Source organism: Saccopteryx bilineata, chromosome 2 (genome assembly GCF_036850765.1).
Source record: "Saccopteryx bilineata isolate mSacBil1 chromosome 2, mSacBil1_pri_phased_curated, whole genome shotgun sequence".
In the NCBI taxonomy this organism is placed as follows: Eukaryota; Metazoa; Chordata; class Mammalia; order Chiroptera; family Emballonuridae; genus Saccopteryx; species Saccopteryx bilineata.
The window spans coordinates 9,118,211-9,406,568 of record NC_089491.1 but is presented as its reverse complement, the minus strand read 5'-3'; the positions used below and the strand labels follow the sequence as shown (position 1 = coordinate 9,406,568).

Genomic DNA, 288,358 nt, shown 5'->3' with positions numbered 1-288,358 from the left:
GAAGTCTGCTCAGTCAGGGTCCACCCAGGGCCCAGGAGGAGGTGCAGCTTCCCCAGGGAGGGGCACTGCAGCAGGGCCTCATCCTGCCTGGCTGCAGGCGGACTGCAGGCTTCACTAGGCCGGGTACTGGGGAGGGGATTTGGTTCATCAGGGTAATGGGGTCAGGCAGTGACCTGAGCCCTGGATGTACCTCTGGATGAATATCTGAGCCCAGGAGCTGGTGCTTGGTGGAGGACACATCAGAGAGAAAGCTGTAATGGCAGCAAGAGAGGCAGAGCACATGCCAGGGGTCCCCAACTGGTGGGACCTGAGGCTGGGTGCTGAGGGGTTTGAATCAGAGCAGCTGTCCATGCAGGTGATGGGTGGGGCAGCAGCCAGAGGAGGGAAGACTGAGTCTCAGAGGTCCCTCACTCTGGTGTATCCTGGCACCCCCCCCACACACACACACACATCCTTGACTACTGGCTCTCTCCAAAATGTACCCAGAGGCCCAGTAGGAAACACACCCTTAGATTAACGTAGTCACAAAGCAAAGACAGGCACACTAAAAACAGAAGTACAGAATACAAGAAAAAGATCACACAAAGTCAGACATTGCCCTATTAGGCAGAAAGATACACACACACACACACACACACACACACACACACACACACACACACACGGATACCTATATGGATCCAGAGACACAGAGATGTAATGGTGAACAGGGACACACAAACACACATACGCAGAACTGTAAATATACCTTTATACCTATCTGTGCAGAACTCCCAATCCCAGACATTTTCCCCACACATACAAGTGCCCACCCCTGTTGACACAAGTGCACACTTGCAGCCCGTCCTGCGTACACACCCTTTGTGCACACAGTGGGCACATACGGCCGCACAGCCTTACATGCATCTTGCAGGAAGGCGCCAGGCTGAGGCTTCTGCACCTCTGGAGCGGAGTTGGTGCCAACACTGCCACCGTGTGGCTTCAGGGGCACGGTGCACAGACTGCAAGGCCGGAATGCCTGGTCCGTGGGGACCAGACTGGGGAGGGACAGCACGCAGGTCTAGCCCCCCAAACTTGGGCTTTTTCATCCAGATGAACCCGGCTACCATTTTGGTCACTCCCCAGTGAAAGCAGACACAGTCATGGAGAATCGTGGTCAGATTGTGTGGCAGCTGGAGCCAGCTACTGTGGACAGGTGCTGTCCACTCAGAAGGGCCCGGGCTGCCTCCCTTGGTCTGTGTCCGTGCAGACTGTGGCTGGTGCCAAGTGGTAGGCTGGTAGCACCCGTGCTAGTGTAAGCTGGGTGCCAAGTTTGTTAAACTGTGCCAGAGAGACTGCAGGTCAATCCCAACTTGCAACCTCATTATTCATTCACCAAATTTCACTGAGGTTCTATTCTGAGTCCAGGTACAATGCTGTCCAGTGATACAGTGGGGAGCTTTGTGTTCATGGTGAGACATCTCCTAAATGTCAGGGGGTTCAACACTGATGGCATAATACAATAAATATTTATTAGGTTGAACCATAGGAAATTGGCATCAGTGTAGGTCCCAAATGGTCAGTGATTGGCAATGACCTGTGATCCACCCTAATGATGAAGATGTACAGGTATTACAGAATAAGACAGGGGCTTTACCTGGGGAGAGGGAATGTCCTGGAAGTCTTCCTTGAGAAGAGGAATCTAAAGTCAAGTCGAAAGGGTTAGTAGAGATTAAGAAGCCGAGAGTAGTGGGAAAGTTTGTGTAACAGCCTCGAGGCAGGAGGAAGCTTGTATAGATTGTGGAAACCAAGAGCTTGGAGCTGAGAACGAAGAGGTGAGGGTGTGAGTGAAGCAGGAGGGGCTGGGAGACCAGGCTTTCCATGCATGATCCCAGTGTGCCCTACTTAGGACTTCGGACTTGTTCCCAAGGGCCCTGGGGAGACAGTGCTGAAGGTCAGTCATAACAGAAGAATGTCATGGTTAGATCAATGCGTTGGAAAGCTCGCTCTGGCTGCAGAGGGAAGGGCTGGGGGTGGGGGCAGGGGGTGGAGATGGGAGGTGATGGTGACAAAGAGGGCAGAGATGAGATCTTGGTCGTCATGCTCTGAGTCCAAATTCTCTCCTCTCGAAAGTGGGGCTGTGATTTTTATCCTACAAGAAAGATGAAATAAGAAAATGCAAATAAAGCACTTGGTAGGTGCAGGGCACACACTGAGTCCTCAATAAATGGCCGCTGTGATGCCTCATCTTATTACTGGAAACCCATAGGCCCGTGCAATGTGGGTCCCGGTGGCTGGTAACACTGGGGCCAAGCTCACATACAGGGTCCAGCGCCCCTGAGGCACAGATTCCCACTCCGGTTCTCAGAGGCCAGGGAGCCGTCAAGCATCCCCCAACCCCAGCCTCCCCACGGGTGGGCTCCCTGGTACCTTCAAGGACCATGACCACTCTTTCTATCTATGGAGCAGCGCCAGGACAGACACTCCGTCACACTGGCTACGGTGTGATCCCCCTTGTACCACAGGAAGCTGAGGCTTCAGGAGATTGTCACACAAGGAGAAAACATCCTGGGATTTGAAGCCATAGCTAACTGTCCTCCCCCCAACTACGCTTTTAAATTTTTTATTTATTTTTTATTTTTTTGTCTCATTGCAGAAATTTGAGCTATTCACACATCTCAGTACCGGGCAAGGTATTCACGTGAGGTCTGTCTCCTGACTGGTTATTAGCAGTTGATACGTGTCAGCTATTCTCGCAGCCCCGTGGTGCATCAGGCTCAGTGACAGGACCCCACGCTGGAGGACCCGCAGGTTCTTCGGTGATGGTCTCTGTCCTCGGGGAGGGCGTGGGCCGCCACCTTCTGGGCAAGGAGCTTCAGTGCTCCCACCAAGCTGTGCTGATCGGAGGAATTTATCTTAAGGAAAATCCGGATGAGAGTCCATAAATGTGTTTGTATCAGAGTCATCAAGAATTTATGCCCTTCAGTGAGGAATAAATGTATTATCATATATCAATGTAATGGAATACTATGCAGCCATTAAAATAGATGGTGTGGGTACTAATTTATTGATGCAAAAAGATGGCCAGTGCTTGACGTTCAGATGTTTAGAAAGTAGGTCATAACAGTATTCAGAGAGATTCCCATTTTGAAAAAAACATTGATATACACTGTATTTTCTTGATTGTAAGACGTACATATTTTTCACATCTTAAATGTCTGAAGTCAGGATGTGCATTGCAATTAATATATATGTTGAATGCAGTACTTCTTTTGTCTCAAGCTACGTAATTAAATCAGTGGTACATCCTACAATCACTGATGTCCTAGAATCAAGAAACACACACAATTCCAAAAAGATATAAACCAAAATGTTCAAAGTCATTAATTCTGGGTGATTTTCACTTTCTTCTTTAAGCCTGTTTATACTACCTGAATTTTATAAACTGAGCACAACTTATTTTTAAAGTCAGTTCTTTTAATATTTAAAAAACCTATTTCTATGTTGGAAAACAAAGGCACAGCCAAAGCTTCTCACGCACAGCAAGCCAGGATCATTGCTAACTGGTCCCCAACACGAGCTGTAGGACTGCAAAGGAAAGAGAGGGAGTAGGGAAGGGGTGCGGGCAGGGGTGCGGAAGGAGTGGGGCCTCCTAAAGCAGGAGGAATTTGGGGACATGGAGACACACCTAAGAAGAGGCCTGGGGATCCAGAGCTGTCTGCTGTGGGCGGAGGGGGTGTGACCACACAGGGGCGGTGGTAGTATAGCAGATAGAATAACAATACAGTTGCCATTTACTGAGTGTTTAATCCGGGTGAGGACTGTTCTAAGTATTTCATATGTATTTTCTTATTGTTACAGGCTAATCTGTATTCCCCCAGATTCATATGTTGAAGTTCTAACCCTTCATACCTAAGGGCGTAACTGTATTTGGAAATAGGTCTTCCCTCTAGTTTTATTGAGATATAATTGATATATGCAATAGGGTCTTTAAAGAGGCAATAAGGTAAATTGAGGTCACTAGGGTGGCTGGTATCCTTGGGAGACGAAGAGATTAGGACACAGAGGTGCAGAGGGAAGACCACATGGAAGAGAGGGTTGGTCCTTCGGAAGCTAGGAGAGAAGTCTCAGAGGGAACCAATCCTATTGACGCCTTGATCTGAGACGTCTAGCTTCCAGAATTGTGAGAGGATAAATCACTGTCGTGTAAGCCACCCAGTCTGTGGCATTTTGTTATGGGAGCCCAAGCAGCCTAATACACTTACTGATCCCTCAACAATCCTATGGGAGCAGGTGTTTCAGTTATCTTTTGCTGCATAAAAAACTACCCTAAAATTTAGTGGCTTACAACAATTATTTATGTTGTTCTAGGGCTTGCCAGAGTCAGCTCATCTAGGCTCCACAGGACATTGGCTGGGGCAGATGGCTTTCAGTCTCACACACATGGCTGACCAGTCGGTGCCCTGTCAGCCAGAACATCCACGTGGCCATGTGGCTTCCTTACAGCGTGGCCACAGTATTCTAAGAGTGAGTATCCCAAGGAGAACAGGATGGAAGTCTGTGGCATTTTTATGACCTAGATTTTGGAGTCATGTAGCATCACCTTTGCCCTATCTGTCAAGGCGGTGACGAAGGTCCGCCCAGGTTCAAGGGCAGGCAGCATTGTTCCCACCACTCCCTGGGAAATGTCAGTGCTGCTCGTAAGAGCTTGTGGGCGGTGATGTACATCATGGCTTAGATCTTTGGAAAATGCAGTCTGCCCTAGGAGACACTATTATTATCCCCATGTCACAGCCGAGGAGACACAGGCAGAGAAAAATTTAGGTGACAGGCTAAGATCAAGCTCGTCAGTGGTGGCATTGGGTATGTTGGTGCTGGATCATGAAAGGCCTCGAATGCCAAGTTCAAGGCTTAGGTTTAAAGTAGGTGGGCAATGGGGAGCCACTGAGGTTTTTGAAACAGAAGGTGATATTTTTAGATCTGTGTTTAAGCAAAATCACTCTGACTACAGAATAGAGAGAAAGGGAGGAGGAGGTTCTGGGGGCGACGAGGAGGCTGCAACCACCATCCCACAGAGAGAGGGTTTGCAGAGAGGGAATGGAGGGAAGGCCCAGCTCCGCCCCCTGGCCTCAGGTGAGTGGTGCCCTCCCCCCACCCCCCTGCATTCCCCATCCCTCTGCAGACCGGCCAAGCTCTGTGTTCCCACCGTTCTTCCGAGAGCTACCACCTTACAAGACATCTTGTAGGTGACTGTGCCACCACCTTCAGGGTGCCTGGCAAGGGTCCTTCCAGTCCCTTTAACTGGCCCTCCCCACCCGCTCCTGTGACCTCACTGCACATAACAGGTCCTTAGCCTTTGCTGAGTGAACAAATGAATGTGTGAATGAAGAAATGAATGAGTGGGAAACAAGCCACACACAAAAGAATTCTACTAAACTAAGGGAGAAAAAAAGGAAAATATTCTTTAAAGATAAAATCACACGGTATAGTGGATCTGGGGTAGAAACCCTGGCAGAAACAAAGAGCGGGAGTTTAAACTGACTCCAGAAGTGAGTTGAGTAGAAAAACCCGAGCAGGGGCAGGGCTGGATTCCAATTGGATTCAGTGGGTGTCAATCTTGGTTGCTCCGTGGATGAGTCAATCACCCGGTCTTCAAAGCTCACGTTAAGGCTGTAAAAGCCTCAAGGGTTCTAGTCCCTTCCTACGCCTCTACTGCCTACCAGGAGGTTTCCAGCACGTTACTTGGCCAGCAGACTCAGTTTTCTCAGCTGCAAAGTGGGGGTGAGAGCAGCACCTCCTCCCTAGGGTTCCCAGATTCAGCCAGGAACTGTTGGGAAAGTGCCAGGTCCGCGTCCCTCGGCCAGTGGGGGCTCCATATTGAATGCTGGACCCCAGGGACTCTTGGCCTGGCACCTGCCCTCGCAGAGGCCTCTGGTGGTGACGTGTGTTGGAGTAATTATCTGCTCCAGGGCAGGGTCTGTGACCCAGGGGGGTGGCTGGGGAGTTAGCTTTGAACTGGGAGCTAGCTCCCTGTGGGGCTGTCTGTGGAGGGGGCCTTAGGCAGCCTGCCCCATCTGCAGACCCCCTGGGTGCTGGCCAGGAAAGGGGTGGGAGCATCACAGAGACTAGCAGCAGAGCTGGCCAGGCCCACAGGAAACAGGCCAGAGGTTAATGAGGAGCCCCCAGCAGCCAGGAACCAGAGAGAGGAGGCCAGGAGGGGGCATCTGAGTTAATGGAACACCTACGATGTGCCAGAAACCACGGGCCTTCTGAGCAGGACGTCACCTCATCACCCAAATTTACAGATGGGGAAGCGTTATAACCCGTGCTTTGAACCTAGGCTTAAAACTGCTCATTTCCTGACATCACTCTGCCTCTGGAGAGCCTTTGACAGGGAGACACATGCAAGTTGTCAAGGTGGCCGCCAGTAGGGGCATCTTGGAACCGGAGAAAGGCGGGGTGCCCTCACCTAGGGCCCTGTATTCCGGCACCTCTACCTGGGCTCCTCCTGAATTGGTCCCTACAAGTTTCCCTTAACATCCAAGGAGCTTTCCTTCTGGGCTCACACCAGCCCAGGCTGAGGACAGAAAGCAAAGGAAATGTAAATTTCTCTCCTGTGCATCTGAGAGCCTGGGGCCACTTAGTGTCACTAGCTCGGCCAGTGGTGGTGGTGGGAAGTGGGGGTCATGGAGGATGGGGCCAGTGGAGAGACTCTGTGCAGCAAACCTACGTGAGGGAGGCCCACAGGCCCGGCTGGAGGTCCTGGATACCCCACTTCTCCCTGGGGCCAGAGTCCCCTTCAGACCCCAGAGCCTGCTCCTCTGGGGCCCGGCACTGCCCAAATGAAGTGCCCGCACTCCCCAGTTCCTGGGGCTCTGGGCTGGGCTTTGGCCGTCAGGCTGAACCCATCCCTATCTTTATCCTCAGGGGAGCTTCACCCACCTGACCTCCCTGCCGCTCACCCCATGGACCTTTGGCTATCCTAATCAGGGCAGGAGCTCATCTGGTACCAGCAATAGGCGCCAGAATTGACCACACTGCCTTAAGGCCATCAGCGGCCCTGCAGGGCCCCAGCCTTGCCCATACCCTCTCCAGCTGGCTCAGCTCAAGGCCAAGCTCTCACAGCCCTTTGGACACTGGTTCAAACAGCTCCTCATCCAGTGGGCTGGCCTACAGCCAGGCCAGGTCCTGAGAGTTGCGCCTTCACCTCCCCCAACCCAGCTTGTCGAAGCCCCTGTGCCCTGCCTTCTCCCAAAGCTTGCCTCCCCCCCCCACCCCCTGCTGCCCATTTCTGTTGGATTTGGCATTCGCCCTGTACCCCCGGACTCCCAGGACCCCCTGCAGCCCTGCCTGGGGACCCTTCCCAGGTTCCAGCTGGCTGGTGAGCCCAGCCAAGCATCACGGCTCCCGCGACATCCCTGAGTGACAGGAAACAACTCGCTCCTTCCAAGAGGCGAAGCTCTGACAAACACTCACTAGGAAATAATAAAGTGGCAAAATAATTCTGCATCGGACACACTTACCAGAGCAGAAAGCGTCTGTGGAGGAGACAACATCTTGTACCATCTATCTTCCTTAAATCCCCACGCTGTGACAAAGTGGAGGGCAAAATCATGATGAATGATCGGACACATTTAGCCAGTACCTGTGCTCTGAAACGAGTGCGGCCCGGGAAAGGGGCTCTAATGAAGATCTGCGCCCCCGCCCCAAGCCGGGCCACGTCGGAAACAAGTCTTTATTACGAAATTGGCGCCTGGTTTTCACACCACGAAGGACGGAGGGGCGAGGTGTGACATGAATTAACGCCAGCACCTGCAGGGTCAGCCCAGCCCTCGCCGGTAGTACGAAGACAAACGGGTTCCGCTCCCGCCACCACCCTGTGTCTGGTTGACAAGGCGCCAGTCGCCTTCCAATTGTGCAGGAACACGCCTCGGTTTTGTTCCTGCCCGGCCCCCCATCACTTATTCTGCTGCCTCATTTGAATATGATGGATACCATAGTCCTTTATTTGTTCACAACAACCAAATAATTGTAGATCCGTGGGCTTCGGGGCAATTAATCACATTTTTCCCTCCACCAATCCACTATAAACATGACATTGAACAATAAAGTACATTAACCTCTGCTTTGCACAAAACTTTGCTTATTTAAACACTGCAAGGTTATTTGTTTTCCTTCTTGCCAGGCCCCTGCCACAAGGGAAGGGTAGTGAGGAGAGAAGGCCCACCCCGTACCAGCCAAGCCACTCCAACCCACCCTGCCACCCAGCTCAGCCATGCGTGGGGCAAGGAGCACACAGGTGTGGCTGCAGGTGTTGGTGAAGGCGTCTCCGGGGCAAGGCCTGTGGCTGTGGGCATGTGTGTGTATGTACAGGTGTGCCTAGGTATGACGATGGGTGTGCTTGTGTCTGTATTACATGTGTGTTTATATGCACATATGTGTTGATCTAAGTCTGCTCTCAGAACAGAGGTTCTGAGGACAAGGCCCAAGTGTGTGTGTGTACCTGTGTTTGTTTATAGGTATAATGTGTGTATGTGTGTGCAGAATGTATTTGTGTGTGGCCATTATAAATATGGTCGTTAATTCCTTCACAGTTTGTCCCTCAAGCTGTGGGTCCATGTTCTCCACCCCTTGAATCTGGGTGGACTTGTGGCTGCTGGGAGGAAATGAGTATGATGGATGTGCAGCTATGTCACCTTGGTCATGGGACACTCACTCTTGGAGTGCTGAGCTGCCATTTAAGAAGCCCAACTTCTCCCAGCCACTGTGCTAGAGAGACCACATAGAGAGCATAAGGAGGGGCCCTGGGGCCTCAAGCAGAGAACAACGTGCCTGATGAGCACCCTGCTATTTTTCGTCCCAGCCCAGGCTGGGTGTCAGACATGTGCATGAAGACGCCTCTAGTCATTTGAGTCTCCCCGGCGGAGGCTGTGGTTGCAGCGGAGCAGGGACAAGCTGTCCCCGCAGAATCCATGAGTGTAGTAACATGGAGGCGGCTTCAAGCCCCCAAATTTGGGTGGTATGCTTGCAACAGTAGATAACAGGACTAGTACATGTGTGTTACATGCACGTGCGGGTGTGTATGTGCATGAATGAGTACTGTGTACACATGCCTCAGTGTGTCTCAGAATAGAGTCCTAGGGCAGGGCCTGAAAGTCTAAGCGTGTGTTCAGGAGGTATGTACATGGGCATGTGTATATATATATATATATAATATATATATATATATTATATATATATATATGCAAGTGGTATTTGTGAGCATGTGTATATGTTAGTGTGTATAATATGTCTGTGCACTTGACTGCATGTGTTTTGGATGCACTGTGGGCTCAGGTGGGTCTACGTGCTTTTATATGTGCTTATGAATACATTTCTGTCTTTAAGAAGAGCCTGAGTATCTGTCTGTATGTGTATATCTGTGGAGGGACTGTGCTAGGGAGGCCAGCCCCTGCCACCGAGCTTGTGTTGGGTGGGATGGAGGCGGGGTTCACACAGGCAGGGCTGTGCCCGAGATGTTCATGGATGCAGGGTCCCAGGGCAGGGAGAACCCCTTCCTTCACCTAGGATCTCATGGAGAAGGAGGTGTTGAAAGCAGTGGGCATCCACGGATGGGTGCTGAGCGAGCTGCACAGGTGGTGCCCACATGCCAACAACAGGGGATGGCCGAATGGGTTGGGCATCTCCATGGCATGGAATGAGGGGTTGCCTTTAAAAATGGCAGCTTCAAGAAATAGTTCGTTATTTGAGGAAATTCTCCCCAAATAAAGGTAAAAGGCAGTTCTTCACAAAGAAAAGAGAAGCCATCAAATGCAGACTTCCTCAATCACAGGCCACAAACATCCTGGCTGCAGGACTTGTGCCTGCCGGGCTCTCTCTTCCTTCCACCAGGATGAACAGAGTAGCCGCCCCTCCTCCTGAGGCAGCCCCTCTCCCCGAAAAGAACCTCCCTCAGCCTGTCAATCACTGTGGCCCCCATCACAGCTGCCATGTAGGGCAAAGTATCCTTGCAAGAGTGGATTAATGAAGCTGTGGGTACATGGTACGTAGCTATTGATTTGGTGAACTCGTTCTTCTCTATTTTGATCAGAAAGGAGGATCGGAACTAGAACAACTTGTAGTTTTGCCCCAGGATTGGATTAACTCTCTCATCCTCTGTCATAAAATGGTCCGAGGAGATCTGGACTGCTTCCAGAGTGCACAAAAAAATCCCGTTGATCTATTACATCAATGACATCATGCTGATACAAACGAGCAAAAAGTGGCCAGTTCACCGGAGGTTTTGGGAAGACCCATGCACACCAGAGGGTGTGCGTGTGTTTATAATTTATGTAAACGGCATTGTATAACTTGACCATTCTCCTATTTTTTCAATTGTCACTATGTTTTTTTTTTAATATTTTATTTATTAATTTTTAGAGAGAGAGGAGAGAGAGAGAGAGAAGGGGAGGGAGGAGCAGGAAGCATCAACTCCCATATGTGCCTTGACCGGGCAAGCCCAAGGTTTCGAACCGACAACCTCAGTGTTCCAGGTCGACGCTTTATCCCACTGCGCCACCACAGGTCAGGCTGTCACTATGTTTTTAAGATCTATTTGTATTATTTGTATGTATGATCCTTTGTGTCATAATAATAGTGAGGGCCAATCCTGATTGCTATTGTCATTCCTCCTACAGCGAACCTGCTGCGCACAATCTTGTTGATTTCATAGTGTGCACATGTTAGAATTTCTTTGGGTCCCGGTGTGTGTGTGTGTGTGTGTGTGTGTGTGTGTGTGTGTACGTGCGCGCGCGCGCGCGCGCACTTAATTTGCATAAGTAGTTTGGTACCCCTTTCCAGAAAGGCTTTACCAATTTACACTCCCATTGGCCATGTGTGAGGGAGCCTATCTTCCTCATTTCTGCCATTAATTGGTATTACCCAGTGTTCTAGTCTTTGCCTGTCTAAAGGTGTAAAGTGCTATCTTGTTTTAATTTGCATTTCTTTGACGACTAATGAGTTTGAGCATCATTTCATGTGCTTATTAGCTTTTGGGGTTTCCTTTTCTGTAAATTGCCTGTCATATCATTTGCCCATTTTTCTGTTGGAGTTGATGTTCTCTTCTTGTTGCTTTACAGAGTTTCTTGTCTATTCTAGATGTTAGCCCCTTGTCAGTTTTAGACTTTGAAAAAAAAACCTCAGCCCTATCATCTGATTCTTAGTTGGCCCATTTTTTAAAATTAAACACAACTTCTTAATTTTGATACAATCAAGTTTAATACATTTGTGCATTATGGTTTGTGCTTTTAAATTCATTATTTTTATTTAATTTTTAAAGATTTTATCTATGATTTTAGAGAGAGGAGATAGAGGGTGAGAGAGAGAGAGAGACAGAGAGAGAGAGAGAGAGAGAGAAAGGGGGGAAGGAGCAGGAAGCATCAACTCATAGTTGCCTCTCATATACACCTTGACCAGGCAAGCCGGGGGTTTCGAATCAGCAACCTCAGCATTCCAGGTCATTGACTTGTTGTTCCACTCATTTATGCATTTCCTGGTTGATTCTTGTATGTGCCCTGACCAGGGTTTGAACCTATAACCTTGGCATATTGGGATGATGCTCTAACCAACTGAGCAATCCAGCCAGGGCCTAAGTTTCCCTTTTAAAGAAAATACACATAAACACACACACACATATATATGCATGTACTTATTACAGTAAATTTATGTATTACTGGCAAGGGTTGACTTGGTTATTAGGATTAAGTCGTCCTATCTAAGGGTTGTCAATTATTTAACTTTTAAAATTAAATTCATGAAAGTCTTATATGTTCTTGGTTTAATTATCAGGCACCATATAATGTTTGTTGCTATGGTGATATATTTCATTCTTCCTTTTTGCATAGTTCCTGTCTAGTTTTGGAAGCAAGATTATTGTAACCCCACAAAATTAGCTGGGCAGAATTCTCTATTTTTTTTCTAGAACAACTTGAACAAATTAGAAAATAACTGTTCCTTAGAAGTTTAGTAGAATTCATATGTAGCATCACCCAAAACCATCTGGATCTAAAATTTTGGGGGTTGGAGGGGATGAAAAAAGTCTTTTTTATATTCATTTGTCTGCTCAAGGTTATTTATAGGTCTGGTCAAGTTCACTTCCTCTTGCGCCAGTTTTGACATTTTCTATTTTCCCTATATGTTTAAGCATTTCATATAGGTCCTTAATGTTGTTAGCATCTAGCTCTTCATAATACTCTTTTAGTATTATTGACTTCTTTTTTCGTTCTTTTTTCTGGAACAAACTGTTGGCTTTTGTTCATCTTCTCTACTCTTTCCCTTCACTATTTCACTGAGTAACATCTTTATTATTTCTTCTCTCCAGTCGGTGTGGTTTTATTTTTCATCTTCTTATTTCTTGATAAATAAATATATTTATTTGATGACATAAATTTCCCACTATTGTTCTTAGCTGTGCCCATAGTTTTGACAAGTACTGTTTCTATCATCATTTACTTCTAAATACTTCTTCGATTTCATAGTACTGTGTCTTTTTTAAGATTCAATTTTACTGATTTTTAGAATGAGGAGAGAGAAAGGGGAGAGAGGAACAGGAAGCATCAACTCGTAGTAGTTGCTTCTCATGTGTGCCTTGACCAGGCAAGCCAGGGTTTTGAACTGGCGACCTTAGTATATTCCAGGTCGATGCTTTATCCACTGCGCCACCACAGGTCAGGCTCGTAGTACTGTGATGTAAGTGATAAGTTCAGGGGCCCTAGAGCTTGTATACCAGGGTTTGAATCCCTGCTAGTACTACTCACTAGCTGTTTGGCCTTGGGCTAGTCACTCTGCTTCTCTTTGGGTCAGTTTTTCATTTCTATAATGGTATTAGCTCATGCAAAAACTACCATAGAACATACCCATTATGGCAAATGCTATGTAAATAATAACTATTAAAGTTTCCAAGCTCATGGGACACTGTGGCAATCTTTTAATTGTGAATGTAATCTTAGATGGAGAAGCCTGCCTGAACCCTCCTAGAAAAGACAGAAGGGAGAAACCAGGGGCCCATGTGAGGTTGAAGCCTTGATTTCTCAGAGGCACAAGCTTCTGCAGCTGTGGCAACCTTCCTTGCAGGACTCCTTGCCGGGTTTGAGCAGGAAGAAGGAAGGTTGCTGCTGGGAGGAAGCCCACAGGGCAGAAGAAATGGAAGGACAGATGGGCAAGGATGTTGAGGACCCTGACAAGAAGAGCTTCAAGAGATGTTTCATGAAGACAGAGCAGATTAAATGGGAGCGGGTATTGGAGGAGAAGAGACAAGGAGGACCCTAGGGTTTCTACAACTGGAGAGACAGAAGTGCTGCTTCCTGAGACAGGAAAAACAGGAAAAGGAACAATTTGGGAGGTGAAATGCAGAATTGGGTGGGATTCCGTTTTGGGCACATGATTCTCAGGGTTTGGTTTGGCCAGAGCGTGGAATACAGATGCGGGGCAGGAGAGGATGGGACCATTGAGGAGAAAGGTGAGCAAGTCCAGGTAACTCATCTTAGAAAGCGTGAATATTTTTGTGAGTGCAAAGAGAACAATGGGAAGGAGTGTTAAGCAGGAGCTGGGCATGGTTAATAATGAGTTTTAGGGATACCACTGATTCTAGCATGGGGAATGGGTTATAGGAAGAGAGAGCAGAGGAGGGAGACAGGTTGGAAGAGATCTGGCTTTCCCAGATGCTGGTCATCACCAGGGCCCTGCAATCCAAGGGAGCCCGCATCTGGCTTAATGCTCTGCTTTTGCAATCTTGAGATTCTTAATCATTTGGTCTTTGAACTTTGTCTTTTGTGAGTCAAATCCAGTTGGACAAGGGAGCATGTATTTGAGCAGGGGAGAGGTACACACACTGTGTGTACTTGCTGTGTGTACTGCTGTGGTTTCTTGCTGCCCCATTTGTATATAGTGTTTGGGATGCCCCAGGAACATGGAATTCCAGTGGACCTACAATCTATAGGGTCTTACGAGTTCGTAATTGGTTGGTAAAGCCTTTATTTTGAGTTTGCTTGCATATAAAATCTTTGACTCATTTCCCCCTTAAGTATATATCTTTAAACTGTTGCTTCACTTTTAAAACATAAACTGTTGCTGTGCATAGTGTTGGCCAATCTAGGTTAATGCTCGTGGGGCAGGCAGAGTGTGCTCTTTCAATATTTATATTCAAATCTTGTATTTCAGGAAATATTTTTAATTCTGTTTTTAAATTTTTTTTTTCCGTTTCAATACTTAGGCTTTATTCTGTAGGACCTTCAATTATATGTATGTTGGGTTTCCTTCACCTAACTTTCATATCTGTCACTTTCTCTCAGGTCCTTAAACCTCCATTTCCGCCTGATGTTCTTTACTTCTCTCTTCTATATAGTCTATTTTACTTACCGTTCCCATCCAGGTGTTTATGCACCCTTGTGTTCCTTTTAATTTAATCTTTGTTTTTGAATTGTTTTTTCTTTCTCTCTCTCTTCGTATTCCGGTTCTGTCAGACTGTGTAGAACTCTCCTGTGTTCCAGCCATCTCATTTCTGAGTGCGTTGATTTCCGATGTGGGTGCTGTTCTTTCACACTCCTCACATTTTCTTAATTGCTTCCAACTCATTTAGATTTGTGTCCACGTATGTTCTCTTTGTCTACCAGAATAGTATTTCATTTACTTTCATTTCCATCTTTTTTTTTTTTCATGTAAAAATCTGTTTGGAGTCATATTGTATTTCTCTTTATTTCTTGAATTAAAAAGAAAAAAAGATGTTTTTTTCTCTCCTCAAGATTCTCAGGAGGAGGTTGCCATGGAAGGGGTCGAAATGGGCCAGGTGGCTTTCCCTACATCTTTCTGTTGTTGCTATGAAACACTCAAATGGTGATTTCTCTGTATAACGGGGTTTTTTTTGTTTTGTTTTTTTTTGCTTCTCAGAACTAAGCCTGAATCAAAAGGCATACAGCCTCCATCCCTGGGTTTCCTATAGCCCCGTGGGCTTTGCTCTGTAAGGGCTTTGCCCTAATGTTTCGACTTTCATTGTTCATTATGGTAGCCTCTAGCCTCATGGGGCTACGGAGCACTTGAAATACGTGGAACCTGAACTGAGATGTAAAATGGACACCAGATTTCAAAGACACAGTGTGAAACGAGTGTGATAGCTCATTACTAACTTTTATGTTGGTTACACACGGAAATAATATTTTGAGTACATATATTAAATATGACATTATTAAAATTAACTTCACCTGTTTTCGTTTACTTTTTGAATGTGGCTGCTAGAAAACATACGGTGATATGTGGCTTAGATTTGTGGCTCAGAGTATATTTCCCTTAGACAGCTCTGCGTTAGACTTCATATTTTGCTGGAGAAAGAGCAAAATCGGCTTCCTCTCAACCACCTCCTCCCTATTCTGTGAACCTTTTCTGTCGCTTCCCCCTCGTCTTCCTTCCTTGTTCAATTTGTTTTCTGCTTCTAGCAGTTTTCTTTCGGCATTTAACGCCTGGAAGTGAGTCTTTTCTAGGTAGTTATGAAGTCCTCGAGGACTTAGAGCCCAACAGAATCGACACTTGCCACTTGGAGGGACGCAGCCCAGTTTTGTCAGGGACTCTCACATCCGCTTGCCCAGAGCCCACTCTGGATGGAGGATGCTCCTTTGGGTATGCAAATATTTCAGAGAGCTGGGGGTTCTGTGACCATCAGTAGCTCACTTTCAGTTCCTGCTGCTCCTGATTCGCAGCTGCTACCCTGTCCTGTCCTCTCTGTTACTCAGAAGTTCAGCCGCATCTGACCAGACACTGGAGTGATGAAGAATCTTCATCACCCAGTTTCATTGAAGACATTGTCTAGGGATTTTTTTTTTCTTGCTGCTCTCTCTATTGATTTTCAGGAAATGTTTTGTGTTAATTAAAAAACTACCCTGCTGCCACAGTCTCTCTCTGACTAGAATTCTCTCATTTTCTATATTCTTTAATCTATCTGGGATTTAGACAGTATTAATGAGCAGCATGAACTGACTGTCTTTCTTTTCGTTTTTAAAGCAATCCCACTTTTCATTTTTAGAAAAGTAATATGTACATATTGAAGAAAACATAGATAAGCAAAAGAAAAAAAAAGAATTATAATCCTCCTGCCCAGAGGGAACCATTTTAACATTTCGATCCATATGTGAGCAGACATCTCTAAGTTGACCGACCTTGGGCACATTACTGGACCTCCTTGAGATGCATATTTCATTAAATCTAATATGCCATCAGTTGTAAGAATTACCTTTTTTGCCATTGAAAAAGAAAAAAAAACTACCAATTAAACTATGACACATAAGAAATCAATTTTTTAGTATGTTGATATATAAAAATTTAATTTGAGAATCAGTTTAGAGAGGTAATAATGATGTTATGGAACTGTTATAGGAATAAAATGATATAATGTAAGTAAAGTACAATAAGTGATAAGTATTATTTTATTATATAAATATATTGACATTTATAAATCTAACCTATTATTGAGCATCTAGGTTGTCTCCAGCTTTTAGCTATTATAAATGTTAATAATTCATTAATAGGTAAATGCAAATGATCAAAAACTCTTAAATCTTAACACTGAGAAATGCAAATCAAACATCAATGAAATACCGTTTCACTTTTCAATTTAATTGGATTCTTTCACATTAAAGAAACATTTGGAAAACCTCAATACCTAGCAATATAATGAAACTAATTGTGACTCAGTGGTATTCTCAGCCATAAAAAAAGACAAAGGTGAACAATTTATGTCAAATGCTGCAGTTCATAATGAAAACACAGTATGCATACCTGTGCATTTAGCAACAGAAACTATAAGAAGAAACAAATAGAGACATATTAGTAGTAGGAGCTTTAACTCACCTAAGTTTATGACATACATTAAAAAGTATTAGTATAAAACACCTAAAAATATAACGAATGAGTTAAGACTAGTATATAACCACATTGATTAACCATTAAAAACAGTGTTTCCACATGCCTTTCAAGTGCTCCTGATGGTTCACAAAATTGATTGTATATTAATTCAAAAAGAAAACAAAGGTAGGAGTAGTGAGACAATGTCCTCTGATCACAATGCAATAAAACTAAAAATTAATAACAATACCCAAATGCAAAAAAAAAACAACAAATTTTTTTTCAATAAGATCTAAAACTTTTAAACATTTCTTAGGTCAGGAAGAAATCAAACCCTAAACTGCAAATAATTTTCAAAAGAGTGATAACTAAAATCCTAAATATTAGACCTATGTGATAGAGATAGAACAGTGACCAGAGGAAAATTCATAGCCTTTGATATGCATATTAATAAATAAGAATGAACAAAATGCATCATGTTTAACTCGAGAAATTAGAAAGGACAAACCTTTAAAAAATTAGAAGGAGAGAATCATAAAGGGAAAAGCGGACACCAATGAATTAGAAAAGAGAAGAAAAAGAGCACTACTAACTCCAGATGTGGGCTCTTTGTGAGGGAAACAAGAATATATCAATGGTTTGGTAAACTAATAGAAAAAATGAGAAAATAAAAACACACAAAATAATCCTGACAATCGGAAAATAAATACAGAGGCAATTATAAACATTGTAACATATACTTTACTCAAATTTATGCAAATACATTTGACAACTGGAAGAAACTGATACTTTTACTAGGAAAAAATAATTTATCAAAACTGACCTCAGAAGAGAAAGAAATAATAAACAGACAATTTACCATAAAGAAAAATTTTAAAATGCTCTTAAAAATTTACCCGCTTTCTTGAAAAATATCTCAAAAATTTTTTACAGGGGAATTCTACCAGTTTCTTGAGGGACAGGTAATTCCAATGCTACTAAAACTGTTGTTTTTTGTTTTACTGAAGCAAAGACACACAGAAAAATATACATATCACATGTACATTCATTTATGAATATTAATGAAAATTAAAATAGTAGCAAGCAAAATATAATAGTGCTTAAAACCAAAACTAATATACTATGAGCAAGTGTTTACTACAGTCATACAAGAATGATTCAGTATTTTAAAATATAATAGAACCCATTAAAATCTTTTAAAATTGATGACCTGTTATATGATAAAACAAGGATAGTAACATGTTAATGGTAAAATGTAGGTGGTAAATATATGCTTGATCAGTGTAACATTATTTCAACTTTGATATGTTTGGAAATTTTCAAAATAAAATATTAGAGAAATATCTATTAATATACTTCATCATATTAATAGGTCTTAGGAGAAAGTTCATAAGATCATCTTCATAAACACTGAAAAGGCATTTGACAAAATTCAATATCTATTTTTAATTTTAGCACATTTAATAAAATAGAAAGAGATAGTTATTTCTTTAACATATAAAGTAGATTCATCTCACCCCATAAGCCAGCATTATACTTAATGGGAAAAACACTAAAAGGACTTCCATTAAGGTCAGGATAAAACAAAAATGTCCAATATCATTATTGGACTATTATTTAGCATTGGTCTGGAAGAAATAACCATTGTAATTAAATAAAGATATTAGAGATATGAAAATAAGAAAGTGGGACATTAAATTATCTTTATTTGCAGTTGATAAGATGATATAATTGTATAGCTTTGAAATCCAAGGGACTCAAAACTGAAAACCCATTATTAAAATAAGATAGTTCAATAATGTGGTTGGGCATAGATTTAAAAGAAGTATCAAGATTGTGTATATATAAATATATATAAATATATTAATATTTTATATATACACATTATATATATTTATAAAAATATATACACTTGATACTTAACATACTCAGTGTTTTGTCAAAATAAGAAAAATGTGAATATATATATATGAATAAAATTTTGAAATACCAAGAACCACAAATGGTGACTTTAAAAATGAAGTTATTTTATGTTCTTGTGTAGAAGACTCAAAGATATCAATCCTTTTAAAATTATTGGGGTCTTGCCAAAATTCCAACAGGGTTATTTAATAAAACCAGATGATTCCAAAGTCCAGATAAAAATTAACAGCCCTGACCAGATAGCTCTGTTGGTTAGAACATTCTCCCGATATGCAAAGGTTGCAGGTTCGATCTCCAGTCAGGGCACAGACAGGAACAGATTGATGTTCCCATCTCTCTCTCTTTTCCTCTCTATCTAAAATCAATAAAGAAATTTTAAAAAATAAATGAGAACTGGCCCTGGCCAGTTGGCTCAGTGGTAGAGCGTCAGCCTGGCGTGCAGAAGTCCCGCATTTGATTCCCGGCCAGGGCACACAGGAGAGGCGCCCATCTGCTTCTCCACCCCTCCCCCCCTCTCCCTCTCTGTCTCTCTCTTCCCCTCCCTCAGCGAGGCTCCATTGGAGCAAAGATGGCCCGGGCGCTGGGGATGGCTCCTTGGCCTCTGCCCCAGGCGCTAGAGTGGCTCTGGTCGCGACAGAGCTATGCCCCGGAGGGGCAGAGCATCGCCCCCTGGTGGGCGTGCCGGGTGGATCCCGGTTGGGCGCATGCGGGAGTCTGTCTGACTGTCTCTCCCCGTTTCCGGCTTCAGGAAAAAAAAAAAAGAGAGAGAGAGAGAACTCTGTTTAAAAAAAAAATAAACAAACCAAAATAGAAAACAAGGTTTTTGAATATCAAGAAATTAGGGGGAATAGGAAACCAAACTATAAAACATAACGCTACAATAAGCAGAACACTGCAGTGATGGTACCTGCGTATGTAGACAGATCAGTGGTATAGACGAAAAGTTCAGAATTAGACCCAAATATGCACCGTAGTTTAGTTTAGGATAGAAGTGGCATTTCATATCAGTGTAGGGAAAATTGATCATTTAATAATATGTTTTGAGATACTTGGGAAGTCATCTAGGGAGAAAAAAAGTCAGATCCCTAATGTGGACATAAGACACATCCAAACTTGGAATGTTTATGAGTTTATCTGAGTAAAATCGATCTCAATTGCTGGGAAGCAGAATCTCAACGGATTGAGAAAATTGACTCCAGAGAATGGCAGTTTAGTGGTTCATTGGAATCAGAGGAGAGGTAAGGACGGTTACATGAAATCCACGGGGGGGTAAGTAAAGGGGGCGGAGATAAAGCAAAGTGGGAAAATATCTAGGACTGGATAAAAAGGCAAAATAGAAAAACACACCCTTGCTTTATGTTGGGGGGGGCGCCGCATAAATTATCGTATACAGCGCATAGAGGTGGCACGCAGGCGACAAGAGAACTGATCTCCTGCTCTGGTACCCGCGTTGTGCCCCGAGGGGGCTGGAAAGAGGGGATTCCTCTGACATAAGGTAGAGATTGACCTTTGCCAGGGAAGCTACCGGCCCAGGATGTGACAGCCTGCTGTGATGCGCTTTTCATTAGTCATTTTAGGTTCAGGCCTCGTATGTGGTTACTTGTGGTCTCTGAGTCTGTAGGGCCTGCCATACCTGCCTCCTGTCGGGTTTAGCATGTGGCCCCCTCCTTCCACACTAGTTGGTACCTTACACCAAAATAAATTTCAGGTGGGTCAGAGATTTAAACGTGAAAATGAAACCATGAGCCACAGAACAGTGTTTTTATAATTTTGGAATGGCAAAGGCCTATCTGGGGATGACCAAAGCCCAGAAGCCATAAAAAGATTGATCAATTCAACTACATTGAAAAACAAAACAAAACAAAACAAACCTGTAAGGCAAAAACACCACCAGAAGCTAACTCCCAAGAAACTACAAACTTGAGTTTTTGTAGCTTATATCAATAGCTGGGCTCTCTTACATAGGAAGCATTCCTAAAAACTGAAAAGAGTAAGAACAACCACCCCCTGAGGGAAAATGTGCAGTCTCCAAAGCATGCGTTCTCTCTCCGTGGGTGTAAGAGCCTCCAGGAAGGCAAAAATTGTTTCTCGGGAGGCGAAATATCTTAGATATTACCATGCTTTGTGGCCCTCCAATGCTCAACTCAAAGGAATAGTTTCATTCCTTAGTATTTAATTTCTTTTGTTAAGAAAAAAAATTAAACTTTATTATTTAATTCGTTATTTAAACAAGTTTATTAATTATACTATATATTCACATAATTAATAATTAAATAATTCCTAAATTAATTTCTTTTATTAAGTTAATTAAAGCTTTCTCCTTATCAGATTGATAATGAATTCGTTCAGAAATATGAATCTAAACACATGATAGAAAAGAAAATACAGATAGTGGTTGATCATGGAGTAGGCTCACACAAAAATGTACAAAGGTGATTAAAGCATTCTTAATAGCCATGTGGTGGAAATAGCTCAAGTGTCTACCAACTGACGAATGTATAAAGAAAACGTGATATGGTCACGCAATGGAATATTATTTAGTCATGAAAAAGGAAGTACCAGTACATGTCGTAACCTGGATGAACCCTGACCATATTATACTAAGGCAAAGAAGCCAGGCACAAATGGACCACACACTGTATAGTTTTTACTTTTCTGAAATGTTCTGAAAAGGCAAAGCTACAGAGACAGAAAGTACATGAGTGGTTGACGAGGGCCGAGGGCTGGAGGCAATGGGTATTTGGAAGATGATAGTCAAAGTGAACTGACTTCTTACTGGGGTGATGAAATGTTCTAAAATTGACTGTGGTGGTGGTTGCACAATTCTGAGGATCTACCAGAAGGCACTTGATTGTACCTTTTAAATGGGTGAATTGTAGGGTATGTGAATTATATCCAGTAAAGCTGTTACAAAAGAAAATAAGCGACCATTAGTAGGGGTTCTTAGTCTCTCTTTGGAATGGGCCGCTGGGGGATCTCTTAAAAGCTATGGCTCCTCTCCCAGAAAAATTTACACATGCGGAAAAGTTTACATTTAATATCAGTGAGTTTAAGGACCTCGTTTTCTCTAGGAGTCCACGTGTCTGAGATTAAGCATTTCTGCTGTGAAATATCTAGTGATACGGGAATATATTTGTTAATTGTCATGAAGTATAAAGCACTGGTTTATAAAGATAGACTGATTAGAGTGAGTTCATTTCTGTGGTGTGTACCCATACAGGCACTGAGGAGAAAAAATATCTGCAGACTATCAACTCTTCCCACTCCTGTACATTCCTCACTTATTCAAGTCTCCTTTTATGTGAAGTTTTATGCTTCTCTTCATATGTCTGCACTTTTGTTTTGGTTGTTTAATAATTTGGGTTGCTTTTTTCAATTGTAATTTTATTCCAATATCACTTTGTAAATTTATATTGCCATCCCATTTATTTTATAAGCTGCTTGCTACCTTACCGAATTTTATTAGTTTTTTAACTTTTTTTTTTTTTTTTTTGTATTTTTCTGAAGCTGGAAACGGGAAGAGACAGTCAGACAGACTCCCGCATGCGCCCGACCGGGATCCACCCGGCACGCCCACCAGGGGCGACGCTCTGCCCACCAGGGGGCGATGCTTGCCCCTCCAGGGCGTCGCTCTGCTGCGACCAGAGCCACTCTAGCGCCTGGGGCAGAGGCCAAGGAGCCATCCCCAGCGCCTGGGCCATCTTTGCTCCAATGGAGCCTTGGCTGCGGGAGGGGAAGAGAGAGACAGAGAGGAAGGAGGGGGGGGGGTGTGGAGAAGCAAATGGGCACTTCTCCTGTGTGTCCTGGCCGGGAATCGAACCTGGGTCCCCCACACGCCAGGCCGACGCTCTACCGCTGAGCCAACCGGCCAGGACCATAGTTTTTTAACTTTTTATAAAACCCTCCATTTTACTTAATTTTCCAAATGAAAAGATCATTAGTGTTTTCTGAATATAAAAGCAATACATATCCATCATTTTAGAATTCAAACACTGAAAGATTAGAAAGTGAAAGTAACCTCGATAATTCTACCCCTAAACATAATCACTGTTTTCTTCTAAGTTTTGAGTACTTTTCAGTTAATTATCTGGGTTTAGCAGATAGAAAAATCATATCATCTGTAGTGAATGGATGACAAGGATAATGTTTTCAGGATGTTAAACCAATGTATTTTCTTTAAAAAAAAAAAAAGAATCTTAATTATGAAATATTTAAAATATACAAAAAAACCAGAATAGAAAACGGTATAACAGATAGCCATTTTACCACCATTGGAGTTTTGGGGTCTCTTCCCCCACCCTCGTCCCTTCCTTCCCCTCCTTCCCCTCCATCCCCTGTGGACACCACTCCCCTTAGGGTGATGGGTATCGTCCCCATATGCTTATAACATTAGTCTATCTATATCCAGAAACAAGACATAGAATTCTTTTGTGTGTTTTAAGTTTACACGAATAGTAGCATACCATTCATATCTTTTTAAAAGCTGATTCTACCTGATCTACTCTCTTAGCAACTTTCAAATATGCAATAAAATATTGTTAACTATAGTCACCATGTTGTACATCAGACGCCCAAACATTCTCCTCTTACAGCTGCAAGTTTGTAGCCTTGGACCAGTAAATATTCCTGTGAGACCAGGTAAACTCCTCTCTGTTCCCTAGATGACTTTTCATAGAGGGGCATTCAGTTTTGGCATACGCTTTCCTCTACACTTGTTGAGAGGCTAATATGGCTTTTCTCTTTTAATATATTACTGGGGTAATTACATGAATAGTTTTAAATGCTACATTTTCTTTGCATTCCTCAAATAATCGCTTCTCGTTATAAGGTGTTGTCCTGTTTTTACTCCGTACCCAATTTAATATTTTATTTACTGGTTTTGCACCTACACTCATAAGTAAGACTGGCTCATAACACAAGGGCCTTGTAGCCTTCTAGTCTATTTTGGTGTTGAGGTTGCACCAGCTTCATCAAATGTGTTAACAAGCTTTCTCTCTTTTTCTTTATTCCCAAGAACATGTTGTAAAGAATAAAGATTTGCTCTTCCTTGAAGTGTTGATAACCCTCCCTTGTAAAATCATCTGTGCCTACTCATTTTGTTTTGTTTCATTTTTGTGGGTAGAGTCTAAAATACTGATAAAGTTTTATTAATGATTGAAGGTCTGTTCTGGTTTATCCTCTCCTCTTGGGTTAGTTTTATAAATTTCCCTTACCTATGAAATACTTTAAATCTTTAATTTGTTATAAAATTCTTTGTAGTAACCTCCTATGATATATTGTATTTGAAAGTTGGTCCTTGCCCCCTTTTCAGTCTTAGTATTATCTTTGCTTTTTTCTTTTTCTTGATAAATCATGCTGGAAGTTTGTATGTTTTATTAATCTTTGTGATTAACCATTTAAAGGTCTTTTTAATCTTCCCCATTGTTAATTTGTTTTATATTTAATTGAGTTCTGTTATTGTCTTTGTTCTCATTTTTAGTACTGTCCTTTGAGTTTAGTTTCTGGTTTTTTAAAACTACTAGAATCAGGTGCTCATTGATTTCCCATCTTTTTAGAGTATTCTTTCAGTATGGCTCACCAGATGTCTTTGGCATGGGTATTTTTATTTTTGTTTTATATTCTAAATTAATGGAATGTTCTAGCAATTTCTTTGTAATCAATTTCTAATTTTATTTCATTGTTATTGGTGTATATGGTCAGCATGATATTGGAGTTTTCATAGACTAGCCTCGTCTAGTTCTTGGTTATTTTTTCTAACTGATGCTTGAAAAGATTAATTATTCTCTAAATATTGAGTATAGGCTCAAGCTTGTTACCTGTGTTGTGCAAATCTTTATCATTACTAACTTTATTTTTCATCTGATTGACATAAATAAGAGAGAGTACATTTTTAAAAATCTCCCTTTATGATTGTGGATGTGTCTGCTTTTCTTTATAATCTCAGGGATATTTTGCTTTATGTATTTTGAGGTTGTTGTTAAGTGCATACAAGTTTAGGATTCTTGCATCTTCCTGGTGAATTGCTCTTTATTACTATGCAGTGTCTCCCTTGATCTCTGTTAATGCTTTTGCCTCAAAGTATTATATATTTTGCCAAATCTTAATACAGTGGTACCTTGAGATATGAACAGACCAATATACGATTTTTTTTTTTTAAGATATGAGCTGCGACTCAGTCCATATTTTTGTTCGAGATCCAAGCAAAATTTCGAAATACAAGTCATGATTTGGGGAGCTGCCGCTAGTTGGCACGTTGGCGCACGGGTCCAGAATCAGCAGTTTGATATACGAGTTGACTGACTTACGAGCTTGGTTGCAGAATGAATTAAACTCGTATCTCAAGGTATCACTATATAGCTATACTAGCTTTTAAGGTTTTTTAATGAACTTTTTCTGACGTGACATTTTCTGTTCTTTTATTTTCAGTCTTTGTGTGACAGTCTTACTCTCTATATAGTTATTTGTTTCCCCCTTCTCACCCCTAATCTACACATCTTTGTCTGTTATCTGTCAGGATTAGCCTACTTATATTGATTTTGAACATCAACCTATATGTCTACCATCTTACTTTGTGCTTTCTGTTTGCCATGATTTTTCTTTCTTTATTCTTTTTCACCTTATTCTTTGCTTCTGTTTGACCAATCAGATTTTTTTATTCCCTTCCTTCCTCTTCTCTCCCACAGTGGTTTGGAGTCTATTTTGTGGTTTTACATCTTTTTCTCTGCTTTTAGAAAGTATGCCTAAGTTTTTATAATGCATGCTTGAATTACCAAAATCTGAAGTGAATCAATATTCATGCCCTTATTCCAAACTGTTCAGAGATCTGATAGCCATTCCCTCCCATAAGTTCCATGGTATTTTTATCTAGAAATTTAACCCCACATTGTTTTAAACTTTTGCCAAGTTAATTTTCTATTAAATATCTGGTTTCCTTACCTCAGGGTTAAATGTCAATTTGTACACCTATAACTCTGGCTTTTGAAAATATCACTCTTTATTTCTTATATCTGGGCATTTTCATTTGTGAGTATCATGTGTGTGTGAGAGAGGGGGGAGGATAGAGAGAATTAATAAGTCTATGTTTTGAAAATGTGGAATATTTTATAGAGTAAAATTTCTAGCAAGATTCTAGCTGGTAGCAGAAGGGGTCCCCATATCTCAGTGGGCCATATTGAATAACACTCCAAATTTTTTAGGCAGTTATGTATATAAACTTAGAGAAAGTATAGTTTGTTTCGCTGTGGATTTTTTTTAACTTACAAAGCATCATATTGTATATACTGTTCTGCACCTTTCTTTTTTTCAGTCAATAGTAAGCATCTTTTCCCGTTAATATCTATACATCCAACCGACTCATTTTAACTATGGGAGTGTATTGCATAGTATGGATTTAATATAGTTTATTTAACCACATTCTGTTTGATGGGCACATAGATTATTTCCAGGTTTTGCTATCAGTGAATGCTGCAGTAGGCATCATGTGCAAACTGCCCTAGGAAGGTGTGCCAATGTTTCTCCATGGTAGAAGCAAAGATGTGAAATTAGCATGTTACAGAGCAGGGATCGGAAATCTTTTCGGCTGAGAGAGCCATGAACACCACATACTTTAAAATGTAATTCCAAGAGAGCCATACAATGACCCGTGTACGTTATGCATTATCCAATAAAAATTTGGTGTTGTCCCAGAGGACAGCTGTGATTGGCTCCAGCTACCCACAACCATGAACATGAGTGGTAGGAAATGAATGGATTGTAATACAGGAGAATGTTTTCTATTTTTAACATTTTTTTTTTAATTAAAGATTTGTCTGTGAGTCAGATACAGCCATCAAAAGAGCCACATCTGGCTCACGAGCCATAGATTACCGACCCCTGTTATAGAGTGTGCATTTTTTCTTTGTGGTCCTGTCCAAATGCTCTCCAAAGAAGAAATATCATTTTAGGTAAATTTCATGTGCATTTTCTATTTCCTCTCACGACATGTAAATCTATTAGCCCCTTCTTGTCAACACTTGTTATATTCAGACTTGAAAAAGATGTTAAATTAATGAGTGAGAAAGAGTATCTCTGTTTTACTTTGCAGTTAGTTCCCTGATTACTAATAAAATAAACATCTATTTAAATATAATTACTGATCATTTGATTAATTTTTTGAATTGTCTGTTCATATCCTTTGTCCATTTTCTCTTAGATTATTCATCTTTTTGTTATTGACTTGTATGAATTCTTTATTTAATCTTGATCCTAATCCTTTGTCTATTTAGAAGGTTGTCAGTATTTTTAACCTTGTCATTTTTCAGAAACTTTTCTGGTGTCATTTGTCACACCACAGTAATGGGTTATAATGTAGCCAAACTGATTAAACTTTGCATTTATGGTTTTAGTTTTTTTGTGCTTTATCTAAGATACTATCCAGTCCTCAAGTTGATAATTCATTCTCCTATATTTCTTCTAACACGGTTGTTTTGTGTTTTGTTTTTAGAGCTTTAATTCATTGGAACTTTTCTCTTATGGGTAGTATGAGGTAAGGATCTAATTTTATATTTTCTGAATGGAAAGCAATTGTCCCAATATTTATTGAATGGTACATAATTTTCTCATGCTTTTGACATTGTATCTTATTTAAATTAATAAATCAATGGACAGGATATATCTGAACTTTTTATTCTAATCTATTCTATTCTATTCTAATTTTTCCAAGTGAGAGTACAGGAGATACAGAGACAGACTCCAGCATGCACCCTGGCCAGGATCAACATGGCAACCCCTGTCTGGGGCCGATGCTCTGCCCATCTGAGGCCATTGTCAACTGAGCTATTTTTAATGTCTGAGGCAGAGGCTCAATGGAGCCATCCTCAGCACTCAGGGCCAATCAGCTCAAATTAATCAAGCCATGGCTGTGGCAGGGGAAGACAGAAAGAGAGAGGAGGGGTGGAGAAGCAGATGGTCACCTCTCCCATGTGCCCTGAACAGGAATAGAACCTGGGACTTCCACATGCTAGGTCAGTACTCTTCCGCTGAGCCAACCGGCCAAGTCCCTGAACTTTTTATTCAGCTGTACTATCTCTTAATTTACTTTCCTTGTACCAATATCACATCATTTTAATTTCTATAATTTTATAAAGTTATAAATCTTGTAGAATGAAAAATAGATTAGGTTTACAATTTATCTGGTTGATTCATGTACATCTGCTCTTCATATTAATTTTAGAACCAGCTTGCAAAATTTCATTAAAAAGTCCATCCAGTTGCAGTTGATATTATTATTGACTTGAAAGGTTATTTGAGGGGAATTTCCTTTCTTTACCCAATGCGTTTTGAGCTTTTTAGTTGTTCACACTTTCATTATAATTTTTAGTTCATTGCATTTAAATGAGAAAATATAGACTTCTTCCAACAAGTATTTACTGGGGAGCAGCCACGCTAGGCACTAGAGACCAACGATAATGAGACAGACCTGCTCTCTGCCTCGTGTGGCCTCAACTTCTTACCTTTTGCAAGGCATTAACCTTTCCTTTGTGGGCTAGAAAAATAGTTCACTTTTAAAAATGCTAATTGGGATGTGTTAATATTATGTATGCTGTGTATGTAGATTATAGATTTTGAAATATATCTGGTAAATAACCTTACTAATGAAGTTATTCATATCTTCTGAATCTTTATTTCTTTTTGCCTACTTGGTTTGACAAAGACGAAGCAATGCAATAATATTAAGATATCCTATTAAGCTTATGATTTTGCCAAATTCATCTCAGTATTTCTAATAGCTTTTGCTTTGTATATTGCTTTTTAAAAAATACCATTTATTAGATTTTTTTAATAAAGAAAATGTTAAAGAATATCCCATAATCCCACCATCAACATAATCCTTACCAGCTCCCAAACACATTAAAACACACAAACACACATACACAGTCGCTAGGAAATTAAAATTGTACAGAAAACAAAAAATTCAGGTTTCCTGCTTCACTATTCCTCTTCCCAAAGGTTGTACCTGTTAACATTTTGGTGAATTTTGTCTGAAATCACCCTTCGTTCCCTACAGCACTGTTTCATGGAGCTTCGTGTTTCTGGAATGCCCATGATGAACTGATCGGTGCTCTCTCTCATGACATGGCCCCGCCCTCATAGAGCAGGTGTTTTCAGAGTTGTGCCCCAGCCCCTGTTGCTGTGCCTCTTGCTTTTTTAACTGCTTATGCCTAAGCAACCTGCCTTCTAGAGCAATACTTCTCAAACATGTATGTGTATCCAAATACTGATAAAAAGCAGATTTCAATTTTGTGGGTCTAGGGCAGTGGTTCTCAAAGTGTGTGCCAGAGTGCACTGGTGCACCCTAGAAGATTTCCAGGTGCGCCCTCTGGTATTCCAGAGAAATATGTGCCTGTTGGGGACCAAAAAATCAACAGGGTTTTTGGAGTTTAGATTTTTGGGGGACAGAGGTGTGGGGAATTGGCTCTAAGATGACAATCTGCCCAACCTCCCACCTCACTTGCCTGATTAGGTTGCAAAAGGCGGTTAAGCTGTGGTGCTAGATTGTTTACACTACCTGCCCCCCATGTTCCCCGGAAAGACTGGAGGCAAGTTTCTTCTATCCTTTGGTGTCAAGTTAAGATAATATGTATGTGGGGGTTTCCTGCACTCAACACAATTAAGAGTAAAAAGAGAGGAATCCTTCAATGTATTGATGAGGAAATGAGAGTTTGCCTTTTAAATATATGCCCAAACATTGAAGAAATCACTAGGACACATCAGGCTCATGCTTCTCATAAACACAAGAATGAAAAAATTTAACACATTCGGCCGGGACCTGCTGAATTTACTAAATCTTACCGAGAATGTATTTATATATATAAAAAGATAACTTCTTTGTCGTTTTTTTTATTTTTTAACCCTTCTTTTTTATGAATTCTAAGACATATAACTCAAAAAATGTAACATAAAAATGTTTTTTAATGTCAGCATAAATTTAATTTTGTCATATTTATTTTAATTACCATAAAAATACGCTTGGACTTTTTTTTTCTTTAATATTTGACTTAATTATTATAACATATTTCTCAGAAATTTGTATATAGTGCACCTACAATTATTTGTAGGATTTTAAATGCGCCCTGACTTCAAAAAGTCTGAGAACCACTGGTCTGGGATAAGACCTGAGATTCTGTATTTATTGTAAGCTCCCAGCTAATACCCAGGCTACTGGTTCACGGGCAACATGCTGAGTAGTAGCAAGGTCCCATTCTTCCACTTGGCCGCCCTTTGGAATCCCCTGGGGAGTTTTATAAAATATGGGTGCCTGGATACCATGCCCAGACATGCTGATTTCATTGGTATGGGTTGTGGTCCCTCATCCTTGTAACATGCAGCAGAGCGTGAGAACTGCTGGTCTAAGGAAGCCTTCTTCTTCTTCGCCGCCACCGTGTCTTGCTTTTGCTGTAGAATTGTCCTCAGCAGAAGCCTGAACCAGAGCTGTGATTGATGCTTCTTTAACCTGTTCCACAGGGTCCTAATGAGGACCAAGACCTCAGCTGTGAGCTTTTTAGGGCACAGACTTTGCTTTGGACCTCAAAGAATTTTTCCTCTGTCTTTTCCTGCAGTGTGAGCTATGTCCCTGCAGTCTCATACCCCTGTAGGTCCCCTTTCATCCTTCAGGGGGCACTGTTTTTATCTGATGGTAACTCCCAGGGAGAGAGAACAAAATCTGAAAGTTCTGGCTGTGCTAAAGGCATCTGTTGAGCAAACAAACCTTGCCTCCTCTTCACCTCCTAAATTGGACAATCCTGGCCAGGAGATGTTCTCTATCAACCGGCATCTATCCGAGGCTGACCTCCACCTGTCCTGCCTGGTTCCATTTCCTCTCTTATCTCTGTAGTGTCTTTGTTTAGAAAAAGCGGTTCTCAAAGTGGGGTTCCTGAGAATTGCTGTCTCAGCATCACCTGAGAATTGCTTAGACATTCAAAAATCTCAAGCATCAATCACTCCAACCCTACTGATCAGAAACTTTGAGGGTGGGGCCCCCAAATCAGTGTTTTATCAGGCTCTCCAGGGGGTTCTTATGCCCACCCAAGTTTGAGAGCCCCTGCCCAAGGGCAGGAGCCAGAGGCTGACTCATTCATTTGCTCTGGGGTGCCGCTCAAACTGCACTGTGCTGAAAAGTTTTCCCAGTTAATTCTACATTGTGCAGCCAGCACTCTGAAGCACTGCCTTAGAGAGTCCGAATTCCTTGGATTGATCCTCCCATTTTCTTGGGGGCCAGGTAATAGCTTGACCTCCAGCTAGAGTGGTTCCATCACCTTGAAACCCACCTTGGAATGCTGTTAGTATTTTGTGCTGACCTCCTTCCTCTTCCCTCTCAAATTTGTCAGGATTCTCTGCAACTCCTTGGTTTAGATGCCCAGTGTCTAAGGGGAGCGTTCCCATGATATACTGTGTGAGTGTGTATGTGTGTGCGTGCGTGTGTTTGTGTGAGGCCGTCTCCCAGTGGTTTCCTGGATATGGTTCCCTTGGGGGGAATCATTCTAGTCTCATCTCTGAGCTGTTGCTTCTCCTCCTCTGGTAAATTCCCTCAGTCACCGTTCCTGGTGTGGTCATGCCTAAGATCTGGCCCCTTCTCTGATGCTGTGTCTGCCTTCTCCTTTCATATCCGTCTGTCTGGACTCAAGATCACTTCTGCCTTCATATCCATCCAGTCTGGTCTCGCGGTCTCAATCTCTGTTCCTCCAGCTTAGTGGGACTGTTTTGTTTCTTTTTCTCCTTCGCTCCTCCTGATCTGACAGTCTGCGGTATACTTCTCTCTTCATTTTCAGGACAACTTGTTCTTCGAGACAGAGTCCTCCAAGGACAAGCAAACTTCCTTAACTCCTGTAGTTTTTGAGTTTGCAATAATTGCATTGAGTCATTTCTTTGAGAACCTAAGACCATAGCACATCTCTTTATAACAGAAGCCTTTTCCTTTTGACCTGTACATCAACAAAACACGCTGTTCTCCTGAGAGCGTGATTTGGCTCTCTCCAATCCAAGGCCATGGTTAGTTCAGAACCAACTTTAGACCCATAAGAACCTGTGGGGAAGCCAGGTAAATACACAGCCTCCCATGGCTCTGAATATGCATAAGATAACATAGAAGGGTATGGAATTTTGGCAGCCAGACCGAGCCTCAGACCAGCCATGTGAAGGCGAAGGCTCACACGTGCACATTGTATAGCATGTGTGGAACGTGGGTGCAGTATAAGTGTAATTTAAAAAATAGTAACCAAAAAGTAGCTTTTTTTTCTCCCCCTTAATGTCTAAAAGTTTCACGTGGTGGGCTGGATAATGGCCTCCCAACATGCCTATGCCTTAGTCTCCAGAACCTGTGACTATGTTACCTTGTGTGTTAACATAAGGAACGTTGCAGAGGCATTAAGTGCAGGGTCTTGAGGCAGGGAGATTTGACTAGGACTAGGTTATCCCAGCGGGACCTAAATGTAATCACAAGGGTCCCTGGGTAAGAAGGAGGCAGGAGGTTCAGCGTGAAGGAATGTTGATGTAACAACAGGAGCAGATAGGGAGAGTTTGGAGGATGCTTTGTGATTGATTTGAAGCTGGAGGAAGAGGTCAAAAGCCAAGGGATGCAGAGAGCCTCTCGAAGCTGGGAAAGGGCAGGACATAGATTCTCCCTAGAGACTCCAGAGTGAGCATGGCCCTCCCAGCACCTTGACCTTGGTGCAGTGACACCCGTTTTAGACCTGTAACCCCCAGAACTGCAGCATTATACATTTGTGTTGTCTTTAGCTACTAAATTGGTGGTGATCTGTTACAACAAATACAGTCTGTGCACGGATAAATGCACATTCTTTCCCTCCTACCAAAGTGTCCCCTCTGCTGTGCTGGCCGCTGGGGGCCCCCACCGAAGTGGGCACTGTGTACCCCAGGGCGAGCTGCAGCAGCCCCTGCCCTAAGCTCTGGATGCCGGCATGACCCACTTCTGCTGAGGCTCGTGCCAGTAGAAACGCAGCCACTTGCCAGTGGACACACCTGATGGCCCGGCCCCATCGAAAGCCTCAGTCCTTGGGTATTCATTTCACTCCTGGTCTCCGACCTAGGTGCTAGGTCCAATGTAGCAGACGGTAGCCCTCCCCCGAATGGGCTGACCTACCGACCCCACCAGGGCCTTCTTTCCCCTGAGAATCAAACCTGGCCCTGCACATTTAAACCTTTGAGATGACCAGATTGGGGCTTCCTGTGGACATCTGGGTCAGAGAATGGGGGGAGGGAGGGACACATGCAGTTCCCCCTCCTGAAATCACCTACCCAGCAAGTCACCCTCTTCTGCAGGGAGACCTGAGTGAGCTGGCAGAGAGGCTGGGGGGGTCACACCCATGGAGCCCCCTCTTGCAGAAGGAAACACCAGGAGTAGGGATGACAGGTTTCTCTCAGCACAGGTGTAGAGCACTAACTATGTACCAAGCACCAAGCCCAGAGCGCTATACAATCCATCTTACTGAACCCCCTGCCCCCAGCAGCCCTGTGGAGAGGCAATCTTTCCACATTGTATCCAGAAAGGGGGACTCAGAGACCTGAAACTCTTCTCTCACAGTAAGTGGCAAAGATGGGATTAAAACCCAGGTCGGTCTGAATGAAATTTTAAAAAGAATACAAAGGCAAAAAACTATCTCATCTAGAACAGGTGAGCACAGCCTCGAGAGGAGCACGTTAAAGAGGCAGATTGTTTCAGGAGGGTTTTTTTTCTTCTCATCTTCCCAGTAGTTGATCCTATACATGATTTAAAATCTCACAGGAGAAAGGAATTTATATATATATATATATATATATATATATATATATACACACACACACACATGCGTGAGCACACACACACACACACACACCTTCATAGCAACCACATGAATAACATTTTATTATTATCCCCATTTTTCAGATGTGGAAACTGAGGCTCAGAAAGAGTAACAACCTGCCCATGGTCACATAGCTAAAATGTGACAGACCTAGGATTCTGTATTTCATGTTTATATGCCCACTGTCTAAATAAATGGCAGAAAGAATAGATAGAATGGAGCAGACCACACTCTTTGAAGAATATATTGCTTCCAGATAGCACAAGAGAACACTGAGTGGCTAAAAGCATATTTAATTCTGTGTGCGAATCTGGAAAGGTACAGCAGCCTGCCCCTTAGGCTCTGGTGGGTTGAATTATAAAGTAACACTTGAGCATGGAAAAAATAATTGTGTAGTATATTGTGGTTGGTTGTTTTATTTATGTGACATAAGCGCGTGGTTTTAAAGAAAACTCTTAGACAGATAGCATTAAGGGTTAATGAGCACTACGGAGAGTGGCATTAAATGAAATATGACTTTTGCTAAGATTTTGGCTTTTTATGCACTTATCAAAAAACTTAAAACTACTTAACCAGTGGTGGCATGGTGGATAGAGCATTGGTCTGGGATGCTGAGGTCCCAGGTTTGAAACCCTGAAGTTGCCAGCTTGAGTGTGGCTCATCTGGCTTGAGCACAGGCTCACCAGCTTGAGCACAGGGTCACTGGCTTGAGTGTGGAATCATCAACATGATTCCTGGTTGCTGGCTTGAGCCAAAGGTCGCTGGCTTGAGCAAGGGGTCATTGGTTCTACTGGAGCCCCCCAGTCAGGGCACATATGAGAAGCAATCAATGCACAACTAAAGTGCCACAACTATGCGTTGATGCTTTTCATCTCTCTCGCTTCCTGTCTCCCTTTCTCTCTCTCTCTCTCTCTCTCTCTCTCTCTCTCTCTCTCACACACACACACACACACACACACACACACACAAAACAAAACAAACTTAAAAACCAAATGAAATCTTCTTGCCATGCCCTCCCTCTGACATGGACTGCTGGTAGCAGTGACTGTCCCAATGCTGCTTAGACACTGGGTCTGAGGCTAGGCCCAGTCACTGATGTGTCCTGGCTCACACATCAGTGGAAGTATATAGTCTATGTCTGACCCTTTCTGGGGTTTAAACTAATTCCCCTCAAAGAGAAAACAAAATGATCTATAGCACAAGATGAAAACAAATCAGACATCTGGTCACTAAATGGAAACAGTGACCAAAATATTTGTAATGTTATATTGTAAATTAGCCCTTAATTTTCAAAACTTTATAAAAAATATATATGCGACATATCTCTACATTTCATGGTTTTTAAATGAAAGATGAGTTCAGTATAGCAGCATGACAATAGTTACTAAAATAATTCTGTGTTTCTGACCAATTTTTTCAGCAGGAAATCTGTTCTATTATTCTGTTCTGTTCTTGAGTCAGCGCCACATGACCTCTCCTCCAGCAGCAGGGCGGTTTTGTGGTTGAGCTCTAGTGAGCAACGGGGCTGGGGGGTCGGCTTTTCTTCCTCTATTTTCCACTTGCTCTGGAACCCCCCATTGATCTGCACCTGGCTTTCAAAATCACATGCCTTTGTGGAACTCGCAAGGCAGGAGGGCCCCAGGTTGGGGGGCTAACTTGAGAACAAGCCATCTCTCCATCCTGGATAATTTGGGAAGAAGGTCAGCTCGAAATATTACAGCTGGAAACACAGTCTTGTGTTAGGAAAAGAGGCCTGTCATTTTCACTCCCTTACTGAGAACGCCCTTCCGTGGCTCCTTCCCATGGCTCTTGGGAAAAGTTCTGACTGTTCAGGGCGGCCCCTCTGGCCCTCCTGGGTCTGGGGACTGCTCATCTTGCCAGCCTCATTTCAAACCACCTCCCAATTTCTTTTTTTATTATTGAATTTTAAAATATATGTCAAAGTGCATGTACCTGTTTTAGAAGAGTCAAGGAGCAGCATAAGGCTTATAATAAAAAACAATGGTTTCTGCTACCTCCTCAGCTTTACCCTCCCATGAGACAACTTTCAACTCTCTAGTGATCTCTTCTGCTGTTTGGCTTTGTACTATATTTCAAAACAACTTTTAATACGGATACTTCTACCTTTTTGAAGAACTATACATTGACTTTCTACTAAGAAACATGAGGATTTGGTTCTTTACATCACAGTAAACATCCACTCTTCCCATCCTTCCAACATAGTTAATTGAATATTCAATATTTATAAAATTAGGACTATATAAATATTGGCCATGGCTGAGCCATGTAGTAGACTATTAATGCATTCTTTTTTGTACAACTTTTGTTTTTCCAAGAGTTAAGAGTTGATTTGCTTTTTTTTTTCCATTTGTCAGGTCTCTGTGACTCTTTCACCATTTCAGCCTCAGACTTGCCAATGAACTCGAAAACTTCTGCCAATAGGGTCAGACTCCTCAGGTAATCTGTCATTGTTTTTTCCCCTTTCACTGGATATAGTCCTCCTATGGCTTTCCGTATTCCTGCCATATTCAGGGTGATTCTTCCCAGGCCTGCCTGGTATACAGCTTGTCATCCTGACACCTCTCCTTCCCATCACTTCACATGTCCCTTTTGCCTCTCTGATGGACTTCATGTCCTGTGTCCCATGCTTCTCCCTTGGTGTCATATAGCAGTAGTATGTCTTCTAGTAGCATCTTGAGAAGAAATGCAGAGGAGGTAATATATATATATTTTTTTAATTTATTTTTTTTTTGTATTTTTCTGAAGCTGGAAACGGAGAGAGATAGTCAGACAGACTCCCACATGCACCCGACCGGGATCCACCCGGCACACCCACCAGGGGCGACGCTCTGTCCACCAGGGGGCGATGCCCTGCCCCTCCGGGGCATCGCTCTGCAGTGACCAGAGCCACTCTAGCACCTGGGGCAGAGGCCAAGGAGCCATCCCCAGCGCCTGGGGCCATCTTTGCTCCAATGGAACCTTGGCTGCGGGAGGGGAAGAGAGAGACAGAGAGGAAGGGGGGGGGGTGGAGAAGCAAATGGGCGCTTCTCCTATGTGCCCTGGCCGGGAATCGAACCCGGGTCCCCCGCACGCCAGGCCGACGCTCTACCGCTGAGCCAACCGGCCAGGGCTAATATATATATATATTTTAATCTTGCATGTCTGAAAATGTATTTATTCTTCTTTCACAGTTAATTGATGACTAGGTAAGATTCAGAATTCTTGGTTGAAAAATATTTTCCTTTTTAATTTGCAATCTTTGCTTCATGCCTTCTGGCTTCTGGTGTCGCTATTGTGAAGTTTAATGCTATTATTCTGGTTCTTAGTTCTTTGTATACAACTTCCTTCCTTTCTGGAAGTTTCTAGGATCTTCTTTATTTGTGATGTTCTAAAATGTTCCAATAATATGACTGATTGTAAGTTTTTTTCATTGGGCTAAATAGTCAATTTGGGCTCTCAAATCGAAAATTCATGTTCTTTAATTATAGAAAATTTTCTTGTATTATTTCTTTGGTAATATTCTCTCTCTCTCTCTCTCTTTTTTTTTTTAGAATACTTACTAACATCATTCTAGACTTCCTGAATTGATTTTATTTCTTTTCTCTTTCTTGATCTCTGGATATTTGGATATTGTACCTCCTGGATGGATGCTCTAATTTTTCTCATATTCTATTTCCTATTTTTTTAAAATGTTTTTATCTTTTTATTTTAACTTCTAAATTACCCTCCTATTATCTTCCAGTCCTTTCACATGCTCTCAACATTTCCTTTAAAAATACATAGAGGCCCTGGCTGGTTGGCTCAATGGTAGAGTGTCGGCCCGGTGTGTGGAAGTCTCAGATTCGATTCTCAGTCAGGATACACACAGGAGAAGTTCCCATCTGCTTCTCCAACCTTCCCCCTCTCCCTTCTCTCTCTCTCTTCCCCTCCTGTAGCCATGGATCAATTAGAACAAGTTGGTCCTGGACCCTGAGAATGGCTCCATGGCCTCTGCCTCAGGCACTAAAAAATGGCTCCCATTGCAATGGAGCAAGGGCCCCAGATGGGCAGAGCATCGCTCCCTGGTGGGCATGCCGGGTGGATCCCAATCCAGGTGCATGCGGGAGTCTGTCTCTGCTTCCCCTTCTCTCACTAAAAATTAAAAACAAAACATAGAGAGCATTTTAATATTATTTTATAGCTGCAATACCTTTTCTTATCTTTCAGAGGATGTTATCTATAGGTGTTTATTTAAATGTTTTCCTGCTCCCTCTATGGTTTCTCTTTCCTCCTAGTTGCTTTTTTCTCTTTTCCTGAATCATTGGTCTCGGTCTTAGAGTTTTCTACCAATACCCTTTATTATTGGCTGCCATTCATATTTAAAATGATATAAAGCACTGACTGGATGCACTGTGTGCCTGGGTGGGGCTCACCCAAGGGTGATCGGGCAGACCCTGGCTATCTCACTGGAAGGGCTTTGACAGTCTCTGTTGAACTCTCACTTGTGCCAGTTTCCCTAGAAAAGAAGTCTGCAATCTCCCCACCTGGAGGGAGAAGAAGGCACAGAGACAGCCCCGACGGCCGGCATCCTGTGAGCAACCTACGAGGACATCTCAGCCTTTCATTCTTTCGTTTATTCTCTTCGCAGTTTCAGTCTGGGCCTTGCTGTGTCCTTAGCGAGAGCCTCCCGAGTCAACCCTCAGAGGGTAAACCTCTTATCTTCAGCTGTGCGGGAAGGTGGTTGGTCCACTGGCTCAATGAGGCTTTACCCTGTTTTCTCCTGTTCCTCCCTCTGGCTGCCTTCAGAGGTGCCCCGCCTCCCACCTCTGAGCCTCTCCCAGCTCCAGGAGGCTGATTGGCTGGCTCCTGGTTGGCTTCTCTTCCTGCAGGCTCAGCTTTCAGCTTTCCCTGTTCTGCGGGTCAATTACCACCATCCATCTTCTTTCTAGCTTCCAAAATTTAGTTAATAACATTTGTCTGCTTCTGTCTCCTCTCCTGTTCTCTTTATCCTGTAGACTTATACATCCTTAAATCCCATTAAAGTTCATTTTGGTAAATTTTCAGGAGTGAGTAGAAGAAGCAAACATATCTTCAATCATCCATTTTGCCTAAAGTTCTATACATTTCTCATTATTTTCTTAGCTTGAATCACATCTGCTCTTTTTCTGAGTCTTAAGCATGCCAAGTGCCTTCCTGACTCTGGGCCTTTGCACATGCTGTTCCCCTCCCCCACCACACCGCATCTCCTGGAATACTCTTTCCTTCTTTCACCTGCTCCTCACCTGGCTAACTGTGACTTATTGTACACATCTCAACTTAAAAGTCACCCCCTCGGAGAGCACCCCCAATTCTAGGCCTACTATCTACTTAAACTACCTCAGGTTGCCTCTGCACAAACCAGAGCTGCTTGCTCGGGGTCTTCTATGTCCTACCTCCTCCCTCTCAGACTCAGGCAGTTTTCAGAAAGAAGAAAGGAGAGCTTCCTTGCCAGAGCCCCTGAGCATCCTTCTGAAAGGCCGTTCGGGCCTGGTCACGGCCTCATCCACCCTCTGACCATATGTCTGCTGAGCTGGTCCCTGGGATCCCTCCCAGCTGCCGGCTCAGAGCAAAAGGTCAGGAGAAACAAGGCCTCGCCTTTGTTCCGTCAGCCTCACCACACATCTGGGACGTTTTACTCACACTCTGTTTTTCTCTCTCTGGCACTGTCTCTAGGTCTCAGCCATTGTCTGTGTCTCTCTTTGTCTGTGTTTCAGCGTCTGTCTCTCCCTTTCTCGCTCTGGGCCCCTGTTGTCGCTGCGCTGTCTGTCCCCCTCCCTCCCGCCTTCTCTTCTCCCATTCTCTGTCTCCCCCTCCATGTCCACCCACCTCATTTTTCCCTTTGTCTTTCTCCACATTCCTTCTGCGCCCTCTCTGGCTCTGGCTCTGAGAATACCTCCCTCTCCCTGGCACCCACACACTCAGAGGCCTCCTCCGAGTCCTTCCCCTGCCTCTCCTCAGGTGCACGGCCGGTGGGGGCTTCCCTGCAGCAGGGCCCCAGGTGTGGTGTGGCCTGGTGGCCGGCCGGACCGCCTGCTGTCTAACACTCTTGTAAGGTTACTATTTATCTAGTGCAACCAGAGTTGGCACGCACATCTGGCGCCTGGTACTTAGTGCAATTATTTATGATTTCCACCAAGATTTAAAAGCTCATCGCCGGCCTTGTAATGCAGTAACTGATTGCGCTGCTAATGTAATTAAGAAAAGATTATGATGTCCACGTGGCGTACCAGATGGTGGCATTCATAGTAATCGGCATGCACAACTGGCAGACAACTGCACAAGGGCAGCCGAGCGGAGGCAGCTGGAGACCAGTGTCTTCCTCCAGCCACCGAGAAGGGAGGGAAGGCAGCTGGAAGAGCAGGACAGAGCAGGGCAGGGAGGCGAGCGTGGGAAGGGAGAAGGGAGGAGTGAGGAGGACTGCAGCGGACATGAGGGGCCCCTCACCCCTGATCTGCTGCTCCTAAGTGAGCCTCCTTTTTATTGCCCCTCCCGCCACATTCTGAAATGTCTTGCTGTACACACATGCACAGGGACGCACATGAACATGGGTACTCAGGCTGCCGTAAGTAAGGCATTCATTCCTTCATTTATTCAAAAATGTTGATGAAGTGACTAGCTGCGCTAAGCCCTGGGGAAATGCTGATAAGTAAAGCATATGTGGTCCCCTTTGCTGTGGAGCTCAACAGACTAGAAAAGGAGGAAATGTTGATTAAATAACCGCAGGATAAATGTGAAATTAGATTGCAAGCAATGTTACATGTGAGAGTTACGTGGCATTGTGAGGGCTTCCACGGGACAGTTGACCTGGCCAGGGAGTTCAGGGATAGGTTCTCTGAGAAAGTGACAACTGAGATGTGATATGAAGAGTAAGAACTAACCTGATGATGAGAAGAAAGAAGGGTGTTTCAGCAGAAGAAATACGTGCAAAGGCCCTGGGGTTAGAAAGGACATGGCAGCAAATACATGCATCAAAAAGGAGGCTATCCCCAATTACAGCTCAGGCAAACTGGAAGAGAAATGACCTTAGATGCCAAGATTCTGTATAAAGCTACAGTAGTAATTGAGGCCATGTAGTACTGGCACAAGGATAAATACAAATTGACCAGTGGAGCAGAGGGCAGAGTCTGGAAACAGATCCACACAGGTACCATTACTGTCTTTATGACAGAGGTGACGCTATAGTCCAGTGGGGAATCGGGTGGACTTTTCGATAGATGGTGCTGGGTCAATTGGGTATCCCCGTGAAAATAAAGTATGTCTCTACTCCTGTCTCACATGATACACGAAAATAATTTCAGATGATTACAGAGCAAAATGTGAAAGGTAAAACAGTGAAGCTTTTAGAGGAAAACATAGACAAGCAGTCTTGTGACCCTGGAGCAGGCAAATAAGTCTATAAAGCAGGACGCAAAATGGCTAGCTCTGTAGGGAGGAATTCATAGATTGAACACATCCAAGTCAAGAAATTCTGTTTCTAAGAGATATTGGCAAGAGAGTGAAAAGCTAAGGAAAGGAATTGGCAAGAGTGTTTACAATTCACATATCTAACAAAGAACTTCAATGCAAAATATATACTAAATAAATGCCTACAAATCAATAGGAAAAAGACAGGCAGTCCAATTATATTTTTTTAAAGGAAAAAAGACTTTAACAGACACATCACAAAAAATATTCAAAAGGCCAGTAAACGCATGACAAGGTTACTAGACTTTATTAGTCATCAGAGAAATGAAAACTAAAATCACAAGATGACCACTACCACCCACCAGAACAGCTAAAAACAAGAGATAGTGTCAAGTACTGAAGAGGAAGTGGAGAACAGTGTCCCACACGCTGCAGGTGGGAGGTATCTTGGTACGGTGGCAAACGGCTTGTCACAAAGCGGTCCCACCTGTGCGTGTGTACCACACTGTTTACCAAACACACCTACTAAAATGCTCAGAGTTGCACCACCAATACTAGTCAAAGACTGCAAACTACCCAAAGGCCTTTAAATAGTGGATGGATAAGTTTATCAAAATAGATAAATGGTGGTATATTCATGCATTGGGATACTGGATAAAAAACCAAGTATACAAACCATGGCTGTGTTCAACATGGACGAATCCCAACGATATATTTATTGAGTGAAAGCAGACAGAACAAAAACATAGACCCGGATAATCCCACCTATACAAAAACAGGCGAATCTAACCCATGGGGTTAGAAGTTAAAATGGTCACCCCTGGAAAACTAGTGACAGGAAGAGGACGTGCCGGTGGCTTCTGGAGTTGGTGATTCTGTTTCACGTTCTGAGTGCTGGTTTCACGGGTGCTTTGAGTCTGTTAGGATTCTTCGGGGTGTATACTTACAGGCATTTTTCTCCGTGTATGTTATACTTCAATACAAAGTTAAGAGGAAGGAGGAGGAGGAGGAGGAGGAGGAGGAGGAGGAGGAGGAGGAGGCCAATGTGGCGGAGGTGGACCAAGTGAAAAGAAGCAGGATGAGGCTGAAGAGACAGGTAGGGAGAAACCGCGCAGAGCCCAGCAGGCTGTGCAAAGGAGCTGTGGGAACCAGGAAAGGGCTTTAGGCAGAAGTTGGGATGGGAGTGGAGGGTTGAAAGGTGAGGATGTAATCTGTTTTGCATTTCACGCAGATCACCCTGGACCTTTGCTTAAAGATGACTCATTTCGCCTGACCAGGTGATGGAGCAGTGGATAGAGTGTCGGACTGGGATGCAGAGGACCCAGGTTCAAAACCCTGAGGACGCCGGCTTGAGCGCGGGGTCACTGGCTTGAGCATGGGATCATAGACATGACTCTATGGTCACTGGCTTGAGCAAGGGGTCACTTGCTCTGCTGTAGCCCCCCGGTCAAGGCACATATGAGAAAGCAATCAATGAACAACTAAGGTGCCACAATGAAGAATTGATGCTTCTCATCTCTCTCCTTCCTAACTGTGCCTGTCTATCCCTCTCTCTGTCTCTCTGCCTCTTTCACTAAAAAAAAAGATGACTCATTTCAAGGTGTGCTTACTTCCTCTATCTCCCGAGATGCCACCAAAATGAATGAAAAGAAATAAACAGGATATATACTTAAACAGTGATGGAAACAATCAGAAGAGATATTGTGGGACAGAACCTTTCACTGAATTTCTGGAGGCCAGAAACTAGATGGGAGAGAGGAGTTGAGGCAGCTGCTCAGAGGGAACTGCAGCTCCAGTGCTGTCCAAGGGGCTCCCGTTATGAAAGGATTTGATCGCACAGAACCCGGGAGAGCCTTGGTCTCACAGATGCTGTATGCAAAGGAGGGTGGGGGGGGGACTCATTGGGGCTTAAAGAAAGGGGATTAATGGGAAGCTGGCAGATAAAGCCATCAACTCCTACACTTCTCAACCCCACTCCTACGCAAAGAATGCACAGAGGACTTGGAAATTAAAGAATGAATTGCTTGAATGAAAAGTTCAATAGAATTAAAGGATAAATTCAAGGAAATCTCCCAGAATAGACGACCAAAGTAAAGAGGCAGAAAAATATGTGAGGAAAGTAAGAAAAATAAAGAATTTGTTTAGGGGTTTCAGTAGCTGACTAATGGTGGTTCCAGAAAAGAATAACTTAAAAAGGAGGATAAAAAGAAAAATTAACAAGAAAATACTGCAAGAAAATTTCCCCCTGCTGGAGGACAAGAGTCTGCAGAATAGAAGGGCCCAATGAATGCCGGGCGACAACGAATCCATAAAGACCCACATGTGGTGTCATAAAATATAGGGCCACCACAAGCAGAAGCTATGAAAAGCCTCATCAAAGAAAAAATATACGTTATCTAGAAAGGATTGAGAACCAAAATGGCATCACATTTCCCCTAGCAATACCAGAAGCAATATTTGCAACATCATGAATATTTTGAGAGAAATTAATTTTCAGCGGCCATTTATATGCCCAGCCAACCCCATGGATCCATGTGAGTTTAGAAGACAGATCATCTCAGAAAATGTACCTCCAATGTACCCTTTATAAAGGAAATTACTTGAGAATGTGCACCAGCCAAAGAATAAACCAAGGAAAAAAGAAAATATGGCATCCAGGAAACAACGGGCCAGCCCAGAGCAACAGCAGGGAGAAACTCCCACGTAGAAGCCGTGTGACAGCTCTCAGGAGGAACCGGTCCCCACAGGGGAGAGAGGAATGGCAGGAAACACAACTGCAGGGGGATGCTGGAAACAGATGAAAATGTGGCGATGGCAAACCACCCCAGAGGAAAAGGACAGGTGGAAATTCCTGAGAGAAAATGTATTCAAAAAGGAAAATACCATCATAATATGCTACTTTGCTCTGCAATGAACAGTATTTTAAATAGTGTTTTTCTAAGCACTAAACCTTATCCTATCACAGCCGAGATTCAAGTAATGGCTAAGATACGTAAACCAGGAAACAGAAATAGAGGCTCAGTGTTGGAAGGGAACATAACTAAAGGAGCTGGAGGTTGGGTAAAGGGGTGGTGACCAAGATGGGGATCCGGAGAAGATGCCCGATTTCATGCTTGTATATGTGAGTGGAGCCATCTCCTTAGAATCCTGGCCCAACACTAGGCCATTAGGAGAAAGTAGGGAGTTCAGCTGGGCACATGATGAATGGGAGGTACTTTGGTGACATTGAGGAGAAGAGGTTCGTAGACAGTTGAAAGCACAGCTCTGAGCTCAGATCAACTATCCGAGGATAGGTAGTAATGAGAGCTGTATCTGCACATGGGATTTCCTAGAGGGACCATCAGATCTAGTTGTCCTGGAGGAACTGTGTATGCCAGAGAGAAGAAATCAATGGTGTTGGGTTGACACAAAGTCTCGTGTTAGATATATATCCAACACATAGTTCCAGATAGCACAAATATAAACATATTTACAGCCACAGTGTCCTTTATAGGCCCATTATAACCCAGACGCCCAAAGATTACCCCTTACTTTATCCTAAAAACAGAGAGTTCAAGCTCCCATCCCATGTGCTGTGGAAGATCCCCCTATAACTCTATGGGTTTCCAGGCAGACTCTCCGGGGTCGACTTGCACGGTAGCTGCCCTCTCCACTAAAAAATTACTGAGTAAGCAGACTTTACTGAAGATTTGGGGACAGTGGGGACAGTTATACACAACAGGAAGCAAATTAAAATTCTCTAGTAGATAACATCATTCCTTGAAATGTATCTGGCATGCCCGCATAGGGAATTTTGCACTGGCCATGACCTTCCATGGAATCGCTGCCCTGTTCCCTGGTGAGGTCTTCTTCCTGCAGCTGGCCTTTCCTCCCACCTCCTTTTGTCTTGTCTACGTGTCCCTCACCACCCCCCTTCCACCTCCCAGCCTGGCCTCAGAACTTCTGCTGGGAGACTCTGCTCTCTCTCCATCCCTCACCACCCAAGCCTTGCCAGGCCTAAGAGGACAATGATGCACTTTTCAAAACAAAGAACCATTTCCCCTGAGCTGAATCGTGTTCATCCCCTTGAATGGCAAACTGGCTGCCTTCTGTCCATTCCTTAAAAAGCACTCACATGCAGGCCCTGGCCAGCTGGCTCAGCGGTAGAGCGTTGGCCCAGCATGCAGAAGTCCCAGGTTTGATTCCCAGTCAGGGCACATAGGAGAAGCGCCCATCTGCTTCTCCAGCCTTCCCCCCTCTCCTTTCTCTCTATTTCTCTCTCCCCCTCCTGCAGCCAAGGCTCCATTGGAGCAACTTTGGCCCGGACGCTGAGGATGGCTCCATGGTCTTCATCTCAGGTACTAGAATGGCTCTGGTTGCAATGGAGCAATGCCCCAGATGGGTAGACATCACCTCCTGGTGGGCATGTCGGGTGGATCCCAGTTGGGCGCATGTGGGAGTCTGTCTCCTCCCCCCTTCTCACTTAAGAAAAATTTAAAAAATTAAAGGACTCACATGCACACAACCACGTGCAGATGTGCACACTCACCTTGACATTCATTCATGTACACACATGCTCATGCTCTCACAACTACAACTCCTATGTAGATGAGCACACACACCACTGAGTATACACCCTGTGTACACATGTTACGTTCACACACACTTGGACATACAGACTTACAGGCTTTTAACAGCACCGGGGGCGATCCGGACCATTCCCTTAGCTTAACCCCACCCTGTGTTGCCTGCCTGTGTCTTTGTGAACACTTGCTCTTCATTGTCCTGGTCATCGAGCTGTCTTAAGGGAGTGTTCTGTTCTTGGACTAGTGCCTATCTCCTGAGGAAGAGGTGTAGTCTCAGCCCAGAAACTGGAACTGAGCTAATGAGCCTGAGGATACTGGCAGTGACCTCTGAAACATCATCCTGTCACAGTGTCATCAAGGCCCCACTCTGAGCACAAAAGCCAGCAATTGGGGGCTGTGGTGGGTAAAACTGCCCCCCAAAGATGTCCACATTTTAATTTCTAGAACCTATGAATATATTCCCTCACAGGGCAAAGGGACATTGGAGATGTTGTCAGGCTAACAATCTTTAGATGAGTGGGGTGGCCCAATGTAACCAGAATATCCATAAGGGAACGGAAAGAGGGACACAAGGGAGTCTGAGGAGGTGTGACAACAAAAGCAGAGGACAGAGGGATGTGACGCGGGCTTGAAGGTAGAAGGAGCCACGAGCCACGGGATGCTAACAGCTTGTTGATGCCGGAAAAGGCAAGGAAATTCTCCCCAGGAGCCCCCAGGAGGAGCAGCTCACACCTTGATTTTAGCCCAGTGAGACCTGTTTCAGACTTCTGACCTCTGGAACTGTAAGATAACAGATTTGTATGGCTTAAGCCACTATATTTATGGTCATTTTTCATGGCAGCGTCAGGAAACTCACAGAGGGTGCTGTGATGTTGCCAGCCCTTGGGGGCCGGAGGTCAGGAGGCGCGGATGGTGGAGAGGGAAAGTGGGGGTAGAGCCCTGGGGGGAGGTCCCTCTAGGACAGGGGTCCCCAAACTTTTTACACAGGAGGCCAGTTCACTGTCCCTCAGACCGTTGGAGGGCCGGACTATAAAAAAAACTACGAAAAAATCCCTATGCACACTGCACATATTTTATTTTAAAGTAAAAAAACCAAAATGTGAACAAATACAATATTTAAAATAAAGAACAAGTAAATTTAAATCAACAAACTGACCAGTATTTCAATGGGAACTATGGGCCTGCTTTTGGCTAATGAGATGGTCAATGTGCTCCTCTCACTGACCACCAATGAAAGTGGTGCCCCTTCCGAAAGTGTGGTGGGGGCCGGATAAATGGCCTCATGGGGCTGCATTTTGGGGACCCCTGCTCTAGAAGGATTCCAAGCCAGATGTTCCTCATTTCACTGTGACAGTTGAGGAGTTCAGCCAAGACGGAAGAGTTGGGTCTCATTACCAGGCAACCCCTCCTCCAGAACCCTCTCTGCTTGAGGTGACCCTGGAGACACTGGGTCTCCTTCTAGGAATGGCAGCTGTGAGGCTCTGTGCGTCCGTGCCTGCTGAAGGACAAACACTGCCATCCTGGGCTTTGGAAGGGGCTCCAGGCTTGTTGGCTGGTTGATGCCAAGTCACTGGCCTTTGAGGGGGACCAGTGCATTCTGGGCCATGTTTGTTAGCAGACTGGGGGCTCCTCGGGTGCAGGTCTGTCTGTCTTTGGTCCATCTCTGTACCCCTTAGCAGGGCCAGCTATCCTGCAGGTGCCGACGAGCACGTGTAGGGGGCAGCGAAGGACAGAAGCCCCAGGCCTACTTTTTAAAATTAAATCTTTTACATATAAAAACATTATTGATAACATAATGAAATGTCATAAAGCTACTAATCAGCTTTGCTTATATATATCCCTTTGATTGAAAGAATTACTTTATTTAGAAAAAAATGTTCATTATTATTCAAACAACGTAGAAGTATATAAAAGAAAGTCTCTTAGCGACCTTTCTAAGCACTGAATTATAGAAATTTATTTAAAAACTTAATATGTAATATAAAAAATGGAAAATATATACCATATTTTGGATGGATGTCTTTTTGGGGGGAGGATGTAAATGTAGTTTTATTGGGGAAGAAATGGAATAAAGGAAACCTTACCTTCCTCTGAGCCAAATTCAATACATAAGAAAAACCATGATAGATCCACCTGAGGTTGGGGTACAAGAAGGAGGCAGGGACCCAAGCCGGCCAACTGCACGTCCCAGGAACAGAGTGGGAGGAGAAAGGGCAGGCACGTGAAACGCACTTGCTGGTTCCACAATCCTGAGGTTGACAATCTTTTGTTAAGCCATATTTTAAGTCATTAGTCTTTATTTTTGAACAAAAATGAGCCCTTAATTGAAACAGAAGTTAACAATTAACTAAGGATGCAGGTGGATGGAAAAATCTTAATGTAAAAATGTCCTTTCTCCCAACACTCATGTATAAATTTTATGTAATTTCAATTATAGTGCCATTTTAATGGGATGAAATGATCGTAAAGTTTATATGGGGAAATAAGTGTCTGAAAACCACCAAAAAATATTTAAAGGAGTAGCTCTTACCTGACAGATATTAAAATATACTATACAGCCACTAGAGCCCAACAATGTAGTGTTGGAATAGGATTGTCGAATTGACAGAAAACTTTGGAATAAAATAAAGAGCCCAGAGATACATTCCACTGTATATGATAGTTCAATACATAATAAATATTTTACCTCAGCAAGAAAAAAAGGTGAATTAATAAGTAATGCTGGAAAAATGCACCTTATCCATCTGTAAGACAGTGAAGTTGAAGCCTCACCTCACACCATATGAAAAATTGAATCCCAATGGATTCATAATACTTAAATGTAAAAATAAAATATTAAAACCTTAGGAGGAGTTTTAGGTGAATATACGTAGATTCCAGGGATTAGAGGGGAGATTTTTACCTGTGACAGAAAACCTAGAGTCTATTAAAGAAAAAAATTATTTTTTACTACATAAAATTTAATCTCATCTAGTTAATTTTTTATTTGATATTATACATCTTGGTTCTTGAATTTCCAGTTGCTTATTTTTTATAGTCTATTTCTTTTTTGCTGGATTTTTCTATTTAATCATCCATTACTAGCATATTTTCCTTCATGTCCTTGAAAGTTATAGTTATAAAATAGCTGCTTTAAAATGCTTGCTTTTTAATGACAAGAGCGAGGTCACCTTGAGGCTAGTCTTAGTGATTGCCTTTCTTCTGGAATATGGGTCATATTGTCCTGTTTCTTTGTATGTCTAGGAATTTTGGGTTGTGTCCTGGATACTGTCAATGATATGTCGAGACTCTGGATTCTATTACGCTCCTTTGGAAGACTGTTGATTTTTTTTATTCTACCAAGTAGTTGACTTGGCTGAACTCGCACTCCAAATTCGGCCTTCCCTGTGGTGGGCACAGCGGAAATCTCTGTTCAGAAGACACAGTCAGGCTTCTCAGAGTTTTCTGCTGAATTTGTAGTTCAGAAAAAAAAAAAAAAAAAAAACCCTGAGTTTGGGTGAAATTTATAAGCAAAATTTGGAATGCCCCCCCCCCCCATGGGTTTCTCCTTTCTGGGATTTCTTCCATCACCTCCAGCTACTGTGGAAGCACTGAATTTGTCCTCTAGTATTCCGGCAAGTAAGAATGCAGATTTCTATGTAAATCCTAACCGTCTCAAGTGGCACTGCCCGGGGCCTGCCTTTAGGCACAAAGATGTAAAAAACCCCACAAACTCATTCAATGTTGTTCCCTTCCTCCAAGTGTCAGTTTCTCCAATTTCTGCCAGGTATTGATCACTTTCAACACCCCTCCATAGCCTTTTATATATCTTGTCCGGAGTTGCTATCTGTCGGGGAGATCACCTTTTACAAGGTGTTCTGTCATTGGAGGTGGCACTCTCTAAGGATGTAAAATTTTAACTTTTTTTAGATGGCTAGAGATTCCCATAAACAAAATTGAAAGGCAAATGCTAAGTTGGGAAAAATATACTTGCCGTGCATATGACAGATAGAGTTAATTCCTACCTCTTACAAACTGTGAAGAAAAAGACGATGCATTCAATAGAAAAATGTCCCCAGGATATGAAGAGGCTCAAAGAAGAGTAAATCCAAACGGCCAATATACATCTGACTCAAGCTCCTATTACCCAGGGAAATGCAAATTGAACTAACTCCTTGCCCATCAGATTGGCAAACATTCAAAAGAATGTTAACACCTACTACTGATGAGGTGAAAAGAAAAGTATATTTTTATATGTCACAGGTGAAAAAAAGGAATTGATGGTGCCATTTTGGAAAGGAACATGAAAAAAGATCAATTTAAAAAATTCAAAGATACGTTCCCTTCAACCCAACAATCTCACTAGTAAGAATTTGTCCCATAGAGGTAAACAGAAGCATGCAAATGCAGAATATATAAAGGTGGTCAGTGCAGAAATATTTGTTGTGTCCAAAGAACTAGAAAGAATCCATGAATAAGAGAGTGTTTATAAATCACAGCACATTTGCCTGACCTGTGGTGGCACAGTGGATAGTATCAACCTAGAACACTGAGGTTGCTGGTTCAAAACCCTGGGTTTGCCTGGTCAAGGCACATATGGGAGTTGATGTCTCCTGCTCCTCCATCCTTCTCTCTCTCTCTCTCTCTCTCTCTCTCTCTCTCTCTCTCTCTCATTCTCTCTCCTCTCTCTCTCTTTGTGAAGAGAATAGATAAATGTGCCATAAAGAGAGAGAGAGAGAGGAGAGAGGGAGAGAGAGGTAGAAGGGTGGAAAGAATAGATTCACTGGCAGGGGTTTCCACAATATTGTTAACTGAAAAAGTAAAGAAATACATGTAATATGGTTCATTTATACAAAGACTTGCAAAATATATATACATAGTGTACGGGCAAATCAAATTTTAACATTAGCTGTTGGAATATTAGGGAAAGACCAGGGAGATGGAAAAGAAGATCAGATAAAAAAGCATTTAAAAAGTGTTTATGAGTGTCAATGTAAGACAAATGTGATTTGATCCATTTGTGTACAAACAGGTGTGTGTGAAAGTAGAGTAAAAAAGTGCTGGAGGCATGATCATCAAAATGGGAATGGTTATGTTGGGGTTATTTAGTCTTTCTTTATGCACTTCTATTTGTACAAATCACATAATGAAAATTTTAAAGCTATTTTTGTCATGAAAAAAAAAAGATTTTAAAACTACAGAAGTTGACTTTCTCCCTACATGATGTCATCCAGCCCAGGGGTACCTGCATATTAATGACTCTTGATTTCTATCTCTATTTTTAACCATGGTCAGGAGCTACAGGTTCATAGACTAAGAACAACTCCAGCCTGACCAGGCAATGGCACAGTGGATTGAGCATCAGACTGAAATGCGGAGGACCCAGGTTCAAGACCCTGAAGTCACTGGCTTGAGTGTGGGCTCACCAGCTTGAGCGCGGGGTCCCTGGCTTGAGCCGTGGGATCATAGACATGACTCCATGGTCGCTGGCTTGAGCCCAAGGTTGCTGGCTTGAGCAAGGAATCACTCACGCTGCTGTAGCCCCCCCCCCCCCTGAGCAAGGCACATAGGAGAAAGCAATCAATGAACAACGAAGGTGCCACAATGAAGAATTGATGCTTCTCATCTCTCTCCATTCCTGTCTCTCTGTCCCTCTCTCTGATTCTATTTCTGTCTCTGTCAAAAAATATAAAAGTAAATAAACAGCTCCACCGGTATGTGCATCTCAAGTCGAATAGAGCCGGAGAGCCTAGAGGGCTTATTATCTCCTCTTCAGTGGACTTTTGCTTCAATCTTTCCCATCTGAGTACGTGGTATACCACTAAGCAGTTGATCGAGCCCTAAATCTGGAAGTTCATCCTTATTCTTCTTGCTCTCTTCTATCCCTCATTCCATCCAAGGACAACCCTTCTCAGGTCTATGTTCAAAAAATGTCCTATAGCCCACCATCCACAATGCTAAGTGTGATCCTTGGTTAAGGTGGTATCTGCTGGATTCTGCCTCTATAAAGGAAAGATTTCCTAGTTGAAACTGAAAAGTAATCTGTTGAATGATACGTTGAAATGGTGTGAATGTTTCATGTCCCCAACATGTGTGTGTGTGTGTGTGTGTGTGTGTGTGTGACAGAGACAGAGAGAGAATCAGAGAGAGGGGACAGACAGACAAGAATGGAGAGAGATGAGAAACATCAATTCTTTGTTGCAGCTCCTTAGTTGTTCATTGATTGCTTTCTCATATGTGCCTTGACCGATGGAGGTGGGAGGGTGGCTACAGCAGACCAAGTAATCCCTTGCTCAAGCCAGCGACCTTGGGCTCAAGCTGCTGAGCCTTGCTCAAACTAGATGAGCCTGCATTCAAGCATGGTGACCTCAGGGTTTCAAACCTGGGTCCTCTGTGTCCCAGTCCGATGCTCCATCCACTTTGCCACTGCCTGGTCAAGCTCCCCAACATCTTTTTAAACATTTATTTTATTGATTTTAGAGAGAAAAAGGGAGAGAGCAAGAGAGGCATGTATGTGCCCTGACTGGGGATCAAACTGGCAACCTTTGAGCTTCAGGACAATGCTCTAACCAACAGAGCTCTCCAGCCAGGGCTTATCCAACAATTTTTTTTACATCTATTTGTGAGCCTTATTTGAATCAATTATTGCATCACTGATTGCAAAGTGGTAGTTTTCTAATTTTATCATTCCTTCTATTTTTATTCTACATTGTTCTACAAAGAATTTTTTCTCCTGTTCTCTCTTTGAGTATAGCTATGGACTCATGGGTTATTTTATTATTCGGTGTACTATAATCCATTATTGTCATTTTTCTTTTGTACGCAAAAGTTGTTCAAACTTTGGCCGTGTTGGCCAAGCTATCTCTGTGTCCTTTTGACATGTCCTTGCCAGTTTTACAAGACACCCTTGCTTTCTGGCAGAACAGAACTAGTAAAACTGGGAAAATTAAAACATAAGCTTTATATTAGATATTATTTTAGCAATGTTAAACTCTTGGGTGTGATTGTGGTGTTGTAGTTCTGGAGGAGAATGTCCTTCCCCTGAGAAGATATTCTGAAATCTCTTGGGGTAAAATGTTGTAATGTCTACAACTAACTCTCAAACAGGGGGAGAGGGGAAGAAACCAGTGTTGAAACTTTTCACAGTTGGTGAAGCTAGTGTTTATTACAGTGACACCTTCCTTTTCACTTTTCTATGGGGTTGAACTTTTTCAAAATAAAAGTTATGGGCAAGACAGGTCCGGTATCCAGTCGCTGGTCATGCCTTTCCACTGTTGCCATGTCGACCTTCAGTGCCATCCTGGCTGGCCTGCACTCCTTACTGGTCCCAGTGTCTTCCCTGGACCCCTGAGGTCGTTTTCAAAGAGCTGGTAAAGGGAATGTTTTAAGATTTAAATGAAAACTTGCCATTCCCTTGCCTAAAGCTTTCCTTGACTCCTGAAATACAATCTCAATTCCTTCCCAAGTTCTCTCAGACCTTCCAGGGTCTCACCCTCCCAGCCTTCCATCCTCTCCTCTTGTGCCCCCTCTCTACTCCAGCCTCAGGACTTTTGCACAGGCCGAGCCTGCCATCTGAGCACGCTGATGTAGATTTTGATGTGGATTTTGTTGTCTTATCATTCACACTTCGAGAAGCCCTCTCTGCCCCCTCTCACTTAAATCGCTTCCCCTCCCTGCCCAGTCATGCCCTATCCTGACCCAACTGAAGTCAGTGCTAGTCTGCTGTCTGTCTTCCCTGCTGGAATGCAACATGCTCACAGCGGAGACTTTGTCTCCTCAACACTGAGAGCAAAGCCGAACACGCAGCAGGTGCACGATAAATACCTACTGAATAAAATGAAGCAAACATTCACTGACACAGACACACACACCTGAATGTGCTTGCACACACAAATGCGCACTCACACAGAGGAACACACACATGTGCTTATGAGGTGCACGCAGAGAAGCAAAGTCACAAAGAAACATCCACGAGCCTGCCCTGCGGTGGCGCAGCGAATGAAGCGTCGAACTGGAACGCTGAGGTCACCAGTTCAAATCCCCAAGCTTGCCCAGTCAAGGCACATATGGGAGTTGATGCTTCTTGCTCCTCCCTCTCCCTTTATTTCTCTCCCCTCTCTAAAATGAATCAAGTCTTTAAAAAAAGTTGAAAAAAAAGAAACATCCATGAACAGATACACAATTACAGTTCCTATAATTGTCATGTGCACACATATATACACGCACATTTACTAGGACATACAAAGAAAGATAGGTACACTCACACAATACACATCTTTAGAAGTATGTCCACTAATCCATGTATTTTCAAACACTGACACACTGATGTGCACAGACACCAATATTTTCACACACACACGCGCAGATAGAGACATTCAAGTGTAGGGGCACAAAGGAACACCTACCACACTCCTACACGTGCTTGTGGATAGACACATTCTGCCTTTGCCTGACCGAGGCTTTTCCAGCCTTGCTAAGCCTGGCTTGGATGGGCTCTGCTGGACTACTCTGTACACCTTGGCCAGAAGAGCCCCAACCTCCTGGCCGTGCTCCCCTCCCAGGGACAGGTGATCCGGGAGGACGCAGGGGCTGCTAGGCAGGCACCCCCTGATTTACAGCCGCTTCAAGGCCACCTTTGGGAGCAGCAGTGTCACAGAGGCCATTAGCTCTCTGGGCAGAGTGGGGAAACATGCCTGCGCTCCGACAGCCCTCACCAGGCACTGAGGAGACGAGGCAGCAGGGGAAGCCCTCAGCACCCCTGCCACGCCTCGCTGCCCAGCTGGGCAGGGGGTGACCTGTGAGGTGGGGGTCAGAGGGTAGTGGTCCTCAGCCACTTGAGACAAACTGATATATACTCTGCCCACAAATAGCTAGAACAACGGCAGGGTCTGGAGAGGGCTCTGGCTACCGGGGGAGAGTCACAGAGAGCACCTGGCCCTCCAGGTGGGCTCAGCTGGTACCGGGAATGCCCAAGGCAAACTCAGTGCCAGACATTCGAGTAGCAGACCGGCCCCAGCAACCAGCTGCTGGTGCAGCCCACCCATGGCTGCCTGCCCAGTCTGCACAGGACTCCAGTCTGAGCTCATGAAGTCTTTGGAGGGCTGGATGTCTCTGTTCCCTCAGGTCTCCGGGTGGGAGCCCGTGTAATCCTGCGCACAGCCAGCCTTTCCGCAGCCTTCGTTTACACAGAGCCTTTGTGGGGTAGCCCCTGCTGGACTTGCGAAATGGGGGAGCAGGTCCTACACGTCCCAGCCACATGTTCCAGCCTGGAAGCTGGAGAGGACACGGGCACTGTAGGACAGAGCTGTGGCCAGGGCCAGCACAGCGGAGGGCCGAGGTGGGAGAGGACGATGAGTTGGGCAGCTGATACCTGATCTCTTTTTGGGAGGGACTTCCCATCCCATTTCACAGATAAGAAAACTGAGATTCAGAGAGTGAAGCCACCTGCCCGAGTCCTCACAAAGGGCTAGTCCCAGGCAGAAAGGCCCCAGAGAAGGAGAGAGAGCAGTCTGGGGAACTTCAAGGATAATTTCCATCCTTGTCTTCGGGCCCAGTGAGATTCTGAAGTTCCCAGAAAGGATGAGGCTCTGGGGAATTGGACCACGGGCCCGGCACTGCCTCCCCCCTGGCCCATGATTAATGCCTGACAGTCCCTCCACTCGCAGGGAACTCATCAGACTAATATTTCCTGATGTGAACTCCGTGTCGCCCTAGAATGAGAAATCCCAGCCCCCTCGCGTCCCAGGCCCCAGATGAATGGGCTCCCGTCCCGGGCCTGTGAGTGATGCTGAAGGAGTCTGCAGAGGGAGGTCGATAAAGGCCCTTTATCAGCGGGACTGCGGCCTCTCCCAGCAGGCCGGCAGACCCTGGTTCCCCTCGCCATGCTGATCCCTGGGGCTGGCCCTGGAGGCCCGTCAGAGATAGTGGGTGGGGGCAAGGCTGATGCCCTGCAGATGGGGAGAGAGGGCTCCGGAAAGGGAAGGGTAGACTTTCCTGCCACGAAAAGTCAGGATTATTAGGAATCAAAGGGAAGGGGCAGGATCTGCTAACATTTTGCCTTGACTTTGAAGCTAATGAGCCCAAGGAGGGCTTTGAGCATGCAGTCCAAGGCTATGAGCAAATGCCTGCTTAAGGCAACGGAGGACCTAAAGGCTGTGTGGAGGATGCTGGAACCAAGTGATTCTAGGAATAGAAACACCAGTGGTTGTGCCGTGATTAGAGAACAATGGAAACAACAACCGAACCCATTTACTGAGTGCTTACCATGTGCCAGGCACGGCGACAGCACTGACATTCATTATTGCATTCAATCCTCATGGAGCCCCATGGAGTAAGGTAGTATCACCCCACTACACAGATGAGAAAAGTGAGGCCTGGAGAAGTTAGATGATACTCTAGAGGTGGCAGGATTCAACTCTAGACTTCCCTATCTTGAAACCTGTGCTTCCAGCCCTTCATTATCCAACCATCCCACTGGTATTTGTACCACGGCATCCTTGTGCCAGGCACTGAGAGAGTTGTGGGCATACACAAGCCAGGCACCACCCCTCCCCTCAGGGAGCTTGTGTCTCTTGGGGAACTGACATTAGACATGGTGACTGCGGTGCCTCATTGAGAACTTGGGGGGGGGGGCAGAGTGCTCAAGGAATTTCTCACCATGAGGAGGAGGAGTCTCTTGTCTTGCCTTACACAGAGAGAAGCCAGTGTAAGAAACCCCAGTGGGGGTCTTGCGGACGAGTCCCTTTGAGGCGGCGAAAGGTGGAAAGAATCCAGGGCTGAAGGTCAAAGCATGGAAATCCAAAGCCAGAGAAAAGAGAGTGTCCCTCCTGTGTAGCAACAGCTGAAGCTGGGGTCAGAGAGCGGATGAGGGTGGAAGGAAGCAGGGTCTTCGGAGTGAAGGAGGCCACCATTATGACCTGAGCTGTACGGTGCCTGGCAGGTGGCAGTTTGGATTGGCTTAGAGATGGAGGCTGATAAAGACTGCTATCCACATCTGAGGGCGATATCTCCTCCTGAGACTGTCCTTCGACAATAGGAGGCACTTAGAGTCAGGTGACAGCACCGGGGTGATTGTTTTATGGGAGGTTGCCAGCCAGCAGCCAGAAGCTCAGGGAGTAGTTGTGACTTTTTTTTTTTCAGTTGTGACTTTTGGGGACAGGAGCTGGCAATGGGTTATGCAGGGGATTCAAGCGCCCAGCCAAGCAGGGTGGGTTCAGGGCAGCGTTCGTGATCCAGCAGGGAAGATGAGGCTGAGGGTGGTGACTGGATCTGAGCACATCCAGAGCCAGAGATCAGGGCAATGAGAGTAATACTGGAGGCTACCAGCTGGTGGCGCTATAGCCATCGACCTGCTCTCCAACCTGTTAGGATTTGGTGGGCAGGGAACTCCAGGTGGGAAGCTCCAGGTGGGAGGAGCAGGGAAGCAGAGCAACCCCATGCCGAGGGCTGCCAGGGGCTGGGAGGACAGCAGGGAAGCGGCTTCAGTCCTGGCTGCAGAGGGCTTGTTCTTCCTCTGCATTCTGCTCATGGTTTGACCCCAGGATTTCAGCTTCTTGCACCCTAAAGTTTGGGCCCTCAGACCCTCTCAGCCTCTCTTCCTGAACCCGTCCCACATGGCTCCAGCCTGTTTCTGAATGTGCCCCGACCGGGACCCTCACTCAGTTCATCCTTGACCCTTCTCCTGTCCCTGTCCCCCATTCCTGAGCCCCACTCCAATTCTGAAATTTCTTCCATCTCTGAACCCGTCCCAAGCTTCCCCCTCCCCCACTCAGTTACCCCCCCACCTTTGACTCCTGCTCCACCCACCCTCTCATACCCACCCTAGATTCCTTCCCCCACACCCCCCACCCTGCCTCTGAATTGGGCCAGAATTCTGAGGGAACTTCAGGAGGAGAGATGAGGCTTTCGGCGGCTCATGTTCCTCATTGTAAGAGTGAGGGGTTCCTGTTTTCTTTGGGGGCCAAAAAAAGAAATCAAGTGGGAATGTCAGAATCCCCTCATTAAAATGCCCTCAAACTCAGTCCACAGCTTGGACATCAGAACAGTGGTCACCTTGTGGGAAGAGGGAGGACAGAAGATGGAGGGAGGGCACAGGGGGCCATTGGGGGGATCTGTTCTGTTTCTTGATCTGGGTGTTGGGGATACTGGTGAATTTAGTTGGTGAAGATAAATCAAGTGATATGATCTGTGAACTTTCTGTGTCTGTTATACTTCATAGAAAGGTTTTTTTTTAATGCCCTACAGTCAGAGCAGTGGAGCTGGCCACAGGGTCCCTGTGTTGTCTGGTTCTTGGTGTTCCGGGAACAAGCTTTCACCCCAATGGGATACTGACAACAAGCGCCCCCCCCCATAAACCCCACGGTCCACTGGGACTGCCTTGGTGCCAGCTGCCTTTCCTACCCTAACAGCTGTATTTTTCAGGTCCAATATGACAGGCTTAATCTATTCCTGTTATATATTTCCCAGTAAATGGACAAGGTGAAAACAGTGTCAGTTCAAATCACTATCATGACACTTAATTCTGATTTACTGTACCTTTTGCTGCAATCTTGAAAGTGCCTGTGTCTGTGCCGAGCTGGATTGCCCAGCCAGGCCCCACGGGGTCGATGTTAAGATCAGCTTCAATAAAAGAATTTAGGGTAAGGCAGCCCCGATGGGCAGGGGGCAAGCCGGGGCCTGAGGACGAGGATGAGCCAGCAGAGACGCTGAAGCGGCAGCTCTCCCACACCTCCCTCCCAGAGACTCTTTCTCCCGGCCCTGTGTTTGCAGCAGCTGGGAAATTTATGGAGGCTCCATAAACGGGTTTTACAGACAGCTGTTAGAGCGTGCGGAGCAAGGCTGGGCTGTCGGGGGACCTAGTCGCAGGCTTACAGCCAAGACACTTAAATATTATGGCCCCACATATATAAAAAGTGTGCTGTGCACGTCCTCGGCTCCCTCCCTCCTTCTGACCCAGGAGCATGGGGTATAGCCAGAAAATCGCAGCCGTTTCCAGCTGCCGGCTTGCCAGGGACAAAATACCCACAACCCCTCCATCCAGGTTCTGTAACCAAGGCCAGGAGCCTCTGGCTGGGCTGCCAGCATGGGTGCAGCAGAGAGATTCCTCCAAATAGCAATACCAGGCGTGAGCTGGCCCTCTCCCCTCCCCTCCTGGTTGCTGTGCCCAGGCTCAGATTCCCACCTTCTTCTAGCCTCAGGGCCTGGCTCCAGCTGTTTTCTCTGCCTTGAAAGCTCTCCTTTTCCCCTTCCCCCAACCTTTTCTTGCCCTGGCCAGTTCCTATCTACCCTTCCAAACGTCGGCTGAAATACTGCTTTCTCAGAGACATCATCCCCGTCCTCTAGACTTAGGTCCCCTGTTATAAATGCTCATATCTCCCTGGACTTCTTCATAACACTTATAAAAATTGTAATTAAATAATTAGTGGTGTCATTATCTGTTTAATGTCTATCTTTCCCACTGGACAATAAACTCTGTGAAGGCAGAGACTCTATTTGAATGTATCCCTGGTGCCTTACATAGGGCCTGGCATTCAATACATATTCAGCGAATGAATGAATGAGTGAATGAATGAACAAACAAATGATCGGACAAATGAATGAACAAATGAAGATGCAGAGGTGAATCCGACCCCCCTCTCAAACATAGCACAAGACAAAATGTGCTTATACCCTAATTTGGAGGAGGGTTCAGTAAAGAGAAGCCACTTCAACAAGGGGGAACCAGGGTAGGCTTCCAGGAAGAGGTGCTATCCAACTTCCTGGTGTATATAGTAATAAGTTTTCATTCAGAAGTACCAGCCATGAAGCTTAAGATGTGAATCAGAAGGCTAGTTCCTTAGTCCTCTTGAGCCTCAGCTTATCAGTCTTTAAAATAGGGCTAATGACAGTGCCTACATCACATGGTTGTCGCTGATATGGCAATGACTCCATGATGACAAAGCAAAATGCTTCACCTTGACGTGGCTGCTACTGTTTCTTTGTTCTGCTTCTACTAATTCCACCCTTTTAGCTTCTGTAAACCGCTTCTGCAAACCGTTCTGCATTCCTCATACCTTGTAACCTCACCCAACCATGTGACCCTAAAACCCCAAAGACCCTGCCAGTTGGGGCCCAGACTTTGGAGAATTAACTCCTCTGAGCCAGCCGGAGTAATAAACTGGTTCTCCACCTCTCTGAGTGTCCCTTGGCTTCTTGGACATTCCAGTAGTCTGCCGCAACATTGCAAAGGTTAAATGTAATTAGCACAACGCACTTAGTAAGAGTTCCTTAAGCTACGTTACTACTATATCTAGAACTTGGTCATTCTAGGCAAAGGTAGCTGCATGTGTGCAGGTATTTATAAGGGGCAAAAATCATTCCCCTTGATGCCTTGTGGCCTCCAAAGCTATGTTTTGTATCTCATAACCTCTTAGCCTCAGCTACTTGACTGTGGGGGGTGGGGAGAAGAATGTCTGACCCAATAAAAGCCAATCGTAGGCTGGCCAGTTACCTATGACCTATGACTGGACCAATCAGATTTCCTTTCTTGGGTATTCGATTAAAGGGACATGGGAGGAATTGGTAGGAGAGTTCCATGATGGAAATATTATTGCACAAGAAAGTGGAAATTAAGCACAAGGAATCAGAGAAATGCCTCAGATGCTGCAGCTCCCAGCCCATCTGTAGTTTTTGGTAGAAGGTTTTAACTTCTTCTTCTTCTTCTTTTTTTTTTGAAGAGGCAGTAAAAGCATACCTCATTTTATTGTATTTCACTTTATTGCGTTTTGCAGATACTGTTGGGGCAACCCCGCCCTGAGTAAGTCTGTGGGCACCATTTCTTCAACAGGCTCAGATGATGGTTGGCATTTTTTAGCAATAAAGTATTTTAAAATTAAGGTACGTACATTTTTAGGCATAATGCTATTGCACATTTAATAAACTATACTATAATGTAAACAACTTTTATATGCACTAGGAAACCAAAAAACAATTTGTGTGACTCACTTTATTGCGATACTCACTTTATTGTGGTGGTCTGGAATTGAACCTGCCATCTCTCTGAGGTATAACTGTATAGCAGTGCGATTAAATGTGACTTTTCACTCAAAAATGATTTAGCTGTGTGACCTTGGACAGAATACTTAACCTTTTAAAGCTTCAAGTTCCTTATCTTTAAAATAAAAATCATAAAAACATGTATTTTAGGAAGTTGTTTTGTGGATTCAATGAGATAATGTAGTAGATTGTGTTCCTGTTTACTGGTATCCTCCTCATTAAGACCAACCAGTCTGGCCTAAAAGAGATTGTCACTACTTAAGCCTTAACCCTACCCTGGGGCCTCCAGTCTTTATTGGAAAGATAAAAGGCTGAGTAATCTGCTCAACCCCCAAACTGGCCATATTCTCCAATGCTCTCATTATATGTAGAGGAGGAAAGGTTGGACCGTATAAAATTGCCAATATTCATTCAATGTTTTATGGACATTTTGGTTCATAAAAGTAGATTTCCAGATGGTTCAATCTTAGAAAAAGAAAGATCCCCCAAGGGCCATGAGCCACAGAGAACAGTGGAGTGGGGCATTTTTTCCAAGAGATGGAACTGGGGTCTAATCAAGGAATATTCCCTAAGTCCAAAGAATAGACCCTTGAGAATGTGTGCCCAGAATGACTTCGCGATCTACAGAGCTGTGACTGTCAGGTGTTTCCTATTCTTGTCCCTTCAGAATGGAAGTGTTTAACTGTGATTGCTCTGGCCCATGTTACCATAGTATTTTCTGCCTATGGATGAGAGGTAGCTTGGCCTTATTAGTTCATCAATGTCTGAATCAAAACGAGCCAACTTTCTCTTCTTTCAGATGAAGAGAATTCTAGGCATCATGTAGAAATCTTGGACTTTGAGTTTGAACAGTGACTGGATGGGACTTTGGGTTACTTGTCTGGAGGTGAACAGGTTCCACATGTAGGTAACAGAGGGAACTAAACATGTGAGGACCAGAATAGTAGACTGGTAGATTAGTTTACTGATCACTAACTCCCTGGCCCTTTGAGGTCAGTCTTGGCCATACCATTTACTTTGGCCAATGAGATGTGAGTGCATTAGACATGTTGCTCTAGGGCAGGGGTGGGGAACCATTTGACTGAGAGAGCCATGAATGCCACATATTTTAAAATGTAATTCCGTGAGAGCCATACAATATGTTTAACACTAAATACAAGTAAATGTGTGCATTTTATGTAAGACCAACACTTTTAAAATACAATAAGTCTCTGAATTCTTTTTAATAATGTTGTTATGCTGTTGCTAACCAATGATGAATAAAGTACTTCTTACCATTAATGCGACTTCCGGTGCTGCATGGTTTTGCTGATGGCTTTGTAGTCTGGTTAATACATGGTGAGGTTAAGCTTCATGCAGGCGTTGAGACTTCCATCCATTAAACGTGATCGTAGGTTGGTCTTAACATTGTTTAGATGTGAGAAAGACTGCTCACATGCATACGTAGAGCCAAACATTGTCAGTACAGCAATACTCACATGCAGCAGTGTGTGGTATGTGACGGGAAGTGCGTTCCAAGTTTTAACAATCAGCTGGTCCGCGGGTTAAAGTTTTTTTATCTCTCCCTACTTGTGTTTGCTCGTCAACTCTGCATGCTGTCATGCAAGTCTTTCCAAATCTTCATTCAGTGACTTGAACTTATTCACTCACATGTCTGAGGCCTTCAGGTCAGCAGCTTGTAGCTCAAAATCTCTAACGGAAACACCGGGGATATAACTCAGGTCGGCTCTGTCCACTGCACACTTTGTGGATGGGTGATGAACTTAAAAAGACAAGTGCGCTCACGAAATTCTCCAAAGCGCACTTTGAATGACTGCAGGAGATTAGATGTGAAGCCTGCTAGCTGCTGGAGATCAAGATGTTGAGCAGGGTCACTTGCTGTGCATGCATCTTTAAACTCTCCCAGTTTTTCAAAGTGTAGTAAATGACCTGTTTCAATGTCAGTGATGAAGAGTTCCAGCTTGTTTTCAAATGCAAATACTGCTTGTTAAAGGGGTAAGACTGTATTTCCAACGTCTTGCATTTTCACATTGAGCTGGTTCAGATGTTCAGTCATGTCCATGAGATAGTAGAACTTCAGGAGCCACTCAGTGTTAGCTAACTGAGGATGCTCGACGTTTTTCATTTCAAGAAAAGTCCGGATTTTGCTCAGACAAGCCGCTAAACGGCTGAGCACCTTCCCTCTTGACAACCAACGTTCATTGTTGTGCAGAAGCAGACCAGGATAATTATTCCCAACTTCATCCAGCAGTGGTTTAAACTGGCAATCATTTAAAGCTCGGCAACAATAAAGTTGCCCACCTGAATGACCAGCGAAATCACCTCACCACACTGCTCACCACACATCTGAGCACAAAGCGCCTCCTGATGTAGGATGCAGTGAAAACTTAGGATGGGTCTCTTTTCATGTTCATGAAGAAGCACTACGAATCCTCTTGTTTTTCCCCACCATGCACAGAGCACCATCAGTACACACGGAAATAAGTTTATCCATCAGTAGATTTTTTTCTTTAACGAACTCAGTGAAAGACTTGCATAAATTCTCCCCTCTTGTTGTCTCTCTAATAGGCAAAACAGCAAGACTTTCCTCACATAGTGTGTCACCGACAGCATTCCTTGCAATCACGCTGAACTGGAATAAATGGCTTATGTCTGTTGACTTATCCAAAGCGAGAGAAAAGAATGGTGCTGCATTTATGTCCTTCACTTGTGTTGCCTCGATTTGATTTGCCATCATGACGGTACGATCGTGAACAGTTCTTGCCAACAGAGGCATGTCTTTTATTCGTTTGATTGTCTTGTCTTTATCTGAAAAGTCGTCAAAAAGTTCACTGGCAACATCAAGCATGAATGTTTTGGCATACTCTTCATCTGTGAATGGCTTTCCATTTCTCACAATTGCTAAAGCACCAACAAAGCTAGCCGAATTCCAGTCACCTTGTTGGGTCCAAACACGGAGTTGCTGCTGACTAGCTTGCACTCTGCACAGTAGCTCTTGACATGCTTTCTTCCTGCTGTCTCCCGCTGGATATTTCAATGGAAATGTAGTATGGTGTGTGTCTAAGTGCCGCTTTATATTTGACCGTTTCATCGATGCAATTTTATCATTGCATATTAGACACACTGCAGAACCTGCTCTCTCCACAAAGGCGAATTCCTCTGTCCATTCCTGCTGAAAAGTACGATACTCCTCATCTTTTTTCTTTTAGCCATCTTCTTCATCAAAAGGGTTTCTGAAATTAGCTAGCTGACTACTTGATTAAAAGGAGGGAAGTTTACTTTCTGACCTCACAATGACCCGTGTACGTTATGCATTATCCAATAAAAATTTGGTGTTGTCCCGGAGGATGACTGTGATTGGCTCCAGCCACCTGCAACCATGAACATGAGTATGTTTTATATTTTTAACATTATTATTTTTTTTATTAAAGATTTGTCTGTGAGCCAGATGCAGCCATCAAAAGAGCCACATCTGGCTCACGATCCATTGGTTCCCAACCCCTGCTCTAGGAAGAAACTCTGAAGAGCTAGTCTGTGCTGTGCTACATTCTTTCTTGCTGAAATGATGACCACAACAAGTAATGTTCCTGGGTCCTGGAAGAAAGAAGAAATATTGCCAATACCCGTCAATGCCCTCAACAGGTGGTATGGGTGAGAAATAGACTTTGGCAGTTATTAAACCCTGGAATTTTAGAGTCGTTTGTTACTACAGCATAACCTGGCTTATCCTGCCTGATAAAATGTTATGTAAAGAGCTTACATAGCACAGAATCTGGCTCAGAGTAGTGCCATCATTATTTTTGTATTTTCTCTATCTCATGAAAGCCAGAGAATCATCCTCAAAGGGCCCTGGGGGCAGAAAGTGTAATTTTGGTATGATAAAGAACTCAGTGTAACTGGAGTGAAGGTTTCATGAAGGGGAGGAGATGACAGTAAAATTGAAAAAGGTAGGCCAGATCATAAAGAACTTGGGCGGGAAGCCATATATCTGGCTTATCCAGCACTGAGGGTATAAAATCAAGTCACCTTTTAACACCCCCACTCTCCATAGAAGAGAATGTCTTTCTTCTCTTTTCACACCTGCTCCCTTGGTCCTCCCCCTCACCTCATGTGAAATCTCAGATCCTCAGTGGGAGTCCATTGGAGTCACTGTGGCCTCACTGAGAGGATGAGAAAGTCTAATCTGTCCAACAGAGGAGAGGGGCTACGTTCCTGGCTGCTGGTTTTCCTGCATCGCAATATCACAGCTGAAAACAGACTGGCCAAAAAGTAAGCCTCGTAAAAGGAACAATTGATAGATCTCACTATCCTAAAATGTAAAACTTCTAAATGACAGCAGACACCATAAACAAGCTAAAAACAAGCGATAGCCTGGGAGAAAATATTTGCAATTTATATAACAGATAAGGGATTAGCATCCAGAATATATAAAGAATTCTAACAAATCAATAAGAAGAAGACAAATGGCCCAATAGAGCATTCAGCAAACAATAAAATCAGTCGATTTATGGAAAAGGAAATTCACATGGCCCATAAACTTGAAGAATGTTCCGTTTCAGTAGTAATCAAGGAAATAAAACATTACCATGAACTATGTGTCACTCATCAAGATTGGCACACACACAAAAATTAAGGTTTGATATTAAATGTTGGCGACAGTGCATGGAAACAGGGACTCTTGAGTACTGCTGGTGACGATGCAAATTGGCACCACCACTTAGAAGGACAATATCCAATTGCTAGTATATCCTCGAGACAAATATTTGCACATGTGCACAAGGAGGCATGCATAAGCACTCTCACTGCATTATTGTTCAGGAGAATAAAAAAAAATGAAGAGAAAGCATAAATGCCCATCAACAGGGGATTAGCTACATAAACCATAGCGTGGCCATACTGAGTACCACTGTGCAACTCCGTGACACAACGCGCAGAAATATTGTTAGCACGAATAAGACAAGTGGCACAAAATACATAAAGCAGGACACTTTTTATGACTAGACAGAAACAGAAAAAACATATCCAATAATTTTAAAAATTTATAGATATAAATGTATTAAACTATTAGAAAGAATGATTCAATGGGAAATAAGAGCAGCAACTAAGAGACTGCGGGGAGGACCTTGTATGGTGGTGGTGGTAGGGAAATGAGATGGTGGGAAGAAGTCAAGGAGGACTTAGCTTTATTGTTATTATTTCTGGTTTTTTTGTTTGTTTTTAACAGAAGGGAGAAAGGAGAAGGTATTTAGGAACTGTTTGTACAATTAAAAATGAATTATTTATTAGGAGAAAAATAGGCTGTCTAGTTTATGAATCTCCTCCCCACTAACAGACCATGGGGAGCCAGGAACACACACATCACCACCACTGATGGGCAATCATTCTTTGGGGTTCAAGGGCGGCAGAAACAGCGCGTTAGGATAAGCTAACACTAACTACCACTACCAATCTCAGTGCCTTCACACTAGAGACTATTTCTTATTGATGTCACAGCTTAATGTTCATGGGGTGGGGGGCAGCTCTGTTCTATAGATTCACTCAGGGGCCTAGACCCCTTCTGTGTTGTGGTGCTGTCCTCTTGTGGTTTCTTGTCTTCTTCTGTATTCAGCTGGTGAGTTCAAAATACAAGAGAGCCTAGAGAATTCCTCAGGAGATTTTTAGGGGCCAGGCCTGGAAGCAGCCATACCCCACACACTGTTAGCCAGAACTTGGTCATATGGCCCCTCCTAACTGCAAAGGAGGCTGGGAAATGTAGTCTAGCTGTGTGCTTAGAAAGAGGAAACTGGCTTTGGTGATCACATAGCAGTCTCTGCTTCTCTCAGCTATGGAGTATCCAGCTCCTATTTACATAGCTGTTTTAGGACACACCCTAGCCCACCTTCTCACAGAACCCCCCCCCCCCAATTTTCCCCATGTCTTGGGCCTGAAGAGCAGAGGAATCCCTTCCCATACCCCATGTCCAAATGCCCACCCTATTTTTAGTCTCCAGGGCATTATTTTTCCCAGAAGGAAAGTTTACTTTGTTACTCAGGGCCAAAGAGTACAAATTTCATCCAGAAGCAATGGGAAGCTCTGGTTCTGAGATTCTGAGTAGGGCACATGAAGAAATCCGTGATGAATTCCATGCTTCAGAAAGGGGAGGAGAGGACGATGGGGCTCCTCCCATGGTCCCAGTGATGGCTAATGAGATCTGTGCCTGGGCAGCAGTGGGGACATGGCATGCGAGACTGCCCTGGAGTAGATATGACAGGTCTTACAGAGGTCGGCTGTAGGGTGTGGGGGGTTCAGTCTTGGGGGATATACAAGGGTAGCTTTCTAGTTTCAGAAGGACAGTGACCCCAAACACTGAGAGGAGGAATAGGTTTGGAACAGAAGATGGGTGATTAACTCCAGGCTGAACTGTCTGTGGACATTCAGATAGGAACTTCCCGCAGATAACTGGGTAAGCACGTCTGGAACTTAGAAGCAAGGCTACAGGTGAAGATTTGGGAGTTATAGATGGTGCTTGAAGTGATTGGACCACAGGGATGTCTGTGTCGTAAGAAGACTAAGATGCACCCATCTTTGCAGAGAATGTGTCTTTGTGATTCCAGCATCCTGAAATTAGGTCAGCTGGAAGGATGGCTTTCCAGACACTGAGCAATCTGTCATAGAGCACAGAGCTAGACCACATCCAGAAAGCACCTGGCAGAGGAGGACATCCTGGGGGGGCCACCGCCTTTCTGGGAGGGACCAGCCAGGTCCAACGGAGGGGATGCTGTGAGCCAAGGCTGTGGTGGGTGCAGAAGCATGGCCAGGACATTGGGGCGGGATCCACAGGCCGGTGACTCTGGAGTCATGCGCATGCTCAGGAGAACCATGAGCTTGGCTTAGTGCTTTGCTGTTGTCATTCTGAAATTCTTAATAATTTTATCTTTATTATTATTAAGTGAGAGGCAGGAAAGCAGCGAGTCAGACTCCTGCATGCGCCCTGACTGGGATCCACCTGGCAAGCCCCTACCAGGTGATGCTCTGCTCATCTGGAGCTGCTGCTCTGTTGCTTGACAAACGAGCTATTTTAGTGCCTGAGGCGAGGCCATGGAGCCATCCTCAGTGCCTGGGGCCAACGTGCTCAAACCATTAGAGCCATGGATGCAGGAGGGGAAGAGAGAGAGATAGAGAAAGAGAGAAGGGGAGAGGGGAGGGGTGGAGAAGCAGATTGTCACTTCTCCTGTGTGCCCTGACCAGAATCGAATTCAGGACTTCCACAGTCCAGGCTGATGCTCTCTACCAGTGAGCCAACCAGCCAGGGCCAATTTTATTTTTCTTTTAAAGTTTAGGTATAATTGACATCCAACATTATGTTAGTTTCAGGCATGCAGCATGATTTGATATTTGTATAGATAATTATACAAATAATTTTATCTTTGAACTGTGTTTTGTAGGTTAAGTCCCATGGTTGATGAAGTGTGCCTATGAGCAGGGGAGACATACACAAGATGCCAGTCCACTGTCCCTTGCCTCCCCATTGGTGTCTTGTGTGTGCAATGCCCCGTGGCCACAGAACTCCAGTGGACCCACAATGCCTGAGAACCCAGTGAGACCCAAAGCAATTAGAAGGTAAGTGTATCATTTCTACAGCTAAGTGGGGTGCCCACAGCCCCAAGAGGCCAGACCTTCCCTTTAAATAAGAATGTCCTTGGAACATAGAAGGCAATGGTGTTCTGTAAAACATGGGCAACCAAGCAGCCCTATCATACCCTTTCTCATTCCTTTTTCTTCCCGGTATTGGCCAACCACTCAAGGTGAAAACCATGATGGAGGAGGAAAGGAGACGCTAGAGCAGCCGTGGTTCCTTTGCCAGCCCTTCCTTGCCCATCAGTGAGCCTCAGCTAGACAGCGGTAGGAGCGTGTGCATGTGTCGGGAAGGGAAATAAAAACAGTGGAATTAGTTTTTATGTAGCCTTCCCACTGTTCCGGTAGGAATGAAATACGTGTCTATGAGCTACAAAATACGTGGCTTTTGTGGTGCTTCTGCATACGAGTTCAGTGCTCTTATATTTGCATTTAAAACTGGCATTGCACCATCTAAAGTGGAACTCAGGCTAAGCATTTAAAATGGTATTAGTTCTTTACTTAGTGTGGCATTAAATAGCAAATAAAAATATTATGATAAGTCAAGAGGGAAACCACTGAAGAAAGAAAATAACTTTATATTTCAATATTTTTTATTGCACTTTCCCCCTGCTGTTTGAACAAGGGGCCTATATTTTCGTTGGGGCCCTGAAAATTAGGTTGCCAGCCCTGAGTGCAGGGTTTCACCTAGCACCTCAAGGCCCGAGGAAATTCTGTGACCTTGGGAAAGAGTTTAGGCTCACTTTCTTCTTGACTAAGAGTTTGACCCCTTTCGTCATTTGACCCTGGCTCTGATGCTGGTGGCAGATTGCTCTGTGGTTCAGAGCTAGGCTTGAGCCAGGCTGTTTTGATTCAAGTATCAACTTTGCTTTTGTTGGCTGTGTGATCTTAGGCAAAATACTTGACCTTTCTGTTCCCTGGTTTTGCTATCTCACGGTGGGGATTTTGATAACAACAGTACCTCCCTTAAAGGGTTGTTGAGAAGGCTAGGTGTGTTAATGCCTGCCAAGTGTTTGGGGCAACCCTTGGAACCTACAACGGGAACTCAGTGTGCATGAGCCATCGTCATCATAGCATTTCCCACAGTTCCACTGTCCAGTCAGGGAAGTCCCTGGGAGCCTGCTCTTCTTGATGGAAGACTGGGCAAAACTCAGTTCCTGTGTGGAGGAAGGGGCTGAGGGGAATGGGGTTCACCAGCAGGCCCCGCGCTTCGGGTCTGCGCCTGTGGGCTGTGCTGACTCGGGCTCTGCAAGGCTGTGAAGACGGCAGGGGGTTGTGTCCCTGGTTTCCAAGTCTGGATGAGTCTGCTAAGGCTGCCATCCCGAGTAGCATGGACGGGGGCTTCAGGAACAGAGAATCATCATCTCACAGTTCTGGAGGCTAAAGGTCTGAGCTCAGTGTGTCAACAGGGTTGGTTTCTTTTGAGGCCTCTCCCCTAAGCATGTAGATGACTGTCTTCTCCCTGTGTTCTCACAGGGTTGTCCCTCTGTGTGTGTCCATGTCCTAATCTCTTCTCATAAGGACATCGATCGTATTAAATTAGGGCCTACTTATATGACCTTAACTTCCCCTTAAAAGTTCCTGTCTCCAAATACAGCCATATTCTGAGACACTGAGGATCAGGACTTCAACATATGGGTTTTGAAGGGACATAGCTCAGCCCAATGCCTGTGAGCGCATGGCTATTCTGTGGGTCCCTGGGACCACATGGTTGCACGTCTGTTTCTGATTCTGTGTCTGTATATCCATTCTTCTAGGTGTCTGACCTTTGGGGACTCTGAGTCTTGGCATGCTTGTGTCCATGAGACCTCGACAGTGTTCTGTGTCGACAAGACTGTGCCCTGACTGTATCTAAGTCACTCTGTAACCCAGGACGTCTCAGCTCTGGGAGACTGGGGGCCTGTAGGAACCGGATCTGCTTGCCTCTGGGTCTCTGTGCACGTGGGTCCTCTTGTGTGTGAGTGCCTGTAGATCTGAAATACGACCAGACATGTGGCTGGAAGGCAGAATTTGAAAGGAAGAGGGGAAGGATCATGTTAATTTGAGATTTGAAAGAAGACAGTGTGTTTACAAAAGTGAAAGAACAGCGGGTTAAACATATGTTGGTGAAGACGGTGAGAGGACAGCAGCTGAGGCTAGGCTGGCTCCAGTGTGAATTCTGTGGCATGTTGGTGTCTTTAAAACTGTCACAAAACCAGATACAGAAGCAAAACCATGAGACTGAACGGAATCCGTGGTGGGGGCAGGGAGAGGAAGCAGCAGCAGGGTCGGGGTGGGGGTGGGGGGGTGGCCTCACCGTGAAGGCCGCTTTGTCTCAGCCCCATCTGGGCAGAGCCCTCCAATACTGAACTTCTTTTCACGCTCCACCCACTTTCCAGCTGAAACACATCTGCACTCTGAACCCTGGAGCCGTGGGGTGGGCGTGACCCTCATTCACACAGTTCTTGCTCAGGCTGGGCTCTGTGCTTCACATGCATTTTCTTTATTCCTCCCTAGGAGCCTGCAAGAAGGTAATTATTCTCTCTAGCTAAGAGTAGAGAGAAAATTGAGACTCAGAGAAACACAGGGCCTCAGTTAAGGCTATAGTAGCTGGGATTTGAACTGAGGTCTGTCTAATTGCGCTCAGGGTTCTTGGAATGCTGTTTGGTTAAAAAGAAATGAATGAATGAATGAATGAACAAATGAGTGCACCAACAAACAAAATGATAAAATACTCCTTGTGGTTTACAGTAGAGTCTATGTTCAGGCCCTATTTAATACCCTAAAGGGCAGTAGCTAACCCTTGCTTTCCCCACCATACCTGTCAGTCCTATAGTAAATGGGGATGATCACTTGGATTTATTCTTTTTGGAAAATCAATGGCAGTCGAGAGACAGTGGACACGGGTGGATTCTAATCCAGGAAGCAGACTTCTTCTGGGAAACAAACAGGAAAAAGATGGTTAGGACAGAGATCCTTTTGTCCCGCACATTTCCCCCAACACACAGACATCAGTGCCAGCATTGGTGTGGCTCAGCTGTGGACCTGGGCTTCAGTACCAGCTCTGCCCCACACTGAACTGTCCGTTTTCCTTACACTTCCTGCTTTATGTTCCATTCAGTTTAAAAAGCACGGCCCTTTCAGATTCTTTTATCTCTAGGTCTTGTGGTACAAACGGCCCCTTGAATGTACCTGTATAGTCGATGCTGGACATGGCCCTCCTCCCCGCCCCAGTCTCTGGAACCAAGGTCACGGATCCTGGCCGCGAGCTATAGAGAAGAGGGTAATAAAACTGAAGCTGAGGTTTTACTAAGGACAAAGGAACTGAGTCACCAGATATTATAAAGGAGAGACAGCACAGAACTGCACATATGCTTCCTCCCTACCCTCTGCTTGTCAGCTTGCTTGCTAATAGATAAAGAACTTCACTTAAGCAATTGCCCAGAGCTTAGCTATAAAAACCACAGCCCCCTCAGTGGAGTGCAGTGCTTTCACCAACCTGCCATCATAGGTTCTGCCCCTGTGTTATGTAAGTAATAAAGACTATATCTGCTCCATCTGGTCCTCTTTGCAGTTTCTTTGGGATCTCGCAACAACACCAGATCAATATTCCAGGTCTGGATCTCTTGTATTACAGTGTCCATGGGGTCTTTGTCTTGGTGGTTTGTTTCCTTGAGTGCTTTGTGATCATTGTCCCAAAACTCGCACTAAGTAGCGCTTATTTCTTTTGGGCATCACCTGTGCCCCAGGTTGTATCTACAGAGCAGTTTTGAAGCTTACCTGCACTGGTGATCCCAAGGTCTATCTCTGGTCTCAGATGAGGTTGCTTATTAGTTTCCCAGGATCAGTTTCCATGTCACCAGTTTACACTGGAGCATGGTTTAATCCTGGACCCCTGTTTTCTTTTCTACTCTTGACTCAAGCAGATGGCAAATCTTTTGGCCTCTTTCATAGACTAGTGGGCTGAATTTCCCCCCGTTAAGTTTTGATGGGTAGAGTTTCTGTCCTTGTTTATTTGTAAGCTTCCTGATTGGCATGATGATGTCTTGTTGGACTCATCATGGTCTGGAAATGTCTTCGTGACTAGTTCATTTTTTCCTTTCCAATTCCCATGTTTGTATGATCGGTTTTCTTGCCTAAGTAGCGCTATGTAGCCTTGTTTGCAGCCTGATTGTCCCACCGTAGATTCCTTTGAGGGTAAAAGTTCCCTTGTAATCATGGCTTTGGCTCACAATCTACACATTTTGATAAGGAGTGTTTTCCAGCTCAAGCAATCTAATGACCCTTCATTGATTTACAAGAGCTTTGTTTACTTACCAAGGTTTCCTTTTTCTTCTTTATCTCTTGTCAGTTCTAACTGACTTTTAGGGTAGATAATAATGGGAAAGGACACCTAGCGGTGTCTAGAGGTGGTTTATTTAAGCTGCATGCTTAAATAAAGTGACAGTCCCTGATGGTAGCACTCAGGCGGGCAATCATGTGGCTGGGTCAAACCCTGCTCCAGGCTTGACTGAGCTGTGTCACTGGGATGTTCCAGCTCCTCTAAAGGTCCTGGGGCCTTCGGCTGCTCATGGGAAATCAGTGGCATGAGAGTCCTGGGCTGAGTTGTTCTGGTGTCTCTTTCTCTGAGCAAGCACTTCCCTGGGGCTCCTGGCTTTGTGCAAATAGCCCAATTGCAACCCATTGTATTCACAGGACTCACTGCTCCCCTAGCCCAGGGAGTCCCTAAACCTCAGATCCTGCTCCCCTTCCCAACATCAAATTCCTTTTTTTTTGTAAGAGAGAGAGTGAGAGGGACGGATAGGACAGACAAACAGGAAGGGAGGAGAGAGAGAGATGAGAAGCATCAATTCTTTGTTGCATCAACTTAGTTGTTCATTAATTGCTTTCTCATATGTGCCTTGAAAGGAGGGCTCCAGCTGAGCCAGTGACCTTGGACTCAAGTCAGCGACCTTGGGCCTCAAACCAGAAACCTTTGGGCTCAAGCCAGTGATCATGGGGTCATGTCTACGATCTCATGCTCAAGCTGGCAACCCTGCGCTCAAGCTGGTGAGCCCGCACTCAAGCCGGCAACCTTGGGGTTTCAAACCTGGGTCCTCAGCATCCCAGACTGACACTCTATCCACTGTGCCACTGCTTGGTCAGGCTCAAGTTCCCTCTTTGTCTGGTTCCTAGATCATCTTCATCTTCTTTCTTGACTTTGAATTCAGCTATGCATTTACATTGTTGGGTTATATTTCATCTAGTATTTTAATGTGTATAGAGTAGGAGAAAGGGTTTCCCATATTGGCTTAATGTACCACATTAATAGAAGTTTCTGGCATGATTAACTGTTATATACCTTTGAGCAAGACTCTTAAACTTCTCTGAAACTCAGTTTCTTCATCCGTAAAATAGGTAGGTCCTATAATAAGAACATTCAAAGAATAGGTTGTTTTAAGGATTATGTGAGACAAGTGCACAAAGAGTTAAACATATATTGTGCCTGGAACACAGTAGGTGTCCATAAATAGTAGGTGTTATCATTTCTGATCCTATTTTGCATATAAAGATATGGAGCTCAGAGAGACTAAGCAACTTGCCTAAAGTCACACAGCTGATTGGTGGGGTAAACCCCAGATGTTTGTCTTCCTAGTCCAAGAGCCAGACATGTGAATGAGGAGGTCTTTAGAATGACCCAGACCCCGGTCACCATCCGAATGTACCCTCATGAGACATCTCAAGTGAGAGCTGTCTAACTGAACCCCCAGATTCATGAGCCAAGGAAATGATTGCTCTTATTGTAAATCACTGTTTTGGGAAACAATAGATAGGAATACTGTCCCATTGCTTTCTAAGCACAATTAACTCTTTGGGAAGACAGAGGAGACATCAGTGCATCATTCGTTATGCATCCATTTACTTCACAAACATTGAGCCGCCATTGTGCCCCAGGCTCTTTGCTGGACACTGGGGATTTAGTGGTACACAAGGCAGGCAAGACAGGAAACAAACAAACAATTAAATAAAAAAGGGAAATAGCAGGTAGTGATAAATGCCAGGATAAAAATAAAACATGACAAGACAGAGTGACAAATGGAGTCTTTTCAACCTCAGTGATGAAGGAAGCTTTCCGTGAGGCAGTTAAGTTGAGATGAATGCCAAAAGGGAGGAAGACCTGGCAGCGGAGTACTGCAGGCAGGAAGAATTGCCAGAGGAAACGCCCCGCGTGGGAATGAGCTGGGTGTGTCTGGGCATCCTTCAGTGGCCGGCGTGCTTGCCGCAGAGTGGATGTGCGAGCAAGGGACAGGAAAGGAACACCAAGAGGTAGGCTTTGTAGGCCAAGGAAAAGATTTTGGATCTTTCTCTGAAAGCAATGGGAAGGCACTGGTGGGTATTTTAGCAAGGGCGTTTTGTTTTTGTTTTTTTTTTGTTTGCTTGTTTGTTTTTGTTTTTGTTTTACAGAGAAAGAGAGAGAGTCAGAGAGAGGGATAGATAGGGACAGACAGGCAGGAACAGAGAGAGATGAGAAGCATCAATCATCAGTTTTTGGTTGCGACACCTTAGTTGTTCATTGATTGCTTTCTCATATGTGCCTTGACCGTGGGCCTTCAGCAGACCGAGTAACCCCTTGCTCAAGCCAGCGACCTTGGGTCCAAGCTGGTGAGCTTTTGCTCAAACCAGATAAGCCCACGCTTAAACTGGTGAGCTTGGGGTCTCGAACCTGGGTCCTCCGTATCCTAGTTCGATGCTCTATCCACTGCGCCACCGCCTGGTCAGGCAGCAAGGGTGTTTATCAGTCAGAATAGGTTAGGCTATGCTGCAGTAACAGACATTCAAATCTCAGTGGCTTTCCACAATAGAAGTTTATTTCTCTCTTATGTCACAGTCTCCTGTGTGTCTGGAGGATTTCCTTTAAATGTCAACTCAAAAACTCATGCTGCCACCATCCTGTAGCTCCATCATCTTGTAGCTTCAAGATCAACCTGATGTCATCATCTCTCTGGGAACCAGTAGAAGGAGAGCATGGGGAAGGCACACCAGCTATTATCTACTGTAGTGTAAAAGAAATACAAATATCACTCTGCTCATATCCTATTGGCTAGGACTAGTCACATGGTCAAGCTAACCACAGGGAGAGCTGGGAAATGTAAGTAAGCACACAGACACACTGGTGAGCCCCAGCAGTCGCTACCATAGATAGTAATAGAATCTGACTTACATTTCAAATTGGCATTCTGGTTACTGTGTGAAAAATGTGCATCATGACACCAGTGGGAGTCCCAACTTTGACTAGGCTCTGAAATTGTAGCCCAACCCTCCCCTCTTGAATTTGTTACTTGTGGCTTTAAATGCTGTGTAATTTTACCTTTTGGAACAAAAAATCCTGGAAGTTATATCCTAGAGGGATTCTCAGTTCAAAGCTGGAGTGCAGAGTTCAAAACCAAATATTTAATCAGGGAGGTCCTGGTTCCTAGACTTTAGAATCATGAATTGATAAGTTCCAAATATAATTTGGAAACTAATAAATAGCTGTTTTGTCTCAGAAGTCTACACTCTCATCATCATTTTATAGGATAAAATAAATCTTAATATTTATAAACTAAAAGAAGTAAAAGCATAATATAGCATTCCTTCCATAGAAAAGACTGTTGAGGCCCTGGGGTTAGCTCAGTTGGTGGGAGTATCATCCCAATATGCCAAGGGTACAGATTCAATTCCTGGTCAGGGCACACACAAGAGCCCACCAATGAATGCATAAATAAATGGAACAACAAACCAATGTTTCTCTTTCTCTCTCTCTTCCTCCCTCTTTTTCTGAAATTAATAAATGAAAAGACAGTTGACAGCTTTACACAGATCATACACACACACACACCAAACACATGCATGAGCACATTAGCTGAGTTTACAGATACTATGTGTTGGTTGGCTTCCTGGAATTGCCCATGAGAATCTTTTATCATCATTAAATAAGTGAATCTGTGCCATGACCTGCTGTGGACTTATTCGGAGTTGCCTGTGTGAGAAGCTGCTTGAGGCAAAAGAACACCCTCAAAACTTTCATTTGGGAGTCTCATTCGAAATCACTGCTTGTCTCCTTCTGCAGTGATATGTTAATATCACATCATGCCCCTTTCAATTGGTAGCCATACAGGTCTCTTATTGGAATAACTGCTTACCTGTTTGACATGTCTTTCCCCTCAGGGCCCCTAAAGCAAATTTTGTGTTCACTATGTAGTTTAAATTTTAAGCTGGAGAATTCTAGACATTCCACACACATTCAATATGTCCAGCTATTTTCCTGTGACGTGATAACATGTAGATGGAAATGCAATTCTGCTTTTGTAATACTACATTGTTCTTTTTTTTTTTTCCTCTCATTTTTCTATTTGCATTTCTTGTCTCATTGACAAGCACTGGTCCATGAATTGGTACTTAGAGGCTACAGGACTGGGTGAACAACAGCATCCAAGGTCCAGAGCCAAACACAGTGGTTTAGGACCCAGGATGCTGAGAGCATCCTGGCCAAATAAGCAAAGGGCAAAAGTCTGGGTGGATGCAGGGGTAGGCACATGCCTTGGTGATTGGTGACAGGTACTAGTGTAGGGTGAGCTGCTCACCCTACCTGACCTAGAGAGCTCTGGTAAGGACCTGCAGGAGCCGGCTGGACTCCACGTGCTTTTCCAGTCTTACTTCACTTGCCCTTCTCTAGTCAGATTGTAACACAGGAGGTTTAGATCTGGAAAATTGATCTTGTATTGTTGTGAAATCCCAAAGACACCACAAGGAGGACCAGATGGAGTGAACATAGCCTTTATTAATTACATACAGGGGCAGCACCGATGGGGACAGGACAGTGAAAGCTCTGTGCTCACTGAGAGGGGCTGCGGTTTTTATAGCTAAGCCCTGGGTAATTGCTTTAGCGAAACTCTTTGTCTATGAGCAAGTAAGCAGATACACAGGGTGGGGGGAGTGTATGTGCACTTCTGTGCTGTTTCTCCTTGATAATATCTGGTGACTCAGTTCCTTTGTCCTTAGTAAAACCTCAGCTTCAGTTTTATTACCCTCTTTTCTATAGCTCATGGCCAGGATCTGTGACCTTGGCACCACAGATTGGGGAGGTGAAAGGGCCATGTTCAGCACCAACCCTACACAGACTGACCTTCCTGTCATCTCCAAACATCTCCTTCTATCTTTGTGCCCTTTGCTCTTGTCCTTTCCACCTGGAGCACCTCCTTCCTCTCCCCCAACCCCACCATTTTCTGCCTGGCCAACTTGTATGCATTCTTCCAATGGAACATGCTCCACCTTCTTCTACAGATCAAAATAAACTTGACACTCAGTAGAGGTACCTTCTTCACCATCCTGAGCCTTGAGACTGACATATTGGATGTGCCATATTTGAGAAAGAGAGGAAGCAAAGGTGGTGTCCAGGTTTTTGGCTAAACACCTGGAAATAATGCATATCCAATAGATGAGACAGAAAAAACTGAGGGAGGAGTGGGTTTGGAGGGATGCTCAGGAGCTGAGCTCTAGATGTGTTACACTGAAGATGCCCACTAGACATTCAAAGGCATATCAGGTCAGCTACTATATACATGCTTGGAGTTTAGGGAAAATCTGGACTAGAGACATCAATTTGAGAGTCATCAGTACATGGCTGATATTTAAAATCATTTTTTTTGGGATGAGATTATGTGGGATATGCTTCCCAAAGGCCCTCACTTTGGGATAACAGATTCTTTTAGCTGGCCTTACCCACACTTAACCTCACTTGTTCCTGTCCCAGTCATGTACTCATAACAGTGGCTCTGGCAAACTTCTCGCCCTTATATTTGCACAACTTTCCTCCTTTGACTGCTTGTTGACTGCTCCCCATTCCTCAAGGGCCAGCATATATACTCCTTTACTCAGAAGCTTTGTCCTGGAAGAGTGAATATGTCTATTCTCACCATTATAAGAGCAGTTTGACTTTATGTATTAATATCTGTTGGTCAAATAAGTTTGTAAATATGATATATATGTTTGCTCGCTTATAGTTTGCATTGGATGTGGGGGACAGGCTGTAAGTGGGCAGGGTTGTTATAGCCTAAGGCTTAGTTTTAAGACTAAGCTTTTCCCCACACCCTTGACTGTTGCATGATAGGGGGTGGTGCACTCTCATGAGGAATCCCATTATGCCTCAGATAAGTGACTTTGTATCAGAGACTTCCTTGTTCATATATTGGATTAAAGGTTTTGATTTCTACACTATAAAATGGGGCAGAGGAGCCCATGCTGGAGGAGAGCAGAGAAAGGCCACGTGGAACAGAGGAGAAGCAGCCAAGATGGCAGAGTGCTGAAAGAGAAGCCAGTTTGTGCAGAGAGAAGGAGATGGGGAACAGAGGTAAATAAGACTGGTGAGGTAGAAACCTTTGATTCTAGGAAACTTGGTTAAGTCAGTGGCTTTGGGAGCCCTGAATGGAAAGGGAAGTGTTTTCCCATTGTGTGTATTTCTTGCCCGCCGGGTGCAAGCTAGGATTAAAGCTAATGGCCCACCAGTTCTTGGCTCCACTGTTTCATTACCATCTGTTCAAATCAAACCCGAACCTGCATGGGCCAGGCGGCTGTGCTGGTGGCCGCGGCTACTGGCCATACAATTCCCTTGGGCAAATTACTTCATTCCATATTATAATACCTTTGCCACTGATTAATATTTTGAAAGATTACCCAATTTCTTTTCTCCTTGGCAGTTCCTTCCAGCACCTCATCCTGAGCCTCTTCCCTCTATAAAGACTCTTTCCTGATCCTTAGCACCTCAGGATAGAAATGATAAGAAGCAAAACTTAAAAAAACAAAGAGCAAAACAAAGGGTAAACTGCTGGGCTTTGCATTTTCAAATTTCATTATTAAAAATCCATGGCATCAAGAGACTAAGAAGACAAGCTGTGCATTAGGAGAAAGTGTTTGCTAGCTACAGTGCCTGGCACATGGGAGTGGGTGAACGGATGAGATCTTGTCCTGTATCCCAGTTTATTGGGTCCAGTGTAGACCTGACTATTACTGGGACTATCAGATTCTTGCTCCCTGCAATGAAAGTAGGGCTTAGAGACACTCTCAGTGTCTGCAGGTCACTGGAACTGATATAATATTGATGGGGGGTGAGGGCACCATCAGGGAAACCATGTTAGATTGTGGATAGTGAGAAGAAGAAAAAAGTGGTCTGTGAGAAAGGGCAGAGAACAGAAGCAGACACACAGGGAGCAGGAATAGAAGGAGGGCATGTGGTCCTGGAAAAGCCCTGGAACTTTCCTGCCTTGTGTCTGCTTCCATGAGAATCCCTGTCTCCTCCATGGATCCCTTTTTCCCTAAGCTAGTTTGAGAGCATTTCTGTTATTGATGACCAAATGACTGTGGACCAACAGCGTCTGAATCCCCTTCAGACTGGGAGCCCCTCTTGCGGGAAAAACTGACTCTATTCATCTCTCTCAACCCAGAAGCTTGGCCAGGAACCCAGGAAGGGATTGAAGGAACATTGTTAACAGTAAATAATGGGACTACGCCCACTAGAAAGCTCTCCAAGCACCACAGTGTGATTTAGGAAGCCCCAATTTCCGTAATTGTCACACGGGAGTCACAATCCTTCACAGGATTGATGTCAATAATGAGTGACATACATAATTTATACAGAAAGGCCTTGTGTGTGGAAGTTATCATGATTTCTAACAACTGCCACTGAGAATTGACATCATTCATTCAAGAAATATTAATAATTGCCGAGTACCTACTGTGTCCTAGAGACAAGGCTCCTATGGTGCCATGGTGCCTACCCTCGTGAAGCTTACAATCAAAAGAAAAGGAAGTGGCTTTTCTTCCATGCCTCTTTTTAAAAAAATATTTAAATTTTTTTTTCAATTACAGTTGACATAAAATATTCTATTAGTTTCAGGTGTGCAATCCAGTGACTAGACATTCTATAATTTACTAAATGATCACCCCTATAAATCTAGTACCTATCTGAAACCATAAACATGGTTATTAAAATATTGACTATATTCCCTATGCTGTACTTTACATCCCCGTGACTATTTTGTAACAACCAACTTGTACCCCTCAATCCCTTCAGCTTTTTCAGCCAATCCTCCCACCCCCCTCCCCTTGGCCAATCATCTGTCTGTTGCCTATATCTATGAATCTATGTCTGTTCTGCTTGTTCATTTATTTTGTGTTTTAGATTCCACATATAAGCAAAATCATATGGCACTTGTCTTCTTCTGACTTATTTCACTCAGCACAATACCTCTAGGTTCATCCAGGTTGTTACAGATGGCAAGACTTCATTCATTTTTATGGTCGAGGCATATTCCATTGTATATATCTACCACTTCTTTATCCATTCACCTGTTGATGGACACTTAGGTTGCTTCCATATCTTGGCTATTGTAAATAATGCTGCAATGAATATGTGGATGTATATCTTCTGTCTTCTTTGTGCTAGCTCTCTGGGTCAAGCTTCTCTTGATTAAGAAGGATATAGAAAGAATGACATCCTGGGTCTGTCATTATGGGGTGCCTTCCTGTAAGAAAAGCAATTTGGCACGTAGTTATGGCTTCTTAGTTTCAACAGCACTGTTTGTGGTTATGCTGTGTTTATTTTTCATAATCTTCCAGTCAATCTCTGGTGAAAAAGAGCCAGCCACACTTATCTACCTGCCCCACAAACATGTTAATCCCACCTGCTTGCCTCCTGTTCCTACAAGCATCTGTGTTCAATCTGAGGGCACAGATTAGACCAGAAACTCTTCAGACCAGGGAAAAGTTCTGTTTTAGCCAGCAAGGCTGACGACTGATGAGATTTTATCCTCGCTCTCTTGAGGCAGAATCAATCCGTTCTGGTTCCCACAAATCAATACCAGAACACAATCCTAGGAGTAAGGATGTATTTATTAATTGAGAGGGCCCTGAAGCAGGGCCGAAGAGGACAGAAGTGAGCAGTAGAGACCTCAGGTTCAGGAAGCTGCCTGACCTCAGGTTCAGGAAGCTGTCCTTGACCTGTGTGGGCAAGGCCTGGTCAGCAGCAAGGACCCGCTCTCCAAGCTTTTGACCACACTTACCTACTTCTTTTGGAACAAGGACTGTTTGTGGCACTGAGCAGTGTCTGGGATCTCATCATGTCTGAAAGACATCTTTTTCTTGGTTATAAAGATTATATATGTTCATTATTAAAATTTTTTAAAAAATCTTAACTGCCTTCCTCCCTGATAAGGAAACAGTTGTTTTTTAAATTTTACTTTTTCAGCTTTATTGAGTTATAACTGACATATAACATCAGGTAAGATGAAGGTATATAAAATGATAATTTAATATTATACTATTGTGAAATGGTCACCACAAAAGTTAGTTAACATATCCATCCCCTTTCATAGTTACATTAAAAAAATTTTTTTTTGTGGTAAGAACTTTTTTTTTTTTTTTTTTTTTCATTTTTCTGAAGCTGGAAACAGGGAGAGACAGACAGACTCCCGCATGCGCCCGACCGGGATCCACCCGGCACGCCCACCAGGGGCGGTGCTCTGCCCACCAGGGGGCGATGCTCTGCCCATCCTGGGCGTCGCCATATTGTGACCAGAGCCACTCTAGCGCCTGAGGCAGAGGCCACAGAGCCATGCCCAGCGCCCGGGCCATCTTTGCTCCAATGGAGCCTTGGCTGCGGGAGGGGAAGAGAGAGACAGAGAGGAAAGCGCGGCGGAGGGGTGGAGAAGCAAATGGGCGCTTCTCCTATGTGCCCTGGCCGAGAATCGAACCCGGGTCCTCCGCACGCTAGGCCGACGCTCTACCACTGAGCCAACCGGCCAGGGCATGTGGTAAGAACTTTTAAGACGGACTCTCTTAGTGGTTTTCAAGTATACAATACAGGCTTGTTAACCATGCTGCACATAAGATTCCCCCGGAACCTATTCATTTCATAACCGGAAGCTTGCACCCCTTTACTGCCTTCATCCATCTCCCTCACTCCCTCACCCCCACCCCTGGCAACCACCAATCTGCTCTCTGTTTCTATGAGTTTGGTTTTTTTAGATGTCACATATGAGTGAGCTCATACAGTATTTGTCTCTGTTTATCTAACTTGTTTCACTTAGCATAATGTCCTCAAGGTTCATTCATGTTGTCACAAATGGCGGGATTTCCGTTATCTTTGTGGCTGAATAATATTCTGTTGTATCTCTATCCCATAATTTCTTTATCCATCCATCTGTCAACAGACACTAGGTTTTTTTCCATGTCTTGGCTATTGTAAATAACGCTTTAGTGAACATGGGGGTTCAGACACCTCTTCAAGATCCTGCTTTCATTTCCTTCAGATATATACCCAGAAGGTGAATGACTGGGTCACATGGTAGTTCTGTTTAAAAAATTTTTAGGACCCTCTACATTATTTTTCAAGGGAACGGAGATTTTTATGAATCTGACAATATGGCCAGCCTCAGAAGGTGACCATAATTGACAGAGCCAATTTCCTAGCTTCCCTTGCAGTTAGGAATAGCCATGCCATCCATTTCTGGCAATGTGATCTTAGCAGCTCTGCTGTGGAGTTTCTGGGAAAGATTTTGCTCCCTACCCCCCATCCTGCCACGGAAGAGGAGGCCATGACTCTGAAGCTGGAGGAGCCATCTGTGCCCACAAGGCATGAACATAAGCATAAAAGTTGAACCATATGAGGATGTCAGCAAAGTATGGAAAGACATGGGTTTTTTTTTTTTATTAAATGAGAGGTGGGGAGGCAGAGACAGACTCCTTCATTCGCCCCAATTGAGATCCACCGGGAAAGCCCACTAGGGGGCAATGCTCTCATCTGGGCTACTGCTTTGTTGCTTGGCAACCGAGCTATTTTTAGCACCTGAGGCAGAGGCCATGGAGCCATCCTCAGTGCCAGGGGCCAACTCGCTCCAGCCAGTTGAGCCATGACTGCAGGAGGAGAAGGGAGAGAGATAGAGGGAGAAGGGGAGAAGCAGATAGTTGCTTCCCCTGTGTGCTCTGACTGGGAATTGAACCAGGACTTCCACATGCTGGTACGATGCTCTACCACTGAGCCAACTGGTCAGGCCAGGATATGTGTTCTTAATGTCTTTATGCTCCTATGACAAGAAGACTGAGGTAGATAACTGCTGGCCTGTAAAATCAGCACCTATGTTCAAGCCATTGTTGTTGGGAGTTGTTATTTGCATCTAGATTTATAAGATATGCAAAAATGTAGATATAGAGATGCTGAAATAGAAAATAAAAGTCTCTACTCCCCCTCCAGCTAGAGCCACTATTAAACTGTGAATGTTGGTATACATTTTCTCAAGTATTTTAAACATTTATTTTATTTATTTTTTTTACTTTATTTTTTTATCTTTATTTTATTATTATTATTTTTTACAGAGACAGAGAGTCAGAGAGAGGGATAGATAGGGAAAGACAGACAGGAACAGAGAGAGAGATGAGAAGCATCAATCATCAGTTTTTCATTGCAACACCTTAGTTTAGGGGTCAGGAACCTATGGCTTGCGAGCCAGATGTGGCTCTTTTGATGGCTGCATCTGGCTTGTAGACAAATCTTTAATAAAAAAAAAATAAAGTTAAAAATATAAAACATTCTCATGTATTAAAATCCATTCATTTCCTACTGTTCATGTTCATGGTTGCAGGTGGCTGGAGCCAATCATAGCTGTCCTCTGGGACAACACCAAATTTTTATTGGATAATGCTTAATGTACACAGGTCATTGTGAGGTCAGGAAGTAAACTTTCTTCCTTTTAATTAAGTAGTCAGCTAGCTAATTGCAGAAACCCTTTTGACGAAGAAGATGGCTAAAAGAAAAAAAGATGAGGAATATGGTACTTTTCAGCAGGAATGGACAGAGGAATTCGCCTTTGTGGAGAGAGCAGGTTCTGTAGTGTGTCTAATATGCAATGATAAAATTGCATCGATGAAACGGTCAAATATAAAGCGGCACTTAGACACACACCATACTACATTTGCATCGAAATATCCAGCGGGAGACAGCAGGAAGAAAGCATGTCAAGAGCTACTGTGCAGAGTGCAAGCTAGTCAGCAGCAACTCCGTGTTTGGTCCCAACAAGGTGACTGGAATTCGGCTAGCTTTGCTGATGCTTTAGCAATTGTGAGAAATGGAAAGCCATTACAGATGGGGAGTATGCCAAAACATTCATGCTTGATGTTGCCAGTGAACTTTTTGATGACTTTTTGGATAAAGACAAGATAATCAAACAAATAAAAAACATGCCTCTGTTGGCAAGAACTGTTCACGATCGTACCATCATGATGGCGAATTAAATTGAGGCAACACAAGTAAAGGACATAAATGCAGCACCATTCTTTTCTCTCGCTTTGGATGAGTCATCAGGCATAAGCCATTTATTCCAGTTCAGCGTGATTGCAAGGTATGCTGTCGGTGACACACTATGTGAGGAAAGTTTTGCTGTTTTGCCTATTAGAGAGACAATAAGAGGGGAGGATTTATTCAAGTCTTTCACTGAGTTCGCTAAAGAAAAAGAATCTACTGATGGATAAACTTATTTCCGTGTGTACTGATGGTGCTCTGTGCATGGTGGGGAAAAACAGAGGATTCATAGCACTGCTTCGTGAACATGAAAAGAGACCCATCCTAAGTTTTCACTGCATCCTACATCAGGAGGCGCTTGGTGCTCAGATGTGTGGCGAGCAGTTTGGTGAGGTGATGTCGCTGGTCATTCGGGTGATCAACTTTATTGTTGCCCGAGCTTTAAATGATTGCCAGTTTAAAACACAGCTGGATGATGTTGGGAATAATTATCCTGGTCTGCTTCTGCACAACAATGAACGTTGGTTGTCTAGAGGGAAGGTGCTCAGCCGTTTCGTGGCTTGTCTGAGCGAAATCTGGACTTTTCTTGAAATGAAAAACGTCGAGCATCCTCAGTTAGCTAACACTGAGTGGCTCCTGAAGTTCTACTATCTCATGGACATGACTGAACATCTGAACCAGCTCAATGTGAAAATGCAAGGCATTGGAAATACAGTCTTATCCCTTCAACAAGCAGTGTTTGCATTTGAAAACAAACTGGAACTCTTCATCTCCAACCTCGAAACAGGTTGTTTACCACACTTTGAAAAACTGGGAGAGTTTAAAGATGCATGCACAGCAAGTGACCCTGCTCAACATCTTGATCTCCAGCAGCTAGCAGGCTTCACATCTAATCTCCTGTAGTCATTCAAAGCGTGCTTTGGAGAATTTCGGGAGCACACTTGTCTTTTTAAGTTCATCACCCATCCACATGAGTGTGCAATGGGCAGCACTGACCTGAGTTATATCCCCGGTGTCTCCGTCAGAGATTTTGAGCTACAAGCTGCTGACCTGAAGGCCTCAGACATGTGAGTGAATAAGTTCAAGTCACTGAATGAAGATTTGGAAAGACTTGCATGACAGCATGCAGAGTTGGCGAGCAAACACAAGTAGGGAGAAATGAAAAAACTTCAACCCGCGGACCAGCTGATTGTCAAAACTTGGAACGCGCTTCCCGCCACATACCACACACTGCTGCATGTGAGTATTGCTGTACTGACAATGTTTGGCTCTACTTATGCATGTGAGCAGTCTTTCTCACATCTAAACAATGTTAAGACCAACCTACGATCACGTTTAATGGATGGAAGTCTCAATGCCTGTATGAAGCTTAACCTCACCACATATCAACCAGACTACAAAGCCATCAGCAAAACCATGCAGCACCAGAAGTTGCATTAATGGTAAGAAGTACTTTATTCATCATTGGTTAGCAACAGCATAACAACGTTATTAAAAAGAATTCAGAGACTTATTGTATTTTAAAAGTGTTGGTCTTACATAAAATGCACACATTTATTTATATTTAGTGTTAAACATATTGTATGGCTCTCATGGAATTACATTTTAAAATATATGGCGTTCATGACTCTCTCAGCCAAAAAGGTTCCGGACCCCTGCCTTAGTTGTTCATTGATTGCTTTCTCATATGTGCCTTAACTGTGGGCCTTCAGCAGACTGAGTAACCCCTTGCTAAAGCCAGCGACCTTGGGTCCAAGCTGGTGAGCTTTGCTCAAACCAGATGAGCCTGTGCTCAAACTGGAGACCTCAGGGTCTCGAACCTGGGTCCTCTGCATCCCAGTCCAACACTCTATCCACTGCGTCACCGCCTGGTCAGGCTAAGCATTTATTAATACATATAAACAATCACAAGTAAATATAAAATTAATAAGCTTGTAGAATAAACATGTTCTGTTTTATAGCCTGTTTTTTTTTTTTTTTTACTTAACAAAATATCATGGTATATTTCTATGTCATTTTTTTTAATGACTCAATCTTTTAGTGCTAGACATTTAGGATATATTCAATATTTTCTCATTATCAACAATGCTGAAATAATTATCCTTGAACATACATCTGTGTGCATTTGCCTAATTGTTTACCTTGGATAATTATTAGACATGGACAAAGGGTATGCACATACATATTAAGTGTTGACACATCTATCTATAAAGCAAATGTTTACCAAGGGGCTAGTATATGTGGCACCTTTATGCTTGATGAACAGATACTTGAGCGTGGAGCTTTTAGTCTGGTGGGGAGACTGACAGTTGAATAGGTGAACAAATAGTAGGTAGTTACAAATTGTGATGAGTGATAAGCAGGAAATGAACTGATGTGGTATGAAAACATCAGGGACCTACTTAGATAAAGGACAGTGAAGGCTTCCAAGCAGGTGACATTGAAGCTGAGAGTTTAAGGGTGAGAGGCGCCAGGCCCTGTAAAGATCGAGAGGAGAGGCACTCTAGATGAAATCCTCAGGGAAGAAAGAACTTTGATATTTAAAAATTTAAAAGAAAACCAGTGGGGCTAGGGCGGTTGAGATTGAGGGTGGAGGGAGGGGCAGGCAAGGTCCAGAAAACATGATCTTGTAGATCATGTTGGAGCATTTGAATTTTATATTATGGAAAGTCATTGGAGGGTTTTAAGCAAGCGAGTGACTTGCTATGCTTTATTATTACCTTTTAATGATTAGTCTGTTTGCTGTTTTCCATTGTTTGGATGGAGGCGAAGCCAAGAGACTAGTCAAGAAATTATTTAGGCAAGAGAACATAGTTTGGAGTGGGATTTTAAGAATACACAAATAGTTCAGTGGATAAAAACAAAGCATTTATAAACAGGGAATTTAATATATGATAAAAGTCTGTATTCCTACACACAATACTGCTCTAACAGATATTAAAATATAAAGTTTACATTATATTTTATATTATTAGTAATGTAATATTATTATGATATTAATATAATATAATTAATCCATTTTTTAAAATTCCTAGATTTATACCCATATTTATTTATTAAGATAAGTTTTAAAATAACTTTTTCATTTTCTATTGTACCCCACTCCTCAAATCATGTTGAGTCTTTGATTTGGATTACATTAAATTTATAAATTGAGATGGGGAGAAATGACACTTTTGCGATATTGAGACTTCCTGCCCAGGGATTTGTTATGCCTTTCCATTTATTGAGGACTTCTTGTATGTCCTCATGTGAAGTTTTCTAGTTTCTATGTGCCCTGCCATGTCTTATTAAGGTTATACCTAGGTATTTTATAGTAATCATTGCTAATGCAAATATAATATTTTAAAAATTATACTTTCTAGATGGAAATTACTGGTATTTACTGTTTTATTTAAGGGCTCCTGTAAGTAATACCTTGCTCCCTCTTCTTAGTTTGGAAGAAAATGAGGTATTGATATAGGAAAGAGACATAAGAAATAAAAATACTTCTTTTATTACTAATAATGCTGACTGGAAAATGTAGCTTTTGGTTTGTAGCCAAGTGGGCTTCCTGTACTTACCTCTGAATCGCATACATTTACCTCTATAGAATCAGGCAGTCCTGGTCAATACTATCTCTCTGCTCTAGAAACAGGCCCACTTACTACACAGTGGACAGTACATGAAAATGCTCCCTGCCATCAGCCAAAGCTAAAAAGAGAACTCAAAGCATTTATTCTTGTTCTGTTCCTTCTCCCAAACTCATTAATCAAACAAGTCACTCATTCTCCCCTAGGGTGGAGAAAGACCAAAGTAGAAGTCCTTCTATATGGAGAAGAAAGCTTTCCCCTTAGTATTTAGGAAAGCCATCGATATTCATGCTTCTCTTGTAACTAGCCACTTTACCAAAACTCTAAAAATTTTAGTTGATTCTCTTTAATTTTTATTTTTAGGTATGCACTTAAGTCATGAACAAATAATGACAATTTGTTTCTTCCTTCTCAATATTTGTTTTTCTTATTTATTTTTCTTATTGTATTGCATTAGCTTCAGTTTCTAGCAATTGTAGCATGCATCTTTGTTTTTTACTTAAATGAAACTAACTTTAATGTTTCACCATTAGAAAGTTTGTTAATGGCTTTTGATAAATAAACGTTGTCATGTCAAAAAACTTAAATTTTTTTCCTAGTTTATTAAGAGGATTTTAAAAAGTTATAAATAATTGGAATTTATTAAATACTTTTGAAGCATCTATCCTGTTGATAAGATCCTATGATTTATTTTCCTTTAACAATGAATTTACAGATTCCCTAATGTTGAATTATCCTTGCACTTTTGGAATAACTCTTGATCATTGTGGGTTTTTACTTGTTTTGCAGCAAGCTGGATTTAAATCGCTAAAATTTTATTCATTAGTTTCACAGCTATTCTACACTTAAGTGGGTTGGTCTATAACAGTGATGTACATATTGGAGATTATTGGTAAACTTATGGTCCTGGTTCAGATGAGTCTGAGATATGTCAGGTCAAACAGGTTTCTTTACTCCTAGACTTCACATAGACCTTAATATACTAATACTTATTGTGATAAATGACATTTAATATTTTAAAAAATAATTTGATTGCAGAAATATGCAATATATATTAAGAGTGTTCTGTGTAAAATCGGCACTTTTCCCTTTTGATGTTATCGCTGTTGGATTTGGGTGTCAGGTTATGTTAAACTTGGGAAATGAAATTAAAAATCTTTTGTCTTTTTTTCTTCTTCTTCTGTGTAAAAGTTTAAATAACATAGGGCTTGTCCCATAATGGTTTGCTAGAATTTGCCTGTGAAACCATCTGAACCAGTGGCATTTGAGTGACACAGACACTTGGAATGCACACACTGGCATGGCTTCTCCACAGAACCTTTTCCTCAACAGCCAATTTCTTTAGGTTCAGACAGCTATGTATTTTGGAAAAGCCTAGAATGTGTGAAAATGAGACTTGATGCATTAGCAAATTGATGCAGATCACTCTTGCATGGTTCCCAGCTCCAAATGCTCCAGCCTTCTGATCAGAATCCTTTCAAATAGCATGCTGGCTGGCCTCCCTTGGGCATGCCTTGCTGAGGCTGTGTACCTTTCCCCAAGGACGGTAGGGTAGCACCTCTGCTTAAACCTCCTCTCCTTCTAGCTGCTTCCCTGAGGCTAGCTGTAGAACCCTGGCATTAGGCCAGGTAAATCTTTGCCTAGCATATGGGCAAGTGGAAAATTGCTAGGGGATTGGGGTCAATTTGAGAGGTCTGGGATTAATAATGGGTTCTGGGGTCTAAGCTTGTGTTGGGTCAGGTGGGGCAGTGGGGTGCCCTGAACTGGATGAATTGAGCTGAAGTATTGGCTTGGGTGTCAGTAAAGCCTGGAAGGGCTGGATGGGCTGGGTAGCCCTGCAAGGGTGTGTGTGTGTGTGTGTGTCTAAGGCAGGGGTCCCCAAACTATGGCCCGCGGACCCCCGCTGCGCTTCCGGAAGGGGCACCTCTTTCATTGGTAGTCAATGAGAGGAGCACATTGACCATCTCATTAGCCAAAAGCAGGCCCATAGTTCCCATTGAAATACTGGTCAGTTTGTTGATTTAAATTTACTTGTTCTTTATTTTAAATATTGTATTTGTTCCGGTTTTATTTTTTTACTTTAAAATAAGATATGTGCAGTGTGTGCATAGGGATTTGTTCATAGTTTTTTTTATAGTCCGGCCCTCCAACAGTCTGAGGGACAGTGAACTGGCCCCTTGTGTAAAAAGTTTGGGGACCCCTGGTCTAAGGGCTGGGTGGGCTGGGTAGCCCTGCAAGGGGTGTGTGTGTGTGTGTGTGTGTGTGTGTCTAAGGGCTGGATGGGCTGGGTAGCCCTGAAAGGGGTGTGTGTGTGTGAGTGTGTGTGTGTGTGTGTGTGTGTGTGTAAGTAAAGGTTATCCAAGGCTCTGAGAGGCCTGGGGGCTTCTAAGGATTTGAGGCTGTGAGTTAGGGCTGGTCTAGGATAGCGAGAGGCCTAAGAGAGCCAAGTGGACTGCGGGTCCCTGGAAGAGACCAACTCGGGGGAGGGGACATTGGTGTCTCAGGCTCGGAGAGGCCGGGGGCTCCTGGGGGCCCGAGGCTGCGCTGCGGGCCGCGTGCAGGCTCCGTGAGGCCCGGTCGGCGGCGCCGGCCGTGGGTGTGAGGCCGGGCTGGGGGGGCGGCGGGGTGCCGGCCGGGCGGCGGCGCGGGCTCCGGACGCCGGAGTTCCAGGACTCCCACTCCCTCCTCCCGCCCGAGCCAGCCCGGGGCACCGGCCGCCTCCCCCGGAGCCAGCGCCAGAGCCGCGAGGCCCGAGGCCCGCGCCGGGAGCGCCGCCGCTGTTGTCGCCGCCGCCGCCGCCGCCGCCAGGCCGCGCCCCGCCCCCGCCGCCGCCGCCGCCGCTCCCGGTGAGGCTCGCGCTCGAGCTGCGGCGCCGGCCCCGCCGCCTGGGCCCCGGGCCCGGCCCCTCCCGCGCCGCCCGGGCGATGAGAAGCTGCTTCTGCGTGAGACGGAGCCGGGACCCGCCGCCGCCGCAGCAGCCGCCGCCCCTGCGGGGAACAGTTAAGTGAGGCCGCGCGGGCCGGACGCCGCGGAGGCTCGGCCGAGCGGGCCCTGCTCCCCCGGCGGCGGGCGGGCGGGCGCGGGCCCCGGGCCGAGGGGCGGGCGGGCGGGCGGAGCCGAGCTGCGCCGAGGCCTGCGGGCTCCGTGCCCGGCCCGCCGCGGGGACAGGCCCGGCGGCCTCTGGCCGGCCCTGCGCGCCGCGGCTTCCCGCCCTGGCTTGGCCTTGCGGCGGGCAGGCGGTAAGGAGCTCGGGCCCCGAGTGCAAGCAGCGCCCCCAGGCCGGGCCAGGTGAGGGCCTCCCGGGGCCTCTCCGCCCGTGCGGGAGGGGCGGCAGCTCACCTCTGCCCGGGCCGCCTGGGCACACACCGCGGACAGTCGTTTGGCCTGGCCTGGCCTGGGGTCCAGCTCTCGGTGGTCACGTGGGTGCAGACCAGCGTGCACCTGAGCCTCGGGCATCATCTGGGGTGTGGCCTCATCTGCGACCTGAGCACAGAAGAGCAGACACCCAATAGCCAGGGCACCTGTCTGCAAGGTGAGGTGCCCGCCCTGGGCACCTGAGTTCTCATCCTGGAAGGAGGCTGGGCGTGTTGATGAACACCCCACAGGGACTCCAGCTCAAGGGAGGTTCAAGAGCACCGGTTGGGACAAAAGCTATGACCGACCTACCACCAGGGGACATTAAGTCTCCAGAGATAGGCCAGGCGAAGAAGGCTGACCTGTGAGCATCTTTGATCTCTCTTGTTACCAAAACATAACTCTTCCCTGAATTATCAGCCTTTCTCACCATTAAAGGTGTGACTGACTCCTCTGTTCCCTCCGCCTTGGCAGCCTCTTCAGCAAGGCGCAGAGGAAGGCCACGCCAGGGCAGAAGGCAGAGGCCGAGGCCGTTGCCCCTTCTCCACTCCCAGCCCCCACCCAAGAAGCACTGCCCACTCAGATTTCTGCCATAGAGGCAGACGGCGGGCCAGTGCCTCTTTAGCAGCCTTTGTCTCTGGTGGTTTCTTCTCAATATAATCTCATTGTACATTTCTCGACAGCTGGCCGGATCTCATCTCATTTTAACAGGGCTAGAAAATCTTATCAGCTGCACCAGAAAAGCTTTAGAAAAGTTAGAAGATAAGCTCTGTGGAAGCCTAGACTAACTGAAAAACTCAGTGCGCTCGCAAGGTTAGTTACAGGAGACGGGTGACACCTTTCTTGCTCTCCGGAAATTGTGCAGGGTGCTTTGGGATGCTGCGCCATACACAGAACATTTAAATGGGGCCTCTGAGAGATTGGGCCTCTGCGGGGACCTGGGCACCAAGACTCCTGTGAAGCGGTAGACATGAGAATTACTGGTTCATTTGAGCTTAGACTCATCTTCTCTTAAATCCACGTTTTTCATTCCTTTCTTCTAGCTTTTTGCCCACATTCCTCATTGTTGCTAAAGGCATTTTCCCTGCCCTGCCTCCCTCCAGGTGGTGGGCTTTCGTGACAGTAGCTGGAATAGTGCACCATGGATGAATGCAAGGGCTTTAGAGTTAGACCTCCGATTAAACCTTGCCTTTCCTACTCACTGTGTTCTTGGGCAAATTAATGAACTTTTCTGAGCCTTAAGTTGCCTCACCTGTGGAGTGTGGCTGATGATGATCTCTGTCTTATGGGATTATGGTGAGAATTAAATGAAGTGCTGCAAGAGAAGCGCTTAGTGCCATGCCTGCCGTAGGGCAAGTTGATCAATAAAAATCATTGGTTATTATTAAGGGTTTGTTAACTGTATAATCAGAAGAGTTGTTTTATTTTTTAAATTTTTTTAGAGTGCTTTGCTTTTTGTGGTTATTATTTATTTCTTCTTACTAGGAGTGAATGATAGATTAGAGAGAACACTAGACTTGAATTTAGAATCTTGAGTTTGAATCTCATTCTACCTCTTGAAGCTCGGTTGACCCTAAACAAGTCATGGAACCTTTCTGAATCCTTATTTCCTTATTTGTGAAAGTGGCTTAAGAATAAATTCTCCCGCCTGACCTGTAGTGGCACAGTGGATAAAGCGTCTACCTGGAACACTGAGGTCGCCAGTTCAAAACCCTGCACTTGTCTGGTCAAGGCACATATGGAGTTGATGCTTCCTGCTCTTCCCCCCTTTCTCTCTCTCTCTCTCTCTCTCTCTCTCTCTCTCACACACACACACACACTCTCTCTCTCTCCTCTCTAAAATGAATAAATAAAATAAAGTTAAAAAAGAATGAATCCTCCCCCTTATGGCTAAAGGAGCTAATATATGTGAATGCATATACATTGTGGAGGATGGAGGGGGAGGGGGCCTCACTAAGTATAAGTGGAATTCAGGGACAGACCCCAGTTTTGTGGATCTGCCTTTAGATAATATGTGTGTGGGGGCGTAGCTAAAAAAAAAAAAAGAAAAGAATATCTTGCTCTAATATATTTCACAAAGGCTGGATCCCCTCTCTGGGCTTTGGAAGGGGTGGGGTGGGAGCTGAGAGTTCATCTCTGTCTCTTTCACAGCAGATCTGCTTCTAAGGGGCATCCAAATCTGATGTCTTGGGCCCCTCTGCCCTAGCAGGGTGGAAGTGTTCTGTGCTTCATGCTCAAAGAGCGACATCCTTGCCACACTGGAAAGTAATGATGGCGTTGGAGTCAACATGGGAAATGTCAGAGGTGCTATTATCTGGTGAGGATAACAAATGACTACATGGCTGGCTGTGGTGGCTGAGAACACTGTATTTAGTGGGCTGCGGTTGAGTGAGCAGAGTCTCCTTTGCTCGTTAGGTTGCGGACAGGGAGGCCTGGGTTCCTTGAGCGAGCTCTGCCTCTCCCCCAGGCTGTTCTTGCTCCCTCGAGGCTTTCCCTGGTCAACGTTTCACTGGCCCCACCAGCTCTCCTTGGTCGTCCGCTTGCTGGGCTGCGCTTGGGCCTTCGCTTGGGCCTTGTGGTTTCTCCGCGTATCTGCGCTGTTTGCAGTGGGGTTGCCGTCATGCGACATGCGACATGCACGATCCTCTGCCCAGCTGCTTGGGAGGCAGAGACACTGCAGGGTATGCTTGACATTACCTCCTTGTTGGGGACATCCTGTGGGCATGTGTATGGTGTACTTGACACACTTCTGGCGAGATGCAGAACTTGTCCAGACTGAAATGTGAGAGGCCCGTGGGCTTGGAGCCCAGGGGTCGCATACTGGAGCTTTGTAGCTCATACTTCCCTGAGGACTGGAGGGCCATCTTGTTGAACCTGTGTCTAGAGTCAACAACATGAGGTCATTCCACACACACACACTTAAAAAAAAAAAGGATACTGATCATCAAAGCAAAGTGTTCAACAGAATATGCCTTGATCCTTTAGGAAAGAGATATAAATGAATGCTTGATAAGCTAAAATCCTAGGATGTTTATGAAAATGCAGGTTCCAGGACTTCAAACCCAGACTGAAATCAGAATATCTAGATGTTAAAAAAAACACCTTGGGTAGTACTTATGCTTATTAAATATGAGAAACACAATAGTAGATACTTTAAAAAAAGTTATAAAATACACATAACAGAAAATTTACCATCCTAATCATTTTTTGACTGATCGGTATGGATCAGTGGCATTAAGTACATTCATGCTGTGTGTCTAGTCTCCAGAACTTTTTCATCTTGAGAACTGAAACTTTGTACTCTTTAAATAACTCTCATTTTCTCCTCCCCCAACGCCTGCAACTACCATTCTACTTTCTATTTCTATGAATGTGACTGCTCTGTGTTCTTCAGATCAGTGAAATCATACAGCATTTGACCTCTCGTGACTCGTTTATTTTACTTAGCATAATGTTTTAAGGGTCATTCATATTAAAGCATGCATCAGAATTTCCTTTCTTTTTAACTTCATTGTATGGATGGATGTACCTATTTTGCTTGTCCATTCATTTGTCTGTGGATATTGGGTTGCTTCTACCTTTTGGCTCTTGTGAATAATGCCACTGTGAAGGTGGATTACAAATATCTCTTTGAGACCCTGTTTTCAATTCTTTCAGGTATACACTCAGTGTAATTGCCAGACCATAGAGAAATTCTATTTTACATTCGTTGAGGAATCACCATACTGTTTTCCATAATGGCTACATTTTCATTTCCACCAGTGGCGTACCAGGATTCCAATGTCTCCACATCCTTGCCAATACTGATTTTTCGTTTTCTCCCTTTTCGTTGAATTTATTGGGATAACACTGGTTAACACAATTGTACAGGTTGCAGGTGCACAGCTCCACAACACGTCATTTGTACGCGGTATTGTGTTTCTCACTCACAGTTAGGTCTCTGCCACCACTCATCCCCTACACCCACCTCCACCTTCGGCAACACCCCTCTCCCTCGCAAGCACCACCATGCTGTCCCCGTCCATAAGCTTTTTCTCTCTCCCTTTTCTTTTTTTACTCAGTTCCTCCAACCCCCCATTCAGTCTCCCAGTTTTTCATTGTTTGATAGTAGCCCATCCTAATGAGTATGAAGTGATGTCTCATTTCCTTAATGATTAGTGATGTTGGGCATTCTTTTATGGGCTTGTTGGCCATTTGTATGTCATTTTTGGAGAAATATTTAGTCTTTTGTTCTTTTTTTCACTTAATCATTTCAGTTTTTGTTGTTGTTGAGTTGTAGGAGTTCTTTGTAGACTTGGATTTTAATCCTTATCAGATAGATCATTTACAAATATTTTCTCCTGTTGTGTAGGTTGGGAGAAGTTGTCTTTTTCATTCTGTGGATTGTGTCTTTTGATGCAAGTTCTAAAAGTTTTTCATGCACTGTGTAACCATGTAGAGAAAACAGAATCATCTCGTGTTCTAATTGCATAGGAGTGGAAGCTTAGGCCCAGTTTAGCTAACGTGCCTGGGGTCACACAGCTGTAAGCATCAGGGCTGGCATGCAGCCTGGGTCCCCCTGACTGCGAAGCTTTCAGCCTTTTGGTTCCTCTGCTTTACCTCCCATTCACCCACCAAGCTGGTAGCATAAGGAGGCCCCATGGGGCAGGAGGTGGCGTGGGGTTGAGAAGAATTCGGTCACTGGAGAGGAACCATGAACTGAAGACATGGGGATCTCTCCCTTCCGACCAGTGAAGTGCTCTTTCCTGAAAACCTGTCATTGCTTAGACCTTAGAAAGAGCAAGGAAGTGCAGACTATTTTGTTTATTGGTTTGTTTGTTTAGACATTTCCTAAGCCTGTTTTAGAGTGCGTCTGCTGCTCACCGTTCCCTAGCCATCCATGTTTGTGTACGCTGCTGTGGATGGCATGTCTTCTGCCTGCGGTACCTTCGCTGCTCCCCACTCCCCACTTTCCAGGGGGGCCCACTCGAGTGGCAGCTCCTCTCTTACGTCTCCATGACTCATCAGGCAGAAGGAAGTGTTCCCTCATTTGTAGTCCCTTTTGCTTGGGGTATTTCCTCCAGCCTCTGAGCTCCACAAGCGGTGACCACGTCCTGTTTGTCACTGTTTCACCCTGCATGGTGTCACTATCCAGTCTTGGCCCCAGACCAGTAAAATCAGAACGCGGGGTCGGAGTGGGCAGCTACAGTTCCGATGGACTCCTCAGGTGAGTCCTCTGTGCAGCCAGCCTGGAGATCCGCCGGCCTCTGCCAGGCCCTCGTCCAGCTTACTTGAACTGAGACCCACCCCTGGCGCTGCCCGGAGTGCTGCAGGCCACTTCCCTGCCTCTGCAGACAGCCATCCCTGGAACCCTGCTGCTTGTTCTGCATGGGCTGCTCTATGTTCCCTCCGTCACCCACTGAAACACGGGCAGTTTCCTTTCATCCGTCTATCTGTAATCATTGTGCAGTACCTACTATGAGCCAGGCTCTGGTGGACATGACACCTTTGAACAACCTACATGTTCTTCTAGGGAAAGTGTGTTATAACCTGAGAGACAAGGCTGTGTGTTTGTGTATGCACATGTATGTGTGAAGATTCTGTCCTTGCACAGTATCAGGATTCTCAGTGACAGCACCTCCCTGGCTGGGCAACTGGGGAAGTTTTGGGGAGAATAGAAGATGTGACCCAGATTTGGAATGTGGGGGTGAATGTCATAGGGAAGGAACTCTAGGTGACCTGTGTTGCAGGGGAAAGACTGAGGAACTCATTCTGAGGCTGTTCCTCATGGATAATTTGTTCAGTCAGTCAGTTGGTCATCAAACATCTAATGGGTACCTACTGCCTTGTATTCAAAGTTTGCACTGTGGGCTGGCTGTTTGCACTGTGGACTGGGCTTATTAGAAATGGAACTTCTCAGGCTCCATCCTAGACCCATTAAATCACTATTTCTAGGAGCAGGCTTAAGCATCTCTGTGTTTTTTTTGTTTGTTTGTTTTTTGTATTTTTCTGAAGCTGGAAACGGGGAGAGACAGACAGACTCCCGCATGTGCCCGACCGGGATCCACCCGGCACGCCCACCAGGGGTGACACTCTGCCCACCAGGGGGCAATGCTCTGCCCCTCTGGGGCGTTGCTTTGCCGCGACCAGAGCCACTCTAGCACCTGGGGCAAAGGCCAAGGAGCCATCCCCAGCGCCCGGGCCATCTTTGCTCCAATGGAGCCTTGGCTGCAGGAGGGGAAGAGAGAGACAGAGAGGAAGGAGGGGGGGGGGTGTGGAGAAGCAAATGGGCGCTTCTCCCATGTGCCCTAGCCGGGAATCGAACCCGAGTCCCCTGCACGCCAGGCCAACACTCTACCGCTGAGCCAACCGGCCAGGGCCAAGCATCTCTGTTTTAACAAACTCTCCAGGTGACTCTTACGCATGCTAGAATTTGGGAACCCCTGCTCCAGAGTGTTGGAGTTTCCATCTTCGCCAGTGCACACATGCCCTCCCTCAGCGCTCAGCACAGAGGCTCTTGGTAAATGTTAGTGGACTGACTGCTTTGTGCCAGGTCCTGGGAACGTGGGAAGTGATTCAGCACAAGGATGGCAAGTAAGCTGGGTTGGAGGTACCAACGGGACATGCAGTAATGATAGACGCTGCATACACACCTGAGTCTTAGGAGAAAACTCCGGACTGTGGAAGTATTTTGGAAGTCATCAGCGTTCAGGTAGATTGATTAGATGCCCAGATGTGTGGAAAGAAACCCTCAAGGCCCATGTAAAAGTCAGAGGGGGCCGGTGGTGATGGGGTATGCCTGACTGACCTGAAGCTGTATGCTCCGATGACTCTGGCCTGGGAACTCATGTGCCCCTGTAGAGATGACATTGGCACTTTTTCTCTGCTGACACTATAGCCATCAGGGCAAGGGTGTCACTCATGTCACTGAACATCAAGAGAGCATTGCTCTTGTGGCCTCTTGGGGTGGTTTCATTTCATCTACCTTCTATTTCGGTCGCCCTTCTTCCTTCTCTCGAGGGGACAGTATGGCACCAAGAGCTGAAGGGAGCGGGCAAGGATGGCCCTCATTTGCAGTAATGGTGGGCAGGTCAGTGCAGGGCTCACAGTACTGGAGAATGCCACTCCCCCCACCTGCACCCAGATCCCTGGTTCTGCAGAGTCAGGCTTATAAGGGGCAGGGCTTTGGCCAGTGCAGTGCTGTAGAACTTGATCCCAGATTTATTTTTGGAGAGTGAATTCCAGGACCTAGCATTGCACTGTACTGGACTGCAGCAGCCTGAACCCCAGGCCTGCCTCACATGGCTGATGGGAAATCTGTCTGGTAATCAAATGGTTAATATACATCTAATCACAGGTCAGATGGAGTGGACCCATTTGTACACCAGATTCTTCTATTAGGAGTAACAGACATTTACTGGGGAAAAGGAAGTGCTTGCCATTGTTAGTTCCCGAGCTGGAACATTCTTTGTGATCTAGGTATGCTTAGAAAAATATTTGCTTTTATTTCCCAATATCATAGTGGCCTTCCCAGTAGCCTGTGGCCTGTTGCCATTGGACCACTCTCAGCAGCATTTGTCAGAGTGATTTGGCTTCTGACTGGTCACTAGATAAGTGGTCCAGACCAATGTGCAGGAAGTGCCAGGATGCTGTCCTGAGGTCCACAGTGACGCCTCTCAGCCTGTGCACTGTCCCCCAAGAGTCAGCTAGCCATTGGCCTGGGCACCGCATGGACCCTGGCCACAGCCCGCAGTCTCCTGAGGAGGTAGGTCTCTGCACCTTGGCTGTATGGAGACGGCCTGGTCTGTGTGTTTGTGTGTGGTGTGCATTGGTGAAGCTTGGCCACAGGCTCCCTCCCAAGTGGACGGGCAGTGTCCCTCTGTCCCCTGCTTATGTCTTGCCAGCAGAAAGGTGCCACTAATCATGGGGCAACACTTGAGGGGCACAGATTCTTGCAGACCACTGCTGCCACTGGGAAACAGGCACAGCAGATGGCCGTAGCAGCAGCTATGACTGGGAGGTGGCTGTTCTCACTTGGGACCCTGCTCTTAGGCCGTTTCCCACAGTAAGTGAAATATTTATCCGCTGCTCCTCCCCAGCCCAGCAAGCTGGTAGCTGTGGGCAGACACTTTATGTCTTTTGTGCCCTTGACTTTGGATTTCAAACAAGCTGATCACAATATCCTCCTTCTGTGGGGACTTAATTAACCCACTGCTTTTGTCATTTCAATTATAGTAGCCCAATTTAACCTGCTCCTCCCCCTAATACTTTGAAATTATTCTCCTCAAAAGTTGTGTGCTAGTCACACCGTCAGCCCTGGTGGGCAGTGCTGACTGGCGCTGTTCTGTGGCTGGGTTCCTGCTGCTCTGCCTTTGAAGGCAGCGCCCCCTGCCCCCTGCAGTTGTTGCTCCCCCATCTTTAAACTCTTCAGCCTGCACCCCACCCCGATACTGAAAGGGCCTCGGTGGAGAGAGGTCTAGCTCTGTTAGTTGGGTTTTGATTTCAGTACAGGAGTTGATAAAATGAGATAAACCCCAGGCTCGCAGGGCCGGGGAAATTAAACAGAGATGATATCAAAGTTCCCTTGAGTTTTCAACTGTGATACAGTAGCTTAGTTTTCTCCCAGACTGGGGCCGGGAGGCACGCCTTTGATTCTGAAACAATGTTCAGCATCAGTTAAGCCCAGCACTGCTGACTTTCAGGGATTAAGCAAACTGTTGTAGTAATTCTTTGATCAGCTACCAGGGAGCAGTGTGCTGTCTGTATGAAGGGCTTTCTAGTTAAAGTTCATTTCTCTGTGAACCTGGGATGACAGCGTTGGCGAGGTACTGCAGTGCTGGGAGCCGGGGCCTCCCCCAGGCACTGTTCGCAGCATTGCGGGCAGAAGCAGGAGGCGGTTTTCTCCCACCCAGCGTTGTTACATGGTATCCATCCAGCATAACATGAAAACAGTCCTCCTGGCTTTGGAAACACACCTCACCCTACTGACCCGATCTGGTACTGCTGTACATAGGTGATGCATGGGCACGTGTGCGTGCGCACACACGCACTCCCGCCTTGCAGAGAAATCCTCCTGGGGCCGACATGGGAACAACCATCCAGAACCAGGCTCTGCAGCCCCCAGATTGGCCAATGACCCAGCAGAGGCTGTCCAGGCCCTGGGGTGGAGATCAGAATGAGGACTGAGACCAGATGACCTGCAAGGTTCAGTTAGGGGGGCGAGCTCAAGGTCAGTAGTGCCACAGCAGTCCCCCCATGCCCAAGAGCAGACCCGACTCCCAGGTAGGTGCTGCCACCACCTTCATCCCTTACCTGGCATTTACTGGTAACCCACTTAGCAGCAGGTTGGCTCCATCCTACAGCTCTGAGTAATTCCAACATCTGTTATCTTGTCATCGAAAGTACTGGGTCAACTTTTGACTTGAACTCTGGAGACCCTCCATGCAGAGACAGCTAGAATGGTAGAAGTTTCCCAAATGGCTCTCACCTCCCGGTCGGCCCTGTGCCTGGCCGTTGGTGACGGAGCCCCCACGTGCTGTCTGTCGATGGGCTCACCCCGCGCCATGCATCAACCTATTCCCTCCTGTGCCGCGCTCAGATCTCCCTCATTAGGCCTAAATTTACCTCCATCCTCCACAAACAGGGCCTTAGCTCATTTTTATTGTTGTAAATTATTTATGAGGGAAATGTTGAATCCTGAAACTGAAGTGTGAGGGAAATTAATCCCATGTTACTTCTGTCTTTCTCTCCTTTTCTCCCCTTTGCTTCATTTGTTGGGCTATGGCTAGAGAAAGAAGAGCTTTGGCAGTTTAAACATAACTCGTGGTGAGAATGCGCTCTCAGTTGGGTGTCAGAGAGGATGTCGGCCTGTCTCTGCAGTGTTGTGAAAGCAGGCCCGACTGGGGAAGGGGGACCACATCCCGTTCGGCTCCACCATCTGCCACTGCATGGTATCTGAGAACTCCAGGCCTCGGCTTTCTCTCCTCTAAAACAGGGATAATATGAGCCAGCCACCTCCTGGGCTCAGTACGGGACTGATTGGGAAGGAGCCCGAGCGAGAGTGCTTTGTGAGAGTGGCAGAGCCCTGCAGCCGAGGGGCGCTAGGTGCTTGTTGTGCACAGTCAGGTTTTTGAGACAGCGGTGGATGCTGGCGAGGAGCTGCTGAGGGTGAGACCAGGAGTTGATACAAGTAGGCCTTGGTATTTCATGTTTTCCACCAGCATCGTCTCCTGCCAGACAGGTTAATGTTGGTTTAAAACACGCTGCCCCCTCCCTGTCTCCCTCCCAGCAGATTTGCTCTGCAGGCCAGCATTAATGGCCCCTTCTCCCCCTCGCGGAGGCTGGGCCTGTGACCCTGGGTGGCTGAGTACTCCGTGGTGCCATCCCTTCTGGCTCGAGGCTCCACACAGCCTGGGAAATGTGGACTGCTAGTTAGTTAATAAATGGCCTTTTGTTAGGAAGGTCAATTGAAGTGACGGTAGAGACGCTGCTAAAAGTAATTTGCAGTCAGAAAATATGTAATTCAGGGCAAGCTGCTTTGAGTGATGGCCTCTGCCATGGATATCTTGGGCGTTTCTCATTAAAAGCTTCCTTTGCTGGTGTGGCGCTTCCTCCGCCCGCCGACCAGCCTCAGCCCCGCGCAGCCCCGTGCAGCAAGGAGTCATTTGTCTGTATTTCACAAAGGCTGCCTTGATCCCCAGGGTGTAGCAACTGAGGGGCTTGGCGGTGGGGGTGGGAGGGGGGAGAAGAAGGCTTGTAACGCTTTTCTCAGAGCATCCTCCCATCCTGCAGGCCAGGCCGTGACCACGCTCAGGCACAGGCCACTGGTCCTTTGTCTGCCTCAGCTGGAGGCAGCCTGCAGCCATCTTGGAACCTGCTCCTGGGCTGCCTCTCTGGTGCATTCTGGGAGCAGCATCCTTGCTTTCTGAGCGAATTTCCCCGACTGCACTTGATGGCATGCTTCAGAGCAAAAAAGAGCCATTGTCATCAGTACCTCGCGTAGGATACTGTAACCCAAAGATGTGGATCTATCAGCAAATAAAATCTTTCTTATTTATTCCCATGCTTACCCCCCCTCCCTCTCTCTCAGATAGTAGAGACAGTACTATCTTCATAAAAAAGAAAACTTACCTCACTTGTTCTTTATTAAATTCACAGCATGATATTTTAGCACTGGCAGAATTCATACATTCTGTTAATGAGTTGTTAATTGCAAAGCATTTTGGTAACCAACAGCAGGTACCAATATTTTGCAGACTACAGCATTGCTATTGTTATGTTACCAGTAAGAGGGGATTTTCCAAGTGAAGATACTTTTTGATGAGTGTTAGCTTTGGATTGGGCCAGTGTGGATATTTAATTCTAACCCTTCCTATTGGGGGCATGCATGGTATTCACTCAGTAAGTATTTACTTTGTGCCTACTGTGTGCAGCAAGCTCTACGCCCTCGCTGTATGCAGATAAACCTTCCTGGTAAACAAACTGTGGAAAGAGAAAATGGTTCACTGATGCTATGTGGTATCCTGTGCCCCACCCTGGGCTTCCTGGACTTTATTTTCAGTAGAATTAAGTAAAGCACAGCTTGGTTTGGCTTCTGTCATTGACAGGCACCGAGAGGGCAGCTGATGGCAGGCTCAGAAGTGCCTTGATAGGAGACTTGGCCCCATCGCAGTTAGTCTGTTTCCCGAGCCTTTTGTGGGGTCCAGGGGATGCTGACAACGTGGCTGACTTACATATAGCGTTTTGGTTGTCCCTATTTAGGAGGTACAGTCATATTTAATAGCTTCTGCCTTTTCTGATTCTAGGCTGAGAACTAAGAATATTCCTTCTGCCTGCCTAGTTAGGCAGGGTGTTTGGCTTGCTTTAGAAGCACTAACCAGTTTTGAGAGATCTGGCAGACCTACAGGCAGTGGAATCTAATTGCTGCAGAAGGAGGTGGAATTTAACCTGCTCTTTTCCAAGGCTTGTCCTTTTAAAAGTACTAAAAGTCATTTACATAAGGTGTTACCTTTTTTATTTGCTTTCTGGTGCACTGCCACTCGAGCTGCCCAGACCCAGTGCTCTCTATATACTACTTGTCTCCTCTGGTCACATCAAGAGGCAGTCAGCAGCAGAATAATAATTCTATTTTCCCTCCCTTTCTCCCAAAGTGCCCAGAAAAAATTATGGTCATCGTTAGTGTTTAGCTTTGAGTAAATGCCCATGACCTGCGGGATTAAACACAACAAAGGGACCTGCCAGTGCTCTCCGGAGTGGTGCCTACGACGTTGCTGGTCACGTTCTGTGTGCCCAGACCCCGTCAGCCTCAGCTGCTTTTTGTCGTGTGCCAGAGACCTCTCTAGGACCTTCATTTACATGACTCTTAGTTCTCACAGCCTCTCTGTACCTGTCGAGATCATGACTCCTTGCTTGCTCAACGTCGTGGAGCCTGGACTTGTACACCCCTCCTTCGCCTCCGTGCCCAGAAGACTTTCTTCTGTGTGTTTGTTTGCAAAGCTCTGCCTACTGAGCAATCCAGTCTTGGTTGTGGTAGAGGCTGTGGGTTTGGAAGTCTGCACCTGCATAAGGAAATAGTATAAGGGAGAGAAATGTCAGGTGGGGTTACATTTAGCCAAGTCTGATTTATCCTCAGATAAGCAACTGGTATCTGTTCAGAAGTCAGGCAGCTGGATGGGAGATGGGAGAACGGTTTGCTCTGGGGTTTGAGTTATAATTACCTACTCCAAGCAGGGACCAGCCCTTGCTAGCTGTATTAGCTGAGTATACCAAGCTAACTTGAGAGGAGCAGGGGCCAGAAATGTTTTGAATTCTTGATCTGAGGACAGAGTCAGGTAAGGTCAAGGCTCCGTTAGTCAGTTCAGGAAATAGAGCTTAGCTCAGAGTATTAGCCCCGAGACTTTGGATCTGTTTGTGACTTTGCATGTTCACATTAAATGCTCAGTTTGAATTTTGTGCTTTCTTTTTCCTTTTCGGAACCAGGACCAATCCACCATGCCTGAAGTCAAAGACCTTTCCGAAGCCTTGCCTGAGACGTCAATGGACCCCATCACGGGAGTGGGGGTGGTGGCTTCTCGGAACCGAGCCCCGACAGGCTATGATGTAGTAAGTCAGGCTACTGCTTTGTGTTCTGTTTGTGGATTCAACAGCTCTTTACCTCCTGTGTTTACTCCCCTCCGAACCTTGTGTGTAAGATGTGTTTCTTCCACCTAGGAACTTAACTCAGGACGGGAAAGTCACAATTGGGCAGTGGCAGGAGTGTCTTGAGCTGGGAGTCAGACGACCTGAACCTGTCTGGGCCGTTCCAGGGCCAGGCTGCGTGACCTCTGTGGTGCTCATTTTCACCTTCGGTTAAACTAAGGGGTTGGGCTAGTTTATTTCCAGTTACTTCTAGTTGTGAGATTTCATGAAAAGGATCCAAGAGTCTGAAAAACCCTGGTGCTTGTCCTAGGTTGTCCCATATGTGTACCTGTCCTAAATGTGTCTCTGCACAGTTGTACAGCTCCTCCCAGCTTACAGTTATAGAACAGTTTCCTACCCGGGAACTCATTTGGCTCTTAGCGATCGCGCTGGAAGGTAAGTAGCTTTATCTCTGCTTTGCTGACCAGGAGAACCCAAGCTCCAGGAAGTGAAGTGACAGAGTCCCTGTCCTTGGGGGTGGTGAGTTTGGAGCAGACCCCTTCCTAAGGCCAGTGCTCGGACCGACCACAGCACCACAGGTTAGCAGAGCACCAGCCTTGCTTTTCAGCAGCCACCAGCAGTCGTAGTGCTGCTGGCCGGAGTTGGTTGTTGTGTTGTTTCAGTAGGTAAACTCTGATTTGGGTGGAGCTTAGGAAATGCCGAGTAACATCAGGAAGGTTTAGTGAACAGCGACCGCCGTCCTGTGCTCTGAGGTTCGGAAGTCTTGTTCTTACTTTCCTTATTTTGTTTATGACAGGGTTGTATTTTTGTTCATTGAAAGTGCGTACCGAGAATACGTAAGGGTAAAAGAATGAGAGCCTCAGCAGCCAGCACTTAAAACCGGCCACCTTGATTAGATTAATGCTGGGCGCCCCAGGGGTGGGGGGCATGCAAGGCCTGGTCCAGAAGGAGCCCTAAGTCGGGGTTTCTCAACCTTGGCTCTATTGGCATTTGGGACCAGGTAATCAGGAAATTTTGTGTTGTGGTGGGCTGTCCTGTGATTGCAGGATATTTAGCAACATCCCTGGCCTCTACCTACTAGATGCCAGTGGCACCAACCCCCCAAGTTGGACAGCAAAAATGTTCAGAAATTGCCAGATGTCCCCAGGCTGAGGGGGTGGGCGGGCAAAATCAGCCCCCACCGAGAATAGTGCGGTAGGTACTGGGTCCGCCAACGCCGGGTCCTGTGTGAGGAGGGACATACCTGTTAAATGCTCCATATCACTTTCCCAACTGTTTGAAAGCTTATAAACATTTTAACAGTGAAAGAACAAGGGAATCTCTTTTGACAAAGATTTGAGTCTTACCTGCTGCCTGACTTCAAAGAACTGTTTGAATGTATAACTTGCCATAAAATAGAATCATTAGGTATGGCTTTGTGCCATAAAGCTCTTGGGGAAGCTAATAAAAATGTTTAAGATTTGAGGAGCCAAGGTGTCTTTTGATGAATTAGATATGAAGCCGCAGGCCTTGCGCAGGGCCGGGCTGGGTGCTCGTGGTCTGGGTGGGGGGCGGACCAGCCCTGGGCTGCCCTCCGGGAGGCCTCCTGCCAGGGCTCCCACCCAGGGCACGGGCCGTCTGTCTTCATGCCGTGCTCCTTTGTTGATCTGCATCTTTCATGTTCAGCTTGCACCTTCGGGGTCATCTTGAGTGCTTGGCTAGCGGGCGGCCGATGGCCTTTGATAGTCTGGTTCTCTGAAAGTCTTGGTAAGTCTGACAGGAGCAGAATCTATCCCTATCATTTTCTCCTAACATCTCGCTCAGGGTAGAAGAGCGTAGTGTCAAATGAGTAACATTAATAAGCACATTTCATGATTATGCTGGGCCATGCATTATAGTGAAAGGTGAGCAAGGCCAGAGGCCCCCGGGGTCAGCCCGGCAATTACCCGGACTCCGTGCCGGGTAGAGCGTGGCCCAGCTCCTTCTGAAAGGCCCTTTCCGGGAGGGGGCTAGAGCCACCTTGTTGTCCTGACTGCCAGACTCTTCTAGATCGAACCCTGAGTTCAAGGGCAATGGGGGGAAGAAGACGAACTCCTCATTCCTTTTCTCTGGAGTTTCACATGAAGGCAGCATCCAAACCAAAATGCGAGGTGTTTTGTGGCGGCTGGGCCGCAGAGACAACTGCAGTGGCTGAGGAGTCCCCGCTGCGGGTTGTGGCGGGACATCTCTCTGTCACATCTGCTGGAGGAGGATCTGTCCCTGTGCACAGTCCCATTAGTACTGCGGCCACGCAGCCCCAAGGGACACCGGCTGGCCAGCTGACCCTGGGCAGCACAGCCACTTTAAGATGAGCATAGGCCCTGTTGCCGCTTAAAGTAAAAGATGCTAAACATTTGCTTATAAAAATTTAATTTTTATAACTTCTCTCCAGAAATTATACAGAAAGGGGAAGCTTCTTAAACTGGGGACTGAGGATGATTTGCTAAACTTCATTTATTGTCCTGATTTCTGTAGTCCTCTCTGAAATAGCCCCCCCCCCCCCACCTTCTTCCCATGGCCAAACCCTCAGGCTCTGGATTGGCTGGCCATAATGTTGACAGAGGGTGGACGGGTCTCGGTGTCCTTGTGATGCCGCAGTACCTGGTATAATAACTCTGTTGTAGATGCCTGGTGTTCGCCAAAGGCAGTACACGCTGTCCTGTCATATGTGGATGTTCAGTTTTCAGTGACCGTAATGCAGTAGGAGCAGTTCATTCCAGAACTCCTCTGTGTAGAATTAATCTCTGATTTCCAAGTCACTGTGGGATGTTGCCGTGTCCAAGGGCATCAAGCTGGACATCACCGCAGACCCTTATGGGGTGTATTTCTTTGTATTTCCAGGGAAATACATCCTACCTTTTACCTAAATTCTTTTGCCTCTCTAAAAATTCTTTTGTCTTTTTACAACTCAGAGACTAAAGCCACAATACTGTATTTATGAGATGACTCCTTCTTTCCAGACAGGTAATTTTCTTTGATAATATTCTTTTAAATAATACTTTCATATGTTAATATCCTTCTTTTGGGGGGGGGCAAAAAAAACCCAAAGTCGGCAATACAGAGAAAGAATAATCAAGATCTCCAGAGTGTTTTAATTTAAAAATTTTAGTTTCTCCAACCTATTTTTCGAGTACCTACTACATGCCAGCTAGAAGTTGGGGACCCAGTGTTGTAAGGGAAGACATGCATCATTCCTGCCTTCCTGAAGCTTGCAATCTAGAAGGGGAGAAGGGCAATTAAATGATTCCACAAATAAATATAAAATAAAAGTGTGGTAAGTGCTTTGAAGGGAAATCCTAGCAGACTCTTCTTACCGTTTATATCAATCTTTGCAGATCCGTCCATTTCTCTTGCTGAGTCCCAGATCACGGCAGCATGAGCCCCTCTGAAGTACCTCTCGATACTGCTCCCTGCTGTTCCCGGACACCCGCCACCTGTCTGCCCTCCCGCTTTTCTGAGTCTTTCCCAGGGTGCCACCTCAGGTGTGCTCAGGGTTCTGCAGCTGCACCGTTTTTGTCGCTGACATCTGTGAGGTCACCCTTGGCCAAGTACAGGCCCCCTGCTAACTTGGCCCAAGCGGGGATGAACACTGCTCTCCCTTCTATGGCGACCTTCCTTGGTTTCCCAGAGAACAGCTGAGACCAGAATTCCTTTCAATGAGACTTTTCTGGAGCTTTGAGGGTAATGGGAATGCAGGAGTGAAACTCGGAGAATACCAGTGCCCGTGGCCGCGGCCCAGGTCAGGCCTCCCACTGGCTCGCCCGGTGGGCCTCTGCCTCGCTTTCAGCTGCCCTCGTTCCACCTGCCCCAAAACAGCGTTTAGAACTGCCATCCATAGAGCCCTGGCCAGATGGAGTCTTGGCCTCCAAGAGACTAGGAGATTTTTTTCTCCTCCACTCCAATCTAAGACCTCTGTTCCCTTCCTGAGAAAGCCCACCCTACACACCAAGAGTTTTTCTGGCACAGTGACCCTGAAGTGACAGATTATCCCTTAGTTCAGTGACTATTCCTAGATGCCACCTGAGGGGTCCTTAAGCTTTTGTGGGCCTCAGTCCTCTGGACCCCATGCCCTGAATTCCTGCTGCAGGAGGTCTGGGGCAGGGCCTGAGAGTTGACATTCTAACCAATCCCCAAGTGACGGTGACACTGCTGGTCCAGAGCCCACCCTTTGAGCATTGCTGGTGTAAGTCAAGTCATCCTTAAATAATCCCGTGTGAGGTCTCCACGCGTCTGTCTCAGGAAGGGCTGTGCTGGCCTTTCCTGCTGTTCTCAGCCTCTCCTGAGTTAGAGTTCAGAAGTCTCGGTATGTATGTGTATGTTTACGGGTTTCTTTTTCTAGAAACATTTTTAAATGTGATGGCACTATTCAGACTCTAGTTAAACAAAAAATAATAGATTGTGGACATAGCTCTATATCAATCCATATAGATATTTATCAGCCTTTTAATAATGCTTATTTTATTATTTAGGTATACCAAAATTTGGATAATAATCCCATATTGAAGAATATTTAGTTTCAATTTTTTTTAATGTAAAAAAAAATCCTTTTATATGTATCTTGGCATAGTTGTCCTGCTAGCTCTATAGGGTAGTGATTCGTAGGTTGAAATTACTGGGTCAGGGTATTCACATTTTCAACTTGAAAAATATTGCCGATCACCTTCCAGAAAGGTTGTGACATTTTGTCATTTTCTATTCTCACTGAGTGAATATGAGTAAAATAAAATTTGGAGGGGTGTAATGAACAACCTGCACCTGCCATCCCTCCAGCCTTTGAACCCAACTTCCTGTCACACCAGTGCTTCTCACCATCGGCATGTCTGCGCATGGGCCGGGGTGGGGGCACGCACATTTCGGTGGTAGCCCCGGCCTTCTCCGCAGGAGGCTGCCCATGTCTGGTAGTCAGATAGAGGACCAAACCCAGCTCTTCCATGTGGCGCACGTGGTCGCCATGTGTCTTCAGTCTCCCCTCTGCTCCTTCCGTGGCATCACTGTCACCGAAACTCTCACTTTCTCATGTTCTAAGTGTGACCTTCATCCCACAATACCTCTCAACCTACTTTCCCCCTATTTCCAAGGTTCCTACACCCCTCCTGTTTGGGAAAAATTTTGCTCATCCTTCAAAACCCAGTTCAAATAACTCCTTAGTGAAACTTTTCCTAACATCATTCATTCACTTATTCATGTGTTAGTGTCGTAACTACTTATTGACTACCTACTTTTGTGCGAGGCGCTTGGAGTCCCAGTATTCTAGAAGGTTGGGTCCCCTCAGGTGAAAGGTAAGAGATAAGGCTGGACAGGTGGATGAGGCCAGATCACAGTGGGGTGTTGTAAGCCACACAAAGGAATTAATTTGGCTATTATTCCGGGGGTGGTGGGAGTCATTAAAGGATACAGAGGAGGAGGTTCTTTGCTGTATGCAGCAAGGTAGATCACTGGAGGGCCAGGTCCTGAGGCCAGTGGATGAGTTCAGAGACTCTGCTGGTGCAGGGTGAGAGGGCAGGAGCTGGGCCTTCTCCGCGGGGGTGGAAGGTGTGGGTGCATCTGAGGGACCACATATGTATTCTTTCATGGATTAAAATAGATTAACTGTTGGGAGATGGGTGCAGAGGTGAGGGAGGGGGACCAGAATGACGCCAGCGTGTCTTGCTGGGTACCTGGGCGGATGTTAGTGCTGTCAGTTGAGACAGGAATGTAGACAGCAATGTGGTGGAGGTAGGAAGAGGGCTGTTGGTTCAGTTTTGGACACACTGAGTTTGAGGTGTTCCCGAGACGTGTAGGTGGAGATGTCAGGCAGCCCTAGGTCAGAGGTCTGGAGAGAGTCTGGGTGTCATCATTGTTGCATCTACCAGGTACGAGAACAAACATCGGAGACTTTCAGGAGTTTAGATGTTACTTTATTGGCCAGTTTAACCTGCGCAGGGGCCAACTCCCAAAATGTCCGGAGACACAGTACTCACAAGGAACTCCAAACGGGAGTCGCGCCTGGCGCTTATAGCTAGGTCCTTATATATCCTAAGTGAGCAAGCATAGATGTGGCAGTTAGCTATTCGCTAGGGAGGTCGCACGCAGCATAGCAACAGGGGCCGGCATAGCAACAGGGACCGGGCTTAGCTTGGTGGTGAATTTCAAACATAAACTTCTTTGTTCTCAGCCTCACAGAGGCCCTATCAGCACTCCCTGTTCCTGCTCTTTTAATAGCCACAGCACATTTCCCTGAATCTAACAATCATCACACAGCAGAGATCGTGGCATGACTGAGATGGTACAGGGAGGTGTAGAACCAGAAGAGATGAGGTGTCAGGTCAGCACCCCCTGCAGTATTACTGATTATGGATGGGCATAAGGGAGGCACTCAGGGACCAGGGCCGAGCATCCAGAGAGGTAGGTGGAAAATTAGTAAGAAACTGAAGGAAAAGGAGTATTTCTAGAAGGAATGATCAGTAATGTCCAAGGTTGCCTAAAGGGTGAGTTAAATGAGACTGAAAGGTGGAGATGGTTGTGAACTTGGTGGCAGGCTCAGAAGCAAGACTGGCAGGGACTTGAAGAGTCCGGTAGACGTGGAAGGTGGCGAGGGGTGGCCACCTGCAGAGGGCCTTGAAAGAAGGGGGGCTGGGGAAGTGGTACCTAGAGGATGGCATGGGGTCGCGGGCTTTCTATTCTATCTGTGTAAAGGTGGAGAGTGTGAGCGTGTGTCCTTGCTAATGGGAAGGAGCCAGCAGTGGGGTGGGGGCTGACAGTGTGGGATGGAGCAGCTGTCTGATGAGACAGAGCCCCCGAGGGGGCAGAGGGCTCAGCATGCAGAGCCCACAGAGGGGAGCCAGGAAGTCGTGTTTGTTTAGCTCCTCCTCTTCCTGTGGCTGCGTGCCGGGAAGCCAGCTGTAGTGGTGGCCCCTGACCACTGAGCGGGCCTCCCCGGCAGCATGTGGACCAGTCATCCCCAAGTCTCCACGTTCATTTCTTCCTTTCTGCTCCCCTCCCCTCATCTGCCATCCTCTCAAGAGTCCTGTTTATTTCTGAAACTAGCTAGACATCCAAACATTTCTTAAAAACTGTTGCACCCGGCCTGACCTGTGCTGGCGCAGTAGATAAAGGGTCGACCTGGAACTCTGAGGTCACCAGTTCGAAACCCTGGGCTTGCCTGGTCAGGGCACATATAGGAGTTGATGCTTCCTGTTCCTCCCCCCTTCTCTCTCTCTCTCTTCTCTAAAATGAATAAATAAATAAAAATAATTTTAAAAAAAACTGTTGCACCCGTATAATCTATATATATCCTAAATGTATTTGGAATTTTCTAAATAATTGGAAGTTTCAAATGCTTCAATGTTTATATGTGAGGGCTTTGTGGACGCTGAGAGAGATGGGGCCCCCTCTGAGCCAGTGGGCTGTGTCTGGGGTACGTAGAGAGGGATGTCTTTCAAATCCTAAACCTGCAAGTGAGGGCCTAAACTTGACTCACCAAAGCATTAAAAGAAAAAGAAAATCTTTTAAATGTTGATGTAGATCCAAGCAAGTTGGTTATTTTAATATAGTGCTCAGGATAGTCTAAAGGTCACATGAAAAGCTTGTGAAGATGCTAACAATACCTTATTAAAAACACAGTGTAGACATCAAGTGGAAAATGTGGGACAGAATCATATGTTCAGTCTGATCTCAGCTGTAGCTTGAATCTCTAGAAAGCAGAAGTTGGGGAAGGAGGCCTAAGCCGGGCAGGAAGACACCCTTCTTCCTCATGGTCAGAGGACCTTGACAGCCCAGAGCCTCCAGGAGCCGCCCCTCCTGAAGCTCCACCTCCGCCCTTCCTGAAGCTCCACCCCCGTGAAGCAAAAGCAGAAGCGGACAGCGGCTTCTTCCTGTGCCCTCCAGCTCCCTCCCCACGTGGCTTTGCTGTCCAGTGCCTAGTCCCGTTTGGAAATGACCACAGACTAAACCCCACCTCCCACGTTGGTTTATTTTCAGAACCAGAGCTTGTTTTGATAAAAGGCATCAGGTGTTCCTCCTTTAGTTTTGTTAGTAAATACATTAAACTGAGATTTACTGGAATCATGGAAAGCAGTTTTATGACCAGCCCTTGGGCCTTTGTGTAATTCTCGAATCAACCCTGCCCATTCCCCTTTGCCCTGCAGAGCCTGGGACTTGGGAAGGGAACGTGCCAGAGAGGGTGCACGCGGACTGCCTGAGCTCAGTCCGTGCCTGGCACTCAGGAGGAGGGCGAGAAGCAAACGCTGGCTGGCCTTAGGATGATTTGATCAGGGATAGTGGCTTAAATTGCCTCCTAGGCCTTCCTCCCCTACCAACTAGGAATTTGGGGATCGACCAAAGACTGCAGTAATGACATTTCATAGTTGGTTCATTTGGAAAGTGGAGAGGACCCCTGGGGGAACAGTGCAGTGTTCTGGTACTTCCTCCTGCTCACAGAAACTTCCTGGTCATTGTTTAGAAAAGCTAACAATGAAACCTCAATTTGTTGGGTTAATGGAAAAGATGAGGGACTTGCTTTAATTTTCCTTTCATTTGTTTTTCAGTTAAACTTTCTGTGTTGAGAGAATGGTAGAGTTCACATGGAGTTTTATGAGGCAATATGGAGAGCTCTTGTTTACCTGTTCCCCTTTCCCCCTATTGTAACAACTTGCAAACAATATCACAACCCGGATATGGGGACGCGCACAGTCAAGATACAGGACATTTCTGTTTTTAAATGTATCTGTGATTTTATTTTTGTTGAGGTATGTTGAGGGCAACAGATCAGGAGACAATACCACTGAAGAGGTAGTTTGTTCTTATGGATCCCAAGAGGAGGGGCTCTCTATTTGGGTGGCTCTCCTAGTCAGTTCTATTTTGTGTGTAGCCCTCTGCCAGTACCACACACAGTCACTACTGCAGCTGCACAGTCTTGAAATTGGGTGAAGTGATAACTCCCGCTTTATTCTTCTTTTAAAAAATTGTTTTAGAAGCCTGGCCTGTGGTGGTGCAGTGGATAAAGCGTTGACCTGGAACGCTGAGGTCACTGGTTTGGAACCCTGCACTTGCCTGGTCAAGGCACATATGGGAGTTGATGCTTCCTGCTCCTCCCCTTTTCTCTCTCTCTCTCTCTCTCTCTCTCTCTCTCTCTCTCATTCTCTATCTCTCTCCTCTCTAAAATGAATAAATAAAAATCTTAAAAAAATTGTTTTAGCTATTTTAGCTTCCTGGTTTTTCATCTACATTTTAGGTTATTCATTTAGATTTGGATGTGTCTATATCTATAAAAACTTGCTGGAATTTAGATGGTAATTAATATTTAAAAGGGATTCTAGACTCAATTCCAACGTGGCAGTGGTTCCCCATCAACAAGCTGTAGATGTCGGTCCCATAAAATCCCTGCCTCACTTCAGTTGCCAATTGCAAGTCCAAGTTGTCACCTCTGCTTCTGACTGACCGGCTGTAGATCAGAAGTTCCAACGACCCCCTTCTCAGGTTTGATTAGTTTGAGCGGCCCTTCGAACTCAGAGAAACCTTTTACTTACTAGATTACCAGTTTATTATAAAAGGATAGGTCTCAGTCACAGCCAGATGGAAGAGATGCACAGGGCAAGGCATGTGGGAAGGCTCAGAGCCTCCATGTCCTCTCTGCCGGTCTGCCACTCTCCTGAAATCTCCACGTGCTCACGATCCTGGAAGCTCTCCGAACTCTATCCTTTTGGGGTTTTTAGGAGGCTTCATTACATAGGCATGGCTGATTAAATTATTGGCCATCAGTGATTGGTTTAAACTTCAGTCTTCTTCCCTCTCTGGAAATCAAGGAAGGGTTGGACTAAAAGTTCCAAATTTGCTGTAGAATTATTTGTAGCATTCCCTTATAATTCTCTTGCTGTCCGCAGTCTGTAATATTCTCTGTTTCTGGTATTGATCATTTGTGTCTTCTCTTTTTTTCTTTGTCAGTCTTCCTAGAAGTTTATGAATTTTATTAACCTTTTTAAACAACCCATTCTTTGTTTCATTGATTTTTAAATATTTTTCTGTTTCTAATTTTATTGACTTTTGCTTTTATCTTTATTATTTATTTCCTTCTGCTTGTTTTGGGTTTATTTTGCTCTTTTTCTAGGTTCTTGAGGTAGTAGCTTACCGTGTTTCCCCATGTATAAGATGCTCCCATGTATAAGACACACCTTAATTTTGGGCCCGAAATTTGGAAAAAGAATGTATTACATAAAGTTATTGAACTCAAGTTTTATTCATCATAAAATTCATACAACTCCTCATCACTGTCAAAACTCCCATCCATTAGCTTGTCCTCATCTGTGTCTGATGACGAATCACTGTCTTCAACAATGAGTGCAAAAACAAGCGCGAAAAAGCAGGAAATGCAAGTAAAAAAAAACCCACACCTACAACCACTGTATAAGGTGCACCCAGTTTTTACACCCCAAATTTTTCAGGGAAGTATACGTCTCATACATGGGGAAATGCAGTAGATTATTGATTTGAAACTTTTTTTTCATTTCTAATATATATATTTAGTGCTATAAATTTCCCTCTCAGCATTACTTTAGTTGTGTCCCACTAGATTCCATATTTTATTTTGTTTTCATTCAGTTCAATATATTTTTAGTTTTTCTTTAGACTTTTCTTTGATCCATAGGTTATTTAGAATTATGTTGTTTAGTTTCTAAACATTTAGAGATTTTCTAGGAATCTTCCTGTTATTGTTTTCTAGTTTGATTCTATTGTGATTGGAGAACACACTCTGTGATTTCAGTTTTTTTTGTTTTTTTTTTTTAATCTTTTTTTTTTTTTTGTATTTTTCTGAAGCTGGAAACGGGGAGAGACAGTCAGACAGACTCCCGCATGCACCTGACCAAGATCCACCCGGCACGCCCACCAGGGGCGACGCTCTGCCCACCAGGGGGCGATGCTCTGCCCCTCTGGGCGTCGCTTTTGCCGCGACCAGAGCCACTCTAGTGTCTGGGGCAGAGGCCAAGGAGCCATCCTCAGTGCCCGGGCCATCTTTGCTCCAATGGAGCCTTGGCTGAGGGAGGGGAAGAGAGAGACAGAGAGGAAGGAGGGGGGGGTGAGAAGCAAATGGGCGCTTCTCCTATGTGCCCTGGCCAGGAATCGAACCCGGGACTTCTGCATGCCAGGCTGACGCTCTACCGCTGAGCCAACCGGCCAGGGCCTGATTTCAGTTTTTAAAAAAATATATTGAAGTTTGTCCTGTAGTCCATGAAATGGTCTGTTTTGGCATATGTTTCTTGGTCACTTGAAAAGACTGTTATTGAGTGGAATTTAAAAAATATATATAGAGGTCAGATACTCTTGGTCGATAGTGTTGTGTTCTGTGTCTATGCTGATTTTTAGTCTAGTTATATTATGAATTTTAGAAACAGTAGTAAAGTTTCCAATTGTAATTTTGAAATTTTCCTTTGTTTCTTTATCTTATCAGTTTTTGCTTCGCATGCTTTTCAGCACTGTTGTCTGGTACATGCACATTTAGGGTTGCTATGTCTTTTTGGTATATTGACCATTTTGTCATTATATAATGTCCCTTTCGATCTTGTAATTATCTTTGCTCTGTAGTCTGTTTTATCTCCTATCAGTATAGCCACTCCTGCTTCCTTTTTTTTTTTTTTTTGTATTTTTCTGAAGCTGGAAACGGGGATAGACAGTCAGACAGACTCCTGCATGCGCCCGACCGGGATCCACCCGGCACACCCACCAGGGGGCGACGCTCTGCCCACCAGGGGGCGATGCTCTGCCCCTCCAGGGCGTCGCTTTGTCGCGACCAGAGCCACTCCAGCGCCTGGGGCAGAGGCCAAGGAGCCATCCCCAGCACCCGGGCCATCTTTGCTCCAATGGAGCCTCGCTGCGGGAGGGGAAGAGAGAGACAGAGAGGAAGGAGAGGGGGAGGGGTGGAGAAGCAGATGGGCGCTTCTCCTGTGTGCCCTGGCCGGGAATCGAACCCGGGACTTCTGCACGCCAGGCCGATGCTCTACCACTGAGCCAACCAGCCAGGGCCTCCTGCTTCCTTTTAATTCATGTTTTTGTGTACATCTTTTTCCATACTTTTGCTTTAAACCTGCTTTTATACCATATTAGAAATAAGTTTCTTGTAGACAGCATATAGTTAGATTATGTTTTTAAATCTACTCTCCAAATCTGTTTTTTAATTGGTCTATTTAGATTATTAGTATTTCATGTAATTATTGATATGTTGGGGCTTAAACCTGTGTTTTACTTTTTAGTTTCTGTTTAGTCTATGTTTCTTTCTTTCTTTTTTTTTTTTTTGGTTGTTTCTGTATCCTTTTTTCAGCCTTCCTGTGAGTTATCTGAACATTTGTTAGACTTTCATTTTAACTTAAGTGTTTTTGAGGATACTTCATTGTATAGCATTTTTAGTGATTGCTTTAGGTATTACATTTTGTGTGTGTGTGTGTGTTAATATCATTTTACTAGTTCAAGTGAAGTGTAGAAACCTTACTCTTTTGTGTCCCTTTACCCTCCCTCATTTATAATATAATTGTTTTAAATATTTTCATATCAGACAGTGTTATAATTTTTGCTTCTACCATCAAACCTAATTCAGAAAATTCAAAAAGAGAAGTCTTTTTACACATATTTTTATATACCATGTTTTCTCTTCCCTGATGTTTCAAATTTCCTTTTTTTAGTTATTTCTTTTCTGTTTAGAGAACTTCTTTAGCAGATCTTTTAGAGTATGTCTGCTGGCGACAAATTCTCTTAGTTTTACTTTATCTGAGAATGTCTTTATTTCCTGTTCATTTCTGAAGGATATTTCACTGAATATAGGATTCTGGGTTGACAGTTCTTTTAGCACTTGAAAAATGATGTGTTATTTCCTTCTGGCCACTGTGATTTCTAATGAGAAATCTGCCATCATTCGAATGTTGTTCCTCTATAAGTAAAGTGTTTTTTCATTCTCAATTCTTCAAAGGTTTTTCTTTGTCCTAATTTTCCCAGGAGTTTGATTATGATGTGTCCTGCTGTGGATTTATTTAGATTTATCGTGTTTGGAATTTTCCTACCTTCTTGACTGTAGATTGATGCCAGTTGTTAAATTCAGGAAATTTTTAGCTGTTATTCAGGTGCTTTTTCAGCCTCACTTTGTTCTTCCTCTCCTGGAACTCTGATGAAGGAGTGTTAGATCTTTTGTTGTAATCCACAGTTGCCTGAGGCTCTGTTCATTTTTTGTTCAGTCTATTTTCTCTCTGTTTTTCACATTAGGTCATTTCTGTTCTATCTCCCAGTTCACTGATTCTTTCTTCTCTCTTTTCCATTTTGCTGCTGAGTTCATCCATTAAGTTCGTTTCAGTTATTGTGTTTTTCAGTTCTAAAATTTCAATTTGATTCTTCTTTATATTTTCTATTTATTTGCCGAGACTTTCTACTTTTCATTTGGTTCAAGTACATTCATAATCGCACAGCGAAGCATTTTCATGATGGATACTTTAAAGGAACTTTTTTTCCCTCCAGATAATTCTACCATCTCTGTCATTCTGATTTTGGCTCTGTAGATTGCCTTTTTAAATTTAATTTGAGACTTTTATGTTTCTTGGTGCTTTTCTTTGATGAGTGGGTTTTGATTGAAACCTGGAAATTTTGGGTACGTATTATTTTATGAGACTGTGGATACTATTCAAACCTTTTATTTTAGCTGGCTTCTTCTGATGCTGCTCTGGCAGGAACTGGAGGGTGTATGTTTTCTTTCTTGCCAGGCAGAAGGAGAAATTCAGTTTCCCCACTGGGCCTCTATTGACACCCAAGAAGTTGTGCTCCTTGTTACTGCTGGATGGTGATGGGAGTTCTAACTCCCTCCTAGGCCTCCACGTATGCCTCCCAGTGGAAGTACTCATTACAGCTGCCCTGTGGCCCCCACTGACATCACAGGGTTGGGGAGGAGGCCTTGTTAGATAGCATGGCAAAAATCCTGATTTTCCACAAGGTTTCTCCATATCACTCCACTGGGGAGAGGAAGGAGAAGAGGGAGGGAAGCCTCATTGCTGCCTGGTGGGGATGAAAGTCCGGCTCTCTCGTTGGCCTTCCCTGACACCATTTTTTTAGAGGTGTTGGTGTGCCTTGTTAAGTGATCGTCTATTTCCCTATTCTGGCTTTACTGGTATGGGTGGGGTTGGAGGCCATAGTGTTTTATGTGGTGTTTGGCCAGAGTAGATCTGTTGTTGGCTAAGTGATCTGTTATTGTCTAGAGCAGGGGTCGGGAACCTATGGCTCATCTTGCGAGCCAGATGTGGCTCTTTTGATGGCTGCATCTGGCTCACAGACAGATCTCTAATAAAAAAATAATAACGTTAAAAATATAAAGCATTCTCATGTATTACAATCTATTCATTTTCTACCGCTCATGTTCATGGTTGCGGGTAGCTGGAGCCAATCACAGCTGCCCTCCGGGACAACACCAAATTTTTATTGGATAATGCCTAACGTACACAGATCATTGTATGGCTCTCATGGAATTACATTTTAAAATATGTGGCGTTCATGGCTCTCTCAGCCAAAAAGGTTCCCGACCCCTGGTCTAGAGAAAGCAGGCATAATATTTTCTTATCTTTTTAATATCTCTAGGATCTGTAGGATACACCCTTATTTATTCCTAATAATGATCATTGATATTATCTCTTTTCCTCCTTTTTTCTTTCTTTTCTTTTATTCTCTTTTTTCTTATCTATACTTTTACCAATTTTATTGATCTTCTCAAAGAACCAGTGTTTGGTTTTATTTATTTCATTTTATTTTTGTTTTATTGTTTTCTCTTTATTATTTTTTTCCTGTTTACTTTGGGTTTAGTGTTCTAGATTTTTAAGGTAGATGTTTTAGTTATTGATTAGAAACCTCTCTATTTCTAATAGAAGCATTTAATGCTATGTATTTCCCTCTGAACTCTTCATTAGCTGCATTCCTGAAAATTTGTTATTTTGTATTTAATTTTAATTCCATTCACAATACTGTATAATTTCCCTTTTGATTTCTTCTTTGACCATGGATTATTTAAATGTGTATTGTCTCAATTCCATGTATTTGGGGATTTTTTAGATATATTTCTGTTATTGAAATCTTATTTAATTCTATGTCATCAGAGAACAAGGTCACTTTAATGGCCTAGAATAGGAGTCAGCAAACTTTTTCTGTAAAGATTGAAATGGTAAATATTTTAAGCTTTGTGGGCCACACGTGGTCTCTGTTGCATATTGATTTTAACCCTTAAAAATATAAAAAACATTTGTAATTCATAAGTTGTACACAAACAGGATACAGGCTGGACTTGGCCTGTGGGCTATAGTTTATCAACCCTAACCTGGACTATCATCAGTCTTGGTAAATGTTACACAGTTAATGCCAATACAATATACCTGAAAAGAATGGATATTTCTGTTGTTGCAGTTGGAAAATTTCTGGGCATTATTAAAACAGTTCTCCTTCACTTCTCCTTCACTTCTGAGGCCCTAACTGCATGTGTTGTAGACCAATTAATATTGTCCTACAGCTCAAGTAGCTAGAAAAATACATGGAAGGAAATAATAAAGATCAAATGAGAAATCAGGAGTAAGAGAAAAGAAGGTAAAGTTGTTAACTGAGAATTGATTCTTTGTAAAAAGCATAATAAACTTTTTGGCAAATGTGATAGTAAAAGGAAATAAATATAAGCATAATTTAGATTGAAAAAAGGAAAGTAAGAGTATAAGAAGATTTGAAAATTTAAGAGAATATGATGAATAGCTCCTATGTGCAGCCTTATATGACTAAAATTGAAAATCTTAATGAGTTAGATCATTGCTACTGCTATTTCAGAAGAAGAAATCCAATAACAAACCTCTATCAAAGGAAGAAATTGGAAAAGTCATTGGAGAATTATTTCTAACAAAAGCACTAGGCCCAAATTGTTTTAAGACAGCATTCCCAAAAGTTGTCAAGTACCAGGTAATTCCCATATTCTGCAAACTATCTCAAAGCTTTAAAAAAAGAAAAAAATATGAGCAGCTTTTCAGGTTGTATAAAAGAAAGCTAATTTTTTAAAAATATTTTTTTCTTATGTCAATAAGAAAGTAGCCTCATTGACTTCTTTTATTGTTCCTAATTCCAACCCACCCCTCATCCCCAACCGAGTTTCTTGGCTAGTCCATAACCATTTTGATCATGGTTTTTAGGCTGACAAGCTTGTAAGGTTTATGTGACAGGAAATTATGTCATTGCAGATTCCACTGTGTCTGTGGAAAGGGCTGGAGGAGAGAGCAAGAATTTAAGAAAGGATTGATGTATTGACCGAGCCAATATCCAATAACTATTTTCCACTCTCCTTTGTGATAGCCGGTGGAACTGATATCACTTGTGATACTGATTCTGATGTGGTTTGTGTCAGGTGTTGTAGAAAAAGCACTTTACTGGGCCCATACTTGGAAAAGCTGAGGCTTTTGCAGTAAGATTTATTGAGAGTTGAAAGAGAAAGTTGCTCACAGGTTTTCAGTGTCTTGTCTGTGACAAGACAGGGCTTCATTTCAGGGCTCCCAGCAAATTAAGTGAAATGGGATGTTGAAGCTTTTTACTGTCTGTTCCATCAAGAAATACATCCAGTTTAGTCTTCATTAAGCCCAATATAAAGACCAAAGTTTAGTCTAGCTCAGTGGTAGAGCGTCGGCCCAGTGTGTGGAAGTCCCAGGTTTGATTCCTGGCCAGGGCACACAAGAGAAGCCCCCATCTGCTTCTCCTCCCTCCCCCCTTTCCTTTCTTTCTTTCTCTTCCCCTCCCGCAGCCAAGGCTCCACTGGAGCAAAGTTGGCCTGGGCGCTGAGGATGGCTCCATGGCCTCTTCCTCAGGTGCTAGAATGGCTCCGGTTGCAACAGAGCAATGCCCAGATGGGCAGAACATTGCCCCCAGTGGGCATGCCAGGTGAATCCTGGTTGGGCGCGTGTGGGAGTCTGTCTCTCTGCCTCCTGGTTTCTCACTTCAGAAAAAAAAAAAAGTTTAGTCTAGTCCAGGCGCTGCTCGAAGCCTGCATGGGGAAACCATCTGGCTGCCAGCCCACACAGCATGGCTGCTGCTTGGAGACCCTGTGAATGAACAGCAGAGCTAGCTTGTTTCCAAGCAGGAAGAGAGAGTGCTTTGCCAAGCTTGTATTTATAGTTTTGTGCTGGGAAGAACTAGCTTTTCTTTAAGCCACCCAATCATTTTCTTTAACATTTCATGGGCTTGTGTTGGTTCCTCCCTCTAACCAATCAGATCCTCCTTCTAGGCTAGACTGACAAGCTTCTGTGGTTGCCATTCTGGCTTCCACTGTTCACATCTTAAAATGAAAGCACGGAAGCAAAAGCACCTTCCCCCAGCACCTGTCCAGCGGTGCCTTGGGAATATTCCTCTCAAACCTGAGTCTGGAGGGCTGAGGCACAGTGGACTCTGAGGGCACAATGGATTCCTGAAATGTGCAGTTGAGCCTATAAATGCTTTAGCCTCCCAGCAAATTAAGCGAAATGGGATGTTGAAGCTTTTTACTGAAGCAGGCTTTCCACATTCTATAAAATTTAATGCCCAACTCCTTTTGCTCTCTTTCCCCATCAATATCTAGCTACCTGCCTGCGTTAACAGAACCGTCCCCAGTGCACCTCCCTCACTCCATTCTAGCCTTGCCCTCCTTCTACTGCCAGTGGACACAGTTTAAAACATCAGATTACTCACCTACTTAGAATGTTTCTCCAGCTCTGTGTTTTTAGACTCAAAGGCAAATTCATTGTTTTATTTACTACTGAGTGTTCAGCAACTAGCACTCAGGAGGTGTTTATCAAATGGATGGACTTCACTGGAACCTAAGACTTACTTTTATTTGCCCTTTTCTACCTTCTATCCCTTGTCCTACTCCTTGAACTCTCGAGTTCCTCAAATACGCTGTTCCCATTCCTGCCTCTGTGACTTTGTGCGCACACACCGTTCCTCTCCATGTGGAATGATGTTCTAACTCTGCGTTTGGATGGCGTGTTTACTTTGATCTATTGCAGCTCTTATGACTCTTTAACTACAGTTGTCAGCAGGTATGTATCTCTGTCTATGTCGCAAGGCCGTCTGGAGACCATGGGTCAGTGTCCTTCCTAGAGCTGCACCTCTAGTACCCAGCATGGTGCCTGGGTGCACACATAACCACCGGGCATGCAAGAACGTTTATGGAATTGAATTCTCTAGCTCCATTCTGTTTTGCCTTTCTATGTCTGGGATATTGGATGCCAACAGCCAGCTAAGTTATGTTTGTGTTAAACATGAATTGAAATGCAATTACAGCTGGCAATGTGGTTTGAGAGCTGAGTAATAGAGTAAATAGGAAGGGTGGCTTAGTCACAAGTGCCAGTTCATCTCCTTTGCTTTCTTGCTCCTGTCACTGAGCATGACTCATGAGCTCACGAATTCAGCTTGTCTCCTCTTAAATCCCATCACTTTGACTCTTCCTGTCCTCCTTGTCTCGCTGGGTCTCTTTCAGGGCCTCTTTGTTAAAACCAGCCAGGAGCGCAGAGCCGGCCTTGCAGGCTGAGCAGGAGTGTACCAGCACTCCAGGTGGTCTGTGCGGAGAGCTGCGGTGGAGCTGGGGCCAGCAACAGGGGGCGGGTTGGCGGGGAGCCTCAGCCAGCGCGCAGACCTGGTGTCCTTCCTCAGAGCCCGGGAAGCCAGGAAGGGCACTGGGTTCTCTGCTAATCCCAGGATGGCGAGTTTTTGCTATTTTCTTAACTATACCCTGCTAGGGCCCTAGCTAAGGCAAAAGCAGTGCCATTTGCTTATCAAAGACATTGCCTTTTTATCTTAGACCCAGTTTGTTTTTATGGTCTTATTGAATTGGTATTCAGAAATTGTGGTTTAGAAATTGTGTTCAGGCCTCTCTTCTTCGCCAGGCCCCCGGTTCCACCGGACTCATGGATGAGCCCACCTATCATGGCTGCCTGACACTCATCCTGAATATTCCAGAACTGAACTGTCTTGTTTCCGTACCACTCATTCCCCATCCAGTCCCCCAACCCACAGCTGCCCCTGAATTCTTCTTACCAGACAGCGGCCAGAATCGTCCTGGGGCTCCTCCGCCCATGCCCCATCCCACCTCTGGCAGGCATTCACCCTTTCTGTCTCCACTACTGCCGCGGCCCAGGTCCTCACTGCTGTCCCACAGAGCTGCTCCCAGGAGCCCCTGCCTCTCCTTCTCAGCCCGGGGTTCCTCCTTTAAAACACCACTTAGAATTCTTCCTCCTGCTCCCGTTCTGCAGATGCCTCCTCTTCCTCAGAGATGGGTCCTGGACTCGCGCCCGCCCCGCTCTGCCCACCTCTGTGGTCTGTCTCCTCGCTCGCCCTGACCTGGCCACAGTCCCCCAGCCCAGCTTGTTCCGCTAATGCTCTTTTTGATCCTGTCTGTCAGGGATGTGCCTGCCCCTCTCCCCCAGCCCTGTGTCTGCCTATTGTCGATGCTCATGGAGCATCCACCTAAAGCTGCCTCTGATTTCCCTCTTCTGGCCCTCGCCAGCTCCTCCCTGCACCCTGATGCACTTTCATATTCTTGTTTAGTCCTCATAGTACCAATGCCACTCTGCCCTGCACTTCCAGTAATGCCAGATGTCCGTGCTGTCCCTGTGCGAGCTGCTCCTATAGAAAGTATTTACTTCACACAATGACCCTGCGCAATCACCATTATAAACTTATTTTACAGTAAAAAAACAAAGCATGAGATCACACAACAGGTGCGGAAGAGCTGAGATCAAGTCTAGTTCTTCCACTCTGCATTGTACCCTCACCATGTCTGCTGGCCTTCCTGGAAGGTGGGACCGCGTCACTCATATTTGTATACGCTGAGGTGCGTGGTGCGAGTGCCTTATGTGTCAGGAGTACTTAGTAAACATTTGCCGAAAGAAAAGTCGAGACCTGTGGCTTGAGGAGATGAACTGTACCCTGGTGATGACAGCACATGCAGGGCGAGGTCTCTGTTCAAAGCCAGGTCAGCCTGCCCCCCCCCCCCGGGTGTGCGGGGAAGCAGTACTTCCATACAGCGCCAACTCATCAATCCGGTGATGGCTGTGTGTGGGACGCTGCTGGGTAAAGCGCTTCATTTCTGTTGTTTCTTTTAGTCGTTACTCCAGCTGTATGAGATAGAGCCTGTTGTCTCCCTTTACAAAGGCAGAGGCTGAGGCTCAGAGAAGTGGAGGGGCTCAGCCAAGGTCACACAGCTGCTGAGTGGTGAAGTCAGGATTTGAATGCACTCCTTTCTGATACCGAAGCCCATGTGTTCACCTGCTTCGTTTCACCTGCTTCCCTGGCCCAGGAGAGTCAGTAGTGGTTGTGTGAGGCACAGACTATTATCCCAGTGTCCAGCCAGAGAGGGGGCGGGGAACCCCGTGCTGTGGCGGGTGGGTAGAGAGGGGGTGGGGAACCCCGTGCTGTGGCGGGTGGGTAGAGAGGGGGTGGGGAACCCCGTGCTGTGGCGAGTGGATAGAGAGGGGGTGGGGAACCCCGTGCTTTGGCGAGTGGATAGAGAGGGGGTGGGGAACCCCGTGCTGTGGCGAGTGGATAGAGAGGGGGCGGGGAACCCCGTGCTGTGGCGGGTGGGTAGAGAGGGGGTGGGGAACCCCGTGCTGTGGCGGGTGGGTAGAGAGGGGGCGGGGAACCCCGTGCTGTGGCGGGTGGGTAGAGAGGGGGCGGGGAACTCCGTGCTGTGGCGGGTGGGTAGAGAGGGGGTGGGGAACCCCGTGCTGTGGCGAGTGGATAGAGAGGGCGGTCTGCAGGAACAGCCTCACGCACAGCCTCTCTGTTCTTCCCTGTTCACCAGACGCACCTTCCTAATTAAATTCTCTCTTCCTCCCAGGATCCTTGGTAGGAAGGACCAGTGAACCCTGCCTTTTCAAATTTAATTAAAAATATCTTTATGACATTTTCAAATTATAAAACTCATTTCTGAAACTGAGTCATGTAGAATTGTATAAACTAAAAGAGTGAAAATATTCCCTTGCCTTTTCTCTGCTCTTACAGTTTAGAGGTGTCCTTTTAGACTTGTTTCCTCTTGCAAAGAATTATATTCATTTTCAATTGAATAAGAAATACAAAAATCTTCTCATTTAAAAAAAATCAAATAATACAAATAATACAACCAGAGCTGGGGTACCTTTCGACCGCACCCCTCGTATCTGCTGGCCACTGTCACCAGTGCTTTTGTCTACACTTTTGTCTACATTTGCATATATAAGTGACTTAAAGAAATTAATCACAACTAGTGCTTTTAATAGCAATTAGATCTGGCTATTTTTTAACTGACCGATGCACATGCATGTAGACGCTCTGAGTGCCATGTCGGGGTCTGCCGCGTTCTCGTTCCGGGCTGTGGGTCCCGCGGTGGGCTGCACGTGCTGCACAAGCTTCCGCCTGCCGCCCAGCTTTCGGGTTCGTTCCAGTTTCTCATGAAGCAAAGCCTCCATACATCCTTTCTGTTCAGGCCAGGTATAGTAAATAAAAATACAGGATGCCCAGTTAAATTGGAAAATATTGAAATTTCTTAAATTAAAAAATATATCGCTCATTGTTTCTGAAATGCTAATTTAACTGGGTGTCCCGTGTTTTCTCTAGAAACTCTCCTCCTTGTACACATGTGCATGTATTTGAAAGACCCAACTTTTTTTTTTAGGTCTCTACTATCTAATTAAAAAAAAATTGTATTCCAAAATAGTCACATGACTTTGTCCATAGGAGAGAAGGTTTGATGGGAGAAGCCGAAGGGGAGGATATCGCGGAAGACGAGAGCATGTTCTGGCTGATGTCGTCGGGCAGCTTTGCAGGCGTGGGTTCTTCCGGCAGGCCTCAAGTGATGGGAACCTTCCCGGGGATGGGGTCTCAGAGGGAACAGGAGCAAAGCCAGGGAGGCTGGACAGCGCCCGGCAGGTGTAGGAAAGGAAACTCAGGTAGGGACAGCTAGAGAGCCAGCCAGGGTGGTGCGGTGTCACGGGCCCGAGGGGAGTGAGTGTCATGCCCCTGTGCTCTGGGATGGGGCAGAGGGAACAGCAGCAGTCTCAGGGACAGGGACGCACCTTTGTTTCTTTTGCTAAAGAATATTAGACGTTTCCAGCTGAAGCTCTGTGGCCGGTTTGAGCCCTCCATCCAGGATACAAAATGAGCTGATGCAGAGGAAGTCAGAACTAAATGAAAGCAGCCTAGAGTTCTCCAGCTTGGCACTGGATAAGTCGAATGGCTCTTCTCATTTTATAGTTTTTACAAAGTATTTTGGGCACATGTCCTGTTAGGGATCTAGAGGGTGGTTCAGGAGGCTCCCTGCCTCCTTGCTGTGCCCACACACTGCTCTGATTAAGAGTTTAAGTGGCTCCATGGTTGGCCACTGTCTGACCTGGGCCAAGTGTATGTTTCCACAGTGCGTGATCTAACACATCAAGGGCCCTTTGAACTTCATTCTTATTCATACTGTCAGCCAGATATTTCCTTTGGAATGTCTGCCGAGTTTCCTGGCCCCTTTGATTGCTTTCTGTCTGCCAAGTACATCTTTGAATTGTGGGCGGGCCCTCTTAAAACCCCGGGGTGCGAACAGGTTGATGAATCTGGTGGTTAGCTGTGGTGTCTTTCAAAAGCTTCCCTTTGGGCAGAAAGCGGGCGATTCTGATGTCGAGGAGCCTCTGACAGTTTGGAGATTTCGCTGTGCAGCTCCTATCCAGGGGGCTTGGTCGGGCACTTGACTCACAAAGCCTTTCAAGCAGATCTTGTATTTCTCATCCCATCAAGTGAGGTCTTTTACATTTGTTGTTTTTCTTATTATAAAAGTTATATAGAGTCAAAAGGTACAGACTTCCAGTTATAAAATAATAAAGTCATGGGGCTATAGTGTACAGCATTATATGTGACCTGTATTTAGCTCTAGAAGTGTTACAGGTGGTTTTTGTAAACCCCAGATTTGGTGGCATTCTGTGTTATTTTGCTCTGGGGTAGGACGTTTTCGTTCGCAGTGGAGGCACACTCGGGACCTCTCTACCGTGGAGGCCCCGTTCCCCGTGTTTTGTTTCTCTTTCCAGAAGAGTCTTTCGGTGGGTGTTTCATTGATCCTACAGTTTATCTCATCTTTGTATTTTACCTTCTGGAAGAACTCCTCAATTTTCTCTTGCAGTATTTTATTTTTTGAATTTTTAAATTTTAGCTATCACTTTTTTTTCCATTTCTAGGCTCTTTATATTGTTCTTAAGTTATTCCTTTTAAGAACATTTTCACAATATTCCGTGCTTGCCTTGTGAGTGTCATATAGAGCCTCATCCCTCTGAGGATGTTAATTATAGATTGTGTTGTTGTTCCTTGGCTTTTATTGTTCCCTCATATTATCTCCAAGCACCCACCTTCCTAATTTGGGCCCTGACTTTCCCCAGTGCCTAGTGATCTTCTGTTGTCAGTTTATACGTAAGAACGAGGCACTGGCTCTGGGGCTGGAGCTAGGTGGGTAGGGGCAAGGGACACGGGGGTGCAGCAGGGCCCGGCTTCTGTAGCAGGAGGCCCCCAGAGTCTGTGTGCGATGGGCTGCTCTCTGCACTCTTCAGTTCCTCCAGGGAGGGCTCCTTCCTTATCCAGCACGTGGGCGGTTCAGCTGGCTGCCCAGGTGAGCCTGGTGGGGGCAGGGAGGGGCCCACCACTCAGGGTGCGTCCTTAACCCCTGTCCTCACTCCGGAGTCTTACTTCCTCCTTCGCCTCTTTCCCCGCCCACTGGGCTGGTGTTTGGAGTCCTGAGCCTTACTGGTTTCATTGCTGCAGAAAATACATCCAAAATGGGGGTAGGGGTCTGGGGGGGCCTAACTGCTTCGTTTACAGACCCTGTTTCGGCCCTAAACTCACACCTGCCCACCTCCACGCCATCCGCCCTCCTCCCCGGTACTGTGTGGTGGCTCTGGGTCCTGGAGCTCTGAGGGGTCCCCTCAGGTCCTCAGATGACAAACCCCTCCAGTCTGCTCAGGCCGCACCTTCCTCTTGCCACAGCCCCAACACTGGCTGGCAGCTCTCTTGTGTTTGTTTTACTCCTGTCTTGCTCCTTTCTTTAGCAGGTTTATACTTTCTCCACGTGATTGTCATTTTAGCCGAGAAGAGAAATAAACTCGTGTGTTCCAACTGACTCCTGCTCAGAGGACAGCACCTATATGCAGGCTGTGCAGGAACAAGAAAGAGGGCGGGTAGGAGAGTGTGAGTGTGTGCGAGTGTGAGAAAGAGAGAGTATGAATGTGCATATGCATGTGTGTGCCTGTGAGTATGTGAGTGTATGAGTGTGTCTTTTTGTGAGAGTGTGTAACTGCGTGTGTCTGCGAGTATCTGTATGTGTATATATATGTGAGAGAGAGAGAGTGTGTGTGTATGTGTGTGTGTGTGTGTGTGTGTAGCCCTGTAACAGACACTCTGGAGTCACTACAGTCCATTGCAGCATTGATAAGACTCTAGGCATTTGGGGAACAAAGCAGAGACTGACAGGGTAACCGAAAAACCAAGTGGCTTGATTATTGAAATGTGTAAGTCTTCACAGAGTGCTGATTTTGAGGGGGATACACTTAGCTCCAGGGATTAAATCTTGGAAATTTCAGTTTTAAAAATTCTTTCCTGTCTGACCTGGTGGTGGCGCAGTGGATAGAGCATCGGACTGGGATGCGGAAGGACCCAGGTTCGAGACCCCGAGGTCGCCAGCTTGAGTGCGGGCTCATCTGGTTTGAGCGAGGCTCACCAGCTTGAACCCAAGGTCGCTGGCTCCAGCAAGAGGGGTTACTCGGTCTGCTGAAGGCCCACGGTCAAGGCACATGTGAGAAAGCAATCAATGAACAACTAAGGTGTTGCAACGCGCAATGAAAAACTAATGATTGATGCTTCTCATCTCTCTCTGTTACTGTCTGTCCCTGTCTATCCCTCTCTCTGACTCACTCTCTGTCTCTGTAAAAAATAAAAAAAAATAAAAAAAAATAAAAAAAATTAAAAATTCTTTCCTGAGTTGGGTAGCTGGCAGAGTCTGTGGTTTTTCACACTTTGCTCCTGATTGAATGACTAATTTGTTCATTCCTTCCTTCAACAAATGTTGATCAAGCCCATTGTGTCAGGCACTCTGCTTAGTGCAGGGGTAAGTGGCGGGCAGAGAGCATTGTCCTGGTGGATGGTGGAGGCTGGTAACTGGTAATCGCACAAGTAGGTAATTTATGCCGGAAGACCAGGTCTCCTGGAGATGGGGAAGGAACCCTGAGGAGCAGAGGTTGGAGCTGAGCTCTGATGTGACAATTCGGGGGTTTTCAAATCCCAGTGTAGCATGACATCACTTTCAATATTTGATTTGATGCGTGTCCTCATTTTTAGTTCAAGCATGTTAGCACTGGCTTTGCGAGTGCTCCCTGGTGAATACTGAGGCAGGACTCTTCATCTCCTCTAACCCTGCAGTGCTCAGAGCCCTTACACACACACACACACACACACACACACACACACACACCTCCCATCTCGGGACTCAGAGACGGCTGCAGTGCTCAGAGCCCCTACACACACACATACACACACACACACACACACCTCCCATCTCGGGACTCAGGGACGGGCTGCTGAGCTCACAGGGTCAGAGTTTAGACATAAAAATTTGCAGGGGCGTCCCGTGCAAATACCTGTCTCACACATAATTTATCTTGTAGGCTGGTAGCTCATCTAACTTGGGAAGGGAAGAATTTAGGTTCGTAAGCACCTTTATGTGACTGGATTGGAAAGAAGCTGCTCAGTACGTGGTGTTACTACAGCGAAGGCAGGGCTGGGAACCCCAGTGCCCCTGCTGCGACAAGGCCCAGGTCTTCTCACTCCCGCTCCTGCTCGTGGAGCTGTGGCCCTGTGTGGATCTAGCTCACATGGCCCAGGCTTCCGGTGCCTCTGCATTCCACCCAGACACACACGCGCGTGCGCACCCCCACCCCTGGTCTCTCTCCTCCCTTGCCTCCCCTTGGCTGGGGTTGGAGGGCATTGCACATCTTGACTTCATTGCCGATGAGTTGTGGACTCAGGGCGAGCCTGGGCCTTTGGTGCGCTTGTCTGTTTATAATGCTTCTCAGACTCGGGTTGGGGACGGGAACCGGGAGGATGGAGAATGGGGCCCTGAGGAAGGGCTGGCCTGCTGCCCTCAGTGTGCCTGCACTGGCCTCTTTGCCATGTCACGGTGTCTTCTTGCTCAGAAAAGGGACGATTCTAGCAGTGGTGAGAAGGGGGAATCAACATTTTCAAACCCTAGAAACAATAACCTTGAGGTAGGGTGCACCCCACCCCTCCATAGAATTTCCAGAGATGCGGGAGAGCCCTGTGGACTCCCTCCCTTTCTGGTGGAAGGTCAAAGACACAGCTCTCTTCCCTCTGAGGTCGCAGCTTGCGGGTCCGCAGACTTCAAGTTCAAGTGTTCTGCAGACATGTTTTTAAATGTATTAGAAATAATGCATTTATTTTAGAGAAGCCAAATAGGTTTCCTTCTTTGTTCATATACATTTTTTTTTTTGTTTTCACATTTTAATGGTTCTGAAATTGGGATGCACCTTAAAATAGACTTGTACATTTTGATATGATACTATGTTTTTTCCTGAAGGGGTGCTTTTTAAATCCGTGGGTGATTCCCAAGTGACTACATCCTTGAATCGAGGAACTGCAGTAAAAGTAGAGTTTGGGAAACCAAAAATCTCTCAGAGCATGGAATCCAGGGGAGAAAACAAGCCAGAGGGATTCTCGGTGGTGGAGAGTGGGGCCCCTGCCTTAGATCTCATGTGCTTCAAGAAACTTAACGTCTGACTGCTAGGGAAGAGGGGCGCCAACCAGGCCTCCTCCCGCACCAGCCGGCTTCCTCCCGCGGGGATGGCGTCCGGAGCGAGCGCTAGGCGCCTAGAGTTGGTCCCGCCCCACCCTCCTCCAGACTTCAGGTCAGACATACTGGCTTGTTTAGCAGAAGGACCTCTCTTCTCTCTTTGTACCATTCGCTCACTCACAGTTGTTGGGTTCATAAAACAAGCCTTTTCTTTTGCCTGCTGGCTCATGGCCTTTCCTGAGGCAGCCCCAGAGAAGAATGTGGCTGTGGGGGGACTCCTGGAATGTCGGAGGGGCGGCCTCCGCGCCCCTGGCCTCTGCTGGTGACGGTGACGGGGGGGGGGGGGGGGCTGGCATGCTGCGAGCACGTTCTTGGGACAGGGCTGACTCCGGGCAGGTTCTTTAAAGAATGGAGACACTCAGCAGTTTGTCAGCACGGCCGGGAGGTTGTCAGATCAAGGATGCGTCCTGAAGTCTGCACCTCACAAGGACAAGCAGGGAGACTCTGAGTGCACCCTGATTGGGATGCTGCCCCCAGCCTTCCAGTGTCCCCCACGGGGTGGCAGCCAAGATGCTGGAGGTTGATGAGTCCTCGGATGAGGTGCTGGTGATGCTGTAGTGTCAGGCTGCCGAGCACGAGGGCAGACGAGCCCGCACCATCCGCTCGGACAGCAGCCTGGAAGGGTCGGGAACGCTGAGCTCGTCTGGCCTTTTCTCTCCCCTCCCTTCTCCTCGTGAACCCTCTCCCACCGCTGTGGACCTTCACACTAACCCCCTCCCCCCACAGTGCGGTGCACAGGTCCTGTAATCAAGACTGGTTTTGTCCTCGAACTCTTCTTACAGGAAAATGTCTGCATTTGTGTGTGAGAAAATGGCTTCCTAGTGAGGCTATAAACCGGGAACAGATTTTTCTGATTTTCCTATCATGATACGGTTTCTGACCTTGAACACCACTCACAGAGTTTGTACCAAGTAGACAGGGTGAGGAGCGAGTTTTCCTGCCCCCAGGCCCCAGTGGATTCCCATTCACGGAAGCACTGTGGCTGGCCGCAGGGCCCTGGAACGCTCTGTGTCAGTCTCCCCACAGGCAGTCCCCTTTCAGGTGGCATTTCACACCCCATTGGACTCTCTCCTCCACCCGGGCCATCCCCGAGTAAGTGTTAATGAGCAGCTTCGTGGGCTGACTTCTGCAATCCCTCCTTGGTCCATTACAACAAAAGTTGCTCTTTTCTCATTAGAACCATTTTTGTCAGGGTGTCTTTAATCAATGGCTTCCCCGGGGACAATATTTTTAGAAGTTGTATTTTTCACACTCTCCCTTTTCCCCTTTTGGAAGATCTCTTCCCCGGGCCTAGTGAAATGAACTAATGAGATGCCAGGAGAGTTGGGGCCGGTGTTAATTGGCGCAGGTATGAAGAAGCGGTCGCTCACCTTGGGTTCCGCCCTGCCTCACCCGCGGCCCCTCTCTGTCTCCTGCTGCAGGTCGCGCAGACGGCAGATGGTGTGGACGCCGACCTCTGGAAAGACGGCTTATTTAAGTCCAAGGTTACCAGATACCTGTGTTTCACAAGATCATTTTCCAAAGAAAATGTAAGTCTAGGAGTGCTTTTCCATTTGCTGAGTGAGCACCAGCCACTTACACTCCTGTTTGAAATGTCCTCCTGTTTCTGCCGTGGTTTCTGTTCGTCACCATGTTAATTTATCTGTGGTTTTAGTGAACTGGGAATCGGCAGCCAGCACGGTGCTTCATTTATTAACGGTATTATTAGCCATGTACCCAAGTGTGCTGCGACTTCCATTAAAATGTGTTCTCCGAAGGAAGCCAGGACATTTCTCACAGCTCTCGTCCACCCACCCACCATCCCTCCAAGTGACAAGTCACAGGGAGCGTGGACGAGAGAACTTTCTGGCAGAGCTGGGTTTAAAGTTGACCGACAAATCGCGGCATGGCTGGAAAGGTGCTGCGTGGCCAGCCCTTGGCACAGGTGCAGCCTTGTTTCCAAAATGACTTTCTCCCCACGTCTCTATGACACGCGATGTCTCATTGCTTCTCTACGTAGGTATCCACCGAGTGTAGGTGTCTTTTAGTATGCTGCTTTTCATACCTGGGTCCATAAATTAGGAAGTTCTTAAAGATATCTACTAAAGATTTTCCAGTAGTATTTCAATGGGTGGCTTAGAACAAAGGGCACTGGCTTCCCTGAGTATCTGTCTGTGCGCGGGGCGGCCGCATCATCCTGCAGACACGCTGCCGCCGGCCGTCCGGGCCACCTCCGAGCGTCAGTTCCTTTCCTGAGCTCTGAGGGTTGGGGCTCTGCCCTGTCACCCGGCTTTCCTAGCCCCAAAGCGGGGCTGGTCACATTTTCATTTTCACAGGTGCCATTTTATTTGGGGCCTAAATGTTACTGTCTCTTTCTAATGCAAAGTCTTTTGGAAATATTTTTATTATTTTTATAAATTTTAATATAACAGTAATATATGTTCATGGTTTAAAAAGAAAAAAAGCCCTAAACATCTTCATTCAGAAGTGTGAAAGGGAAAAGAAACGGCCTTTCTCCACGTCCTCCCCCCCCCCCCCGCCCCTACAGCTCTGTGGTCCTGTCATGGGGTCCTTCCTTGCCTGTCCCTTCTGCATTTTCTGGATACAGACAGTCACATGGTTCTCTGGCTGTCACTCTCTTCTACCTGCCGTTCCTGTGTTTATGGAGAAGCCTTTGGTAGGAAAATTGTTGATAACATGTTCAGGACTGGGGGAGAAGTTGTTGCTGTAGCTCCCCCTCCCAATCACAAGAGTAATGTACACTTGTTGTAAAGTACAGAGTTTCAAGTGGACTGAGGACGGTCCTGGTGCCAAACACTGGAAGTCGTGCTCACACAGACGGGCCGGAAGGCGGCAGCTGCGCCTGTACGGAGGCCGAGCAGGTCCCCGGGGCTTGCCGTGCAGCCTGTGTGCCGCCCAGGGTCAGGTCTGAAGGCCGCTGCCTTCATAGACGCGGGCTCACGAGGTTGTGGGGGGTCCCCACGGCCTCCCCTTCCTCCTGCAGCCACAGTCACGCAGTGCACTCCCACCCCTTTGTCCTGGGACTTTACCTAGTTCCAAAACCCTCTTTTGAGATTGTTTATGTTTTTAGCTTTTATCACCTCTGTCCTGTCTGCTGGCTCCTCCTCTGTGCAGAAGGTCACTGCCACTCAGGGCTGCTAGGACGGACTCGCGTGTTGATTGAGCAGCTCGTGTTTCACGGCGCCATACTGCTTCCTGCCAGGTCGTCACCTGTCCTGGCTAAGGAGGCCGCCCAGGACAGCTGCGACCTCTTTGAGCATTTTTGCTGCATTTCCCCTGAAGGCTGTGGGTTATTGGTACTCTAGGCCAGAAGAGTCCCTGATCCCCTGGTACGGGGACAGAGACAAGTCTAAAAAATGACAGAGGAGTCACCAGTGCTTGTTAATTTTAGGTGTCATAGGTAAATGTATTATAGAAAATGCACTGATTTAGTCAACATTTATTGACCATTAAACAGATGTTCACTGAGTGCCGCCTTTGTGTGTCTTCCTCCATGGGGACCGGAGTGCGGACGGGGTGTGGTGAGGGGTGTAAGGTAAGGACCAGGGCGGCGTGAGGGAGAAACCTGCCTCACTTTTGAACCAGTGTAGGAAATAGGGAATTCCCCCCCCCCCAAAAAAAAGGAATGAGTGGGTCCTGTAGTGAGATCCAAAGGGACCTGTTTCAGGGCCATGGCAGGGGCCCGCTTGCTGGGCGGGGAGTCGACAAGAATGAGGCGTGCTTTCATCTGTGGCAGCCAGTCGGTGTTGGCCCCGCTGTCGGAGCCAGGACCTTGCATAGCATAATTTTTTATAACTGTAAAGGAGGGATAGGGGATCACAGGACTGGACCGATTCTTAATTAGGTGACTGGAGACTCCCAATGTAGGAGTTTTGGGAGACTCCTTTGGAACCTAAATTTCTTTCCCCCAATAATGCTATTAATACAGAATCCTGGCTGTGGAGTGACATTGCTTCCTGGGGAAGGCTCGAGATTAATTGCACTTTTCATGCCCTGTACTTTCTGCATTACCTGTAATAATAATGTACATAGATTAGGTAGGGAGGATATTAAACAGAGGGATTTATGAACATTTGAATATTAAGTTGGTTATCTGTGGCTACCTTAAATGCAAGGTTGTCAAAAATAATTACAGTACACTAGCAAATACTGGCTACCAGAGGCAATATAAATACCCTGAGTCAGTGCATATTGGGCTTTTGGCATGAATCATTTGCTCAACAAGGATTGGGAATACGTTCTTCATATTTATGAGGAGGAAATGAAAGGGAGCACAGGGTGGGGGAGGGGAGAGGAGCACGCAAAATTAATGGTGTCGCAGACCCACTGTATTAAACCCAGCACAGCGCAGCCCCATGCACAGAGGGGCCCCGCTCAGACTGCGGGGAGCTCTGACAGTCCAGCCTCCTGTTTTGTATGCATGGGAGGGTTTTTTGATGCTTTTTAAAAAATGGTCACACCACTGATGTTCTGGTTTTATGATCGGGGACATTTGTAGAGAGTGGAGGGCAATGTCGCTAAGTGGTTTGCAGTTGACTTCTGTAAAACCCAGCTTGTCAAGCAGAAGACATTTGAGAAGGATATTGATGAACGCCCATCCATCTCCAGGGCAGGGAAACATACCCAGTTGTTAATTTCTCAATGCAGAAAGCAGTGATGACATGGAAATGCTACTGTCATGGAAAAAAAATGATGATAGATTAGCTGAGGCGACTCTGGAAGCAGCTGATGTCTGTGAGTCAGGCCAGCAGTTCAGACCCTGCCTGCATGGCGCAGGCTTGGTCCCATGTCCGTGAAGGCCCGCTTCCCTGCCGTGCTGCACTGGGCATTGTTTGGCCGAGGCCTGGCCACCTAAGATGGACTGTTAGAAAGTGGCTAGCAAGCAGGACAGTTCTGCAAGAAAACGGTTTTGTGACAACCAGGCCACTAAAGCACTGGCCAGGGTTAAATTTTGAAGAATTGATTTCATTTGTGTATTTTTGGTTTATAATGTATTTATTAAATATACATTATATAATGTTTTTGTTGACATAGTTTAGATTTGTTATCCCAACAGATCCAATTTGATTTCTGACTTTGAGCAGCCCAGCCAGTTGAAAATGTACCAGAAAACGTTAATTTATTCAGCAGATAATGACTGAGCACCTACTGTGTGTCAAGGACAGTGCTAGGCTCCGGTTTACAGTAGTAACAGATAGTTTGGGCCTTCATGGTTCTTAAACTCTAATAGGGGAGTTGGTGTTAAATAATCTCACAGATGTGCCATTATAAATTGATCTGAAGGAAAATAGAGCCGAGAGAGGACACAGCGGAGAGTGTAGAATGGTAAGCTCCCGGTTGGCCTTCGGAGAGTGGTTAGTTGGCACTGGGCAGGGGGCAGGAGGCTGGCCACCCTTGTGCAGAGACGGAGGTGCAAGCCCTTTTCTGAGCAAGATGGAAACAAGGCCCGAGGAGCTGCTGCAGAGGTCAGAGTGACAGGCTGGCCGTCTGGGCACTTGTCCGAACGCAGAACAAGGAACCGAGAGTGTGCTCATGCCGTGCTTCTGGGAGGTGGGCAGGCAGAGTGCGCGGCTAGTGTACTAACAGGAGGGATTTGGGATCAGAAGCCATAAGTCTTTTCTTAACTGGTTCTAACTAGAGAGGGGGAAGTAAGTTGGAAATTACTCTGAAGGTTTTAATGAACTCTCCAGGGTGGCCCCACATATTTAAGTTGTAGGGTAGATAGCTGGAGAGCTCATTTCCAGCCTGAAATGAGGGCTGCAAGCGCCAGCACGTTTGCAGAGAATTCTTCTCACAGTTTCAGAACGGCGTGTGCCGACTTCGGAAGACATTTTTGCACTGGTTACGGAAACTGCGCACTGTGGACCCCCTATACTACCACTAAGTAGAAACTTTAAGAGGCCCTGGTGCATGTCATTTTAGAAGATGTGTAATATTGAGGCAGCAGGGCTTTTCACTCTGTCTTTTACAGTTCTTGGAATTTTACAGAATGTATCTGGCATCCAAAATGTGTGTCGATATGCAGACTGGTGATCACTGAAGAGTGTGATCGGTTCTCTGTTCAGTTTAGATGCAGCTCTCTCCCCCACCACTGCCCCAGGAATTTGCTTTTTACCACCTGCTGGGCCTGAGAGCTGACGCATCAGGCTGAGTGTCAGCCTGGTCCTGGGATGTATGCACAGCTGCCCTCTGCTGGGTTCTGTCTCCAGCGTCTCCTGGGTTGCTCATCTGCCTAAGCAAGGCGACATCTAAGTGAGCGGCTTTGAGGTTCTGCAGATGAAGCTCCTTCCCCGGGGACCACCGAGAGTCCCTGTGTCACCGCTGGGGAACATTAAGTGGCACCTACTCTAATTAACCTGCTGTCGTAACGCTGCAAGAGTCATTGTGTTAAATATGCATCTTGAAGCCAAAATGGCAAACTCACCACAGGCATGTTCAGATTAATAGTCTGTATCTCTTTTCTTTCTTCCCAAGAGTCATTTAGGGAACGTGTTAGTGGACATGAAGCTCATTGACGTCAAGGACACTCTGCCTGTGGGCTTCATCCCAATCCAGGAGACGGTGGACACACGTGAGTCATCCTTTAGTACCACTCATCACAATGAGAGTTTCCTTCCTCCAGGTATATTTTTAGACTTTTTTTTATATGTGCATTTTTTTTGGAAACAGTTTAGGAGTCCTTACTGCGTGCCCACGAATAAACCCTGCAGCTTTTGATGTGTGTCTGACTTGGTTCTCCAAGGAGTTTATAGTTTTCTGGTTAGCACCATGTGAGTGAGCAGAAGGTCCTTCCCTCTCAGTACGGGGCTCCCTGCTGAGTTGGTCACTTCAGAGTGGACGGAGAAACTGGCGATAGTTTGTCCTTAGTGCATCCACAGTGTTGCTAAAGCCAAGCTTGGCACAAGACACAGATGCAAGAGGGAAAAATCAGAAGACATCCAGGGAATACAGGTGCAATAATGTCCCCATTTTTGGCCAAAACCAGAAAGACTGTGCGTTCGAGTGCACGGGGTTCAGGGTGAGCCCTGAGCAGAACCGAGGAGAGACGTGGATGAAGCAGAAGCCTCTTCAGGGTCCTGCCCTTCACATCAGTTATTGAATAGCGCAGAAAAGCCTCTGTGTATTTGAGCCTTCTCATTTTGATGTAAAGTCACCTGTTTTCTTTCTAATTACCAACTAACTTTAGAATCCCCACACAGTGAAGCAGCAAATAAACAACCAATACAAAGTCCTTTCTTTATATGACACCTGATTTCTTTATGAAGTTCCTTGTCTCGTTCTGCATCATACATCCTTGAGTTTTCCATAGTTAGCTCTATTTTGGACCCATTATTTTTGCTGCTTTTTTGCTAGCATTTCATGTAGACCAGGCTTTTCATATCTGCATAGACCCTAAGAGCTCTTATTTTAGTGAAGCAAGTAGATTCCATTGTATAACATATTTTCAATTTCTTTTTTTCTTTTTTCTTTTTTTTTTTTTTTTAAGAGAGAGAGGAAGGGAGAGAGATGAGAAGCATCAATTCTTTGTTGCGACACTTTAGTTGTTCATTAATTGCTTCTCATTACATGCCTTGATCAGGGAGCTCCAGTCAAGCCAGTGACCCCTGGCTCAAGCCAGCCACTTTGGGCTTCAAACCGGCAACCTTTTGACTCAAGCCAGTGACCATGAGATCATGTCTATGACCCCACACTCAACCCGCGGAGCCTGTGCTCAAGCTGGCGACCTCAGGGTTTCGAACCTAGGTCCTCAGCGTCCCAGGTCGACGCTCTATCTACTGGGCCACCAACAGTCAGGCTATTTTAATTTTCTTAATAGTCTCCTCATTTATGGATGTTTTGCTTTTATTTGTTATTGCATGCATTAGCTAACAACTGTAATAGCTGATATTTAGCTTGTATTGACTGTATGCTAACCCCTGTGATAAATGGTTTACATACCTGGTATCATGAAATCTTCAGAAGACTCCTATTTGGACATGATTATTAAACCCATTTCACATATGCAATAAATGAGTCACAGTAACTACTTAGGGATTAAAGAATTTCTCCAAGGTCATGCATCAGAAAGTGGGGGAATAACTAGAATACACACACAAGTCTGACACCAGCCACACTTTCAGCCACAGTGTCACTCTGTAAAAGCATGTGTTTAAGCACCTTTTAGAGAAATATTTTATGTATTTATATATTGGGTTTTTGATAACAACTTTATTGGATATATTCACAGGCCATACAATTTATCTAATTAAAGTATAAAATTTAGAAGGTTTTAGTCTATTTACAGAGTTAGGCAACCATATCCACAATCAATTTTAGAACATTTCATCGCCCCCAGTAAAAGCATACCCAGGAGCAGTCACTCTCCGTGTCTCTCCGGCCCACGCCTTCCCACCCTATCTGCCCTAGGCACTCTCCTTGGTATGTAGCTTTGCCTATTCAGGACATTTCATAGAGTCATATGTAAGGTATGCTCTTTCATGACCCGCTTCTTTCACTTAGCATATGTTTTCATCCGTGTTGCAGCATCTATCAGTACTTCATTCCTTTTTATTGCCAATTAATATTCCATTTATATATGGATATACCTCATTTTGAGTATCCACTCAACTGATGGACATTTGGGTTGTTTCTGCTCTTGGCTGTTACAGTGCTGCTCCGAACATTCCTGTTTTTGTGTGGACGTGTGTTTTCATTTCTCTTAGGTATACGCCGAGGCATGAAATTGCTGGATCATAGTCTAACTCTACATTTAAGTTTTTGAGGAGCTGCCAGACTGTTTCTCAAAGGAGCAGCACCATGTTACATTCCCACCCATAGTGCAGGCGGGTCCCATTCCTCCACATCTTCACCAACACGTGTTATTGTCCTTCTTTTTGATTCCAGCCATCTTATTGGGTATGGAGAGGTATCTCATTGTAGTTTTGACTTGTGTTTCCTGATAGCCAGTGATGTTAAACATCTGTTCATGTGCTTGGTGGCTATTTGGTTTTCTTCTCTAGAAACATTTTTCTTCTGATCCTTTGCCATTTTAAATTGGGTTGTCCTTGTATTATTGAGTTGTAAGAATATTTTAATATACAGTTAACCCTTGAGCAACATGGGATTAGACTGTGTGAGTCAAATTATATGCAAATTTTTTTCAAGAAATACTATAACTATATTTTCTCTTCTTTATGACTTTATTAACATTTTCTTTTCTCTAGCTTTTTTGGTAATAATACAGTATATAATACATATAACATACAAAATATGTATTAATAGACTGTTTATGCTATTGGCATAGTTTCCAATCATCAGTAGGCTATTAGTGGTTAAGTTTTGGGGGAGTCAAAAGTTATATCCAGATTTTTGACTGTGTAGGGGGTTGGTGCCCCTAACCTATGCATTTTTCATGGGTTAACTGTATTCTAGATATAAGTACTTTATAAATTATATTACTTGCAATATTTTCTCCCATTTTGTGGGTTTTCTTTTCACTCATGGTGTCCTTTGAAAAGTTTTTTATTTTGGTGGAATTCATTTATCTATTTTTTTTTTTATTCTTTGCTTATGCTTTTGGTGACATACCTAAAAAACCATTGCCTAATCCAAGGTCACCAAGATTTATGCCTATGTTTTCTTCTAAGAGGTTTATAGTTTTAACTCTTTACATTTATGTCTTTAACCTGTTTTGAGTTAATTTTTAAGAATGATGTCAGATAGGGGTCCAACTTTATTATTTTGCATATGACTATCCATTGAACAACCATTCTTTCCCCAATTGACTTGTCTCAGTGTCCTTATTGAAAATCAGTTGACCACAAATGTGAGAGTTTGTTTCTGGACTCTGAGTTCTCTTCCACTGATCTCTATGTCTTTCCTTATGCCAGTCGTGATTACTGTAGCTTTGTAGCAGGCTTTGAAACTGTGAGTCCTCCAACGTTGTCCTTCTTTTTCATGATGATTTGGCTATTCTGGGTCCCTTGTATTTTCATATGTATTTTTGGATTTATCAATTTCCACAAAGAAGCTATCTGGGATTTTGATAGGAATGATGTTGAATTTGTACATGAGTTTGGGTAGGAATAGATTTTGAATGATGTCCCCATGATAGGTTTCTGCGTACTTGAGCCTGCTAAGTCATAGATCCTCTACAGTCTGCCTCCAGCCCTTCCTCTACAAACGTGGTCCTCATCTTCAAACACCCTGTACTTGACCCAGACCGAGCCACGCGTGCGCTCTTTATGTTCCTTTCTTTTCTGAATACAGCACATAGTTGCTCTGTTGTTTTCCCTCAACTCTGAATGTTCACACCCCATGTCTTTCAAGGGCGAGCCTAAGTTCTTCCACCTGCATCAGACAGTGTCTGGTCCCTAGATACCAGTCTGAAGCAAATTCTATCCTCTCCACAGTCAGTTAAGACTGATGAGTGCCTAGTGGGCACTGCAGGCTTTGGGATATAAAGGTGACTAAAACACTGGCACTTTCCTCAAGGACCTTAGCCTCCTGGATGACCTGGACATAGAAACGAGGGATTGCATTGCAGCATAATCAGATAGGACTGCAATCAGTCAGAGGTCAGGGGCCCTGTCTGCCTTCTTTATTGCTTTTCATCGCACCTGGCATAGCACGTATTTGTTGACGGGAAGAAGGGAAGTCAGCACATGCAAGTTACAGTGGTGGAAAGCCAAAGGGAGCGATCGATTCTGCCTCTTAATTCCCTTCTTTACCTTTATTAGGACAAAGGCATGGTGGAGAACTTGGACATTGGAGTCAGACTCACCTACAACTATAGGCTTTCAGCCTCCTGGGCCTCAGTTTCCTCATCTGTAAAATGGGAGGGGGATATTATCTTCCTCATAATAACATTTCTACCTTGCATTTTAGCCATCTATATTTTCTTCATGTCTTTGTTACTTACCTCTTTCTTTGAGGACAAGATCCGTGTTTAATTCATGTTTGAATCATCTAAGGCAGTGGTCAGCAAACTCATTAGTCAACAGAGCCAAATATCAACAGTATAACGATTGAATTTCTTTTGAGAGCCAAAATTTTTAAACCTAAACTATATAGGTAGGTACATTCCTTATTGAGATAGCGCCTGCACGTGGTATTTTGTGGAAGAGCCACACTCAAGGGGCCAAAGAGCCTCATGTGGCTCATGAGCCGTGGTTTGCCGACCAGGGACCTAAGGTACCCATCATACACAGTGCCTTGCTCAGAGGATGGGCTCAATAAAGTAAGTTTTATTACTCTTTATTGCCAAATTAACTTCTAGCAATACCAATCACAGCGCCACTAATGATAGAGGCTTATACCTGTTCTCCACAGATCTACCAGCATAGGTTTTGAATTTTTTTATTTAGTTTTACTATCCTCATTTTATTTAATTTTCACTTTGTTATTTATTAGCAAGACTGAACATTTTACAAGTGTCTGCTTGCTGCCTTTGCTTGTTCTTAAATGGCTTCTCTGCTTGAGAACTAAAATTGCCTGTAGACTTGTATTAATTTTCTACTTCCTCCCCTTCCCCTTTCCATTGTTCTTAGTTTTAAAATTTGCGCTGGTGTTTGTTTTTGACAGCACATTGACTTGCCATGTCTTCGTACTGGTACACCGTAGAGCCCCAAGAGATCTCCCATTCTGCATTTTGGTCTCATTGAACCAGTTAAGCAAGGATGCCCAGGGCTGAGTCCTGCCTGGGCCGTGGCCCAGCCGCTTGGGCTGATCCTGTGTGGTGATCCAGGCAGACAGCCTTTCCCTGTGGCTGGGGCATGTGGGCTGCTGTGCCGTGGATGTGCTGAGGTTGTCCCGGCACCCCCAACAGGTGTCTGATCACACAAGGAGGGTGTGTTTAGGGTAGCCTCTTCATTTTGTGTCAGATGACCGTTTCCTGGAGCCTTTACCCAGGGGACAGGTGCACCCCAGCTGACCGGAGAAGCCTCTGGTCTGCTGTGCACGGTTTGAGTGCACATAAGGCTCTGATTTTACGAAGTCAGCCAAAAAGAGGAGACTCCTTTAATTAATTTAAAATATAGTTTGTTGCAATCCATATAGTACTTAAAAACTGGAAGACTGTTTGTATTACTCAAGTACTCTGTCCTTTCTGTGTTCATTAGCATGACTGAACACATTTCTATTGACTCTGTATAATATGTTTACTTAAAATCAGGCCTGTTTAAGCATGTGTAATTAGTGGCTCCAGCTCTAACGAGTTTGCTGTGGAGGAGGGGATGGAGCAAAGGGCAGTGTGGCAAAAGCTAGTAAAATGCCTGGACGTTCATTTACCTTGAGGACAGGTGTCACCCTCTCCATACTCTCAAAGGCCCGGCCTCACGCACTAACAGCTTTCCAAGGTGCGGGGCTGCTCTGAATGTTTTCCCCAGGGTACCTTCCCTGACGAGGCGGGGACCGTGTTCAGAGTCTAGATTCAGAGCATCTAGCTCTCAGTTCCCTCACCAAGGAAGAGAACTCACAAAGTTTCTGAGTTTCTATCTGACTCTTTTTAACTCCCCCCCCCCCCGCAATAACAGCACAGCACAGCACAATATCACTGACTGGTGTCCCATCAAATGGTGCTAAAATCAAGAGCAGCCTCAGGCCCACACTTCCCCCCTCATTCTGCTCCCTGATTCAAATGTGCTTATTTTCTGCCCCAAAACAGAAAGATCTTGAAAGTCAGTGCTGAACCCTGACATAAAGTGTGTGCTAGAGGCTTACTCTTAATAATGATGATAAGACATTCGTGGCTCTTTTTTATTGGGCACATACATGTGCCAGGCACTGGGCTAAGTGAAGCATATCTGTTATCCCATTTCACCCACCCAGTCCCTATGGGCTAGGGTTTTGTAGCTCCCTTTTACAGATAATGGAACCAAGGCTCAGAGCAATTAAGGTCACAGTGTTAGAAAGTGGTAGAGTTGGCATTTCAACCCAGATCTATAGACCCGTGGGTTGAATGACTGCACTTGATTGAAATTCATGTCTAAAACCCACAGATGAACAAGCAGACACCTGGTTGGTCATCACTGGACTTGATAAATAAAAGAATAACGTATTTATCTTTTTTCTCCCCATAAACAAAGTCTATTTTAGAGAGACCAAGTAGTTGGAGAAAGAAAGTTGTTTTTTTATATTGAAGAATTCCAGTTAATAAATGCAGAAGGAATTACAGATTTAGAAAATCACCATTTTGAAATGATGGACGTAGGCAACAGTCATGGGGGGAAGCAACACTGCCCAGAGAGAACCTGTTGGGTCTTTATCGCAGGGCCAGGCAGACCCCACCCAAGCTGAGGGGGCCGAGCGGGAGGCCGTGCCTCATGGTGTGTGATGCTGTGGGACAAGGCTGCACCACCGGTGAAGTGTTCTTGCCTTAAAAAATTCTAACCTGTATCTTACCGTATCGAGCCTTTACCTGTAACTGCCAGTCTACAGGAGGTACAGGGCAGTGACTCAGTTTCTCCAGCCTCGCAGTGCCCTGAAGATAAAGGGAGGCTGGGGGGCTGTTACAGAATAAAAGGAACTGAAGAGACCCAACAACCAAGTTCAGACAAACCAACAGTTACATGACGTTTTTGAGATAATAGAGGAAACTGGAATATAGTCTATTTATTAGATGATATTAACGACTCATTGTTCATTTTGTTAGCAATGATAATGGCATGGTGGTTGTATTTAAAAAAAAAGTCTTCCATAGATGCCTACTGAGCTAATAATGGGTGACAAGACACGGCATTAGAGTCACTCTCAATTCTCTAGCCCAACTGGCATGAAACCAGCTTGTTCATTTTTGACGAGGATGAAACTATATAGATGATGAGAACTTGCAGGGTCCTGAGCTTTGGAGAATTTGAAAATTCTTCAATAAAAAGCAAAAGGGAAAGATTCCTCATGGTCGAATGTGTTACTATTACTCAGGTGTCCACGTGTATGTGTCTGCAGGTGGAGCCGTGAGTGGTTGCAGGTGTGGCTCGTAGAAGCCGGCCCCGTGGGTTATTTCAGGGGCTTCTTGCAGAGGCGGATGGACCCTGGGAGCCCCTTCTCAGCAGGGAGTGTCTGCGGCCAGGTCCTGCAGTCACGGCCTGTCCACCGTGGGCCTGTGGGGGGCACGAGGGTAGAGCCCAGCCTTTCTGTCAGTCACTTGGATGACCGGTCAGTTCCACTGCCAGGAAGGGTATGTGGCGGGAGACACAGCACTCCGATGAGAGACTCATGCCTTTTCTCGTTGTTCTTTCCTTCAGAGGAAGTAGCTTTTAGAAAGAAGAGGCTGTGCATTAAATTTATCCCACGGGATTCCACGGAAGCTGCGATCTGTGACATTCGGATCATGGGCCGGACCAAGCAGGCCCCTCCTCAGTACACGTTTATTGGGTGAGTCTCAGTGACACAGGTCTCATCTCGTCTCGGCCGAGAGTGCTCCAGGCACTGCAGGACGGAGCACTGAGATGCTGTGACCCACACCCCAGCCTCTGCCCTCACTGCTGCTCCTCCTGCGTATGCTGCGGCCCGTCCGGACCACCGGGCTGTCGACCCTGCACACACTTGCTCAGGCCACCTGCTGCATCTGAGGGCCGTTCTGTACCCTGGTCCTGTGTGTTCATCCGTGAGGCTCTGCGGGCCTTTCCGACGTCCAGAAGCTCAGGAGTTCTCTCCTTTGCATCCACTGGGCCTCGGCTCCCCGCACTGTTTATTCCCCCACTAAGCTTGTGAGGCACCCTCTTGTTCCACTGGGCCGGGGAGCCTGGACAGGCGGGGACTGGGGTGCCCAGGGTCTGCTCTCACAGTCTGTGTTCCAACAGGAGAGGCGGGCAGCACACGGTAAGTCAGTAACGAGATCATTCTAGTGAGCAACAAAACCGACACCCGACGACGAGCAGGGATCCTTCAGCTAGGAGGTCAGGAAGGGGAGGTTTGAGCAGAGACCTCAACTCAAGAAGAACCCCCCCACACACACACACACACACACAGTTGAAGGCAGAGCCTTCCGGGCGGAGGAGAGGAGCAGGTGTACATGGGAGTGGGTGTGGCATGTCGGAGCAGCATGGCTGGGCTGGGCCAGCAAGGGGGTGTCTGAGTGAGGGGAGTGGCTGCAGGACCCAGAGCAAGGCAGGAGTGTGGCTTTTATTCCGGTGCACTGGGATGCCATTGGAGGGTTCTGGGTCCGGGAAGAACGTGGTATCACACGACCACACGATGAGTCCTTGTGCAGTTTTTTGGTTTGAGGTTCATCTTTCGTGATGAGCGGAGGGCACTGTGCCTTGTTCGCCAGTAGCCTCAGTACTGGGCACAGGCCTGGCTCTGAGCCACTTCGTAAATGCTAAGTACAGTGACCCTCAGGGTTTCACTCTGGGCTCTTCTGATTGTGAGTGACAGGAGCCTAACCTGGGCTGGCTTAAGCAAAGGGAGAATCTGTTGGCCGACGTAGCAGCAGAGTGCAGGGGCAGGCTGGCTTCAGGTGTAGCAGCAGAGTGCAGGGGCAGGCTGGCTTCAGGTGTAGCAGCAGAGTGCAGGGGCAGGCTGGCTTCAGGTGTAGCAGCAGAGTGCAGGGGCAGGCTGGCTTCAAGTGAGGATGTAGGCGCTTAGAGGACGTCCCTAGGGTCTGCTTTCCCCTCTCCTCCTTGCTCTCATCCGGGGGGGGGGCTCCATTCCTACACGTGTTCTCCCCAGTGGCGAGGAGGAAGGGTGGCCCCATCGGTCCACCTACTTTTCCTCCAGGTTCAAGTCCCAAGACAAAGAGCAAGTCTGTGTTCTCAGTAATTCAAATGGGAGTTCTAGAGTTCAGTCTCATTGCTCTTGACTGATCTCACTGGGGTCCTGGGCACCCTGAACCTGTCCCCGCTGCCTGGAAAAGTCACTCTGTCTTCCAGGCCTGAGCCGTTGGAACTCAGGGACCAAGAATGAGGGGATGGCTGCCCCCACCCCGATGCAGAGGGGAGGTAAAAAGGCAGAATCGGGAGCGAATGGGCGCTGGATGACCAAAAGAGAAGACATTTTCACTGTACTCAGTTGACCGACACTCGGGTCTTCCCAGTTACTCAGTGTGGCAGGTGGTATTCGGCCCTCAGCCACGCAGTGGTCCCGGCTGGTTGGCAGGCGTCTCACTTGTCCCTGGGGGTCCTCACAGATGAGTTCTCCTACTCGGCCTTGGGGTCTGGCCTGGATCTGGGCTGTGCTCTGCTTTGCTTCTTGTTCATTTGAATCCAGACCCTCATCTTGACTCTGACAGCCTGGGCCTTTCCCATCGGTGGGGTGACAGCGAGCTGCGATGTTTGTCTGAGATGCGTGGGGGGCCGGTGTCCCAGAGGTGAGATTGCCTTCATCTCTGTCGCAGAACTTCTTAGACTCCTGCTGTGGAACCTGGATGCACTGTCCTTTAGGAAGGGCCCTGTGATCATTCCCTTCCTACAGACTGGAGATTCTGTTTTGCAGCATGGTTTAAATTGATTATGTAAAGAGGAGTAGCAAATGGTTAAGAGAATAACTAGATTCAGTTGCCTTCAAAGCAGTCATTTACATGCAAATAGTAGAAGCCAGCAGTTTAGTGATGAACTTTTAAAGTCTGATTTGAGTTTACTGTGTGTGTTTTTAATTACAAACTACACTACTTTAAAAGATTACATTTTTAACCAATTTAAACATTTTAAACAATAGACGCTTACCATATACGTATGTCTTGATAACTAGAATCTTCGTTCTATCATTTGGAACAGATTGCTAAATTAAGTATATTTTTGTTTCATCTTGGGCAAACATTCTTTTCCAGAGGCAGACGATTTCAATGTTATTTTTAAGTAAGGAAAGAGAATTCAGTTCAGAACTCTAAGTCACTTTTTCTTAAAAACGGGCACAATTCCACGTGACTTTGCAAGGGTTGGGCTGTTGGTTGTGCAAGACAGAAACCTGGGGTGGGAATAGCTCCTGCACGGCCGACCGTGGGGCCGACCCAGACGTGGTGGAGCCAGCGATCGGTCTAACCAGACGTGACTGTGGTTGAGAACTGTTCTGTAGTGTACTGAGAAGCTGCTAGAAGTATCCCCTGAATAAATCTGTTCTCATTTAAGAGATGATATTCCTCTACATCCCAAGATGCAGTTCTGTGGGGCAGTTGAGAGGCTGTCAGTTGGATGTGGCCGAAATAATCTCATTACAATTGCTGAGAACAAGCCTGTCCTGTAAACACCTGTGCCTGTGGTTGCAGCCCGCTGCCCTGGGCAGCACCGGGTCCCAGGAAACTGGGCGTGGTGTCCGTCAGGCCCTCTGTGTCTGCGCTTAGTGGTGGCGGTTCGGGGGCACGTGCTTCTTGGTTTGAGGATCTCTCCCATGCTGACCCTGAGAGTGGGGGCAGCTGCAGGTGTGACCTCCTAGCGGCAGGGAGCTCCTCCCCCCCCCCCCCGAAGCTGGGGCGTGTCCTAGAAGCGAGGGGCTAATTCTCCTCAGAGCTGAAAGCCTTTGCTGTGTCAGTCTCACCCAAACTGTGCAAGGAACTTTAAGTGGATTGTCATGTAAACACCCACAGTTAAATGACAAAATAAAAAAAAATGTCAAGACTAGGAACTGAGGAAACCGCAGTAGTACGGTAGGAAGGGAAGCTCTGGGTGGGGAAGAAGGTGGCCGCCTCCCAAAGCCTGACTGCTGGGACAGCTGCACTCCCCTTCTGCTCTGACCTGGGACACCCAGAGCACAGAGGGAGGTGATGGAACCGCATCTGTGGACAAGAACTGAGTCCCGGTGTTTGAGGCTGTGATTCTTTTAAAGGAGCTGGTTTGCATTGTTGCTCAGGTAAATGCTTTGTGCTTGAACAGCGCCATGAAGATTTCTCTTTTCTCCCAAAGGGAACTGAACAGCATGGGGATCTGGTATCGAATGGGCAGAGTACCAAGAAATCACGACTCATCTCAACCCACAACACCTTCCCAGTCATCAGCTGCTTCCACCCCGGCCCCCAACCTTCCCAGGTGAGGCCTTGTCCATCAGTGGCATCCTGTGCTGCTGGTCCTGTTACAGCCACGTGGTCTTGAGTCCCTCCCCCCCACCCACCCCTGGCACAACATGTAGAACACCTCCGCGTAGTATCTGCTGAAATAGTGCAGAAGCAATATACTTTGGAGGAGATTTTTTAAAAATCCAATTAGAAATCTGTATTACTTGACTGTAAAGGCCATTCTGTAGTCTATTCTGCACATGTTCTGAAGGCTCCCAAAATAGCAGAACATGCAGCTTTATGTTGGCTCGCTGTTCTAAAGAGCTTACAGCTGCCCGCAGACAGGATCTCTAGTCATGTGGCTGGGAAGGCTGGCCGGCGGGGAGGAGGGGAATTCCTTCTCTGCCTTGGCCAGCAACTCACTTGAAACCCAGGAAGGCTAGTAAGTAATTATGTTTATTTTCATATCGTTTCTTTTCCCAATGAGCTACAACTAAGAAATGAGTGGTTTGGGTGTGAGAAGTTTTTCAGAGGATGCTGGTTTTAATCACTGTTGCCACAGAGAAACTCGGGAGAGCGGACGGTCGCTCCGCACCCGCTTGCAGTCACAATAGAGGCAGAAATGGTTTCCACGCTGTCTGCAAGAAGCAGGCGGGGAAGACAGCCCTGTCAAGTACAGAACACCTCGGCACCCTGGTAGTAAATTACCTGAGGACAAAGAACAAACAGCAATGATGGATTAAGTCTGAGAAAGGGATTACAAAAGTAAATAAAACAAGAATGAGTTGGCGAGGTGGCATCATTTGGAGACCGATATAACATAAACGATTATGGATCTAGAAGCTTCCACATGGACAAATAGAGACGAACACAATCTGTCAGTAACAGGACAAAATAGTCACGGGGTCCGGGGTGGGGACTTCCCCTCCTGATCTCCACAACCCACGCCTTGCCCTGGGGAGGTGCAGCGAGTGCAGTGGCCGCTGGCTCTCTCGTCTGCCTCTCCAGAGAAAGCGTTGTCCTGCACCTGCACTCAGAGGGCTCTATCCTTTGGGACATCCCCATAAAGACAATCTGGGCTTTCTCGTGACAGTCTCACAAAGAGGGGTACTTAAAGTTAACTACCCCTGGACTGGCCTGAAACTTGAGAAGTTATCCGGTTTGCTTTGCTAGGAAAAGATACGAATAGCTCGCTCGTGAGCTACCCGGAGTTGCAGGCAGAGCAGTTGAGTGTCTCCATTTAGGAAAGCGAGGTGAGTGCAGCTCAGATTGGCACTTGCTCGTTCCCTTGCCGCTACCTAGAGCACTGTCACGGGGCGATCACCATCACCTGTGCCCGGGGTCAGCTCAGGCCCATCACCTGTGGTTAGGGTCATCTTAAAACTCATCCCTGGAGTAGCTACAGCTGCGCCATTTTGGCGTTATACGGCTTAGAAAGGCACAGCCTCGGGGCAGGTCTCACCGTCCTGTTGGCTAAAGGAAGAGCGCTGATTCTCCCAGTTACAGTGGGAGGACTGAGCTTCCAGGAGCTTGCCGGTCAGTAGAGCGCAGTCACTAGCCACCGACACGAGAGGACACAACATCACAGGCCACGGGGTGCCGGGTGGAACTGGAGGTAGTGTTTACAAGGCTTATATATTTTATAACCTCTTGTTGTACAGTTTATGGTTTACAATGGCTGCAGGGAAATTGGATCAGTTTTGTTTTACTTGCCAAATAAAACAAATGTCAAAATAGTCAATATAAAATGTATTCTAATTTGGCTGAGTTAAGTCAGCCAGTATGCAGTAGGGTAATTGAATGTTACATTAATGGTTCCCAGTAAAAACCACTTGTCTGTCCCAAGCTCGCCTCTCTCGCTGTGCAGTAATTTACAGGTGGGATGCACACCTATGTGAGCCTCAGGGTTTTTGTGCCTTTGGTTTCTCTATTTTCTTTTATTTTTAATTAAATGCTGATTATTTATTCAAATTTTCCATTGAAGATTTATGAAATAATCAATATGTTACTTTATTCCTTGGGGCTTCAGGTCTCTGTAATCCTCCAGCAGAGGAATCTGACAGCTTTGTCTCTGGCGGGGTGCTGGGGTAGCGCTTGTGTTGCTGGTGTGGCTCTTCAAGCTCTGCAGCGGCCCCATCAGTGGAGGCCCCATGACTTCTGCTCTTCTCTCCCATCCCCGAGCCTTAGACTTGAAGCTGAACTCATTGCCTCTTCCCTTCCTGTTTCATGTTTCTGTGTCTTTGCTCATGGGGACACGTATGCATAAGGTGTCTCACATCACTGCGTTAGGTATCAGCTCAAGTGCCTCCTCTTGCAGGAAGCCTTCCCTGAATACCATGGGGCTGGGCTGGTGCCTGGGCTCTCTTTTCTCAGCTCCTCTCGGCTGTTAGCCTTCATTTTCTGTTGTCATGTGAACTGGAGGGCAGGGACTGTGTCCACTGCCTCTTGTCTACCAGAACTTAGCTCAGATCCAGGCACGTATTCAGTTTTGCAGAAATGCTTCTCCAGCAGCCTGGGACCCTGTGCTGCTCACTCCCCACCCCTGCTAAGATTCCCGAGATCCTGAGCAATTCTGGAGATTTTTCTGATTATGAGAGTAACGCAAACTTGAAGACAATTGACAGTACGTGTATAGAAAATAATGAACACACACAAATCTCATTTCCAGTGAGCAAAGGGGCATAATCTTGTTTGTATTTACTTCAAATCATCTTTCTGTGAACTTTTTACATAGGTGATATCATATAATAGCAAGTTTGTGTTTTGCTGCTTCTTTCTCATGTAGTATTTAACCACAAGCATAAGAAATACTTCTTCAAGCTGGTCTTTGTGTGAACTCAAGGATCAGTTTGCAAAGCCAAGGCTAGAGTGAGAGCATGGTGATGCAGCGCCCTCTACTGACCGAATTTGGAGGCGGCGGCAGGGAGGACTAGCAGGATAGTTCCTGAGCAGTGGGCGGCAGGCAGTTTTCCCAGCAAATCCCTTGTGGGGACTGGAAGGGAACGAGGGAGCAGACATTGTTGCTTTCTTGAGCTTGAGTCTGTGAATCAAAAGATAACATTGTGTGCTCTGCCTCCATTTCGTATGTTGTCACTCAAATCTCAAAGAATTCCCTGCCATTTTTTGGACAGTTTTGATCCCCAGCTTGATTCAGACAAAAGGGACAGTTGGTGGACCTTTTTGGAGAGAATGGGTCATCACCTGAGGACCTCCTGGTCCTAGCAGAACTGCCTTCTCTTTCCAGAGGCAGGTGCCTCCCCGAGACAGGCACCTCCTGTCTCCTTCCTGTCGCTGCAGAGAGTGCTGGCCATGGGCCAGAGACCAGGTTGTCCGTCCACAGAGGCAGACCCCCGGCCGTGTCTGGTGCACTGGACACGGTGTAGGGTGATGTTCATGGCAAAAGGCAGGATTAGATGTCTCGGCACAGCTCCCCTTCCTCGTTCAGCACATCTGTATCTCACACACAGACATCTCTGCACACATTTCCGAGTTTCCAAGTGAAGAAGGTCGTGCTGCTTCTTCCAGGGCTCAGAGCCTCTGTTTTCTTTCTGGGCATCAGTGCTGCTCTGTCCCCTTCCCATCTGCAGTATGCAGGTTGGTGAGCAGGATGGCGCTGGCCTCGGGGCGGTGGTGCGGGCACCTCCCCTTCTCTCTTCTGGGCTGGCCTCAGCTCTGTGGGTCAGCCTGGCGCAGGCTTCTCTGATTCTCCTCTGTGGCGCTGGCCTGGGGCAGGGCGCAGAGGGAGGAAGCTCCGCCCAGCTTCAGCCAGGTCCGCCCCCCAATCCCCTTTCCCACCCCGGGGCTCACAGATGGTTCTGCTGGAAGAAGAGGCTCTGCTGCTGCCGCACCAAGGTATGGAGAAGTTCTGGAATGCAGGTGGATTCACAGGTGCTGGAGCCTGGGGTGTGAATGAATGGATGGTTCTGTGTCATCCCGGCAGGGGCTCCTGGTGGACCGATGCCCCTGGCCTGGCCCACTGTAGAACCAGTGGCTTGATAAAGACATCAGAAGCATGCTTATCAAATTTGTAGATGACACAGAGTCATTAGGGAGAGCTGAAGTTCTGAGTGACAGAATCGATACTCCCCAGCTCCTCTACAGTTAGAATCCCCTGCCGGAACTAGGAAATGAAAGGTGATGGGCAGACATGGGCAGGGCCTCCTGAGGTTCAGGAAATCAGTTGTACAAGAACCAGACTGAGGAGACTTGACTTAGCCATGTTCTGTGTGCAACGGCCGGTGTGAGCTTGGGTTGTGTGGAATGCAGCCTGGTGTGCACAGCGGAGCACACCCCATTAGGCGGTGTCCAGTGCCTGTTAGCTACATGGAGAGGGTCATGTCCACTGCCACACACCACCTTGGAAAAGGTGCCCGACTCCGGCAGTATGTTTGAGTGTGAGAAGTCTGAGTTTTGACCTGAGTGGAGACATGGAGGCTGGCTTCAGGTGTTTAAATGGTCAATAGACAGGAGGTTTAAATATGTGGGAGGTTTCCGTTGGGGTTTCCAGGTGGTCATGGGTCACTGAAAGCCCCAGAAGGCAAAATTAAAATTAGATCAGATGGACTGAAGTTCTAAGGAGGTAGATTTGGGCTCAACATTTTAAGAAGTGAATAAAGAAAGCTTCCCAAAAGTAAAGAGTTGACAGCCTTGAAGAAGCTGACTTAAGAGCTTCTTAAGTCATGCCTGTTAGCTATATTTTGAGCTGCTGGCAATAGGCAAACAGCATTTGGATTTTTCAGACTTAAGAAATGTGCCCTGTTCCCTGTCCCCACCCTCAGAAGTTCAGGTTTAGGAGACCTACATGTTGGGGCCACAGATATCTTGCCAAGGGTGACTCCGGGGAGCTCTGGTGGTGGGTGGGGGGGGTGCAGAGCGGTGGGCGTTGCCCCTGAGGCCTGTTCACCTGACTTGTGGCCATCACCTTCTGCGAGCCCAGAGCTGGTGTCGGAGAAGGAGGCTCGGTGAGCTGCAGAGTGACCGCTGTGGCACACACAGAGGGCCCGTCTCAGCATTGGCATGCATGAACTGATAGCAGGTGCTCTTTGTCCTTTTCAGAGTCCCTCTGAAATAGTCTGAACTCCAAGTGCTGGAATTCTTGGGACACCTCATGTTTATGTAGACACTGGGATTGGGATGTCCTAGAAAATACGGGAAATGTGATTCCAGCAGCGCCATTCTGCCCTTCCTGTTGACCTGAGGTGCTGAGGCTTGTCCATCGTGGTCCTGATGGAGAAGCTGCACCTGAACTCTGCTCTGCACAGACCTCAGGCTGCGGGCACAGCCTGTGACCCTCCCCCGACACTGCCTCTCCCCTGGGAGAAAGTGTCATCTTCCCTCCCAGAGCCACAGAGCACACAGCTCCTTTCCCAGCTGGCGAGTCCTCCCAGCAGCCTGCGCCTGCGCACACAGCCCCAGGAGCCAGTCCCAGGAGTCGGCCATGGAGCCTCCCTCATAGGGTGCGTGGCGCCGCTCGGGGCTGTTTCATAATCTTCCGGTGATTTGTCAGCTTCCAGCGAGATGTCAGTCACCAGTTACGAAGTATGTTTCTTAGTGACAGACATAATTGTACTTAACTTTTTGTGTGGATGTTATCAATCTGTGACAGATACTCTGGGAAATGGGGCATTTTGATTGCAGAAGATCTGTCACATGCATTTAGTCTTCCTCTCGGGGACACCAAGATTCAGTCACAACTTTTGCATGTTGGTGTCAGGTTTTGAGAACATAGATTCCGCTGACCTCAAAAATCGTTCCGTCATTCTGATCCCAGGGCTGTCACCTAAAAGGTTAATGGCTCTTCCGAAAGGAGAGGGGAAAAAAATGCGGCAACAGCGATCTAGAATTCAGGCCATGCACGCCCAGGCTCGTCCCTGTCGCATATGATGTCAGAAGCCCGCGCGCTGCTGGGCTCTGTCCTGGCCTCACCCACCCCACCGTCCCCTAGTTGGGGCCAGCTCTGCCGCTTGGTCAGCCTGCAGCATGAGCCAGTGTCAGGTGGAGCCTCAGCTCCCCAGCGAGGGTCTGTTGTCTTGAACAAGAGGCCCAGAATGGCACAGACTGGGGAGGCTGAGTTCTCCTTTTCCTGTTGGGGTATTTGTCACCCAGCTGAGTGGTGGAGGTTGGGCACAGGGGGCACTGGCCTGTGTGAAGGCCCAGCAGTTTCTCCTCTTTGGTTGTTTTAACAAGAGAAAGCTTGGCCCAAAGGATGGGAGGGAATTAGATTTGAGAGTTTAAACTGTGCTCTCATGCAAGGCGCATCATTTACGCGAAGGGTTATATGTGTCCCGCATTGAGGTATAGTTAGAAGGCAAGGCCAAGGGCTGATTCCAATTTTTTCCCCCTAACTATACAAATCATGACGTGGATTTTGAGCCCCCCTTTCCTGGTAGCAAGAAATGGTTTGGGGGTAGGTGAGCGAGGGGGCCAGCACTTCTCCCTGGTCCCATTAAAGGAGGGCCCACAGACCTTGAACATCTGCAGGGCATGTCCAGGCATAGCTGTGTCTGGCTTTACTCGGAATAATTGACTTCCTTTCCTTCACACTAAAACCACACATACTTTCATACTTTTGTTTCTTTGTTTAACTCTGAAGATGAGACACCCATTTTTATATCCTTCCTTGATGTGATACCCCTTTTAAGATGAAGTCTATAATGCAGACTTTTTTTTTTTTTTGGCCCTGGGAGCAGAAGCAGACATTGTTCACGTGAGGCCTCCTCGCTCTGAGGTGCTGCCCCCCACCAACTCCAGTTCAGAGAACCAACAGCGAGGGTGTCTCGAGAAGGACCCTCTCCGGAGGGGTGGGACTCGAACACCAAATTTAAGTCAGGTCGGAGGTTGGGCTTCCTGGGGCTCAGGTATCATTTAAATGAGCCCACGTTCACGTCCTTTGCCTAGAATTCCCAAGTCCTAGGCTTCCTGCCATCCTGTTGGGATTTGAAACACACCCATGTTCTTTTTCTGTGCGGAACCTTCATGGCTTCCTGGTTGTCTAACACGTCTCCCACATCATCTCGCATTAATGAGGCAAGTCTCCTTCCTCGGCTTCCGAGCACAGCGCCCTCATTCCAGAAGTCTGTCTGCTCTGGCCAGTGCCGCGTGCCCAGCCTCGTGCCAGCCACTGCCCTCCCGCAATGAGGCAGCCTGGACTCCGAGTCGCGGGGGCCTGTCCCGTCCACCTCCACGCCTGGGGTAACCCTCGCCTCTCCTAGAAAGCCTGGCCCCCGTTGCTCTCCCCCTTCCTCTCCTGCAACCGCCTGATCAGACAGCAAGGCATTTCACAGTTCTCCGTCTCGCTGCATTTCTGTGGCCTCACGACTGTATTGGCTGGCTTGTTGATGACAGGGTCTCATGTTCCTTTTTCTCCTCTGAAGACTCAGAAAAGGTGAGTCGTACGGCAACCACAGCGATGGGGGTGAGGCATCGCTGTACCTCAGATCTTCGCAAGTGCTTTCAGCTGTCGTCTCATTGACGCTCGCAGCACCTGGTCAGTGAAACATGTATGGCCCCAAAACGTATGGTAGGGACCTTTGAACTCCAGGTGCCTGGCACACGTTAGGCACTCTGAAAATATTTATTAAACGTATAAAGTGAGCTGGTTTAGATGCATCCTAGGTGTTATATATTTATCCATTGCCTCTCTCACCTGTTCTTCCAGCCAGCCAGCCAGCCAGCCAGCAGAGAGTTATGTTGCATTTCCTAGGTGTCAGGCGCTGTCCCAAGAGCTTGATAAATAATAGCTCATTCAACCCTAATAACAGCTCTTTGGGTCAGGTACTATTATCACATCCAATTTAAGGTGAAGAAACTGAGAACAAGGAGGTTAAATTCCTTTCCCAGAGTCACACAGCTAAGTGTCAGAGCTAGGATTTGAACCCATGCATACGAGCTACCTTTGGATTACAAACTGTTCCTGTGCCCTGGTGCTTCTGGTCACAGAGTCATCACTGGTTGTGAGTTATTTCATCAGGGACCCGAGCATGTGCCTCGGGGCTGGTGGTCGGCTACAGCCGGCCAAATGCAATGTCCCAGCCATCTTCACTTGCGGCTTCTCCGGGATCCTGCCCAGCAGCTGGGAGATGAGAACTTCCCAGAGGGTGCATGGGTGGGTGGGGGAGCTCATCGTGTTTCCTGGGTTCCTCCAGCCGGAAGCCACTGAAGCTGTCTGCATTTCCACTCTTTTAGGGAGACGTGCAAACGTTGGCCGGGGTTCAATCCACTTGAGTTGTGGATGGTGACCAAGGAAAGCATGTGCAGACCATACCCACCAGGGTCCCAGCATTACAGACCCGCGAATGGCTTCAGAGCCCATGGTTAAGCAAGGTTACAAGCAGTTTGATTTATCCCAGTGATGAGCAGAGTGGTGTGAAAGAGACCTACAGAGCAAGGGTATTTGAACCCCTTTAAAATGCTTCCGTAACAAGACCAAACTTAGTTTTAGTGTCAGAGTAATTTTGAAGGTGATATTTCATTAGAATGCAGTTTGGTATTGTTAGATATGAATGATGAGTTTAGGCTGAGCAATACACTTTTTGATATTAATTTTTAATGTGGCTTCTTGGGAAGTCAGAGCTTCTGTTTAATGAAGAACTGACTATTCATCAATATGGCTCCCACCTCGAGCTGGCCTTCTCGGCCCTCCCCTCAGACATCAGCTTCTGACAAGGCATTTGCTGCTTGTAAATGTGTTATCTTTGTAATCTCGGTGACTCTGTGTCTGATTTTTCTCGGTGGTTCCGGGGTGTGTGTGTGTGTGTGTGTGTGTGTGTGTGTGTGTGTGTCTTGTTGTCCCGAAGAGCAGGGTTATAAATGTGGAGTGATTTCCACCCGAGCCTGGCGTGTGGTGCGCGAGAGCCCTGTGTGCAGTGGGTTTAAACGCTAGGGTTTGAAGAAAGGCCTTTTTCAGGATTATGAAAATAGTTCTCCGTGTGTCAGAACAGATTTATCAGTTCACTTCAGGGTTGTTTTTGTGAACCAGCCCATTTAGAGGAGGATATTTTACCTTTTATCAGAGTGGAGGCTGACAGTCTATTTGCAGGTAGCTCTGTGGAATATTTCACCTGGGTCTCTCAGTGTAAATCTAGCCACCAAACAAAGTAAAGTGGGTGTTAAACAAGCGATATTTCCCGGGACTTTACCACTTGCAAACTCCCCCCGCCCCCCGTGATGTTCTATTTCAAGGCAGGGCTTCAATTATTAATTTGGATATTTAACAATATCTTTTGCTTGCAGTGACTTTTCAAAGGCCCTTCGGATTTCTTTGGGCCAGGATTCTGCTCGTGGAGAGTGCAGCATTGAACTTGAGCAGCAGATGTTTTATTTCCAGTTGGATAATACTATTAATATACTAGTTATTAGAATAAATACAGTTATCATCATCATCATAATCGTTATTTCGGTTACAATTTTTTGACCATCTTACACCAGGCTTCATGTAAAAATTTTATGTTCACTGTTTTAATCTTTACAACCATGCAGTGAGGTGAATCCTAGTGTCCTCATCCTTAACAAAGGAGGAGACCAAAGCCTGGAGAGGTGGTGGCTGACTGGCCCAAGGACAGAGCGTTAGGGGTTAGAGGAGGCAGGATGGAACGCAGGGGTCACTAGCGCGCCCTCCCCGCCTCCAGGAGCCTCCATGCCTCCTGAGTTTGGGTACTCTGTGCCTCAGTGTGTGCTGTACCCGGTGGGCACCGCTGGGGGACCCAACATGGCTGTGAGCTATTCCAGACTGGGACCCACATTCCACTCTTATTAGTCATTGCTTGACTTTGCTGAACAAACGGTCTTCCTGGGTTTGGGGAAGGGCTGAGGAGGAGCAGCGGCTGCGTGGGTCTTTGTTAGGGTTGGCCGTGTCGGGCGGATATTTGCCGCCTGCCCCGCGCCCTCACGCACACGGCCGTTCATGAATCTGAGCTTGGCGGTGTCGCTCCTCTTGGATTCTGGAAAGGAGGATGTTTTAGAAGTCTGGAAGAAGATGAAAAGCTAGCCGTGCCCATATGTTCCTTGTTTTTAAAAGTAGGGTCAGTGAGGTTTAGAGTCTCTTAAATATTTTGGTTTATAAGATTAGACCAGATCATCTGGAACGGAAGTGCTGTCTGTGCCCACGGCCCCAGACTTGGCTTTTTTCTTCGTTTCTTTCATATGGGATGTAGGTGTTTTGGCATTGCAGGGTTCAAGTGTAGTAAAACTTAAACATAATGAATAAATACCATGATTTGGAGTGTTGCTGCGACTTTGAAAGTTAGTTTCCTTTTTCTTTTTTTTTTTTAAGTAATCAGTTACTTGAAAAATAGCAGATTGGTACAAGGATGGTAATTTAAGGAACCAAAAACTTCCTAACTTTAAAGGAGTACAGTTGTTGGCATTTTTCTAAGGAAGCATTTTCTTCACGCAATCATATCATCCTGGGTTGAGATTAGACATAAGTCCCAAAATTTGAACAGTTAGACTTCAACACTAGTGTGCAGTTTTAAGACAGTGTGATCATTGGCCCCATTTGCTCCTGAATTATGTGTAGGAAATGATGTGCTTGTTTTTCTTGATCCTAAGAGGCTTATAGAAGCCCAGAATCCAAGCAACAGTCTAACCCAAGCCTGACATTCCAGTGGGGGACCCTAGGAAGTGGCTTGTGCCTGGCACAGGGGAAGGGCAGAATTGGGCCTGGGTTACTGTGCTCCAAGCCTCTACACGCCCCATTGTGAGGTGAGACCAGAGCCAGGAGCGAGCTGCTGCCGCCCCTGGGAGCCACGTGGGGGAGCCCTGTGGTCCGCTGCCCTTGACCTTGGCCGTTTTCTGGGGTCCTGCCCCTCTGCCACGTAGGGTGAGCTAGGCTGAGCGGGACTCGGTGCTGGCTGGCATTTTCTGCTCACTCTTCATACCTCTTCGATTCTAAATTTCAGGCGTAATTATGTCACTTTAGAGGAGGGAGTCATTAATAACCATTATTTAGGACTGTCGAGTCTTCCTCTCTGTGTGTGAATGTCTGAGTTAAGCATCCAAAACATTGGCCTTGTTGGTGGCAAATGGGACTTCCATAGGGACAGATCGGGACCACCGCACCACCACCGGCCTTTCTCACGTTCTGGCTCTTCTGAGTCTGTCTTTAATCCCGAGAGGGGAGCGACAGTGTGGTTAAACCACGTCCTCCTGGAATTCATTAGTATTATTACCAAAGACCATGTTGTAAATTGTTGAGTTTTTTTAACGGTTGGAAAAAATTTTTCCTTAACTGTTTCATTTTAATGTTACTTTAAAGAAGAAAAGATTTTTTTTTTTTTCTTGTCAAACATTTGAGGCAGAATAGCTCAGAAACCCTGACTTCAGTTTCCACTGGGTGTGGGCTCTGAGCTGCAGTCCTAAATGAAGCTGACTCCTGATGTCACCCTCGGGCTAGGGGGGGGGGCAGAGGCCAGGATTGGGGGGGGCAGAGGCCAGGAGGAACCACTCCCCCTTCCGATAGTGCTTAAGAAAAAAAATTGGCAGTCAGTGTGTATGTTAATGCACGTTGTTATTCTTTAACATTAAAATTCCACTAAAGTACTAATAATTACTGTTAATATCTTCCAGTGGAAACTTACAGCAAAGGAGCAATAGTAGAAACAGTATTTAAGGGAGAGCTGCCGGCATGAGGAGAATGCAAATAAGTGTTATTAGCCTAATGATTTTGTCGTCGCCATGGTTGTGCGGCAGCAGTGTTGTGAATATGTCATCCGGCACCCGTGAATTTGGAAAGTGTGTCAAAACACAACTTCAATTAGTTTGCTCTAATTATGGCTCTGGAGAGTTTGTAACTACATCACTCCTCATTAAAAGAGATTTTCTTATATGGATTAATGTGATATACAAATGGAAAGTTTCAAAGTTGCCGACGCCATTTGCTCCTGCCACGAGCAGGCTCGGAGCAGGGTTGCTGGATCCTGGACCCCCCTCTGCCAGCCTGGCCCAGGCAGGGGCCGAGCCCGGGTTCTGTGGGCTACACTGTCCTTTTGTCCGGTGACCAGCTTTTTGCTAAAAGTGGCCATTGCGAATGGAGCTTTGACTATTTCCACAAGAGGGTAATTGAACCCATCTCAAGCTTTTAAGAAAAAAATTGCTAATCTGAAAGGATGTCCCTCGTTCTTAGCATTTCAGTGCAGTCTGGGAGCAGAAAGGTCTGTAGACCTGCCCTGGCCAAGTGCAGTGTGCAAAGTCAGCCTTTGGTCCTGTCCTGGGGGCTGTCAGGGAGATTGCAAAGACAAATGTGTTATTTTTGGTCAGGCAGAACCATGTAGTATCTATGAAATGTTAATGAAAGTCTTCATGGAGTGAAAAAGAGGACTTTTAAAAAATGTTATCTCTTCTCTAAACTAATAAGTAGTTATAAATGCTATTGTTGAGCTGTTACCATTTGGGAAAAAGAAAAATAAATTCATGTTTTCCTGTTTTGCGACTGACGTTCCTCTCCCCTTGGACACTGGCGGTGTTCCCATAGTGCCCACCTCTGCGAGGGTCTGGACAGCCGCGCCTTGTCCCATGGTGGCTGTACCAGGTTGTTGCCTGAGCTGGTCACCTGAGCCTCACCCCACAGCGTCGTTGTAATTCTACTCCTTGGGGAGCTCAGTGGTGCATTTTGAATCCAAGAGTTTTAATTTTTAGGGAGCTGGTTGAGGAAGCCTGGGTTTTGGTTCCCAGCACCCCACAATTTATATGCACAATGCTGAATATTCAAAATCCAGCTTTGAATACATTTTTGGTTGCCCTTAAGTGTTCTCTTTGTCTTTCTTTTTGGTGCGCACAAGGTGTGTGTGTGTGATGGGGAACTTGGCCAGCTTCGCACTCCTCACAGTCACTGTTACCTGAGCAAGTTATATCACTTGACTGAGCCTCAGTTTCCTCTTCTGCAACATGGGGGTGAGAATGCCTTCTCTGCAGGACTGTTGTAAGGAGCACGTGAAGGAGCCGCGCCAGGCCCACGCTGGGCACTTGTGCATGTGCTTTCTGCCCAGAGTTCATTTCAGATCTCAGTCCAGGCATGAGCCGTCCCCGCCCTCAGACCTTTATGTTGCCACCGTGTGGCTCCTTTCTGCCCCAGCGGCAGCTTCAGTCAACTGTACGGTGTCCACTCCCAGTGTCACGGGTCAGCCGGTGGGCTTCGGCGCTTTCCCCTGAAGAGCAGAGACAAGAATCGCTGTGCTCACAGGTGAGCAGCTAGTAAGGGGTTAAGATAGTAATTGCGTAAGTCTTCCAGGCTTTCTCCCAGTTCTGCGATAATTTGATGAAGAACTTCACCCTAATTAAATATTCAAATTAGGAGTAAGTGTCAATATGGCTTCCTATTGCCTGGAATGATGATTTATTGTATTCAAAACTCCAGTGGCGAGCTGTAATCTAAACTGAACCGTTGTTCTTGATTATTTCTGCACCACACTTGCCATGTTTTTGTTTTAAGATTTTAACTAGTAATTGATTTGCCATATGCCATTGAGCTGCACATACTTTAAAACCTGCGCTTAGGACCTTGGAAGTTTGGAATTGTGATTTCCTCAGTCTTCCAGTGGCAGCTTTTTTTCCCTTGTCCACTGCAGAGTGGTGTGTTTGAAAGGGGGGGGGGTGTCTGTGTGCCCATGAGGAAAACTCATTATACAGTCAGGTTGGTAGGTGGAAGTTATACTGACCATGGCACATGGGTTGCTTGAATGGAAAATGAACAAGTCTGCATTTATACTTGCTTTGTGCTTGCGTTGTCTCGGCAAAGGATGGCATAGTGGAAAAGCAGCAAGTCAAATCCTAGCTCAGCCCTCTCCTTAGCTTTGTAACCTTGGACACATTTCTTAACCTCTCTGAACCCCTTTCCCCCATCTTTCAAATAAAATTTACTTTGCTGGGTTGTGAGGTGTAGAAGTGAGTGTAAAGCTTGAAGACTAGTGCACGTGCTCAGTGGCTGTCACGGTCATGGAGGCTCAGGAGCAAACCCATCAGAGCCCCTTCCCCAGAGAGCCCCTCCCCCAGAGAGCCACTCCTGACCATTTGTGTTCCTCTGACTCCGGAACCTCCGTTGCCTGAATCTTACTTTGTGGCATCTCAGGTCTGTCTTGACTCTCGAATTACTCTTTCATTGCTCAGGCCTTTTCTCCCCCAGTACATTCTTTCCTCTTGGAGGTGTGGCCACGCCCCGGACACGTCACAGGGCCCATGGAGCGTCTGGTGCGTGTTTGGTCCTCCACAGGTGTGTTTTCAAATTAAAGCAGTGGTTTTCAACATTTTTACACTGGGGACCGGTGAAAACAGGAGAATTATTTTGGGGACCGCTAAGGCAGACATAACCCTGAGCAAAAGTGAATTTGACTAAGATCATCGGGTCTGTAATCTTCATACATCAGGGTCATTAACTCTTTCGCAGACTGGCACGACATTTCTGGTGGACCAGTCCACAGACTGGCAGTTGGAAAACCGTAAATAAAAGCATATGACTTTATAGTCTTTTATTTTTATATCTTCTGACATTTACAGCTTTTTACTTTATAATATGTGGGATTTATATGTGTTCCAGTTTGCTTCCCTAAGGGGGAAAAGATATGTCATTTGTTTTTTTGTTTATGTTTACTTTTGTTGTTTCATTCTGTTAGGGAAGTTTTAGGTTTCCATCAGAATTGAGAGGAAGGTATGGAGATCTGGCCCCATTATCAGCGTCCCTCTCCGGAAGGAATGGTACTGCCTTTCTGTGAGCCTGGCTGACACGTCTCGTAGTCACCCCAAGTCCGCAGGTTACCTCCGGGTTCAGTCTTGGTATTGTGCGTCCTCTGGGTTTGAACAGATGCACGATGACATACGTCCATCATTATAGTTTCATACAGAGGATTTTCACCACCCTGAAAGTACTGTGTTCTGCCCATTCATCTTCTCCCTCAACCCCTCAGGCAACCACTGCTCTTACTGTCATAAAGTTGTGCCTTTTCCAGAATGTCATACAGTTGGAATCACATAGTCTGTAGCCTTTTCAGTTGGCTTTCTTTCCCTTAATAAGATACACGTATCATTTGGTTTTCTAAAACTATCTCAGTGCCAAACACAGTGCTTGGCAGATAGTAGGAACTCAATTAAAGACTGGTGGACTAAACCAATTACAGCATCTAATTATAGCAGACTTGTGTGCTTGTTGATACCATGGTCTGTCTCCCTTTGAAACAGGGGTCCCCAAACTACGGCCCGCGGGCCGCATGCGGCCAGCCCCCTGAAGCCATTTATCTGGCCCCTCCCCCCGCACTTCCGGACTGGGCACCTCTTTCATTGGTGGTCAGTGAGAGGAGCATAGTTCCCATTGAAATACTGGTCAGTTTGTTGATTTAAATTTACTCGTTCTTTATTTTAAATATTGTATTTGTTCCCGTTTTGTTTTTTTACTTTAAAATAAGATATGTGCAGTGTGCATAGGGATTTGTTCACAGTTTTTTTTATAGTCTGGCCCTCCAACAGTCTGAGGGACAGTGAACTGGCCCCCTGTGTAAAACGTTTGGGGACCCCTGCTTTGAAGGGATCATTTCATAAGGTATATTTGGAATTAAGTTTCAGGTCTGGGCATAGAAATTTCATGAGCTAATGAATATCACTGTAGAGGAAATAGGTCTGTTTTAAGTTTTACAAAACCTCACTTGATTTTGCAGGTGTCGATGGCAAAGCAAAACAAAAAAAAATGTCTCATCAGACCATGAGAAATGAGAGCAAACTTTGCACATGGAGATTTCTTTCTGAGGTTGGCTCCAAAATCAATGAGAAAAGAAAAATAGCCACACCTAAAAATATTTTAGGGCCTAGAGTCATTAAAATCAATGAGTTTCTGTTTTAGTGGAACCAGGTTGAGAGAAAAAATATTGCAATGTTTTCTCGCACCTCTGGGTCTTCAGAGGGCTGAATCCTAACTTGGAATCTCAGCTTGGAAGCGCAGGGGACCTGGAGCAGGAATCCTGGCTGTGAAGTCTTTGAGGAGGGTGCTGGTCCGTCCCTTCCGGAGAAGAATGATTCATTTTAATTACCTTCCAGGGCCATTCAATACCTGAGCATATGGTTCTTAAGAAATAAGCTTCCCTAAACTGTCAGCGAGTGTGGGCAACGGTCAGGGACCTCGATCTGACACCACTGACCAGCCTTGGAGAGCTGATGCTGGAGAAGGTGCTTATTAAAATGCCAGCAGGTGTAGCAGAGTCCCCCTTTCCTGTGACTCCCTCACCCTGTTTGTACCAGGTGTTTTATAAGAGCCTTTTTCTTCATTAAATGGCATTCATTAAGCATGTCCTTACACCTGGCACAGGAGCTGTGTGTCACAGATGACTTCTTCCCAGTGGTGTTTTGCAGGAATAAAGTGGAATTTCATTTAGCCATTCACTGTGTCCTTTCTCCCCCTGACCACCTTAACTCAATTATTGTGGCTTTTGAATGTTCCTCCCCCCAGCCTCGTTCTGTGACTTTCCTTTGCACATTACCTCTGGTCCTTGTCCACCAGCAGACATGTTTATCCGGAAACAAGATGGGGCTTTAGCACCAAGAGCTGCATGCTGTCCTACGCAAGCCCTTCTGACGCTCCCAGAAACTTTGAGAACAATTCTCCTCCTCGTTTTGCTATCTTCTTTTTTTCCCCTGATAAATAGGAAAATAGATTCTCATTGAAAAGAGAATGAACACGTAAAAGAATATGAAAAGCAAGGGTGGAAATTTGTACGCTTATCTCAGAGACTTCTGCTGGTCACTCCATGAGCCCTGTCCCTAATCACAGCCCTCCGTTCAGCCCAGGGATGTCACTGAGATGGCATAGCCTTGCAGGTCCTGTTTGTGCTGTGGCAGATATGTGTATCTATGCACAAAAGTATATTGTTTGTGTAGTTTACATACTGTGTGTCATTCAGCAACTTGGTTTTTCTTTTATTTCTTTTTTTTTTTTTAATTAAAATTTTTTTTTACCTAAGTTGTTCTTTGAGATTTGGCCATGTTGATATAAAACTGTCTTGCTCATTTTTTCTCCCTCTTCGGTCCCAGTTTAGTATTATGTGCACATTTCACCAATCCATCACTCTTAATAAACACTGCCTAGAGATCCAGTTCCTACCTCTCCTGCCCAGACCACTCTCTCCTCCCCCACCCCCACGGTCAGGGTCCCGGATTCCTTACCTAGAATCACATCTGACGCACCTTCCGGCAGTCGCGCCCAGAAAACCTGTAAATGTCATTTTACGTTTATAAACTTCTGCCAGATATTCTGAATCAGACATAATGCTGTTTCCAGCTTTTGAGTAGAGCAGCATGATTCAGAGCTGAATTTTGTAATTTTCCCCATCAGGGTTCAAAGCCAAGCTGTGCCCCCTCAGGCAAGCTGCTGAACCTCTCTGAGACCATCTGTCAGAGAGAAACATCTCAGCACCTCCGTGTGGATCCAGGTGGGGATTGCACGCTGCACGGAAGGGTGAGCCCTGCCAAGACGTCAGCTCAGGTTATTTTTTGGTTATTTCCTCAGGCTAGATTCCCAGAGGGAGAGAGTGAATGCGGTCCTTTCACCCCTCCCCTTCTGACATCTTCATTGTGAGTCATCTGGAGCCTGTTGAGTGTGTTTCTTTCAGAGAAAGGGATATGAACGAGCTTTTTTTGTTGTCTTCGCATATGAAAGACAACCTGAAGGAGTACAGAATTCTGATTCAGGATTTTTTTTCCAAATTCTTTTGACTTTCTTTAATCCAAATCCTGTGGCTCCATTGCCTCCAGGCAGTTAGTTTCCTGGAGGAAAGGTCTGAAGGATCCCTCTTGCCGGGGGTCCTTCTTCGATGCCTTTTCTGCAATGCTGTGAACCCTATTGGCTTCTTTATTTAGGGTTTAATTTCTTTAGGTCGGGAAAGCTTTTGCTAAGGTATACTCAATTTATAACAAACTGCACATATTTAGAGTATAATATGATGAGCTTGTGTAGTTTGTGCTTTTTTTGTGTCCTATTTAAGCGATCTTTGCCAAACTTGAGTCACAAAGATTATCTCCTGTGTTTTCTTCTAAAAGAGGTCATGTCATACCTGTTAATCAAGATGAATTTAAATAAAGATTATCAAACCCTAGGCCTTCTGGACTTAATCGTTTACTCCTTCCCTTTCCTCTTTTTGGGAATAGCCCTATGAATCTCTTGGGTCATTTTTTCATATGTGTGTGTATGTACACACACTATATATATATATATATGGTTTGAGGTAAGCATCAAGGTTCACTTTTTTTTTTTTTACATGTGACAATCACAACAACATGTGACTGTCCAGTTGTTCCAGCATTGTTCATTGAAAAGATTATGCTTTCCCCATTGAATCGTCTTGGCATCTTGGTTGAAATTCAATTGATCATATATCTGTGTCTATTTGCACTCTCCCTTCTGTTCCATTGATCTACATGTCTATCTTTATGCCAGTGCCACAATATTGTGATTACCATAACTTTATACTACATCTTGAAATCAGGATTGGTTTAGTTGTGAGTCATTTACTGATTTTGCCTGGAATGTTGGAAGCCAAATCAGCTTCTATATTTCATTGTTTTATTTTTAATTCGGCAAGCTTTAAACTTTCTTGTTGTTATTTCTCTTTATTATTTTTTTTCCCTAACACCTAAAATATTTAGGTTGGTCTTTTTTCTCCATATTTTTCCTCCTCATTGTCATTTCTGTGTTCTTTATCTGCATTCTGGAAAATCCTGGGGAGCTTATCTACTACTATGTTACTAATTCAGTATGCTGAAATTTTATTTCTGCATTATTTCTGATGCACATAACCTTTTTCTGCATCCTACAGTAAAATTTTCCCCCAGAGGTAATGTTCTTTTCATTTTGTCACGTGACATTTTTATACATCTTCACGAGGATGTATATTTCTAGACTGTGTTGGCCAAAGGCAGGCAGGCAGCGTGAGTTACCCTTCCCCTCCCCTCATCTCACCCGGCCTCATGATTTGGTAGATGATCTTCTGAATCTTTGTTACCTTTCTCTGTTCTTGTTGATTTCTGTAGAACCTCTGTGACAAGAAGCTGGCCAGAGGCATTGCTGGCCTGACAATTCATATAGACTTGGTTTATTTTTAGGGTGTGTATCATCTTCTTCTTCTTTTCTTTTTAACATCTCCTTCTTCTAATTTGAACCTTTTTAAATCTCAACTGTTGATTCTTTATACCAGTAAAAGTGAATAAACAAATGTAATTCTTCATTCCTTGAGGAATGTGCTATTTAAATATCTGGTCTGTCATTTTTGCTTGCTGTGTCTCTTAAGCGCAAGTTGTGTTCTCTAAGGGGTTCATCACTGCCACTAAGAAAAAGGAGCCGCTGGCTGGTTGAGGAATTTTGTGGTGACGTGTACGAGGATCAGCGTGATCCAGAGTTAGTACAACATCTGTACTAGGGGTGACTTTGGGCTCTTCTTCCTGGCTGGCAGTCTAGACAGCGGCTGCCCACCTGCCGTTTCATATTTTTCTGTCGAGATGCAATTAAACAAAAAGTGTTAAGCCCTGGATCTCTGGACTTACTGATGTCCCCCTTCCCTTCCCTTCCCTTTCCTTTCCTTTCCTTTCCTCTAGAATAGTCCCATGAGTCGCTTGGGTCATTTTATATTTTTATTCCTGCTCTGAGTTTTTTTTTATTCCTTCATATATGCGGACAAACATTTTTTTAGCTCTGCCCTTTGCCCTTGTGTGGGTTCAGGCAAGTGAACAGTGGGTAGAAGCAAAACCCTCAAATGTCTGAGACCTTCACAGTCAGTCTTCTGCAGAGTTGCATTGAACACGTTGCCTGAGAGCAATGGCTATCAGACCTCGTGGTCTAGGACTTACACTTAAAAATTGAGGATTCCCAAGAGCTTTTGTTTGTGTGGGTTGTGTTTATCTATATTTATCTTATCAGAAATTAAAACTGAAAAATTGGGAAACACAAGCAGACATCAGAGCAATGATACCGTCATGTCACGTAGCTTCTGGAAAATTCTTCTGTCCGCTTGTGAGAGGAGGACGAGACTGAAAAGGGAAGTCCTGTCTGAGCAGGATTATGCAGGTAGCTGTGGCCTCTGGGCTCTGTGCAGGAGTCCGAGTGCCCTCTGGGTCCCATGGCCCACGCTGGGAACTGCTGCCCAAGAAGGCAGTTTGCTATTGCTGTCAGCCTGAGACAGAGTGGGGTTGTCATTCCACATCACGAAGTTTGTTTTGGCTGCGTGTGTGTGCAGGGCGTGGGAGATAAAAGTGACATCTGTCTCTAACCATGAGAGTGCTCAACGCTGCCCTCTGACAGTTGAGAGGACAGCAGGCACCGTGGCCGCCTGGGTAGAGCCATCTTTGTTATATGTGGCCAGTGGGCCTGGAAGATTAATGGTCACATTTTAAAAATTCACACAGACCTGGAATCAGCACGAGAAAATACAGATTTAAATTAACAAGGAAGAAGCAGAATCCCATCAAAGGAAATAAATCGTGCTGGCAACTGTTGTCATGTTATAAAACGTGTTCTGTAGCTGAAGGGCTTTTCTGTGGAGCTGTCGGCAGCCCCATGGCCATGTTCATTGAATCAAGTGCCTAAGACTAACTTGAGGGAAGAAAATGAAATTTCCCTCAGCATCTATTTAGCCAGAGTCATTGTGGGCAGCTTCTGGGATGCTGACCCATTTGTTAGAGCAGTGGTCCCCAACGCCCAACCGCCAGGCCACGGACCGCTAACGGTCTGCAGGCCATCTGGTACCGGTCTGCAGAGAAAGAATAAATAACTTACATTATTTCCGTTTTATTTATATTTAAGTCCGAACGCTGTTTTATTTTTTAAAAATGACCAGACTCCCTCTGTTATATCTGTCTAAGACTCACTCTTGACGCTTATCTCGGTCACGTGATACATTTATCCATCCCACCCTAAAGGCCGGTCTGAAAATATTTTCTGACATTAAACCGGTCCGTGGCCCAAAAAAGGTTGGGGAGCACTGTGTTAGAGGACAGCCTGTCCCTCCTGCAGAGAGAAGTGATCGCTCAGCAGGGCGTGCCCCCTCCCCCGGAGCTGCCTGGAAAGGGAGCTCCCTGAAGTGTCCTGAGCATGTTGGGGCTGTTCCAGTTAGCATTCTTCAGTTACCAAACAGATTTATCAAAATATTTCATCAAAATAATTCATCATTTGAGTCAACTGTCAGGAATCGCTGGCTTCTGATGGTCAGTCCCTGTCCTGGCGGTCCAGGGCCTGCTGCAGATGGTGTCAGAAGGTCATCTGTAGGTACCACGCTAGACAGAGCCAGTTTCCCAAAGGCTCCTTCCTTCTTTCTCCTCCAGTGCTGCCCAGTGTCATGAGTGGGGCGTCCCTTCCATCTCAGCAGACAGCCGTGTTATTGGGAAGAAGCTGCAGAGTATTGGGCTAACTGATCACAATTCTAAGTGTAAAGCTAAGGATTTTACATATCTTTTCTCATCTGTGCTGTGGCAACAGGCATGGGTTCTGCCATTATCATCTTCTAAAATATTTTCTCAGACAGTTGTACCATAATTTTTAACCAGCCCCTATTATTTGATATTTAATTTTATTCCAGGTTTTGGCTTTATAAGCAGTGCCATGAGGAATATATTTACTGTTTATGTAAAAATATCCATGAATCAAAAATAATTGCATTTTCCAAACCGTCGACTGGCCCAGTTCCAGTGGTGAGGAGATGAGTGGGAGCCCTTCCTGCAAGTTTCCCGAGGCTATCTCATCACAAGACTCAGATCTGGTCATCCGTTTAGCAAGGGTTAGGCAATATGACAGGGGTCTCCCTAATAATTTTAAGTGCCCACTGTGTGGAGTGCACTGTTCTGGGTACTGGGGATGTGGGGAAAGAGAAAGTGAAATGCAGACCGTGCTCTGGTGACACGTAGACGAATCGGACAGTCCTGTAGGCTGGAAGGGTCTCTGCAGGGAGGAGAGGGAGTTGTGAGAGAGCAATAAGGTGGGGTGCTTCCTCAGACGGGGAGTATCTGAGGAACAGGAGCCAGCTTCTGGAGAGCTGGGGGAAGAGTGTTTCAGGTCGAGGGAACAGCAAGTACAAAGGCCCTGAGGCAGGAATGAGAGTGAGGGGAAAGAAACAAACTGCAGCCAGTAAGATTGGAGGATATTAGCGTGCAAAACAGACGAGATTAGAGAGGAGGGTTGGGCCGGAACTGGCAGGACCTCACAACCGTAGGGCAGTTTGGGTTTCATTCCAATGCAGAGGGAGGACACCTCTCTGCAGTAATGGCCCCGTACGGAGGCCCTCGTGAGCAGGACTCTAAAATGACGCCCAGGACGGCAGGAAGAACGAGGAGAATCGGAACAGGAGTCCCACATGGAGTTGTACTAGGAATCCTCCTTCTGCGTGCTCACCACAGGCCTGGTCCTGTGCTGTCTGCCTGCATCGCAGCAAGGTGTGTACCAGGAGGCAGCACGCCTCGCTGAGGGGCCGCCAGCTCCTGGTGGTGGCGCTGGCACTGGAACCTGTTGGGTGAACTTTAGGATTGGTGCTCCTAATCTCTACAACTGCTCTGCCTTCCTGGGTTTGGGTTTGGACCATGCTTTGCCCAAAGCTGTGTGTTGCTTTTCTGTTTGTACATAGTAGAGGGTATGTGACCTGTCGGGGTCACTGAGCTAGAAAGTGGCAGAGACGTTGAGTCCCTCGCATGGACCCCACATTCCTGGTTGAGTAATCTCATGCCATATACCTGATGAGATTATCAGGCGACACGTGAGGGCCACTTTCAGGTTATAATAATCACCTCCAGGGGACACAGGGACTAACCTTTCCCCTAATTCTTGGCTTCCTTTTTGTCTGCTTTCTCTCTGTGGGCCTCAGTTTCCTGTTTTTTTAAATGAACATAATTGTCCCCATGTAGGAAGGTTGCTGAGAGGATTAGGCAGGTGATGCATATGAAGGCCCCGAGCCCAGTGCCCAGCGGGCAGCTCCCCACGAGGTGCAGGGGACTGGAATGTCATTTTTCTCTGAGGCTCAGCTGACTGCAGAGCTGTTCCTGTCCCTCTGTCACTTTTAGGCTGATGTGACACTGCAAAGCCCCTGGGCCACTTCTCCTTCAGCAGGTGACTTTCGTTCCCTTTAACCACAGGTGATCTATCCCATGGCCCAAACTGTTCATTCTCATTAGCAGGAGGCCGTGATTTGCCTCCTGTCCCCACATCCCCTCCTCCCTGTGTCCAGGAACAACAGAAGCAAAAACGTAAAAGCAGCTGTTGCAGCGTCAGGAACGGGAGTGCCTCTCCCTCAGGCCGCCGTCGGGGCCTGTCCCGCTGTCTGCCCTGCCGTCTGGATGCTGCCCGGCGCCCATGCCTGCGTCCCCCAGGGTGGCTGCGCGCTCTGGCCGCTTGGTTTCAATCCAGCAGGTCTCTATGGAGCAGCTACTCTCTAAACAGTCAAGCTTGAGACTTCACATTTACCGCATCGCCCCACATTGTCTGCTGTATGTGCTCAGGAACTCCTTTCTTTTCCTCCTTGGAGACCCCTGGTTGCTGCCACCACTGCTGTCACGTCACGTCATACCTGTGTCCCTCCGAGGCAGAGGGGGGGGGGTGCATGGGAGAGATCCCTTGAGTCGCACTGGGCAAACACATGCAGAAATGAAATAGCAGAGGCTAACAGCATGTCAAAGAGGGGCCCAGGGGTTTTCATGGAGTGGATTCAATACTTGATTTGGTCGACAAATTTTCAGTAATCCAGGGCAGAAATTGTCCTAGAAAATGGGGTACAAAATTGATAAGATTTGGCCCTGCTCTTGAGGAGATCACAGTCATGTTAGGGAGATAGACTTATATCAAATGATTAAAGCATATTGTGATAACCAGAGGGAGGGAGTCATGCACCCAGTCCAGACTGGGGCAAGCCCAGGGAAGTTCTACTAAAGAGGGAATGCTTTGATGGGGTCTCGAAGGATGAGTAGGAGTTTAGAGAGCACGTAAGGAAGAAATGGAGATTCTAGGAAGAGGGAGCAGCATGGATAGACCGTCAGGCTAAGGCATGAAAGAAAACTGGCACCTTCACAGGTTACAACACTTTCCTCCTCCGTGTTGGAGGGAGAGAGAGCAATGAACAGGAGTCCATCTGGAGGGCTTGCTGCTGTGTGAAAACAGCGGACACCGGGTGTGGGTGTGTGTGCGTGTGGGTGTGGGTCCAGCTGCCCAGGGCAAGTGTGGGAGGCGAGGAGGGAACTAAACCAGAACCCTTGAAAACATCAACCTTTAAGAAATTGGAGGAGGAACCAGAAAGGACCGCCTGCAGAGAAGAAAGAGAGCCAGGCCAGGGAGGGAGAGTTGCAGGGTGTGGTCAGCCAGGCAAAGTCTGATGACCTGGCCAGGCAAGGAAGTTAGGGCGGGGGGGTGGGGTGGGGGCTGGAGCAGCTGAGGAGCCAGGCTCCTTGACTTCTCTGTACAGTATGGACTACTTTCTTAGGTCCCCTGTGCCCTGCTAGAGTGATCTTGCAGCTCTTCACATAGAGCTGTAGCAGGTCACTTTGACAGGAATTGCTAAGGATTTGTCCACAGCAGGAACTGAAGGATTGTTTGCAGTTTCATCATAATCTCCCTCATAATCTGCCGCTCTGTTCCTGTCACCTAGGGCATTGCAGGTTGTTTTCCCTTCACTTTGCCACAGGTGGACAATCTTTTAAAATTGCAAATTGAATCTTGTCATGTCTCTGTTTAAAAATCATTCTGGAGGCCCAAGGCACACAGGAGAAGCGTCCATCTGCTTCTCCACCCCTCCCCCTTCCCTCTCTCTCCCTCTCTTTCTCGGTTCCCCTCCTGCAGCCAAGGCTCAAATGGTTCCATCAAGTTGGCCCTGGGTGCTGAGGGTGGCTCCATGGCCTTGCTTCAGGTACCAAAATAGCTTGGTTGCCGAGCAACAGAGCAGCAGCCCCAGATGGGTAGAGCATTGCCCTACATATATGGGGCTTGCCTGGTAGATCCTGGTCAAGTGCATGTGGGAGCCTCTCTGTATACCTCCCCGGCTCTCACTTACTAAAAAAAGAAAAAGGAAAACAAAACAGAAAGAGAAAAAAGTTCTTCTGGAGTAAGTCTGAACTTGTGTAGGGCCCTGAGTGCAGTGGCCCCATAGCCCTCTTCAGCCTGGTCCCATAGCCTCTCCCTGGCCTCCGGGCTCTGGCCATCCTGGCCCCCTCCCAAGTCTTTCCTCTGCTCCTCCCCACCGGCCTGTCCTCCTCTCATCCACCTGGTCCTCCGTCCTCCATCCTCCGTCCTGGGGAAGCCCAGGCAGCACTTTAGTGCTCCTGCTTTGCACGTGGCATCGCATTAGTAAGCAAGTGTCCTATAACTTCGTGGATGTTTTCACGTCCTCTGCCCAGGGTGAGCTCTGTGAAAGCAGGGCCCCGTCTGTCCTGCTGCTGCTGAGGCCCCCACAGATCTCTGTTGACAAGGGCCAGGCGCTCACTTGGCCACTGAGTAGCTGGACTGCCCCCCATTTATTCCCGAGTCCTGCTAGGCCTCTGCCGTCATCCTGGCCCGCATGGCCTCTCAAGGTCTGCCGGTGCCCCGCCTCCTCTGTGAGCCTTCCTGAGCCCCCGGAGCGGCTCCTCCAGCCCCAGAGCAGCTCCCACACTGCGCAGATTGTCTGGTGTCCAGTTAGATCAGATGCACTCTTTTAGGGCTTTCAAGGCTTAGACATCTTGGGGCATGGCAGCCCTGAGGTGCAGCCTTCCCTGGAAATCCCCTCACTGGAGCAGTGGGTGCAGTAACGGCACCTTCCCGGGCCACCTTCACGCCTGTGCGGCCACCGTGCTGATGCTGAGAAGAGCCTCACGCTTGCTTAATGCTCTGCTGTAACAGTCTTAAAATTCTGAGTAGTGTTTGAACCAGAGCCTGCGTTACTTTGCACTGAGCCCCGCATGTCGTGTGGCTGGCCCTCGTCTGCCGCGCCGGGCAGTGAGCGGAGCCAGGGGAGAACGCGGGAGACCTGCCTACCCCAGGGCCTGGCACATGTCAGGCACTCTCTACAGGGTCACCTGTCATCATTTCAGCTCTGCTCAACCACAACCACAGTCAATAATTCATTCTTGTGTTTGCTCAGCTTCATTGACTAAGTGCTGTGGTCAGAGGCATTGATCAACTGCTTAAAACCCTTCCTCAGCTGCTCCTCACCCTCTCAGGTTTCCCAAAGCTGGCCAGTCTTCAGAGTGTCTGCTGGAGCTTGTTAAAAATAGATTTCTGGGCTGCACCCCAGGCCCACTGCAGCAGGCTCCCCAGGATCGGGGCTGCGAATCTGTATTGTTAGCAAGTTCCCAGGCCCCTCTGATGCCTTCATCTGTGTCGCAATGGGCAGAAAGGAGATGGGAACCTTCCTCTTTGGGCGTAGAACGCAAACCTCTGTTCGCTCTGGCCCTGGTCTGTCTTTTCAGCTTCAAGCCCTGTGTGTACCCCAACCCTGCACTAGAATATCGGGTGTCCCTGACTAGCCAATGAGTCCCTTTTACTCCTTGAACACCCTTGCCCTCCTCTGAGGTGTCACTAGAAGCTCTGTCCCCTTTACCCAAATGTGTTTTTCTTCCTTTCATGCTCACTCGGCACCCAGTTTCTATTCTCCGAGCATGTCATGTTGCAGGGTGATTTGTTCCTGCACCCGTGTCCCCCGTTTCCTGCGCCCTCAGCACCAGGCACCTTCCCTACACACGTGGCAGAGGACAGGCCCACGTGGTTGTGTCTGCCGGGTCCCCGACAGCCCTGAGTGCACAGTTGTGCTCAGTCAAGCACCACGGCCCGGTGAGCGGGCTGGTGGCGGCACGGCCAGCTTTACTCACTCTGCAGCCAGCAAACCAATGCCTTTATAGCCGTAGGCGCCTGTTCCGTCCCGGGGCTCCTGCTTGCTCCTGGCTTTGTGGGAGCAGCCCTGCCCGGAGAACCTGTCCTCCTAGGAGTCCACATGTACAAGAGTTGTTCGAGGAGGTCACCATGTGTTGTGTGAAAAAGGCAACATATAAAACAGAGCTTTCTTTATGTAGTAAATGCTTCCTCCCTTTTGGAAATGGCTGTGTGACCAAAGCTCAGGCTACTGGGCTATTTCAAACCACCCCCCAGTCATAGAGACATAGAGAGTGGGGTTTTACATATCTCTCCTGTCTTGCTTTCCCACATTTGCTAGAGGCAGCTGACAGCCACACCAAATGGGTTGTTCCCCTTGATTGAATACCCACTGTGCTTCGTGTGCACTGTGGCTTTTAACGGCCCACACCTGTGCCGTGAAAGGCATGCTGGTCAATGGAAAGCACTTTCCTGAGCACCTACTGTGTGCTCCTGCCGGAGGGGGAACATGCAGACAGACAGTTCAGAGGAGTGTGCCATTCCCATTCTCAGGGCCGTTAGTGCCCTGGACTCACACAGTGACCATACCCAGCACCGCCACTGACGTGCTTCCTGTGCTGTGCTGTTGTCCTCAGCGGCCCTGGGGCAGGTGTGGAAGCCGATGGTTGGGTAATGGAACCCAGATGGCAGAACAAAGGCTCACGTCCAAAGCCTGAGGGTCTGACCCCACTGGTATGTTCTGCCTGGTGGGCAGGGACCTGGGCTAAGGTTCCCGCCTAGAAGCCCCCTTGGACATGCTGTAGGCGGGGAAACCCTTTCCTCCTCCTGGATGTGGTTCCCAGTATGCACAATGTGGCTGCTGACGTCTGGACACTTCACTCCTTAGGGGGACTCTGGCTGGTGGACTCCTGCTCCCCCTGTGCCGTGCTGCTGCGGGCTGCTGGTGGCGTGGGTGCTTTCTGAGCCTTGGGGAGTGCTTCGTGCACGTTGTAACCTCCTTTTGTCCCTTTGTCTCTCTCCCAGGCACATCTCTCTAACGCTCCCTGCCACCTTCCGAGGCAGGAACAGCACTCGAGCTGACTATGAGTACCAGCATTCCAACCTGTATGCCATATCAGGTATGTGGGGCCCTGCCAACGGCCAGCTGCCACACTGTCCCCTCACCACCTCCCTCAATGTATTTCCTGGCTTCTGGTGGCATCTGTCTTACTTGGGTTTTTTCCCTGCAAGGGGCCTGTTCCCAGCAGGGACCAGGCCTCCCCTTTCCTTTGTGTCACCGCAGCACTTAGAGGAGGGCCAAATACTCAGCATGTTTTGAAACTAATGATGAAAAACAATGTGTGGATTTCACAAGCTGGAAGGGAGGTTTCCAGAGAATAGTCAGCGCATTGTTCACCTGCCAGACCTGGGGCGGGTTCCCCATGGGGCCGGGCAGCACGGAGCTGGGCCGGTCCACTGGCCCTCCCGTATGCAGGTCTGTCCTCACCTCTCATTCCTCAAAGCCGGGCTGATGGCCAGAGGGCACACTGGCGGTCTCCCCTCACACCCCAATCTTATGAGTCTGTGATTTCTGAGCTCGGCCTTGAAATTGATAGCATTGCTTTGGCAGGAACTTCATCAGTCCTGGCTTTCCTTTGCCCCTTCACCCAGGGAGGGGAAACTTACAAGCCTTATTACAGAATTGAGATTCATTAGGTGGCTGGCAGGGCAGGTGACTTGCTAAGAGCCGAGGAAACCCACAAACTCACCTCTGATTATTCTGGGCCTCCAGTCAGGGGTGTCTGTATCTAAGGGGGAAGTGGCAAATCAGTGCCACTTACCAGCGTACACCCGTAATGGTGAGTGACATTTTGAACGCGGGAACATGGCATTCATTCATGTACCATAATGAATCAGTTATTTAAAAGGTAATCCTTTTTTTTTTCTAAAAATTGCAACTTCAGGTTACTAAATAGATGAAAGAGAACAATGGTGTAATTTGTGTCAGTATTAGTTTTTCTTGTTATGATCACTCCCTGATAGGTTTGGAAGTCAAAGCAAAAGCCAGTTGTTCCGTTTCTGGGTGGCACACCTGGCTGGGGCCAGGGGAGGACAGAGATGTGCCCAGAGTCCCTGCCCTAGGCTGCCATCCAGGAGCCAGGCCCCCAAGGGTGGAGGGAACATGTCTAAGAAAAGCATCTCCAGGGAGAACCGCTTTTGTGCTGTGGCTACTTCAGCAGAGTCAACGAGGAACATAACAAATGTGGAAAGGTGACCTATTTTGTAGAAAAGCTGACCGTTTCCCCAGATGCTCCGCGGCAGCGCGGTGCAGAACAGCTCTGTGAAGCCCAGCAGCGCGACCCCATTCCTACTGCACATAGGAAGGCCTTTTCCCCTCCAGCTTGCACATCTTTTTTCAGCCAGTGTTCGGCTCCCCGCGCCTCCCCCTCACCTGGTTCTCTGATGGCTTTCCCAGCTGTTGACATTTCTGCAGAGCAGGGCCCACGGAGTGAAAGCTCCTCTGGTTTGGCAGGAGTGGGCCTGTCTGCCTCTGGACCACTGCTTCCTCGCCCCTGGCTTTGATGAGGTGTTGTCTGGGTTCATTTCAGCTGTTAGTTTAGCAATGCCGAGGTAACACCTCAAGACACAGGGGAAGCCATTCAGAAACTTCCTGTTACAGTTATGTAAATGGCAGTCAATTGGATTTTATCTTCCAAGCAGAGGTAGTTGAGGCTGCAGCCCACAGCAGCAGGCAGCTTGGGTCTCCTCCGTGGCTGCAGGGACCAAATTGCTCTGCCAGGGTCTAGGGCTGCTTTGTTGTGATGCTGCCAGAACTACCCCGCAGGACCTGCTGGCTCCATAAGGCCTGCAAGCTCAGCACTGGGCAACCATGGTGCAGCTGGGAAGCCTGCCCGCCGACCCACCGGCAGCCTGCCTGCCAGTCGTCCTGGCTGGAGGGGAGCAGAGACCTCCCCTCCCCCATACGAACAGTATTTGGCACTGAGTGGCGTGTCTCGGCTTGATACTATAAAGTTAAGATTTCAATGGTTTATTCCAAAAACAGTCAAGGCAAAGTGTGCTCCAAGCCCTCGCCCTTGTCTGGTACCCGGTGCCATGGTAGCTGGAACTCGGCTGGCAATGAAATGAATCATCCAGCTGTTTTCCTTCCAAGTGGCTCCGCACATGCTCGCTGCTGACTTCAGGGGCTAAGCCTTTGGTGGAAACTCCTGAGGTGCTCCAGTTCATGCCTGAAACGTTTGATCACTTATGTAGTTTGCAGTCCTTCCTAAGATAAGTAGATTTCCAAACAACGTCATTAGAATTTGGGAAAGCAGCCCACATTTAATTTGTATGTATGGTTATTAAAGTAATATTTACTTTTAAATGGTTTCCCAAGGGCACACTTGCTCGCATATCCTCCTCTACCTGTCACTAAGGCGTCCGTGCCACACCTGCAAAAGGAGTGGCACCCCAGAGTTGCTGGAGAACAGAGGAGAGAGCGTGTGGCCCTGTCCCCAGCCCCGAGGTGCTCCTGAAATGTTTATGGAAGGGGAGTGGGGGAGCTGAGCACTCAGCCAGGTCTGCCTTGCCCAGGGATGCCCTCCGTGACCTCTGCGGCAGGTGGTCGTCCTGATTTGCTGCCCAGACGCCTCCTCTGTCTGTCGCCACCACTCCCACGAGTCCACTCCGTGTCTGCGAAGTCCCCCCTCGTTTGGCTGGGCTCTGCCTTCCTGTATGTTCGTTTCCATCCAGTCTTTTAGGGTGCTGTGCCCTGTCTGCCAAAACGTGGCAAGTGTTCTGCACAGGCCAGCAGTGGTTTTCTCCTGCCCCAGGAGTGGGGTGGGGAACTTCGCTGACTCGGTGCCCAAGTCCTGAGAGGCTGTGTCCCTTGCTCTGCTGCCGGGCAGCCTCATCAACATGGCGTGAAGCACACCGCTGGTCCTCACACTTCCTGTTCTGGGGATTTCCTATAGAAAAGACCACAGATGTGAGAAAAGATTTACCCATAAGGATGAGCGCTACTGCTTTTTAAAAATAATATTCCGAAAAAGGGATGAGGCGGGGGTATAGATTTCCTAAATGCCTAAAACAGAGGCAAATGATTAAATTATGAAATATCTATACAATGGCCTCAACTCTTCAGACATCAAAAAATGATAATTTAGATGAAAAGATATACATAAGTATTAAATGACAAACCATAGTGATCAATGTGTGATCTCATTAAATTATATCTCTATCTATCTATCTCTGGAGAGGTACATGCCAAAGTGTTTTACAGGGGTGTCACTGGACTTTCCTGCTCTTTTTGCTTCTTTGCAGTGTCCCGTTTTTATTTGCTAGCATGTGTTGCTTTTGTAATAAGGAAGAATAGAGACCTGATGTTAATGTGGCATGTTCTTGTAAGCCATGCTGGCCCCATGCTGGCCACTGGCCCTGTCTAGCTGCTCACACTCCTGACTCTCACATGCTTTCAAATTCTCCTGGAAACCACTTTCAGACCCCAATCCCTAATTTTCTTATTGCTCCTGTTCGGGAATATGACTTTTCCTGCTGCCCAGTCCCCCGGGCCCTCCTGTCCACTGATGCTCCTCAAAGGCCAGCAGGTCCGGCAGTGCCCTTTACAGCCCCCTGGGCTGGCAGAAGTGGTCGTGTGGGAAACGCCGGCGGCTCCACCACAGCCTCACCTTGCTTGCGCTCACGGCCCCCATCGCTGCGTTGTCCTGCTCCTCAGGGTTTGAGGATGGTTTTCCTTGAAGGGGGAGGAGGAAGTAGAACGGCAGGTGCCTGGTGTGGCCCCCGTTGTCGGCGTGAGGGTCCGCAAACTGCAGCCCGCAGCCAGATCTCGCCTACTGCCTATCTCTGGATGACCTGTGAGCTCAGGATGGTTTCATATTTTTAAATAGTTGAAAAAACATAAAAAAATGTTTAGTGATGTGAAAATTATATGAAAGTCAAATTTCAATGTTTATAAATAAAGTTTTATTAGAACACATCCATGCCCATTCCTTTACACCTTGTCTGTTGCGGCTTTCACACGGCAATGTCAGAGCCTAGTGTGTGTGACAGACCGCAGGGCCTGCTGAACCTGAACGTTACTACCTGTGCCTTCGCAGGAACAGGTGACTGGGCCCTGGTCTTTGTCATCAGTCCTAAGCAATGGGTGTTCTTTCTCACTCTTCTTCCTCTAAACATAATTTTAAACCCCTTTTTAAGTTGTTCTTTTTGTAAATGCTGGCTCAGCTTTCCTGGTGATGTTCTAACTTCCCTGTCCCCTTAGTTATGTACCTTTAATTTCTTCCCCCTGGAAGGGATCTCTTCAGGGCTATCGGGATTTCTCTGGATTCTACCCCAAGCCCCACTCCTAAGCTTCCTTGTCAGGACTCTTAGTGGCTGTTAGTTTTTTGGTTTTTTTTTTAAGAATATCTTATCTCTCGGCCCTGGATGGTTGGCTCAGTGGTAGAGTGTCGGCCTGGCATGCAGGAGTCCCGGGTTCGATTCCCGGCCAGGGCACACAGGAGAAGCGCCCATCTGCTTCTCCACCCCTCCCCCTCTCCTTCCTCTCTGTCTCTCTCTTCCCTTCCCACAGCCAAGGCTCCATTGGAGCAAAGTTGGCCCTGCACTGAGGATGGCTCTGTGGCCTCTGCCTCAGGCGCTAGAATGGCTCTGGTTGCAACAGAGCAACGCCCCAGATGGGCAGAGCATCGCCCCCTGGTGGGCATCCCGGGTGCATGCAGGAGTCTGTCTGACTGCCTCCCCGTTGCCAACTTCAGAAAAATACAAAAAAAAAAAAGAAAAATAATATCTTATCTCTCCTGAAAGGTCTTGTATTTTAGTCCTAAATGATGGCATTTTACCTTTTTTCTTTTCTTAGAATGTTTTTAGATATTTAGCTGTCTGGCCATTGATTCATTTCTGTTTCATCTGTTCCAGAAAGATTTAAGGTGACTCTAAAAATCCATGTAACCAAATAAAAATGGGAGTGAGTGACTCACTAAAACTGGAAGGTGGGGTGCAGCTGTGGGTGAGAGGACTTGGGCTGGACTCAGCCGGGACAGCTTCTACATGGACAGCATAAAAACAAGTGTGTTGCTCAGGAAGGAAACTAACCATTCCCTTCCGTGAATCCCCCCCTCATAAAGAGGGCCCCATATGAAGCCCTGAACAACAAAAGAACCACTTTTCAGTGAGTTTTAAAAGGACCGCCTGAATGACCATGTGCGGGGATCCACTCGTGTTTGAACCCCCAAAATGTCTGGGAATTAACACATTTCTTAAGAAATATTCTTGTGCTGAGTGTCACCTGCCTTGGGGACTGGGGACCCCGCAGGATGTTGGGAAGGAGGAGCTGCCCGCTCCGCCCGAGGCCCTGTGGGGAGCCCTTGGCCAGGAGGCGCCCAAGGCTGCTGCTCCTGACCGAGGCATGTTTCCTGTCAGTCTTCCCACAGCTTTTACCTAATGAACAGGTGACTGTCATCTGTGCTAGCCTTTTGTTTTTGCCATGGTTGTTGTAAACTGGTTTATATCCCTAAGCAAAGAATTTTTACCAAAGAAAACTTATTTTTCTACCTTTTGAAAAAGATAACATGATACTATAAAACAGGTAAATTAAGCAAATGTCTATTAGAACAGGCATTTAATCAAACCAAAAGTCTCACACACCCCAGAAATAGAAGACGAACCACCAGGTAGAGGTGCCCTGAGGCCTCCGCGCAGGGAGCCAGGGGTTTCCATGTTCTCTCCTTTTAGTGCGCAGGCAGATTGGCGTGCTGACGTCTTCATTATCCATCAGCGCTAGGCTGACCATGCAGTTTACTAACCACGCAGTCACATTTGGGGTGGAAGGGGCACACAGTTGCACCAGGACAAAAGCCGAAATCCAGAACTGACCTGGGGGGTATGGTCACCTTGCCTTTAGCTTTTTTGTTGTTTTCAGTTTGTTTGGTTTTTTTTTATTGCTGGGGAAGCCAGCTTTTTGTCTGTTATAGCTGTTTCCTCTTAAAAACCAGTCCCCTTTCAAATGTTTGACACCAGGAAGCATGTGAGCGGGGACAAGTCTGAGGCCATCCGCTCTTGGGTTTGGCTCACAACTCTCTTAACGGCGTGAAGGAGGGTTTTATCTGAAACAGAACCGTGTATGAGCCGTGTAACTGACATCAGACCAGGAAAGTGCAAAGCAATTAAAAATAATTAATGATTTCTGAATATCAGCCTTCTCCATGCAGTTTTAATCTAGTCCTGATTTAAATTGGAAGATGGACATTTAATTATCAGTATTATGAAATTCATGATTTATATATTTCATCCAATTGGATAAAATTTCTGCCACCAGCTCTTTATCTTATTATGGGGGGAATTTGTATATTTTAAGATGATCCTTTAAAAACTCACCCACAGCATAACAAACAACTGTAAATGTATTTTCCTTTCACTTGTAGTGATCACATTATTTCTACCTTTTAATCAGGAAGAAAAAAAAAACCTTACCTCAAAAATAGAACATAAACTTAAGGTTTAATGTTCATAAAGCATTGCGGGTTGGCAAGCAAAGGCTAAGAGACTAAAACAATAGGTGCTTGGGAAGCTCTGGTTTTCTTCTGGGGAAGGTGTTCAACCAACAACTGCTCTGCCCACGGTGTGTCCCACGTCACGCTGCAGAATTTCGCCTGCGCCCTGGTGTGCGTGCCTGTGGCTCTCCTTTCACCGTGCGTCTGGGCGTCGGCTCATGTGCGGGTTAGTGGGTTGGGTGCCTGTCCTCGGTAACCACAAACGAGGGAAAACCACTGCTTTCGGTGGAATGTCCCTGAGCCCTTTAGGTCAACCTCTGCATTCACGGTATCCCTCCGGCCTTTGTCTGCAGCGGACACATTCATGTGGCTCGCGTGGCCTTCTGTTTCAGACCCCTCACCCCTTGATCCTCTGCCGAGGATTTTCAGAATCACCCAGGGCTGGTGGAAAAGAGGTGGTGGGTGAGGGTGGCAAGGACCCAGGAGAGGGACATCATTTTGATGCAGCCACAGATAATAGCATTTGGGGTAAATTCCTGAATGAGGTGCAAAAAATATTTATAATCATGGTGCTCAAATCAAGGAGAAAGTAAGTCATTTTAAAGGCATATAAATTTTTATCCTCACCCCTAGCAACCATTGCGTCTGTTGTCTATCCATCTATTCTTGCCCTGACTGCCAACAAAATCGAGTACAAAGAAAAATATAATAAGAGAAAGAAGAAATGAATCGGGGCGAATGGGGAATTGATCACACAGTGTATTTGTATATCCTGATGTAAAAGGTGCACTTGACAGGTGGCCAGGTTTGCTCTGTACACAACCATGTGTGTGCTGTCAGGCGCACGCACTCTGCCTTGTTTCGATTGATGAATTGCCTGCTTTCTTGATTAAACCTTCCGTCACTTAAGAAACAAAAAGCCTGTGTTTAGATGGCAGAGTGGGACATGTCAAAAAAATCTGTCTCCTTTACCTTTGTGCAGATGTTGGGCACAGACTGTAACATGTATTATTAAAATGAATGTGGCATTTACTGTGCATTATTCCTTTCCTGGGAGAAAGGACTGTAAATTATATGCTAATAATAAGCTTTAACCCTTTCGAAATGCAAAAGATTTAAGAGTGCAAATATTCATGTAGGCCTGGCTAATTGGATGTGCTTTCATACATCCGCCGTGGTGGCTGTGTCACCAGAGTTAATGAACAGCGTGTGCAGGCAGATACGCAGGGCACTGGGGGAACTCTCGCCTCCTGGAGGTGTTCCGCTCAGCAAGTGCCTCCTCTAGGATTTCACAGAGAGAGAGAGAGAGACCCCGAAAGCCCTGAGCCAGGCTCTGGGTCATATAACCGTGGATTAAGTAGTCCACGCCATGTTCTGTTCCTCCAGCGAGCCTTCCAGAGCGGGTCGTCAGGGGCGAGCCTCTCCTTGCCCTCCTGCATTCCCACCTACAGGGCCAGGCCCCCAGGGCTGGCTGGGCTCAGGCCCAGCAGGTACCAGGTATTGGTGCCTCGCACTTACTTGGCCGTCTTCCTTGGCCAAGCTTTTCTGTCCTCAGTCCAGTTGCCCAGGTGGCAGACAAGCACAGCTCCGCAGATCAAACCTCCGAGCCCTGTCCCGGCCCCCTGCCTACTGTGTTAATTCAGGATGCACCTGCCCAGCGTCGGTGGCCGGCCTCCACCTGTCCGGTGTCTTTAGCTACTTCTCTTCACCTGTGCCCACCAGCCCCAGTTCTCCCCTGTGTCTCACTTTCGTGATTCTGTGCATCTGCCCCTGCCAGTCCGATGGCTCAGGTTGCCCCACCTTCTCCCTTTTCCCCTTGACCCACATTTGAAGGCCTGTTCCCAAATTGCCCCTTCCACAAAGCTTTTCTGAGTCCCTTCCAGCTGGGGATGCTACCCCTTTGTGTTGCAGAGATTTCAGCCATGAGCACCTCGAGAAGGCAGAGACTGTGTTTAGAGAGGGTGGAGGCTGGCCTTCTGTCCCTTTTGAATCAAGGAGGGTATAATTAAACAAAGGCAAAGAGAAGACAAAGATCGTTTATTCCATTCATTCAGCAGACGCAGAGTGGCGGGGTGGCCAGGCCCTATGCTTCCACCCGAGGGCCACAGGAAGCCTGTGGCAGATGTGACTGATGGGGCATAGGGCATTTGGGGTCAGAGCATGTCAGGCCATCACACAGAGCCACTGTGAGTGGGCACGCTGCACACATATGTGAATGGCTCCTGTTGGAACTGTGCCAGGGCCCTGCGTTATGTTATCTTGTTGGGCAAGTCACTCGGCACTTGTTATTCATACCCGCAGAATAATTCAGCAGCCTCCTGCTATGTTCCCAGGGTTGCCGTAGAGGCCCAGGACGTAGGAACATGGTGTGAATTGGGAGACAGTGCAGGAATGTCACTTCTCTCCATGTTCGCCTCCCCTGCAGGGCGACGGTCAGAGGAGCCCACAGATTTGTGAGAATCACCGCTCGGGACACACTGGCTCCTGCCCGGCATGGTGGTCAGTCATCTTGTTGGCACTGTGCTCGTATGCAGCTTTATAGATAAGATTCCATCTCAGGACGCAGAGTGCTCCGGGTGCTCAGAGAACATTTCTTCCTCAGACCAGGGCACCCTGCAGTAGGCTCTCTGGCATGGCTCAGCGCAGCGCCCCCTGGAAGCTGCGACATTCTGTTCTGCGTGGTCACTTAGAAGCGGACTGTTTTCCGTGGCAGGGGGCCCACCAGCCCTCTCTCAAGGTGACAGAACGATGTCTTGGGGGCAGGAAGGGGAGAGCGCTCCGCAGAATGAACTGAGACATCTATAAAATCTCCCAGTGTGCCTTTCTCTGGGTTTTAAAGGAACATGCTGGGGGTCTGTTTTCTGCTTCAGGCTTCGTTTCTGCTTTCCCTGCACCACGTGAGTAGGAAAAAGTTTCTTTTTCCAGTTTCATCATCATGAAAAATAACAGCGTTATTAGGTGGCAGATACTTCAATGCTCTTAAAAGGGTGGGTGCCCTCCTGCTGTGCTTTCATTCTCTCTTTGGTTTTTCAGCATGGGAGAGTTTAGGCGGCAGCGGTTTAATGGGCCACATCCCCCTTTAAACTCCAAGAGGGAGGCAGTGGGGGTGGTGGGGGTGGAGGGTAGTAATGGGAGGGACCATGGTGGGAACCAGAAAAGCCAGGCTCACGTCAGGCACAGCACCAGGCCTTCCTGGATCTAAGTTCCCCCGTCTCCCACCATCAGTAATGGAAATAACAACATTGGTCATTTAAACATAGTTCAGTACTATTTATTGGAAGCTTCCTGTGTATCAGGCTTTGGATAGTTTCTGAGGCGGCGGGGATGACACCCACCTTCCAGAGCGGAGGGTCTGTGGGAAGGAGCGTGTGTGTTCTGCAGGTTGGGTGCCCAGCTGTTACCAGAAGAAGTGCCTTGTTGCTCACAGACTTCACAGACATTCCACGTAGACACTGCCTCGACTGGAAAGGACAGAGGGCTAGAGACAGCCCAGCTCCCTGACACCGTTCTCCCTGTGCATTTATCTTCTTTGTCTAGTTTTCAAATCAGAACTCTGCTGTCACACCCCCCTCATAAGCCCCTCTCTGGCAGGCAGCGTGATTGTGGGCCAGCGGGACACACGGAATCCCAGCTCTGTCTGTCCTGAGCACTTACTTCTTCAGAGGCGGACTCGGGGGCCAGCAAAGTCTGGTTTACCAGGCGCTCCTGCCCTGGGCCGCTTGTATCAAATTAGCCTTTTGTTTATTTTTCTAACTCTCTCTCTCTTGTAATAATAGACTATCAGCTGAGAGAAAAATGATATAATTAAGGCAACTTCTTTAATTTAAACACGTTTAGGGAGCTGAAGTTGTTTTTGCCTTTATTAAAATAGATTATGTTAATTTCTTTTAATAACACCTAACCTTCCACTAGTACTTACCATGCACCAGACTGTAGTAAGCACTTTCCGTGCCTTTAATCATTTCATCCCAATAAATCCTTACCATGAAAACCTCACTGAAAATCTTGGGGCTCTGTACTTACTCCTCTTATCATCTGTGTTTTCGAGATAAACGCAGCTGCCGGGGTGGCTGAGCTCAAGCCCTACCTGCATGCTCAAGCCTTGAAAGAAACATCTCTTAGAACTATATTTTATCTTTATAAATGTTTTTATCTTACAGGTGGAAAAAAACGAAGGTTTGGGGAGATTATGATTTGCCCAAAGTTACAGCGAGTAACTACTTACAGCGAGTAAGTAGGAGGGCTGAGATTCGAACCCAGGTCTCTCTCTACAGACCTAAACGTCAGACTTCAGACCTATGCTCCAGCTCACTGTGCTGAGGATGCTGAGTCGGGGTGGGTGTGGGACCACTTCCCTCATCATATTGGAGTTGAAAGTGCGACACGCACCTGGAGTGAATCATGCTGGGACTCACTTGGTATGTGAGGTCTTAGCGTTATTTAAATCTCAAGTGATTCCTGGCCTGTTGTCTCAGGGACCTCTTCAGAGTAAGGCCTTTGATGCTGGACTGATGACAACTCCCGAGTCCACTGGGTGTCTTGAGTAGTGGCTGTGGCTCCCTCTGGCTGTGCTGGGCAGAACATTGAAGGGTGAGCACTGAGTGAATGCTGAGTGACATTAGGCAAGAAGTGTAACCTTTCTGTGCCTTAGTTTCCTGATCTGGTAAGTGGGGTGACAGTGGTTTGTGGTGAGGGTTAGAATCGCGCCTGGTCATAGAAAGTGCTATATACATGTCTGACTATGACTGTAATTATCCCATAGCTTCTCCCTTCCACCCCATGTCAGACCCCTTCCCGACCTGGTGAGGGAGTACTCTAGGAACCTCTGCTCCCTTAGTAGGTGGGACTATCACTAGTCTTACTGTTGGAGACCTTTGGGGGTGCTCGGGGCACCTGGATGCCCCTACCATGGCCTTCTCTCAGCCCTGTGGCAGTCGTGGGTGCCCTGAGCACACCACTTTCCTTCATGGCACTGAACCCCAGGTGTTCTCCCCAACCTCGGCCCTCCTGGGCCCTGGAAGTGGCAGGGCTCTGGTGAGAACTGGTGGTCCCCTTAGTACTTCCCCTGCTTTGCAGCTGTATTCTCTCAGTCGGGCCTCCTGAGATGCCAGCCTCTGCCGAAACCAAGCCTGGGGTTACCGAGCCATTTCAGACCCTGTGTGTCCCCACCAGCTCCCAGCCCCTGCTGCCTGGTCTCAGCTCTCTGACTCCTCCCACGGCCACTGTGACTGAACTCCCGTGCTCCAGTGTCGCTGACATACGGCAGTAGTCACAGGGGATCAGACTCCATGTTAGCGTATCTAAACTCCTGATGACTTAATGAGGAAAGGGGTGGGTGTGGGCAGAACCTGGGAACAAGCCGGACAGCCACCCGATACTTGGAGATGCTATGAGAAGTTATCCTTTGTCCATCACACGAGATGAGCTCTCTCTCTCACGCCAGTATAAATGCATGAAACTGCTAACATCAGGACAGATGGAATTCTGATCTGTTTTAGAACAAGGAATCCACCCTTCCTGTGGACAAAATACCTGAGTCCATTTTATTGACACACATTTAGTGTTTGTGTCCTAAATACCCAAGTTTATTCTCTCTTTTTATTAATGGCCGGTGATGGTGTTAACCTGTTTATGTTTTTTTAAAAAACATCTTGAGTGCTCCAGCCCAGAATTTGGATGGAATATATTTATCACCCATCCCAGAGAACGAGGCTCCTTATCCTCAGATTTGTCTCTTGATTGTCTCCAAGACAATGAGTGATGCAGAGCTCTCATCCAAGGTTGAGACCCTTTGTTAGAGAGCGGTTTCTCATGCCCGACTTGTTTTATAGCACCAACGGTCTCACGATCCACTGGCGAGGTGACATCCATAATTTTGAATGAGTGAGAAAAGCTTGCCTGGTTAGCCCTAAGCATCGCTTCTCGTGACACTCTTAGCAGAGCTTAATGGCTCACTACCTGGAGGCAGTAAACACACCTGTCTTTATGTCCCATTGCCTCCTGTGTTTACCTTAAATGCACCATGTGCTAACAAAATGTCAGGGTCACTCCTGCCAGAAGGTCCTTTGTCTCATGAATTACACAGCTGTCACTCATTCTTCTTCTGCCAAAGGTGGTGGTGCCTTTTTAGACCCAAGATGGGCACCTTCTTTGGCCCTTAGCCTCTTGTCTATATAATAGCGTCTTGTGACTCATTGGCCATCTGATTGGTTTTCCAATTCTGAGAGTGTCTCTTTGTCTTGGTTGTGACATCATGTTCAGCGCCCAGTTCTCTGCTGGAGTCCATGTCCCTTCTGGGAGGGTGGGACGGTTACTCCCTGGCGTGTGCCTAATGCCCAGCCCAGGATCTGGCCCACAGCAGGCACTCCGTGATGATGTCCCACTGATTTTTTGAGGCCTACCCTTTTGCATCCGCCTTTATTAGCTGCATGACTTTGGCTAGTTCACATAACATTTTAGTCTATTTTGTCTTCTGTAATTCTGAGGGTTAGAGATAATAGACTGGACCCAAAGTGCCTAGTACTGAGTGGCACCCCAGAAGTGGTAGTTGGTATGACTGTAATAAATACCATTACTCCAGCAAAGTGTTCCTGGTACTCCAGAAGGCACTGGTCTTCTCCACACTACAGTCTGACACCCCATTTCATCTAAAAATGCAGTCAGGTGTGGAGGCAGCTAGCTGGCCCACTAAGGCAGAGCCAAGAGGGAACTCACCTGGAGGGGGACCCTGCCCAGTTCACGGGACCTTTCAGCCTAATACAAAGCAAACCCTCCATTCTAGTTCAGAAATCAGCCATTGCTTGAGATGTCAGCGTGCTGCTGGGTGACACGAGAGAACTTCTCAACATGGGAGTCAGCTCTGATTTCCCCTTCTTGTCACATCAGCTCCGATTGAGAAAAGACCTATCTGTGCTCAATGATCTAAATGATTTGACTTCTTTCTCCCTTGCCTTTTGGTTTCTGGCTCTTTCTTTCCTGTCCCTCCAACCCTTTGGGTGGGGCAGGGGGTAGGCCCCCCTTTCCTTGCCCCAGAATCTTTAAGTAGCTATGAGCCAGGGCTTGGTTTCAGGGTACATGAAAGTCATGCCACTCACTGAGCATAACATGAGGCCCCCTGCCCAGAGCTGCTGCTAGGCCAGGGGTCCCCAGGCCCCAAGGCTTGTGCTGAGGCGAGCATGGCAGCGACAGGACATACACCACGCATCGAAGGCATCCTTTCTTGGGGTTTAAGAGAGTAAATTCAACAACTTTCTTAGCTGTCCCATGTTACAGGAAGACGCAGGACTTCTATCCATGCTGAGGGATTGCTCCTTCCTTCAGGCTATGTTTTTTAAAAAGATATTGTACCTTTTATGTGGATTTAATGAGAACAGACATTTTAATCAGAAGTTAGTCATTTATTTTTGCAAACTATTGTTTTGATTCATCATTTTTGCAGATAATTAAATGGTTCAGTTGGCACAGTGTTTCTACTTATTAAAACAGGTAATTTTGAAAAAAAAAGAGATGCTATTTTTTGGATCACTGCACAGGAATTGCTTCTATCTTCATCTTCGAGCATAGTTTCTGGTGGTTTTGCCAGAATGTTTTTTCATGTTCCAGGCCTTGGTGTCCTTTCTGGCCTGGGGGGCGGGGCTTGCCCATGGATGATTGGGGTATTAGCCGCCGCACCCTCTGAGACCAGTCAACTCTGCTGTTGTTACCTTTCAGAAGGGCTCTCCGGTTCTCACTGGACTGAGGAAGAGAGCCTACAAGTTATGAACTTTGCAGAGCTGCAGTTCTTGTGCTAAAAACAGATTAATTGTAGCCCTCACAGTGGGTGGAGTTTAAAAGTCAATTACTGCTTGTCCTATTATAATTTACACACCTGGGATTTGAAGTCTGTCACTTAGTATACAAATGAAAAGGTTACTTGTAGTAGTTGGAGTATACCTATGACTTTCCATGTATTTGTATGTATGCAACTTGTAGCTGCACAGCTATAATATAACTCAATCTGTGAGCAAGATCCCTTATGAAGAGTAACCTTTTAAGATTTAGTTCTTCAAATCCATAACGGCTTAGAATATAGCCCTTTGTCTGGCACTTTAATCCACTTGTAGGCACTGTGGCCAGCCCCTGCAGAGCCTGGGGACCACTCCACTCCCGGGTCATGAACCAGTAAAGAAATGGCCCTTCAGGGGTCAATTTTTTAAAAACAAATTGCTCACGACATTTGCTTTCTTTGATTTTTCCATGTTTGTGTCCCAAATCAGTTAATACACTCATTAAAAGGATTTATTTTAGGTGGTCCAATTAAAACTTTGGAAGCTAATTTTTTGCTGAGCAGCGCAGACCTCTGAACACACAATTTATAACATGGCTTCTGCCCTTTTCCACTGAGAGCTGTCTGATCCAGCCGCAACCTCTGGTGCTCGTGGAAGTCAAGAACTGCTGTGCTTTGTCCTCCCCTCTGGGCTCAGCCGCTGCCTGGGGAGGTTTCGCTGGGCTTTCATTGTTTTAAGGTGAACTGGCAAGTCTGAGAAGTCCAGCCCAGCCCAGGAGTGGCACGCCGTATTTGTTTGCTTGCACAAACTCCATAGTTTAATTTTTTTAATAGGAAGCTGCTGTGTAGTTTGGATATTTAAACAGTTATTAACCGAATGACAATTAACAGATTGCATAGACAGATTTTCTTTTGAAAACCTCTGAAATTGAGAACAGTTTGCAAAACTATCACGGCATAGTAATGACAATGAATTTTGATTTCCCGGAACTGATATTAGACTCCTTATTAAACTATGTGCATCTGCTTTTAATTTACTCCAAATAATTGGAAAATGCAATGAAGCTTTCCAATTAAAGCACGGCTTTATGCTGTTTAATAATACCCCCATAATATTATAGCTTATGAAGTGACAGGTGAGTTGGTGTATGAATAAAACATAAAGGCAGCAATAAGGGACAGAAAACCGGAGACAGTTGTGGGGATTTTAAATGCTGGATGTAATTTGCATATATTAATCTCTTCTTTTCAGCCTTATCAGGCATTCTTCAGTATTTGAAGTTAAAATAGCGTTGACAGGCGGGAGTACGCTTAGTTTTTTCAAGGATTTATTACTTGTATAATTTCTGATCTTTAATAAGCAGATATGACTGATCCTCATAGTTCTATAGAAATCGGTTAATTGTTCCAGATGGCGTGTACTGATTATGCAAAATTACTTTTCACACCATTTTTTTTGTGATGGAGTTTGGAGTAAAATTAAATTTTTTATAGCCTTCTTATCATGCTGTTTTACAGTGGTTTTTCCACAGAAGTTGAATTTAATCTACTATATTACATTGACCAGCACAGTTATTCTAATGTAGCATTTTGTGATTTGACAAAGAATAATAGAACACATTGCTCATTGTTCATTACTGTGTTCCTAATAAAAAGGAGCTCCTGTGTATAGAACATAGCTGTTATTTATGAAGAATGCCTAATTCATGCAGTTAAAAATGCGAAATTGTCCTATGAAGTGTAGTTCCTTTGGGGGAGAGATATCTGGGAGAAGCAAATGGAAATAGGCGTGTTGCTGCCGATTTTACACGAGAAAGGAAGGGGCTTCTTTTAATGACCAGAGTGTTAAAATCATGCTACTTTCTTCTCCTTTGAAGGGGGAAAAAAGGCTAGCTAGTCTCATTCTATTAAGAGAGGTGTCACCGGTTGAGTTGTCTTGATTTACATAATCCCAGAAGTCTTTCATAATTGAATAGCATTTATAAAAGGTGGTTACACTTTGGTGTAAAGTATCAAAAAAAAAAAAAAAAAAAAAGGGGTCTGGAAAGCTTCAGTGATTATTCGTTTGTAACATTTTCCAAGTGTCGATTTTTGCCAAGCTTGTCTTGCTGATATCAGATCCAAGTCCAGGTTGTGTGTGCTACCCGGTGACATTGATCTGGGCTTATTCTTATCCGGGTTCTCGGATAACATTCTCTCTGCAGCTCAGCTGGTAGTGGGAGGTGAGGGCTCCACAGATTCGCCCCAGAATGGGCTTGTGGGGCTGTTACCTTGATGCAGGGGAGATGCATTTTCCAGGGGAGGGAGTGGCTTTTTGCTGTTGTTGCTGCATCAAGGATCCTGGCTGGGTATTTTAAATATAGCAGATAACTATAAAGAAAATAACATGTCTGTGTATATAATCTGAAGTTTGACCTGTTTTCAAAAAAGACTACGTATTAAACCTTTGCAGGGTTTTTGTAGACCTGGGAGATATATTTCTGTTTCAAATAGAGTAGAATCCCATGTGCGAGGCTCAGCTCTTGTCGTGGCCGGACTGCTTGCTCCAAGTAGCACAGCCCAGCATGTCAGCCCCTTCCCACCCACGTCTGTTGTCCCACAGGCCTTCCTTGTTTGAACAGGCTGGAGGCGGATTTGGGTCTGTTTAAAGGGTTCAATTCCCATAGCCCTGGGGGAATTAAACTTCATTTTTTTAATATCCTTCCACCAGCAGCACTGATTGCTCTTCACAGAGTCCCTGGGGTGAAAGCAGGATTTCGCTGCCTCCGTGGCCAGCGATAGGGAAACAGTCAGGTCATAGACTGGGAGCTCAGAGGGTGTCTGTCTGTCTGTGTGTGTTTGCTGGGGATGGGGCCACGGGATGCAAGGCGGTAGTTGCTCTCTGTGCTCCCTGTGGACTATTCACAGGGCCCAGAAAAACAGGTTCAGTGAGACAGACGCACAGATGCGACTACCACCAGCATCATATAGATGGTACTGTGTACATTGCACCATATTCTGGTCTTCAGAGTATTTTTGGTTAAGTCCTATTTTGTTTCTAGTCCAGTCTTGAAGGGAGTTTAATAGTGAAGTCAATATGTTTGGCTGCTTATAGTACTGGAATGACTAATTACCCCGAACATAACGACACGTGATTGGAAAGCCAGAGTACTTTTCTTTTTTATTGATTGATTTTTTTAGAGAGAGAGAGGGAGAAGAGTGGGGAAGCACTCATTTGTTGTTGCACTTAGCTGTGCATTCATTGGGCACTTCCCATTTGTGCCCTGACGGGGGATCAAACCCACATCCTTGTTGTTTCAGGACGACGCTCTTAATGGACTGAGCTAACCGTCCAGGGCCTCGGAGCACTTCCAATAAGCAGTGCCAACTCAATTTTGTATTTGCCTCACCTCCACAGCACTTCAGACATCTGAAACCTTTCACATGCCCTTTTCTATAAACTCAAAACGTATTTTTGTGAAAATGAAAATTCTATGAGAAAGCGAATGCATAAATCAGACCTGATTAAAAATATTTGTTCTAATGCCGTAATAATTCGGTAGTAATGCTTTCATCAGTATAGCTTAAGGCTACATTAAGTGGACAGACTTTATATGGATTCTCTCATTTTAATCTTCAAAATGCTATCTAATGTCTCATTAAGACTTGCATATAATGTATCTTAAGTACAGTCATTAAATATAGTTTAGGGAGATTTATGTTCAGATATTGCTTAAAGATGTTTTAATAGGCCCATTTACTCTGATGATATTAATGAGCTCTTAATACAGACTAAGCTTCTAAAACTAGTGGTAAAGACTCCAGCCTGAGCACAACAACTTGGAGTTAGCGCCTTGTCTGGGTGAGAGCCTGCAGACTAGCCCTGCTAACACCCCGGGTCAGGGCAGGCCCTCCCATGACCATGAGCCCTGACTTTCGGGAAAGGACGCCCTCTGACTTCGTCTGCCTGCTGACCTCAGAGGATTCCATTTTTCTGCAAGACTGAGCACAGTCCTTTTTCTTGCCCAAAACTGTGCATAGGACATGTGCTCATCTGGCCAAATTGTACATCTCCAAGGTCACTGGAGTGGTGGTGACGCTGGGGCGCCGGAGGGTTAACGAAGGCTGTTGCGTGCATCCCGAGGAAGCATCTGCCAGGGAAGGTGTGCACAGTCTGCCACCGTCATGTGAACAGCTTCGATCTGCCACACGTGAACTGTAAAAGGTCACATGGGCGTGCTTTCATCTTTCAGGCATTCGTTGTGACTGAAATATATGTAATAAAGCGGCCCTGCTAATTCAAAATTGGAAAGGAAAAAACCAGCCCAACAGGAACCTCTGTGGCCCGTGCTGGAGCACGGTCGTTCCCCAGGCCCCACTTTAAATGCATGGCAAAAAAATCTCCATGTTGCTATTTCCTTTTCTTTCAAAACAAAAAAACTGGAAAGCAGATTTTTTTGTTTCAATTTTTTTAAGGGAGAGGGAGGAAAGAAAACCTATGAGTTAAGAGACTTTTCTAATTACTAAATTGGTTTGTTATAAAAAGATAATAGCAAATTTCTTCTTTTCATAATTGGACATCTCTTCCCTGTAGGCTAATGCCGGCACAGCCCGTGCATGCACAATAAGTTGTGCTTTTGAAAAGCCATCACTGGCTAATAACAGCTACAGTGTCATCAGAGAGTAATGGTGTGCTGATTAGCATAATTAATGACAAATGGTGGTGCGGAATCGGCGGATTGGTTTAGCGGATGATGAATGCGGCCGGCCCAGGCTGGGGCCTGCCAACAAGGCCTTGCTGGCTGTCAGCCCTTCTGTTCTCGCGGAGGCAGTCCTCATTAGTCACGAGGGGAGGTGCCAGTTTGTATTCTGTTTGGAGCACAGAAAACTTAATAATCCAAGTGAATGTGGCTTTCCCTTTTTCCCCTCTGTATTTACTCACAAAAATCCCTTCTCCCTCATTCCCATTGTGGCCGAACCATGAAGACACTGCTATTTCAAGATGCTCCCGTGATGTTTGAAGGGGAAACAAAAGGTACTGTATAGGTGGAGAGATAGGCGTATTGCAGTGCTCTCCCCCGACCATAGACGAATTACTCCTTGTAGGAAGACTTCCGCCTTGTGAACTGTTTATCTGAGTGTTTATAAGGGGAAAAAAGATGAACTTGCTAAGCTATACATTCTGTCCTGAAATAAGACTAGCACATTTATCTTTGACTTGATTAATCAGACTTAATTTGCATTCTCAAATGAGACTGATAAAAATGGATTTACCTTCTAACCTTTAGAGGGGCAAAGTATTTCTCCACAAGATTTCTGGGGCTATTTTTTCTTAACTGATAAGAAGCAACTCCTTTATCAATAAAGATGAAAATCCTTAATTTGTATCAGTGAATGAGACTAATTATTATATAGTTAATTAGCATCTGGAAATGAGGATTATCTTAATTACAAAGCACAATTTCCCTAATAGCTACAAAACTGTAAGTTGGATCCGTGTGGAAATTAGTAACTATTATTATGTAATTAGTGATAACATTAATAGTACAGTATATTTGGGCATAATTTGCATATGCAAATATAATTTACCTGAACCAAACAAGTGGATCGTTAATGATTGTAACATGATAGAGCTACTGAAAGTTCTTGATAGCTGAATGGACCCATTTTACACTGAGTACCTAAATTATTAAACAGTATGGTCGGGGGTCAGAGTGGATTTTATTTTAACAATTAATAGCGCCTGACCTGTGGTGGCACAGTAGATAAGGCAGCAGCCTGGAATGCTGAGGTTGCTGGTTCAAGACCCCAGGCTTGCCCAGTCAAGGCACATATGAGAAGCAACTACGAGTGGGTGCTTCCTGTTCCTCCCTCCCTCCCCCCTGCCTTTCTCTCTCTCTCCTCTCTAAAATCAATAAATTTTTTAAAAAATTAATAGCTGTAGAGTCAAGTAGTGAAGCTAACGGCTTAGGGAGACAGCTAGCCACACAGGCATCTCTTTGGCTTTGACTTCCCCATGCTTCCCAGAATCCCCTGCCTTACACATTTTAACATTTCTGAACAATGGCTCTGTCTTACAATTGGTGTACTTTTTTTTTTTTTTTTTTTTGTATTTTTCTGAAGCTGGAAACGGGGATAGACAGTCAGACAGACTCCCGCATGCGCCGGACCGGGATCCACCCAGCACGCCCACCAGGGAGTGACGCTCTGCCCACCAGGGGGCGATGCTCTGCCCCTCCGGGGCATAGCTCTGTCGCAACCAGAGCCACTCTAGCGCCTGGGGCAGAGGCCAAGGAGCCATCCCCAGCGCCCGGGCCATCCTTGCTCCAATGGAGCCTTGGCTGCGGGAGGGGAAGAGAGAGACAGAGAGGAAGGAGAGAGTGGGGGTGGAGAAGCAAATGGGCGCTTCTCCTGTGTGCCCTGGCCGAGAATCGAACCTGGGACTTCTGCACACCAGGCCGACGCTCTACCACTGAGCCAACCAGCCAGGGCCACAATTGGTGTACTTTTAAAGCCATAACACACACATGAGCACAGCAAATTATGAAATTGATGGTGCAGCTTACAGCCCTTGAGGGAAAATGCCGAGCTTTCTGAACTTCAACGTGTGGACCTAGAGTCTCCTCCCTTCCAGCGGCTTCCTCATTTCCATCTCATCTGGTGCATGTCTGCCCTCTCCTTCCTGCAAGACACGGGGCGTGTGCCCGTGAGGGAGTGTGAGATGTGGATGGCCGTCTTAATTTTTATTTCACCCATAATAGCAGCCCCTTGTCCGCAACACCCTGTTCTTGGAGCAGAGAGGAAGCACCGAGACCTGGAAGCCTCTGCTCGGACACAGCTGGGCGTCCAGCCATCCCCCATCAGTGCGCCTGCGCATGCGTCCTCCTCGGGTCCCTGGGGGCCTGAGCTTCCCACAGCGGGGGATGGGGATGGTCAGGTTCTCACGGGGCAGTGGGAGCACATACTCAGGAATGGTAATTTGGGGTTTTAAAAAACGGGTTTCAGAAAAAATGAACAATAATTAAAAATTTTTTTTTCATTTCAAATAATTTTAAGTGAGTTTTCAGATGTAAAAAAAGTATGCAGTCAACAATTACACTGCAAAAAAAAAGAATCTGGGACAAGACACTGTGTTCTAAAGTTTGGGAAATATTGGCCTAGAGTGTCTGTAGCTTATCTTCAAGTCAGGAGGAGCTTGAATTTCCCTGGGATAGTCAGGTGTCAGCTCAGGGATGGTCACCGGTGTCCCCGTGTGGTGGAAATAGCACTGCCCACTGGGGTGTAAGGCTCCTTGTGACCACCTCCAAGCTTCAGAAAGTCCCTCTGTTCTCTGAGATTCGGCTTTGCCAGCTGCAGAATGAATCTGTTGGGCCAGGTGGTCCTTCTTGCTGCCCGCCCCCCCCCTCAGGTCTGAGCACCTGCTGACAGCCGACCTCCTTGCTGGGGCTGGAGCAGAGGTGCTCCAGAAAGTTCTGCCCTGGGGCTGGTGGACTCGACGGTTCCTACAAGAACCTTTAAAAATTTTTTGCTAGACAAAACAGTACAGTACATTGATAATTTTTCTTTATCAAAAACAGACACAAACTTTTCTGAATTATATAAAACATGTAGGTTGTAGAAAAGTTGGAAAAATACATCAAAGTATAGGTAAGAAAATAAATATTCCTAATCCTATTACCTAGAGAAATAATATTTTAAGGTAATCCTTTCAACTTTTTTTGGGGGGTGAGAGAAAGAGAGAGATGAGAAGCACAAATTCAGAGTTGCAACACTTGAGTTGTTCATTGATTGCTTCTTATACATGCCTTGACTGGGGGGCTCCAACCAAGCCTGTGACCCCTTGCTCAAGCCAGCGACCTTGGGCTTCAAAGCCAGCAACTTTTGGGCTCAAACCAGATACCAAGGAATTAAGTTGATGATTCCGTGCTGAAGCCAACAACCCTGCACTCCACCCGGTGACCTCGGGGTTTCGGAACCTGGGGACCTCAGCTTCTCAGGTTGACGCTGTATCCACTGAGCCACGACTTGTCAGACTCTACTTTTTTCTATACCATATATATTTTATATGAAAGTATATTTCTATGTAGTCATCTATTCTGGGGTTTGTTTTTTTTGGTCAGATATATTGAGGTATAATTTACATACAATCAAATTTACCCTTTTAATCTGTATAGTTCAATGACTGATAAATGTCGTGTACCCACCACTAGAAGTAAGATACAGAATTTTTCTATCACCCCAAGAGTTCTCTTGTCCCTGTTTCTAGTCGTTCCCTGCCCTCACCCCCTTGAATCCCAGTCCCTGGCAGTTAGTCATGGTTCATGTCAGAAGTAGAATCACACAATGTACAGCTTTGTGTGTCACTCAGCACAATGATTTTGAGATTCACCCACGTTGTGGCACGTATGGGTAGCTTGTTCCTTTTTTGTCCCTGAGAATATGCCTTCTGTTTTGAGATCTGGTCACGCTGCTTTCTCTTTGTCAATAAGTAACATTCCAAGGAGTGGATGGGGTTGGGGGAGAATTAGTGGTTATATAATCTCCCTCATGGATGTAATATACTTTGAGCAGTTCTCTGTGATTGGATACTTACATTGTCTTCACTTCTAAAAATAATACATTGGTGAACATTCCTTTAGATAAATCTTTGTTCCTTAGGGTAAGTGTGCATTTTTTAAGAAATTAATTTATTGGTTGATTTCAAAGAGACAGAGAAAGGAGGAGGAGAAGGAAGCACTCATTGTTGTTCCACTTAGTTGTGCATTCACTAGTTGTTTCCCATGTGTACCCTGACTGGGGATTGAACTTGCAACCTTGGCACTTCGGGATGACGCTCTAACTCGCTGAGCTAACCAGTCAGGGAAATAGTGTGCATTTTTAAGCATTTTGACATGTAATGACAAATTGACCACCAAAATGGTTGAACCCATTTCCACATATTTCCCATTTCCACATTTCTATACACTTCCACATATGCAAAAGGGGTTTTTCCCCTGACTCACTATTATTTTGTAAAATCCTTACTTTTTGGAAAGATGAGATGGCATCTTATTGTTAGTTTATATCTCCTTGACTACCAATGAGGAGCCCTGTGCTGATTAGCCGCCTGAACCTTCTCTTTGCCTGCTCACACCCCGCCTCTTCTCTGTTGTGGTCTGGCTTTTTTATTGAGTTGTAGCCGCTCCTTATGGAAAGGGTCTGTCTTTGTTCTCATGTTACTACTGCTTTTCTCCAGTTTGTTGTTTGACCTTTAATTTTGCTTTTCTCTGTGTTTTGTGCCTCTGCCATCACATTTTAGAAAGGCCTTCTCTATTTCAATGTATATTCTGGAACCTTATTTTCCTTCTTTTTAACACTTAAATCTAAAAATTCATCTGTTATTTGTTTTGATGTATGACATAAGGATCTATGTTTTTCCAAATTATTTATCATTGTCTCAGCACCACTTACTAAATAATGTTTCATTTGCAAACAATCTTATTAACTGCCTATTATCTATGATATATTTTGTCCTGTTCCATTGACTTGACTGCATATTCTAATGGAAGGATCACTTTTATTTATTATAAATGTGTGTGTTTTGATATTCTGTCTCATTATTCTTTGTAGTTTTTCAAAATGTTTCTGGTAATTCTAGTTCAATTTTTTAACCCTGTTGAAATTTAGAATCACTCAAGTTCCAATACTTTTCAAGATTTTGACTGAGAAATTATTGAAGTTATAACTTAATTTGGGGAGAGTGATCATCTTCAAAATACTTGATCTTTCCATCTGGAAATGTAGTATGATACTCCATTGATTTAAATGTCCCTCTATATCCTTCAGTAATGTATTACATACAGCTCATGTCATTGCTAGGTTTAGGGTTTTTTTTCTTTTTCTTTGCTCATTTAGTTTTAACTGGACATTGTTTATATATATATATATATATATATATATACACACACACACACACACACTCACACACACACACATACACACACATATATATATACACACATATATATACATATATATATATAATACTGTTAGATTTTGAATATTCGTTTTACAAATAGTCACCTCTCTGTATGCTTGTTATTTCTAGTACCTTTCAATCAATTTACTTGGGTTTTCTCTGTAGAAAACAATGTCATCTGCAAATGCAATTTTATCTCTTTGATAACACTGTATCCAATTTTCTTTTTCTTGCTTTATATTATTGACCAGAACAACCAAAGCAGCAAATGGCAGCTGCAATAGCTTACATCCTTTTGTATCTGGTTTCTGACTTCAGTACTGATGTTTCTAGTACTTTGCAGTCAAATCTGAGATAGGCTGGTAATTTTGAATAGAGAGTTTGATCATGCTAAAGAAACTATTCTTTTATTCTTATATCCTGGGAGTTTTTAAAAAAATTAAATTCAGGCACTAATTTTAATTTCATACAAAAATAAGTTCAGAATCATCAATACAATATTGTATTCTTTCTCATTTAACTTATTAATACAAATCATTTTATTCTGATAATTTAGCATTTAGAAATTTATTGTTACATTAATGAAATAAATTCTACTCTACTATGGTACATTATTCTTTAAACATAGTACTAAATTTGAGCTGCTGTTATTTAAATTAGGCTTTTGGTACTTTATATAAGTGAGATTGGGCTTCATGCTTATCAACTTATTTTTGGGTGATCTAAGAATCAGAGTTTTTTCTTTCAAATAAAAAATGTTTTTTAAAGTATTATAATTTCTATTTCTTGGAGAGGGGAGAGAAAACAAAAAAAAATTTTTCCCTGTAAAAGCTAAATGGACCTGGAAGCACTTGGGGAGTTAGGAGTACTTTGGAGGGAGAGACAGTAATTTCAGTTTCTTTCACAATGATTGATTTTTTTTTCAGGCTTTCTGCTTCGAGTCAGTTTTATCATTTGTATTTTATTGAAAGAAAAGCCAGCCCTTTCATTTAATTTTTAAACTTTAGCAGTATGGCCTGACCTGTGGTGGCGCAGTGAATAAAGTGTCAACCTGAAACACTGAGGTCACTGGTTCGAAACCCTGGGCTTGTCTGGTCAAGGCACATATGGGAGTTGATGCTTCCTCCTCCTCCCCCTTCTCTCTCTCTCACTCTCTCTGTCTCTCCCCTCTCCAAAATGAATAAATAAAATCTTAAAAAAATAATAAACTTTAGTGATATAAAATTGTGTATAAGTTTTTAATTTTAAAATTAATATACCTGTGGTCAAATATATCTCTAGTGTTATTTTTCTCCCTTTTTCTTGGTTATTCTTGCTAAGGATTTGTTTGATTTATCTTTCAAATAACTAGTTTTTTATTTATATATAAAAGCATTAGGCTTTTGCTTTATATTTCATTATTTAATGTAGCTTTAGTTCCTTTTTTTCTAATTAGGTTTTGCTTATTTTGTTTTTTATGTCTTCTTGGGTTGAATGGTCACCTCATTTATTTTCAGTTCTTTTTGATTTTTAATACAAGTATTAAAAGCTAGATACATTTGTGTATTTTTATGGTATTCTGGTATATAGTACTTACATTTGTAAATATGTAGTCATTGTAGTTTTGATTGCCTCCCTGACTCAAGTGTTAGAAAATACTTTTTCTGAGAGATTGAGATTTTATTTAACCTTTTCTTATTCATTTCTAATTTTATTACATGATAGTCAGAGAATGTGACCGATATAGTTGTGTGTTTTTTAATGTATTTAGACTTTGTCATCTACTATATGATCAGTTTTAGTAAACGTTTCATTGACACTTGAAATGTCTTCTTTCTGTAAGGTACACACACACTACCATTCTTTGATGAGATATTATTGATGGATATATCCACGTTTGTATCCATATATTCATTCATTCATCCTACTTGGCCAAAGAATGGTAGCTTTCATTGGTTTGTAAATTTCTTATGTCATCATCATTTCTGAGCATCAGTTTTGTTTGAATGTAGTGTAAGTCAGGCCATGAGGTTTATGACTGTGTATTTTACTCTTTATCAAAGTAAATTCCCCCTTCTTGTTCCATATTGTGCTTTTGGCCTTAAGTTCTGTAATGTTCCTGTCCCACATTGGCCCTGAGGCCATTTGGCGGGGACTGCACTGCCCTGGCTGTGAGCACTGCAGCCCTTCCCACTCTGGCCAAGTTCGGCTTTTCTTCAGGCCTTTGCTTCGGGTTTCCTCCCTCTCCAGAGAGCCTTCCTGCTCCCCATCCTCATCCTCACCACTATTCCTGGAAGCCATCCGTGGTGACTCCTGTGCTCTGGTTCTTCTGTGAGCACCTTCAGGCTGCCTGTGTGCCCTGAGCACAAGCACGTGTCTCTCGCACTCCCTCCACACGCACATGCGCTGCCCGGTGTCAGCCTGGTCCACCCCTGTGGACAGGAGCTCTGCTTTTAGAGTTTCCTGAGCCCCAGCACGTGAGACCAAGTCCAGTCCTGCATACTCTTTCTTTGCCACAGAGTTATTAAAGGGACAGATGGCTGCTACTAGACTATTCTGTTCTTAGAGTTCATCATGAAACACCAGCTAACTCATTTTTAAGAAATTATTTTAAGAGCCTTATTCCAAAACTTTGGTCATTGGAAGTGCCATCTGAAAGCTCTCCCATATTCCCAGGTGACACTCCAGGGACACACACAATAACACCAGGCAGCACAGCCTAGAGATGGAGCAGGGGCTTTGGAGTCCTCCACCGTTGCAGCTGGGTGCGACCCAGTAACTCACAGGTGCTCTTGTTCAGGCTTATTGTCCTCCTGTCTGTGCAGGGCCCCTAGCACTTCTCACTCGGGGTGGGGGGGGGGGGCTGTGTGAATTCAACAGGGACATCCGCCTATTCAGCAGACAGTTACTGAGGAACTGCTGTGTGCCCAGCCCAGGGAACAAGTCTGGTTGGTAACATGCCCTGTTCACGCCAGAGAGCCTGGGGGCAGCGGGTGGTTGCTTGGAGAGCGAGGAGTCCCCCGCACAGCAACTGGATACGGCCTGCCACCATAAAAATTCAAATACAAACTGTGGAAGTCCAATGTGCTCTTCAGTTTTTTGGGTAGGTCATTGGAGAAGGCCTGGTGGCCACAGGCACACAGCTCAGATGTCTGCAGAGTGATTGTGGCAGATGGGGCCGGCCACAGAGATCCACAGGCCCTTTCTTTCTCAGGCTGTTTGTCTGATAGACAGGCCCGACCTCCCTGGTTTCCTGTCATTAACGCGGTTTCGGATGAGAGTGAATATGCCCACAGCACCTCCTTGCTAAGGCTCATTTCCAGAGGAAGGCAGAGAGTCATTCTTCATAGTTAAAAGTAAGGACAGCCTATAATTTGGGCAAATTTAGCCACTTCCTACCTTTCCTGCTCAGAGACCTAGAAATATTTCTGAAAACTGGAAGGCTAGCCTGGGCCCGGTACACTCCCGTGGGCAGCTGTGTTCAGGCAAGGGTGACTGTTGTGTCATTACCTGCAATGTGAAGGACTGGGGTCTGTCCTCTCTTGACTATGTCCTCTGCTTCCATGAAGAAGCAAGTGACACCTGTGCCTGTCTTGGTTTTAGGAATAAGAGTTAATATTTATTGAGCAAAATTACTTTAATGTAGGAACTTATTTAATCCTTATAACCACCCAGGGAAGCATGTGGCGTTATAAATGAGGAACTGAGGTTCAGAGAGGCTCAGTGAGTTTCCCAGGGTCACACAGTAAATCATGACAATGCCCCCTGGGTGCCTCCATTGTGCCTTCCACAGAATCCTGTCATTGCCTTTCATGCTCTTCTGCTCCTAGTTTTAAGTTTCCTTCCCATTTCATAGACCCTACCTGCCATGATGGAAGTGCTGGGCCCTATCAGCCTGTACCCTCCAATCAGCCTGTCCCCTCAGCCTCCTGATATAGATGGCGTCAGAGCTGATGGTGAGGGCTCTGCAGTCTAGTTCACACCGCCATTTGGTCTCCCCTCTGGGGCGGCCGGGCCACGAGGCGGCTGTGGAGATGCACGGGCAGGGAGGCTCAGTGGGTGATGAGCGCCGCTGGTCACCGCGCTGTGTAGAGCAAAGACCCCCAGCCTCCCTGGGAGAGGAGGCCTGGCTCCCCAGGAGGCAGTGGACAAATTCCATTTCCTCTCATTAGGCGGCCTAACTGATGGCTAGCTGAGCTTGCAGATCTGTCCGGGGACTGGTGGACCCGCCGCTGGCTCCCACAGCAGCCTGGGAAGCCAGCCCCCATTGCGGTGGCACAGATGGCAGGCCCAAACGACAAAGTAAACTCCAATATGTCTTGGAGACATTGTCAGCCTGCAGCTTATTTGTCATGTCACAGCAGTCTCCTGGATCGGGGACACCCTCCCTCCCGGTCCTGCTCCCTCCCCTGGGTGAGGATTATTTACAGGAAACTGCTGATTATAGGGGTTGGAGGGAGGGCACAGAGACACAGGGTTTCTAGAACCCACATTGGTCATTTTCTATCATGTTTCAGAAGTGAATACTAATAGCAACAAACACTTAGCATTTATAGAGTGCCAGCCCCTGTTCTGAGCCCTTTCCCGGGCCATGTCCTCCACTCTCCTAACATCCCTAAGAGGTGCCATTAATCCCAGCGTACAGAGGCAGAGGCACAGAGAGCTTGGCTGACCTACGCACAGTCACACACAGCTCAGGAAGGCTGGTCCAGCATCTGCCCTTAACCTCCATGTTCTGCTGTCCAGGCTGTGGTCGAGCTGAAAGGGCACTTGTCCCTTGCTCAGGGCTGGCACCTGAGCAGGAGAAATGGCACCTGGGATCCAGGCAGCTCGGGCAGCTGAGAGTTCCCAGAGACATCCTGTGGGCCCTGTGGGTGTGGACCAGCTGCCCCTCTCAGCCTCAGATGGGGAGCACTAAAGCAGTCTCAACTGTCTGGCCTCCTCCCACTGGAAACAGGGCCCTGCGGTGACACACTGGGGCATTCGGGGCAGAAATGCCTGTGTCCATCCTGGGGTGGGGCCTAGCTCCTTGCTGGTGACACCTTTGCGTCTTTGGAAGGGCAGGAAGTAGAAGAGGAGCAAGAGGACTGGGAGGCTGAGGGTCCCCCGTCTGCTTTTAACCCCAAAACGGATCAGGAACCAGGCCCGTCACCACCTGAGGCTTGGTTTCCTCAATTGTAAGGACAGAAATGGAGGCAGAAAAAGCCATCTCAAAGCGTATAGCAGCGACTTAGTGAGACTGAGCTGGCGAGTGGCCCAGCCCACAGCAGGCTCCCCCTGCATAAAGTATCCGGCTGGGGAAACAGGAGGAGACTCGCTTCAAGGGACCCACCTGTCTGCACACTCCAGGGGAGGAGCTGACACATGGTGAGCACTAGTGTGGGCTGCTCTGAAAGCTAGCTGGCTGCCCGTCAGGCCAGTAGTGCTCCACAGAGAGGCCCAGAGCCCAGACCAGAGCCCAGACCAGAGCAGGGCTCTGAGGAAAGAAGGTTCAGTCAAGCCTGTACCCCCCACACACACAGAGGCAGTAGGAGTTCAAACATTCTGGGGGCAGGGGGCAAGGAAAGGAGCAAAGGGCCCCAGGGAGCTCCGGGGTGCGGCCGGCCTCGTCCCGGCCTTCCAGGGGTAGGAAGCGAGAACGGCGCAAGGCCGGGCCAGGTGCCCAAGACATGTCCTTTGAAAGGATCTGTTTCTCTTTCTGATTTAGCTTTAAAGATGCACAGGAACGCATAGCCTGTGGTCACAGGTAAGCAATGAAAAGCCAGGTGGCACATAAAGAGCGGATGAAGTAAGTTGTGTGATTGATCCTGAACTGTTTGCTGGGCCTGTGTGTAAATTCCATGCAGGTTGGTTGATTGAGGACACCTGGAATGTAGTGGGTTTGGCGGTTATGAAAGCCGCACTGCCTCATTCCTCAGCCGTCCTACCGGCTGTGCGGAGCTTATATGGGGAAAGCCCCGCTCCCAGCAACCTGCGTGAGTGTGCAAGGCAGGAGGCCGACCTGTCAAAGCCTCTTCAGACAGGTAACCAGCAGAGGCAACTTTTTCTCTAGTGGATGAAAAAAGGAAAGATGTTACCAAGTGCTCTGAGGATCTTCATTTTGTGTGGGCACACACTCAGGCATGCGCGCACACATGCTGATGCCTGCACACCCATGTGGCCACGCACACATGCAGGCTCGCACAGCACACACAACCAGGGCCCCAGGTAGAATACACATTGTGAAAAATGAAGCCAGCACAGTTCCTGGTATTGAGTCATAGGCCTTTCGGCCAATCATTTGTTAAACCCTGAGCCCTCCGCCCGGCTGGTCACTCTGCTTGGTCCTGGGCCATCAAAGGCAAAGAAGGCAGGCCCTGCCCTTGGCCATGAGAATACTTTCCCTGCAAGGCACCTCTTCTGGCCAGTACTCTGCTGCTGCATGTGGGGGCCGAATGGGCCCTGGGCGTGGCCCTGGGAGCCAGAGAAGCATGTTCCCCATTAGAGCACAGTCTGTTTGGTGATTTGGGGGGCAGCCGGCCTCCACAGGGCCCCCGGCTTGTTTGGCTGTACTGGAAGTTGGTTATTTTCCAAATATTGCTGGAAATAACAGGCCGCTCGCTGCTCGGCCTCTCTGCGTTGGGTTAATAAGTGGAAAGTGTTTCAACCAGCGGAGGAAAGAAAGAGCTGTCGGAACCAGTTTCTCCAGGCCTTTGCTCTCTGACGGATGTGCTCGGGTGTGGGGTGCGGGGCTGGGGGGTGAATTGGATTTGGGTGAGCCTTTCAGCTGAAGTAATTGGAATAGTAATTGAAATATCTTGGGGTGGGGGGGATTTCAAGAGTAATTGCTAACTGATACTGAGAAGGAAAGAGCTGTGAAACACTTAGCAACCTCGTAGGCCTTTCTTCTCCAGCCATTTCTGCACATTGCAGGACAATTCTTTCTCTGGGACAAGTGACCTGCTGATATTGGGGGTGGGGGGAGGGGGCTATAGCAGTGGTCCCCAACCCCCGGGCCGCGGACTGGTACCCGTCCCTGGGCCATTTGGTACTGGTCCGCAGAGAAAGAATAAATAACTTACATTATTTCTGTTTTATTTATATTTGTCTGATTGATGTTTTATTTTAAAAAATGACCAGACTCCCTCTGTTACATCTGTCTAAGACTCACTCTTGACGCTCGTCTCGGTCATGTGATACATTTTTCTGTCCCACCCTAAAGGCCAGTCCGTGAAAATATTTTCTGACATTAAACCGGTCCATGGCCCAAAAAAGGTTGGGGACCACTGGGCTATAGGACAATGTGGTTTCATTTTAAATGCCCTGGAGTCAAGTCCCAGGTCTGCCCCTAAGAGAGGTCACTCCCTTTGCTCAAAGCTTCAGGGTCAGTCTCCTGTCCGGTGGGGTTGGTGGGGAGACTCCATAAAGAAAGGACACACTGAAAGTGCCTTGTCAGCCATAAGATGCATGAAAATGACAAAATCTCCTTTCCTCAACTCAGCAGGTTTTTACTGTGCACCTATTTTTGCCTCTGTTGGTGTCATATACACAAACCCCATGAAGGTGCCACCTCCCCAGGAGCTCTCCCCAGAGTAGCTGGTCCTCGGCATCCTGGCCACTGGGCAGCTCGGGCAGCAAGCCTGGTGATGAGCAGAGAGAGGGGAGGGATGCCAGCAGGGTGGAGTGGCCGGGCCTGGCGCGGGCAGGACCGGGACTCGGGTGCTCCGAGGTGTGGTAGCGGAGTCACCATTTGCCCTTGCTACCTTGAGGTTGGAAGTTTGTCGCTATTTCCTCTCCACGCAGACTTTGAAAGACCCTCCCCATTCCACTGGCCCTCATGTCCCCTGGTGCCTCGTGGAAAAGGTGGTTGGTCACGCAGGCTTGGCCTCTGCTCACCTACAAGGCTCAGGCGGTTTCTTCCTTGTTGCCATGGCACCTGTTCCCATACCAGGTGTCCACGCATCTCACACATGTGCATGCATCCCACACATATGCACGCATCCCACACCTGTGTACGAATCCCACGTACGTGCACGCATCCCACGCATATACATGCATCACACACACACACACACACACACACACACACACACACACACGGCTCCCCTTCTCTCTGAGTCATCATTACCAATCCGGTTGCCATCCAGGCCTGGGGTGAGGGTTCATCAGGCCCTGACTGAGCAAAGGACCCTGAGAGAGAGAAAGTGACTGTCTCGTCCACCAGGAAGAGCTGAGAGAGAGAGAGGAACACAGAGTCTGCCTCCAAGTGCGTGCCACCCACTACCCATTAGCACCTTCCTCTGGTCCCTTCAGCAGTTAGAAACCATCTCTCTCTACTGAGAACTAGCCTTCCTGCTTTAATTTTCCAACTTCAAAGATTACTTTCGAAATAAAGTTTTTCCAGTGAAATTCCAAAGGTTTTACACATGTGTGAAAGGCGGAGTCCAGCTATTAAAATGTGTTTGCTCTGCCCCTCGGTCCCCCCAACTACAAAGGTTCCACGCCCGCCAGGACTTTGTCCTCCAATATTATCCCAGCTCCCTCACCCCCACGCAGCATGCCGCTCAGCGCTCCCTCCACCGCCCTCCCTCCCCCCACTCCCTGCCCCAGTCTGATTTTGGTTCAGCTAAAGCGTAGTGGGGCAAAGGAGATTTCTATTGCTGGAAGACATTTCCGTGCTTGGGCACTGTTCACACTCTGCAGCTGCTCCCAGGAGCCCCAGCCTCTGTAACTGTGAGAGCCACCACGGCCTGGGACTGCAAATGGACCGGGTGGCCCCAGTCTTCGCCAAAGGAATTTTTTTATTTTACTTTTCTATTATAGTTTGCGTTCAACATTTTTTTGTATTAGTTTCAGGTGTACCACAGGGATTTAAGAGTAAGAATAAGTCTGCAGTGGCTGGAGGTGTGGGCATGGGGGGGGGCTACATATCACTAGCCCCACAAAGACCCAACTGAATAATCGGAGTGGGGGTGAAATTCCAAGTTTCCAACGCTTCATGTTACTGCTTAGCTATTGTGAGTGATTTTAGAACAATCAACTTTGATAAGCCATCTTGAAAATCTCTTCCCAGTCAGGTAACCAGGCCATAAATGTTTTTGTAGGATAATTCCCCAAGATAGTCCCAAAGGCTCAAATTTAAAAACAGTTCTTTGGCACGTAATTCCTCCCTCCAAATGTAGCCACGTAAAAGTGAAACATTTTGATGAACCTGTGGAACTAATGATTCTATAAATAAAAATCGACGTCATTTATAAGTTATTTAAATAAATTTTGTCACTAAAATAAATTCCTCCATATATTACATCACTGTTAATAATTTTAACTGTGAGTTTGTTTATGTAAAAAAGAGTTGGGCCGAGGCTCAGGGTTTCTCTCATGAGGCTGTCGGTGGGCTTGGCTAAGGGTCCCGTTTCTGCCCCTACAGCTCCCACCTCGGGGTGTTCCAGGTGTTGGCACAAGCCTGGCTGAGCAGTAAAGACAGCAGCACAGTAGGGAGGACAAGGGTCAGCTGTTCTCAGGCCACCCTAACTCGGAAGCTTCCTTTTCTCCCCGGAAATGAGGTTTGGAAAGGCTTCGTCTTCCGACAGAGGCTGGTTTCATCTGCCTCGGGCACTGGTCGGTCGGGTCACCATTCTCCTCCACCGCTGTCCGAGGCTGCCCGGGATTGCTTCCCCAGTGTGGGCTGCTGGGGCCCTTCTCCATCATCCACTTATAAAAAAACAGGCGAAAGGCCTCCTGAAATTCTCAAACCACCTTTACTCTTGGAAGTGTTCCCGGGGCTCCCCGCTTTTCCTGAACCACCGAGAATCCAGTGCTTCCTGCTTACATCCTCACACAGGTTAACTGCCGCTTCCCGGCCGGGCCGCTGTCCTGCGTCAGAGCCCTGGCCTGGCCATACCACGCCACGCTGGCGAATCCCCCGCTCTTCCTTCCACGCCGTGGCTCGGGGGACACGGGGGCTCATTCCGCGCAGAGCAGGCCCAGCTGGGCCTCCCGCATTCCACTCTGTAATTGATCCCAGACTCCTTCCGCACCCCCCCCCCCCCAGCTACACCTTTATTTTCTTAGACCTCTGTGACTTCCTCTTCCCTCCCAGCACCAGCGCTTGGCTCTTTGGTGGGTTCAATTTTTAAAGAAACGATCACTTCGAGAAAATGACTGCTTTTGTAGGAGGAAACTGGGGAGCAGCCCGTTTAGGCTGAAATTCAGGTGCTGTGTGTCTGTTGGGCTTCCTGGCCGGCCAGACACCCCTCTCACAGCATTCCAGTTTGACAGATGACAAAATGACAAATTATTTCATGTGCTGACCTTCAGGAATTGCAGCAATAATGGACTCGAGGAATGTAACCTTCTCAAGTACCAAAGGAGAGCCTGTTTCAGGCTTAAGGATGCAGCCCCCTCTACTTCTGCCTCCTCTGCGTTTCCGCGTCCCTCCAACGGCCCTCGGGCAGACTGAACATAGCGGGGAGGTGTCCCGCCTCATTCAATGCAGGAGGACCGCTGTGCAGAGTAGCCCCCTGCTCCTGCCTCATTCAATGGGGGAGGGACACGCGTGCAGAGTAGCACCCCAGCACCTCCTGGCCGTGTGGGCTTTACAGGCAGAAGAACATTGAAAGCCACCTTGTTTTCACAACCTTAAGCGAAAATGAAATCATGATCTGGCATGTGTCCAACCTGGGTGAACACGCGCTGAGCCCCAATCTTGAGGCAGGCCCTGTCCGCCAACACTGAACAATGAAAACAAGCCAAAAGGTGTGCTCTCCCAGTGTGCCTGTCACAGGACGACGTGGGAATCCCTTCACAGTGAGGACTGTTAATGCCCCATGTCCTCCGAGAACCCAGACCGCAGCCCTGAGCCTTCCCCCACCGACAGGCAGCCTTTCGCCCTGGGTTCTGGGGTCCCATCCTGGCTTCCGCTCAGACGGTTTTTCCACTGACCTAGTAAATGATTACATAGCAGTCAGGAGACCCATATTCAACACCCGGTTCTGTTACTGGCCCACTGGGTTGCCTTAAGCAAGCCAGTAAACCTCTGAGCTCGAGTGTCGTCATTTTGAAACTAGAACAGGGTCAGCCCCATGGGCACAGGGCAGAAACAAGGATAAAGGAGATCATGGGTGTTCAGCTGTCTGGAAAAGGTAGGAGGCACCACCGGTGTGCTCTCTGGGGCTCTTGTAACACCCCTCTCTGAGTTAGGTCTCTCATTCTAAGCGGCCCCCTACCCGGCCACGCCCTCACTCCACACTGGCCTACCTGTGGGATTTGTTTCCCCTGAAGGGTCTGGGTTCTCCACCACCACCAAAATTTATGTAATATTCCCTGGAGCTTTAAAGAAAGTGTGTTCCGGATAGTCCCCTCCTAATTTGTTACCTTGTTGCCGTGCCCTGAAAGCCGCATGGCAGAGAAGCCACGTGGATATGTCTTTTTACATCATCGTTAGGCTCCACGGAAATGCATCCTTTCCCTCTTGGTTCTCACTACAGGTTCCCTTTAAAAGTTTCAGGGAAGATTTTCAAGGGCCTTGAAGTCATTACTCGGAGAGGGAAAGAAAAGTTTAAGGAGAAAAGGCAAGAATCCATTGCAAATTAGAAATACGTTCCTTAGCTTTAAAACGTGAAGAGCTCGATCTGAGTTTGGTAGAGAGCGGAAAAGCCTCCGGATTCCAGAAAAGACAGCCATAAGTTTTCTGAATTTATCCTCTTGTCTTCTGCTATTAAAGGTAAAAACCATAGAAACCCTGACTAGTCAAAAAACTCACTGCAGATAAAGACAAACCACGGGCCTATCTGGGTTCCTTTCATCTTGTGAGTTCTAGAGGCTCAGTCCATGGAAGGTCTGGCCCGAAGAAATTCCCAGGGTTAGGTTAGAAGTGATCGGTGATCAGTTCATGGGCAGAGAGCCCGGTTGTGCATGGGCACTGCTGTTCCTTGACATCCTGCCTGAGACAGTGTACAGCCCAGCCTCCTCAGCGGCACAGACATGGTAACCCGTGCTGGCCTCCCTTTGCCTGAGGCCTGCTCCCGTGCCTCTCTCAGCCATAGACAGCTGGTCCCATTGGCCGCACGGGGTTGTGACCCAGGGAAGGGTCTATCAGCACAGTGCCTGGCACAAAGTCCAAGGCTTTGACCAAGTGGCAGCCGTCCCTGGCCCTGCAGCACTGCCTGCCTCTGCGTGGTTAGTCCTATGGGTTATGCAGAGTCCTGTCTGTGCAGAAAAGCTTCATAGAACTGTACCCATGAGGCCCTGGCAGTCACTTGGACCATGAGTCCCTCTGACTCCAGGCTCAGAGCGGAGGTTCTCATGGTGCCGTGGTCCCGGAGTTTCCCAGCCAAAGTCTCCAAGGTTTGGGGCTGGGGGGTTGCGTCTTTAACGAGCATCCCAGGCGATTCTGACATTCTGGGAAGCTTGAGAAGCTGTGGTTTGGGGAGAAAGGAAGTGTCTTCTGGAGTGTGGGGCCCGCTTTGAAGATCCGCCTTTACAGCACTAAGGTCCAGCTGGCTAGTCCCCTTCCTCACCTCCCTCCCGTCGGGACCGACCCCTTTCCCACAGGGGTGCCATTGTCATCTTGAGGGACAAGCTTGCTCTGCAGAGAGAGGACTGGACAGTCAGAGCTGATTTTTGGTGAGCTGTCTTCATCAGAGGTGGGGCCCTGGGTTTGGGTGGTCTGCCTGGACTTTTCGTGTGGGGCTCCCATTTGAAACCGCCAATCTTTCCTGCCCTGGGGCACCTCAGTCACAGCGGCTCTGGAGGGTGCTTCCTCGGCCCTTTGAGGGGCCCCCTCAAACTCTCCCCAATGAATCTGCGATCCACCCCATAGCCTCTAAACTTGGCCCGATTCCACCCAGCACGTCGGCTTGCTGAGACCCTGCTCACTGGGCAGGGACCAGCACCCACCACTGCGTCATGAGGTAGGCCCTGGGCGGAGGCAGCTTGAGCTCCCGCTGTGCTGCCACTGGCTGGAGCTGTCCTTGTGAAAGTCATGGGCAGTTGGGCTGGTGTCTCCACCCGAAAACAGAAGGCAGTCCACAGAATAGGCCAGCAGACTTCTGGCTGGGACCTGCCCATGTCCTTTGACTTGTTTATCCTCAGAATTATAGCACCCCTCTGTCGTCACTCGGCTGCGTTTTCAGTTGTGCCAGTGTGGGCCCCAAGCGTTCTCTCCTGTGCCTTACTGTGGCAGCAGCTGCTGGTGCTCCGTCTCTTCGCAGATCTTCTGTAGGAGGAGAGGGCCGGGAGGAATGTGGAGCCAGGAGCGGCCAGGCAGCTGACGTCAGGGCCAGAGGGGTGGCGTCCCCGCTGGTGTCCAGGGCAGTGGAGGAAGGAGGGGGAGGAGGACCAGGTTCCGGAGAGATCTCTGGATAGAATTAAGAGTCATCGTAGAGGCATAGGGAAGAATTAGGCTTCCTGGGTTTAATTCTGCCTCTGTTTCTGGTGGCTGTGTGTCCCTGGGCAAGTTGCTTAACTGCTCTTTGCCTGAGTGTCCTCTGTAAAACAGGGATGACGATGATGATGGTGCATACATACCTCCCTCCCTCGTGGGATTAACGTGGGAGATCAGTCAGCATGCAGAGAGCACTAGGCCAGGGTCTGCCACAGAGTAGGAGTTCAAATAAGTGTGAACTGCCACTGCAACTGCCCTCTGTGGGGTTTGAAGGCCTGGTAACCAGTAGGTATGGGGACAAGTCCTGGTTGCTCCAGGTCCCTCAATTGGATATCCAAGTGGGTGGTAGAGTTACGCCCTGGGATCAGGAAAACAGGAAGCGTGTAAGGGAGGAGAAGTCCACCCTTCCCTCTGCAGAGAGGACAGGAACAAAGCCTTGCTGCCTTTTCTGTTTTCTCGAGTGGGTCTGTGCCTGTGCCCCACGCACAGCCCTGCAGGCTGGGGCTCTGCAGGCTTCGTCATCTGTTGTCTTTGAATGACACTGCTGGGGTGTATGTAGTTTGTATAGATCCCCAAGTTTGTAATTAAAACAATCAAGAAACAATTTTCACTATATATATAGAAAAGAAGAGCTGAACAGGAAGTCTCTTTCAAGCAGACGTTGGGCTGTGAGCCACGTAGAAACATTATTTTGTCCTCAATTCAGCACAGTCATCTCAAGACTTGAAAGAAGCTAAAGGAACATCTTTTCTACTAACCCAGCGGTTTTTAGCACCTAATATCATTTCACATTTAAAGGTGACAGCAATATCTTTAACGTTTTTCTATTGGATTAATAACGTTTAATGTTCAAAGCAATAAAGCGAAATGTTTTCGTGAGGGTGCTTTATATCACTAGTGAAGATTCAAGTAAAAAAAATAATAATAAAAGACCACACATACAAAGTAATAGACGATGAGAGCCGCACCCTCAAAAGGCGTGGAGGCGGATCTGCAGCCGTGGATGTGCTGGGCTCAGGCCCACCCCGAGGGGCACCGGGAGGGGCTGCGTGCTCCTGGCAGTGAGCTCTGGGGCCCTCGCCCGCTCCCCAGCCATTCATCTCCACCCAGCAGTGGAATATGACAATGTTAGCATTTTTCATTTCCCTGACGTTACCATTAATAAAGCAATGATCCAAAAGGGGCTTTGCTGAGTCTGTTCTTTATGCTCCCATCACTCACGACTAGATAATTTCACACAGGATCGTTTTAAAATTAAATGACGATAAAAACGCTCTGCTGTTCTGTGTTCACCAGTTCATAGAAGTCTATCAAGTCATTAATGTGTCATGACAAACTGCTCGATGGATACAAGAGTAATTAATTATTTGAATAAATAACAAGTTGAACTTGGGGCTTTGAACCACAATGACACACGCATCCCATTAAGGGCACCCTGGAACCCTGTCCAGGCGCGGGTAGAAAGCATGGCAGTGCAGGCCAGGGTGCTGGGGATGATGAGAAAGAAGTTCATCAACACCGGGTGATCTTTATAAGAAGAAAGCTGAAGTGTCACATCTCCGTGCCCACTCGGAGTTCGGTGTGAAAAGTTCGCCGGCAGCGGCCATTTCAAGAGACACTTGATCAGTGATGATTTCAGGGAACAATTATACAGATTTTCATAATTACCATTAATCTTTGCATATTTTTCAAGATAATTACAGCAATTATTACTTAGATTCCTCTTTTATATGCCCATTGTGGAAAGGAACAAGTGCTTATTATACTGGATAGTTCAAGAGAACCTGGGATTAAAATTCTTTGTCATCTCTGTGCTTGTTAATTTCAACTCATGTTGCCTCTGAAAGTTCATCAGCTCTAGGAATTGGAGGAATATTAGCAGGCTCTATTATTAAGTCTTGAGGTTAAGCTTAGAGTGTGGTGAGTGGATGGCTGAATTGTTCATCTGTGGGACCGCTGAGTTCGGCTGGAATTACTGTCAGGTGGCGGGAGATGCCCTTGACAGGTACGGTCGGAGACGGGCGGCAGCATCCCGCCTCTTTTTCCTGATAGACTTACAGAGCAAACTAAAGACCAATATTTAGAGAGTACATTTGGGTGACATGCCCTTTAAAGGTTAATATTAAATCTGAAATCTGGGTAATTTATGGCAGCGAACCTCACAGACACAGCAGCCAGAGTGAAGGAGGCACCCTCCCTGGTCTTTGCAGATCAGAGCCGGTGTCGTGTCAGACATCAGCAGCCCCTTTGTCCTCCCATCACCACAGTCCCGAGAGTGTGCCCGTCAGAGCTGAGTTTCAGAGGGTGATATTCTGCTTCCACGAGAAACCACTTACACGGGAGAAAGTTTCTTGCAAATTCTACCCGTGTGTGTCCAGCGTGTGTACTGGTGTTTCCCATCCCAACCACGGTGGTGAAATCTGCAGCCCCCTGTCATTCCTTACCCTCTGTGGGGGGCCGTCGGAGCCCACCCACCTCAGCCCGTGCGCGAGGCCCAGCTTCGTCAACGGGGAGGATGGCCAGGCTTTTGATTTTGAACTGGGAAGTCCAGTACGTGAGCTTTCTATGAAGCAAGGGAAATGTGAGACATAGAAATGGCTTTTTTCCTCTTCAGAGTGTTAGTTTTATTGATAAGTCGTGGCCTGGTTCAAATGCACACAAGCAGGGCGGCCATCCAGAAACCGAGCTGGGTATAGGTGGCTGCCGGACTTCATCTCCCATCCAAGTACTAACCAGGCCTGACCCTGCTTAGCTTCCGAGATCAGACGAGATCCGGCGCGTTCAGGGTGGTATGGCCATAGACGGGACTTCGTCTCTATGTGCGGGTCCCTCTTGATCTGGCCCAGGTCTGTCACCATGACTGGTCTTTCAGAATCACCCGGCAGCCCCAGGCAGGCAGGAGCCCAGGCTCCACCCCGTGCTCTCTCGGGCCTGTGGGGCCTGAGCGCTGCTATCTCATCCTGCATTCTCACCTCCACTTGGGGCTGCCCAGCTCCTGGGGACCCCGCTAAAACAGGTCAGGAGCTCTCTGTGCTGTGGTAACAAAATGTCACATTTTATACCACTTTTCACCTATGGACAGTCTCTCTTCAAATCTTTAATGAAATTTGTAGCAAGCCTATACCCTTCCAGTGTGCACAGTGCTTCTGCCCACTGCCCCGTTGCTCAGGCACTTGGCCAAGTAAACAAGTGGTTAGAGGTCTACTCATTGATCATGCAATCAGAAGGAAAGGAGTTGGAATGTCCCCTTTTCACAGAATCCTAAAGATTTCACGTTACAAAACACAGCTTTCTTCCAGACGGGCTGCCACGCCCCTCTACCTTGCAGGCCCCTCGGCCAGCCTGGAGCTGCAATGGAGGAGGGCGGCAGGGCACGTGATGAGAGCCCAACAGGGGGAATAGACTGCTGAGTCAGTGAGCACTAGGACCCCTGATTGGATGAGTGCTAGGACCCCTGATTGGATGAGTGCTAGGACCCCTGATTGGATGAGTGCTTGGACCCCTGATTGGATGAGCGGTAGCTTGGGAGATGCCTCAAAGGGGTAACGTTTCAGCCGGTTCGGGGTTTCCGGAGCGGGAATGGGCTCTCCAGGCTGAACCCATAGCGAGAAGAGGGGCATATCACATATAGATAGAATGCACGGCTGGGTCAGAAAAGGAGGCGTGGGTCGGGGTAGCTAGGTCCTCAGGTGTGGGAGCAGGGTGTGGGGGGAGAGGAGGGGAAGTGTTCACAAAGCCAGGCTGCAGCCAACCTGTGAGGGCCTGGACTGTGGCATTTAGACGTCACCCTGTAAACTTCAGGAAACAGTTGAAGTGTTTAAGGCAGGCGTCCCCAAACTAGTGGCCGCATGCAGCCCCCTGAGGCCATTTACCCGCCCCCGCCGCACTTCTGGAAGGGGCACCTCTTTCATTGGTGGTCAGTGAGAGGAGCACTGTATGTGGTGGCCCTCCAACAGTCTGAGGGACAGTGAACTGGCCCCCTGTGTAAAAAGTTTGGGGACCCCTGGTTTAAGGAAAGGAAGGTACAAGGAGAAAGACCTATATTTGGAAGCTGACTGCAGAGGTTTCTGAGGTGGGCACACTGTCTTGGCCACGAGTGGCGTTTCCCCAGTGGAGTGATCGCTCCTCAACCCCTGCCAGGCCCAGGTCACTTCCGTTCACGTCCTGCCCAGTGGGACACACTCTCTGCTCCCGCCCTTAGGTGACTTCCTCCTGTCAGGTAGGAAGGCGTTCCCACCTCATCCTTCGGTGGTGGGGACACAATGGTTTTTTATCTTTACGTTGCACAAAATGCAGTTGGTCTCCACCCCAAGCCTTTAAGTACTTGAAACGTTTTAAAAAGCACTTCTATAGCGCAGTGAGATGTTCTTGTTCCTGTTTGCGGAGTTTCTCGTGGGCGTAGAGTATGGGCAGCTGCTTGTGGCCCAGCTCTCTGGACTCCCACCCTCCTGGCTCCCACAGCTCAATAGACCCCACCACCACCAAGCCCATGGGAGGCAGGGGTTCTGCTGCAAAGCCCATGCTCCCTACCCCAGCCCACACCCTTCCGGGACTGCCCTTCCGGGACTGTCCCCCCAGGACACTGGGACTGTGGTGAGTGGCCCACGTGATGAAAGTGACAGTCACTGGTAGGCATTTTGTGTACAGATGGGGGGACCGAGAAATGTGGGTGGAGGAGGACTTCCTAATTGCCCATGCCGAAGAGAATCTTAGAGAATATTCGTTTGTGGTGTGAGGACACCTTTACCAGCATGGCATTTCCTGCTGACCTCACACCAGGGGCAGTTTTCTTCACTTTGCTTCTGGGGTTCTTTTCTAGGGGACATTAAGCAGCCTGGGCCCACCTGGGGCCTTGCTCCTACCATCAGACTTGCCCTGTACCCTGGAAAGGGCAGACACCTGGGACAGCTGTGGTCCAGGGCACCCCTGACGCCCTCCTGGGCAGGCCTTACTTCCACCTCTTAGCAAGCCTTTGGGCTGAGACTCGCAGCCCGCAGCCCACATAATGTAATGCAGCTGCACTTACGTTTTTATGTAAAAGAAGGTAAAAGGTCTACCTCCTTAGAAAAGCATTGCCCTCTAGTGCAGTCATAGTAATAATAATAATGACAGTTATTGAGCAGCTAGTTTGTACCTGGGGCTTTCTGTTTTTATCTCTTCTAAATGTCTCAGCCATCCAGGTAGTATTCTCCTTCCTGCTACAGTTGAGGAAAGAGAGGTACAGAGATTAAATGCTTGTCCTAAATCAGGGGATGGGGGAGGACCTGATTATAATCCATGTCTGGAAGGAGCGCTGGCCACTTGCTTGGTGAGAAGCAGCCACAGCTGCTGTGTGCTGTGCCGGCCCTTCCGCGGTTGCCCATTGGCCCCCTCCGCGGTGCTGCAGAGTGGGCACGATTACCCTTCTTTGACAGATGGAAGCCTGAAACGCAGAGGCTAAGTGGCTCGCCCAGAGCCCCACGGCCAGCCCGTGGCTGCGCTCACGCGTGTCTGACTCCGGCACCCACTCCTTCTTCCCCACGGGGGACGCCTCCCATGGGCGAGACTCAGGAGGCTCTCGACATGGCTGATAAATCACTCTGTTTGGCTTATGAATAACATGGCAGAACAAATTACCTTGGGGATCTAGAAGGAAGTTGGTTGGCCTTGTGTAAACTCAATTGGAATGTCACTGAGTAGACAGCTCTGGAGGCCTCTACAAACATCTTCCAAGAAATATCCCCCAAGCGAAATCACCAAGAACGCACAACTGTGCTTGGTGTTTTGGTTTGCAAATGAGTTTTGAGAAATGGCCCTGAGATCTTGAGTTGTTGGCATTGTTCCTATACAAATTGCGAAGGCCGACTGTCTGCAGCCCGGAGCGGAGCAGGCACACGGGTGCGAGGCCGCCCACCGCCCCGCTGCGCTCAGTGGTGTTCTGGGGATGACTGCCTGCCCGTGGCACGTTGTTCACGGCCGTCTCTGCAAGTACTTCTGAGCGCCATGACTCAAGTTCACTTAGCACCATGTGGCAACTGTAAGCAGATAACAATCTAGATGCTGGTAATGGAGTCTTTTATTTTTTAATTTTTACATTTTCTACCACATCATTTTGTGACTCTGCCATGTGTGTTGAAATTAATGCATGTGTTAATTGGAATATATTTTTGTTAAGATGTCAGTGAGGAAAGGGATTGGAGCAACTGTAAGTCTCCACAACTGTGAGTGATGGTGTGGCCCTGGGTCCGGAGCCCCTGGGAGTGGGTCAGCAGTGGATTTGGATTGAGCCTGCAGAAATCCACGGGTGTGTGGAGGGGAAAATCCCGGGACGGCTCTGCGGGACTGCGTTGGCAGGTAAAATTCTAGTTCTCATGTGAAGGAGGATGCTGGAGCTATAACCCTACGCCGTAGCCAGGAGAGTTCCGCAGGTCGTGGCGGGGCCATCTGCACAGCACAAGCCCAAGGTGCGTCCAATGAAATACAGCATGCGCACCGGACTTCTCCCCCAGGAACAGCAAAGGCAGGGGTTGAAGTCAGTTGGGGGAAAAAAATCACCCGCCATCACTCTTTCCTTCTGTAAAACGGGGTGGTATTCGTACAGTAGCAGATGGGAGCTCTGTTTGTTTAGGACATGCAGATTCTGTAAGCATTGGCAGTTCTCTGGATGCGCCGTGCCTGGCTGTGAAAGGACCAGTTGAATGAGCTCATTGTTTCCTGGTTTTCTTCTTTAATGTATTTTACAAACACTCCGGTGACAGGCCTGACACGCTGATTTCCACATCCTCGCACTTCAGTTTGGGATTACAGCATTAATAACAGAGTTCCGTGCGTCATGCCACTTTTAAGCATGATCGTTATGATAAAGGGCATATACTTAATTACAGGCCTGCTTAATTACAGCTCTGCTGAAGCTCGTTTGTTTGGGAGAATGCTAATTGTGCCACGGAGCCTGTGGCTCTTCCTTGCTTTCATCTGCTGTAGGTTGTGCTCCGTGCCAGTGGATCAGCGTTTTGTTAAAACTGCCACCAAAAAGAAAATTTTAAAAAGGAAAAGAGGGAAACAGTGGTTTAGCCCTGGGACTGAAAGAAAACCTGCCTGTCGACGTTTCCCTTCGCCCTCTGCCCCACAGCATCCCCCCGAGAGAGTGCTGCGCTAACCCCTTGTTACGGACAGGGTCACTGAGGCTCAGGGAGTCGATGCGGCCTGCTGGGCCACACATCTGCCACCTGCAGAGTTGGAGTGGAGGCCTAGGTCAGTTGACCACCCCCAGCATGTCCTCCCCCTCACCCCTGCCCCCACCCCCACCTTCCGCATCACGCTGGACTCTGGGCTCGAATCCTGGCTCCCTCACGCTGCATAACTCCTCTGAGCCTCAGTTTCCCTAAGTATAACCTGCATGTGATCGTGCTGAGGGCTATTTCATGCAGTCACTACCTAGTCTGTGGTCAGTCCGTGTGGGTTTCCTTTCCTTCCTTCTCTTGTGTGCCACGGGGCTAGGAGGGAGGCTGTGTTCCCTCTGAGCTTGAAGGGGTCCAGGGGACTGCTTGTGCCCCAGGAATGCCGCTCTGGCCCCCAAGAGGAAAGGACAGGCTCTGTCCCTGCTTCTGGGTCGTGACCACTGACTGGTCAGGCCATGTCTACATGAGAACCACCATACAGACCCCAGGCCAACTGGGCAAGCAGGCTGGGGGTGAAGATACAACCCCCGATGGTGCTCTGTAAGAGCAGGAACTCTTCACTCGTGGCTCTCACTCCAGCTGCCCTGTTGAGTGTCACTCTGAGGAGGACTTGGCAATAGACGATGCTCAAACGAGTGTCAGTCCTGGTGTAAGAGCAGTGAGGACAAAGCACTGGCTCTCCTAGGGAAGAAAGAAGGGAAGGAAGGTAGGGACATGGCTCTCCCACGAGCAGCCAGGGTGGAGGTGATTTATGAACACGCTTTTGGAACACAAGAAAACCTGTGCTGTTGATTTGAAGAATTATGTTTGGCAAACCTCTAGATATTTTAAAATATGGAAAGGCTGCCCAGATAAGGAGAGTAGAAATGAATGTTACGGAATTAGAAGGGGATTTAGCAGTCCCACAGATCAGCTTTGTACCCAACACACAGAATGCCTCCCCAGCTCCCAGCTCCCTAGCACGTGGCCGCCTGCTGGACTCTCGGCATCCAGCTCTGCTGGCCCTTTCTCACGTCTCCCCAGAGGAGGGCAGCTCTTCCCTCGGCGCCCTCCCCCACCTCTCAAGTCCTCTCCTACCGGACCAGAGCCCCCATGTGCTGACACAGCGCTGGGCTCTGGGGTCCCAGGTGGGGACAACAAGGAACCAAAATGGACAGGATTATGCTTTTTTGGAGCATCCGGCCTGATGGCTTCCTCTCCTTGCCTCGTGTGGTCTGGCTTCAGGGCCCTGGGCCTCCTGGGCCTCCTGGGAAGCTGCCCGACAAGGCTCAGTCCCGGCACTGAACCCCAGCAGGGCTGTAGCCCGTGCTTTACAGTAGCCTCCTGCCCCCTTCTTAAATGGTGAAATCACATTATTCAACTACACACAAATCTCTGTATCTTCTGCTATTACTCCACATCTCTTTCCTTCCATCTAATACGGCTGATTTTTGGACCTCAAGTACGGGGTTTAACGTGGACCTTTAGTCAATTCCATCCGTTCTGTTTAGCCCAACTTTTTGAGATCTTTATTGGATTTCTCTCTATTACCAGTTTGTAGACTGTCCTCCCTGGCCCCTCAACAGCCACATATTAGAAAAGCATACTCTGCCCATCTTCATCGAAGTAATTGGGCAACCTACAGAGAGGTCGCTCAAAGTCTACATCAGTCTACTACTCAGCTACTTGGGCATGTAGTCGGACCAGTTAGGGATTCCCCTACCCCTAACACTGTCCAGCCGTACTTATCTGTCCTATCCTTATCCTCATGGGAAACACGAGATATTTTGTCAAATGCTTGGTTAAAATCCATGTTCTTTCAGCCTATCATAATCTTTGACATATTCGATTTTTTGCATAAATTGTTGGCCGGCAGATTATCTGTCTAGCAAACCTTCACTGGCTCTTGAGGACTGGATGAAAGCGCCATTCCCTGTGAGTGGGCCCCGTTCTCAGATTCCCACCCACAGGAGCCTGTGGACCCGCTGTCTTTCTCTGAGCTTGTTTGCTCAGTGAATATGAAGAGCATCTGGCTGAGCCTGCTTTTCGATCATGAACACTAAGATAAAGTGGAATTGTCCCAAATACCCTCGCTGCTCCCCACACAGCTCCCTCGGGTGATCCCACAGGGGTATCGCTGCTGGCCTTCTGTCGTCAGCCTCCTCTGGGCTCTGTGAAGAAATTGCAGTTGAACCTACATGAGAACCAGGAGGCGTGCCTTGGCCAAGCACCATAGTTGCTCACCTGGGGGGTTAGCCCTTGCTCAGCCCAACAACTGTCCCCCCCTCCCGGGTTCTCCAGGTGTGGGAGCAGGGACGTCACCCTGGAAGGGGTGCACGGTGGGGAAGGCCCTCTGGGGGGCGCGATCTGCTTCCTTTGGCCTCTCTTAGAAGCTACAAATGGGCCTTTGAAAATGCTGTAAATGTATGTACATATATGTATACACGTGTGTAATAGATATATAAAAATATACATTGCATATTACATAAGTATAATATAAAATAGATATGATACAGTATATATTTATCTGTGTAAAAGTTTTTTGTATTATATATAATATGATACATATGTACATAAGAATGTTCTCACAACATATGTTGACATTTAGATAGAAACAACCTTGACCAGGGAGAAGGAGTTTGTCTCCATATATGAATAGGAACCCCCAAACACTAATACGGTCTTTAAAACACCAAAGGCAGAATCCCTAGGAAAGGGGTGATCGGGGTTCTCAGCTTGGTCGTGTGTGCTGAAGATGTGCTGTCTACAATCTGTCCCCGGGCAGTCAGAGGGCACACTTCCTGAGCACAGTGCCATCGGGCATGAGGGCGGTCTGCCCTGGGCCCTGCCGTTGGTCTAGGAGGCAGAGAGAGGCCGGGAAAGGCGTGTGTGCGCAGATAGGTGTACAGAGAGCAGAGTGGCACGGCCGTGCCAGGTGACAACAGTGGGCTTTGGGAATTTAAAGGAGGGGTAAAGTAGGCTGTGGCTTCTAGTGCTGGCCCTGGAGTAGCCAGGAGGGTGGTGGCACGGTAAGGGTGAGAGAGAAAGCCACGGAAAAGCAGGTGCGGGGAGAAGGCGGTGGGTCTGAGTTCGGTCTGTGCAAGCACACAGGCACTTCCTGGCCCCGGGCCTGATCAGAAGAACTTAGAGAAGGGCCCCCAGGAGATGGGGTCAGGATAGTGGTGGTCAAAGCCTTGAAGGGCCCTGGTGTGAAAGAAGTAGATTTGTGTTCAGAAATCCCACGGATACTTAAGGGACTTTGGGGTCCCTGCTTGCTACCTGTGTGACCTTGGCAGACTTTGAGCTCTCTGAGCCTGTGATCCCCGATCTGTGAAGGGATTGGAAATGCAAGTGCCACGCGCCCACCTTTCTCCGTGGCTAAGGAAGGGGTAGGAAGTCACAGCGCCGTGGGGTCGGCATATCCACGTTGGGCAGACAGTGCAGGAGCCGGGCAGGAAGCACGGCCTCTTCTCAGTGGGACCTGGTCCTGCCCCTCTCTGGAAGTCACGGTGGCTGCTCACTGGGTTTCCAGTGGTAAATGAACGTGCACTCGTGGGTGCTGAGATCCACTGGCATGGCTGAGTGTGACATCCTGTATAAGAGGACTTGGGGCTATCCCCCTCCTTCCTGGGGAAGTGTGGCAGTGTGCACAGCCCTTAGCCAATCTGCGTCCGGCAGTCAGGGCAGCTCGCGGGGGCCCCCTGTGAGGGACGACTGCAGGTGTCTGTACGGGCCGGTGGCCACGCTTTAGACAGCAGCCTTCCCAAGAAAGGAGGAGGTGTCCGGTGCAGCTGCTGGGCCAGCTGTGTGGGTTCTTTTTCTTTGGACTTACCCAAGAAAGTTTCCATTTTTTTCTTCCCTGAAAATAGATTATAAACCTAAAGTGAGCCATTAGCTCATATGGCTGATTAGAGAGGATTTGTCCCAGATTTCTTAACTTTTATTTCCTTTTTCTGCTGCCCTTCTTTCTGCACCTGTGACTCTTCTTTCTGAGGACTAAGACAAAATTGCCTGCCACATGTATACCAGAGAGGTCCCCATTTCAGATACTGGGGGAAGCAAAGGGCACATTTCCCAGGAAAATGACTCACCACGTCTTTGTTCTGTCACTTCATTTCTTCCCAAAAACCACAATTTACCAGAAAACCAGTCTACCCTCGGGGTGAGGCCCCCATGCCGACTGCTGGACTACAGGTCCCGGCCCAAGTGGCTGGGACCAGAGAGGGGGGCAGCCTCCGCCCACTCCCGACCGTGCTGGGCCCTGACCAAGAAGCCAGGCCCCAGGACTCTCCTTGGGCTGCAAGCTTCACACAGGACATACCCCGCGTCCCATTCTGTCAGATGTGACGTCACCGTGCCACGGTGTACGGCACTGACACGTTTCAGTCCTCCCCTGACACTGTAACTCACAAAGTGCACTTGTCCTGGGAGGGAACATGCCAGCAGAGGGAACATGCCACGCAGGCTCGGGCCAAAACCAGCGCCGGGTCGTGGTTTTCCCCATGTGACTTTGATGGCAATGACATGGGGACACAGTGGGTAGAGGGCACCACTCATGCGCGCACACATGCATGCACCCACCCACACACACACGCACACGCACACACACGCATGCACCCACCCCTGTACACCAGCCCCCCCCTCCCTGTTTGTGTTTGGAGATCTGTCCTTACCCTTTCTCTTGTGTCCTGTTAAAACCGAGCAGGTTGGAAGCCTTGAGTCAGCCCGGGAGGCCCGGGACGGAGGCCGAGGTCACAAAGCCGGCGGTGCAGCCCCGCAGCTGCTCTGTGCTGGGTGCTGGGCGGGTGCTGCCCACACCGCCAGCTCACACCCACCTCTACTGCAGGCCGTGTGTCCTCCTTTGAAATATAACTTAAACTCGTCCAAAGCCACGGCCAGGATTCAAACCCAGTCTCTCTGACCCCAAAATCACTCTTTCCTCCAACCTAGACCTCTCCCATGAGCCCGACAGCCTGGGATGTGATACTCTCAGTCGAGAGGGTGTCTGAGGCACCCCTGCTGCCCTCCTCACGAGCGCAGCTCGCTCCCCTCTGTCCTGTGGCAGCCCCTCCATGGCCCCTACTGCTTCCAGGGCGGGCACTGGGACCTTCCCTGCTCCCACAGCTCTTACCCACACAACGGCCTGCTCTTCAGGGGATGTGCGGAGCACCCGCCTTCCATATCCTGGGCAGGTGTGTTCCCAGGAGCAGGATGGTACCTGTCGCATGCCCCACTCACCTGCGTGCAGGTCAGCTGGATCCAGCCACCAACTGGCTTGTACTGTGTATGTCGATGTCTCAATTACTGAACATGGATGGTGTCTATAGTGCCATTTTCTCTTTTTTTTCTTCTTTTGCAGCAATGGATGGTGTGCCTTTTATGATATCAGAGAAGTTTTCTTGTGTCCCAGAAAGTGTAAGTTTTTGCATGGTTTCCCTTCCCTTCCATCACCCCCAGCCTGAGCTCCCTCCTCCCAGCGGCATGTGGGGTCTCCTGGTGGCCCTCACACCCTGCCCCCATTAGAATGATTTCTGCTGGAGTATCCCTGCAGCCAGCGACAGGCTGCCTGTGCGCTGGAAGCAGCGAGGCCCCTCTGAGCCCTTCAGCTAGAGCCGCCGGTGGTAGGTACGAGAACGTTTGGAAGCAGAGGGAGCGAGAGAGTCTAGCGAACTCAGACGCAGCCGAGCCTTTTTGTTTCAGTGTGATGGTTAGTTGGACTGAACTTCATTTGGTTTCCAAGTTCAGTTTAAATTTTGTTCTTTTTTCATTTAGCAGTGAAGGTGTCCTCCAGAAGGAGGCAGCTTCAGGTTTCTGTGTTAGCTGCTGCATCTCCCTCTGAGCGAACCGCGCTCTCTGCTCCGACTTGGAGGCCCCCGTGTGACTGGGCTGGCCCTGTGTGCAGTCTCCTGGTGGTGGGTTTCCCACGATGCATGTGAGCAGATGGAGGCCCGAGCCAGCCCCGAGCCATCTTTGGTGACAGAGGCACTGAATAAGTTGGTTGGACCTCAAGGCCACCACTCAGACCCCGAGAGGCGCCCACCACACAGGGCGTTGGGACACTGTAGGACCCCGCCTGGCGCCCCTGGCCTCAGGTGATGCCTGCCCTCCAGGATGGCGGTGGCCTGGCCCATGCTGGCTCAATAGACTTGTTTCTGGGTTTTTTTATCCTTTCTGAAGAAGTTTACTTTGAGCAGCTAATAAACGTGAAGGCCCTGGTTTGGGCACCAGCTAAAGAACCCTCCAGTGTTTTTCTTGGATCCAGCGTAAAACCACCCGGCTTGCGATTTGACCTGCTCTGTAGTTTCCATTTTCATGAAATATAATAGGCCTCCTCTGAACCCTTCTGGTAAGCAGCTTAATCTTGAAAAATGCTCCTGACGTGACATGCGGAGCATGAGTAACTTCAGCCGACTCCACTTGGCCGCGTTGCCATGGAGACGCTGGCGCCTCTCCTGCCAGCTCCCTCCGCGAGGCTGTTCTGTCCTGCGCACCAGCTCCAGTCGGGAAAGTTTAGTGGGGCAGTTAGGGCCTAATGATACAACAGCTGGACCTCTGCTGGATCCTGGGCAGCTCGGGCACGCAGCCCCGTGCTCGCACCACTCGGGCTGGCAGCAGGCGAGAGCCAAACTGTTTCCTGGCTACTGGCAGCGCGGCCCCGGGAGCTGAGTGCCTAATTTGGTGGCCCTGTCCCAAGATCGCCCTCACTAATGTGCTGCTCCGGGGCGCTGCCGACTCAGCAAGTGCTGGGGCCACGCAGGCTCGGGCCAAACCCGGTGCCAAGGGCTTCCCTGCGCTGTTCTCATTTAGTCCTCCCCCGCAGCCAGGCCAGGGGGCCGCCCACGCTGCTTTTTAACAGGAGAGGAAATGATGAAGTGATTTAACCTGCGCCTGCTTAATGAGGACGCGCCGGCCGGTTTTGAATCTGGGCCCTTGGCCTCAGAATCTGGCCCCTTCTCCCTGGCCTTACAGGAGACCCCCCGCTGGCCTGGCTCAGGCTCCACCCCACGTCCGGGCTGCAGTTCAGAACCGTGGAGGCCCGGGGTTCTGCGGGAGACTCTCGGGTTTCACTTGCTCATCCCCTGCTGCTGGCTGCTGGCCTGGGCTGTGGAGGCTGGGCCAGTGCCCTTGTGGGAAAAGCCAGCATTTTTAAGTAAAAAGGTCCCCATCTGAAGGAACTTATAGAAATACCCATCAAAATGCAGTATTATACTCACCACCATTGATTTCGTAAATGATCATTGATGGACAGGTATTTAATTCACCTGCATTTTCAAAGACCTAGACACCCCTCCCCCTCAGCTCCTTCCCTGGATGCCTGGGAGTCCTGGATAGGAGGTTTGCTGTCTGATTCCTGGGACCCCCCAGGCCATTCGCCGCTTGGAGACCGCAGTCAGGGCCGCCTCTGGTGACGCCTGGGGCAGCCCCAGCCCCACGGCTGCAGGAAGAAAGCAAACCAGCTAGCTCTTCACATGGGCAGGGAACAGAGAGACAGGGAAGTTCCTGGGGACAGTCACTGTCATTCAGGACAGCCTGGCCCTCCTGGGTGCGGAAGACAGATGACTAAGCAGGGGTCTCTAGCAGGAGGGACCAACCCCAAGGACAGCGGGTGTTCTGGAAGTGTGCTCCTGGTCCACGTACCTTCCCTAATCGCCGCAGGGTCACACCGACGGGTTTGCGTGGAAAGGGTGGTTTGAGTTTCACGCTGTTATGCATGAAAGCCAATGTGAGGAGCGTTTTCCAGCCCTTGAAAAAGATGACTTCATATTTTCAGATGCAGCCCTTTGATCTGCTGGGAATCACCATCAAATCTCTGGCGGAAATTGAGAAAGAGGTAAGTGAGGACGGGGAAGAGGGCCCGGGCCATCGCTCACTCAGCCGGGGTCTGTCCTGTCACTGGTCCCAGGTGTGGGCTGCCCTTCTGAGACAGACACTCCATTCCACTCAACTTGACTGCCTGCAAACAGCTCACTTTCAATGTGTTTATTACTTCAGGTCAGACACGACCAGCACCTCCTTGTCTTCTCTAAGTCAGAAGGTTCTAAGGGACAGATGGAAAAATCAATTGCTTTATTATTATATTTTTTAATGTCTCAGCTTAAAGAAGGTGGAGGTTGGGGGGTGGGCGTGGAGTCGACTCTTCTGCCCCCTTCTGCTTTATGACATGCCACCAGTAGGGGGTTTGGGACATGTCCCAGCCTCTGTGTGATTCAGAGGGTCGGGACACACTCCACTGTACGTGGTAAGCCAGACCCCATTTGGTGGCCTGATTCTAAATCGTTCGGTTGTTTTTCCTAATAAAAAGAAGGAAATCCAAGGCAGGGGTGCGTGCGGCGACTCGAGAGAGAGCTGAGCTAACGGAAGCACACGGGTCAGACGGGCCGGTGTTCTCCCCGTTCTCCTCAGATAGCGCTGGGGTGTGCGAGTTGTCCTTTATGTATAGAAGGTTGTTAAGCAGTCACATGCTTGCAGCCGGCTCTCCTCTGAGAGGAACATTTGTCTCAAAGATGGAAATGGTAGAACCATTTCAATATTCTCAGCTCCTTTGGGCTTTCTCTTGTGTACCCAGCTAGCAGAAGCAGGTTGCATTATTGAAAGATGGCTGAAATCAAGGAAAATTGAATCAATGTAGTGCAACAAATTTCTAAACCTGTCACAGCAAAAACAGGACAAAAAAAAAGTCCCCCTTTGTCTTTGATTTTTAGTAAATCATAAAAACCAACTTGGTTGTCATCTATAGATTTGGGGGCGGGAGGTAAATTTAGGAAAAAGAATGGCTGGCTAACCCATTAGAGATTCGCTCATAGTATTCCTCGTCAGCTGTCGTCAAAATCAAGAGAGCTGCTGCTGGTCCCGCTGGCTGCCTGCTCACAGCCTGCCCATCCGGTGGCACTCGGTACATGTGTTGGATGGCCTCTGAGGGCCAAGCAGGGACACAGCCTGTGACTCCTTTAGAACGGACGAGTTCATACAGACAGAGGTCTAACCCACTCGACGCTGACTGGGGCAAGTCACGCCCCCTCTGTTTAAAGTGGGGGTCTCAGCAGAACCTGTCCCGCAGGCTTCTCCTGAATGCTAAGTGAATATATGTCAGAAGCACTGACAGACAGCTGCCCATCACGGTGGGCTGGGTGTTGTGAGGTGGCATGTGCTGGAGACAGGGGCAGCCATCTGCTGCTCACCCCCAGCTGACCAAGTGGGCATCATTCCTCCCCATTTCACGGGGAAGAAACGGAGACTCTGAGAGGTGAAATAACTCACCCAGGACAAGATTGAGACTTGGCGTGTCACGCTCCAAATCTTCTCCATTATGAGCTAAAGCCTGTGGCTCCGTGTACCTCTAAGGGCTGGTGGGGACAGTGGGGTGGCAGTATACCTGGGTTTGGACGCTGGTGTTCAGGCCACCTCTAGTCCCAGGAGGGCGTGATGTAGAAGAGGCCCAGTGCAGAGTCTGCGCGTGTGGTAGAAACCACTGCGCCCTCAGGTTTCTCCCTACCCTAAGAACGAAAAGCTGGTTCAAAAACGTATGTGGTTAGACTATTCGCTTGAGGTCAGGTGCTCTGAGCAGGGCCTGGTGAAGCAGATGGGCTCTGCCATCAGCTGTCCTGGGCATGAGACAAGTCTTCCATTTAAACTTTCCAAGCCTCAGTTTCCCCTTCTGGAAAATTGGGATAGTAATAAAAATGCTTACCCTGTAGCATTTATGGCATGACTGAGGGAGTCCTGTGAATGGCTTAGAACAGTTCCTGCCCTGGCTACTGCTCAGCTGCTGCTGTTGTCAGTCACTGCTGCCCTTCTTGTCCTCAGGAAGGGGTATTAACCAGGGTACGTCCAGCCCCTCAGTGCTGGCACACCGCTCTATGCTGGTGGCTGAGCAGTGACATTCCAGTTAACTGAGCCTAGCTTCATTTCTTGTTTTTAGTGACAAGTGAAAAACACACACCTTTATTCTCTGTTGAAGGAAAATTTAAAATGTGGGGAAATGGAAAAAGGCTAGAAACATGAAATAAGGTGTAAAACCATCACAGATAGCTCAGCAGTCTGGAATACTGTGGAGTTCGGCATTTACTCTGAGGATTTGCATGTTGCTTACACCAGCCATCCGTGTGCCTTAATGGTGATTAGTATGTTGATATCCATACACTTTGGTGAATGGCTCTGTCTTCTGCTATGTCAGAGGATTTTCTCCATAAATAAACGTGAACTTGCTCCTTTTAGCCCCTGACCTAGCCTCGCTGGTGGAGCTAGAGGCCTAGGGAGGCTGTGCCACTGCCCCGGCTGGGCTGTCCTGGGCAGCTGCTGCTGTCCCCTCCCTCTGCCTGTTCCTTTCATTCCCAGTGAGCCAGGCTGCTCCTGGGGGGTAGGGGTGGGCCTGCGGCAGGGAGAGGTCTGCTGGCAGTTTCTTTCCTCACTGCAAACATTTTTGTTTTGTTTTGGTATTTTTCTGAAGTGAGAAGCAAGGAGGCAGAGAGACTCCCACATGCGCCCAACCAGGATCCACCTGGCATGCCCACCGTGGGGCGATGCTCTGCCCATCTGGGGCGTTGCTCCACTGCAATTGGAGCCATTCTAGTACCTGAGGCAGAGGCCATGGAGCCTTCCTCAGCACCCGGGCCAACTTTGCTCCAATAGAGCTGGGGGAGGGGAAGAGAGAGACAGAGAGGAAGGAGAGGGGGAGGGATGGAGAAGCAGATGGATGCTTCTCCTGTGTGTCCTGGCTGGGAATTGAACCTGGGACTTCACATGCCGGGCTGATGCTCTACCGTGGAGCCAACAGGCCAGGGAAGTAAACTTTTATTTCATCATATTTTACACTATTGAAGTCACGCTTTATACCCCCAAAAAAGGTGGGAGACTGCCTTTGGGTTCAGGAGCTCAAATGCCGTGACCCACACTGGGCTCCTTGCCCTTCCAGAACTCTTTCCTGGGTCTCGCCTGGGTTCCCAAGCAGGGGGGAGCCCAGCGTCGGCAGAGGCTTCTCGGTGCCGGGCCAGCACACCCCCTCCCTGCTCCCTCCATCCCCTGTCCATGGCAGACACCTGGGCCAGGGGTGGCCCCCACGGGGAAGGGAGCAGAAGGGCCTGTCCCTGAGGGCAGCATGGTGCTCACAGCCAGACCCGGCGTGGGTTGGCTGTCCTGCCCACTGTGGCTTTACCTACTTGCGCTGCCTGGGATGTTTCTGAACTTAAGCCTGCACCTGTCACCACCGTTTGGCCCAGTGGCAGGTCACTCCATGAATAAACCCCAGCAGGCTGTCAGCCTTGAGCTTGGTGGTTAGGGAGCAGAGGTAACACTCCAGCAGCCAACCTAGAAGAGCTGGCCTCAGGTCCCCCTCCACAGCAGGGACCCACAGTGGACCCCAGCCTGTCAGCCCCAGAATTGCCTGCCACTGAGTAACAGATGGAAAGAGACGAGGTGTCACCCCAGTTGTGGGTGGACAAGGCCCCTCAGCCCCACAGAATTCTGACGACCTCAAGGGAGAGTGTGACACTAACTTGAGGCTTTCTGGTAGGGTGGCCCAGAGCCACCTGCTACATGGGCACGTGGACCCCAGGTGTTTGCAGAGATGTCTGCGGACTGTGCAGACAGCGGGGGCAACAGGGGGCGGTGGGGGGGCATGTGTTGAGTCTGGACGCCGGCATAGCATGCTAAACCTACACCTGGGTTTGGCCTTGGGGCGAGCCCCCCGGCTTCCACCTCAGGTTGGTGTGCAGGCCTGACGACCCCACTCCCAGGGCCAAGCCCTGGTCAGCAGTCTCAGCATTTCTCCGGGGGCTGTGGCCTAGGCACACCTGATTAAGTTCAGGAATGACAGCCAAGGAAGGGCATGTGTTAAGGTCATGATGAACAGTGTACATGCTCTAGAGCAGATTTCAAAGAAAAGAATCAGAGGGAAGGCAGAACCTCTCACAACACAGAAACACGCTTAGGCAGTGGAGCTGGCTTGTTAAAAGTGAACGCAGCAGCCATGGTTAATAAAGAAGTGAACAGCCCACTGCTCCTGGCCCTCAGCGGGGGTAGCAGCCGGGGTCTGCATGGCCCCCTTCCTGCAGCCCTGGCGTCTGTCGCCATGTCCATCCGCGGCTCGGAGCAGGGCCTTTGCCAGGTAAATTAGTCCCAGGCTTGAGAAAGTGAGATTTTTTTTATCTCCGCTGGGCCACGGGAGTGAGCAGGGGGCTCCCAGCAGCAAGCTGTGGCAACACCGGGACGTTTTCTGGCCCCCCGCCGGGTGACCCTGGGGGCTGTGTCCCAGTGAGGGCCTCATTGTCTTCCCCTGCCCAAACAAAAGGTTCTCTCTGCTCGAGAGTCGGGAGAAGTGTAATTTCGCAGCCAACCCCTGTGATGAAGCATCTTCTCTCCCGGTGAGGAGATGGGCATATAAATATTCTCCGTCTCCGCCGCTCTTTATTTCCCTTGTAAGCAGTCGCCCCATTTCTCCAGCTGATGGATTCCCCGTCGCAGCCGGGGTGGGAGCTCTGGCCCGCAGTCTAGGCAGCAGCTCTGCAAGAATTCCCGAGTCTGTTCCCTTCACGGGAGCCTGTCTGTGCTCCTGCCCGCCCACTGCCCCACCCTGCCTCCCTCACAGACCAATCTGCCCCTTGTCTCAAGGAGTGATGGCCGGGAGACAGTGGCCTTGATGGCAGTAGATTTCATGCTGGTGCATAAGGACCTGCGCGCCTTCTGAAAATAGGAGCCAGCAGTTCCTGTGAGGACCAGCATCCAGCGTGCCTTCCAGCTCCACGCAGCCATTTTCCCACGGCTGTCCTAACCAACGCCCCCACCCCACCCCTGCCACGGAAGCCAGGATGCTCACCTCCCTTCAGTGGGCGCCACACTCAGCCCCAGCGAGGGAAGTGTTGTTAGCCTACCACACTTCCTGGCGGAGCAAACAGCCTCCATTTTCACTCGACTCTAAAGCCGAAAGACAAGGGAGAGTCTAATTAGTAAAGGGACGATCTAATATTAATCACTCCCTTAAAATTGACAAGGGAGGCAGTTCATTTAACCACTTAATTGCTACAGGTTTTTATGGGCTGCTGTTTGCAGATGTATTTAATGAAGAAGTTATAAATCTAAGGGAGCTTAAAATTTTAATTTTATACCTAAATATTTTCCTTGTTCTCATGTTTGTAGTCAATCCTCAAGAGTGTAGTCACGTGGAATGTTCTTTAAATGAACATATTTGCTAACTGGCATGATTTCAGTTTTTAAAACATTGGTTCCAGCAATTAGGCATTTTTTTTCAGTTCCCAAATGACTAGAGAAATTCGTCTTGATTATAATTGCTCTTAGCCACGCATATCTAATTTGTGTCTTTTTAAGTGTTAATTAGTAAACAGTTTGAGCTGACATCTTTATGTGTTTGTGTGTTGAAAAATGGGGCTTACTGCTTATTTAGCTTGGGGCCAATTCCACTAGCATTTACGCCACGACACTGAGGTGAAATTAATGGAAACACATTTGGCAGCTCGAGGTAAAAAGAATTTTTGAATCCAACTTTTGGACATCCACTTTTCCTGGGCTTCTGCGGGCCCCTTCAAATGTATGAGATTTAGAGCAGATTTGGGACCAGCATATGTGGGAAGAAAGTGAGACAGAAGATTTTTGTATCAGTAATGAAATGGCAGAGTCCCAATTTTATAAAAGCAAAATGTTCATATCTCAGCACAATTGTTCATTCTCTTGACTTTTGGAACGCTTTCATTGTGCTTCTTAACATTAAAGAATTTTGTACAGGGAGGTGTTGCAGAATATGTGGTCCCTTTGCACCATCTAGTGGCCAGGGTCTTGAACTGCAGCAGGAAATAAACTCCCTTCCCTCTTACCTGTGAGCATTTCTACCACCCAGAATCGCTTTATTTTTAATTTATATTTCAGTAAGGAAGCTGATACATTTTGGGGGAGAAAGAATGGCCTACTTAATTTATTAAATAAAAACTAGTTAAATCAATAGACGTTAACCCATTCTGTTCCCCTTTCTTAATTGCCACCGGATTCTACAGAGCTAGCACACTGAAGTGGAGATAATTCTAGCCCAAAACAACCCTAATGAATTTGTTTAATGGCTGTCCTTTATGAAGGCCCAGAAGAGGTGCTAGCCTTATTCTGAAATGTGGACAGTAGCTTGGGGAGCATCATGCCAGGAGTCAGAGCACAGCTCAGGAACCCTGTTCAATGCCCCAGACGAGATTGGTTCTCTCCCCATAAATCGTGGCAGATCTTTTGGGCAGTTTATCATCTTAAGCAGCTACCCTGCCAGTCAAAATCAATTTTTAGTATTTTGTGTTCTCCCCCTGACTGCAAAGGTTGTACATGCTTATAAAAATGTGAACATTTTGGACATGTTACTGTTCCCCACAGCACACTCCTTTGAAACACGCGTGGGCCCATGATACACGTAGTAGTCTGTGCCTTGCTTTCGCACTTACCACTCTATCGCACACGTCCGCCCGTGTCAGTCTGCACAGAGCTGCTGGTTCCTGTCGGGGACTGCATGTTGTTTCCTTTTCTGATTATGCCGTAATTTATTTAAGCAACCCGCTATTGATTGACTTCTGAGTTCCAGTTACTCACTGTTATACTTCTGTGGAACTATATTTCCTTGTATGTGTCTTTACTCCTCTGGGCATTCCTCTAGAAAAATATATATTACCATTTTACCTTCCAAAAAATAAAAGGTGTGCCAACATAACACCCCACCTTCAGCACATGACAGTACCTGTTTCCCACATCCTCTCCACGGTTAGGCTTCCTGGTGTTTAAAGGTTAACATCTTTACCATATGTTTATTGGCCATTTGTATTTCTTTTACGAATGTCTTCTGTTTGTACCCTTTGCCTAATTTCCTCTATTGGCTTTTTTAGCTTTTTTTAATTCATTTTTTAAAAGTTCCTTATGTGCTTTATAACAACCTCCTCTCTGTTCAGCGTTCACACCGCCCACTTTAACCCGTGGCTTTTCACCTTGTTAATGATGTGTTCCACAAAATTTCTTCATGGGCCACTCTGTTTATTTTTGGCTTCACGTCATATTTAGAAGATTATAAAAATATTCACTTCTAACTTCTTTTACCCTTTTGCATTTTACTATATTAAATACTTTTCAACTACTTGATCCATCTGAAATTTTTTAGGAGGTGAGAACTAGAACCATATATATTTTATCCAAAGTGTTAGCCAGTTTTCTTAATATAGATTACCTTCTTCAGAGAATTTTAAATACAATCTGTCATCCACAGTCATGCGCCACACAGCAACCTTCGGGTCAACCAAAGACTGCATATCTGACCATGGCCCCATAGATTGTAATGGCGCTGAAAAATTCCTATCATGTAGTGAAATCACAAACGCCCTGACATCACAGTGCAATGCATTACCCAGGAGTCTGTGGTGATGTCGATGTAAACAAACCTACTGTACTCCCAGTTGTATAAAAGTATAGCACTTACAACTATATAGAGTGCATAAAACTTGATCACAATGACTATGTTACTGGTGTACGTAGTTACATATTATACTTTTTATTGTTACTTTACAGTGTATTCTTTCTACTTATAAAGAAAGTTTGCTGTAAGACAAAATGCAGTGTTACTGTGGCAGGAGCCTCATGCGTTCCTTGTTTACCGCATCTCTTGATGGCGTCATTTTCTCTTGGGCTTGCGTTACCCTCCTGTGGTTTTGCACAGTACAGGCTATATGGACTTGTAGCCTGGGAGCAGGAGGCTGGACCACACAGCCTCGGGGTGCAGTAGGCTGTGTGCAGGTTTGGCTAAGAACACATGCTGCTCACACAAGACCCCCGAAGGATGCATTTCTCAGAGCGTAGCCCCATTCAGTGGCACCTGACTGTGTAGTTCCGTGTGTAAGGTGATTCATGGGCATTTCCCTGGACTCTTCCTTTTTAGCTATTACCACACTGTTTTGATTCTTATAGCTTTATAATAAATCTTAACACACAATAGGGTTAATTCTCTTTTTCCCCCAAAATTTTCCTAATTATATTCACATGACTTCTTCCAGCTGAACTTTATACTCGTTTTTTGTGAGGAGGGTTTCCAAAAACTCCGTTTTGGGTGTTTACTGTAACTGTATTGAGCACGTAGGTAATGGGACTGATGCGCATTTTAGGGGAAGCGTCTCCATCCTAGTGTTTGCTCTGTCATTCGGCAGAGTAGAACAGTGCTCTTTGCAGAGAGCCGACACATTTCTTGCAGGTTATTCATAGGTGTTTTATGTCTTTGTGGCTCTTGTAAATGGGATCTCTTCTTCCATTATATTCTCTGTTCTTGACACATCGAGGCACTGTTGGCTGTTCCGTTGCATTTTTGGAGCTGGCTCTCGCTGACTCGCTGTTTCGGACGGTTTCTCAGTTGCTGTTCTTTGGTTTTGTGCGAACCCCGAGCCAGGCTCCTCCTTCCGGTACTGGTTCCTCGTCCTGGTGCCTTAGCCGGGCCGGCAAGTTCAGGTCACTGGGCTTCCTTCTCTTATTCGTGTTTTTAATGGAAGTTTCTCATTTCAACATTAATCCATAATGTTACGTTTTGGCTTGCTATATATGATATATACATATATGGGCCTGTCCCCCCCCCTTTTTTTATCATGTTAAAGAATTAGCCATCTATTTTTATTTTCCTAAATGTTTTTATCAGAAATGGATGTTGGCTTTTGATAAATGTCTTTTAATCATCTCCTCAGATAATCATATTATTTTCTCACGGGCATATTAATGCAGTAGATTATATTAATAGAGTCCCTGATTCTGAGTCCCCCCACCCCTGTCTTTTGTTCTGTGGGCAGCAGTGTCAGCCCAGTAGCTGCCCCCACCAGTGCTCCTGGACCGGCCCCAGGCACCCACGCTCTAAGAGAGAGCCAGGCCGGGCCGGGGGGGCAGGCTGGGGACGGACGCTCTCGCCCTGGACTCCGTCCTCAGCTGTGACCTGCTCATGCAAAACTGAGGTCAAGGTGAATATTTGATCTTATTCAAGTTCTTCATGAAAGGATTTTACTATTCTTATAGCTTGAGGACCTTTCATCTCCCAAGTTTTAAAGTAACACCCCCCCCCAAATGACCGCATAGAAGACCCTGGCGTGCAGGGCAGACGTGCCCGTGAAGGTGAGGTGAGGAATGGGCAGGACTTCCCAGTGCGGCCCTCCCCCGCCTTCCCCTCCACCCAGAAATCAGGGCCAGGAAGCCATGTTGTTTCAAATCTCTTCTGCAAGTAACTTAGGAGAGGAAAAATACAAATATCTGGGTTTTTAGGTGATATTTAGGTAAAGTCAGAAATGCTGACTTGGTGGGGGTGAGCCCCGGGCTCTTTGTGGACACAGCTGTGGTATTTACTTAGCAGCAAAGGGTCAGACCCCAGCCTTGCCGGACCCCACGCAGAGCTGGCAGGCTGGACACAGGTGCCGCGGGGGGGGGGGGGGGGCAGGGACAGCCAGGCGCTCTTTGTGACCTCGTTCCCCATGCAGCAGTCTTCCATTGCACCACAAAACGTGCTTCCCCACTTTCCTGTGGAGTGCGGCCTTCTCGGTCTGCCTTTTGTTTCCCCACTTCCAATAGTCATGGATACAAGTACCTGTCACTTTCTCATTTACCTTGTTCCCTCACCCCCTCCACACACAGATATCACAGTGATAAAATGGCAGGTGACACTCTGCCTGGTTGGGCGGTTTATAGGGAGTGGTGGAGACTGTGGCAAACCAGAAGGCACATGCTTCTCTAGAGGAGGCCCCCTCCATTTAACCAGGCCAGGCCAGGGGTTGCTGGGCAAGAATGAAGGTCCAGAATTGCCATATCCCCCTACTTTTTTATACAAAGTCTAAACTTTTCAATGTTTATAACTTTTTTTTTTAATGTATTATTTTTTTTAATTTTTTTTATTATTATTCATTTTTTAGAGAGGAGAGGGAGAGACAGAGGGAGAGAGAGAGAGGAGAGACAGAGAGAGAGAAAGGGGGAGGAGCTGGAAGCATCAACTCCCATATGTGCCTTGACCAGGCAAGCCCAGGGTTTCGAACCGGTGACCTCAGCATTTCCAGGTCGACGCTTTATCCACTGCGCCACCACAGGTCAGGCTGTTTATAACTTTTTAAACACCACACATGCTAACAAGGTATGAACCTCTAACTTGTACATGATCTATGTGTGGAGACACGAACCCAGTCACACCTAGACTGGTGCGTTCACCATGCACAGGGGTGATGTGGACAAGCCCTGGGCTCAGTACTTTCCACGCATGAGTTAAACCCCACAGGGTGGGGCCACTTCCCTGCTGTGCTCAGGAGGGCTGTCGGGATCCAGGGGACCCAGGGCTGGACCCACCCACTGCCGCTGCCACAGGAGACTGAAACTAGAATGACCACCTGCCCAAGAACCAACTGCCTACCTTAGCTACTTTCTCTCCTTTGCACTGAGTTATGCCCAGAGCTTGATCTGTCTCTTCACCCATCCACTCACCCACCCATCCACCCATTCATTTATTCATCTATTTATTCACTTATTCATCTATCCATCTCTTCTGGGCCACAACTTCTACCAGCTCTGGAGCTATAGGAATGGCTGAGACCCCTCTCACCCTGTACTTAGGGTGAGATGGAAGGTTGGGGGAGGGGATCACTTTCCAGAACAAGTGCCCCTTTACCTGAGCCTCAAAGGACAGGCAGGGCTTCAGCCACTCAAGGGAGAAAGTGTCCCCGAGGGAAGAGCACAGGGAAAGGCACAAAGGTGGGACCGGCCCCAGCACACCTAGGAAACCGCTCGGCAGGAAGATTTTAGAAGCCATGCATGGGACAGGGTCTCTGCAGAATTTATTCCCACCTCGCTCCAGGGCTGAGGAGGGGCTCGGGGCTGTGCCACAGGGTGGGGACATAGGAGTCACGTCACCACCCCCTGACCCTCCACCCAGATCCCAGGTAGAGGTGCTCTGTGGGCTGAGGCTGCCCTGAGAGTGGGCGGCGGGTATCATATTGCCTCCTGCGGGTCCCAGGCTTAGAGCGGGAAAGGCGAGACTGACCAGGATGGAGGAGTTCCCCAGATGCCTGTGGCTAGGAGGCAGGGCCGAGTTAGCACGTGGCGGGGCGTGGGTGACACTGGCCAGAGCATCCAGTACGGACTGTGGTGGACAAAGGTGTCGCCCAGCTGTGTCCCGAGCCTGGGCCCTGGTCACATCACAGCCTCTGAGCCTGGTGTGCTCACCCGTCCTGGGAAGAAGAGTGCCAGCTTCACAGGGCGTGAGGGTTTGATCCCGACACTCACACTCGGGACCTGGCAGCTCTGCTACCCCGTCACCTTATTAGTGACAACTGGGTCATTGGCTCTAATCCATGACTCCTGAGCTCCAGGCCCATTCTCACCAAATGAGGGAGTTGAACAAGGTGTTCTCTGAAGCTCTGGAGATACCTCTGTAGAGCCACCAGCCAAGTACGGACAGGACTCCCATGGGAAACACACAGACCAACCAGAGAAGGACTCTCCAGGGGCCCGGGGCCCTTCTGCACTGGCTCCCCTGATGCCACCTGCCTCTCCCCTGCCCCGCTGGTGACTCAGCAAACAGGCCTCTGGAGACAGGCGGGGGTGGGGTGGGGGTGTGGCGGGAGGAGAGGAAGCTGTCCGTGGCCGGTGTGCCCAGAGGGGTTGAGCCGTGGGTGGTGAGCAGAGCAGGTGTCATGGCCCAGGCCGTGGGGCCAAGGCAGTGCCAGGCGGGGCAGGCTTGGGAGAGGCTGGCTCCGGGGAAGACGGGGCCGCTGCTCATTCCTCACCCCCTCCCTCTGACTGTGCAGGGCCCCTCCCTGACAGCCAAGCCCATCCTTCCATGGGGTTGACCCCTGAACCAGACTCCTCTCCTTAGCCTGAGTCTGCCCCTTCGCTTCCCCTCCCCCTGTTCTCACCTGGCCGGGTCCCTGCAGGACTGTCACTTACCAAAGTGCCCGTGTTGGCACACACCTGTTGGTCTGCTCCACCTCTGATTGTGTCCATGTGATGAAGTAGATGGGGACCCTACACTGCCTCCTGCCAAGTGTGATGCTTCCCTGGGCCTCAGCTTCCGCGTCTGAACACTCGGATGCTGGAAACACCCCCTTACCATTGTCCTTTCTCGTGGGAAGATCTCGGATTGCTCTGATCGTCACTGGACCCAGGGAGTGAAGAGTGGGTGGGTGGGCTATGCTTACCTTTTCTGCTATGTTTGGTAAATGTCTTCATGCAAATGCTAATGCCTGGCCCACCACCACCACCACACCATCACTGTCACCCTTACCCACACACACCCTTACCCACACCCTCACACACCCTCACACACCCTCACACACACACACACCCTCACACACTCCCACACCCTCACACACTCCCACACCCTCACCCACACCCACACCCTCACCCACCATCACCATTACCCACACCCTCACCCTCATACACACCCATACCCTCACCCTCACCCTCACCCTCACCCTCACACACACCTTCACCCTCACCCTCACACATACCCTCACACACACCATCACACTCATGCACATCCTCACCCTCACACACACCCACACCCTCACACACACCCTCACACACACCATCACACTCACGCACATCCTCACCCTTACACACACCCTCATCCTCACCCACACCCACACCCATACCCTCACCTTTACCCACACCCTCACCCTCACACACGCTAATGCACACCCTCACACATACCCTCACCCACACTCACATCCTCATCCACACACACACACCCTCACACACCCTCACACACCCTCACACACCCTCACACACCCTCACCCACACCCTCACACACCCTCACCATCACCCACACCCTCATTCTCATACACACCCATACCCTCACCCTCATCCTCACCCTCATCCTCACCCTCACACACACCCTCACACATACCCTCACACATACCCTCACCATCATACACACTCACACACCCACACCCATACCCTCACCTTTACACACACCCTCACACCCACACCCATACCCTCACCTTTACACACACCCTCACACACACACCCTTACCCACACACACCCTTACCCACACACACCCTTACCCACACACACCCTTACCCACACACGCTCATGCATACCCTCACCATCACACACTCCCATACCCACACCCACACCCTCCCCCATACCCACACCCTCACACATACCCTCACCAACACCCTCACACATACCCTTACCCTCACACACATCCTAAACCTCACACACACCCTCACACACACCCTCACACACATCCTCACCCTCACCCACACTCTCACCCACACTCACCCTCACTCTCACACACACCCTCACCCTCACATACACCCTCACCCACACTCTCACCCTCACACACACCCACACACACACCCACACTCTCACCCTCACACACACCCACACACACACCCACACCCTCACCCTCATCCTCACCCACACACACACCCACACACTCACCCACACCCACACACACACCCACACACACACCCTCACACACACCCTCACCCACACACACACACTCACACCCTCACCACACCCTCACCCTCACATACACCCTCACACACACCCTCACACACACTCTCACCCACACCCACACCCTGACACACACCCTCACCCTCACCCACACCCTCACCCTCACACCCTCACACCCTCACACATACCCTCACCCTCACCACACCCTCACCCTCACATACACCCTCACATACACCCTCACACACACCCTCACACACACTCTCACCCACACCCACACCCACACCCTGACACACACCCTCACCCTCACCCGAACCCTCCCTCACCCATAGCCACACTCTCACTCACACTCACACCCTCACACATACCCTCACCCTCACCACACCCTCCACCCTCACCACACCCACACCCTGACACACACCCTCACCACACCCTCACCCACACCCTGACACACACCCTCACCCACACCCTCACCCACACCCTCCACCCTCACCACACCCACACCCTGACACACACCCTCACCACACCCTCACCACACCCTGACACACACCCTCACCCTCACCCTCACCCACACCCTGACACACACCCTCACCCACACCCTCACCCACACCCTCACCCACACCCACACCCTCACCCTCACCCACACCCTCACCCACACCCTCACCCACACCCACACCCTCACCCTCACCCACACCCTGACACACACCCTCGCCCACATCCACACCCTCACCCACACCCTCACCCTCACCCACACCCTGACACACACCCTAACCCACACCCACACCCACACCCACACCCTCACCCTCACCCACACCCTGACACACACCCTAACCCACACCCACACCCACACCCTGACCGGTCAGGGCCCAGGCAGCCTGGCTCTGGGCAGCCCCTGGTTCTGCTGCATCAGGAGGGCCGGTTCTCTTACTCTCAAGGTGCTTCCACATGAATTGTCTTAGGTGAGTTTCACAAAAGCTTTGTAAGTGGACTTGGTGGGCGGGGCGGGGGGTGGGTATTGGTCGTGGCCATTTTGCCCGTGGGTGGGACAGAAAGTGACTGGGCCACCCAAGTGCAGGTGGAAGCTGCAGTTAGCCTCTCCCACGGCCTCTCTCACGGAGGACACTGGCCTCCCTGAGACAAGAGGCTATTTGAAGTTGGGAGTAGTGCGTTGTAACACCAGAGGTTCGATGTGTCAGTTGCGGGGTCTCCGGCCAGAGGCCCCCATCCCCAGGCCCTGGGCCAGCCCCAGACAGAGCCCCTGACAGTGATGTCTCTTTCCTGGGGAGGCCTCCCAGACGTGCTTCAGATGCTGCGGTGATGGAGGCCTGTGCCCACCAGAGGGCACCAAGGCCCAGCTCTACTCCGCTGGGTCGGCTCTGGCTCTGCAAACCCAAGTTCTTTTTAATTGAAATTTTTTTTAATTCAAAAAGGATTTGCTGTTTGTACGCGAGGGCAGATTTTCCTTATGCGGGAGACTAATGTCTTCAGTAAACAGATCTGAGCCCAAATCCACCTTCAAAGGTACTCACTGTTTGCCCAAGGGAGTGAACCGGTTTCCAGAAGCGGCCCTAGTCTCTTGGGCAAACACTTGGGGGCCAGCAGTCCCAGGCAGAGGACAGAGTCTGTGGGAAGGGTTATCCGCAGCCTAAGGGGGATTATGTCGAGGGACATATGTTGAAATTTCATTTGGGGAGTTAGAGAAAACAAGAGAGGGGAGTCACCCTTTTCTCCAGCCAACACAACCTAAAAAGGGAAAATCCCAAGGCCAGGGGTGGGGATGGCGGGTGCGCCCGCCCGGAGCCCTGGCCCCCAGAGGGGCGGCCGTGCACTTGTTGGGCTGTGAGTCAGGAAAGGGCCGTGTGTGTCTTCCCCCGCCTCTCCCCGGCCCCAGATGGGGGAGAAACAGGAGTTTTGCAGTTCATCCCCGAGGCCATCTGTGCCCCGCCCAGTGACCCTGACACAGAAACTGGCCTGGGGCTCCCACTCAGCCCTGGTCAGCACTTGCTCGCCCAGGCTAGGAGATGTCCTAGCCCCCCTCCAGTCCCAGCCACCCCGCTGTCGGAAGGCTGTGGCAGCGGGTCTGCAGAAGGTCAGGCCTCTGGTGTGGACCCCGGGCGCTGCCGCCTGTCTCCCTTTGTGGCTCTGTGCCGGTGCCCGTTTCCCCGAGGGGCCTGGCACAGAGCCCACGCAGCAGGGCACCACCTGGCCTTCCCGAGGAGGTGGTCTCGGGGCCGGGCATCGGCCGCCCCCTGCTCACCGCTGCCGCTGCCCCACGCAGGCCTTCCCAAACCGGTCTCAGAGCAGCCACAGTGAAGCCCCCCGCCTCTCGTTCACCCTCCTCATTCTCGGGGCCCTCATCCCAAGCGCCAGGCCCAACCCTTGTTTTCTGGCCTTGAGCGCTGTTCTTGAAACACCTCCACCTCTGTAACTCCAGCTGCCTTGACCCCAAGTGCTTCCCATTTCCGTTCCTTCACCACTGGTTCCACGTCTCAAGCCGAGTGTCTCCCCTGGGTGCTGCTTGGGTACCGGCCTCGCCACTGGTAGACATGCTCTCCCGTTCTCTTCCCAAGCCTCCCCGCCCTCCGGTGTTGCTCATTTGGGTTAACGGCCCTGCGTGCCCATGCCCCGCCCCCCACCCTCTGGGGCTCTCATCTGGCCCAAGTGCCCAGCACAGGGTGATGGGGTACCGGGTGCTGAGGGAGCCAGTGAGGGAACGCTTTCTTCTGTGATGCACTCGAGCAGCCACGAGGTGGCGGTATTGTCCCAGACTTTGCCCAAACTCGGCCGCCTCTAACTCCAGGCTGGTCTGCCTGCCTCGGGGGAGCTGGAATGCCTGAGCGAGCGTTGGCCTGTGCCCTGGTCACTAGAGAGCAAGCAGCACAGTGGTCGGGCTTAGGCTGCTCTGATTCTCCCAAGTAGCCCACAAACGTGCAGTGACTGCTTGCCTGGTGCCAGGGTGGGCAGGCCCTGACCTGCTGAACCTCACCCCACCCTCACCCCAGGCCTGGGAGTGTGTGGTGACCCCACTTTCCATTAAGGTATATTCCTTTCAAAAGAACAATAGAATGATTCAGTGTTTGCATATATTACAAAATGACCAATCTAGCTAACAGGTCACTGTAGTCACACAGGTTTTTTTTCTTGTGATGAGAACTTTTAAGATTTATTCTTAGCAACCTTCAAATATACAGTACAGTATTGTTTACCATAGTCACCATGCTGTGTGCATTACATCCCCATGACTTATTTTATAACTAGAAGCTTGTACTTTTGACCCCCATCACCCATTTACCTACCCCCTGACCCCTGCCTCTGGTGACCACCAATCTGCCCTCTGTGTTTACCAGCTGGGTTGGGGTTTTGTGTGTCTGGTTGTTTTTTGAGATTCCACATACAAGTGAGATCATTTGGTATTTTCTTTCTCCATCTGACTTACTTCACGTAGCGCAATCCTGTCCCGAATAGCGAGACTTCATTCTCGTGGCTGAATGGTATCCCACCATGTACGTACACCGCTCTTGGTCCATTCACCTGTTGATGGTCACCGAGGCTGTCCTTCTGTCTCGGCTGGTGTGGGTGACGCTGCAGTGACCACGGGGGTGCAGGTGTCTCTTCAAGGCAGCGTCTCCGTTTCCTTCGGCTGAACACCCAGAAGTGGAGTTGTTGGCTCGTGTGGTAGAAACTTAGTTTTTTAGGGGTCTCTGTACCACTTTCCACAGTGGCTCTTCCCGCAGTGGCCACGCCAGTCTGCAGTCCCGCCAGCAGTGCACAAGGGTCCCCTTTTCTCCACATTCTCACCAACTCTTGTCATGTCTTATGTGACCCCCTTTAGAGCTGAGTGTACTGAGGTCCAGGGAGGAGGAAAGGCCGGCCTGAGGTCACCCTGCGACACCAGCTCCTCCCCACACTCCTTCTGGTGGCCACCATCCTGTCCCCGGCATCTCGGGGGCCGCTCACTGCGGCCGTGCACGTGGGGCAGGGGCAGCCAGGGCACTCCCCACCCCAACCCCAGCTCAGGTCTGTGTCCTGGGTCAGTCCTGTGGGACTGTCAGGCAGGGGCTTGAGGACACGACTCGTCCTGAAATCGTCAGCGTCTTGCTGTTCTCCTCAGCACGGCCCCGGAGTGGCTCCTTGCTGCGGGCGGTCCACGGGCGGGGGGTTGGAGCCCACGGTTGGGGGTGCGGCCCCCCAGGGGGGCGCCCAGCAGCTGCCCCCTGCGGCAGGAGGAGACGGCTTCCGGTGGTGCTCGAGTTCAACAGGCGGCTTCGCTTTGCTGTTTTAAGTAGGGGAGCCTTTTTACGACACGTCTGACCTTTAAAAAGTTTTCAAATATTTGAAATGTTTGACAACAGCTGACCTAACCTAAGTTCCTCATTCCCAAGACCCATAGGACCACATGGCTGCCCTGGCCTTGTGTTCCAGACTGTTCCCCACAACCCAGCCCAACATGGGGATGTTGAGATCCACCTGGCCTTGAAGGTGAACCAGAGGCCCCCTGTCCCCACAGTAGAAGTTACTGCCCCTTCTCTGAGTGACCAGCAGACTCAGAACGTACCTTTACTCGTTTCTGTGACCTGCTAGGTGAGCTTGGGTCCCCAGCACGAGGGTTGAGCACTGTGGACACCGCCTGAGCTCCAGCAGGGAGGCCTGGGGCGTGGTGCTCAGGGAACCGGGTCCTCATCAGCTGACGAGGCATCCGCACACCCTTCAGAGAGTGGCTCTGGGGACTCAGTGAGGAAAGTGGGCGGGGACTGTGCCGTGTCCCCTGGTGCCGTCAGACTCGGGGGCAGGTCAGGGCTCCCTGAGCCTGGTGCTGCAGCCAGACCCGGGCCGGGTTTGGGGCGGAGTCCCAGCTGTGCCCCTCGCCAGTGTGCGACTCTGCTCCCAAAAGGACAAGGTCTGCCAGGTGTGGGGAAGCAGGAGGGCGCTGGGCGGCAGCCTGGCACGCGATCAGCTCCCGCCTGTTTGCCGCTGGCGTTGTGACTGTGGGCACTGCTGGTGCGGAGGCCGCCCCTCGGGGGGGCAGGGGCTGTGAGAGGCGCCAGTCACCACAGACTAGCCCTGCTCCTGCAGCCCCAGAGGTGTCTGCATGCACACTCACACGCTCGCGTGCGGGGGCGGCCTTCCCCACGGGCGAGGCCTCTGTGTGGGTTCAGCCTCAGCCGTGGGCGGCCTTCCCAGGTGTCCTCGGGCGTGGGCGGCCTTCCCAGGTGTCCTCGGGCGTGGGCGGCCTTCCCAGGTGTCCCCGGGCGCTGACGTGCTTCTCTGTCCCCGACCCTCCCGCAGTACGAGTACAGCTTCCGCACGGAGCAGAGCGCTGCCGCCCGGCTGCCACCCAGCCCCACGCGCTGTCAGCAGGTCCCCCAGTCCTGAGGGCCCGGGCGCCACCTGCGGGGAGAAGACCCCTCAGCCCAGACTACTGAGCGCCCCCCGCCCCTGCTGCCCGCCCTCCGCACTGCCCGTCGGCTCGTCCGGCAGACCCCGGGCAGCTGAGCTCTTCTGTCTGCGGCCAGCAGCTTGCTGGACAGGACGTCTCGCCTCCCTGGGGCTGTTGTTCATAACCTCGACTAATCTGTGTGTGCTGTAGTGACCAGCAGCTCCTAACCTGTCTGTGCAGTGAGCAGCTGTCCTCTAACCACCACGGGAGTCGCCCGAGGGCCCTGGACAGTTTCTCAGGCCGCCCAGTGACACCACCGGCTCCCTTCACACCTGTCATCTGCCGCTGAGCCATCGCTTTCCTCCTGGACGGGCCTGCGGGGTGGCGGCTTTGCACAGGACCCTCTAGGGCTTACCCATCAGCCGGACCCGGGGCTGCCATGGAGCGAGTCCCTCCCGCCAGCAGCATCAGGTCCTGCGGCATTGCACAGTGACCCTGAGGACCGCAGGAGGAAGAAGCCAGCGGCCGAAGGGGACCCGTGCCTGGCTTCCTGCCCCACTGTGGACAGTCTGTGCTTGGACTCATCCCTCGATTCACACACTGGATGTCCCGAGGCCACGGAACAGCATGCCTCGGCCGCCAGCACAGAGGGGACAGCCACCTGGGCAGGAAGGCAGAGAGCGGCTGGGCCTGCGCCCAGGGTGCTGGGCACACCCACTCGTACCTGCTTCCCCAAAGGGCTCACCTCGGCAGTGCCAGCTGCCTCTGCCTGGTGCCCTGACCCGGTGGCCACAGCCGCTGGCCCTGCCAGGTCTTCGAATGAAGAGGCTCTGTGAGCCAGTGCCCAGCCCCAGGGGGACAGAAACACGTGGTCACCTGGCTTCTTGGAGCCAGGCTGTGTCTTGATGGCCTCTGCTCACAGAATCAGCTGTTTTAAAGAGTCCGTCTGAACCAGTTCACTGGACCAGGACCAGCACTGACAGTTCTTGCCACTGATGGCCAGTGGACACGGTGCTGGCCGCCACGCTCCACCCTGCTCACACTTGCCATGAGAGCCAATAGGCCCTGCTGGAGGCCGGGCCCCACCCCCTTGTCTGAGCTGTGGGCACCGCCCATATTGGGGGTCACCAGGTTGTTGGAGTTTTGGACAGGTGTGGCGTGTGTGGGAGGCCAGCGTGTAGGTGGGCCGTGGAGGGCAGGGAGGGGCCCCACAGCCAGGGGCAGACCCCCTCCCCGCAGTCCCTGGGGTGGCGGGGTGCAGCAGGAGTCAGCCAGCAGGCAGGAGCGAGGTCCCCGGCTCAGGAGCGGGGCAGGGTGAACACCTCACGTGCCTGTCAGCACGCCGGCCCCAGAACCCTGGGCTCTCCCCCTCAGTCTTCACCTTGAGACGTCCTGGTTTCTGGGCATTTGGGAAGTGGCCACCTCTCCTCAGCCTCCTGAGGACATCTCTGGGGAGACCTGCCTTCCTCTGCCTCCAGGCATCAAGGTGGCAGGAAAAGACCCTTTGTGGAGCCCGCCAAGGCCCGGGAGGCTGCGGGGTGGAGGCGGCAGCCCCTGTGAGGCCCTTATGGGATGGTGCTTAACCAGGCAGGGCTGACTGGTCTCACGGGTACCCACTGAAATAAGCTAGTTGTGTTTCTAGGGAAGTGGGGGTCCCCATGGGGCCCAGAGACCGTGTCTCCTGCTGCTTTTTGGGTGGGTGGCTGGTTCAGAGCCAGGTGAACTATGTGACTCGCAGCCCGACAGACTGGTGATGTCCAGGGCAGGGCTGAGTATGTCTGTCCAGCTCATTCGGTTTGTGCACTTTGTCCTGTGATCCTCACACCCTGGTCGTGAGACGATCTGGCCAGTAACGCCCGGTGTCCCTTCACCCTTGACCTCTGACCAGGCATCTCAGTAGCTCTCGTGGGCCCGAGAAGGTTCAGATACAACCGTGTGGGACCCCGCGGTGAGGGAGGTTGTCAGGGAGAGGAGGAGGGGCATCCACCCCATTCAAACCCCCGGGGGAATCGGGCGAGCTGGGAGACCTCCACAGACCCAGTCCCGACAACGGCGTGGGAGGTGACCCCGCGGTCAGTGCTGCGCTGGCTCTGGGGGGACCGTAGGCTGCTCCCACGCCCGTTGCGTTTCCTTGCGAGAGGCGGGTGACGGTGGGCGAGGGCGGCGTGGGTCACTGTGGGCCTGTCCGCGTGTGGCTCCGGCTCGCACCCACAAGTTGAGTGACCTGTTTCTTTCTGGGAAGGCACTTTTCTTTACAAACCATCCGGCCAGGCGTGGACGGGAGGGCTCTGCTGAAAGTGTGAAGGGCAGCGGCCTTGCCCCAGCCCTCTCCATCCCCAAGAGGACCGAGCAGAGCACAGCGTCCCCCTTACCTTCTCTCCCCTCGGGAAATCCGAACTCTCTCCGAAGGCCTTGGACACGGCACCGCACTGGCAAGGAGCAAGGACTCTGCTCCAGGCCCACTTGCAAATGGATAACGAGGCTTTTCCCCACCCAAGTCTAAGAACTAACATCGGCCAGGACCCTCCTCCACTTGGAGAGATGAGGACCCCGGGAGAAGAACCAGCAGGTCCGACCCCAGCTGCCCTGTCTCCCCGGTGAGGGTCACAGCCGTCTGCCCGCCGGGGTGCCGACACACAGTTGGTGGTGAGAAGCTGCCGAGGTTGATTGAAGACTGGCTTTTCCAACTGCCCCGTGTCCTTCAGGAAGGTGGGGGGGGGGCAAGAACTAACACGCCCTAAGTCCACAGTCCCTGCCAGGCGTCAGGCCGGCACCGTAAGCACATTTTTCTAATGTCACTCCCCCTCAAAAATAACATACCCAAAAGTGGATGTTATTGGCTCCTTGTTACAGAGAGAGAAGCGAAGGCTTGTCCAAGCGCACAGGCTGGTACATGGCCGAGACAAGATTTGGACCCAAGTCTCATCTGGTCCCAGAGCCTGCGGTGCCAGCCATCCCAACATAAGCACATGCCTCACGACAACCTTTTTGTTTGTGGTCCACTAGTGGACATCCCAGCGTGGTGGTCGCCACTCCAGCACGACACGGGCGCCAAGAACGGGGCAAGAGCCCACCTACCTGCCCAGACGAGGGCTCCCCGGGTCTGCTGGCTGCCCCAACATTTGCCACTTGCGGGGCCGCCCAGCCTGTGTCCTCAGAGCCAGGGAAGGGCCTTGACAAAGCGGCCACGGGCCTGCAAGGTGCACAGGAGCTCCCGGGGCTCGGTTCACTGTCTGCTACAGCCCGGGGCCTGGACGGGAGGTCGGGCGCCCGCACACCCGCCCCGGCGCCTGGTGGTCAGCCCGGCTTTCTTCACCTGTTGTAAACGTGGACCTGCGGCAGCTGGAGCTGTCACCACCGCCAGACGGTTTCAGCTTCCCCAGCGACGGGTGCGGCTACTGCCCGGCCGCGTGGACCTCCGACGGCCGCGGTGCTCTCACCACGGGAACGACGTCCTAACTGCGTTTATTTATTTGAGGTGACTCTTGTACTTGGCCAAGGGGAGTTTCACTGTGTGATTGTCTGTCTTAATATAATTTGTTAAATAAATGTTTGTTTTAACCTTCTAGCTTGCTGTCTCTGAAGCCACCCGAGGTGACATCCCTCAGGCCTCCAGCTTGTCCCAGACACTGGCTGGGCCAGCCATGGGCTTAAGGAGCAGAAGGCTACCACCAGCCTGCCCTTCCAGCCTTCTTGAAAGGGCTAGTGGGCTTCTTTGCCCTGTTGAGTGTAGCTGGCCTGGTTACAAGCCAGAAGAATCCAGCGGGGGTCCCAGAGGCCCTGCCATTCTCTGACACCAACCCTCAGGAATGCTCCTTGAAGGAGAAAATCCCAGTTGCAATGAAAGGATGTGAAATGCACGCGTTTCAGCGGGTCACCGCAAGGAATGTGGGGCTCTTTCATCTGCGCCCGCCCCAGGCCGTGTCTGGGCAGGGCTCAAAGGGCCGGCCGTGGAGGGGCACAGCTGCCCGGACTGCTCACCTGCTCAGGCGCCACTGCAAACGCTGGGGACGGGCGCAGGGCCTCGGGACACAGGCTCCTGGTGAGGACGCGTCAGTTCAGGTTTCACTATCGAAGTGCTTTGACTTTATAGGTGACCTTTGCATTTTTAGGCTAGACAGCGTGGTCTGAGCTGTCACTGCCTCCAGCCCTGTTCATGCGAGACTCCGGTGAGACCGGGGCCAGCCATAGCTCATCTCTTCTCGTTAGGACCATGAGGGTCCCCACAGGAGTGTGGGCACCTCCAGCCCAGGTCCTGCCTCTCGGGTCTCTTTCCCACAGCAGCAGGAGAAACCCACGACGAACACTCAAAGGGGAGTCTGAGGAGCTGGATTCAAATTCTGCCTCTGCCCCTTCCTGACCATGTGGCCTTCAGTTCATGACCCAACACGTCTCAGAATGGGGACAGTGCTTTCCTTGGGGGCTAACTTTGGAAAGATGGAATGGTGACATTCCCAGGGCATTTCGCATGAGCAGAGTCCGAGGGACAGGCAGGTCTTTGGGGCCTGGCTTCTGTGCTGCCATCCATAGCATGTGCCGAGTCCCGCCCAGTGCTGGGTCACCGAGCAACTGCAGGTGGGGCCTCAGACCTCCAGAACCCAGAGCCGATTTGCGAGAGGCCTCACGCGCTGCTTGGGAAGGCAGACGGACAGATGCTCAGAGGCACCTCACACAAACCCCCAAACCACACACAGCAGCCACAGCGGGGTTCGGAGCCAGACCCAGAGGACACTCGGAGCCCAAAGCAGGACCAGCCCGGCCTCAGCAAGGTCACAGCCAGGTGGTACCTATTTCTCCTGTCCTGCCCACGCTGCCTCGTCAGCCTCCACCTGGGTGTCTCACCCTCTAACCCCCCCCCCATGTGCTCTGAACACCATCATACACACGTGTGTGCACACACAGCCGCCCAAGCTTACGTGTTCTCAGTTCAGAAGACAGAGGCAGGAGTCCAGACTCTGATTGGCTGGTCTGGGTCAGGTGACCCCTTACCCTGCCGCTCTGGCCGGAGGGGGAGTAAGTGTTTACTGAGTATCAGAAGCAGGTACAAGTGTGGGTCCTGGAGAGGCATCTACTACAGGGGAAGGCAGGACTGTGGGCTGAGGGGTGGGGCACCCTCCCGGGCCGCTGGAAAAGCCCCCTCCCAGCAGCTGTGATGTGACGTGAGGACGGGGGACGCATCACTCACCCTTTCATCCATCGTCTAGCCGTTCGAGTCTCCTGTGAGCACCTTCCATGTGCAGGCCCTGAGCCAGGCACTGTGGATTCAGCTGGGACAGCCCTGTCCTTGCGGAGCTGATGGTCTAGCCCATCCCACTCCACCCCGCACATGCACACGTCTCTCCTGTTCTCCCCTGCTCTGCTGGTTTCTTCCAGACAAACGGGCTCATCCCTAAAACTCTGGGGCCCCCAATCCCCACCCTCACCTTCCCCCTCTGCGTCCTCACCGTCGGGAGCAGCCTGTAGCTTTTACTTGGCTTCACTGTCACTGGCCCGTCCCCCTGAGCTCCAGCCCCACGGGCCCAGCGTGTCCCACCTTGACCTCAGCATGCCCGAGCTGAGGGTGCCATCTTCCCCCGAGTCCCAGCCAGCTCCCCTTCTGGCTCCCACGTCTCTGGAACGGCTCCACCACCTCCTGCCAGAGTCACCCACACTGCCACCCGGAGCCATCTGTGGTCACCCCCGTTGCCAGCTGGACCGTTCTCTCATCCACATTCGTTTTCAAAGTCAGCCACTATTTTCTCTTCTCGCTGCCCCTTTCTTAGTTCAGGCTCTCTACACTGTACCGGGATTACAGCCTCGCCCCGGGTCTGCCCCTCTTAGTCCTTTCCCACAGTCAGGGCCCCTAACAGAACTCTGCTTTGAACGCTTTGTCCCTCACCCTGCGGATGAAGTCCAAGTCCCTCAGGTTTCCACACACCACCTTCCTCCATCTTACCCTCCCCCACCCAGCCCCTTCCCCACCCAGCCTCACCCCCACCCCAGCTTCCCCACCTCCCCAGTCCCACCCCCCACCTAGCCTCACCCCACCCAGCTTCCCCCCCACCTCCCCAGTCCCACCCCCCACCTAGCCTCACCCCACCCCAGCTTCCCCCCACCTCCCCAGTCCCACCCCCCACTTAGCCTCACCCCCACCCCAGCTTCCCCCCACCTCCCCAGTCCCACCCCCCACCTAGCCTCACCCTACCCCAGCTTCCCCCCCACTTCCCCAGTCCTACCCCCCACCTAGCCTCACCCCACCTCAGCTTCCCCCCCACCTCCCCAGTCCCACCCCCCACCTAGCCTCACCCCACCCCAGCTTCCCCCCACCTCCCCAGTCCCACCCCCCACCTAGCCTCACCCCTCGCCCAGCCTCACCCCTCGCCCAGCTTCCCCTTCACCCAGTCTCACCCTCCACCTCCCCACTCCCCACTCCCCACCCACCCCACCCCCTACCCAGCCTCACCCCCACCCAGCTTCCCTCCCACCCCCCACCCAGCCTCACCCCACCCCAGCTTCCTCCCACCCCCCACCCAGCCTCACCCCACCCCAGCTTCCCCCCCACCTCCCCAGTCCCACCCCCCACCCAGCCTCACCCCACCCCAGCTTCCCCCCAACCTCCCCAGTCCCACCCCCCACCCAGCCTCACCCCACCCCAGCTTCCCTTCCACCTCCCCAGTCCCACCCCCCACCCAGCCTCACCTCCCACTAATCTCCCTGTTGCATTTGTGGTTCCTCAAACCCTAAACTGTGATTCTTCGCCTCTGCATATGCTAGCCCCTCTCTGCCTAGAATGCTTCTCCCTGATTTTCTGCCTGGTAAACTCCTATTCACCCTGCAATGCCTTGCATAGACCTCCTCTATGATACCCTTTGTGACCCCTTGGAGGTAATGAACCTGCTCTTCAAGCCATTTCACACATTGCACAGTAGGGCCTTGCTCCCTTGGTGGCACTGGAGCCATCTGATCCTCTCATTAGAGTATCTGCTCGTGTGTCTCATTTATTTTACTGCCTCCCTGCTGCCATATTCGCAACCAGAGAACCCAGCACAGGCTTAGAGACAGCAGTCATGAGCAAACACTCTTTGAATGAAGTCCTTGAAGCAGGTACGGAGGCAGGTGGGCCGGACTCAATTGCTGAGAATCCCGGGAAGAATGGACCCCTGTGCACTTGCTTTGACGTTCGTGACCACTCCAGGGACCGTGATAGCCGGTGGCCGGCCTCCCCAGACAAGTCCTGACGCTAGCACGAGGAGAGCGGAGCGCCGCGTGAGAGCTGGCCCACGCCCAGCTCGGCTCTGAAGCTGCAGTGCCCAACGCAGCAGTCCGGGAGGGCGGGGTGGGTGCGGGCAGGGGCACAGACTGCCTTGGGGTGCCAGAGAAAAAGAGGAGACGGATGGATCACAGGACCCGGCACTAACGCTGGGAGGGGTTTGGGTCTCGGAGTGGGCACAGCAACAGCCGGGGGAAGGATGGCCAAGGCCACGGAGAGATGGCAGGCAGGGAGCCGCTTCCAGTGGGTGCCCTCTCCCCTCCCTTCCCCTCCCTCCACACCTAGGACCGGGTAAGTGCAACCAGAGACAGGGTGTTGGGAAAGGCGCTGCTGAGACAGAGGTTTGGGCCATCTCTTTGGGGCTCTGGCCTCTCGAGGTGGGTGGGCACGTGGGCAGGGGTGGCAAGGTTGGTCCGGGCTGGAGCACCTTAGGTATGTTCATCCCCTCACCTTTGTGCAACTTGGACCGCACATTAGAACGTCCTGTGCCCAGACCGCACCTAGATCATTGACTTGAGGGTCTTTAGAGGAGGGACGCAGGGATCAGCCATTTGTCAAGCTTCCCAGGTGATGTCAATGTGCAGCCAAGCGGCTGCCACCACTTCCCTCGGGACATGTTACAGCCAGCAGAGCTTAGAGTCCTGGGGCGCAGGGAGTTCACAGGAGGAGATCACACCCGAAGCGCTGGCCCACCAAAAGGAAGACAAGAAGCCGATGCCAGCCTGGCCTGTGGTGGCACAGAGGATAAAACATCTACCTGGAATGCTGAGGTCACCAGTTCGAAACCCCAGGCTTACCTGGTCAAGGCACATAGGACAAGCAATCAACAAACAACTAAAGTGAGGCACCTATGAGTTGATAATTCTCGCTCCCCACTCCCCTCCTCTCTCTGTAAAATCAATAAATAAAATATTTAAAAATAAAAATTTTTTAAAGCTGACACCAGAAGAATTGAGAGACCAGACAGAACATGAGTTTAATATAAACAAAAAGATAGCCCCCAAGAGATGTGGGGAGGACATTGGGAACATTAGGCAGGATCCACCCGGCAGGCCCACCATGGGGCGATGCTCTGCCCATCCTGGGCGTCGCCATGTTGCGACCAGAGCCACTCTAGCGCCTGAGGCAGAGGCCACAGAGCCATCCCCAGCGCCCGGGCCATCTTTGCTCCAATGGAGCCTTGGCTGCGGGAGGGGAAGAGAGAGACAGAGAGGAAAGCGCGACGGAGGGGTGGAGAAGCAAATGGGCGCTTCTCCTGTGTGCCCTGGCCGGGAATCGAACCCGGGTCCTCCGTACACTAGGCCGACGCTCTACCGCTGAGCCAACTGACCAGGGCCAAGAATCTATCAGTTTTGAAATACTGACAGACTAAAGAATAAGATAAATAGATAAATCAGCAATTGCACTGGAAGATTTTACTACACCTCTCCAGCAACTGTAGCCAAATTGATCAAATACTAGCAAATAGACAAGGTCAGCATGATCCCGATACCAAAGCCAGAATCGGACACCACAGGAAAACACAAATGACAGGCCAATGTCCTTGATAAACTTAGAAGCAAAAATCCTCAACAAAATATTAGCAAACCAAATTCAACAATACAGTAAAAGGCTTATACTCCATGATCAAGTGGGGTTTCTTCCAGGGGTGCGAGGGTGGTTCAACATCTGCAGATCCACTGATGTGACACACCACATTCACAAACGGGGATAAAAGGCCCGTGGTCGCCCTGGCCGGCTGGCTCAGCGGTAGAGCGTCGGCCTGGCGTGCGGGGGACCTGGGTTCGATTCCCGGCCAGGGCACATAGGAGAAGCGCCCATTTGCTTCTCCACCCCCCCCCCTCCTTCCTCTCTGTCTCTCTCTTCCCCTCCTGCAGCCAAGGCTCCATTGGAGCAAAGATGGCCCGGGTGCTGGGGATGGCTCCTTGGCCTCTGCCCCAGGCGCTAGAGTGGCTCTGGTCGCGGCACAGCGACGCCCCAGAGGGGCAGAGCATTGCCCCCTGGTGGGCAGAGCGTCACCCCTGGTGGGCGTGCCGGGTGGATCCCGGTCGGGTGCATGCGGGAGTCTGTCGGTCTCTCCCCATTTCCAGCTTCAGAAAAATACAAAAAAAAAAAAAAAAACCCACCAAAAAAAGGCCCATGGTCATCGCAAGAGATGCAGAAAAAGTGTTTGACAGACTTCAACGTCCATTTATGATTTTAAAAATAACAAAACAGGAATAGAAGGACCGTGTCCCAACATAATAAACACCGCAGATGACAAGCCCATAGACGACAGCACACTCGGTGAAAAGTTGAAAGCTTTTTCTCATGATCAGGATCAAGATGAGAACGTCCATTTTCACCACTTTTATTCAACAACAGAGTATTGGAAGTCTGAGCCACAGTAATTACGTGAGGAAATGAAGTAAAAGTCATCCCGATTGGATGTAAAATGGTCACTATTTGTAGATGACATGATATTATATATAGAAAACCCTAAAGACTCCACCAAAAAAAAAAAAAATTGAATTCATAAAGTTGCAGGATACAAAATCAATATACAAAAATTAGTTGCTTTCCTGTCCACTAGTAATGAACTATCAGAAAGAAAATTTAAGAAAATAATTGCATTTACAATCACTTCGAAAAGAATACAACGCCTCGCAATAAATTTAACCATGGAGGGGAAAGCCCTGCACACTAAAAACTCTGGGCACTGATGAAAGAAATGGAATAAAACACAGATAAAGGGAAAGATATTTCATATGTTGATAGATGGTTAGACTATTAGAAGAGTTAGTATTTTTAAAAGCCCATACTACCCAAAACTATCTCCAGACTTCAATATAATCCCTAACAAAATTCCAATGGCATTTTTCATGAGAATAAAACAAGCAATCCTAAAATTTGCATGGAACCACAAAAGACCCCAAATAGCCAAAGCCATCTTAAGGAAGAACAATGCTGAAGGCATCATGCATCCCTGATTTCAAACTGTATTACAAAGCAACAGTAATCAAAAGTGTATGACAGAATGGTATTGGCATAAAAACAGATACATAGATCAATGGAACACAATCGAGAGCCCAGAAATCAACCCATGCCTCTATGGCTCAATTAATTCATGCCAGAGGAGCCAAGATATGGAATGGGGTAAAAGTATTTTCAATAAATGGTGTTGAGAAAAGTAGACAGCCACATGCAAAGGAATGAAACCAGACCCTATGATACACCAAAGTGAACCCAGAATGGGTTGAAGACTTAAATGTAACACCTGAAACCATAAAATTTCTAGAAGAAAATAGAGGTGGTAAACTCCTTGACATTGAGCCTAGCAATGAGTTTACTCCAAAAGCAAAAATAAACAAGTGGGTCGACATCAAAGGAAAAAGCATCTGCACAGTGAAGGAAATCAACAAAATGAAAAAATAGCCTGCGTGAAGGGAGACAATATTTTGCAAATCATATGTCTGCGAAGGTGTATATTAATATTCAAAATACATAAAGAACTCATACACTTGCCAATCGATGGAAACAACCTAAGTGTCCAACGATGAATGAACGGGTAAAGATGTGGTATGTAGACCACAGAATACTATTAAGCCATAAAAAAAAGAATGAAATCTTGCCTGCAACAACATGGGTGAACCTTGAGGACATTATGCTAAGTGAAATAAGTCAGAGAAAAATAAATACTGTGTAATCTCCCTTATATGTGGAATTAAAAAAAAAAGTTACAATAAAAAACCAAGCTCATGGATACAGAGCACAGATTGGTGGTTGCTACAGGCGGGGGGGGGGGGGGGGAGGCAAAATGGGTTAAGGGTGTCAAAAGGTATCAACTTCTAGTTAGAACATAATTAAATCATTGAGATATACAAGATGGTGACTATAGTTAATAATCCTATAGTGCATATTTGAGAGTTGCTAAGTATGGCAACAGATGTTAACTAGAATTATTGTGATCATCTCACAATATATGCAAATACTGAATCATTATATTGTACACCAGAAACTAATGTTACATGTCAATTATACCTCAATAAAAATTTAACTTTTTTTAAATTAAAAAGGTTCTGCAATCATAGCAACCAAGCACCAGGGCTTTCCAGAGAAGAAACTGAGGTCAGACCCCCAGCACAGTTGGCCCAGGATGTAGCAGTGCTGAGGGGCACCCAGCAGGGGCACTTGGCCATGGGGCGGTCCCAGAAGGCCCCTTCGGTGCCAGCAGGAAGGGAGACAGGGTCCAAGGCGACCTGCCACCCAGTGCGGGAGCCCCGACCTAGTGCAGGCTGGTGCTTCATCCATGTTCCTTGGCAGGAATTTGCCAGAAAATCCAAGTGCTCTGGGCTAGTACCAGCTCCACTGCACCCATCACTGCGTCCTGCTGGGGTCGGAGGCCACCTAGGGCTTGGCCAGGGCTGCAGGGCTGGGCCTCCAGCACCGACCCACCGCACTGAGTAGCAGGATGTGCTAGGGGAGGCCTCTTGCACCTCCCAGGGTGGAGGCATTTTGCAATGAGGCAAAGCCCCTTCGAGTCCCCTTTTCCACCCGGGGACAACCGGGAGGTCTCTTGCCTTTTTTCCTTGCCTGTCTTCTGCTCTGAAACGGAGGTTGTCCTACTAGCTCCCTTCAAGGTTGCTGGGTTGCTGGCAAGTGCGCATCAAGCGCGCGGCCCCTCTCTGCCTGCAACCGTGCACGCGGGTGCACACACTGTGTCTCGCCGCACGGGGGCGCCCTTATGCGCCGGGCCCAGCGCCGGCTCTCCCTGGGCTCTGCGGGGACCCCAACGCAAGCGAGGGGTTCTTTACCCTAGAAAAAAAAAGCAGAGCTCAGAGAGATCCTCCGACAGTCGGAAAATAAATCCACAGCTCCACACTGCAGACGTTTGTTTGGACCAAGTCCAGCCTGCAGGGAGCCCCCGCCACGACCCTCGGGGGTTCCACCCCTACTCCACCGCTGGCTTGCGGGAGCGGCCGTGAGGACGCCGAAGTCCCAGTCCCAGCCCAAATCCGAATCCGCTGAGCCTCCGCGGTAGGATCGCAAACCCTCAGCCACGCCCTCCCTTGCTCGTGGGCTTGGACAGGTCGCATCAGGGAGCCTCAGCTCTGAGCCTCAACTTCCACACTCATAAAATAGCATTTGGAAGTCCACAATCCCTACTTTGAAAAGTCGCTGAGGTTAAAGGAGGACGTATCACTGTTGTCCAGCGTCTGAGCTGCAGCAAACCACATGACCTGCCTGAGCCCTAGTCTCCCCAGCCTGTAGCGGGGGTGGTAAAAGCCCTCGCCTCACAGGGGCAGGGCGCAGATGAGACTGCAGGGCCGCCTGGCATCCCGATAAACAGAGCTGGGGGGTTAGGGAAGCTCGGGAGAGGCCCAGAGCCCCAGCCTGAGTCCCAGAACCTTACTGTCTTTTAGGGAGCTGGGCCACCCCATTTGGGAGCTGCTGGCTCAGCACACAGCTGGTAGTCCCTCTGGCCCCTGGCTAGGACGGAGGCTCAGTTGTATAGCCCACACATCTGGAAGGATGGGGGTGGGGGAGGCAGTGCCCCCCCACACACACACTGGTCTTCGGGGCCCTCTCTGGTTGAGTCACCTGGCAAAAAACACTCAGCTTTTGACACCATCCAGAAAATGAAAATGTCCCAGGCGTCTAATCCTTCCCTTCCTTTTGGCAACTTAAGCCGCCCTGAAACATAACCAAGGCATCGATCGCCCTGCGCGCTTCCATGCCGGAGTGGCGCCTCTGAGAAGCCAGCCTCGAGGACTCAGGAAGCAAAGCGACACCTTGGGTCAGACCCGTTCCCGCCAGGCCGAGAGTGACCCTGGCCCCCTCCCCCCATCTGTGTCACAGTCTCCACACCGGCCAGCCTGATGGGCACCCCACAAACCTTGACTTTCTCCCTAACCAGGGCTGCTGTGTACCCTCATCCTCCCCCCCAAAAAAATATTTGAAATGGTCTTTGACTGAAGTGAGATTAACCCTCAGTTCCCTGACAGTGTCCTTGGGCATATGTTTTTATAACCTCTCTTTCAAATGAGAACCATTTGTCGCAGAGAAGCTGGGGAGGCCCAGCCCCAACCGCCGGGCCAGACATCACCGGCACCTGATTGAATGTCCAGGACAGTGCTAGGGGCCAGGGCCGAGGTGAGAGCGGGTCACAGCGGCGATAGCCTGTCCTCTGCCCACCTCTGCCCAGGCCGCAGCTCCCGCAGGGGCTGCAAGCGGGACGATTCCGACTCCAGCCCTGCCTCTCCCGCACCAGCTGTACACCCTTAAACTGCTGACTCTGTCTCTCTGAGCCTTTACTTTCCTCATCTGAAAAATGGGAGACGCGAGGGCCCCTGTCACCCTGGTGATGTGCCCAGCCTGGTGCCCGGAAGACCCTCGATGTTTAATGGGGCTGTTAAAACACCATCCAGCTCCCTCGGGACGCCTGGTGGAAGGACAGAGCACCCCTGACGGAGGCCCTGCAGACGTCTGCAAATGTCCAGCCTAAGCGCAGGCCGCGTTTCCCGCTGCTGGGCTCACCCCGAGGTGAGATGGTGTCCCTGCACAGAGTTTGAGTTGCTGGCGCTTTAATATGGAAACGGCTGAACTGACTTTATAGGCGCTACAACGCAGCCTCTTTAATTAACTCTGAGCCCTCGGTCGGTGGCCTCCTCCCCCAGCACAATCTCCCCCCAACCCCAAGTCCCGTTTGAAGTTTGCAGCCCCCCCCCCCTTTCCTGCCGTCTCTGCTTGCTGAACCAACTGCGGACCCTTCAGGCTCAGCTGGGAGGGATTTATTGGAGCATTTCAATCATGGGCTCCTGGCTCAAACTCGTGCTTTCCCAAAAATCTGCCCAGAAGTTTGATACTAGTGGAACTGAGGCTCAAAGGAGGGATTCTGATGGTCTCCGGATCAGAACCGCACCGGAGAATGCACAGCCCCTGACACGGAGGAAGGGAACACAGGCAGCAGGAAGGACGCAGGCTCCCGAGACAAGGCCGAGGTACCGAGACTCCTTAGCTTGTAAGGAGCTGCTTAGACATGTATTTCCGCCTTCGCCACCAGCCTCCCCAGCAGTGCCACGTTTGTGCAGGTGTCTGGACCTCTGTGGTGTTAGCCCCCTGTTGGTCGTGGGGCTGGGGAGAGAGCTTGGGCATCCGAGTTGCAAAACCTAAATGGTAGAATTGGCCACCAAAGCCATGGAGATGTGCCATTTCTGCCCTTTTTCTTAAGCCATGCGGCTTGCCTCCCCCAAAGGCATTCCCTTGACGGTTTTCAGACTGAGGGGCCCACACCCTTGCGTGGGAGCCACGCCAAGAAGTTCCTGGGACAGAGGCCCCCTGCGCCACTCATTCCCTCCCCCTCTGGGCAGGCAGGGCTGACTCCTTCCAGTTCTCAGAGAGATCTTTGCAATGATGGATAAGCCAGGGCCCCAACTGCTGGGGGGCCCTGGGGAGAAAAAACATCTTTTGCCGTTTCGCGTAAAGCCTCCCACTTCTTGCTTAATAAGTGCTGAAAGCAGCACAAACAGAAAGACCCCGGGCTTTCCATGACTAACAAGATGACCACATCAGGCAGCCGTGCTCTCGTTCCCCAGAGTGAGGTGTCCAATTCCCTCCCCGGACCTCCGTCAGCAGCGCTTTGAAGCCCAGGGGCGACCGCCGCAGAGCGCAGAGCCCTGAGCGCGAGAGGAGCCCAGGGGGAGAGGGCCGGGCTCCTCCCTGTAAGATGGGCACAGATCGCCCGCGATAAAGAACCACAGCTCCGTCCAACTTGTGCTGAATTGCTCTTTTCAAAAAGCCCTTTCAGATGGTTTCACTTCTCTGCGCGCTTTGTTGAAAGATGTAAAAATTTCAAACCACCGCAAAGTAAACATTTCAAAACTTGCTCTTTACAGAATCTGTCACATTTTCAAAAATCCCTTGAATTCCATCTCTCTTCTCCCACCCACCCACCCCCAACCCACCCCCATCTTTTGCTCTCCTCGGACTCGAGTGTTTTTCATTAATTTAGAAGCAGTCCAGGTAAAGCGAGTGTTTTCGAGCCGTGTTTTACGGGCGGGAAGTAGCTTTGTTATTTAGGAGATGTATTAGATAAGTCGATGTCTTGTCAAAATCAAGCAGGTTTTCTTTATTAGGGTGAAATCGTAATGAACTCATCTGCTTCTAATATTTATAAAGAGAAGAGAGGCCATTAATTCTACCGCTTGTGAATAAAACCATCTGTGATTTCTTTCCATTTGATGGGCTTTGGTTTTAATATACATTTTTCACAAATAAGCGCAGAGATTTTTTGGTGAAAATGTCACATTCAGGATCTCATAAAGAAAGAATGCAAAGGGAGGAAAACGAAATGTTTTGTTAGCTAAGTAATTTCTCACCTTGCAGAGAGGGGAATATTTGAGCCAACTTTAGCACATTAGGTGATAGAATCGCCCATTCAACGCTAATGCAGTCCATGACATGTTACAAGGCGAACCACGTCCGTTTTGAAGTTTGTTTTCCTTCGGGAATTACACAGTTCGTTTAACCTAATCTGTCCTGACACTTGAATTATAATATTATGAGCTTCTTCAGGGAAGTCGAACAGTAGTTGCATGCTTAAAAGCAAAGCAGAAGTTAATAAAGTGGGCAAAGTGTCAAGGATAGGGGCTAATCGAATCACGGTGTCATTCTCTAGAGAAAATACAGTCAAGTTGTACTTTTTATTTTCCAGTGGAAATCTTGGACGCCTAATGACATATTTCTGTCTGGGAAGAAATTTGAACTCTGAAACCGAACTTGATTAAACCCCAGACGGCACGACCTTGCCCACTGGGACCACTCGGGGACTTTGACTTCTGGGTGTCAGAGCTTAATTAAAATATTCATCCAGCTGCTCTCTCCTTGCCAAGGGGGCCCAGAGGAATTAAACCAATAAGCTTAATTCTATTAGCTCACCTGCCTGTGTACACAGGGATGCGAAAGACCACTGACTGGTTCAGGGGGAAAAAAAAATCATCAGCCCCGTCCCGTAAATTCAGCGTGGGCTGCTCCCGCATCGGCGCAAGGTCCCCCGGAGTCCTGCGCCACACTCGGCGTCTCAACTCCTGACTCTCAACACACACGGCTCTTTTTAATCTGTCCGTCCAAGAAAATGAAAATTATGCCAACATGGTCATTATGAGGATTTATGTGTGTGTGATGACTTAAACATCATTCATCATGATGTAATATTTACCAAATTGTGCCCCTCTGCTGAGCCTTCCCTGTTCACATCTCAAGAAAATCATCACTTCCGCTCTAGGATGTAAACAATGCCGTCGCCCCACTTGCCAGAAGAGAAAACTGAGGCTCCGTGAGGAGGAGTGAACTGAAACCCAGAATTCTCAGACCAGAGTCTGAATTCTTTACTCCCAGGAGCCGGGGCATCACTGCAGTTTGGTTCAAAATTTTAATTAACTTATTTTATTTCTGCCCTACACAGTATAAAATTCAGAAGGTACAGAGGCTATAAAGGGTAAGGAGCTCTCACCCTTCTTTGGCCCCGTGTCCCCTCCCCAAGGCAGCCAGCTGAGACCATTTCTAGTGTCTCCTTCCAGAATCATTGGCTCTTTATACCAGCAAATGTGTGTCTGTTTCCTTCTCTAAGAACACGCAGAGCGTAACAGGTACACGGTTCTGCAGCTTGCTCTTTTCACTTCGTAATACACCTCGGAGCGTTCAGCATCTCATCCTTGTAGAACTGCGTGCTCTCCGTTCAATACAGGCTGTAAGACTGGGCTGTAGGAGATTGTCGATAGCCAGCCATTTTTAACCAGGAAAATGCCAAGTTAATGTGGTTCTGCCTCATATCAGAATGCTGTTTCCCTGACCTCCTGTTCTGAACACGTAGGTGCTTTCCCACGTGTAGCCTTTCTCACCCAGACGGGTATTATCTGAGGGACAGATTCTTAAAAGTGGGTACATCCAGTCCCTTCCCTTGGCTCAAGGTCCTCGTGATGAAGCTGAGCCCCTGATTTCGGAAGCCCCTGGCAGGCTCTGTGGTTCTGCACACTGTCATCCCCCCTCTGTAATCCCACACCCCAGCAAGAGATCCCCCCATCACCTCGTCAACACGACTGCAGCTCCGGCTCGGGGTCCCCCAGGCCACGGTGGAAACAAGTGTGTTCTACCCAGCACTGACTCCCTCCCCGCTGGCTGGCTTTGTCGGCCAGGGAAGGAGACATTTCCCCCTGATCAATACAAATGAAATAGAACTCTATCCCGGGCGGCGGCAGCAAGCCTTGGTTTTTTAATAAGGGGACCCCCAGAGGATATTGCATTCCTATGACAACAGCTGACAGGCCTCGATTTTTAGTATCAGAACCTGTTTCATGCGAAGTTCTACGGCCGGGGCCTGGCTGAGAGCTGGGTGTGCGGCGCGGGCTGGAACCAGTCTGGCTGTTGTTTGCAGGCTGCAGCAGAGACCAGCCCGCTGCCCCGGCCCCACCGCCTGGCGGCGGCCCCTGCAGGCCACCTGTTCCCACAGGCTGCCGCCCGCCTTGGCCAGCTGGGCTGCGGGGGAGCCCGGGCGACCTGCAGCCGCGGACCTGGTTATTTACGGCTTGCCCATGGTCCCCGGTGACCAGGCATCTCCAGGGTGACGGCAGTTCGCCTTAAGCAGGACCAGGTACCTGGGCAGAGCGGGCAGGAAGTGTGAGTGACCGTACGGACAGCCTCTTTCCTTGCTATAAATTAATCTGATAAGAGGGACTCCGAGAAACACCCCGGGGTTGGTTGCTGTTTGGAAAGACTTGGGAAGGGCCAGCTCCAAACTCTCTGGGACAAACTGGGAGGTTCCGAAAACCTGGTTCTTGCCCAAACAGCCTTGATGGCTCTGGGTTCTGTCTCATCATTCTTCTCCCTGTTTTCAAATTATCTGCTGATACAGACCAGGGCCGAGAGCGACGGCCCCGACAGCGAAACCGCGGGCGTGTGAGCAGATAGAATCGCAGTGATTTATTTCCAGGGATTTGATATTTTAAGTTATTGTTGTTGTTATGTGTGGGCAATAAATCATATTTTAAAGTATCTGTTAATAGAGTGTTTTATTCTTTAAAAATAATAATTCTTTTTTTCTCTCTCTCTTTCAAGTGGACGGGTTGTTTCTTGAAGCCGAATCCTCGGGTTTTATTAAAGAGATGGGACAATAAATAATGTGTCAATAAATTTTTCCACTGGGGAAATTTCACCACCCGATCTTATCAGCTAAAAGAGGTCTTGTCCTTTCGAAAGTTAGTGGGAGGAACAAGGGGAGCGTGAGATGCCACTGCTTAAACCCGGGGCTTGAATACATGGAAATGTCTTTAGTCCTTTGGCTTTTTAACCACTGGGTTCATGTTTAGGGATTTTAAATACCACGATGGGTTCTCTCTCCAAGTTTCAAAAGCCGATTCTCAAAACTGCATCCACCGAAGCGCTTAAAACCAGGCACAGACGTCCCCCAAGCAAGGGCCTGGGGAATGATTACAACATTCCTTTGTGTGACACAGTAACACCCACTCCTGGGCGCTCTCCGAGCCAGCCGCTGTTGAAAGTAACTGACTGGGCTGCAGCTTAAAACTAATCTTGTCCTTGGCTCCTTGGCCAGAGGTCAGGAGGAGAGGCCTTCCGAATCTGATCTCCGGGGAGATCTGAAGGGCTCCGAGAATACGACGCCTCAGAAAGGGCGGGGGAACAGACAGGGAGAGAGAGAGAATAAAAACAAAATTAAATTTTTACAATTAAGTATATTCCTTTTTTTTTTTCATTTAGTTAATTTCCAGCCGCTCACGTTTATTGCACATTAATTATGCATACAGCTTTTGTGCGACTTAACAGTGAAGAACGTGATCCTTATCCTTTCACGGAGGATCCGGCTGCCGGCTTGGGGTCAGAAGGGGCAGGAGCTGCAGCCCCCCCAGCAGTGGGGAGGGAGGACAGGGACACTCCACCCCCCACCCCTCCTGTGCTCTCAGCTCCGGCCACCTCGATTTACTTAAAAGCATTTGCAACGGAGGGGGTGGGGGGTTGCCCCGGAGTATAGGCTGGGTGTGTCTCCAGGCCACATCTAAGAAAAAGACTGCAAACTAGCCCCTGACCAGCACCCCTCAGCTTGTCTTGGCCAATATCTGTGTTCAAAGCCACTGGCCCAGGCCTGGGAGCTAAAGCCAAATGTGACAAGGCAGTAGACCTGGGGGGGGGGGCATGTTTCCTTCCACCCCACCCCCATATGCTGCGGAGGGGGTGGGGCTGGAGGGGGAGCAGCGGCTGGGCTGGGAGAGCCTTCTCCCAGCCTCACCCACCCGGCCCCAGCTCAGGCCGTGTCCTCACAACGGTCCCAGGGTCAGATGGGCAGGTGGCCCTCTGCCAGCATGCCGGTGACAGCGGACCTGGGCCACAGTCTCTCTGCCTGCCCCTCAGAACCTGTGTGGAAATCCCTGTTTGGCCAGGATCCATCTCTGCTCCGAGCGGGGCCCCTAGTCCACGAAGCCTGCACTTCCTCTCTGGCGTCAGATGCCTCATGGGCACCAAGCACCCAACCTGAGCCGGCTGGAGCGGGGCAGTCACCCTACTTCCTGCACAGGTTCTGAGCAGACAGACCCAGGACCCAAGCCCAGAAGCACCCTCACTGCTGGGGGAATTGGGCGACAGGGCTTTCTGTCTCTGATCCCAGATTCCCCATCAGAAACAAAGGACAGACCTGGACGCAGGGTGGGGCCGGGGTTTGGATGGGATGCTGCCTCCAGAGCACCTGGCCCCGGGACCGCGCCCAGGAAAAGGGAGCTCTCAGCAGCCCCAAGGGGTGGGCATGGCGACCCCATCGTGCAGTTGAGGAAACTGAGGCTTTGGAAAGGAAGGCTCCCTGTCCAGCCTGTACATGGCAGGGCCGGCAATGTGGCCGCTCACCGTGTCCTCCTGGGTCCCACCGCTCAGCTCACAGGGCTGGAACCTGACCCCTTTCTCCAGCCCGATGGTAGAGATGAGGGGAGAGAAAAGGAAACACATGCAATCGGGCCCTCTCTCTCTAGGATGGCTTTTGTGGCGGGTTTGCAGGAAGGGAAGCTTGGTGCAGGGGCCTTTGGTCCCTTGATCCCGGTGACTCAGTATCAGCCTGGGGAACAAAGATTGCAGGAGCAGCCATGCCGAGGGAGCCAGCAAGCTGGGGCCTGCACAGCCAGCGGCGCCCGCCACCGCCGGCCACCCGGAGTCACGCGGGTCCCTGAGGACAGGGGGCCCCCTCCAGGACAGGCACCGGCACGCCGCACCAAACCCAGCTGGACTCTGGGAAGGGGCTTTGGGCCTGAGCCGCCCCTTCTGTTGTGTTGTTTTAATAAAAACGACTCTCCCAGTAACCCTGCCAGGATACACCATAAAATATCTCTCCCTTCTATTCTAGAACCCACACCCCTTTCTACAGTGACTCTAGGACGAACTTTAAAATAAAATTGTCATCATAAAGAAGTCACCCGTGAGTAATAATAAACAACATGTTTGACGTTTATTACTCTGCCTTCTGACAAACTAAAATGTGAGAATATGCCAAAGTTCGAGTTTCATAAAACAATTTTTCATCAAGTCCTTTCCTTTGACAAAGTGCCTCCGTTTATTTCAGGCTGGTGAGATTCACTTCAAACGTCGCAGGATTTCCAGGAACGGACCTTGGGTCTGATATTCCCAAGTATCTATGGCTCCATTAAATTCTCTTTGATTGACAGCCTTCGAGCTCTCCTAGCGAGCCACTGAGCAGCCGTATCACCCGACGAAGGAGGCACCAGCCTTCTGAATGAAACAGAACCTCACATTGTGGCCAGTCATGGGCACCAAAGCCCCACTTCCTTATTGCGGTGAAGTCCACATCACGTATAATTTACCATCTTAACCATTTTAAGTGCACAGCTCAGTGGCAGTAAGCACATTTACACTGCTGTGCAACCATCACCACCATCCATCTCCAGAACCTTTCTCATCTTTCAAAATTAAATTCTGCACCCAGTGAATACTAACTGCCCAGGTCCCCAGCCCCTGGCGACCACCATCCTGTCTCCATGAATCTGATTTTTCTAGGTACCACATATGAGTGACATCTTGCCGCATTTGCCCTTTTGTATCTGGCCTGTTTCGCTTAGCTGACATCCTCCAGGTCTGTCGATGGTGTGGCCCGTGTCAGGATCACCTTTCTTTTTAAGGCTGAATACTATTTCTTTGGACCAAACTCTACTTCTAACAGGTACACGGTCACATACTAGGATACATATCAAAATACTTCCCCTCGGCAGGGAAAGGGAAGGGGAAGGGGAAGGGGAAGGGGAAGGGGAAGGGGGAGGGGGAGGGGGAGGGGGAGGGGGAGGGGGAGGGGGAGGGGGAGGGGGAGGGGGAGGGGAAGGGACACTGCCTCTCCTCTCATCCCAGCTAAGCTTTGATGGCACTGAGAGGAGCTGGAGGTGGTGGGGTCCCCCGCTCTGCCCACGTGCCCCTCTCCCCTGGGCAGGGGCAGAGCTGGGAGAACAGGGCCCTCTGCACTCAGGAACATGAAGGAGGACACAGGGGTGGGCTCTGGCCTTAGATGCATTCATAAAAACTCCCCCTGAGCACCCACGGTGCGCAGGCACTCTGCCCTGGCAGAGCTCATGGACTTTGTCACCGAGCGCCATTCCATCCCCTTCCAGCTATCCCAAATGCAGGCTGAAACCAGAGGAAGCCGAAAATAACAGCGCTCTGTCCCACCGTTTGTTTTTGAGCCTATATCTTGACTATCAAAATCCCAGCTTCTCAAAGTACCAGTAATTTGCTTTTAAAGGGTAGTGGTGGTGTGGACAGCTTTATTCTTAGAAAATGCACACTCAAATATTCGGGGAAGACACCTGAAACGTACTTTCAAACTTACAGCAAAAAATACATAGATATTGATGAGTGTATACGTAGATGAAGCCAGTAGGGTAAATGTTTCCATGTGTGGAATCCGGGGGGGGGGGGGGGGGGGGGGGGCACGTGGACATTCCATGTACTGTGCTTTCAACTTTTCTATGAGCTTGAATATTTTCGTAATGAAATGTTGGGGGGAATCCTTCGCTCTCAGCATGCCCCTCCCTTTATGGCTATTTCCCTTGCCACAGTGTGGCCCAGAGGTCCAGGGGACGTGTCACTGATGGGACACAGGAAGGCCAGCTTGCCAGGTCCACGAGCAGGATGCGTCCCACTGCTCTGCCCACAGCGCTGGAACAGCCAGTTCAGATGGGAGCACGAAGGTGCAGGAAAGCCACCTGCCCCGACATCACCATCCCCAGGGACCCATTAGGACCACAGGCGGGGCTGGCACCAGACACCAGGTGTGAGGGTCTATCCCCAGACCTCCCCACTCATGGCAGGGCCACACTCTGGGGTGTGCCACTCAGCTGTGAGGAGTGTGGCACACATCCACCACTAATCAGAATCAGAAAGCCCTCCACGAGCACAGGAAGCAGAGCCTCCTCACCCGCTTCTGTCTCCCAGGACCTGGCACGAAGCGGGTGCCCGGTGGAGTGAGTCACAGCTTACAGTCGGGGTAACCCTTGTCCCGAGTGCGAATCAAGTTAAGGTCCTTCCTCACGGCCCAGATGGCCACAGAGGTCAGAACAACCCGCCTTTCTGGGCAGCAGCCACTGAGGGTGACAGGCCTGAGGAGCCCCAGGGGACAAGGACAGGAGCAGCCACTGAGGGTGACAGGCCTGAGGAGCCCCAGGGGACAAGGACAGGAGCAGCCACTGAGGGTGACAGGCCCGAGGAGCCCCATGGACAAGGACAGGAGCAGCCACTGAGGGTGACAGGCCTGAGGAGCCCCAGGGGACAAGGACAGGAGCAGCCACTGAGGGTGACAGGCCTGAGGAACCCCATGGGACAAGGACAGGAGCAGCCACTGAGGGTGACAGGCCTGAGGAACCCCAGGGGACAAGGTCAGGAGCAGCCACTGAGGGTGACAGGCCTGAGGAACCCCAGGAGACAAGGACAGGAGCAGCCACTGAGGGTGACAGGCCTGAGGAACCCCATGGGACAAGGACAGGAGCAGCCACTGAGGGTGACAGGCCTGAGGAGCCCCAGGAGACAAGGACAGGGGCAGCCACTGAGGGTGACAGGCCTGAGGAGCCCCAGGGGATAAGGACAGGAGCAGCCACTGAGGGTGACAGGCCTGAGGAACCCCATGGGACAAGGACAGGAGCAGCCACTGAGGGTGACAGGCCTGAGGAGCCCCAGGGGACAAGGACAGGAGCAGCCACTGAGGGTGACAGGCCTGAGGAGCCCCAGGGGACAAGGACAGGAGCAGCCACTGAGGGTGAGCAGGTCTGAGGAGCCCCAGGGGACAAGGAGAGGAGCAGTCACTGAGGGTGACAGGCCTGAGGAGCCCCAGGGGACAAGGACAGGAGCAGCCACTGAGGGTGAGCAGGTCTGAGGAGCCCCAGGGGACAAGGACAGGAGCAGCCACTGAGGGTGACAGGCCTGAGGAGCCCCAGGGGACAAGGACAGGAGCAGCCACTGAGGGTGAACAGGCCTGAGCAGCCCCAGGGGACAAGGACAGGAGCAGCCACTGAGGGTGAACAGGCCTGAGCAGCCCCAGGGGACAAGGACAGGAGCAGCCACTGAGGGTGACAGGCCTGAGGAGCCCCAGGGGACAAGGACAGGAGCAGCCACTGAGGGTGACAGGCCTGAGCAGCCTCATGGGACAAGGACAGGAGCAGGCAACTGGGGCCAGAAGATGGGGGGGGGGGGGTGCAGGCCCCTAGGCCGGGGACAGCCTGACCTGGTAAGAGCCAGGTACCCAGGGGGGCCTGGCCGAGTGGCCTTTGAAATCCAGGCCCTCGCCCGAGGGAGAACCCGGGCTGGGCTGGCCTCTCTCTGGCAGTTCAACGTCTGCTGGCCAGAAAGGGGGGCCTCCCTCTCTGACAAGGAGGAACCACCTGAGAGGGTGTTTTGTTTTAATCATCAGAGATCAAAGACAAGTCCCACTGGGCTGGGAATCCTCCAGGGGTCCCGGGTAGCCAGCAGCAGTCAGAGGGCCTGCTGTAGGCACCAGGCCCTTCCTCTCCTCCTGCCCGGTGGGGCCTGGCTCCATGCCCCGCCCTTCCCGAGTGGCTGCCCAGGGCAGTCAGGGCTCAGGACCTCAGCACTGGGGTTTTGCTGACTTGGTGGCTGGGGCTGTGCCGACAGGCCAGGCACGGGCACAGAGGCCTGAGGGAGCCACAGTGCAGCTAAAACCTTGTGTGCCCAAGAGACCTGGGGGCCAGCTGAGGCTCCAGCCCCCTCGGGAAGGCTGTGGCCACGAGTCTGGCTGTGGGATTACAGCAGCGCCAGTCCCACCCTGTCCCTGAACAGTCGGCCACCTAACTCTCGGAGCCTCCGCTCTCTTCCACGTAAGGGTCACGCTTGTGCCGCCGCTCCAACCCGTCTTTGTCAGACACTTGGCTCAGTGCCTGGCCCAGCGTGAGGCGGGCAGCCTTGTCACCACCACTGCTGTTAAAGGCCTGCGTGTGCTCGTGACGCCGGCGACCCCAGGGCTGTTGATATGCATTTGAGGTGATACTGACACTGGGACCGCAGACCCAGAGTGACTGGCAAGTAGTCTGAATATGGAACCCCTCCTCAGCCACTACCCGTGGCAGGACCAGTATCCCCAGTGCAGGGCCTGCCATCTCCCTGTGCCCCAGGAGGCGGGATGGCCCGTGTCCCTCAAGGACAGAGGCCAGAGACTTTGGCCCTGCTCTGTTTGCCATGAAAAAGCAAAACCACCGCAGGGTTCAAAAGTAAAGAGAGGAAAACCTGGTAACTCGTCCCAGACGGTCCGTCCGCTTTACAAAGCTGATTCCAGGGAGCGGTGTTCCCACCGGGAGAGGCCACAGCCTCATTAGGGAGCTCTGGGAATGATGAAAAAGCCGGCCGCCACGCACATCCCCAGGACAATTAGGCCTTGTACCCTTGCCTTCGAAGGCAGCCTCACTGTGCGCGGTGCGTGTGTGTGCGTGGGGGGGGGGGGGCGCGCACGCGTGTGCATCTGAGAAAGCCTCTGTGTGGGGCTCTTCTTTCCCTTTGCCTATTTGTATATTTCATTTTGGCTCCTTGTTTTCCTGTCCCCTCTCTCTCCTTTCCATCTGTTCTTCCACCCCTCTCAGCCTGTCTCTAACGATCTGTCTTCTGCCCGCTGGGTACCCCACAGATGGCCCAGGCCAGCCGCACCGCCCCAGAAGACCGCGCCTTCATGTCCTTGGAACAGGTTCCGAGACGCTGCCCCCTGGACACCCAGCTCCACCGAAAGACAGGAAGGGTGCAATCACTTGGGCGAATACTTCGACCGCCAGTTCTGCCATCATGAGTACAGAATGCAAACTATTCCCCCAGAGCAAACGCCGGCTCCGGTTTCCGGATGCCGCCCTCGGAGGCGGCCGCAGTCTAAGCCCTGATTCTTCTCCAAAGCCCGGCGAGCACCGCCCCACCCCTTCCCCACAGAGCATTTCTTACCCACGTCAGGAGTCATAAGCAGGGACAGTAACATCCCTCTGCACCCCGGTCTTTTCCCGGGGTCTTACGTTGAGGGACATCCTGCTCTCTAGAGACGAGGACTCATTTTGGGGTTGCCACCCAAAACTGAACCAGGCCCCCATGAGCATTGTGGGCCTGCCCGGTCCTGCCAATGCTGCCGCCTGCCGCCCAGGCCCCTGGCACCATGGAAGTTTCCTGTAACCAACAACACCCCTTGTGAGACACAGGTTCCGACACCAGGCAGTTATTTGAGGGGATCAGAATGTTGCTTTAAGTGAGAAGGCAAATTCTAGAGACTTCTTTTTGTCATAACACCAGAGGAAGCAGGCACAATATTTGCAAAATTAGAAACAGCCTGGGTCTCAGCCCCTGGCTGATGGCACTCGGGTATTAATCCATTAAGGCAATCAAAAGAGCTCAAATAAAAGCCTGCGGCCTGCAATATACATGTCCATGAACAAGCGGTAAAACTTCCTGAAAAGGTGATTTCAAAGCCATATTGCCCACGCTTGGCAAATTGCATATTTAATTATTTTGTCAGTCCCTCTTTCTCCTCTAATCTTTGGGGAAAATGCCTTTGGACATACGAAACCAGTTAGGGTAATTAAGGTACGATGGAATTAGGTGTCGGCTGATTTCTCAGAAAGATGGCATCCTCTAACCTGGTATGAGATGTGTGCAGACCCCGAAAGGCAGTAACGTCTGTAATGTCTGCCTCTCCCTAGAAAGATCAAAGGTCTTTTGTCCCTTTCAAGATGTTTGTAGAATTTGTTTCCCAATTATCCCACATTTGCGCACTGGGACATCCTAGTTAACTCTTTGATGGCACCTCTGGAATTGGGCCGTAATTGACATCAAGCCGCACCTCCCAGCTCCAGGCTCCAGGCCAAGATTCCGACCTGGGGTCTATGCTCCGAGACGGGACAGGGTGAATGGGAACGAGGAAAAGGGTAGAGGCAGAGGTCGGAGTCCCTTAGGTTTCAGTCGGGCTCTTCGCTCGATGACACGGGACTTGTTCCATCGTTCAGACATGGCTGACCCTTGGTAAACTCCCCTGATCTCATGCTGGTGTGACAAGGGGCTAGGATTTTGCCTCTGCAAAATTTTGCCATCCTGAAAGCAGAGTCTGATGGCCTTTGAATATTGCTCTAGAAAGGAAAGACATGATATTCCCACACTGGAATATTTCTCCTGGTCCAGCAAGATGCTGGGGGGGGGGGGGGGGGAGGAGAGAATGAAAGAACGAAAGAAAAAGCCATCAAATATTTGGGAAAAAAATGAAGGAAAAAAAAAAGCTGTCGAGATGGAAAGTTTTAATTATATTTAGAAACTAAATGTGATTAGGATAGCATGCCAAGGTATAAAGTCCACTGTTAATATTTTAATCTAATACACTTTCTCTAGTGTGTTTTATTTACTTTTTATCTGTTTCCTTTGTTTAATGTCTTGTCCATCCTTTTTTCCTGATCGCTGGGTTCAAATAATTTGTCACAACTTCGCCTCACTTAAGAAAAAGAGAGAAACAAAAATAAACACCTTTCTAAGCCTATTATTCATATGCAAACGTAATGGCCCCTTAGGAAACTATTTTTTGGAAAAGCCGGCCACAGTTTGACAACTGAACTACCAGCTACCGCTGATTTAAGAAATCAGATTCCAGGAGTTGCCCCAAGAACTTTTGCTTGTGCTTTGTCCTTTTCTTTCCCTGCATTTCACCCCTTAAACATCCACCTGCGTCCCAGCAAGCTCTACACGGAGGCGCTGGGCTCCCAGACGCTGCGGAGGGGCACATTCCCCTTACAACGTCGTCGTCTGGGGTGGCTGTTTTTGAAATTCTTCCAGAGAAACCAGAGAGCAGAGGCAGTCCGCCAGCTGTGTTCTCTACAGACAACCAACTCAAAAGCGCCTCCTGTCTCTGACAAAAACTCCGAAGACCCCCCAAAAGTATAGACTGAAAGAAAAAAAAGTCACAAAAATACATTTTCTGCACTTTGCAACAGTAAAGGGCAGATAGATCGCGGCATGTCCAGATGCCAAGAGCAGTGCCTCCAACCTGGGCTCCCTCTGCCAGAGAAAAGCCCGGAAGGTTCTCCATGGCAGGGAACGGGCACCCCTGGATAAAGGAGCTGGATAAAACAGAGTTAACAAATAAATATACCGGCTGTACCATTCAATTGGAATTTCAGATAAACAGGAATGATTTTTTTCTTTTTTAGTATAAGTATGTCCCAAATATGGCAATGGATGTACTTATAATAAAACCTTATTTCTGGTTATCTGAAATTAGCACTGAGTGGAGCACCTCATATTCTACCCAGCAAACCCAGCCCGGGATTCCAAGTGGAGAACACACTGAGCAGGGACATCCTAATTTGTCCATCCAGAAGCAGAACCGAGTCCATCAAGAAAACAGTGCTTTGGGGCGGGGTGAGGTCTGAGCGCCAGGAAGGACCAGCTCCGTGCCAGCCCTGAGCAGGGGCCGTCTGGGGTCTCAGTCCTCCGTCCACAAGCCCCCCAGGTCAGTGACCGTGATCTGAGGGAGGGAGCGCCAGGCTGAGTCACCAGGGAGCAGACGGAGCCTGTGCTCAGCGCACCGTGGGCTGAAAGTGGACTCCTGGAAATTCTGGTTGGATTGTTTTAAAGCGCTGAAGCATTCATTGTGGGGAGAACTGGGAGTTTACTCACCTTTCTAGAAAACACTTGCTTTACAGTTTAGTGTCTTTTGATGAGTAATGGGAATGGGAGCATCGTGGCATTTTAGGGGCTTCGGCTATTGACTTCTGGGTCCGGCTCTCCCCAGCGTGCATGGGTCCGGCTCTCCCCAGCGTGCATGGGTCCGGCTCTCCCCAGCGTGCATGGGTCCGGCTCTCCCCAGCGTGCATGGGTCCAGAGCTCCAGATGCTCGTTGAGCTTGGGGAAGGGGCCTTGGAGACGACTCCTGCCCAAGCCTTGAGGCCTCAGACTGCCGGCCCCGCCGGGGGACTGGGGCCTCCTGCCCATGAGGCGAGGCGAGGTTGGTGAGGGTGGTGAATTAATTCACACCATGGTTGCACAGGAAGAGGGTCCAGTTCCTCAAGGCTAACTTCCCAAATTCTCTCCCCCCGCCCCCAACAGGCGCTGTCACCCTGCTTCTTACAGCTCCTCAGAGACCGGCTCCCCCACTCGGCCCGCCCCAACCACTTCCTCAGCCAGTTCTTTCTCCTATCCCCCCTAATTCCCTCCTGCTGCAGAAGCCCTTCTGGTCATGCTGGGCCTCCAGGGAGACAGAGAACAGCTGGTCAGCATCTGGTGCTCTCCATTAGCCAGGGCCCCTGCCCCCTGGGCCTTCCGCTCCCCGGGCAAAATAATCCCGCTTCCTCTAACCTTTTGGCTGGGTCTCGTGCTCAGGCTTTCATCATGTCCATCGCGGCCTCCGAGGCCTCTCCAGGCTCCCTGGCCCTCCCATGGCTTCTGCTGGGCTGGGCCAGGCTGACCGGCAGGGGTGGGGGCAGGGGGTGACTGACCCCTCTCTCCTCCCAGCCAGAGAAGTGGGGGGTGGGGGGAGCCGTGTCTAGAGAAGCAGGCAGATGTCAGAGCCATGCCAAGTTCTCCCATTGCCAAATGAGTCTCATCTTGTCATCTGGAAATTGGGGGCCCTATGCCCTCCCTAGAAGGTTTGGTGGGCGGATGCCAGAAGGTAACAGGAGTGGAGGCCATCCCAGACTCCCCTTGCCTTTCATTGAGTTACTTTGAGCCAGTACCTTCAACCCTTAAACCTTAGGAAGAGTCCAAAGATCAGCCCCTAAGTTCTGGCTCTGACCCGCAGTGAGAGCTCATCATCATGGGTGCTGTGCCCAACGACGGCATCATCGTTATTATTCACCGCCCCAGACCAGGACTGTGCGTGTCCCAAAGGCTCAGCTGCCCCGGCCCTCCTCTCCTGCCCCCACGGGCCTGGGTTCCGCCCCGGCCCGCTGGCTGGATGAAAGGGGCCTGCGGAGAGCTGACTTCCAGTTTTCTCCTCAGGGCTTCCAGAAAGATGTGGGGACTCTCCCCTTTCCAGAAGCCTCTGAGGCCCCAGTGCAGGGTCCCTGCAGAACACAGGGTCACAGGAGGGCTGGCTACCTCCTGTAGGGGACCAGGCAGTGGTCCCCTCCTTGGCTTGGGCAGCTTCCCTGGGTAAGAGTGTGTGTGCCGCAAGCCCACCTGGGCACTGCCCTGGCCAGACCAGTGTGGCTGAACTCCAACTCACTATTCCCAGATCTGAGCAAAAGCCAAGTTCACAAAAATACCCAGCTCCACATGGACCTTGGGCCATGTCCCTGAGAGACCTGTCACCACGGGTGTGTCCAAAGCAGCAGCAGCTGCCTTTGATTTAGAAGAGGAGCCCACGGTCCCGACCTCCGGTTCTCAGAGGCACCTAGTCCTGGAAGGGGCAGCAGAGCCACGTGGGGGTGCCAGCTCCCTCCCCTGGGCCTCTGAGCACCCCAGGAGCCTGGGGCTTGCTCCTCAAAAGAGCCATTGGTGGCATCCCCAGTGCACCCCGCCATATGTCATCGTATCTGCAACTAGACAGCCAACACAGAACCTCATGATTAATTTCCACAAGTTGGAAGGAATCCTGGAGACTAGAGAGATATTTATTAAATGCAAACTTCTAATTACTTTGCGGAATGCTGATGAAAACTCCTTAAGTAATCTTTTTTCTAGTGACTGAGCTCCAACCTATTTTTCTAGCAATTATTTTTAACATCCCGAAAATTGCCCCAAAGATATGCAAAACACATTTCCTATGAATCTCACTTAAGAGAGGGAAACTTCTCCCCCCCCCAATCTCAGTTATTAAGAAAATGGGAAGTCAAATTTGTCGCTAATCACATTTCCGCCGCAAATCCTAAAGGGGGTGACTCCCCCGCGGCGCACAAGGAGAGGAAACCAAGAAACGAAGCAGGGAAGGCGCCTGCAACGCCCTCGTGGGTTTCCCTTGCCCCCCCCAAGGTGTGTGGGTTCCAAGGAGGAATGTCCCTGGCTTGTCCGCCCCGTCCAAGTGGGTCAAGGGGAGCTGGGCGCGCTCAGAGCTTACCTGCGGGCGTCCCGAGGGGCAGGCTGGTCTCCGGAGCTGCGCGTGCCCGGGCCGGGCCACGGAAGGTGGAGGTGCGGCGTGTGGAGGCCCTTTGTGGACAGGTGCACGGGCCCATCCCTCTCCGAGGCGCTACCTGCGGTTTACTGGACAGTTTATTAGAAGCCCACGCAATATCATGAAGCACCTGCAGGCAATAAAAGCCCTTACATGTGTGAGGCCTTGAGGAAATTAACGGCTCCTCCCAGGGGATGCATATTTTGTGAAGATGTTTATTACAGATGAAGTGCTCCCGGGGTGGACCATTAACAAGTTGTAGAGTGATAAAAGGATTTTTATCCTTTTTCAGTGACAGAAGTAGGAAGGAGGCTTTCTCGGAATCTATAAAATGCCCACTTCCTAATGAATTTTCTTAACTCTTTATTAATAGGGTTGGGTTGGCTGAGGGAGTCAGGGGCCCTTGGACCATTGGACCACGTGACGGGGACAGAGCAGAATGGGGGCACGGGGCCTGGATGCTGGGCAGAGAATGCACCAGAAGGGTATGGGTTCGAATTCCAGGCCTGGAAGCCCATTTGAGAGTCCAAGCACGTGATGAATGCATTCCGCCCCAGGAAACTCATTTGCGCGGCCCTCCAGGTGATGGGGTGAGTCAGGCCAAAAGGCAGGTTCCAAGCCCCTCTTTTTAACCCCCTGTTCCCCACTCCAGCCTGCAGGCCATTACCGAGATGAAAGCCCAGAGAATGCCTTTGGACCACGACTGTGGAATCTAATTGAATTATATGAACACAGTTAAATGTCTGCTTCAGAGATGCAGGGCTCACTTTCAAGACTGGATGCTTCAGGAGTTAATGGGCTATTTGAACAATATAGGCCAAGAGCCGAACACAGGTGGGCTGTGTTAATAACTTTATTTAGACCCGCTTTTTTTTTCCCTTTGAGGCGCACAAGCCTTCCATTAATGCATTCATTAGAGTTTATGGCCGGGCTCTGGTTTTCTCCTAATGACACTGTCCAGACCCAGCTCCCCAGCTAATTGAGGCCAGCTGCCCAGCTGCCCCTCCCCAGCCTCGGGACCCAGTGTCACCAGAATTAGCTGCTGGAGCTGGAGTTGGACCTGAGCCTGGGCCGGGCTGGGGACAATAGCAGTTTGGGGAGGGGACCCTGCTGTTCTCCCCCACCCCAGTCTTTGCAGGAGAGGAGAGGGTCAAGGAAGCCTGTGTCTTTGGACACCCCAACCCCTTTCCGGCACGGTAAAGGAGCCCAGATTGGTGGACTTGCATCACCCCCCATCACCATGGCCATACCGCCTCCACTCCTGCCCCCTCCTGGCCCCCTTCTCCACTGCAGTCACACTGATGTTCCAAGAGGCCAGACTGACCCACCGGGCCCGGCTGACCCTGGCTGTGGCTCCCCACTGCCCTCAGAGGAAGGTTCCGACGTTGTCTCGTTGCCTCCGGCCTCATCTCTCACTCTCACCTGCATGCTTCCTGGGTCCCCCTCTGCTTGCTGTGGACCACCGGCCAGGAATGTCTGCCCTAACCCCTGCAATTGTCCTGCTTTCAAACCTCCAGACCCACTTCAAATGCAGCCTCCTCCAGGAAGCCTTCCTTTTCTGCCTGGAATGAAATCATATGAATGTGTAGATGTCTTATCATTGGCCTCTCCCATTAGACCATGGATACCTTGAAGGCAGGATCCATGTTCATTATTATTATATATGTCATATATCCTATCATATTATGATATGTACATGCATATGTGTATGTGTATGTGTGTGTATATAGTATCAGGAGGCTTTACTAGTATGGAGAACTATAAAACAGGATAAGGGCAGAGAGTAACTGAGTGGTTGTTTTATATAGGGGTTGAGAACAGCTTCACATTTGGGCAGAAACCTGGAGAAATGAGGCGTGAGTCTCCAGGAGGAGGAATCAGCCAGTGCAAAGACCCTGGGGTTGTACAACAATGATTAGAACAGAGCAATCAGGTAAATTAAGAGAAACACAGGGTCCGGGTCATGTCAGGCCTTGTTCATGACAAAGACTGTGGAATTTATCTGAGGGGAGCGAAGGAGCTATTAATGGATCTTCAGCAGGGGAGTGACATGACATGCTAGGAAGTGACTGCAATCATCCTGAGAAGAGATGACAGAGGCTGTGCTGGTTCCTTCTTGGCTCACAGTAGCCCTTTGTCCTGGAATGACCTGTCACCACTTCTCATTGTGTAGGTGTAAATCTAGCACCACCTCCTCCAGGAAGCCTCTTTGATCTCTCTGTCTGGGTCAAGTCAGGTGGCCCTTCCTGGTGCTCCCACAATGTCCGTCCATATCCCCCTCTCCTGTTCATAAGGTCTGTTTGCTCACCTGCTTCCCCAATAGCTAATACACAGCGACTTGAGCACAGTGACTGGGATTCCTTCTCCCCAGAGCCAGCCTGCGACCACACACAAAGGAGATGCTCAGTGAACACATGCTGACATGAACTAAAAGGTGCAACAATGCTTTTTTTTTTAACAACAGATATGTATTTTCTCACAGTTCTGGAGGCTAGAAGTCCAAGATCAAGGTGTTGGCAGATTTGGTTTCTCATTGAGGCTTCTCTTCTTGGCTTGCGGGTGGCCACCATCTAATGGGTCCTCCCATGGTTTCTCCTCTGCACCTGAATGCCACCCTGGTGTCTCTCTCTTTTTATTTTTATTGAATTTATTGGGGTGACATGGTGATCAATACAATTATACAGGTTTCAAGTGTACAGTTCTATAATACATCATGTAAGATACAACAACATTAACACAGGGAATGCCATTCTACAAGTATTCACCTGTCAAAGGCAAGTTACTACAGCATGCCAGAGGCTCCACACTTGCAAAACAGACATGTTTATAACCTCTTGAATCTCAGAGTTGAGTATCTGGGGAACTTCCAGAAGTCAGGTGTGGCCAGAGGGTGAGTGGGGAGGAGGGTGAGTACTGACGCAGAAGTTAAATCCTACTGCACCTTGGATGTCAGAGAAGTTGTACTTTGTCCTGTGATCAGTGTGCAGCTGCTGAAGGCATGTGGCATCGTGAAATCTCTGTTTTTTAAAAGACAACTCCTAAAATGGCATTGGACCCCGATAGTTTTATGAGATCTTACAAGGAATTATTCATTCACATGTAATCACTACTTTACAGAGAATAAGAAAAGATGGAAAGTTTTTCTTACAATAAGAAAAAATGAAAAGTTTTACTGATAATTCTATGAAGCTAGTACAAATCTAATGCTATAACCCAGCAGAGATGGCACCATACACCCCATAGATCAATCTCATCTGAATTATTGATGGGGAAATATAAAATCAAACACTATCAAACAGCATCTAATAGAACATTTAGAGCATAAAACACTGTGATTGTGCAGTTGCGACAATGCACGGTCAACATGAAGAAACACTGTTTATATAGTCCTTTGCATTCAATGGCCATTCTTGATTTAAATAGCATGCAGACTTTGTATTTAATGAGTGAAACACCAGGCTGCAAAACTCTTATTCTCCAGAACACTTGAGATCTTGTTCCCCAGCATATGTTGTCGGTTTGGCACAAATAAACTCTTATAAAAATTCAAAAGCAAAAGAAAAGAAAGAGCCAAACTCCAGCAATAGATGTCTGAACCAGCCCGGGTTGCTGACAAGGACGCCTGTGCTGGCGGCTCTGGTACAAGGTCTTCCTGGTTCTGCTGGTTCAGGAGTCTTTCTCCATGACACAGACACACATTCACACACCCTTCTCTTCATGGTCACCCCCTGGGGTGGGTCCGGCGTTACTAAGCCACTCCTGAGCTCAGTCATGATTCACAGGTTACAGCCCACCCACTCCAAATGATCATGGCATACCAGTGAGTTGAGAGGAAGCACAGTACAAATATTGAAAAAGTAAAAAAAAAGCATCACCATTTTCAAAAGATGCTGTTTGCCTATAAAATGCTACACAATCAAGTGAAAGTTATTAGAACTAAAAAGAGAATTTGGTAAGACACCTAGTGGTTGGGATAAGTAGGAAGAAATAACTTCTGTATTTCAGTAGCAAGCAGTTAGAAAATCTAATGGGAAAAACTCCCATTTACAGCTCTGCCTGGATAGCTCAGTTAGAACATCCTTCTGATATGCAGAGGTTGTAGGTTCGACCCCCTGTCAGGGCACATACAGGAACAAATCTATGTTTCTGTGTGTCTCTCACCCTTTCCCTCTCCCTAAAATCAATAAATAAACATTTTTAAAATCCCATTTACAAAAGCTATAAAAGAGTACTAAATGACTAAAAATAATTAAAACCAGAAATGCATAAGGACCTATAAAACTAAAAAAAATTATTTCGGGACAAAGAAGAACTTTTAAATAAGTGGGAGACAAGATATCTTACCGGATGGGAAGATCAATTATTATAAAAAATCTATTTTTAAAATGCCAATTGTCCCCAAAGTAATCTACAAATTTAAACTAGTACAAACAAAAAAATAATCAGTGGAATATTATTTTTAATTAAATAATCCTAAAGTTCATCTTGAAATACAAATGTTTCAGAATTACCATAAAAATTTTTGAAAAGAAAGATTAATGAGGAGGATTTGCTTATAAGATAACAAAACATATTGTAAAGACTATAGTAATTAAAGCAGGGAGCTGCTGGCAGAGGAAGAGACAGCATGTCAATGAAATAGATCCACAAAGAGAATTAAGTTCAGCAGAAGATAGAATTCATATCAATAAGGGAGTAATGGGGTTTTAATAAGTAATGTGGAGACATTACGGGAACCACTGAGAATAAAATAAAGTTATATTCCTACATGTGAAAATGAACTCCACATTGACGAAAGGTTTTAGTTTTTAGAAGGAAATTTTGTAATGATCAGAAAAAAGTATTGGTGAGTATTTTTATAAGCTTGAGTGTCAGGAAGCTCTTTCTAATGTGACTTCAAAGACCAAAAAAATCCCCTACTTGCTATAGTTAACTATATAACATTATAAAATATTTGATGTATCAAAATATTCCAAATAAGCCAATTATAAAAGACACAGTCTAAACTGGAGGGAGGAGAGGTATTTTCTAGAAATATGACAGAAATGAGTATGTATCGTATAAGTATCTGTTATAAATCTAAAAGTATAAGAGACAATTCAGAAAAGAAATAAAAGTGGTCCACATGTGTAAGAAAAAGATGCCCAAACTCAACAATACTCAAAAAAGGGAAGCCAATTGATAAAACAGCAAGATAGCACATTTTGCTTATCAGACTGGTCAAGATTCAAAAGAATGATAATACCCAGTGCTGATGAGGACATGGGGAGAGAGACACTCTCGTGCTCTGCGGGTGGGAGGGTCCATCGGTGCAGAGGCCATGCGGATTAGTAGCCTTTAAAATATACACAACCTTTTACCCAGCATTTCTGCTTCTAGAACTTTATCGTGAAGAAACAGACACGTTCCATACACAAGAGTATTCAAATGAGGCACTGTTTATCAACATGTGAAAAACTGGTTCTGAGCTAAACTTTAAGGGGATGGCTAAATAAAGTTTTACACCGCCACCCCACGCAGCCTGGGAAAGAATGAGGGAGATCTTTGCATGCGGATGTGCAACCAGAGACTATGGTGAAGTAAGAGAAGCAAACATCAAGTGGTATATAGAGTATATTTGTAGTTTGGGAGATAATATAGTTACTCTTATATCATAAAAATTCTTAAAAGATACCCAAAAAAACTGTGGGGGGGGGGAATAGCTATTTCTACTTTAAGGTTTTTTTAATCTTTTATTTTCTTTAAAAAACAAAACAAGAAAGATCTGCTAAATATGTGTGTGTGTGTTTTCACATGGAATAGATGTCAAATTATCAGGTTACTAAATAGCACAGATTATCAGGTTACTAAATAGCAGAAATTATCAGGTTACTAAATAGCACAAATTATCAGGTTACTAAACAGCACAGATTATCGGGTTACTAAGTAACACTGATACCATCTCCTAAAGAGAAAGACGTGTGTGTCTGTGAGCATCTGGCTTCTCTGTATCACTTCATTGCACTGCTGAGCTTGTTGGCTAACTCAAAACCCATATTCCTGGAAGACGTATGTTAATGTCTTAAATGGTGCCAGTCCCTGGTTGATAGGAATATGAATGGTTTTTTTTTTTTTTTGACATTTTTTCTAAAGTTTTTTTTAATAAATAGGTATTATATATATTACTTTCATAACTTTTCAATTAAAAGAAATAGAAGCTAGTCATTTCTTTGCAAAATAGATGACTAACAGGCTGGTCAATGAGCCAAGTGGTTGAGACAGGGTGACGTTGTGGAGGACGGACCCAAGGAGTCAGATGTCCTGGCTCCGTCTGGCAGGGGCACCCCTACTAAAAACTCACACCCCAGCACCCCTTCCTTACCACCCTGATTCCCATCCCAAACAAGCTCAGACTCACCTGGAAGGTTACTGAAAACAGTCACTTCCTGGCCCTGTCCCCCAGACCACCGGGTCCCAGGAGGTGACTGCAGGCAGTGTGGTCTGGAGCCTGCACGAGAGCCCAGTGTGGCACCAGGGCACAGGGCCACCCACAGATCGGGACTTGATGCTACTGCCCTGCTGCCGTCCCAGACTGCAGGTCCTCTCGTGATCTGGCCACAATTTGCCACTGCAAAGTCATATGGCATCTGTCTCCCCCTCCACCCTCCGCTAAACTTCTCACTCTTCCTGCAACAGGCCTGGCCCCTTCTCGGCTTCCTGCCCCCCACTCTGCCCGCTGGCACACTCCTACCCGTGGTAGCCAGTCCCGAGTTCGCATTTAGAGATAGCCCCCATTAACAGGAGGGATCTAGAAATAGCCCACCACTGCCCTGCACTCAGCCCCCCTCCCGCTTCTCCCTCCCTCCTCCTCCTCCTCCTCCTCCTCATTCATCACTTTAAAGGAGGAGAACTGTACAAAGTCTCTGAAACCCACTCAGGATCCTCTTCGTGGAGACAGCCTTACCCAGGAAGCCCGTGGGGCTGCTGGGGCGGAAAGTTCTGGAGTGGAGGAGTCCCCGGCCCGGGCCCAGGAGACGAGAAAAGAATGGCGCTCCGAGCCTAATGGGGAGACAGAGAAGTGACCAGAAAGGGGACAGGTGGGGCAGGGGTGGGGGCCAGCCCTGAGCCATGTGAGCTGAGGGTCCCGGAGGGGGCTCCTGCTGCCTGTCCCATGCTGTGCCCACAGCAGCCAAGCATCGCTGGGGGGACCTCGCCAGGGCCCCCCACTCCTCCCCTGAGCTCCTCCTCCCCAGCCCCTCACCCGCTTACTCGCCCCCAGCCCCTTTCATGCCCTGGACCCAACAAGTGCCCCTTCCCAAGGCAGTGGGGCCTTCAGGCAGGGAGTCCCACTGACATTTCGGACCCAAACCGAGTCCTCCCAGCACGGGGCCCAGCGGGGGCTATGCCTCCAGACCCCTCACTAGAGGCTTCTTTTCTCTCTCCAGGTTCCCCTACAACCTGCTCAGGTCGCTGCCCATCTTCAGAAAAGCCCCCTGACTCTGTCCCCAGCAGCCACCCCCCTCACTGCTCCTCCACCGCCCAGGCAAACTGTGGGGGGTGCTCCCCACTCCCGCCTCCCTACTCCTGGCTGCCGCCCGGGGCTCTGCTCCCCCCACCACCACATGCACAGCCCTCCCACCCAGCCTCCTGAGTCAGGTGCGTCTGTCCGGTCTCAGCTCCCGGGCCCAGGCTTCCTTTGAGACTTCCCCTTCTCCGGCTTCCCTCTCCCTCTGCACCTGGTACCCCGAACTCTGACCTTCACAGGTGACATCCGTTTGCTCCCTGATGAATCCTGGGCACCTAGCGTGGTGCCTGGCACAGCTGAATGAGTGAATGAATAAAGTACCGAAGGGAACAGGCTGAGAGGAGCCAGAGGCAGAGCTGGTCAGGGAGTCCATCACGGCAGGCCAAGTGGGGGTCACTGACAGGCACCCCCACGAGGCCAGAGATTGAGAGGAGGAACCATGGAGCCAAACAGCACTGGATTCCAGCCCTGACTGTCACCTGGCCTCCACTTCTTCATCTGGGAAGTGGGCCAGTAACCCCCCGTGGGAGGGACTAAGCAAGCACACCAGGCCCGCTCCCCCCTACCGGTGCCTGCTCCAGGGGCCTGAGCTCACCTCCTCACTGCAAGCCTGGGAGCAGGTCAGACTATTGTGCCCGTTTTTCAGATGAGGAAGCCAAGGCCAGAGAGGTTAGGTGGTTGGCCCCAGGGCCACAGGGTTCAAGGGAGATGCGGAGAGGATTTGAACCTAAGCAGTCGGACTTCCCAGCCAGCATTCCCACGCACAGCGCAGTGGCCTGGCACATCAAAGGTGTTCCAGGCGAGGGTGCCTGCCCAGCGCAGGGCTTACTATCTGGACTGACCCAGAGGCAGAGCCTCGGAGAGTCAGTAAGGAAGCCCCTGATGGGTGAGGACATACCAGGCTAGGTGAGTAAGGACAGGGAACCTTACCCTTCAGGCCAGGGGGTCTGAATGTGAGCCAGTGGCCCCGGGAGCCAGGACAGGTTCTGAAGGGCAGGGGCCCCTCTGGCAGAAGTGTCCATGGAGCAGACACTTACACGCTAAGAAGGCAAGGCTCAGGCCTGGCTTGTTTCCCACTAGGCCTTTCTGTAGACTACTTAGTGCCTGGCACATAGTAAGCAAACACTGGATGGGTGAGTGGATGGGTTGGTGAGTGGATGGGTGGATGGATGGGTGGATGGATGGGTGGGTGGATGAGTGGATGGATGGATGGGTGGGTGGATGGGTGGATGGGTGGATGGATGGGTGGGTGGATGGGTGGGTGGATGGGTGGGTGGATGAGTGGATGGATGGATGGGTGGGTGGATGGGTGGATGGGTGGATGGATGGGTGGGTGGATGGGTGGGTGGATGGGTGGATGGATGGGTGGGTGGGTGGGTGGATGGGTGGATGGATGGGTGGGTGGGTGGGTGGATGGATGGGTGGGTGGGTGGATGG

The 288,358-nt window shown here is 48.1% G+C and overlaps 1 protein-coding gene across 9 annotated transcripts; it reads left to right on the top strand.

Moving 5' to 3' along the window:
* The first annotated feature begins 90,525 nt into the window (after positions 1 to 90,525).
* On the top strand, positions 90,526 to 252,135 carry MVB12B (multivesicular body subunit 12B). 9 transcript variants are annotated; one of them, XM_066256194.1, is made up of 10 exons: positions 90,534 to 91,077; positions 104,390 to 104,512; positions 132,839 to 132,946; positions 137,892 to 137,988; positions 145,640 to 145,769; positions 149,231 to 149,353; positions 177,119 to 177,213; positions 227,122 to 227,177; positions 229,534 to 229,593; positions 248,479 to 252,135. In XM_066256194.1, the coding sequence occupies exons 1-10, from the start codon at positions 91,003 to 91,005 to the stop codon at positions 248,563 to 248,565; spliced, it is 954 nt and encodes a 317-aa protein (XP_066112291.1). In that variant the 5' UTR covers positions 90,534 to 91,002; the 3' UTR covers positions 248,566 to 252,135. The 9 variants fall into 9 exon arrangements, with proteins under 9 accessions (XP_066112299.1, XP_066112291.1, XP_066112295.1 ...); XM_066256198.1 differs by lacking the exon at positions 90,534 to 91,077 and adding an exon at positions 91,306 to 91,610; XM_066256196.1 differs by lacking the exon at positions 90,534 to 91,077 and adding an exon at positions 91,624 to 91,796.
* The last annotated feature ends 36,223 nt before the right edge of the window (positions 252,136 to 288,358 follow it).

Bases quoted from the DNA above. Each gene is read 5' to 3' on its own strand.
- MVB12B (XM_066256194.1), top strand. From the start codon at position 91,003: ATGAGAAGCTGCTTCTGCGTGAGACGGAGCCGGGACCCGCCGCCGCCG. The intron at 91,078-104,389 runs GTTAAGTGAGGC...TTTCGGAACCAG, and splicing joins CGCCGCCCCTGCGGGGAACA to GACCAATCCACCATGCCTGA. The intron at 177,214-227,121 runs GTATGTGGGGCC...CTTCTTTTGCAG, and splicing joins CAACCTGTATGCCATATCAG to CAATGGATGGTGTGCCTTTT.